This window comes from Prionailurus viverrinus, chromosome A1 (genome assembly GCF_022837055.1).
Source record: "Prionailurus viverrinus isolate Anna chromosome A1, UM_Priviv_1.0, whole genome shotgun sequence".
Taxonomy (NCBI): Eukaryota; Metazoa; Chordata; class Mammalia; order Carnivora; family Felidae; genus Prionailurus; species Prionailurus viverrinus.
This window is the reverse complement of record NC_062561.1, coordinates 223187705-223476062: the sequence shown is the minus strand read 5'-3', so window position 1 is coordinate 223476062 and position 288358 is coordinate 223187705. Positions and strand designations below refer to the sequence as shown.

General features: G+C 35.9%; 1 protein-coding gene and 2 pseudogenes across 2 annotated transcripts; 1 reads left to right on the top strand and 2 right to left on the bottom strand.

Moving 5' to 3' along the window:
- Positions 1-20178: 20178 nt before the first annotated feature.
- Positions 20179-23350, bottom strand: LOC125164960 (non-receptor tyrosine-protein kinase TYK2-like; annotated as a pseudogene).
- Positions 23351-46513: 23163 nt separating this feature from the next.
- Positions 46514-271426, bottom strand: LOC125166204 (cadherin-12). Of its 2 annotated transcripts, none has more exons than XM_047860015.1 (11): positions 271289-271426; positions 243361-243655; positions 141819-141938; positions 128870-129037; positions 106837-107024; positions 94138-94391; positions 76831-76967; positions 59859-59980; positions 55427-55544; positions 50444-50695; positions 46514-47698 (listed from the first exon to the last, which is right to left on the bottom strand). In XM_047860015.1, exons 2-11 carry the CDS (start codon positions 243371-243373, stop codon positions 47199-47201), a joined length of 1872 nt encoding a protein of 623 aa, XP_047715971.1. In that variant the 5' UTR covers positions 243374-243655; positions 271289-271426; the 3' UTR covers positions 46514-47198. The 2 variants fall into 2 exon arrangements, with proteins under 2 accessions (XP_047715971.1, XP_047715979.1); XM_047860023.1 differs by lacking the exon at positions 271289-271426 and adding an exon at positions 251277-251348.
- Positions 271324-273558, top strand: LOC125164954 (60S ribosomal protein L12-like; annotated as a pseudogene).
- The last annotated feature ends 14800 nt before the right edge of the window (positions 273559-288358 follow it).

Below are 288358 nucleotides of genomic sequence, written 5' to 3'. Positions count from 1 at the left end.
TACCTTCCTTTTTCAGCAGAGGAAAATGAGAGAAAGGAAGTCAGATAACTGGGCCCAGTCCTTGCAGTAAGAAAAAAAAAAAAAAAAAAGGTAAATCCCCAGGCAACCCAAGGCAATCTGATCTCAAAATGTGCTATATAGGGAGATATACAGATAGGTATAGAGATGTCATCTATAAACTAAACATTTCATTTTATAAATAAAATACTGATGTGAAGATTAAAACAGAAATTGCCTTCTGTTACTCAACTGGTTAACAGCAATTATAGGACTCAAGCCACTTTTCCTTATTACCAGACCAGTGATAGATAAACTTTTAAAAATATGTTTTTTACTTCTGGAATAGGCTTCAACTTAAAATACATACCTCTCGGTTTGGTCTCTGGAGATGAGGAAACATCCCCCAGGGGCAATCCCAATGTGCAAAGAAAGCTGGGTGCCCTTGCTTTGGGATTTTCACTTTCATTGTCCTCCTCAAAGTTCTTTTTCATTTTAAAAATACATTTCCTCTTCAACATTGGTTTTCCATTTACTGCACGTCTCAGAAATCTTGAGGTAGAAAACTCAAGATTTTCTACCTCCTACTATTGGAGGTTGTTTGAGGTCAGCATTCTTTCTTTCACGATCAACATTTTCCATGTGGAATGTGGCTCCTCATTGGGCCCATTGTACTTGAAGTCTCCTTGTGACCTTAGCTGGGCTCCCCTGCCCAGGCAGCCACTGAATACGGGTGCTTCTGTTACTCCATGAAGGCGATGTGCTCTACTACAAAGGCAAAATCTTCACTAACAAACTGAAAACAGACAGAGGGCAAAAGAGTATCCCTAAAGACATCTTCTGTTTCCTCTTTATCACCTTTAGTCCAATGGTCACCTTGTTCTGATTCTTCATCTTCCCTCTGGTGGACTTGTTCCACCCCTTCTCTTGACTTTCCAATTAGTTAGTTTGGCATCATCAGTATCCTCAGGTTGCTCCCTGGTCTCAGGATTTTGCATATCCCGAGATGCTCTAGTGTCTCTGACTTGCCTTCCTTCTTCCTTGTTTTTCACACGATCCTTATCCATTAGTTTCTAGTGATTCAGTGTGGCCACTGTGTCATCAATTACCTCAAATATGTTAAACCTCGGGCTCAGTAACTCAAGACCATCGCTATCAGGAGCCGAGGCCATATGCAGTCAAGGCAGCCACAGCAACAATGGTTGCAGTGGGTGGGGACCAAGGCAAAGACACTCAAGGCAAACCAAATAACTTTTTAAGATAGTGAGAATTGTACCTGGATCTACATTGTTGCAATTTTTTAGATGCATAAGCATATTTGTGAGAAAACCCACAAAGTGAGGTGACTAGGTTATAAATTTCTATCAAGCTAGACCTTTGCATAGACTCAGGCACTCCCTTTGACTCCCACTTGGACAACGTATCACATAGGAAGACAGAGTCAGTAGAAATGGATTCGAAACAGCTATATTCTGGCTTGATGTATCTCTATAATGGACATATGCCTGAATCAAGACAAATACAAATTGTCTAACCCATAATCAATTCTAACTACTCAAAACTTGCCAGGTAAATTATGACTTTGTTTCACCATGATTCTAAATATTTATGTTATGGGTATACACCTCCACTTTGAATTTACTGCATTTACTGAAATGTGGAGGTTGTACCATCCAGTGGGAAAACAGCTAAATAAGGATCCAGAAGAACTTCATATATTAAATTACTCTGATTGTAAGAATGACTTCATCAGTGCAATAAGGTATTATAATTGGTTGTATTTTTCATATAGTCATTGTGAGAAATTAAAAGAACTCTATAAAGGGGTTTTACAAATTTTAGAAATTATGATAAACCTTCCTATCAGTCTACAGTCATCATGCATAGCAGAGTGTTGCATTTAATCGATGTTTCTATCTACCTGTATGAAAGGGAGGGAGGAACTATATTTTATTAATAACTGCATCTGTTCTCTATTGCTGCATACCAATTACCACAATGGAGTGGTTTAAAACAACATCCATTTACTATCTCACAGACCTATAGTTGAAAAGTCTGGGTAGGCACCGCTGGGTCCTTTGTTTAGTATCATACAACTCGGAGCCTTTAGGGGAAGAATCCACTTCCAAGCTCATTCAGGTGTTAGCTAAATCCTATTCTTACGATTTCAGCTATCCCAACATCCCTGATGGCTGCCAGCTGGAAACCACTCCCAGCTAGAGCCCACATGATTCCTTATCCTCTGGCTCCCTCCATCTTCAAGACAGTGATGGTGCATCACATCCCTCCTATTTTTTGAAGCTGAAGCCAATTCTGTTTTTACAAGAGTTGACATAATTGAGTCAGTCCCACCTGGATTATATGAGTAATTATAGGTCAACTGGCTTGGATCTTTGTTTTCATCTGTAACATCCCTTTAAAGCAGCACCTAATTTCACCGGTGTTCAATAAAGAAGCATCAGAAGTCTTGGGACCTGGGGTTTACCTTGAGAATTCTGCCTACCCTAGGGGCACCTGGGTGTCTCAGTCAGTTAAGCAGTTCGACTCTGGCTCAGGTCATAATATCATGGTTCCTGGGTTCAAGACCCACGTTAGGTTCCGTGCTGATAGCCTAGAGCCTGGAGCCTGCTTTGGATTCTGTTTCCATCTCTCTTTGCCCCTCCCCTGCGCTCTCTCTCTCTCTCTCAAAAATGAATAAACTTTAAACAAAACAAAAATTTTTTAGGTAGAATTCTGCCTATCCTAAACACATACTGTAGGGGAAGACTATTAAACACACACGTCAACATCCCAAAATAAAAACCATGCCAAAGTGAATGTTATTATTCCCCTTAGTAGATGAGAAAATTGAGGCTTATTATTATTATTTTATTATCATCATTTATTATTATTATTTGCACTGGTTAAGTTCATTTAGTTGAATCTGAATTGAATCCCGGGCATGTCAGGTCATGCAACTCATACATCATGAGGCTGGCGCCAAGCTAAATCAAAGCACAGGGATTGGCAAATAAACATAGGTATTTAGGAGGAAGTGAAACTAAAAGAGTTTTACTAAGCTATACAGTATGTCTATATTGCAAATGATTAATTCTAATAAATATTTTTGTAATTGAAAAGTGAGGAGCCCTAAGAGCCGAAAGACATTTTTTTGTTCAGCTCTTTCCATTGTCTGCCAGCTTTGTAACCTGATAGCACTTGTTAAAAATAAGCCTTGCTTCTAAATCTTTTACTTTCTTAATTGTGGTTTCTCTCCATGGGTTTTATGTTATACAGGACTAGTTTCAATTTGCTGGTTTGTGGCATTTCCAGATTTCAAGCACCCAGTCAGTTTGAAGGATTAGAAATTTAAGCTTCTTAATGTGTTTCCTGAAAAAGCCTCTCTTAGCAGGAAGCTGGGGAACTTGCTTCCAATTGTTTTGTAGAGTCTATGACCTTTAGGCTTTTCTGATGTGGATTGATGTATTTTTATTTCCTCATCTAAATTTTTTAGTACCTGTCATTTAAAATTACTTACAATATTTTAAATAAAACAAAATAACCCCTGAAAATACTGTCATATTTGATAGTTCCTTCTTACATAATGATTTTGAGATTTATCCATGTTGCAAGATGTATCTGTGGCTTATTTCTTTTTATTGTTGAGCGTAGCACTGTGCTGGTGCCCGGTATTTTGTTTTCCATTCCCCAGTTGATGATGACTGGGTTGTTTCCAGTTTGTTCCTGGGAACATTTACTACAAGTGTTTGTGTGAATATGGATTTCAATTTTGCTTCAGTAGATACCTAGGAATTGAATCCTGGATCATATACAAATATGTGTTTAACTTTAAGAAATTTTTTTAGTTTTTTAAAAAATATTTATTTTTTAAAGAGAGAAAGAGACCCAGAGCATGAGCAGGAGAGGGGCAGAGAGAGAGGGAGACACAGAATTTGAGCTGTCAGCACAAAGCCTGATGTGGGGCTTGAACCCACAAACTGTGGGATTATGACCTGAGCGGAAGTCGGACGCTCAACCGACTGAGCCATCCAGGTGCCCCATTTTACATTTTTAATAGCAACAAATGGGGGATTTGGTTTCTTCATATTCTTACCAACACTTGATATTAACAGTCTTTTGGATTATAGCCCTTCTTGTCAATGGGGAGTGCTATCTTATTTTGGTTTTAATTTGCATTCCCGTAATGCCTAATGATGTTGAACATCCTTTCATGTGAATAGATAGTTGTATAGTTTCTTAGGTGAAAGGGCTGCATAAGTCTCGGCCCATTTTTATTTGGCTTATTTGTTTCCTCTTAGTACCCAGATGGGCCCAATGTAACCACAAGGTCCTCATCAGAGAAGCAAGGTTAGTGAAAGAAGATGTGATGCAGGAAGTATTAACTCTGAGTGATTCCATTGCTGGAAGAGGAAGGAGAGCAAAGAACTACTGTGGGCTGCCTCTAAAAGCCATCCCCCTTCGCCGTAGCATTATTTCCCAATGGCTACGGTCATGTGTATCAAAAGCACCTGCCATTCTTATCTAACAGTGAACAGAGATCACAAGGTAAACTCCATCAGTGGTTTAGGTGAGGATTTCAAATTGAATTTTTTCAAAGCTTCCCACACGTTTTGAGGGTAGCACCCACTCTTCTACAGAAGGCTTATTTTCGTAATCTACACGCCACGTCGGCCTCAACTTCCATTCCTCTCTGCTCAGAGGAGCCGGCAACAGGGGGCAGTCCTAGTCTATCGCACACTTTTGTTGATGCTGTTGTTACTCAGACTTTGTCTTATCTAATGTCAGCACCTAAACGGAGGCTTTCGTTGTGAAGATAAATGGGTTAAGTGTCATTCAGTCCCTTTTTAGCACTGTTGCCACACATTTTCCAAAACATGATAGTATGATCTTTGGTAGTATTAACCAAATACTATATTTGGTATATTAACCAAATATAGTGGTATTCCCACACCACTATATTTGAGCCACTGTAATAAATTACCATTAATTGAGTGGCTTAAACGACAGAAATTTATTTCTTACAGTTCTGTAGTCTGGGAAGTCCAAGGTCAACGTGCTAGCAGATTCAGGGTCTGATGAGTGCCCACTTCTTGGGTCACAGCCCATCCTCTCCCTGTATGCTCACATGGCGAGCTTGCGGGAAACTCTCTGGGCTTTCTTGCAGAAGGGACCAATCCCATTCAGGCTCCACCCTCATGACCTAGTCACCTGCCAATTGCTCCACCTCCTAACACAAATACAAGAAAGGTAAGGACTCAACATATGAGTCCTGTGGGCCACCAATTTACAACAACTGGACTCCCTCTTATCCTGCAGTCTACACTCATTTGGGCTACTAGGCATGAATCCTCAGTGCTTTAGAGAAAAAATTCTGAAAATGTCCATGGATCCACATCGCCAGCATCTCCTGGTGTTGCCAACTAGATGCCAACACCTGACGTTTACTGCCCACCTGCTTGTATTCACTAACCTTTGCCGTACATTTTTCCTTAAGCTTTTCTTTTCCCCTCACCCTGTAACCTAGGCAAATGAAACTGAAAACCACCCCTCAGGTGATGGCCACTGCCCTGACAGGATCTCCAAATGACCCAGACCATTCAGACCTTTTGAACTTAAACCCCCAAGGACTGGCACCTACATAGATGACAAGTCTTCCCTATCTAAATATTCATCTTAGGGTTGCCTGGGTGGCTCAGTCGGTTGAGCATCTGACTGACGCAGGTCATGATCTCACAGTTTGTGGGTTCAAGCCCCACATCGGGCTCGGTGCTGGCAGCTCAGAGCCTGGAGCCTGCTTCAGAATCTGTGTCTCCCACTCTCTCTGCCCCTCCCCACTTGCACTCTGTCTCTCAAAAATAAATAAACATTAAATACATAAAAAAATAAAAATAAGTAAATAAACAAATATCCATCCTAATCGTAAACAAAAGGAACCCATTCTCCCTCCTTTCGGGAGTCGTGGTTTCAGGAGCCATTCCCTGCGATCTCCTTATTTGCTGCAGATGAAAGTATTTTTGTGTGTGACAACTCAGCCTGGTGCAGTTACTGACTGATGCAGTTCCTCAAGGAGTGAACTCATGTTGGTTGTGTTACACTGGGAATGTGTCAAATCCTTCGGCCGCACCCTGACTTGCTAAATGGAAACTCGGGGGCAGGGCTCATCAATCGGGGTTTGTACAAGCTCTTTAAATGCCGCACGCTCCTTTCAGAACCACTGCTGTGTAGAAAACTTGTCATGATCCAACCACAAGACAAACCCATTTAATTTTTGGATTCTAAATTTTTTTTAACGTTTATTTATTTTGAGACAGAGAGAGACAGAGCATGAGTGGGGGAGGGGCAGAGAGAGAGAGGGACACCGAATCTGAAGCAGGCTCCAGGCTCTGAGCCATCAGCCCAGAGCCCGATGCGGGGCTTGAACTCACGGAACGTGAGATCGTGACCTGAGCTGAAGTCGGAGGCTTAACCAACTGAGCCACCCAGGCGCCCCTTAATTTTTGGATTTTAATTCAATAAAAATTCCAACTGCAGAAGACCTATGACTTCATGTCCACGTTAGCTCTCTAGTTCAACTTCTCTTTCTCTCTCTTTCATTAGTAGTACAGATTACTGAGGATTTCACTAGAAAGAGAGAAATGTGAACTACATTTCCCTCAGAGTAGTTCCGTCTTACTAACTAGAATCTGGAAGAGATTTAGCTTCAAAATTCATCACATTACGAAATATTCCATTCAACCAGAGTAGCTGGTGTAATTTTGTTTTACCTTTCAAGCCTCATCATGTGCCTCTAAGACATTTGAACCTAAGTGTTCTGAGGAGAATCTCGGTAACTACTTCTTGAACAGAATATTTAGAAAAGTGATGGAATACAGGCTTGTATTCAAAGAGTCAAGGATCAAGCCCATAAATAGGAACAATAATAGAAGAGGCAATTTAATTTTATGTCCATTGAAAATTTATTTTAAAATTCACTGATAAATATAATGAGTGAGAGCAGGGCATGATCACATATAATCTTCATTACTTAAGGATTACATTTGCCCGTGAGTGATAATCAAAATATCCACAATTTCAACAGCATAGAAGTCTCTCTGTCACACAGAACCATCTGAAGTAGGTGATCTAGGGAAGGTGGGGCGTGGCATCTTTTATTTAACTACTCCATTCTACATATAGCTTCCACTTGAGAGTTCCACAAAAACTGAACTTCAAAATTAAGTCCACATTATTCAGCTAGAAGGAGGAGAAAAGAACAGAGAAATCATTTCTCTTCCCTTTGAGAGCAATTTTACTCACCACCTCCGCTAACATTTCCTTAACCAGAATTTGACCACATGGTTGTGAAAACTGTGGGGCGTCTTCCACCTCAACTCCAGCTACTTCTCCACAAAAATAATCAAAGATTCTGTAAGGAAGGAGGAAACATGGCAACTGAAACATAATTATGAGTTTCTATGAAAACTGTGGTCTTTCAATCTTTACTATTTAAACTTTTCTTTTATTGTCTTTTGATTTATCTAAATTGAAAATATATATGATTAAAATGCAATATGCAAAGACATCATACCATCATAACATAAATGGCCACGCATTTTTGACTTTGGCTTATTCTATTGATTAACTTTCAATTCAGGATAGTATCCCTATATTTCTTATTTTTAAATGTAACATAGATGTGGTCATAAAACACCAACAAGTGTAAATTGGTTTCTATTTCAACCTGCATGGCTAACTCAGTCAGATGAAATGTTTTTAAAATGCCAATTATGTCCCGTAGGAAGTAGTTACTTCCCAGTGGTTGTAGTAGTTGTCTTCATAAAAATCAAGAAGGTTTGCATTCTTTGAATTAGAGTCACTCCTTCAGCCTGTGTGCTCAAGAATTCCTAAGGCAATCATCTTCAAAGTCTTTTCTCAGCTGGATGGATTGTCTGCCCAGCATTTCATAGAACCTGTGCTCATTCATTCTACATGGACCTAACGAAGTTCTTTCTGCAATTACCAGGCAGATAGCCTGGAGTCAGGCAATGGCTTTCTATTTTAAACCTACTGGAAGTGGAATTTTTATTTAACAGCACATCACATAGCTGCAACTTAACCTGAAACCCACAATACTATAACCAAAAGAAGGAAAATAGTCTTCTAAAGAAATTGGCAGGACAAAGTTTATATTTCTGTTTGTTTTAAGTTTATTTATTCACTCTGAGAGACAGAGAGCACACAAGTGGAGAAGAGACAGAGGTGGGGGGGGGGGGAGAGAATCCCAAGTAGGCTCTACACTGTCAGCACAAAGCCTGAGGTGGGGCTTGAACTCACGAACTATGAGATCATAACCTGAGTCGAAGTCAGGTGCTTAACTGACTGAACCACCCAGGTGCCCCACGAAGCTATACTTTTCATATGATAGAAAGAATGACCATAATATATCACAAAAGTCCAACAAAATAAACTATAAATCTCTCTTGTTTTTCCTTGTCTTTGTTAGGAGAATTTCTAATCTTTGACCAATTCCTTAATAAAGTCACCTGCTGTACCTCAGTGTTAATAAAATGATTTTTCAAGGAAATGCTATTTTTATATTCTTAATACAAAGCTATAAAACTCAAAAATATGTATGTATTATATTTAAAACGAGTACAGTGTTGATACCAAAAGACATGTCTTTAGCTTAAAAATACTCACCTAATTTAAAACACACTAGTTCAATTAATTATTAAAGGTGATATAAGTTCAAGGACCAATCTTATGTATATCCTATATATAAAATGGTAAATAGAAGTTGACTAAGTAAAAAGCAAATTAGGGTGCCTGGGTGACTTAGTTGGTTAAACGTCGCACTCTTGGTTTCAGCTCGGGTCATGATCTCCAGTTTCATGAGCTTGAGCTCCGCATCAGGCTCAGTGCTAAAAGTGCAGAGCCTGCTTGGGGTTCTCTCTCTCTCTCCTTTTCCCTCTCCACCCCTCCCCACCCCTCTGTTTCTCTCTTGCCCTCTCAAAATAGATAAACTTAAAAAATGATTTAAAAAGCAAATTAGTGGATAGCATATTAGAATTCCTAATTTTTTTTGCATAAGACATCATCTAAGTTGATAATTGATCATAAATTTTAGTCTAGACATATTTTTCCCAATTTTAAGAAAAATTAAAGTCTGCATTTGGGTGCCTTGGTGGCTCAGGCAGTTTGAGTGTCCAACTCTTGATTTGATTTTGGGTCAGAATATGATCCCAGAGTCCTGAGATCGAGCCTGGCATTGGGCTGTGTGCCGAGCATGGAGCCTGCTTAAGATTCGCTCTCTCTCTCTCTCTATTTCCCCTCCCTATCTCCCTCACTTAGGCTGTCTCTCTCTGTAAAATAAAAATAAAAGAAGTCTGTGATCTTTAAAAAAAATTACAGGCTGTGTTTGACTTCTATAATTAATTATGCTACATACTAATTATACTTAATTTAAATAATCTGTTTTCCGTATACAACAGGGCAACTTCAGGCATTCACAAATGCTTTTGTCAATATAATTATTTCTACAGTGTTTTCACATTACTTGCTTTTTAGAAAATATGGGGAAAATGGATATGTGACAGAAGGACATTTTATCCTTCCTAGCTCACCCAACATTTTGCCTTCTCTGAGAAATTAAACAATATTAGGTAATTAGATGGAGGCTGGAAACATGGACAATGTGAACAAGAAAATGTTTTGTTCTTCACACAGAGGATTTTAACTGAAGAATCTGAAGGAATAAGAGTGGCCTTCAGGGACCCACAGTACAGGAACTTCTGACCTTCCTCAGCTAGGATAGAGCTGAGGCACAGGTCAAAAATGAGAAGGACAAGTGATGAGACGGGGCAAGGTCATGGGTGGGGGGGGGGGGAGGAGGAAAAGTAGAATGCAAAGAACTAGGGGATCATGGGAAAAGAAAGTTAGAAAAAGAACCAAAGAGGAGGTAGTCAGAGAGCCATCCGAGGTGAACTCTGTATGACCTAATGGAAACAAGCCAACCATTGTAACCTCCTTTGAATACTTTTTACACTCAATCTCATACATAGTAAGATTTCTGACAATGCGGTGATTAAGTAAATGTCCTGGTCCATTTCATGGCATTATTAAGGAATTATGGGAGCACTGCCTCAGTTCAAGTGCCTTGAACTTTGCCACTGTATCCAGTTATACTTAAATTAAAACCCTCTATAGAACCAAGTAAGGGGTTCCTATAAGTCAGCTAATTCTAGAGAGAATAATGCTGAGAATGTTAACAGGACATAAGCAGTAAGGGTGTCTAGATTATTCCTCTTTCAGAAAAAGGATATATTGGAGACAGTTATAATCATACCACTGCAACCAGTGGGACAGATTCACATATCAGGAAGAGATGATCCAAACACAAAGTTGGAGCTGTGCTTTTTTGAATAATTTTATCATGCTGATCCCTTCAGGAAATTACCTGTACAGTATATTATAGGAAGAAACCCATGGGAGGTAGTTTATGTACCTGAATTATCCTACATCAATGCTTAAAGTTGTTTCTGGAGAAGGATAGATGCTAGCTTGCCCCAGGCTGAGCACCCAAAGAGGGCCTGAAACCAGCAAGGGCAAGGGAGATAGCACTGAGTGAGACACTTCCAGGTATCAGTCAAGAGTTTTGTGTTGGAGATAGAGCATATTTCAGAAAACAGAGTGAATAAACTTTGGACAGAGTATTTGGGAATGTTGTACAAACCAAGCAAATGAATTTTATTACAGCAAGATCTGTGTTATTCGCTGGAAGAGAAAATTGCATAAAAGAAGAATAATGGATGAAAATGAACCATGCACAAACCAAACTCCAGACGTTACAGGAAAATTGAGAGAGAGAAGGAAATTTATAATTATTAGCAAAAAAAAAAAAACAGTGGAAAAGCTGGACAATGGCAGATTAAAGCAGTAAAGCAATGGCAATCTGGAACTTATAAATCTATATGAATTAGATTTCAGTGGTCTGAAAGTACTAAGTTTAGCAATACCTAGCACATTCTGTCATCATTTTGGACATCCCACGGTTTGAAAAACAACAATTGTGGGGCACCTGCATGGCTTAGTTGGTTAAGCGTCCAACCCTGGCTCAGATCACGATCTCGCGGTTTGTGGGTTCAAGCCCCGTGTGGGGCTCTGCGCTGACAGCTCAGAGCCTGGAGCCTGCTTCGGATTCTGTGTCTCGCTCTCTCTCTGGCCCTTCCCTACTCATGCTCTGTCCCTCTCTCTCTCTCTCAAAAAGAAATAAGCATTAAAAAAATTTAAAAAATTAAATGACACTAGTCTGTATTAATATTTTATATACAAAAGAGTATTCATGAACACATGAACAAAATAAATTAGTTCCTTGGATCTTGAGTCCAAAACATGCTTTAAAAAGGTAGAAAGCCAGTGTATTTAGTGTTAGATTCAAGAAATCAGTATTCTAGTTACAGAGAAGGCCTGTTTCTTTTGCCCACAGCAAAGGTGAGGGTTCAGATTTGAGTCACTGCATATTCTCAGTTTTCTAATCAAAATGTTCCATATATCGGGGCACTGGGGTGGCTCAGTCAGTTAAGTGTCCGACTCTTGATTTTGACTCAGATTATGATCTTAACTCTTCATGAGCTGGAGCTCCGCGTGGGGCTCTGTGATGACACGGGGGAGCCTGCTCAGGATTCTCTCTCTCTCTCTCTCTCTCTCTCCTTCTGTCCCTTCATCACCAATCTCTCTCTCTCTCTCTCTCTCTCTCTCTCTCAAAATAAAGAAAAAAAAATTTAAATGTTTCATACATCAAGAGTTTCTTTAGGAGTTGCTATTACAAATGATGTGCTGTGTACGTAAATTAGTTATTCTTAAATATATATTTATTTTATGATGGTGCTCATCTCAACAATCAAGGTGTCACAAATTATATTATTTTTAGGACAGTAATTGTGCAATAAGCATATTGTTCTCGTTTTGGGGATTTTTTTTTGCTGGTCTCTCTGGCTCAAAGATTACTGGGTGATAGTCTGTTTCCTTCCTCAATTCTCGGGCAAGAATCTCCATGAATAGAAACCAGGTTTTGGAACTTTTCTGTGTATTACTATGACACTTATAAACAGGTTAAAAGCATACCTAATAGGTCATTATTGAAAGGCTAAAATTTCGCAAAATTATTATGTATCAGGAGTGGGAAGCAAAGAGGTATCTAATTAACAATCTCCATTGAACCATAAGGGAAAAAGATTAGCCTTACACGTGCTACCTTTGGAGGATCTCTCATTTGCATACTTTGTCACACTCAACCTTTCTCAATCTTTTTTTTTTCAGTCCTTTCAATATCTCATAGTTTGGTTCCTTTCCAAAGTTTTACTTTAAGCCATCCCTCTTTCTTCCAGTTTACCTACTTCCTTCCTCCATTCTTTTCCACTAGAGAAGGAATCCGTCGTCAGGTTCTACTTTGTGTCTTGCAAATTCTGGCTTCTCTGATTCAGTGTAGTAATGGAAGATTTCCTTAACCCAGGTAAACTTCAAAATATGCATCTTCCCAGAACTTAGCCACTCTCTGCTTCCCACTCCTTCAAAAGTGATGTTTGATGTAACTTAAAAGCAACCAAAGAACAACTCTGCTCCTTGATCATGAACCCAGTAACTGATGAGGCTTGGCTTTGAAGCACGTTAATACTTCAAAAGTCCATAAGGTTGGTAATCAAGCAAATAAGCAACTGCATCCACTCAATTTCCTTGCAGAATTAATTTCACAAAATTCCACTAACTTTCTGGCACATCCTATTTCCCTCGATATTTACATCTTGTGCCATATTGTACTTTATAATATCGCAACATTGTTATATGACACATTTTTAATACCTAAAGGAATACTTTTCATTCTTTGATGCTATAAAGATAACACCTTATTTTATAGCATACTCTTTTTCCTTGTAATGGAAAATGATGGTAATATCGAAAACAGGTAAACATCTAAAGTTATGATTAAACATAGAACAGAAGACATTTTATACAAGAGCGAAACTGGAACATTTAACACTTACTCTATTGCCTTACCACAAGGTATTCCAAATTATTGTTCAATTAATTCAGAGTGAGGTATGTGCCACTCTGGTACATTACCTCTTAAAATTCTACCTCAGTTCAGCAATGTGAAAATGCTGGATTCAGAATGCTGCTGTGAATAAAAAGGTACAGTCAGACCCTGAAATCATTTTATATATTTTTTTACTATCTCACGTCATATTCAGGAAAAATATCTAGAAAGTTAATGTGTCTCTTCAGCCTAGTAAAGAAGTATATTTTACGAAATCATTTGAACATCACTAAAAAAAGTTACATTCTACCTGAGACAGTGAATGGTAGCAAAGTGACAATGGTGACATACAGGTTTTTATATTTACACTTCTGTATAAGAATTGTGGTGTGCATGCTGCTGAATATTGTATTTGAATATATTTTATGTGTTGAATGTTTGTAAGAACATTGGAAATTCTTTGGTTGCCCAAGGACTGCATAACGTTGGAAGGATTTAACCCTAGAAATCCAGGGTTGGTTTATATCCTAAAAATTAATTAATGAAACACAACATATTAAAAGAATAAAAGACAAAGTAATACAGGGTCGTTTATAATGAAAAATCTCAACAAATACTTCCTAAATACCAAAGTATTATACCATGACAGTTTGTAAGAAAATATATTCCAGAATATTCCTTATAAAGAAACTATTTGGGGAGATTTGCTCTTGATGACAAATCCTTATGTCACAATTTGTTCAGGAACAATCTCTGACAGAAGGGTTACCCTTCCCTAAAAAGCTGAAGAACCAAAAAGTAAATGTAAAGTAAATGTAAAGAACAGCACATATTCACCAAATGAGGTTGATGCTAATGGACAATGAATATATAAGCAGGTGATACCATTTTCAACTTACACAAAATGAGAGGTGAGCTATTTATTGTAGCAGTGTTTAAAATACATGATTTCTTTCGCAAATCTAATTGAGGTTAACAAAGAGTTCTATTTTTAAGAATAAATAATAATAATAGCTGAACCCAATAAAGAAGGAGGATGCTGGAGGCATCCAAGGATGAATCATTCCTGTGAGACATAAAGTTTTAAAGAGATGGGGGCTGGGGAATGGACACAACAAAAGGGTAAAAATGGTAAGCCAAGCATAAAAAAAGCCTATCCAGGAAAATGTTCATCTTCTTAGCAAGTCAATTCTAACCTCAACCACTGTCTTCCGTTCTTTGTACTGTTCGTCAGTTACAAATTAAGAGACCATAACTGTCTTCCCCAGCTGGATTCTAAGCTGCTTATGTGTCTTTTACATTGTGGGTCCTCTGGATTTTAGAACTATGATCTATGAATAAAAACAAAAGAAAACAAAACAATCCACAAAATTATTAGATTTTCTATTTATATGAAGTTTTAATCTTAAGCAAGAAAGGATTGAGTTTTACTACTATTTCATATTTAAATTAACTGCAATGCAAGTTTATAATTTATAACTGGATGCATGCTATTTATTTTATTTAAAATGTAATGTATGCATGATATATACAGCCTTTCCAATTGGTGTAAGTATTTTAACTTACACCATATATTGAAACGTCTACATTTCAATACTACAACTATTTTGGAGAATAGCTTTCTGAATGTTTTTACAGTATAATTTACTAATGACAGATTCTTCAGCGTGATGTTCAATTATGAGCTAAGAACAGAAAACTTTCACTGTAATCAGATTTAATATTCTTATTGCTTAACTGAACTTTGAAGTCCTCTGTGCTGATGGTCTTATGTCTTAACTCCTGGAAGTCTATTTAACACAGCTATTGTCAAATGAAGATTATTTCTACTATCAAAATAATGCCACTTCATTCATATTTCTCTTCCATTTAAGCTTTTGGTCCTTGGCTGTTACTTAAATAAACACCAGATTATCTTCATGCAGAGTTTATAAAGGGAACAGAAATAAATTGATAAATAATGTAACACAACTTGCACTTAAAGACAGACCCCCCCAAAAAAGTCACCCTGAGCAGAACCCCTGAGCAGGTTCTATGATAAAATGCTTGTAAATGAATTAGAGCCCTGCCAGTGCATAGCATGGCACCTAGAACTGACTGGATGTGTATAAGCTTCTTGTCTAGCCCTGAAATGCACACACACACACACACACACACACACTCACACAGTCTGTCTATATGTATAGCTATACACACACATGTGCGCGTGCTTGAAAGTCTTTGCTTTCCCCTCTCAATGATCTGCTGCTTTGATCTTACTAGAAGTTTCCCTTTTTCCTCTGCTTTCTTGATTAGGAAATAAAACCTAGTTTTCTTCAAGCCTACATCCGCTTTGCTCTTATTGACTTACCAGTTTTCTAAGAAAAGTAATCTGGTTCCTAATTCACATCTATTGTAGTACGTATCAGTATTTTTCAGAGTCCTTCATATGCCTAGATTATGTCTGAATATGAACTATCTTCAGCTAATAAGATAGTCTGCCTTTAAACAAACTAACAAATACAGTGATGTACAATAGACACAATTAAATTTTTAGCAAATCAAATTTTAATCAAATGTTTGAAAATTTGACAAAATTGGAAACTAAGCAATAATGGGTCTCAGAATTAATGTGTCCAATATTGAAATCACATGGTTTCCATTGTAAGGAACAAGAAACGTTGTTGAACAGAAAACTAGCAGTTCTCCCGGGCATGAGCCCTGTGTGCATGTATAGCCTTTAGATTCCCCAGGCCAATGCAAAGCCAAGTCCAAAGCTTATTTGTGGACTTGGATTTGTAGATTAAAAGAAAGGTCATTTATCCAAATGTCTCTGGAATTCTTGCTAAAACAAAACAAAACAAAACAAAACAAAACAAAACTCAGAACCCACCTCGCGTTACTGATAAAATAATTTCACCGTAATAAAAATTATAACATTTCCATTTCCCTTATATGTTTGAAATGATTATGAGCTTGAATGACTTAAAAATGTCTTATTTATTTGCCTTCTCAAATACCACCACATAAATGATTTAGACTTTGTATTATATAGCATGGAATCTTTGCTACTTTTCTTGCAATTCCTTAGTTATATCTATCTTCCTCAGCTAGAGTCTCAGTTTTGTACATGCCTTTCCATGGTAGGTCTGGGGAATCCTAAAACAGTAGTCTATGAATATAAATACACTATTAGATCTTCTAATATGTAGTTGTAATCCTAAGAAATAAATGTTAAGTTTAACAAATATTTTATTGATAAATTAACTGCAAAGCAAGTTTATAATTTACAAGTGGATGCATACTGTTCTTTTTTTAAAAAAACTACAAATATAACATTTTTTTGTGTGTAATTCATGATATAAAAATTTTTGGAAAATACTGCTCTGAAACATGAACCATCTTGAGAATATTTTTGTTGCATGTGTCTTTGAGTCATGAAAGTGTGGTCAAGTGTATGATATAGCAGGTCTATAATATTCTACACAATGGATGAAATTCATTGTGATGTTATACTTCAGAAATATAAAGTTGGTTATTTATTCTCAAATCGGATTATGTACTTTATCATTTTAATTTGATCACTTTTATAAAATAGAGAATATTAAATGAAAATTTTTTTAAGTTTATTTTTGAGAGAGAGAGAGATAGTGAGAGAGGGAGCATGGGGGAAAGGCAAAGAGAAAGAAAGAGCAAGCATCCCAAACAGGCTCTACACTGTTAGTGCAGAGCCTGATTCAGGACTCGAACTTAAGAACTACGAGATTATGGCCTGAGCCAAAGTCAAGAGTCAGACGCTAAACTGAGCCATGCAGGAGGCCCAAATGAAATTTAAAATAATAAATAAAATCATTCAAACAAATCAAATCCTTTGATTTTTCTGTTTTTGCCCCAGTCTTAGTATAGTACTTGAAACACAATTGTAATCAAATCATACATATAATTTTGTGTTCTGCTTAATCTCCCTTTTCTAGACCACAGCAGGTCTCTTTTGTTGCTGTTATTTCTCTATAGTTTACATCAACATAATATAATGCCACACACCCCACCCCCCTGCCCCGTGCATTCTTCTGCCCACACCACTTACTGTCAAATACATCTAAGTTTTCTAAACTGTAAACGGCTTTGAATCAGTGTTGTCCATTTCCATCACATAATTAGACCCTGCAGCTGCAATGCAAACTGTTCAGCGCACAGCTTTAATGTTGAAAGTTGATCAAACCTCAGTATTTTGACTTGGAATGTAATTTTGCAACGATGTGCCTGGTTCTTGCATTCATAAAAAACGCTGTCCATACTTATCAATGTATATCGAAGGGGTCACAAATATAAATGTCCTCAGGATCTGGGCAATAAAGTAAGTTAGTGAAATACTTAGGCTGAAAAAGGGCCACTCTCCACACCCTGTTAATTATCAGTAAGTTCAAAAATATATGGCTTTGCGCGAACCATGACTCCGAACGTAGGACCTAACTAAATGGCACATCTGCTCTTCAGCTTCAGTTAATTTTTCACATATGGTCACGTGCTCGACTGCCGCCAGATTTCTTTAAATGTTTTTTTTTTAATGATTATTTATTTTTGAGAGAGAGACAGAAACAGTGCAAGTGGGGGAGGAGCAGAGACAGAGAGGGAGACCCAGAATCCGAATAAGGCTCCAGGCTCTGAGGTGTCAGCACAGAGCCGAACGCGGGACTCAAATTCATGAACCGTATGATCATGACCTGCGCTGAAGTCCAATCCTTAACCAACTGAGCCCCTCGGGCGCCCCACCCACTGCAGCCAAATTTCTGATTTTTTTTTAATGCAGTGCAAAACCATAAATTCTACATGAATTCTCCAAATTGTTAAATGTTGGCAAAGATGTGTTAAAGGCCCTACATCATAGACCAAATAAAATACGTCCAGTTTGGGAGCAAAATAGTTTATCGTAATGCTGTGTATGTGTCTTAATAACACGCTGGTTTTAATACTCAACTTAATAAAACTGCAAAATCTATTACAAGCATTCTGGTCATTTTTCCTTATTTTATATTTAGATGTAGAAGTCCAAAATCATTAGCTGATTTACTTCAAGGTGACAGGACTAGATAGCTGTCATTAGTACTGAAAACACTTGACTCTTATCCTTGCTCTGATTTGACTAAATGGTTAAACCATTTCAAATGATAAAAAAAAAAGTTTCTGTAGTCTATTAGTAACCATAATATCATAAAGCAAAATTTAGATTCCATATAACTTAATTCCTAATCACATGGAACTTCAAATTAATATTTTAGAAAAATAATAGGGCGAAACGACACAAATATTAGATTTCATGAAACAGCTTTTTGATTGCATCAATAGTTTGCTATAGAGGTGACAATTCCCTTTAACATCCACATATATAACTTTTATCTATTAATGCAATTAAAACCAGTATTTAGAATCATGAATGGAAGAAGGTCTAAAAAAGCAAAAGTTTCATTACAAACCCTGTCACTGATAAAAGACAAATCATGTACCTTGGTTAATCTAAAATTTCTTCCCCTACAGAAAAGTTCTAAAATCCCAATTCATAATCTTTTTTAGCAAAATAGAAAATTCATAGGCTCTTAAAATAAATAATCCAAAGACATCATGAGCGCCTAATAAGTCTAGAGACTCCAAAATGGCATCAAGATTCAACCCTGCTTCTTTATCTCTGTGTGGCTTTTCTTTGTGGGTTCTGTGAGCAGGCGATCTCGTGCTCCATGGTGGCTACATGGCTGTCATTTGCTTCCACAACTTCCGTGGCCCTACAAAGAGCTTTGTCACATAAAACACAAGAATAATTTTTTTTTTATTTCAAAATTTCTGAACAAAAGTCTTAGAATAGTTTTGTTCGCGGCTTTAGTCTGTCCCCAACCTTCCAGCAATCTGCATGGGAATGTGAGCTCACCAATTAGTCACAGCTGGATGGCATGGCCATTAATAGAATATGATGTGGTCAGCAACACCTAAACCAGTGGACTGAGCATTTGGAAGGAGGTGTTCACAAGCAAAGCACAGCAATTTTCTAAGAGGAAACGGGCACAAGGTGGGGAAATCAACGTACGATCTCTCTGGAATTGCATGATTTTGGAAAAATATTATATAAGTACTGCTATATGACAGTATGAAGAAAACAGTTGTTCCTCTTTAAATCATAGGTAATTCTGAATGTGAGATTACCTGACATGATTATCAACACCAAGAACAGATGTACATGTGTGCATCTATATAAAAGTAACATAAAAAATAGTATGAGGAAATATATTCAGCACTTGCTTAGTAGCAACTCAAGTAAAATATTTTTGTCATTTCTTGTAACCTAAATTTATGTTTACATGAATCTTGGTGGACAGAAAGGTATGTAAGACAAGGAACAATTTTTTACAAACAAGTAGATGTCGGTAAACAAAGGAAAGCTGTTACTTTACAACATTTCCATTGCATAAAAAATGACACATCCAATAAATATCTACATGACATGTTTCGTTTGTATTGTATCTACTTATTTTGAGTTCCTTTTTAGTTTAGATATTACAATAGATATGTAAATTTGACTAGGCATTTTGTTATGTAAGCGCTTAGATACAATTTAGAAATTTAGTGAAAATGCGAGTTTGTTTTTAGGTTTTGGTTTTTTTTTTTTTTTTTTTGAGAAAGAGAGAGCGAGGGAGAAGAGTAGTGAGAGGCATGGGACACAGAGGGAGAGAGAGAGAGAGAGAGAGAGAGAGAGAGAGAGAGAATCCCAACAGGTTCCGCACCTTCGGCATGGCCCAGATGTGGGGCTCAAGCTCACTAAATATGAGGTCATGACCTGAGCCGAAATCAAGAGTCAGACCCTTAACCGACTCCACCATCCAGGTGGCCCTCAAGGTCTTTCTTATCTAACACATTTGTGCCATGTCTCTAGATGTAGTGATCTTCATTTAGACATTTTACTCCTAGCTTGCTTTATTTGTTTGTTTGTTTACTTATTTATTCGATTGGGTAAAGGGTATTTCATCAAGAGAGAAAACAAAAGCAAAAATAAATGAATACATAAATAAATAAATCGCAAGGGCCTAATTTGTCCAAAGAGGTCATAGCTCTCCCCAAGTAAAACCTTAAGGACAGCACAGGCATCTGTGCATTTGTAAGCGAATTTGAAACGGGCACCCATGCTCACTCACTGTGCAGGAACTTCAGTGCATAGCGCTGGCATAAGCAGGGGTCCTGGTGACAGGCTGGGGCTCACTCTGGGCCCACAGCCTTTGCAAGATGGTGCAGAAGGAGGGCCACTGAGCCGGTCCCTAAGTCAGGCACTGGGTGGTGAATGTGGCCAGCTCTGCGTGTGAGGGCTGAGGAAGCCAGTGCTGCTTCCGGTAGAAACACTCTTTCTCAGAGGGGCCACAGTCCATTGGAGGGGCCTCCGCATCGAAGCAGAGCTCCAGGCAGGTGGCACCAAAGCCCTGTTTGTCAGCTGCGGTGGTTGCACTGTTGGCACTGCCAGACAGGCACTCGGGGGCTATCCAGGGGGTCCGCTCCACCCACCCAAGTATCTGAGGGTGCTGGCCACTGCTTCCTTCCAGGCTACGGGCAGGTGGCCCCACTCCCACCCCAGCCACATGTCCAGGGACCCATACTCCACATACCCTGGGTGTTCTCATAGCTGCCTCTGCAGATGCCATGCACAAAGGCCAGGTGCACATGGGAGACCCGGCTCATGAGGCTGGCTGTCTTGTAGAAGGCCAAGGCGATGCTGTGGGGGCTACCTTGACTCCACTTGAAGCTCCAGCCCATGGCCCCCACTGGGTATGGGGGCATCCCCACCATCTGCCGTGCCCTCCTTGGGGCTTCTGCCCCCCCCCACTCGTAAGATGCTCTCATACGCACTGTTCCTCGTGCCTTGGCCCAACTGGGACAGACGGGTGATGTCATCCTGGCAGACCCGTTGGAAGTTGAGCTGGCTGAGGTTGAGTGGCTTAGTGTGGGCCGGAGACCCCGGAACAATGAGGAGGTTGGAGATTTCTCCTGGCCGTGGCCGGCAGCAGCAGTGTAGGGAGAAACAGTTGTCACCGGCCCACAACAAGCAGCCCCGCAGAGCGGCTGGCAGCTCCTGCAAGCTGGGGAAGGACCCGTCCCAGCCCCAGCTCGATGGGGAGCATACGCAGGTGCCAGTGTTGCGCATCAGCTGCCTGGTCACCCTGGGCCACCGTGGGATGAGGCAGTCGAGGCGGATGGTGCTCCAGTGGATGAAGCAGAGGCCATCCTTGGGCCGCAGCTTGGCCAGCACGAATGGCTCCACCAAGGGTCCATGGATAGTGTCCTGGACGCTCATCTCCAGCCATGGAGCAGCCACCTCACAGTACAGGTGGTGGCTGGAGTCGGCTGTCGGGGGAAGAGCCGTGTACCGGTGACAGCGAGGACAGGGCCACGGCCCAGGAAGCTCCAGGCCCTTGTCCGGACAGTGGATGCTGCTGTGGCTTTCTTTCAGCACCGTGTGGGTGACATCCTGGAAGTCACAGAAATAGGTCTCTGGCACTTCCTGAGGCCTTTCCACTGGCTTCTCACCCACCTCCTGGACCTTCCCCCATGGGCCAGCATGGGGATTCCTGTTGCTGCCATTGCCACTGGGACCCTTTGCCGGTACTGGCTGCCAGTGGATGCCACCAAAGCCTGTCTCTGGAACCTCACGAGTGGGGGAGTCCGGTGGCCATCTCAGGTCCAGGTTCTGTCCTGGATGTGGACGGGTTCTCCTCTGCTACCGGGGCTACAAGCTCCAGGTGGCACGCAGGCACACGCTCCGGGCCAAAGCAGGGTGCCACCTGCTGCGGTGTGGCCAGGGACCTGACCTCGATGACCTGACCTGCTGGGAAGCACTGCCTGGCTGGAGGACGCACGCAAACCTGTGGGAAATGCTGCACAGGCACCGAGGTGTCGACACGTGGTGCGGCTGGATGTGCAGCCGAGGGGCGTGGAATGCAGTCCTTGAAAGCAAACTTCTTGGCCACCTTCTCCAGGGGGGACCCCGTCTCAAACAGTGAGGTGGCATCGGTGCAGAAAGGCCACGCCCAAACTTTGGTTCTCAAAATGGTGGATCTCCTCTGGGCTGGACAGCTCATACAATGACGCATTCACAGGAGGGAGGTCATTCACAAACTCCCGGTTTCCCTGCCCAAAGAGTCACTCAGAGGAGGCTGGGTTCAGGAGCCGCACCCCTGCTCTGCCGGTTCTGAGCAAGACTTGGCTTCTGCAGGCCCACAGTCGCACACAGCGGGCTCCGAAGGATTCAAGCCGGTTCAAGAAATAAAACCTCAGGGGAAGTACACTGCCAGGTCTTCGGAAAACTCTAAGATGGGTTTTGGGGGCAGCCAGATCTGGGTCTGGGCATCTGACAGAGCAGAGACTGAAGAAACTTGGAGTGACGCCAACGTTGTGCATGATGTGGGTTTAGACCGCCTCTACGGTCAGTGTGGCCTCGTCGAAGGTGGCCTTGGGGTTCCGCTGTAAGGGCCAGCCCAGTGCAGAAAGACCTTCAGGCCTCCCCTGATGGCAGTGGGTGAGCTCCATTGAGAGGGAAAAATCTGTTGTAAGATGGTCCATAGGACTGATAGGGGAATCCCAGTCCCTGACCCAAGACTCCCCTTCTGGGTTTTTCTTCCCACCTCTCTTGTGAGGGTGCCAATTTACTACTAATGCGGAAGTAAAATCATAATAATAAATAATAATAAATAATAAAATAATAATAAATAAATAAATAAATGATAATAAATAAAGAATAAAGAAAATAATAATAAATAATAATAAAATAATAATAATTAATTAATTAATTAATTAATTAAAATAATAATAAATAATAAATTGTCCCCTCTGCTTATGCTCAGGACTCAGACCTCTGGAGACCGATCTCCTCTGAGCCCAATGGGGTAAAATAAACCTCCTGCCTTCCAAGATCTCTGAGTGCCACTTGGTTCTTCCACTGGGAGATCCAGACCAGGTTCCATAACACCAACCCCATCAGGCCTGCTGTCCCTGGTGGTGGCACCCCAAGGGCACAGAGGCATGCGCTTGACAGCTGGCTTGGTTTCCCCAAATCACCAGGCAGGCAGGTGTGGTCACACAGACCAGGGGGTGAATCTTGGCTCTTCCTGGACCTCAGTGGGCCTCAGTTTCCCCACTGGAAAATGGAGATGCAGAGATCATTGCCATGAAAAGATGGTTATGACATCTCTAAGCAGTTCTGCACGTTATGCGTTCAGCACTGCCCGGGGACCCTGGCTCCTGAGACTCCGCCCCCAGCCGCAGGCAGCCACCGCCCTGCTGACTTGGTTTTAATAACTTGATGGTGAATAAGGAGAAAACGACAATCAGCATTTGCAAATAATAATCAAAATTTAAAACATGTTAATGTAATATTATTATTAGTTTGTAAAGTGTTAAAATTTATATAATGCTCTCAGCTAAATAATATATCAGTATTTTAAAGAGAATAAATGATAGTTTGAGAATCAGGTTTTTTTGTGCGAAGAACACATTTAATTAGCCTCAGTTGCATTTATTAACCATTGCATTCTCTCTTTCTGTATATGATATATAGTTCAGATATTACATGTATTGGGGGGTCCATACTCCCACCTGTGTAAATCACATTATTACCACTTCATAAAATATATCAAGATCTATATATATAGCATGTGATTTTATAATTATCACAAATAATCTCAGTGGAAATGTAAAATTATGAAATACGAAGTTATCTATGAAATTTATGACTTCCTGAATAAATTGTTGCGATTAATCATGATTGTTTCCTTAACTCCTCAGCTGCTGTTATTCTAATACATTACATGGGAATTAAAATAAAATTTGTAGCTACAATACATTCATTATCAATCTCTGTACTTTTTTCTAGTTTCATAGTTTCTTAAACTAGTGGTTAGAATTCAATATATTCCTTGAGATACTCTTCTAAGTCCCTTAATGTTTTTATTTGTCTATTTTATAAATTTTTATTGACAAAATGCTATATACTTCTGGTTTTATAAAATGTTTCCTGTGGTCGTAAAATGAGACCCATGCCAGATAAGCACACGCCTGATTTTCGTATTCTCAGCACCTTCCTCTCTTATGCCCTTGAATTTTTAGGCGATGATAAATTATGTAGAGCTCAGATGATGGCCATCACATTCAGTTAGTAATAATCTATCACAGAGTTCAGGTAACAAGAAACATGCAGAAATAATTCTGATTATGAATGTCAATTTATAAGGCTTTACTTGGTAAACATGGAAAGATAATTTAATTTCTACCTCTCCCAATGTTATCTGAAAGTTAGAGCCTAATCAGTTTATTATTCTGGTAATGATATATAGAGACACAGAAATTACATATTTGGTATCTAATGTATATAACTAATATATCTAAGATTTTATATTATGTATCCTTATATCTATCTGTGTATGTGCATGTCTACTAGGTGGATTTGCAAAATAAAAGTATCGTATCATGTCCCAAATCTGTAGGAAGAAATGATTTGTTAGGCTACCAATCAGTAAATTAAACTGTAAAGGAATATCATAGAACAGATTGGAAGAAACTTTGGGTTTTGATTTTCATATATACAGCCATTGTTGAAAGTCTTAATATTTAATATTAGTTTTAAATTGATATTTTTAATGGTGTTATAAATTTAATTTTAGTAGTAGTCTATTAAGGACTGATTGGGCCTACCCCCCTATTCATATGTTGACGACCTAACCCCAGTTAGCTACTTAGATCTTCAAGTAGGGCACTGGGGACACCTGGGTAACTCAGTGGGTTAAGTTTCCCACTTTGCTCATATCATGATCTCACTGCTCATGAGTTCAAGCCCTGCATCAGGCTCTGTGCTTACAGCTCAGAGCCTGGAGCGTGCTTGGGATTCTGTCTCCCTCTCTCTCTGCCTCTCCCCTGCTCTCTCTCTCTCTCAAGAATAAATAAACGTTAAAAAAAATTAAAGATGGGGCCCTGATCTGATGGATTAGTCTCTATAGAAAATGGCATACCAAAAACTGGCTCTTCCCACACCCCCACTGTCCTGTCCATACAGGTGTTGAGGAAAGGCCATGTAAGGCTAGAACTAGAACAATAAATGAGGAAACTTGCCTCCACCAAGAACTAACCTGACTGGACTCGTTGCCTCCAGAACTGTGAAAAAAAGGATTTTCTGTTGTTGAAGCCACCCAGTCTGTGGTATTTTGTTATGGCAGCCTGGGCAGACTAATATATTGTGTTAATGTCATTACTTTTGTTAGTAGAATATTAAAGCAAGTGAAAAAGTTAGAGTTTATTATATATTATCTAGTCAAGATGTAATGACAGCCTGTGCTCATACAGTTGCAATGAAAAGCAAGGAAAGTGGCAGGTAGATTAAGAACATAGATATCTACACAATTGGATACTGGATCTGAAAGGGAAGGCAAAAAAGGTAGTGTTGCTGTCAGAAGGCTTGTGGCATGGAACAGTAGATGACCCATCCCATCCCCCAAAACAACACAAAACAAAACAAAACAGAAAAAGAAAGGAGAGGAGGATTATAAGAAAATATTGCATTCTGGGTTTTGTAAGTGTTCAAAACTTCTGGATTAGTCTTTCTGGATCCTATTTAAGGCTAACCCCTTCCCCATGCACAGGATCAATTCTTTGTTACTTGTTCAAAAATATTATTTCAGAGACTTGCTATTTCAGCCACAGTAGAATAACTGGCACCAGATGAGCCCTCCTCCTCCTCCATAAACCACTATAAACAAGATAAAATGTGAGAAATTACTATTTTCAGACAGAAGGGGGGGAAAAAAGGAAGTAAGCCTATGTTCCCTGTGGGAGGAAAACAAAATGAAGTAGACTCCTGAATCATCCAGGTTTTCTGCTTAGAGGCACTTTTGGGGAGCAGAACACAGTAAGAAGGCATTAAGAAGCCAGAGAATGGAAATAAAGGGAAATTTGTGTCAGGGTACCAAACAAAAGGTAGTTGAGAGAGAAAGATTTCCAGGAATCTGAAAAAGAGTCCCATTCAGCCTTCACTACAACACAAAACTGTGTGAACACAGGTAAGGCTTTACAAAACTACGCCAGGGAACATTATTGGGTAACTTTCACCTGTACAACCAGTGGAACTCATATAAGGCTAAGAAATAATTGAATTAAAAAAAAAGAAATATTTGAGTTCTATGCAGTCAGAATTAAGAGACACTTAGGAAACCATAGGTATTCAGTAGAGACCGCTGAAATAACATGGGTTTTTAGACGTATACTATTCTAGTCTTGAAGTAAAGGCAATATGCCTGTCCTAAGAGTCTAAATATGAGCATCAAAAATATGTGATGTCTGCAAATATATTAAATGAATAATGTGATAAAACTCAATATTCTATTAAAGAAGACTACAAAATCTAGACACAAAAATGTAATATCCATTAACTTCAGCAGATAATCAGAATAACCAAGTTTTAAAAATGCAGGAAAATTTGATTTATAACCAGGAGATAGACCAGGCAATAAGGAAAGGTCCAGAAATGACAAATATGGTGCAATTAGCATAAAAAAGCTATCACATTAAAATGTGATAAGGTTTTAATTTTTTTAAATATAAAAAAATAAAAATAGAATAATTCAATTGGGAAATGGAAACTAGGAATAAGTGGAATTCCCAGCGAATAATTTAATTTCCTGAAAAATTTATAAGTTTACTGAAATTTCTTGAGAGCAGATATAGGCCCTGAAGAAAACTTCAAACACAGTGGGTTAAACAAACACTAAAAAACTAAAAATATTAATATCAATAAACTTGAAGTCAGAGAAAGAGTTAATCTTCCAAACTGATATACAGAAAGAAAAACTGTTGAAAGTGGAAATAAAAAAAAAAAAAACATTTATGAACTGTGGGACAAAAATATGCTATTATGCTTTTTAAAAATTTTTTTAATGTTTATTTTTGAGACAGAGAGAGACAGAGTATGAGCAGGGAAGGGGCAGAGAAAGAGGGAGACACAGAATGTGAAGCAGAATGTGAAACAGGCTCCAGGCTCTGAGCTGTCAGCACAGAGCCCGACGCAGGGCTCGAACTCACAAACTGTGAGATCATGACCTGAGGCGAAGTCGGATGCTTAACCTACAGAGCCACCCAGGCGCCCCAGCTATTATGCTTTTTTAATGAAATCTCAGATAAAGAAGAGAAGGAGTATTAGGAGTTTAAAGTTGTATAATCGTTGGGAAATTTGACAGTTTCTTATAAAATTAAAAAAGTGCTTACCCTATGATTTACCATTTCTATTGATTAACCCAAGATAAATGAAACAGAGAACCCAATAGGTTTTTAAGTAGTGTTCATAGCAGCTTTATTAATAGCCCCAAGCCAGAAATCACCCAAGTTTTCAACAACTGGAGACAAATACTATTCATGGTATATCCATTAAATGTAATATCATCCTTACCTGGTCTAAAATAACAATCTCCTGATTATATTCCCTGATTCCACTCTTTGCTTATAGAATACTTTCCTTTTACCAGCCATAGTAAATTTTCCAAATGTAAATAAAACATTTCTCGATGAAAGATTTCCAGTTGATTTTTGCTTCCCATGCACTGAAAATACTTTTGAAAATCTATAGTAATAATATTGTGGTTATAATTCATCTCACACTGGACTCACCACCTAAATGTGTCTCCTACTCAGAATGCCTATTACTGATAGGCATTGAAAGGGAACCTAAGACATTCACATACATTTTCTATATATACATTAAAACAATAGTGAATAATCCAGGTTATTAACATTTTATGTTCACAAGCTGTTGTTTACTTACCTTAACGAATCATTGGTTGAATCCATTTTGGAAATTTTATATGTAAATTTGAAAGATAATTCAGAGTTTGCTTAATTATTTTAATAGAACATAACTCCGCTAGTTTTCCATAGCTGCTATAACAAATTATCCAAATTTGGTAGATTTAAACAACTGAAATTTCTGTTCATAGTTACTGAGTTCAGACGTCTAAAATTAATTTCCCTTGGCCAAAATTAAGGTCTAGGCCCTCCCTCTAGTCTAGAGACTCTAGAAGAGAACTTGTTCCTTTCATCTTCTCAATGCTGGTTGCTTCCTGATTTCTTTGCCTGTGCCATATCATTCTAATCTTTAAGGCTGGCATCTTCAAATAGCCAGCCTGCAGATAGCCTCCTCCTCTGTGTTTTTCAGATCTGCAACTGCCTGCCTTTTATGAGACATGTCAATGCATTTAAGGGCAGCCCCCATCTCCAGATCCTTAGCTTAATCGTATCTGCAAAAAATTTTTTTACAAATAAGATAATATTCACAGCTGCCAGAGATTAGTCTAGGAATACCTTGGGGGGAACGTTTTTCAGCATACCACAAGAGCTAAGAGCTATTATCAAATATCTGAGTGTTGACATATGTAAATACCTTTAGTCTGTATATTAAAACATCTAGTTTTTTTATTACAATGAACTCAAACACCATCCTACAAATAATTCAAATGATTTGCCAAAAGGATTTCTAATTACTGCCAAAAATGATACATGCGTTTATTTTATTGAAGCCTAGCGCATATCTTTGATTCTGCTGAGTGGTCCCTTAGTACTTTCTCTATCTTTGTGATACACTGTATTTAGTTATTTAGGACTATGTTGTGGCAGGAAACAAATGAACACCACCAACAAAACACAATAAGAATTCAGAAGGTCATGGGCCAAATAAAACAATTACCGTGAAGACGTGTTACATATAAAGTGATGTGCAGATGCTATTTAGTATAACATTTATCCCACGCTAGTCACATTGAACTTGTGACTCAATCTATCTAAATGCAAATCTTTGCAATACATTGCTACATAACAAACTCCTGTAAAATGTAGTGGCTTATAACATTTTATTTCCTCACAATTCTGTGGGTCAGCAATTTGGCCTGGGCACAGCTGTGTGGTTCTTCAAATGGTTTCCTGCAGTCACTCATGAGACTGAAATTTCATAAGACTCAACTTGAACTAGGTGGTCATGACAGTCTTTCTTATCAAACTGGTGATTTTGCTACTGGTCACATGTTTTCAGGGGACCAACCCAAGCATCTTCGTATGGTGACCAATTCAAAAGGCAACAAGAAAAAACGGTATGTCCCAATCTTTAAGTACTCTTCAGGTCCCAGATTACATTACATTTTAAACTTCCAAATGGTGCCATTATGTCACATAAGACATGTGAGTCACACCCAGACAATGTCCAGGGTGTGGATCTAAGGATGCATATGTCAGTGGGTGTCATTACTGTTACAATTCCCCAGATTCATCCATTATAGAAATTTCATGCAGAGTCAGTAAAAGTGCTTTTTATCACATACCAGGGATCTGGGAAATCCTTTCTTACGATTATGGAAAAATTTTTCATCTCTTCAACACACCCAGCATTCTGGTACCTGCAATTCTATAACTAAAAGTTGATTACTTTGTCTTAGGCTGAACAGGTGCTTCTACCTACCTTTTTAAAAAATGTTTTATTTATTTTTGAGAGAGAGAGAGTCAGGGAGGGACAGACGGGGAGGTGGGGGGGGGCAGAGGATCCAAAGCGTGCTCGACTTTGACACCAGTAAATCCAATGCGGAGCTGCAACTCATGAACCATGAGATCATGACTTGAGTGGAAGTCAAATGCTCAGTCAAGGAGCCACCCAGGCACCCTTCTATCGACTTTTTAAAATTCAAAATTTCATTGGACAAAAAATATAGTTTTATCAAAAATATTACCACTATAAAATTTCTTGGGCAATTTCTCAAAACACAAGGAAAGGGAAAGTGCTGGGATGCTGGGAAGAACTGAGGGGCTATCAGATATCAAACTCTCTTCGTAGGGTAGTCTCGTAATTTCCTGTTCAGATATTCTTGTCAAAATCCACTGCTTTGTTTGCTATTTGTCCAATCTGTTAAAGTCTGGATCTAAGGACGAAGGCAGTTACCAGACAGTTGTTTTATTTGTCTTTCTAAATTTGATTTCTTTTTCATTAATGGATGTAATGAGTTGATATTATGTATACTATATTCCGAATGGAAGGGTTACCAAAATATATATGTAATAAGCAAAAAATGGAAAGAAAGAAAAAAGTTCATGGCTGAAAAAATTAACTGAAATTGGAACCCATTAATTATACAATGATATGACTCATAAACAATGATTGTATTGCATGATGCTTAAAATTTACCTCTTATGTATTCTAAGCAGATGTCCTATGCATAGAGGAAAATGTGCAATTGATCAAGTTATCATGAAAATAAAGTATAGATAATCTCCCTTTCTGAAGTCTCCAAACTTAGAGGAGTGCCAGTTTTATATAGTTATTTGATGCATACATATATATATATATATATGTGTGTGTGTGTATGTGTGAATATATATATATGTGTGTGTGTGTATGTGTGCATAACATATATACATACATATACATATATTTAAATTCCCAGAGATCAGGGAATGTGAATGTTCTCACAACTTTATTTCTCCAATGTTTAGTGTAGTGTGTAGCCAGAGTATATCATCAACAAATATTTCTCGTATGGATAAATGAATTTTGAATAATAACAAAAATAAAGATGCCAACTAATTGGATGAAATGTTGAATGGTATAAAAATAAAATGGTTAAATTAAAAGATTATTACACTGCTGTAGATTGTTTTGAAAATGAACTTGACATCTGGTTAGTCAAGTGAGCCCATCATTTTATACAACTATGATTATATGTTATATACAACATTTTATACAACAGTCAATTTTCTGGTGCAGACTGTAACAATTTACTATGAATCCAAGAACAAAATTATTTTTAAATGCTCTAGTGACATTTATTAAGTAATCATAATAGCCAGACCCTGACAGCTCAGAAAAGAAAGAGGGTTACATTAAAGCGTGTCTTAATGGCTCATTTTTCACCATGTGGTAATTTAAAGAATGCACAATTGGATATATATTAATTATGATGGGGGGCTGAACACCTCTAAAAATTAAAGACATTTTTTTCAAAAGTTGTTATAACCTATCTGTCCTTGTCTATATAAATTATATAAAAAACAAAATGTAAGTATAAAGTTTGTCACGTAGCTTTTTTACTAAGTGGTGCAAATTAGGTCCGCAATTAATAGTAGTTTTGAAAGAATGAATGAATGACAATGAAGGCACTCAAGAGACTCTAAACGTGTGTATTATCATCGCTTAGAGTGGCTTGAAATTCTTGACAACTTGATAATAGGCAAAAGAAAACAAAAGATGAGTAAGTCACTTTGTATAAGAAAAAGAATTATACAATGTATGTTGACCTGAAAATTGTACTCTTTGGAACTTCATTCCTCAAATTCCAGAACACTTGTAGGTCACAAAGATTATGCATTTAAACAAGGCACTGTAGTATTAGCATTCCTGAACATTGAGTAAATAGTGCCTGTAAGATAGGAGATAAGGGAAGAAGAAGGAGTGAACATATGTGGAACGAAGAGAATTAATAGTCACTCTAAAAAAGTTGGAAGCTTGAATTTCTGCAGAGAGATGTAGGAGGAGAGGTGCTGTGTGGCAGTGATTGGAAATGAACTTAGCAGATATTTTTAAAACAACTTCCATACGGAATGGAAAATGAAATAGGCTGGAGATAAGTAAAGGATTATCAAGCTTAGGTATGTCAAGGGGAGACAGAGAAATGATATGGAAAGAGCTTAACCATCGAAGTCAGTCTAACAAATGTCCATATCAGAGTTCTGAAAATTATTAGCTTTGAGACCATGGGAAATTATATGACTTCCCAGTGCCTCAGTTTTCACATGTGAAAAAAAAAAAGGTTCAAATGTTATAACTAAAAATTGGATGAAAAGGAATTTTCCTTTTGAAAGAACTACTAGGTGTGATATGATATCTGTGGGGGGAAAAGGTCTACTTTCTAATGTGCTGATTTTCTCGAAGATTAGAATTCTTTTGACAGAATGGTCTACTTCAGTAGTCAAGCATCTTTAATACTGAAAAAAAAAACAGACATGAGAGCATATATATTTCTTTACATTTATGTAGAAATAGTTCGTTGCAAGGTACGAAATTGGGAAGGTTTTTAACCATTGTTTTTGTTGCTGTTGTTACTTGGTTTTACTTTTCTCCTCAGAACTGTCACTTACAAGCAATGTGACTACAGGTATGTTTAATTAGGTTGAGAAATTGTATTTGCATTATAAAATGAGAGGCAATAATTTCATAGGGATTGTGTGGATAAAATGAAAGATATGAAGACAAAAAGCTGTGACTGAAACACATTCTGTTACCACTAAATGTTTCTTCAGATCTTCTTTTAGTGTATATACATATGGAAATAAGAATTAGACTAATGTCTAAATAGTTTTCTTAATTGAAGAACTACATGATGTTTCTACAGGTTTCCCTAAGCTTTGTGAATTGCTCATATTACTTGATTTGTATTCATAATATTTGTAAGAGAGCAAATGATCTGAGCCAAAATGTAACATCCTTTTAAGAACAGTAGATTTAACTATATCTGCAATATGCTTTCTGAATGTGACTTTATCTTATCAAGCTACTTTACAGATGCCATAATGAACCAGAATTTTAAGGTAACGATTTCACATTTCTCTCCATTTCTCTGTCTACTGCTGGAACATTCATATGCTGGAAACCTAAAATATTTTTATCATTTTATTTTGCATATGACCTTTTCACTGTTTCAAGAATTTAAGGGATGTTTAATAAACTCTTATTATAAACTATAATGAGGAAAGGCTGGACTTTTTCTCTGCTCATTCTTTGTGTCCATCAGTTTAATGACTTGTTTTAAAAAAAAAAAGACTATCTTCACATTACCTTCCTAAATGGTAACTTGATATGCTATATTGTTGTAGTTGAATAAATATGCATATAACAGTTATAAATGTTGGATTTATAAATGATAGATATACCATTTGCAATATTTTGAGTGACGTGTATGTATGCAAGGGTACACACACACACACACACACACATAAGCAATCACATTTAAAAATTCATGTGGAGAAATATGAGAATTAAATGTCTCAAATGTTTTTTTCTTAAGGTCTCATCCATTAAATTTTATTCTAGTTTATTTTGGTGAAGCGCAAATTTGGTTCCTTATATTAACTATATATTTTTATATGGAGAAAATGATAGCAACAATATATGCAAGTATATAACAGCATGGGATATTTTTTTTCATGCAACAAATTAAAAACATTCAAAAAATAGATGGGAAAACATGGAAAAGCATGGAGCAGGTGATCTAAAAAAAAGCTATGAAACTGAACAAATACTGATGAAGGTCTCAGACTTGAGACAGTCTCATTAAACATTGAGATTAAAAGATTATAGAACATTCCCCATCTTCCACACCTCCCACCACATGTAAGGGCTCCAGGATAACGTTCTAAACATACTAAAGGCTAGCCATTATCAGAGAGAATTAAACATACACACACACACACACACAATTATTTTAGTTATATACAAGGAAACTACTTTAAACCAAGATCATAAGAGGGAAATGGTAAAGGGATAGGGATAGATTTACCATGCTAATACTAATCAAAAGAATGCTGGAGTAACTATCTCAATATTGGACATAGTATACTTCTAAACAAAGAAGATTAGCAGAGACATAGAAGGGATTTACCCAGCATTGAAAAAAGAGTTAACTCTCTGAGAGAATCTATAATACTAAATATGGACATGAGGCAAAAACTAATGGAAATTAAAGGAAAAATAGAATAAAATCTACTCTTTTTATCAGAGACTTCAGCATTTCATTTTTCATTAATGTTAGATAAAGCAGGAAGAAAATCAGTAGAGATATAAATGACTTCAGCATTACTATTAATCAACACTCTCTAATTGACATTTATAGAATATTCCATCCAGATACAGTAAAATACACATTACTCTAAGGTCGCATGGAACAGTCACCAGTATAGACCTCATTCTGGGCTGTAATACACACTTCAGTCATTTTTTTTAAATCTGTATTACACACATTAATCATTTTTTTAAATCATGAAAATGTTCTCAGCTGAACATCAATGTAATTGAAATACATCTGTCATAGAAATATAAATGTAAATATCCTCAGATGTTTGGAAGTTAAGCAACACTTGTAAGTAGCACATGTATTGAAGACGTTTTAGGAAAAATTAAATATATATTTTGGACTAAAGGAAAACAAAAATGCCACTTATCGAAATTTAAGAGATGTAGTGAAAATAGTGTGTAGAGAGAAATATATTAAATGTATGTATTAGAAAGGGAAATGATCCAAAATAAAAAAACTAAAGCTTTCTCTCAGAGAGCTATGGAAAAACATTATTTAGGCTTAAAATAAGTGAAAGACAAGAATCAATGAAATAGGTGATGAGGATTAAGAGTACACTTATTGTGCTGAGCACTGAGTAATGTATAGAAATATTGAATCACTACCTTATACACATGAAACTCTGTAAGTTAATTATACAGAATCAAGATTTTAAAAATAGAACACAAGTCAATGACATTTAAAAGTAGAAATAGAGAATAAAAACACCCCACAAAAAAACAAGCCTAGTTCTTTGAAAAGATCAATAAAATTGACAAAATTCTAACCAGACTAATCAGGGGGAAAAAGTGAGAAGCTACAAATGGAAAATATCAGAAAGGAGAGGATGGGGTTCATCACTACAGATACATAGATATCAAAATGGTAATATGGATACAATAGCCTCCCCTCCCATGGGGGATGTGTTCTAAGACCCCCAAGGGATGCCTAAAACGGCAGATGGTTCCAAACTCTATAAAAACTGTTTTTTTTCTGTATATGCATACCTGTAATAAAGTTTAATTTATAAATGAAGCACAGCATGAGACTAACAAAAACAATACCAAAATAAAAACATTTTAACAATACGCTGTAATAGAAATTGTGTGAATATGGTCTTTCCCTCTCTCTCAGAATTGTACTCTACCCAAACTACCCAAACTCACACAAGGGAAAAAAACCGGGATAACACTGTATCTATTAAGTTAATTAAATTAATAATTAAGAGGCTTACAACAACAACAAGAGAATACTATCAAAGAACTAAGGAAAAAATAATACCAATTGTACACAATCTTTTCTCAGAATATACATGAAGAAGTAATAATACCTAATTTATTTTATGAGTCCAACATTACCCCCAATATCAAATCCAGAAACAACGTAAAGTAAGGGAAAAAAAAAGACTATTATAATTTATGTATAATTAAATTTTATATGCTAACATTTATTTAAGATTTTGTATTTTTCTTATATTTTAATGACAATTTTGGTTTTGATATTAGGATGATGTGTATTTACTACAAACATGTATGATGTATTTAAGTTTCAAGGCTGTTTCAACATTCAAAAATTAATCATTATAACCCACCGTATCAATAGGCTAACAAATAAATGTAATTTGATAAAGAAAATCTAATGTAGAAAAAAAATCGACAAAACCGAACAGCCATTCATGATTTTTAAAATTTCGGCAAATATGAAGGGATACAAAAATACTGATTTGAAGGGACACATGCACCCCAATGTTTATAGAAGCATTATCAACAATAATCCAATTATGGAAAGAGCCCAAATGCACACTGACTGATGAATGGATGAAGTAGTGTTGTGTGTGTGTGTGTGTGTGTGTATATATGAATTCATATATTCATATATGAATAGGAATATTACTCAACCATCAAAAAGAGTGAAATCTTGCCTTTTGCAACAACGTGGATGGAGCTACAGTGTATTATGCTAAGCAAAATAGGTAAGTCAAAGAAAGACAAATACCATATGATTTCGTTCATATGTGAAATAAAAAAACAAATGAACATAAGGGAAGTTTGAAAACAAGAGAGGGAAGCAAACCATAATATACTCTTAACTACAGAGAACAAACAGAGGGTTGCTGGAGGGAAGGTGGGTGGGGGTGGGCTAAATGTGTGATGGGTTAAAGGAGCGCACTTGTTGGGATGAGCAAAGGTGTTATATGTAAGTGATGAATCACTAACTTCTACTCCTGAAACCAATATTACTCTATATATTAACTAGAATTTAAATAAGAACATGAAACAAAAAAAAAAAATAAAAAAAATTAATTAACTAAAATAAATAAATAAATAAATAAAATAAAATGAAATGAAATCTCAACAAACATGAATGAAAAGAAATATTCCCAACTTGGTAAAAAAAAAAATCTTTAAAAAATACTTATCTGGCATTACACAATGGTTACACACCCCTAAGTTCGGAAACATGGGAAGAATGTCTGTCGTCACCATTGTTGTTCAACATCACAGTGACATGCTTAGCAGATAAAATAATAAAAATAAATAAAAAATATATTGATTGGAAAGGAAGAAATAAAAATCCCTTTATTGGAATACGACATGTCTATGTATAAAATCCATATCGTCTACGAAAAAACTCCTGAAGTAATAAGCAAATATCGCAAGATTACAGAATACACATTCAATTTAAACAAAATTCAATTGCTTTCCTATATATCTGCAACAATGAGACTTTTAAAGTTTAAAAAGTGCTAGTTATAAAACACAGAAAATAAATATTTAGACATAAACTAATAAATTATGTACAAGAAATGTATGCAGAAAACTGCAAAAACATTATGAAAAACTCAAAGAACATCTAAATTAAAAGAGAGAAGGTCTGTGTCGTGGATTGGAAGACTGAATATTGTTAAGATGTTAATTCTTCCAATTTGATCTATGGATTCTATGCAATTTCTATCAAAATCGCAGAAAGCTAGATGTAGATACAAACTGGCTCTAAAGTTCATAGAAGGAGGAAAAAACTTAGAAGAGTAAACACTGAAGAACAGAGTTGGAATACTCACACCCGCAAGATTTCGAGACTTACATTAAGTAATAGTCATCAAATAAGCTTAATTTTGCAAGAGTATACACAGAGATCAATGAAACTGAAAAGAGAATCCATAACCATACCCACACAAATACAATTATCTAATTTATGACAAAGGGTGAACACAGTTCATTGGAGAATAGATAGACTTTTTAACAAGGTGTGCTGGAACAACTGAAAGTCGATATTCTAAATATAGCATATATATATATATATATATATATATATATATATATAAAAAACACACAATCTAGCTTTTATGAAAATTTATTCAAAATTGGCTATAGACCTAAAATTAAAATGCAGAATAATTAAACTTTTTAAAGGAAACATAAGAGAAAATCTAAGCAATCTTGGGTTTGGTGATGACATTGGAATATGATGACAAAAGCATCACCCATGAAAGAAAAAAATAATGAATTAGACTTTATTAAAATTAAATGTGCTCTGTAAAAGACGTTTTAAGAGAATTAAAAAGCCATCCACAGACTAGGAGAAATATTTGTATATTTCATAAAGGACTTGTATCCAAAATACACAAAGATCTCTTAAAAACAAACACTTGGAAAAGAAATAGAAACAATGAAAAATTTAGACCAAAAAAAAAAAATAGAATAAACACCCTACCAAAAAAGACCAATGATTCGGATGGCATATAAAGGTATAAAGAGATGTTAAATATAATTTGTCATTAGGAAATGTAAATTTAAAAAATGGGATACCACTTCATTGAATTGCTAAAATCTAAATTAATACCAGTATTGTTAGGAATGAATAGCAGGGAAGATTTCATTCATTGCTGGGGGAAATGCAAAATAGCATAATTTCTTTGGAAAAGACTCTGGCAGCTTCTTTCAAAAGCATATCGTTTACGATGCAACCCAACAATTGAACTCCTAGGTATTTACCCAAGTGATTTGAAAAATTGATGTTCATACAAAAACCTGTACACAAATATTTATAGCAGCTTTGCTCATAATTGCAAAAAAACTTGAGGCAACCAAGATGTCCCTCAGTAGGTAATAGATAAAGTGTGGTACATCCATAAAATGGAATGATTCAGAGACAAAAGGAAATGAGCTATTATATATATATATATATATATTACACAAAGACAGGGATGGGCCTTAACTCCATGTTGCTAAGTGAAAAACTCAGTGTGAAAAGGCTATACACTGCATGATTACATTTATGTGGTAGTCTAGGAAAGGCAAAACTGTAAAGACAGTATGCATATCAGTGGCTTCCAGGAGGCAGGGAGGAAGCTGTTAAGTATTTAGAAGCACAGGGGATTTTTTTTTTTAAATTTGTGAAGCTATTTTATATAGGCTTGTAATGGAGAATACAAAAGACCATGTATTTGTCAAAATCTATAGAACTTTACAGCAAAAATAAACCTTAATATATGAAAAATTTCAAAATAGTTTCAGACAGAGGATCCAAAGATTGAATGAAGAGTGTGACAAAATAATCTAACTGTTTAACAAATGGATGGAATAAACTTACTGAACATAGTAGGGGTGAAAAGGTTGGGACCCAAGTCACCCTGGAAATGAGTAGGGTCTACAAGACTAAAGGTAAAATAACTCTAACAATTCTGTTTTAATAACCAAGAATATGGGTTATCAATTCTGGCAAACTATACCTATGTATTGGAGTTGAACACTTAAGTAAATAAATAGCAAATGTTGGAAAGCACGTTTTTCAGTGCTGGAGTAAGAAGTTACATATAAGTGAGAGAGAAGGCCATTTATATGCATACATATAGGCTATATATAAGGGCTATATACATATATATGTGTGTGTATATATATATACAAGGAGCAACTTAACATCCACATCTGCAGCAAGGAGCAACTTAACATCCACATCTTTGACTGCAATATAATTTTGCAACAAAAGGAAGCAAGGTTTTTGGACCAAAGGCTGATTCTAGATCAAGGGCAAGAAATATACAAGATGAGCCTGAAGTTTGTAGTGGTAAAAAGTAAAAAAGCGTTCAAGACATACAAACAAACAATCCAAAACAAAAAGTGAGCAGTAATAAGGATTTGTAAATGGCACAGACACTAACTGAAATTGTTTTATAAATAAAGTAGTGTGGGACTATGAACCAAAGCATTACATCCACCTATGTATTGCTAGTGAAACAAGTAAATGAAGGACACACAAATATCCCATGCAGAAAAAGTCCAAATATTTTATGTGGATAATTTCCCCCTCAAAACTTGGGGCAGAACTTTGCACTTTCTTAACTGTGGGCTGCACACAGTGACCTCCTTCCAAGGAGTATAATATGGGATTTGGGAAAAAATGAATAATTTAAACTGAAGAAATTGACAAACCACCTCAGACAGGTGATTGAGGTTAAAATGAACAGTAGTAAATCATTTTGATACTGTGTTCTTTTGATATGATGCGATTAGAGTGGAACTTTACCTCTGTGGTTTTCCTCTCAACTCATGTAACCAGTCCAATCATGAGGGAAAAATATCAGACAAAGACCAATTGAGGAATATTCTACAAAATACCTGACCACTAATTCTCAAGTCTTCAAACCTTTAAAAACAAAACAAAACAAGAAAAAGTCTGAGAAACTATCATAGCCAGGAAAAACCTAAAGAGACCTGATAACTACATGTAATGTGCGATGGAATATGGGATCCTGGAAAGGAAAAAGTACATTAGGCAAAAATTTAAAACTCTTAAAGTGTGAACTTCAATAAAAAGTTGTGAATATTATCACTAATTATGACAAATGCACCAAACTAATATAAGATATTATTAGTATGGTTGGGTGTGGAGTACATGGGAGCTTTCTGTATGGCCTTAGTAATTATATTTTATTTTATCATTAAAAACTAATGTTTTAATTTTGAGGACAGAGAAACAGGAAGACACAGCATGAGTGGGGCAGAGACAGGGAGAGAGGGAGTTCGGATTCTGTGTCTCCCTCTCTCTCTGCGCCTCCCCTATTCATGATCTGTCTCTCTGTCTCAAAAATAAATAAACGTTAAAAAAAAGAAAAAAAAGAAATGAGGATTATGAATATATAGTGTGAACAGATCAATATAATAGAACAAATATTTATATATATATAATTTATATAAAATATAAAAATCTAAGCTTAGTTTACATTCATGTAAAATAAAGATAATAACTCATGAAGCTACTGTGAGCATTACATGTTTGTAGCATGTATTTTGGTAGAGTATATGTTCAGTGATTAGCAGCTCTTTCTGATATTGTTATCATATATATTTTTTTAATGCTGACACAGCAGGTGCGCTGAGTGGCTCAGTCTGTTAAGCGTCAGACTTCTACTCAGATCATGATCTCCCAGTTCCGGGGTTCAAGCCCTGCATTGGGCTCGTGTGGACAGCTCTGAGCCTGGAGCCTTGTTTGGATTCTGTATCTCCCTCTCTTTCTGCCCTTCCACCCCTCATGCTCTGTCTCTGTCTCTGTCTCTGTCTCTGTCTCTCTCTCAAAGTTGAATAAACCTTAAATAATTTACAAAAAAAATAAAATAAAATGTTGACAGAGGAGAAAGGGAGGACTGTTAATTGCCTCAGATAATTTTCAAGGACAGCATATTGGAATTTTTAATCAAAGCAAATACCATGTTCACTGGATGATGGATTGGAAGAGGCATAGGTAACTTGCATTTAAAATTGGAAATTTAAGTGATAATAAGGACTAAGGTACACAAAAGTGAAAAGGAGGGAAAATAGACATAATTGGATCAAGAAGTTTTGGAAAGTTAAGGCCAGAATAGTACACAGACCATAATGTGGATGTTCATAAATAAGTGCAAATTGATATAGCTGTAAATATATTGTTTCTTGGTAAGATAGATGAATATTTTCAATGGTATAATATTTTTACTGAATTGTAGGATACTACTGTGTCTTAAAACCCTGGTTCTTAAGATATTGACATGAGAATCAATGATGCCTAGGTTCTTTCTCCTTTGTAAGGAAGTACAGTAATATTTTTCAATATGGTCCAGAATTCCCAAAAACTTGTGTTAATTACATTCATCGATGAAATATAATATATAACAGCATAGGAGTTGGAAAAACAGTGGAAAGAACCCCAGAATAGAAACCAAGAGTAGATTTACTTAAACTTCATGATTGAAGAGGTTTGCACCCATTAGGCTACTATTTTTTGGTTTTGCACAAGTTGTTTGGACACTCTTATACCTTCTATTTCTTTAATCTTAAAGTGCAATTTAAAAAATACAATTAAACTCCTATTAAAGATTAAGTCATTTTCAGAAATGTAGGGAGTCTGACTGGTTGTTTATGAAAATCCATTACACTAAGAAATATAAGGGACTTGAATAAAGGAATTAAGTGGAGGTCCAAAACTAACTGCAAATTGGAATTATTAACCATGTAATTACATATATGTTTCTGGGTGTATGTGTGTGCATGTGTACATATATAAACTAAATCTGCTTTATAACAATGAATATACGAGAAAAAAATGATCAATTGTCTTTTCAAAGTTTTTGGTTAATATGACTGATTGCATTTATATATGTAAGATCCTTTCATACTGAGACAAAAAGTTACAATGGTTAAATAATTTCAAGATAAGGAAATACATTTTATAAATAATACATATACACTATTTATAGAAAAAAATATTTCTATATTACACATATGTAATTATTTGTGGGCATGTTTGTGTGTGTGCATTGCCACAATAAAAGAGAATGGCATATTGTCTATTATCCGATCAGCATTTTGGGCAAACTATTGGATGGCTAATGAAATGGTGATGAATGAAACTAAGTATAAAATTGCAGACTAGAGAACCAATGTTGTAGCACAGTTGAGAACTTATCTACTCATGACAGTCGTGAAATGTGTCAGGACTTGGACATATCAAATATGGCAAAAAACTAGAATGAGACCTGAATCAAAATAGAATAAACTAAAATATCCATCTATGCCTCTCTTTCTCCCTACTCTATTTGATACATATATTTCAGAGAAAAAATTTACAAAAAAACTGTAGAAAGTAGTAAAATTAACATTATTGTATAGAGTAAAGAAACAATCTACAAACAAGAGCAGAATAACAGGAAAGAGACAGAACAGAAAAACACAGCAACAAGCTGCTGAAATCAGAAAAAATAAATCACTAGAAAGTTTACCAATAGAACTGGAAGGACGAAAATAAAAAAAAAAAAAGGAAAAAAAGAACTAGAAGACGAAGATGAAAAGATAATCGTGAAAATGGGATAAAGTATAAGAAAGTGATAGTTAAAAAATAATGCAATTAACTCTTAAACCCAGTGCCTCCAATCAACTATTAAACATCCCACAAAGAGTCAACAAGAAAAAACACAGGGTAGGAATGCATCAGAGAATTAATACAAGACAATCTCCAAAAACTGAAGGATCTGTGGCTCCATATTGAAAGAACATTCTGGGTGTCTAGTCTTGAGAATGACAAAAGACTCACCTTGACATGTTGGTGTGAAATTTAATAACAAAAAGGAAAAGAAAAAAATCTGAATATCATCACGAAAAAACTTATATTGCATAAAATGAGGGAGTGATACATTTACCCTTATTTTTCATCAGCTTGGTTGGATGCCAGAATATGATAGAACACATTTTCAAAATATTTTTTAAAATCTAAATGACAATTGTGTAGCTAGGTAGACTATGAATTAGCAGAGGAGTCAAGAGAAATTTTCAAACATGAGTTTGTAAAATTATCTCCTTCCCACTCTTTTTGCTTAGGAAGCAGACTAATGTTACTGACATCTTAGTAACTCTTTTCACACCTAGTCTTACTTTGGTTCCCACCTCAAATATGCTTGCATTTTTACACCTGCTCTTAAGAATTTCCATTTTACTTTATCTTATTTTATTTTTGAGAGGGGCTGGGAAGCAGCAGAGGAAGAGAAAGAGAATCTTAAGCAGTCTCCAAGCTCAGCACGGAGCCCATGGCGGGGACCAACCCTACTACCCTGGGGTCATGACTTGAGCCGCTATCAAGAATCACTCACTCAACCAAGCCACCCAGGTGCCCAAAGAATTCACATTTTAATACCTTAAGTTACTAAAACTTTTCCAAGGATTTTGAAAATGTCCTCCTCTTAAAGACAAAGGGTGACACACCCTTCCAACCTTTTCTTCCTGTCACTTGTTTTCCTTCTCTGTCTCAGGATCTGGGCTCCAATATTTTTTTCTCTCTCTTTCTATGCACACCTCTACCATTGTCTTGCTGAGGCATTTTGACATTATGTCTTAAGAAATGTTTGCCTGGCTCTCCTGATGTGGTATATGGTAAGCCAAAATAAGTAATCAAATCCATAGTTCAAAGATTTTTGTTCATTCTATCTTAAAGATTGTTTTGATTCTCAAAAATTTATGTAATCAATATGTAAACAATTTAATAGACTTCCTATAATTGTAGCTAGAACTTAAGTATCAAGAAATTTCATAAGAAACCTAGATAACACCAAGGGCAACAGATAAATTTTACAAAGAGAATAAAACATGGAGGCAAAGGTGTTTGCTCCATAGTACATTTCCAGTTAGTGATAGAATTTGGTACAGGGCAATTTTAAATTATATTTAGTATAGCACAGTTTCATTCTTATGTGTTGATCTAATACTTTTTTAGCACAAAGGTTGCATTTAAAATAAATGTATATTATATTCAGATGTAACATATAATATGTACATATATATTTTTTGTAAAGGTAAACATGTAATTAAAAAGTTATGTATGATTATTACTAATGGCCAAAATTCTCCATGTAAATTCTAAGCCTTTTTTTACATTGATTAATTCCTAATTGAAGGCCAGGGACTGCTTATTAAAAATTAAAAGGAAGATATTATAAGTATTGATTAGTCTAAAAGATAACCCATTATAATCCCAGTTTACGAGCGCCAAAAGACCTCTTTTCACTATATCACTCTGGTTTCCCACTGTACCTGAAATTATTTCCATTCTATATCATTTTTTCCCATTTGTTTGCTCATTTGCTGGAAATCAAATATATTTTTTAAATATATTGGCCATTAGGGGCTGAATTGTGTCTGCCTAAAATTGATATTTTGAAATCCTAATCACCAGTGCCTCAGGATATGACTGTATCTAGAGACAGAGCATTTAAGAGTTAAGGTAAAAAGAGGCCCTGTGAGTGGGCTCAGTATGACCAGTGTCTTTCAAAGAAGAGGAATTAGCACAGAGGGCAGACCATATGAAGACACAGAAAATGGCCAAGCCAAGGAGAAAGAAAATTTACAAGCCAAGGAGTGAGGCTTTTAGAAGAAATCTTTTCCAACACCTAGTTCTTGGACTTCCAGCTTCCAGAGCCACAAGGAAATAAAATTCTGTTGTTTAAGCGACCCAGTCTGTGGTACTTCATCATGGCAGCCCTAAGAAACTATTGCAGTGGGGTAGCAAAAGTAAAATAGAGAAGTAATGGCCAAACGCTTATTAGTTTGATAAAAGTAAGACTCACCAATTTCACATATTTGCTTAGCATCTCAGTCATGTGGTTTGAAATGACCTGTCCTTCCCAAGTTTTCTTTGTGCCATTATGGCTTTCTATCTATGACCGCTTGCAGAGGCAGTTAGATGCTCTAACCAGATACAAACGTCAATGATTCCTAACAAGAATCATGTTGTCAGCCAGAAGTGATCTTCCATATTAACCTTCTTCAAGGGGTCATGCATCACTGCATAGTAAATCATGTTGCTAGGACAAACCCAGAAGTTGCCTTCATTTTTTTCCAGTAAGGTTATGACATCACCAGCTTTAAAAAAAATTACATAGCTGTTTCCCAAAGCATTCTATGCTGCAAATTATTACACTATGTGAATATTCAAATATATTTCCCAAAGTTGAGACACAAGTGAGATCTGGGTGCTGGGAGGACGAAAAGAGGTTCAACAATTGTTCATGATATGGAAAACAAGGACAGTGTGCAACTATGTGGCACCAAAGAAGGTATGTGAACTGCAAATGCTAAGAGCCAAATTGCCACTGCATGATTATCACTTACATATTTTTTGAAATAATACTTAATAATGAATAGGACTGAATACAATTTGCCTATACTATCCATATTTCTACCCATTTTTCCCATGCGTGAATTCTTTTACAACTTTGCAAACATAATATAAATATATTCATAAATATTTCATAAATACAGCTAGATATTGACCACATTTTCAGGGTGGATCTTATAAGCAAATTTTATTTTTTTTTTTCCTAGAGATAGTCTCAATAGTTCAGCAGTCACTTGTATAATTATACTGTTAAGAAAATATATCATCACTTCGGAGTTATCTGTTTTGTTAAGTGCATTTCTAGATAGGGTACAGTTCACTTGAAAGTAAAGTATATGAGTGTGGTGTATTTGTATGCTTATAAAATCTAACATTTCTCAGAAATCTGCCTTAAATTAAAAAGAAAAAGTTTTTTAAAGAAGAGTTGTATGGGATCATTTATATTGGAATTATTGTAGATGATCACATAAAGAAGTAACTGTGAGCATTAATAACAATGTTTACAAAGTTGAAATCCATGTTGATTAAATAAATAAATCAACCGCTTGATTCTGCATTTGTGTTCATCTTAGGAATTAGTCACTGGTTGGAATTTTCTGAAATCCCTGGTTTTTTATTTGTCTAATAATATGTAATATTTTTAGACACGCTATAAATCCATCCTGTATCATTTGATATGTATTTTATTTTCTTTGCTCATCAAAAAAAATCACTAGTTTACGTCGGGCTCTGGGCTGACGGCTCAGAGCCTGGAGCCTGTTTCCGATTCTGTGTCTCCCTCTCTCTCTGCCCCTCCCCCATTCATGCTCTGTCTCTCTCTGTCCCAAACATAAATAAATGTTGAAAAAAAAAATTTAAAAAAAAAAAAAAAAAAAAAAAAAAAAAAGGGGCGCCTGGGTGGCGCAGTCGGTTAAGCGTCCGACTTCAGCCAGGTCACGATCTCGCGGTCCGTGAGTTCGAGCCCCGCGTCGGGCTCTGGGCTGACGGCTCAGAGCCTGGAGCCTGTTTCCGATTCTGTGTCTCCCTCTCTCTCTGCCCCTCCCCCATTCATGCTCTGTCTCTCTCTGTCCCAAAAATAAATAAATGTTGAAAAAAAAAAAATTAAAAAAAAAAAAAATCACTAGTTTGTAAGAAACTCTGAGAAGCTCTGTAATGAATTTCTCTTCCCATGTTTGAATTAATGGCACTTTCTTCCTTAATAATTTTCGTAGAAGCGCAACTTAAAATTTTATCTATGACTGAACACTTTAATAATCTGGTGATTTGTTAAAACGAACCTTCCACACACCAGCACAGTATTAACACAAAACCAATATTTATTTTGATGTGGGGTTTCAGCCCTGAGGCCTCTCTTCATAAAGAGGGATTTTTCTTTAATTTCCTTTTTAAAAATGTCTTTTTTTTGGAAAAAAAAGTAACATTTTGCTGATCACCTTTAATACGAACTAATGTGAAGATCAAACATTGCTTTTAAGATTCAGGACTTACATATTGAATTTGATATTATCGCATTTATTTCAATATTCTGAAAGGGTAGGAAAAACAAATGTGTTTTGGCATACAGTTTAAAAAAGAAAAAAAAAACCTCTGAATTATAAGAAGATGGAGTTCAGAAAGTATTCTTCATTTTTCCTCAAAAGGAATTAGAAGTCAGCGTGTTGCTATTGCTCCTTGACATAAAGACAGTGTCTTTGTTTTCTGTCCTCTGTATCTCTGAATCCTGTAATGCCATCACAGCAGAGTGCATTGGACACCACTTTAAATGATAAGAGTTTCAATAGGCACTTTAGTGGAATTAAGAAAAATCTAACACTCTTCCACCGTGATGCCACATAGCTATCTTCGTTCTATGTTGTCATGTCAGTAAATTGTATTTAATAGGCCTGAGCTTGTCTCAGTGTGTTTCCAAAATAACAAAACAAAACCAAGCGAGTACATTTAATAGGATTTATCTTGTGTTTGCAGAGTAAAACAAAACTGACAATATGATAAATATAGCAACTTGCTAGAAACCAGGTAATCAAAGGACTGTGTTCCTATAAAGCCTGGTGTGTGTGTGTGTGTGTGTGTGTGTAAGTGTGTGCGCACACGTGTGCATGCATGTGTGTGTCTGTGTGTGTGTGTATGTGTGTGTGATTTCTATTTGTGTTTCCTTTTCTTAAATTTCTCCATTTGGTTGTGTTTTATCCTTCGCCTCTGCCCTAAGTGACTTTATCAGGGTTATAACTCTCTTCTTCACCAAACATGTCTGCCAAGACTTTAAAGCGGGGTCCCCAGTCTGCCAGATAGTCGTAGTCCTGGTCAGCTTCCGTGGTGAGAGAGTCTATAGAGCTAAGGGAGTCTGCTACTGATCCATTTCCTTCATATGCATATGTAGCCAATGAATCGTAAGGTGGAGCAGTTGGGTCCACGTCATTTTCCTGCAGCCTTTGATTAATGAAATCCCTTATGTCTGTGTTGTCTTCCACCGGTGGTCTCTGACGAGGTAAACAGAGAGAGTCTGGTTTTATATCCCTGCGAATTTTGTTTTCTTCAATCACTTTCGGATTTCTCAGAGCACCAATATCGAAAGCCTGGGTGTCCTCCTCCCCACCTCCTTCGTCATCATAATGGATAACGTTGTCTCTGATGTCTTCTTTCGAGGTCATTAGAGTGTCTTTCTTCTTCTGCCTTCGCAGAGCTACATACAGTACAACGATGGCTAGAACAAGACAAAAGTTGCAAGTTGAGAATATGTAGTTGATTATTTTCAAAGTAAACATATTATAATCAAGAAGGATCATATCTATGTTTACACTGTTCATCGTGTAAAGCTCAACTTCATTTTCAAATTGTAGCTAACAAGAAACCTTAGCAAAATTATTCACAAAATCAAGCAATGACTGTCTTATATTTAGTTTGTGTTATATTTCAGTATTTTAGTGGCAGTTAAAAAAGGTGTGTTACAAAATTTTGTAAGAAAGAATGCTTGTTCTAAGCATAGAGAGAGCTGTATAGTATTGGTATAATAAAACTTAAATATTATTGCCCATAAGTAACACTTAGATATTATTTATAGCTAGATTCCCTAGCTGTAACATTACTTGCATTTCTAATGAAATAAACCCACATCTTCTTGTAAAAATGACTTTTCAAAGTGATACATTTTAGAAAGGGAAGAAAGAAGGGAAGGAAGGAGAGGAGAAAGGAAGGAAGAGTACAGAATATAAGGGCCTTCATTTTATAAACTGTGTCAACTGAGATTTCTAATTATTTAAATTCTGTGTCCTAACATTTTGAGACATTTTCTAAATCAAATTCCCAGTGTTCAGTTTGCATTCATTCATGATAAAATTTTGAAATATTTAATTTATATGCTCTCACTTAAATCTTTCTTTGTTCCTGGCTGATGCCCAGCAACCACTAAATTGTAAGTGTTTAGTTCCTCTAGAAGCGAATCGGCACAGATTCAAATCATAAAGTCAGTGCTCAACTTTGGTCAATATAAAACCCCCTCTCCTCCACAGAAGGGGTAACAGATTGAAAGTCACAGTATGTTTGATTTTCTACAGTAGAGTCTGGAAGACTGTTGTCAAAAGATTATAAATTAGAGGAGATTGCATGATGAGGAAAGCTCATTTATTCCCTCTTCTTCCCAAATTAAAAGGTTGACCAGCTGGAAGGAGGAAGGAGATATAGGTAGAGCTTTTGTATGATGGGCCTCTAAGAGATGTTTAGCACTCTGCACTCTTCCCAGGATTTAAGGAGGTCCCAAAATGAAAAAAGACTATTGCTCACCTGGGGAATGAGCCAGAAACTGCAAACCTCACAGAGAAGGCCTGCATCTAAAATGGCTTTGGAGTTGCTATGGCTGAGAAGGGGACTACTAGCTGATGTGTCTGAGGGCCCCATAAAAGATCCCTAAACATCCTAGGACACTCGTGCTTCCCCTCATCCCAGGAAAGATAAGAAAATGGCTAAGAATAAATGGGAAGATCTGAAGGAGTTTGGGATTGGTTAAAGAGGTCCAAGAAGAGTTGGGTTTTTAAGAATTCTTCATGGCAGAACTAGAAATGTCAACATTCACTGCTGTGGACTTGCAAATCCATGTGCTAAAATGGGACACGTGCACTGTGGACACTCAGAAACTATTTGGAGGAATGAGTAACAGACAGCAGGGCAAAATGATGCTGAGCAGAGCAAGATGACACAGTACACTATAAAAGGGCCAAACAGGCCAAAAATGAGCATCCAGAACATGCCAGGTCATGGTAGGTTGATGTGGAAATACTCTGGGACTCTGGTGGCTCCTTGAAAGAAAGAAGCATGAAAGAGTAACCCTTGATTTGAGGTTAAGCACCTAACTGATGGTGTTCAATTTCAGGTGTGAGAATGTTATTTTGAATCTTTTTCCACACACCAATGTTACTTGTGTGAATTAGTATCTACACCATGCAAATTGGACCAGAACTTCAACTTCCAAACTGACGTGACCTTCTTAGAGAATGTTCTCCAAAAACTGTCATATAATGCCTTACTCCATGCTTTACATCCTAGGTTTTTTTTTTAATTTTCTATCTTAAGATAAATGTATGTATCTACATTTGTGAAGCATATATCAACGGATTCCACAGTGCCCAGCTGTACCTCTGTTGCAATTTGAACTTAAAGAAATGACGGGCAAAACAGAAAAGCTCTCTCTAGTTTTGTGAATCTGGCAGTGAATTAATAAGTGAATGGAGCCAGCTGAACAGAATGGATGGAAGACGGAAACCCCTAAAGTAGATTTATATTAATTCTCACAGAGATGTTACAGAATACGTTACTTCAATCCTTTCCCTTTGCAGTGCTTCTGGATGTTTTAGTGTGTTCTTTTCTAGGGAGGGTGGTTAGAATTTTGATGTGTGGAGCTGTGAAAAAAGCAGAATGAGAACTGCTTTTGGCTGGCAGTTTAAACAGAAAAAAAAAATGGGAACGCTTTTACTTTCTTTCATTTCTTTCCTGTCTTTTCCCTTTTCTTCCTTTATTGAATGGGAATTGGGGAGCCATGGTTCATCTAGTTTATTTTTAAAGATATGTACTATCTCATTAGATAGCAATAATTACTGGAATATAAGATGAATTATAAAAACACTGCTGTAAATGAGATATCTGTTATAGAAAATTTCACTGTGGCATGTGCAACAAACTGTTATTCCTTGGAATCCCCAAGGGCTTGAATGTACTCTTGTGTTTCTGATGATGTTATTTGTTTATTCTTAATGCTATATATACATAGAGTCTTAAACAGAAAATTCATATTAACAAAAAATAGAATTCAATGTAGTTAATCTTTCTTCTATCCACATGTGACATCTCAACGAAGAAAAACTAATTTACATGTTAAATTGTGAAGACAGAGGCAGAGAGAAGAGAGACTGAGAGAGAGAGAGAGAGAGAGAGAGAATATGGGATTATTGAAACCAACCTAAGAGTATAACAATGCACAGTAGGATTGCAATCAAAGCCCCAGTGCTGAGTCCTACAGGTAGAAAAATTGCTTCCACATTACAAGATAGGATGGTACCATCAGAGTCACATCTACAAACTCGAATAGTCATGGTGTTTGTGCTGCTCTGCACAGGGTAACTGCTGTCTTCTATTACAACAGGGAGGAAATACAACTCTTGCTGCCTGCGGCTGTATCCATTTCTTCGGGTTTCAATTCCAGCCGTGTTGTCTACAAGACATGACATTGATGATAAGACGGTTACTAAAAGCTTCACTTCAAATCTGAAAGGTTGGTATCTGTTAAACGGTAGGAAGCTGTTCTTGCATCAGCAAAATAGGCCCATATTTTAATTCTTTCTTTTATTATTATAAGAGCTGCCAAATGTAATCAAATGTAATCAAAATAATCCTTAGGAAAAGAAGAAACATTAATCTTCTCTGGTATAAGATGTATATTTTCAATTCAGAAGGAATAGAAACTGGTTATAAAGCAAGAAGTGTGTTGACTTGACTCATTTTTTTAACATCAAAATCTCATTGAGAAAAAAAAAACAACTGTGGGTGTTTTCTTACTTGCTACAAGAGCAAAAATTACAAAGTATGAATCTGTAAAATACGTTACCTAAGAACCTATTATTTAAAATATAACAAATACCAATTTCCCATTTGACTTATTATTTTCCCTGGATCTGAATCTGTGCTATATAGCTATGTATATGGTAAAATATATCTGTATATATCTGTATCTACATTTTTCACTTTTGCACATTAGTTAGTATAGGAAAAAGAGAAAAGAAGTCTGTTAAAAACATCAAGATTCATTAAAAATTTTAAACATAAATAATCACCATTTTAATATAAGTACAAAAATGATTCATTTTAATTCTGACAAAATCAAAAACAGCAATATTTACTTAGATAATCCAAGGCAATACAAATTTTAAATCTTATATAAATTCAATGAATACTTCTATTGAAAGTATTATTTTGCATGTATTTGTTCTTTACTTATTGTATTTCTACACACACAAGCGGAAATATGGTTTTATTCAAAACACCATTTCATTTTTGTGTCCATTAAAGTAACTCCTACACATATCTTACTATTTATTTTAAAAAATGTATTGGGGCGCCTGGGTGGCTCAGTCGGTTAAGCGTCCGACTTCAGCTCAGGTCACGATCTCACGGTCCGTGAGTTCGAGCCCGCGTCGGGCTCTGGGCTGATGGCTCAGAGCCTGGAGCTTGTTTCCGATTCTGTGTCTCCCTCTTCCTGCCCCTCCCCTGTTCATGCTCTGTCTCTCGTTGTCCCAAAAATAAATAAACGTTAAAAAAATTTTTTTAATAAAAAAATAAATAAAAAATATATTAATATTTAACCTATTATAGTCATACATCATATCCACTTTGGAATCATGGAAACTAATTTTAGAAAAATATAGTACTCATTAAAATACAAGTTTGTCAGACAATGTTGCTAACTCAGTAATATTCATTCATCTATTTGTATAGTCTAATTTCAACAACTAAAACTTAGGCAGATTCTCTAGATTCATTACATTAGAAGCACTAAGTTGAGAAAAAGTTACTTGATAAGATTGTTTTGCATGGGAAGATGACTTGGTTATTACATACAGATATTTTTTAAATTGAAAAAGAAAAAATACCAAGATGCAAAATGTCTATTATAACATGGCCAGCCAGACTCAGTAATGCCAGATAATGATGATGAGAGTAGGAACAAAGAAATGTGGAGTAGTTGAATTAACATTGAAATCTTCAGCAACTGGTTGAATACCTGAAGCTGAGGAAAAGGAACAGTCAGGATTAAAATTTGAAACATAAGAATAGGAGGTTGGAGAAGCTGATATATGTGTACTTGAGGAGTCATGGATTTGATATTCTTGAACACATTATATCAAAATGTACCCTACCCTTTTGTTAATGTTTAGCCTCTCCCTCCTCCCCATTATCCATGGGTTCACTTTCTCTGATTTCGGTTGCCCAAAGTCAACCTAGGCCTGGAAGCAGATGATCCTCTTTCGGATGTGTGGTCAAAAGGTCAAAGGTAGCCTACTGCTATATCACAATGCCTGTCTTTCCCCTCATTCCATCTCATTGTCTTAGCATTTTCTCATCTTACATCATCACAAGAAGAAGGATGAATACAACACAAGATATTTTAAGAAAGAGAGAAATCACATTCACATAACTTTTATGTGAGCATATGGCTATAATTGTTCTATTTCATTACTGCTGTTACTGTGTCTAATTTATAAGTTAAATTTTTTCATAGATATCTGTGCATAGTAGAAGACATGTATATGCAGGGTTCAGTATGACCTGTGGCTCGGTGTCAGGAATCTACTAGGTGTCTGGGAACATACTCCCCCAGAAAAAGGGATTACTGAATTTTCAACCCATTATTGTTATTGATATGTGACAATTCATTGTGCTTTCATGATGGGAAAAAAGACATTAAACCTCATTTCCACTCTTAAAATAGTTTCTACTGCACAACAGATAAAGAAAAAGTTTATGTGTATCATATAACTATTAATATATATGCACACAAAGAAGTTTTATTCAACAGTTAGAAAGAAGGAAATATTGACATTTGTGACAACATGAACGAACCTGGAGGGCATTATGCTAAGTGATATAAGCCAGGCAGACAAAGATGAATACTGCACATGACATTAGAGGTGAAATCTAAAAAAGAACGACAACAACAAAAAGGAACCCATAAAAACAGAGAGCACAAATGGGGTTGCCAGGGCTTGGGGGTGGTGAAAATAGGGAAACATGGGCAAAAAGATACAAAATCACAATTAGAAGATGAATGGGTATAACAAAGTATACCATGGTAACTGTAACATGGTGCTATGGTTGATACCACTGTATTGTAGAATTGAAATTTGCAACGTGAGTAGAACTGAAATAGTCTACCCCTGGGGGGGGGGAGGAGGTGAGGTAAATATGTGAGGTAATAAAAAGTTTCTATTCAGTTTTTAAATACTTACACTTACACTTAAAATGTAAGTTCAGATAAAAGGGGGAATTAAAATGGCATATTTAAATAGCAAACAATGTTCGGACTGTGACAAAACACTATTGCTATGAGGCAAGATGATCTAATTCATATTATGAGATATTAATTCTCCAAAACCATACAATAGGGAAGATAGTCAATGCTTATGTCCCTAAATGATGTGTCCATCTACTTTGTTGCCCAAGCCAGGGATCTGGAGGTCTGATTAGTCTTCTTGTCCATTGTATTCACATCCAGAATTTAGGGAATCTAGCATCAAGCCCTACAACTTTCTATCTCTATCCACCTATCTCCATGAGCCATTACCTTAATCTAACACACTTTCACCCCCTCCTGCAATAGCATCAGAAGTAATCCTATATCCTTCTGTTGTCTTTTTCAAACTACAACCAAACTGATCTTCCTAATGCAAATTTGAACATATTATGGTCTTCTAAACCTTTCCAAAGTTATAATGTCTTTAAATGGCTTCTAGTTACGGTGACTACATGTTCTGGTTTGTCTTGGGCAGTCCTATTTTATGTGAGCTGTTCTAATTAAAATCACTAATATCGTCCATGTCTATTCTCCAAAGTATTCTAGCTTTCATAATAAAATATGTGGTGTCTCTACTTATAAGGCCTTTCATATTTGGGACCCTATTGCATTTATAGCCATTCCTCACGCTACACTATTAGATGGAGAAAACCCTACTGAATTTCCTTCTGTGACAAAATGTCTGATTTCTTTCTCTAAATATTTACAGACAAGTAAATTTTTTTCAGACATCCTTTGACTTCTGTCAATCATTATCATCTCATCACAATCTGTTCATTTGTTTTATAAGCATAGAATTTAGTAAGAAACTAGCTTTTTACCATCCAATATTATGAACTCAGATGTTTCTAATTCCTATTTCATAACTAAAGAAACTTAGAAGGGATAAAATGTCCACAGTCACAGAATTAATAATGTAAGAACAACTGGCCAGTACTTAGCTGCAATATATCCAGTGTCCTTTGTATTTTTGTAGTGACTGTCACAGTAGCAGATGTGATACCGTTAGGAGCAGAAGCAGTGGTGATGATGACCGTAGTTAGACACAGAAGTGTAGACTGATGGCAGAGGTGATCACTAAAATAATCTTGGGTATTGTGCTAAATGATTTGCACGTATTATTTTATTTAATATAAATACTATGAGGGCGCCTGGGTGGCACAGTCGGTTAAGCATCCGACTTCGGCTCAGGTCACGATCTCACGGTCCCTGAGTTAGAGCCCCACATCAGGCTCTATGCTGACAGTTCAGAGCCTGGAGCCTGTTTCAGACTCTGTGTCTCCCTCTCTCTGACCCTCCCTGTTCATGCTCTGTCTCTCCCTGTTTCAAAAATAAAAACATTAAATTTAAAAAAATAAATAAATACTATGAGGTTGATTTATTTCAACTATGAGTTTAAAATTATGTAGTATAACTTCATACATTGAGAGTCTGCCATTGAGGACATAATGGAGTGGGAATGAAAATTTCTGCCATTCTAGTTACAAAGCCTTATTCTTAACCTGTGCTGTACTGTATATTATTCAAACAAACCAATTACTAAGAAGTTACGTATGTGTTTGTACAAGTAATGTGCACGTGGAACAAATGATACGTTTAAAACATAGAAAGCATTCAATTTCCCAGATGGGCTATTTTGGCTTGACTCATTAAGGGACCGTCCACATTATAAATGGAAGCAATTTGCCTCATTAGATACGATCTATATAGGTTAAATATTTAATTTACTGCTAGCCATAGAATTTCGTATTTCTCATATATGGATTTCCACATTTTATGAACTTGAGTGCTTCTAGGAAAAACATGGGTTGCTACCTTTGTGCCCTTTTACAAAGTTACACGGCAAGAGGTACGTTTTTATGCGGTTAAACTTACTTCTGAAGTCACGGACTGTAAAATTTGGTTTGACGGCAGCTTCAGGTGATAATCTAAAGGAAAATTGCTGCCCAGCAGGTGAAAGATCTCGGTCTGCAGCGCTGACTATCTGAATTATCTGAAACAAAGTTGAGATGAAACTTGAAGTCAGTCATGAGTTTCAAAGGGAACTTAACATCCCAGGCTAGTAAGTTTATTCAATGATGCATGCAAGGAGAGATAAATGACATTTTTAAGATTCATATCGGTGGACCAATTATTTACAAATAATTTTTATAAACAAATATCTAAACATTTACAGTTCATAATGGCAGGTACAATTATAGGGTCTGGGCCAATTCCAAATCAATATCTGCATAAATAAAAAGCTTGGGGCGCCTGGGTGGCTCAGTCGGTTAAGCGTCCGACTTCACCTCAGGTCACGATCTCCTGGTCTGTGGGTTCGAGCCCTGCGTCTGGCTCTGGGCTGATGGCTCAGAGCCTGGAGCCTGCTTCCGATTCTGTCTCCCTCTCTCTCTGCCCCTCCCCCGTCCATGCTGTCTCTCTCTGTCTCAAAAATAAATAAAACGTTAACAAAAATTAAAATAAAAGTAAAAAAAGCTTAACAGCATTGAAAATTCTCACTAATAAGCAAAATAAAATTAAAATGCACTTGCTTGCATTTTAAACTAAATAAAATAAATGCTTTCTAACATAAATACGAAAATGCTTACTGGAAAGAAAATCGCTGATTATTTAAAAGCCCTTGCGACAGCAAAATTTTAGTATAGTTACGTTTGTGAGAATGAATTTTATTTTCATAAATAAATAAAATGTTGAGAAAGAGAAATTCACAGGATGTATATCTGATTTTGTTCTTTTATTTGTTTCCCCCCAACGGGCCAGAATACTAATTGCATTCTCATAAAATGTTTTTAGGAAGTAAACACTAACCATCGTGTTTAAAATTTTTCCTAAATCTCTCCCATAGGTTGTATGTCTGGTAGTTAAAATTCTGACACTTCAATAAAGTGCCCTTAAGAATTTGGAGATTAAAAATAACTTCTAAGAGCCAAACTGTGAAATTGATAATTCACTACACAGATAACCAAATTATAATGGCTTTGAGGTTTTATTTATTAACATATGCAATGGCTTTGCATCAGAAAGAATTTCAGGAATTGTGTGTAGAAGAGGGTGAGGGCAGAGGACTGCTCAGGTGATGACTCTTTTAGACTAAGTTTGAATTTGCCAGAGGAAGACCTTACATTTCAAGTACTACATTGTGGTCACAGTGGGCAAAGCACACGTCGTGTCTTAGCACGATGACATTAAACATGTGATTTATTTTTTTAATTAATTTTTTAATGCTTATTTATTTTTGAAAGACAGAGAGAGAGAGAGAGAGAGCACTGGGAAGGGGCAAAGAGAGGGAGACACAGAATCCAAAGCAGGCTCCAGGCTCTGAGCTGTCGGCACAGAGCCCGACGCGGGATGTGGGGCTCAAACTCACGTGTTGTGAGGTCATGACCTGAGCCGAAGTCGGACAACCCACTGACTGAGCCACCCAGGGGCCCCTAAACATGTGATTTATTTGATACTTTTTGTTTTTATTTCATGGTTAAAACTCAGTCTTAGTACTATGTTCTACCTCCCCATATATTTGTGTGCATGTAGGCTTACATACACATACACACATTCACACATAAGCATACATACTAGGAAATTTAGTGCCTGAAGCAGTATTGGTAATTTGTAATTTGAAAAATTGGCTTACTTTATTTTTTAATTTTTTTAATGTTTATTTTTTGAGGGAGAGAGAGAGAGACAGAGCATGAGCAGAAGGGCAGAGAGAGAGGGAGACACAGAACCCAAAGCGGGCTCCAGGCTCTGAGCTGACAGCATAGTGCTCACCCAATGTGGGGCTCGAATTCACAGACCATGAGATCATGACCCGAGGTGAAGTCGGCCGCTTAGCCGACTGAGCCACCCAGGCACCCCAACAAATTGATTTTCTCATGAGAAATCCAGGTCTCTAGTTCAGTGTAAATCGGTCACACTTCTATAAAACTTCAACTTTCCTTCACATAAATCCATATGCTTAATCAGATCATAGTTCCCATCCATAAATGTTCTGTAAATTATTAAGGGATTGGTTTGCCAGGTGTTTTGTTTTGTTTTGCCATTAACTACTATCAGCAAGCATAATCATTTACTATATTAAAGTTCTTTAACACCAAAAAATATCAAGAACATAACTTTAGAATGAAGCAATGTCCTTTCAAACAGCAGACAGAGAAGAAAATTTTGGTTTAAACTGGCACTTATCTGGAATTGACACTTGGGAGTCATTACGCTAAGTAAAAAACCTCTCACACTTCAGTGATTCACCATTGTTGATTTAGATAGTATCATCCTTTTCTTTTCCTGTTGTCTCTTGCCAGATATCACATATATACATGTATACATACTTGCATACATACATATTCAATTATAGGCCAGAAGAGATAGACAGTTCCTATGCATAATTCTTAGACAATGGGAAGATGGCTGGGTCAAAAGCAGAAAATGCTCACATTCCACACTCCCTTAAAACTTAGTAATATTTCAGGGTTGTGCTTTGTACGTAAGTGTGACCCAGTAGAAAGCCCAACAGATGTTTATTAGAAAAAGAGCGTCCAAGGACCCCACGTATTACCTACCACTTTGCCCAGATGTAAGAAAAACAAGTTACCTCAGGTCATTTCAACTATTCCCAACTTTTTAAACTCATTTACTAGACAAGCAGAGAAGCACCGAATGGAATTCTATATCCGAAGGACTTTCATTGTGTGCATTACAAGAGTCTATTTGGTATAAAAGAATTAAATCCCTAATTATCTAAAAAAAAAAAAAAGGTGGGGATTGGTTATGGGGGTGAGGGTGAAGGAATCTGGAAAATGAGAAATTGCTACATTGTGGAATTTCAGAAAACCTCTTAATACATTCTCAAATAAATAAGTTTACTATTTGTTAAACATTTATTCAGGTGCTTCTATTTCAGACACTAAAGCAAGCAGTGAGCTTATCCCATGTAATTTGTGGGTACATTTAAGGGGATAGAGGGTTAAACCTTTTTCTGCATTTCTGTGTCTATTCAAAGTTAAGGATGCAAATTTATCAAATGGGAAATCTGACTATACAAGTCATGCTGTAATAAAATTAATACTTTCTCCAAATTATCAGAGAAAGGATTAGAGCAACACAAGCCACTAGAAGTTTCAGTATTGATGGAAATATTGTATATCTACATGGAAAAAAAATGGTAGCTGCTCATCACATACAGTCATTGAGCAATTGAAATGTGGTTAGTGTGAAAGAGAACACTGATTTTTAAATTTATTTAATTTTAATTTAATAGCTACCTAGCTAGTGGACATCACAGGATTAGGATTATGGGACAGATTTGCTACAAATCAGTTTAATGTATTCAAATTGAAACAAATACTGAAGATTAAAGAATGATCTTTTTGAATAATGATACTGTTTGAAATATTAAAATTTTTCTGTAAGAATTAAAACTTCAAATTTATTTAAATGAATAGTTATGCTGTTTAAAGGTGATTAAAATAGAAAGCAAACCAAGCATACTGATCTATTTTTCCTTTGGACCTAGGTGCACAGTATTGGGTTAATCATATTATTATTTCTGACACACTCTCATCATTTGCTCATTCTTGATTCATCATATCGTATCATGTCATATCATACCATCATATTACATTATAACATGGTATGCTATTTTACCCACTCATCTGTAATAGTATAGAAACAAAAACTGGCTACCCAACACCACTCACATTAACTCTAGGATTTTGATATAACTTTTTTAACTATGGTGTCCTCCCTCATGAGATCTCCCACTAGAATCAGAACAATATTGACTTAATAAGGAAAATATAATTCAGAGATTTTCAGTAACCCAGATGTTCTACTCAAGGCCACCAAAGAAATAAGCCTTAAATTTTTAATGGGCTGTAGAGCTTTTCTGTACTTCTTCATAAAGCATGTGACCAAAGGAAGAAACACTAGAAGAATGCATTCTCAATTTGTTTGCTTCTTTATAGTCACAGAGTCCATAGAAATTCCACACTAAAGGAAAGGAAAACAGAGCAGATCTGCAATCCTAGGCTTTTTAGTCATACAAAGAATGTTCACTAAGCTAGCATCACTTTATCTCCTGTGGTGTTACTTGTACATCCATAAATCACCCTTAACTTTTGAATTTACTATCCATTGTGGGTTTTTTTTAATGTAAACACACACGCACACACACACACAGATATCTCTCTGTGTGTGTATGTGTGTGTGTGTGTGTGTGTATGTGTGTCTATTCATGTGTGGGCTTATAACCTGAAACACATGCATATAATAAGTCTTCATATGCTATTAGTTAACAATATTAATAAGTTACCTGTCCCGGTTTGGCATTTTCACACACAGTTGTCTCATATGGCACAGATATTTCTGGAGGAAATTCATTGACATCTAAGACATTAATCAATATGTTGACTTTGCTGCTTAATAACGGGTTACCTATTGAAAACATAAAAAAAAACAGACAATTATAAAATCTGGTCAGTTATTGCTTTTATAGTAAATGGTCTTAATTTTTTTTAATTAGCCATTATATAGAATCTAAGGGATCCTTCCTTTATGGGAAAATTTGAGGTGTTTTGCCAAATATAAACAATAAAAGGATGGATAAGTAAGGTATCAGTGCTTTGCTCTCAGAGCACCAGGAGTGAACTGTATCAGGGTTCATCCCTGAAATTCACTCACCGCCAAAGATAAGGTCAACCATCTGGCTAGTATTTTGTCAAACGTGTAGCCATCATACAAGAGTTAGTTCACAGAACCAATCTTCACCAGTAGTGACAATTTTCACTGGATAAAACATGTTTTCTAGGTTGTGTCCGTATAATTAAAACTTTATTGAGTAGGATCATCTATGTTTAAAAAGTTCTCTCAAAATGATTCTTCCTGAAAAGGATGATAAATTACAAGAAGAATGAAGGAGAGAGGGCTTTTCAAAAATAAAAATTAAAATACAGCTTTAAGGAAGTAAAAGACATAGGTTATGGAAAGCTAGTATACACCATAAAGTTGCTTGCTGGTGATAAGAAAGAATAAACAAGATTTTCTTCCTTCAGTATAAAAAAATGTTGTTTTGAAAAAGTTTATGCCAAAATCCAATCACAAGTTGTAGCTCCAGCTCCTGATATATTATCTGCCTCCTGTCATTTATTGAAGAAGACTAGATAAAATTAAATTAGTAAGGCCTAACAATGCACCTTTTACCTTATTTGTTATAAAGTTTTACCTTATTAAATTTCACATATGCATAAACTGCCTCAAATTGTTGAAGGACCTTGCCCGGAGTCACACATGCAGGATTATGGGAGGTTAAGATTCAAACCCAGGAGTATGGAAATCCAAGTACCGTGTAAATGGCACCATGACTTCCCTACTGACTGGTTTATGTGTTAAATCCTTCATTGCAGTGCTGTTGAAGATTCATAATGTTAGTATTCTTTTAGACCTCTTTCTGAATGTTTTTAAAGAAGCATACAAGATCCCAATACATAAGTGATTCTGACAAGTCTAAATTGATCCTGCAGTACTAAAATTTATTAGAAAATAATAGGCGCTATAAACAGCATCGTAATAAATGTTCACATATTCACACGTGACACAGTGAAATCTGTCATCACGTACCAGTACAGACACAGATAACACAAAGAGAGGATGAATGGTGCATTTTGTAATATGGGATGTATTTATAGAAGGTGTATCGGTAATCTTGGTGAAGGATGCAGAAATTATCTATGATTTAATAATTTATATTGGCCAGAGGGAATTATTTGATAGAAAATGTCTGGTTGTTTTCACAAGTTACCTAATCTACCTTCAACTCAGTTTCTTCATGTAAAACACAAGGTACTAATAATCCCTACTTCATAGGTTGTATTAAATAAGGGGTGGTGCTATACGAAATGTTAGATCACCTTTGGTAAATTGCATTACTTGTATTACCAAGTGAATTTCATGGAGGTTATTTGGTTCCACATCTATTATTGGTGTTAATTACTCCTATAGCATAGTATGTAGGTAAAAGTCAGCAATTTGGTTAAACTTGGTTCACATGCCTAAAAAAAGCTAGAGATTATAAAAAATAACAGAATTAATGCCTAATACTATGTAATGCTTACAGTGTACCTATATTCTAAAACATGTTACATAGATGAACTCTCTTAGGGTTCACAGTATATAGTGATACATATAGTGTCAGAATGCTGGGGAGCAGTTAGGGGATGTGACTCATGCAAAAATCACAAGTTGGAACTAACAAGATGGGGTTTGAATCCAGGTTTTCTAGTTCCAAATTAGTGCTCTTAAACTCTGTTACATACTGTGTATTAGAAAAAATTGAAATGTATTTAGCTATTGAAAAAAATAGACAAGAAATTAATGCTACAGATTGGTTTAGTAAATTCATGTGCCTAACTTCACCTATTCAACTTCTATACAACACAAAAATCATGCTCCACTTTCCATGTTACATGTGAAGTATCAAAGTATAAGTCCTGAGGCCATATAAAAAGGAAACTGTTATTTTTATTTTGTTTTTCCAGGGCCAGAGTTTTATTTTGGGAAGCTGGGGTGAGGATGGGCTGTCTTCCAAAAGGGACGAGACTTCTGGTGCAATTGTGTTTTTAATGCAGATTTACCTTTATAATGTGTAAGCATGGTATTCAAATTAATTTAAGCCAGTTTTTACCCATGAGAAATTCCCTTTTGGTCATTTCAAATTATTTATCTTTCTGCAATATAGATTTTAACGTTTGCCTAATGAGTAAATAGGTCACAAAAATATAATCACTATTGTAACATCATATTATTAAAAGTATTTCTCAAAAAGATGCTTTTGGTAATTTAGCTAATACAATTTGTTGTGTGAGATCTTCCTGTGCCCTGGAGGATTTGTGGAGTTACTTAAAATTATACGTGACCGGTCATCATTGTGGCAATTAAAAAAATAAAGGCCCCAATAAGGATTGAGGAAAAAAAATAGAACAGCTATAAAATGACACTTCATATTGTCAAAAATGAGTGATGGGTTTATGGATTTCATTATATTATTATCTCCTCTATTGTATATTCATAAATTCTTTCATAATTAAGGTTTCAAAATGTGACCTTATGTGTTTAAATGCCAGTTGGGGAAGCAGTAACAACTCTGTTCAAGAATTACTGCACTCAAGTAAGCACAGAACTTTGTACAAGAGAATGTAATTTATTAGAGTAATACAGAGTTTTTTCATTGATGCATATAATTCAGAAAATTATGTTGAGGAAATCATGACCATTTTTTCTGACTCAGCTAATCTGTATTTGGGACAACAATGATGTAATTTGTTTAGACACCATTTAGCATGAGCATGATTATCAACATTTTGCCATGTAGAAACTCGTTATCACTGAATACTTAGTGAGGAAATTCAAATATAAATTTAGTAAATTGAAGGAATCCAAATCGTCCAGGAGGATGTCAAACATTCACAAATGACATGATACTCTACATGGAAAACCCAAAAGATTCCACCAAATAACTGCTAGAATTGATTCATGAATTCAGCAAAGTTTCAGGATATAAAATCAATGCACAGAAATTGGTTGCATTTACGCATGAAAAATGAAGCAACAAAAAGAGAAATCAAGGAAGCAATCCCATTTACAACTGCACCAAAACCAGAAAATACCTAGGATAAATCTAACCAAAGAGGTGAAAAATCTATACACTGAAAAATATAGAAAGCATATGAAAGAAATTGAAGAAGACACAAGAAAACTGGGGAAAGATTCCATGCTCCTGGAAAGGAAGAAAGAATACTGTCAAAATGTCGATACTACCCAAAGCAAACTACATATTCAATGTAATCCCTATCAAAATAAGACCAGCATTCTTCACAGAGCTAGAACAAATGATCCTAAAATTTGTGTGGAACCAGAAAAACCCCAAATAGCCAAAGCAGTCTTTAATTAAAAAGAAAACCAAAGCAGGAGGCATCACAATCCTGGACTTCAAGCTATACTACAAAGCTGTAATCATCAAGACAGTATGGTACTGGCACAAGAACAGACACTCAGATCAATGGAACAGAATAGAGAACCCAGAAATGGACCCACAAATGTACAGCCAACTAATCTTTGACAGAGCAGGAAAGAATATCCAATGGAATAAAGGCGGTCTCTTCAGCAAGTGGTGCTGGGAAAACTGGACAGCGACATGCAGAAGAATGAACCTGGACCACTTTCTTACACCCTAGACAAAAATAAACTCAAAATGGATGAAAGACCTCAATGTAAGACAGGAAGCCATCAAAATTCTCGAGGAGAAAGTAGGCAAAAACTTCTTTGATCTTGCCCACAGCAACTTCTTACTCAAAACATCTCCAGAGGCAAGGGAAACAAAAGCAAAAATGAACTACTGGGACCTCATCAAAATAAAAAGTGTTTGCACTGTGAAGGAAACAATCAGCAAAACTAAAAAGCAACCGACAGAATGGGAGAAGATATTTGCAAACGACATATCAGATAAAGGGTTAGTATCCAAAATCTATAAAGTCCTTATTAAACTCAACAGCCAAAAAACAAATAATCCAGGAATAAATGGGCAAAAGACATGAATAGACACTTCTCCAAAGAAGACATCCAGATGGCCAACCGATACATGAAAAAATGCTCAACAACACTCATCAACAGGGAAATACAAATCAAAACCACAATGAGATACCACCTTACACCTGTCAGAATAGCTAACATTAACATCTCAGACAACAACAGATGTTGGTGAGGATGTGGAGAAAGAGGATTTCTCTTACATTGTTGGTGGTAATGCAAGCTGGTAAAACCACTCTGGAAAACAGGATGGAGGTTCCTCAAAAAATTAAAAATAGAACTACCCTACGAACCAGCAATTGCACTAGTAGGTATTTATCCACGGGATACAGTTGTGCTGATTCAAAGGGGCACATGCACTATCGACAATAGCCAAAGTATGGAAAGAGCTCAAATGTCCATTGATCAATGAATGGATAAATAAGATGTGGTATATACAATGGAGTATTACTCAGCAGTAAAAATGAATGAAATCTTGCCATTTGCAATTATGTGGATGAAACTAGAGGGTATTATGCTAAGTGAAATTAGTCAGTCAGAGAAAGACAAATATTATATGACTTCACTCATATGAGGACTTTAAGATACCAAACAGATGAACATAAGGGAAGGGAAACAAAAATAATATAAAAACAGGGAGGGGACAAAAACAGAAGAGACTCTTAAATACAGAGAACAAACAGAGCGTTACTGGAGGTTGTGGAGGGGGGATGGGCTAAATGGGTAAGGGGCATTAAGGAATCTACTCCTGAAATCATTGTTGCACTGTATGCTAACTAATTTGGATGTAAATTTTTAAAAATGAAATTAAAAAAAAAGTTTAATAAATTTGAAATAACCAAAATCCTACATGATTAGTTACTGTGCTGTTAGTAGTCAAATCGCTTAAATCCAATTATTATTGATCCATGTTGCTTTGTAGTTAATAACTAACTTATTAATCGTTTTTAGTTCACACAATAAAATCAGGAAATTATTTTTATCCTTAATCCCTTCAAAGATATTTGTTAAATATTCTTTCCCCACCCTTTGAAAATATCTCAGTCAGCTCCCCTAGCTTTCTGAGTCGGTCTCAGTTAGAATTGTTTATTAGTAGTATTTTCAAGTGCAGCTTCAACTAAGAAAAAAAAAGCGAAAGCTCAAATTACAAAAACAAAGAATGAAGGAAAAAAATCACTGTTTATCATAAATGAGTTAAATTCCTATAAAAGAATATTATTAATTTATGCCAAAAAATCTAGTCAACATAAATGAACAGAACAAATTCCTAGAAAGACACAAATTACCAACATTGACCTTGAAAAGAAATACAAAATCTTAATATACATTAAACAAATGAATAAAAATCAAGTTGTAATTAAAAATACCTGAAACCAAGAAAAAAAGTCACGCAAACATGCCTTTACTGGGGGGATTCAATAACTTTCTAAAGATCACATAATACCAATTCTTCACAAACTTTCAGAATATAGAGAAGTAAATACCAATTCATTGTATGTATCCTGATACCAAAGCCAATCCAAAACATCACAAGAAAACAAAGGTATAACCTATTTTCACTCATAAACATAAGTACAAAAATTTCTTAAAAAAAAGTTAACAGGGCGCCTGGGTGGCGCAGTCGGTTAAGCGTCCGACTTCAGCCAGGTCACGATCTCGCGGTCCGTGAGTTCGAGCCCCGCATGGGGCTCTGGGCTGATGGCTCAGAGCCTGGAGCCTGTTTCCGATTCTGTGTCTCCCTCTCTCTCTGCCCCTCCCCTGTTCATGCTCTGTCTCTCTCTGTCCCAAAAATAAAAAAAATAAAAACGTTGAAAATAAATTAAAAATAAAAAAAAATTAAAAAAAAATAAAAAGTTAACAAATCACTTCCAGGTCATATAAAATTACTACATAATGACCAAATAGCATTTATCCTAAAGATACAGGATTCACTTAATGTCCAAGAATAATCAATTGACAACACATATTAATAGAAGAAAAAAAACAAACAAAAAAACACATGGCCATCTCAAAAAGATTCACAATTTTAGCATTTGACAAAATCACACAGCCATTCATAATTTTTTTTTAAATCCTCTAAAAATGTAATGAATAGGAGGCAAGCTCTTCAACGTGATGTAGTCTCTCTTCATGAAGCCCATAGCTAACATCATACTTGACAGTGAAAAAGTCAATGCTTTCTAACACTGGGTACAGTGCAAAATTGACTGGTCTTACCACTTATATTCACCATTGTACTAGAGGGTTTATATAATGCAATTAAGTGAAAATAAATTTTAAAAAAAGATTAAAGTATCCAGATCAGAAAGAAAGAAATAAAACTACTTTTGTTTAAAAAATGGCATGACCCTATAGGTAGGAAATCCTAAAGAATCCCCAAAGAAACTAATGGATATAATAAGGGAGTGTATCAAGGCCATGAGATAAGAGGGTAGTATTAAAAAAGGCAATTACATACTTAATAGCAGCAAATGACAAACTAGAATTGAAATTGAGAAAAAATTAAATTCACATTAAAATCAAAGGTAATAAAATATTTAGGAATACATTTAACAAAATAAATGCAGGACTTATAAACTGAAATTCACAAATCATTGCTCAGAGAAATCAAATGGATTGCTGATAGAAAGGACAGCTGGTGGAAATACAAAATTGCATAATCACCTTGGAAAAGATTGGAACTTTTTATAAACATAGAATATGAACTTATAAGGTAACAACTCCACTCTACACCCAAGAGAATGAAATAAATGTCCACACAAAATCCTGTATGCACATAGCCATAAAAGTATTAGGTATATACTTCAAAACTGAAAACAGGTCAAATGTATATATTTGGTGAATGGATAAACATTATGTGGCATATCCGTACAATAAAGAATACTCCAACAAAAAAAGGAAAAAAAACACTGATACAACATTTGAATGAATCTGAAATATGCTGTCTTCTTTGATAATAAGACTGACATAGCTCCTTGGAACTTGGTTGGTTGCAGAAAGTGAAAGGTTTCAGTGACTTTGGGTTTCTGAAGTACACGAGCATTCAGAAGATTCCAGCTCCCCTGTCAAGTCTTCCAGATTTCCTGGAGCAGATATTAAGCCATTCCTTTTCGATGAACCCTTTTAGAATGTCTGCCCAAAAGAAACTGTATGATAATTTATCATGCAGCAATAGATAACTAATCCAGGAGATAAGAAATACTAAAATATATACTAAAAAGAAAGAAGGATTTTTTTCTAGGGCTTGAGTTGGAATGGACCCTGCGGGGCCCTAAGGCAGCATCCATGGTGGGGAGAGCAGTCCCTGCTCCTAACCACCATGCAGAAACTTTGTCCAAGGGGCTTGTCACTAGTGATCCAGGTGATGTTTACTCACTACAGGAAAGTGTCCCTATTTCCAGAGAAGCTTCTCTTTCTTTTCTTTTTCTTTTTTTTTAATGTTTATTTTTGAGACAGAGAGAGTGCAAGTGGGGGAGGGGCAGAGAGAGAGGGAGACACAGAATCCTAAGCAGGCTCCAGGCTCTGACTGTCAGCACAGAGCCCGAAGAGGGGTTTGACCCCACAAACCATGAGATCATGACCTGAGCCAAAGTTGGACGCTCAACCGACTGAGCCACCCAGACACCTTGAGAAGCTTGTTTCTACGGAGATAGAGCCATAAACATTCATAGCCCTTGGTGGCCTGGAGTGGGAGTCGGGGTCCATTTACCTGACTTCTGTTCTTTTGGACGAGGGCTGAGCAGGGGCTGCTGGGGCACAGAGCCTGACATGGAGGGATTGGACAGCAAGGCAGGGAGGTTGGTGGCTGTTTCTGGAAGTCCCTGACTCCATCGTCTGAAGACAGGGATCATAAGTACTCTCAGGAGTCTCAGCCCAAGGCAGACCCTGCCTGAGAGCTCATGACCCCATTTCAGTCCTGACCTTGAGAGGGAGCAGGACAGTCAGGGCGTCACATGTGGCATCTGCATGGACAGGGTGTGGAACAAGTCAGAGGTATCTTGCCAGGCTGTACCCATGCCCACTGCCTAGCTGCCTGTGCACCTGGCAAAAGAGTTGACAGGACTTCCCACAAGACATCATCAGGGCCTGTCCCCTGTATCATGTCCATTCTAGCTACATCAGCACCAACAAATTCTGGGCGAGCAAGAAGGCTGAGAAGAAGCAACTCATCAGGAGCTTCAAGGCTTAGACCATCCAAATCCAATGCTGGTTCTTCATATGGTAGGATAGTCATTGCCCCTTCAAGTATGACTGTATTTACCTGCACTATATTACTCAGCTTCTGGCTAAGGCCGCAAGTCCTGGTTCTATCTGGACAGAGAATGTGCAGCTTGCTTCTGTGACTGTTGTGCTGGGCCCAACAGCATTCACAGGGGCAACAAATTAGATGAGTAAGTATTCTCCGCGGGCTGTGCCCTCACCATGGCCTTCTGGGATTCAGAACTCCTACTGGATCCCAACAGTTCTTACCATGGACTCCTGTAACCCAGACCAATCTGTGAGGGAGGGGGCTTAGGGCAGGAGGCACTAGGTGATAGGTCTCTTCCATTTTGGGGCTAGGTGTGAGATGAAAGTAGTAAGTGCTCTACCCACATGCACTGCAGCAGTGACACAACTGAGGAACATGGGGACAAGTGGTGGGCACTGGGAAAGAGAAAGTTGTTCTTACCCTCTTGACAAAGACTTGAGTTTTAACTTAGTTCTTTTGTAGAATAATTCTGAAAAAAAAAAACAAATAAAATGCACCTAAGCCATAGAGAAAGGAAGAAAAAGACAAGAGGAGAGGAGAGGAAAGGAGAGGAGAGGAGCAAAGCAGAAGGAAGAGAGAAGAGAAGAGGAGAGAGAAGGAGGAAAGAGAAGGAAGGGAAGGGAGGGGAAGGGCAGGGAAGGGCAGGAAAGGAAAGGAAAGGAAAGGAAAGGAAAGGAAAGGAAAGGAAAGGAAAGGAAAGGAAAGGAAAGATGACTTGTATTTCTTCCTGAATTGGTGTTTTTCCCATCTAAAGTTCCATTTATTCCCATGTCTGTTGATGCTGGTGGTTGCTAGAGGTCTGGGTGGAAGGATAGACAAGAATATTCATTCATGGTCTCTTTATGTAGACTGGGCTTCATTGCAATGCACATAGTGGCTAAAGTTCAAGGGCAAGTATTTTAAAAACAAAAGAAATCAGACAGAAACTCTTGCTTTTATGACCTAAGATGGTCACATAGAAATACACCTCCTCTATGTTAGTCAAGGCTGTCACTAATCCACTTCAAAATTCAAGGGAAAGGAAGATAGAACGCAATTCTTTTTCTTTTTTAAATTTCTTTAATGTTTACTTTATTAATTTTTGAGAGAGAGAGCAGGGAGGGGGAGAGAGCAGGCTCCACACCGCCAGCACAGAGCCTGAAGCAGAGCTTGAACCCACGAACCACGAGATCATGACCTGTGTGGAAATCAAAAGTTGGACACCCAACCAACTGCGCTACCCAGGTGTTCTGACAGAACCCAATTCTTTATGGAAGCAATGTCAGCCTCACTGTCAGAAGAACATATGAGAAGAGAAGGACACAGTATGCCCATTTTTGGAACTTATAATCAGAAATCTCTTTCAGAAATGGTTCACTAGTAACTAGCATTGTAACCTTTAATAAGTCCTAGGAAAACTAAATTTTATTTAATTTTTAGAAGTTTTTTATTTAAATTCCAGTTAGTTAACATATACTGCAATACTAAACCTAACCAAAGAGGTGAAAGATCTGTACTCTGAAAACTGTAAAACACTGATGAAACAAATTGCAAAGGACACAAAGAAATGGAAAAACATTCATGCTCATGGATGGGGAAAATATATTTTAAATTTAACAGGGAAATCAGAACTGATAGGAACGTAGGTCCCTGGTGCCATCCTCCTCGGTGTGGGGGGTTTTGCATAAAGGGGCAAAGAGAAGACCCTGGCTTTATCCACAGCTCTCTTCAATGTAGAATATCAGGATTCCACATAAGATTTCATCTGATGAAGTATCCTGATAATCTATCTACAAGTTTGAAAATTACAGATCTATCAATCCCCAGTTACAGGTGAGGAAACTTTGGTGTGATCTTGCCCTACATTTTCTTGTCAGAGTCAAGACTGGACTCCAAGTCCTCTCACTATGCTTTGCACTGTTTTATGATACAGGTCAGTGAACTCGAAGAATAAGAAGACACTGCCTGAGATCCGCCCATGTGTGTGATAATCACTTTCGAAGAGTAACACTTGGGCTGCTATCTAGCCACCATGCTGGGAGAAAGCCCAGTTCACATTCGAGGATCAAATTACAGTTATAATTTTTATACTAAATATTCAATAAATACTGGCCAAATAATAGAATATTTCCAGGAACCAGTGAGAAATGTAATTGAAAATATTTTGAAAACTGTAAAGGACTAACAAACACAAGTTTCCTAGTATGTTAAAATACACTGGAGCTATTAGGCTTCCTCATTTAAAAATGACATCTGCTTTGGGGCGCCTGGGTGGCTCAGCCAGCTAGGCGTCAGACTTCGGCTCAGGTCATGATCTCACATTTCGTGGGTTCAATCCCCGCATCGGGCTCTGTGCTGACAGCTCGGAGCCTGGAGCCTGCTTCGGATTCTGTTTCTCCCTCTCTCTCTGCTCCTCCCCCATTCATGCTCTCTCTCTCTCTCTCCTTCAAAAATAAACAAAAACGTTAAAAAAAATTTTAATGACATCTGCTTTGAATACCTACAGGGGTTAAAAATTCAATTTTGTGACTGTGCACTAAATTGCGACTACCATAATGTCAAGAACAAAATCTTAGCTTTCTGTGACAACAACAAAAACCTGAATGATAGTGCAAACTGAGCATGATACAGTGAATAAGTAACACAAGCTTTCTTTTTCTTTTCTCTTTAAATTAGTTCACTTTTAAATTACAAGATAAACGCTATCTAACAATAGCCCTGTTCAATTATAGTAGTATGATCTGCATCTATACCAAGCAATCCATCAAGCGGATTTAAATTACTTATATAAACCCATGCCAAAGTCAAATATTACTTGTCTGTTGGTGACAAAAACTGATTTCTAGGGGCGCCTGGGTGGCTCAGTCGGTTGGGCGTCCGACTTCGCCTCAGGTCATGATCTTGCGGTCTCTGAGTTCAAGCCCCGCATTGGGCTCTGTGCTGACAGCTCGGAGCCTGGAGCCTGCTTCGGATTCTGTGTCTTCCTCTCTCTCTGACCCTCCCCCACTCAAGCTCTGTCTCTGTCTCTCTCAAAAATAAATAAACATTAAAAAAATTAAAAAAAACATTTCTGAAGAAAAAGGAACCTTTAAAAACACAGCCAGTTTTTTTTCTTCCCAATGAACACACTAGAGAAAACCTATTATTAATTTTAAATATTTCCAATACCATAAAGCCCTTAGATATTCTAAATTCCTGGAGAGCAAGAGCTGAGTCATATTTGTCTTTAAGCCTCCAGAGTTTAACACAGAGCCTAGTACATTCTAGCAAATGAAATATATGAATGTCAAAAACAGACTACACTGAGAAGCAAAAGTGGGTTCAATACAACCAATAAACCAGGAAACTTCTGTGGATCATGACCCGCGAGCACCATGATTGTTGGTGTATTTTCCTTCACCTACGGCCAACAAGACTATAGATGTCATTTCACTTTATGTTCAACTCTCTATAATTTAAAAAATTCTTCTCAAGTGACTTTCTTTAATATGATCACAGAAAAATAAGTAAACATGGTGATTTTATACAAATAGTTAATAAATGTGAGTCGGTATATATCAAATTTCTGAAACATGCCAATTCACTACAGAACTGTAGGTAGATAGATAGACAGACCTAGGTAGATAGATAGACAGGTAGATAGAGATGATAGATAGATATGATGACAGATATGGTGATGATAGATAGATAGATAGCAAGACTAACAATAATTTCAATTTAATTATATGTATGTTGCAAATGTATAAATAAGTTTTTACTATTTTGTACTTATGCATATGAAAGTCACTATGACTAGTTTAACTAACACCTTACTTAAAATATAGCTAATAAAGCACAGGCAAGTGAGCAACTGTCCCTGTGGAATTCTGTTTTGCGGGGAGAGAGTCCAGGACTCCCATTATCTTTTGGTCACGACCCCAGGTGTGACAGGGGCTGCAAAGGAAATAACTCTGAGCCTCCATTTCCTACCACTCACAGTGTGGACCATAATCCTCATCTTCATTTAATGTATATCAAGCTACAAGACTTGTTTAGTTTATATTATTATTATTGCTTATTATTATTCTAGAAAAATTAGGTACTTTCTTCTCTTTTAGTCTAAGAACATAATTTCATGGCTAGCAACGTGGCATGCAGGCAGATGAATTCCTCAGAAAACTGTACCACAAAATCTATTTCTTTCTGTTTAAACAAATCTATTCTTTCTGTGTAGTAAGCTACACAGAAAGTAAGCTTTCTGTGTAGAAGCAGTTTGTAACTACTTCTAAACTTCAATATCCTTAAGAATAGACTTCATCTTGTTTTTCCCATAAACCACAACAAATCGTGTTTTGCATATAAATGACACTCTGGACAAGCTTATGACAACAGATGTATGAATTTGTGTTTAATCTGAATTATGGATAGTAATGCCAGAGGTTAATTTTTCTGTACATACAAAGATGATATCCTATGCATTATGTTGAAGTAAAATGAAGTTATAACAAAATAGCTTTATATGCCAAATAACCTCAAAAAAAGAATTACCCAGCAATTTGATCCCAACTCATAATGATATATTTACATACAAAATTTTCCCCAAATGACTTAGTGAGTCAATTCGCTGATACTTGAGCTGTTCCACAATAAATGCAAACAATCCATTGCCATCTGGATAAATATATGACTGAGAAGAGAATTGTCTCTGGTATCATTTGTTTATTTCGTAATTATATAAAATATGTTTTAGGGCTTTAATGTAGATATTTTAAATTATCTTTGTCTAATGATATTTGTTACAGCAACACCAAAAATATATTGGAAACATTTGTGTGTTGATAGTTTCTGATAATTTGAATGAAGTGAATTTTTGGAGCTTCTATCTTTTTTAAGATTCTCAAGAATTAGTATCATAAAAACAGCAAAGCAGTAAAGCATAAAAGAATTATTAGGAGTCTTATAAATTATTTGGACCTCCAACTATAGCAACACTGATTAATGACTGCTTTTTAATTAATTAAAGTTATTCAATCATTGTAACATTTCATCTTGCCTGAGATTTTATATGTAAGGGTCAGGCTGAAACATATGCTAGTTCAATGTGCAATAAGGTATACTTAACGTGTTTTTTTTCTTCTTGCCAGTACAATGTAAGCTATTTATTTCTCAGCCATTCACCATGATAATGGTTACCTGCTTAGCTGGTTAGTTTGATAAGTAAAAACAGCCTTATGCATTAGAATAGGAATACATTTTACTTTTAAACTCTGCAAACTCAAGCAAAATAAAGCCCACAATAAGCTATTCTTACTGTAAATCTTTAATTATCATGAGGTATGTGTTTAGTCTCTTTATTTTTCACATGACTGCATAGCATTTACCCCAGCAGACTTCCTTGAGGACTCTAAAATACAGTGGTCTATGAACAGATACTAGAACAGATCAGGGAGATACATATTTTAGAAATGATTATATATATGGATATATATGGACATATATACATATGTAGCATATATATACATACATATAGGTGTGTATATATATATGTATATACATATGTGTATATATATATATATATATATGTGTGTGTGTGTATTTATGTATTATGTGTCTAAATCCCAGTTCTACATATTTCCCAGTGAGGGCCAACATAAATAATGAGAATCTACTCATGAGGGTTTCCTAATTTGCATTTAAGTAAACTCTAGAGCCAGCATGTGCCCCAATCATGTCGATAGCTAAAATAAAATGAACTTCTCTAAATATGAAAAATCTAAAATTGAGAATCGGTGGTGCCTGCTTCACTGAGAAACCACAAACTCTCGTCTCATCTTCTACAAGTTGGAGCACAAGGCTCTGGCTGGAGGTGTCAGACGTGCTACTATCGTGCAATGATGATGTTTTCGTGGTCTACATAGCCACTGGGGAGAAAGAGACCTTCCAGAACTACAGAACAGGTGATTAATGAACTATCTGCAGACTTTCATCTTCAGTTAAGGTACAGAAGCCTACTAGTCCTACTTTGAAAAATATGCGCGTTTTGTGTGTGTGTGTGTGTGTGTGTGTATTAAGACGAAAGTCTCAGTAAGATTAGTTTTCTAATGAATGATCTTTGATTATGGGCAATATGTCTTTGCTAAATAAAAGTTATTTGAAGAAACTGTCTCTGCTTAGCTGTCACTTATTATGTATAAGCCATTAGAGTGAATGGTTCAGGAAGGTCTTATAGTCTATAACACAAACAATTCATTTTGACCACATTTGCTGAAGATCTTAAAGCTAAACTTTATTTTCTAACTACAGTATGATTAAGCTATCCCCCAAGACTCGATGAGTAACATAGATGAGAGCTGACATGAAAGAAATGATGAGTAACAAATGTAACTGTAATCGGATGTGGTATAGGAGGAGAAAAAAGATGCCAAGCCCGAAAGCAGTCTTCAGGAAAACACCCTAAAGAAAACAGGTGTCCTCCAAAAAGGGAAGACCAGCATTCTGATCTCTTGACGATATGTCTGCTCTAGCAGCTCTGGCAGCTGACTGGATGATCTGCTCTCAAAGCCTGAGAACAGAGGACATACTTTTGTAAGGAGATGGCAGGACAGAGAAATCACATGGTACAAGAGCAGCTTGTAAAACACCTGTTCAGCGTAACAAGGATGGGTGAGTTTCCTCAGGGTCAAGTGGGCAAACCGAAAGCTAAAATTGAGAAATCATGTTATAAACTCACCCAAGAAGACTGCCTTCTATGCAAGGGGGCCACGGAATTGAGGAGCCAGAAGATGTACCACTGAGTACTCATATCACGTTCCTATGCAGATGGGATGCCCAGAACCCGCACCGTCAGATAACTCAAAGTTCACTTAAGAAGACGATGTTTGGGCAGCAGCCTTTCCTGCCAGTCCATTTAGTCCTAGAAGCAGTGGCAGCCAATGGAGTATCATATCGGGCAGATAAGAGAGACTTGTGTGTTTCCCTCTCTCTTTTCCACTCTGACAGGCTGGAGAACGTGTACCCTACAAGCGAGGGGTCACAGTTCCAACTTACGGTGTCACTGAGTTCTGCACTTATCTATTGCCATGCCACAACAAATAACCCTAAAATGTAGTTGCTTGAAATAATTGCTGTTTTAGTCATTCTCACAACATTGTAAGAATCCGGGCAGGGCTGGTCTGGGTACATGTTCTGTTTCACACGGCATTGGTGGATGTTACACTGTGGTATTCAGCTAGTACACTTTCCAAGACAGTCTCACTCACATACTCAGCACCCTGGAAGGTATGATGGGAAGGTTGAGCTGAACTGGGATGGTCAACCTGACCACCCACATGTGACCACTCTAGAATGGTAGCCTCAGGGTAATCAGTTTTTTTTTTTTTTAATGTGACAGGTCAGTGTTCCAAGAAACAAGGTGGAAGCTGCATGTTCTTTTTTGTAAGTCTGACCTTTAATAATCAGAATAACCTAGAAGTAATGAAATCGGTTAAAGACATCATTAAGGCCTGAGAATAGGTGTCTAACTATTCTTGTTTAGTCACAATTGTTGAAGATAAACGAAACTGTTTGATATTTACACCCACTGAGTGGAGACTGAACAAAAAACCCCTCAACAGAAATATTCACATTCAGCTCTCCCCTGCACAGAAAAAGGAAAATTAGCTGCCAAAGTAGCAGATGAACAAAATAAAATAAGAAGGAAACAAAATGAAAGACACCCAGAAGGGATTTCCCCAAGCCTTTCACAAGACCAGAAGCAGATGACTGGGAGATGCACTTGTTTTGCAAACTACATGGAAAACCAAATGTCACCATTCCCCCGACTAATCTGTTACCTGGGAGCTGCGATAATATCCCAGGTTGTCCAGACAAACATATATGGCCCATGCCACTTTCAGTCTAGAGGATTGTCTTCCGGACCAAGCAGACACCAACACAAGGGATCCGTCCTAGCAATCCTATTGATTCTGAGGGATTCCTTAAAGAAAACCACTTATGGCTCCTGCATATTCCACAGTGACATTTATAAAAAAAAAATCACATTAAAATTACATTCTAGGAAAAAGAGAGAAGGAAGAGGGGTGATTTGAAGAATACTCTCTTCAGTTTGAGAAAATATTTCAGAATGGGCTATTTTGTGTGATAATGAATTCCTCCTGCCTGGCCTCTGAAGCTCCCAATATTGTATACAGGGGTCCGGCGTGGAAGAGAAGCTGGAAAGCTGGCAGATTTTTGCGGGCACAGCATTGAAAGGGATGAGGTCACACAATGAAATGCACTCACTGCTAGATATTCATGCAAGTCTGCAAACAGGGCTCATTGGCGGCTGTCACAATTTCTCCGGACTTACGCTACAAGGAAAAGGAACAGGTTTCTGAGTTTCCCCAGGAGACCACTCAGCTGTCAGTCCAAAAATGAAACACCTCAGCAGGGACTCGTTTAAGAGTGTTCAATCCAAAGAACTGCAGTATAACATTGATTCTGTCCAGGCCATACTTACTAACTTTACTCGCAATTATGGAGAAATTATACTGCGCGGTGCTTTCTCTGTCTAGTAATTCATTAGTGGCGATGGTTCCTTCAGTTCCATCTATTGTAAAGTAGCTGTCCCCATCACTCTTCCAATCTATGAAGTACCTGTATATAAAAAGAGTAGATGCAAATGTGCAATGATTACACATTAATCATAATGGCAGTCAGGCTAACTTGACACAGTTCCTTACTTTTCTCCCTGTAGCTATTACCCACCTTGCAATAAAGAAGAGTGTAAATGACAGCTTCTTTATTGCAAAGTCAGTATGCTCAAGGGGAAACTGGAAATAATGAAAGATTTAGTACTCCTGCTGTTCATATTATTTTAGGGTCTTGACACCTTGAAAGCTCAGCAGAGACGAAAATTCTAAAGCTGACCATGGGTTTCCTTAACCTGCTGAATATTAAAACTTTTCCAAGCAGTAAAAGATTCCTTAATGGTGGCTGCGGGAAGAACTGGGGGTGGGGGAAGCATCTGGATACAGCTACAAAGAACTTTGGCCAGAACAGAGGTAGAATCTTCATTTCCACAGATAGGGAAAAAATCATATTATGGAAACTAAGGGGCAATTTTGTAACTGACACTGTGGAATTTATAGAGAAGTATTTCCCTCAAATACATATAAAGGAGACACTGTTGTTTTATTACTCTATGTCAGTACAACTTTCTAAAACAAACAGTGAGCAATGTCCCTTTATCTTCTTTATTAGTTAACCTTTTGATAATAACAGATGTTACCTTCTTTATGTGAAGAAGCTGAACTAAAACATTCCAAGAAAATTAATTACAAAAAACAGAAATTGCAATTATATAAATCTTTATGCAGCAGATAGATAGAGTGAAAAGTCTTTTTCAAACACATATTTTCAATCATAGTAATAAGCATTTTGAAATCTTAGCATGTACCAGATAATGTTCTAAATGCTTACCTGTATTACCTTATTAAATCCCCACAAAAACCAAAAAAAAAAAAAAATAAGAATTATTCATCTCCCCACTTTGCCTATGAAGAAACTGAATCATCGAGATATTAAGGAATCTGCCTCAGTTCACATAGAAACTTTTAGAGCGGATATTTGACACACATCATCAATCTTTTCCATATAATTATCATTATGTAGTCTAACCAATTTTAAATCGAACTTTATGTGAAAGAGCTCTGCTCATCAAAAGGCTCAACGTGCAATATATTTATCACCATTACTCTGGCCTGGGAATCATGACTAGGTCAATACAAACAGACATCATCGAAGTGAGCCCATCTAAATCCCCAGGTCAAAGAATCCAGTTGTTCATTGTGGAGTTAGTTAAGCCATGCATTTCAAAGTAGAAAGCTATTGTTTTGACAAGTTGGTTATTTAAAACTGGGGCTAGAGGGGGCGCCTGGGTGGCTCAGTCGGGTAAGCATCCGAGTTCGGCTCAGGTCATGGTCTCACAGTCTGGGAGTTAGAGCCTCACACAGCCTCAGAGTCTGGAGCCTGCTTCAGCTTCTGTGTCTCTCTCTCTCTGCCCCTCCCCTGTTCATGCTCTGTCTCCCTCTCTCTCAAAAATAAAATAAAAACACTAAAAAAAATTAAACTGGGGTTAGTTTGCATCTCATTTCAGCACTAGACTAAAACCAATTGCTTTCATAGATGATATTTATGACTCTTAACTTGTTAATATTTGTTAGTAATTGCTAGGATCAGAGTATGGGCCATGCTGTTAGTCTGCCTTGGATACTTTCGTGGTTGATTTGAGGGGTGAGAAGGCATTGATGTCTCATGATTTCAATGTTGCATTCTGTCTCATAGGAATGCTCTCAGAAATGAGTATTACAGAAATAAATATATAAATGAACTTAAGGCACATTTACAGGTCAGAGAGGATAGAGTATAATAGAGCTATCTCCCTATCACATAATCTCCTTTTCTGAACAAGGAAGCATTTTCTCACAAAACCCCTTTCTAGTATCTTTATTCAATTGAGCATAAGGATAATTTAGAAGAAAATGGCTACTGAATCTCCTTAGTGACTATAGCATTTCTGGAGGAAATTGTTGGTGTAGAAAAACTGGGTCCGATTGTACAATTCACTAAATATTTTCTGAGTGCCTGCTATATACTAGACACTATACTAGAGTTGAGAAATACAGTAAAGCACAATGCCCACCAGTGAGAAGTCCAGTTGGGAGACACAGACAATTTCAGCGCCTGATAGGAAAGAGAACACACCAGGAGTGCAAGGAAAAGACACCCAGTTCAACACCCGTTGGTTCAGGCAAACTTTCCTTCACATGACGTTTGCTGACATTAGAAAGTGATACAGGAATCATTTGGGACAAGAGTGAGGTAGACAAAGTGAGGACAGGAGGAAAGGCATTTCAGGAGGCTGTGACAGCCATAGCAAAACCATGTTGTGTGTGTGTGTGGGGGGGAGCTAACTATAAGCTGCCGGGAATCATGAAAAAATATCTGAAAGGCACAATCATATGGAAAAAGTTCAAAGATTTAGGTCAAGGAGGGTGGTATAAAGTACACTGAGGAGGTGAGGCATGTTTCTATGGCTAATGAACATTATCAAGGGGGATAATTTGTAATCTGGTAGGGCCAGGGAGTTGATGGTAATTTCTTTTTTTTTAATGTTTTTATGTAAATTCCAGTTAACATACAGTGTAATATTAGTTTCAGGTGTACAATACAGCGATTCAACACTGCCCTACACCACCCAGGGCTCATCACAGTAAGTTCGCCCCTTAATCCCCATCACCGATTTCCCCTCCACCATCCACTCACCCACCTCCTCTCTGGTAACCATCTTTTTTTTTTTCTTTTGGTCAAGAGTCTGTTTTTTAGTTTCAAAATCCTTCCCCTCTGATACCTAGTCCCCTTGTCTTCTATTTGGAATACGATGTCCATTTAACAGTGTAACAGTGAGTGTTGTTGTAAAGATGAAATGAGACAAAATATGTGGGACTCAGCATAGAATCATGCATGTGTGTACATGTGTGTGTATCCCTTTTCTCTTTCCACATTACCGATTATTTCGTTTTACTTCCCAGATCTAAAAAAAAAAAAAAAAAGATTCCTTAACATAAAAACATATGCTTACTACAGGGACCAAGTTGTGACATTCACAGTCTTCAACTTTAAAATTCCTGAACCACAGAGCTCCCACACAGACCCCTGGGGTACAAACCATGAGCGCAAACATCCAGGCCCTAGTTCACACAGTGGTGTTTTTCGTTTGGCACTCATCCACTATTGTCTGGCGTCTAATTTTTAGCTCCGTCACCGTATTTTTTGGTGCCTCCTTTCTCCGGATGTTATCCTTTCTGGAAGCTTTTTGCCTCCTTCTGGAGTTCTACTGAAACTTATTTGAACATTTTCTACTCAGCTAAATATCTTCAGCATCTTCCCATAACTGATCAGGCTCCAAGACTGTAGGTCCTGTAGTACGTCCTGGCATCGTCCTGATGCCCTACCTTTGGGTGACTGACTGATCCCTGTGCCTGATTGGACAATAACCATGAGGCAACAACTACCATTTTAAATTGTGATGTTTTGCCCAATATAGCAAGTAAGAAATGACCCCCATCAATGAAGTGGAAATGGAGGTACTCCTACATTTCCTAGACATTTTCAGAGAAGACATGACCATGTCCTAAAATGTCTAGATTATTTTCAGGAGATACACCCTTCCAGAGTGTAGATCACATGTTTACTTTAGGTTTGCCACAGTCCACAGCCAATCTAAGGGTAGAAGGATATTCTAATCGCAACTGCTCACAACAGTATTACATGAACTGTCTAATTTGGCCTCACTTACCTATATAAATGAGAAAAGCCCTGAGATAGAGAATCTGAATCATGTTACCCTCATTTGGTAAGTAGATGAGATTTAAATTTTAAAAAAGGCGTTTATGATCTATATATAATGAAATAAATGTATAGTTCATATAAGTACGCAACCACCGTTGCTAAGAAACCTGTTTTCACAATTGAATAGAAATCAAAAATTAAAGCATTAACTTAATCTTTGCAGACCACTTGACAGGGTACAATTTTATTACTTTTCTGTAAATGAGTTTTCAGAAATGCCTTAAAAAGTTTTCTTCTCTCCATTAGGTAAGCATTCTCCTTAAAATTGTGTCTTTTAATTTGCCTAATAACTTTCTCACGGTTAATGGAAAAGCTAAATTCTCAAACACATTTTGTAAAAAGTCCTTGATGGTCCAGAGTTACTCTAAAAGTATTACATCTCATTCTTTAAGCAATAAAGATGTAGGAGTAATGGTTCAGGTCAAGGTAGAAAATTTTCTTTTGTTAATATGATAATAACCAGAATCTTTTCATTCTGTCTTAGTCACTGTTTTGTTTTGTTTTGTTTTGTTTCATTTTTTTTGAGGAAGATAATTAAATGAAAGTAAATTCAATTTATTTTCACAAACATTTTATTGAGAACCTAAGGCACATACGACAACACTTAGGTTATAGTCGCTTCATCAAGAATCACAATTAATTTTTTTTCTTAGAAATCCCAACATTTCTCTCAAACTTTGTTACATCTTAGTTGTTAGTTTCCTATTAATCCCTTTTAGTTTTGTTTTGCTTTGTTTTTTCTAATCCTCTTCTTCATTCTAACTTTCCCCTTAGGAAAATTAAACCTTATATCATAGACAGTATAGAGAGCTTCTCTTGTTGTTTGCTGTGAAATGAAACATTTTTATGAAATTATAATTATTTGGGGCACCTGGGTGGCTCAGTCGATTGAGCGTCCGACTTTGGCTCAGGTCATGATCTCACACTCCATGAGTTCGAGCCCCGCGTCAGGCTCTGTGCTGACAGCTCGGAGCCTGGAGCCTGCTTCAGAATCTGTGTCTCCCTCTCTTTCTCTGCCTCTCCCCTGCTCATGCTCTGTCTCTCTCTGTCTCAAAAATAAATAAAAACACTAAATTTTTTTTTAAAAAATAAATAAAATTATAATCATTTAATAAAGTCATAAATCTACTGTCTTTAAATTTTCCACTTGGAGGCACATAATATGTTTATAAATACATCCTTAAAGAAAGAGAAATAACATCATAATCCACATTTTTATTAAAATTAGAGTTGTTATATTTTAATTTCCCTCCAGGTTGCTTAAGAGTTTCTTAGTTTTTTATCGCTCATCATCAGGGAAATACAAATCGAAACCACAATGAGATACCACCTCACACCTGTCAGAATGGCTAAAATTAACAATTCAGAGAACAACAGCTGTTGACGAGGATGCAGCGAAAGGAGGACCCTCTCACTCATTTTGAAAAAGTGACATGTGGTGGGGTGCCTGGGTGGCTCAGTCAGTTGAGCATCTGACTTTGGCTCAAGATATGATCTTGCAGTCTGTGAGTTCGAGTCCCACGTGGGGCTCTGTGCTGACAGCTCAGAGCCTGGAGCCTGCTTCGGATTCTGTGTCTCCCTCTCTCTCTGTACCTCCCCTGCTCAGACTCTGTCTCTCTGTCTCTCAAAAATAAATAAACATTAAAAAAATAAATAGTCACATGTGGTCTTCTGACTGTGCATCAGATTTTTATGTATCTAAATGCCAACTTTATCTGTCCCTAGAGTTTTATACCCAGAAACTCAGAAGCAGCTCGCACTAGTGGGAAAAAAGGAAAGGTTAGGCAAATATTGATTCAGTTTGGGTTCTGCCATTAAGAGCTTCAGTATTAAACAGAACTTTCAGTTTCTCATGTATTACAAAATATGGACAGCACTATCTGACTAAATAAGGAAGGAATGTGATCATGCCTTTGCCCATGTTTCTCCCTGTGAAGCCTTAGCAAATCCCTCCAGGCAGATTTATTGCTTCTTTATTATAAAATTCTATCTTCTTACCTCTTTTATCTAATTTATCTATTTTAATTGGTGTTAACAGTCTCTCTCCAATGAGAATAGTGAAATAATTGCATTTTGCTTTGTTGTTACAGTAAGTTTCTATAGAATACTCAGAAATCATCACCATATTTACTGTTCTATCCATAATATCTTGTATGTATGAGTTCCATTATGTTATAAAACACCTGACTGTTGTTAATAATAGTCTGATGATATTTCAAGCATGGAATTACTTCATGTGTATCTTTGAATATTCAAACATTAATTCTGAAACCCTTTTCAGGTACCTTCAACTTAACTACTTCCTTGAACTGAATCAAATGCTTGTTGATGCAAGTCACAGTTGGAATTATTTACTCTCTAGTGGCTGTGGCCAAATGTCTCTGCACTACAGACATTCTAACTAGAGTAATTTACCATTTGACACCCAAATATAGACATCGTATTTAAAAGACGGCTTTTATTTCCCTTTTTTCTGATAACAAAGCTTCATCTCCTCTTTGCAGTTTGTTTACTCTTTAGCTCCTTTACATTCTGAAAATTACTCACATTCTCTTAACTCATCACTAGTCTTATAATATTTTCTAGGGAGAGGTTTTTATATCTATGATATATTTAAAGTAACTGATCCTTTGTTAGCAAGGATGTGGAGAAAAGGGAACCCTTGTGCACTGCTGGTGGGAATGCAAACTGGTGCAGCCACTGTGGAAAACAGAATGGAGGTTCCTCAAAAAATAAAAAGAGAACTACCCCATGACCCAGCAACTGCACTACTAGGGATTTATCCAAAGGACACAAAGATGCTAATTCGAAGGGGCACATGCACTCCAATGTTTATAGCTGCACTATCTACAGTAGCCAAAGTATGCAAAGAGCCCAAATGTCCATCGATGGATGAATGCATAAAGAAGATGTGGTGTGTGTGTGTGGGGGGGGGGGGTGTAATGCAAAATTACTCAGTGATCAAAAAGAAAGAAATCTTACCATTTGCAACAACATGGTTGGGACTAGAGTGTACTAAGTAAAGTACTAAGTAAAAGTGTGCTAAGTAAAATAAGTAAGTCAGAGAAAGACAAATATCATGTGATTTCACTCATATGTGGAATTTATGAAACAAAACAGATGAACATAGGGGAAGGGGAGCAAAACTAAGATAAAAAGAGAAAGGTAGACAAACCATAAGAGACTCATAAATACAGAGAACAGACTAAAGGTGGCTGGTGGGGTATTCGGTGGGGGGTGGGCTAAATGGGCGATGGGCATTAAGGAAGGCACTTGCTGGGATGAACATTGGGTATTATATGTAAGTTATGAATTACTAAATTACACTATATGTCAACTAACTTGGATTTAAATAAAACTTATGAAAATAATAAAATAAAGAAACTGATCTTTAAAAATCAAAATAATATGAAATTTCAAATAAATGTGAGAAAAGTCTATTTATAAAAGCAATTAAAGAAATTATAGAGAGAAGGGAATGAGCTATAAAATGTGTGTGCCGTATATGGGGTACTCCCTCAGCATTTCAAGATAAAGCAAAGAATGAAACCTCCAGCAGGCAAAAGGTAAATGCAAAAAGTCAGTTATAAACAAATGTATAAATTTGGATGTTTTGTCATTTTGAGGAGTTAGCATGAAATATAATAGGATAGCCTTCAAAGTAACACATCACCCTAACTAGTATCTGGACACTTAGCCATTGAGATTTCCTTGAGTGTATCACTAGAATAACATAAAATTTTGTCTAAAAATAAAAGCAAATTCATCAATGGATTGGTCAATCCACATAAAAATTAGACCTGTAAGTCTGTATCACAGATCCATTGAATTTTGTCAATAAATCCTCAATTTTGTCTAAATCTTATAAGAACTTTGTGGTTGTCTAAAAAAATGAAAGGCACTGCATCTCAAAGAATAAAATTTTACTTCAATACATACCAAAAATTTGTTAGTCAAACAACCGTGTATTTTGGTTTTTGCTTTTCCAGCCTGATAAATGTCAATGGTGTCAGTTCAATTAAACATTTTTCAGATTTAGTTAAAGTTGGTGTAAGATTTAAATCAGAGTAACACAGGGACGCCTGGGTGGCTCAGTCAGTCAGGCGTCCAATTTTGGTTCAGGTTGTAATCTCACACTCAGTGACTTTGAACCCTGCGTCAGGCTCCGTGCTGACAGCTCAGAGCCTGGAGCTTGCTTCAGACTCTGTGTCTCCCCCTCTCTCTGCCCTTCCCCTGCTCATGCTCTGTCTCCCTCTGTCTCAAAAATAAATAGAAACATTAAAAAAAATTAAATCAGGGTAACATAAATAGTTTAGAATACTTTCAAGTGTATAATATAGTCCATGGTTACCATATTTAAAGGATTAAATATTGTACATTTTTACTGACTTGTTTTGGCTTTCCACCAAATTTTATTTAATAAGCTACTCAAAACTATGAAATTTTAATTATATTTTCAACAATTTTCTTAAAATTGCAAAGCAACTCAAAAACTTAGGTGAGTATTTCAATTGCACTGAAAAAGGGAAACACTTAGCTCTCCGTTTAGAATCTGGCTGCTTATGGTTAAATCCTATTCTCATCCTTACTGAAGACATAATTGGATCTTCCTAAGCCTCAGTTTCTCCCTCTATAAAATAATGTCAGTTATAATGTTTCAACAAAACTCACCAAAGTGCCCGGCTCAAAGCCAGGAACAAATTAGCTATTACAATGTCACTATATATTGATGGTTATCAAATTCACTATATATTGGTGGCACCCAAAGTTAATAAAAGTAAACTTGTCCACTTTGTACATGTTCTTTGCAGGAGCTCCTTTTTATTGATTGTCAATGGATTGGTCATTTAAGGAAAGCAAAATAAGCTTATTCACAAAGGAATTTCTCATTCGTCATGGCAAGTTAAAATCTCTATCTTCTCTATCGACAACCTTTCAAATGAATTATTCTTAATCATTTCATTGATGTAACTTTAGAGGGAATGCTTCTTTCATTCCCAGTGCAATGAAAATAAGCAGGGAATTCTAGTAAAGGTGTTGCCTTTCTCTAACACTGTCAACCTCACCATAGATCTGCTTGTAAATGGGAGATTCTGATGGATAAATAATTGGATAAGAGCATGCCTAAAGCTTATACATACTCAGGTGTCTCACTGGGGGTAGCTTCTGCTGAGTTTCTGGCTGGTGGAGATCAAGGAGAGATTACAGATATGTAAATCCAGTCTCTGATAAATTACATAACTGAAAACTAGCGTTAAGAAATCTGAAAATGAAATTCACCCAAACTCAACTTTTCTCTTTACTTTTTTTCACACAATTCCATTCCCTTCGATTAAAATAGTTTCTCACCTTCTATTTCATCTCCTTCACCCTTGACTTTAAAGAATTCTTGTATATTTTAGACAACAGTCCTTTATCAGATGTGTCTTTTGCAAATATATATATATATTAAAATTCACATTGTGAATGCTAAAGTAAAGAGATAAGGCAAGCAGTGCTCAAAAAGGATTAACTGTTTTATCTTAATGAATATTTTATATAACCTTACGGAAAAAATGTTTTCTCCCAATTGCTATCTGAGTCTTCAGTATTTTCTAAGAAAACAGTCCATAAATATAAAATTAGTTTGCTCTCTGCTAAATAATAAAAACCAGAATACAAAAGGGTGATTAGAGTTGTACAAAATGAGAAATTGGACTCTACATAATGAAGCATTTTTAAACCTCACTTTAAGAAAAAGAAATAATGTGTTACTATCTTTATCAGAAACTATCTTTCATGAATCACTTCATTAATTCTAAGCGGAGACAACCTGACCTTTAACACTACCTAGGATTAAGTATCACCAAAATATATATTGCAAATTTTTAGATCACTAGAAAGATGCAGGGAAAATAACTATAAAGAATACAGAAGATATTAAATGAAAAAATAGGGACAATATGTACAAATGATAGATATGGGGGAAGCAGATAGAACCTTATATTATGGAATATTTCAAAGAAACTCAGGGAAAAAGTAGAAAGAATTATGGAATTTAGTCATACAGTAGCAGCTTTAAGTGTTAATATCTGGTGAGGTTGCCCTATTGACTTTTTTACTACTGTGTTGTGTTTAGGACCCTCAAGAGAATTATTTGTCCAAAGCTGATTTTTGTATGGTGTCTACTGGCAAATGTACTGATGACATTTAGCTTCCATTAACTCTATAAAAGCTAAGGATCTGAAAAAACATTTACAAAAAAGAAGAAGAGGAAGAAGAAGAAGAAGAAGGAGGGGGAGGAGGAGGAGGAGAAGGAGGAAGAAAGAGTATACTCTTGACTGCATTGTGTTAAGATGGTTCTATATAGAGAGATATAGAGATAATAATATAGAGATAAAGCTCAATAAAGATTATATCTAAACACCCAGGTCTTCAAGCCTTTAAAAAACCAAAAGACCTATTATGTTCATATACCTAGATCTGTTTATGGTCAATTTGGAAAAATCAAATGCACATATATACATACATACATACTCTACATTTCATTAATACATTTTATTATATATTAGTATAAATATATTAAGAGAATTTTACATGTAGTATGTAAGAGAATAAGGAAATATTACTATCAAGTATCTTTTTATTTCATGTATTTGTGGATGGTGGTTAAAAAGTGAATACATATTTATTCAATAAGCTAAAAATGGTAGGTACCATGATAGAGTTCAATATGGTTGGTGTCTTTAGTGAATATGAAAGATAGGAAAAACACAAGATTGAGAGGAAGGAGAAGTGAGTTAGAATATACACACACACACACACACACACACACACACACACACACACACATATATATGTGTATGTGTGTGTGTGTGTGTGTGTGTGTATATATATTATTGCCTATTCATATATATATGGCTTTGCCACCTAAGATGGCAGAATTCTAGGATGAAGAAGATGAAATAGAGAGTGAGAAACTATTTTATGTAGGGAATAGAATTGTGTGAACAAAGGTAAAGAGAAAGGGTGAATTTTGGTGAATCTCATTTTCAGATTTCTGAATGCTAATTCTGAGGTGAACATCACTTAATGGTATATCTGAGTTGTATATGTTTATCAATGACTTTATTTGCATATCTATAATATCTGCTTGATATTCTTGGGCAGCCATTAGGCAGAAACTTGGATAATTGAGTATATAAAGCTTTAGACATGCTTTTATCAAGCTGTTCATCCATCAAAATGTCCGGCTTACAATAGGATCTTATCTGGAGTTGACACTATGAAAGAAAGGCAACCCTTACTAAAATTCCCTGCTCATTTTGATTGCACTGGGGAAAAAAAATAGCATTCATAAAGTTCAACAACATGAAAACAAAAACTTATTTTAAAAACTGGTCAAAGAATTTAACAAATCTTACCAAAGAAGCTATACAGATGTCAAATAGGCATGTAAAAAGATGTCCTATCAAGCTCTTTCATCAGCAAATTAAAACAACTATGAGATATTACTACACACCTATCAGGATGTCCCAACTTTGGAATGCTGACAACACCAAATGCTGGTGAGGGTGTGGAGTAACCAGAACTTGCATTCATTGCTGGTGGCAATGCAAAATGGCGCAGCCACTTTAGATGACAAAGTAGTGGCTTCGTACAAATCTAGGCATTATCTCACCATATGCTCCAGCAAACGCACTTCTTGGTATTGACACAAAGGAGCTGAACATTTATTTCCACATACAAACTTGCACATAGATCTTTATATGGCTTCATCAGTAATTGCCAAGACATGAAAGTAATTAAGATATTCTTTAGTAAGTGAGTGGACAAATAAACTCTGGTACATCGAGACAACAGAATAGTATTCAACACTAAAAAGAAGTGGCCTAGGAAGCCATAAATAGGTAGGAAGGAATTTTTATGTATGTTACTAAGAGAAAGATATCAATCTGGAAAGCCTACATACTCTATGACTCCAACTATATGACATTCTGGAGAAGTTAAACTATAGAGGCAATAAACATGTAATTGACATACAGGGCTTGGTAGGGCTGGGGGAGGGATGAATAGGCAGAGCCTGGGGGATTTTAGTGTGAAAATACTCTGTATGATGTCTACTGATGGATACAGGTCATTATACATTTACTTGAACCCCCAGAATGTACAGAACCAAGAGTGAATCCTAAGGTAAACTATGGACTGTGGGTGATTATGATGTGTAGGTTCAGTTGGAACAAACGTACGACTCTGGTGGACATCAGTCATGGAGGAGCCTATGCATGTGTGGTGGCAAGGGATATCGGGGAAACCTCTGCAAACTTAAGTTTTGCTGTGAACTTAAACTTCTCTAAAAATGCTAAAATGTAAAAATCTGGGGTGCCTGGTTGGCTCAGTCAATTAAACATCCGACCTCAGCTCAGGTCATGATCTCACAGCTCATGGGTTGAAGCCCTGTGTCAGGCTATGTGCTGACAGCTCAGAGCCTGGAGCCTGCTTTGGATCCTGGGTCTCCTTCTCTCTCTGCCCCTTCCCCCTCATGCTCTCCTTCAAAATAAATAAACATCAAAAAAATGCAAGACATCTATGAAAAACTTAATAAATAGATTAAAATGTAAAAAAAATATATACCAATACCTCATCATTTAATCGTACAAAAATCTCACTAAATAAATGAAAATGAAAGTGGAGAATGAAAAATTAAAGATGTGAAAAAATAAAGATATGGCATACAAATGATGTAAATATGAGAAGAAAACGTAGAGAGAACCTGGTATTATGGAAAAATTCAAAGTAACTTAGGGGGAAAAGGGGAATGTGGAATTTAGACACTGCAGAAGAGGCTGAATGTATTAATGTCTGGGAGTGGGCGACTTGTTGAATTTTGAAGTTTTGCCTGCTTTTTGTTTTGTTTTGTTTCGTGTTATTGAGAGACAGGGAGCGCAAAAATGGGAGGATGGGGAAAGAAGATCTGACGTGGGATCTGCACTGACAGCAGTGAGTCCATGTGGGGCTTGAACTCACGAACTATGATATCATGACCTGAGCCAAAATCGGACATTCAACTGACTGAGCAACCCAGACACCTCTGAATTTTTACCATTTTTTCAAATCTTTTTTTATTAGTTTTTTCTTTATTTCTGAGAGGCAGAGAGAGACACAGCGCGTGAGGGGGAGGGGCAGAGAGAGAGAGGGAGACGCAGAATCAGAAACAGGCTCCAGGCTCTGAGCTGTCAGCACAGAGCCCAATGCGGGGCCCGGACTCAGGAACCATGAGATCATGACCTGAGCCAAAGTTGGACGATCAACTGACTGAGCCACCCAGGCACCCCGAATTTTTATCATTTAATTACCACTGAAAATAAATTATATATGTTGCTACCAGATGGTATTTGATAAGCTGGGTCTCTTTTTCCTCTCACTTCCTAAGGGTGTTTTGTAGTTGAGCTCAACTTCCTGTCCATATAATAAGATTTTTGATGTATTGGAAATGTCTCTCAAATAAAAATCAGCTACACTGATAGTCTCTTAATTCATGATGAAAAAAATCAATGCCAGTTGATTACAGATTTTTTTTCCCAAAACTCTGGTGAACAGACCAAATTTAGGATTTAAGATAATTTTAAGCAGGACACAGATAAACATTTCTATTTTAATGACAAGTTATTAATTATTTTAAATATCACAATCTACTTATGGTAATTGATAATAGTATTCTGTTTATTAATTGATTTTACTACTTGATTTAAGTGGTAGGTTTTGGTTAGAAATACCGTTAAACAGAAGTTTACATGAATAAGGAACATTTTAGTTGTTCAATTAAATTATGTAATTTTGAATTTATATATGGAAGTTTATATGCACAAAATACATTTTACTTTGAGTCATCAGATTCTTATCATCCCATACTTCTTACATAGATTGAGTTTAGAATTGAATTATCCCTTTTCCCATTTTATACATAAAATTAATTAGATTAAATTTTCTTTTAAAATTCATAGGATAACTAAGAAGTTTACGTCTTTGTAACAAAAGAAACATGGCAGACTGAACAAAATTATCCACTAAAATCTCTCTGTAGCTCAAATCACTCATACTCAAGACAAATGTTAATTTTCATGTAACTGAATAGTGATCATATATTTAAATTTCATTTCTAAGCTTAAGAGACTACTGTTGTGAAAATCCCTCACTTCACCAGTGGTGGGCAAACTCATTCTCACTTGACTCACAAGAAACTGTTCTCATAAACTATATAATAAGAGGGTCAAAGGACACAGAACATTAGAGACAGGAAATCAATGTATCTAATAGCAAAGGCTAGAAGAGTAAAGGAAACAATAACGAGAAATTAAGCTTGGGATGGGGGGGACCAGATATGGTATACGGTTGACTCCTGAACAACACAGGTTTCAACGGCACAGGTCCACTTATATGAGGGTCTTCTTTGATACATACAAAACAGTTTTGTAAATGTATTTTATCATCCTCATGCTTTTGTTAATACGTTTTATTTTTCTGGCTTACTTTAAGAATGCAGTATATAATCTATATAACATACAAAATATATGTTAATGGCTGCTTACATTAATCATGAGGGTTCTGGTCAATAGTAGGCTATTAGAGATTTTGGGGAGTCAAGTTATGTGTGGATTTTCAACTATGCAGAGGGTTAGAGCCACTAACCCCCACATTGTTCAAGGGTCAACTACATTTGGAGTTATCACACCCAACTGTACCTTTCCTCAAAATTGTTTTAATCCTTGCTTAATGCCATTGCATTCTGGTTCTTTATTCTGGGCTCAGTGATAATAAAATAATATACTGGGGTGCCTCGGTGGCTCAGTCAGTTAACCATTCGACTCTGGATTGCAGCTCAGGTCATGAACCCACGGTACATGGGATCGAGCTCTGCACTGACAGCATGAAGCCTGCTGGGAATTCTCTCTCCCTCTCTCTCTGCCCCTCCCCCGCTTGTGGTCTCTCTCTCTCTCTCTCTCTCTTCTGAAAATAAATAAATAAACCTTAAAAAGGTGATAAAATACTCACTGGTATGGAATAATGTAGCCCTGAATTAATGCCTCGTACGGTAACCCTGTGAAAAGACAGTGAAGCAAAGGGAAACAAAGTGTACCTAAATGTTAGGTAATTTCACATTTTGATGCTTATTTTTCACAACATCTTTTTACTACCATTTTTAAGTGAGCAAACATGTTTTCAGGCCCAAAATACGATGATTCATACCCTATGTTTCCTCAACTGACACGATTCAAGCTTATTGTTTACTCCAAGGACATGGAAGGAAGAGAGCTTTCATGTTGACTCAAAAGCGGCTCTGTCTTTTGACAACCCCTCACGGGGATCAATTAGATCCATCTGTGTCTACAGCTTTGGTGAGTCAGGCTGCTACCCATTAGAAGGAAGACTAGTGATGCCGCTTTTTTCCATATACAGTAGCTCTTGTCGGACACTAGCTCACGTGACAGTAACCTCCCCCCCCCCCAACAACAACAACAACAACAACAAAACCAGTCTTACAGTTGAATTGTTTCTCTAAAACATAGCTTTCCTTTATTCCTCACACCAGGATCTTAACTCTAAACATGTTCTTGTATTTGGAAATCTGAAACCCTCACCACCCTCCCACCTTTGCCAGGTGGTGGGTTTCCTTATAAATTCTCTGATTTGTTTGGTTTTGTTTTTGACATACTGCATTAAGTTCATATTTTATAAATATTTTGATCCCATCATGCTTTGATCAGTCTTCAAAGATAGAACATACAGTAAATTAAATAACTTAGCATGTTCTCTAGATGTCATGTTTCACTATGTTCCAGAATTCTCATTTACTGTATGTATCATAGAGAATTTCAATCCATATTTATTTACCTACTACTTTCTTTACAGCCTCAATATTTCTTCTGTAACTGTTTATATTCTCGAAATTCCCCATGAATCTACTCACGAGGCATTTCCCAGTTTCACAATTATCAACAGCACACTTGTGGTCTTAAGAATAGGATTGATGAATGATGACAGGTTAATATATAACAGCTGCTAATAGAGCTGATTCTTGAGAACGCTTCTACAAACACTAGTAATAAACACACTCTTCTGGAGCTTAACTGAGTGTGAGTCATGTTGTAAAATGGACATGTAGAACAACTTGAATCCAATGAGGAAATTAACCAGCATTCAACCTGACATGTAGGGGCACTCAGGAGTTTCTATTTCTCTTCTCTTTCCCACGACAAATGGTGCTTCTTTAGCGTTCTCTCCTGACCACTGACATGTTTCGAGAAGAGGAATACTCAGACCATCTTGGGAGATAGATTCATATGAATACAAAGAACAAGGCTTACCTGCTCTCAAGCCATTTCCTGAGACTTTCCTATATGCTATGAATGTGTTGAGGTAACCACTGAATGATATATGCATTTTTGTATTATTGCCCCATGACAGAAAGTCTTATAAGATATGTGTCTATATATTTTCCTTAGGTCAATAGTGTTTTTGCATCAAAAGCCAACTTTTCTTTGGTCTGATTTTGTATATGAAGGTTTAACCCCTTAGAGGTGGAAGATTCAGAACAAATCACACACTGTTCTCTCTCTTTCTTTTCTACTTTTTTCTTTTTTTTGGTTTCCCAGTGCTTGTATGCATGTGGGATATGGGCAGCTAGCAGGGAATTTAAAGGTTCAGAAGAAATAGAGTTGAATCAATAGGAAATCTCAAACTATGTTGCAGAATCAATGTATAAGTGAGGGAAAGGGAAATCCCACTGTTTCAGTAGTAGTACAAATGGAATGTATGGGTTTCGGGAGGAAGGAGAGAGAGAGATTATTTTCTTACTCTACCGATGGCTTTGTTGACTCACTACCCAGCAGCCTTATAGCAAAAGGAGCTCTTTGTAACATCTGGGCTTTGAGCAATTCCATAATTCATCTTACCCTAGAACTGGCTCTAACTGCTTTCATCAGTGGACACAATTGTCAGTGAAGAAAATGAACTGTAAATGGCAAGTGGTCAAACCATCTCTCTCAAACACTAACTTCCGGCAAGAGACAGAGATTTTTGAGTAATTGAAAAAATGTATTAAATGTCTACTATACTTCAGGTACTGTGAAAGTATCTCCATATCATGAATCATGGGAATTCATCCTTTGAGGTTGTATTAATAAATGCCTTTTACAAATGAAAAATTGCGACTGGTTAGCTTGAGTAACATGTTCACCATCATGCCACTGTTAAGCCACTGCTACAGGGACTGATAGCAGATGTCTTTGTTCAAATCCTGTGGCTTCTCCTCTAATACGTATCATGCGAAGGCATAACATTTTCCCCAAACTCAATCATCCATGCAGGTTTGGACAGAGCATTGTTTTTCCTTTCTCTTCCGACACACAGAAAATGAAAAGTTTCTTTTTCTTACCGAACAGCACTACTGCCCACATCTAGGTCTTGTGCAGTGACAGCACCGATGATGGTCCCAACTGGAGTGTCTTCATAAACCTCCATGGTATAGAGCGGCTTGCTAAACACCGGTGGTTCCTCAATATCCAGCACACTGATCTTCACTGTGGCTGTGTCTTTAAAAGGGCCCGCGGAGTGAAATCTGTGGTCAATGTGAAGGTTGGAGGCTTCTACTTTAAAAGTATATGCCTTCTTTGTTTCAAAATCTAATGGCTGGAATAAGGACAAATCGAAAATGAAGAGGTGCATGCATATAGAATGTGGCAAAGATGGTGAACATTGTTTCAGAACATTTGCAAGGTAATACCAATTCTGAATCGGTTTCAAAACTTGTAATTAGTGGGTAAAGACACATTTTTGGAATCACGCTCTTGTAGATTATTCTGGGTAACTTGTAACGATAATTAGTTGCATATACTAAAATGGCATGTATGTGCACATACATGCTTAAGTAGGGCTTATTCATTTTGTAGGAGCAGTTAAAACACCAAGAGAAATTTTAAGGCAAGTTATTTTCTGATCTTATACAATACTGACATCTAGTGGAATTAAGCTATAATTAAAATACAATAAAATTGAAATTGGATAGCTAGGACAGTCTACATTCCAGTTTAAAATTTGGTACAACAAAATATGTTTTTTTTTTCTTGAACTACTCTTCTTATTTTGACAGTAATATAATTTTTTATTAAATATTTTTTACTGTTTAAGTATTTTCACTAAAAAAAAGGACTCTGTCAGGATTTAAAGCATACACAGTGGTAATTATAGAGTTTTGGTCTTTGGTGTTCTCAGCATTGTATATATAATTAGTAGGCACTGTAATGCATCATTAGGATATTTTACCAATCTTTTACCTTGAACATATATGATCAAATTAAACACAATTGTGAAACATGATGTTTGGAAGTCATTTGTCCAGAAGTCACTGATTCTCTATTTTAATATGTTACTACTACTTACTTTCACTTTTATAATGAATATTTGTTTTATGTTACAAATAACTGAAAATATTACATTCTGGAAATATGGGGTTGCCACGGTGCTTTATATAAACTTTAGAGTCAATGGCTCTCCCTTCTCATCACCTATGAAAAACTAAGACAATATGAAATTAACATTAACATAGAGATTTTCAGGGACCTTTAGTAGTTTCTGTTTTCTAAATTAATTCCCTCTGCTATGACTCCAATGACTTGCTAATTGCTGTGTCAACAGATCTGTTTTTTGTCTCAGCACACCTGGGGAAAATAAGGGAGATCTATTTCTCCCTTAAAGATAAGACCATAATTTCATGCACTTTCTCTGAGGATGAAAATGGAAAATTTTAAAAAATCCCTGTGAAATCCTCAAAAACTCTCACAATTCCATGGAGTTTATTAGAGCAAATAGTAACACCACCGAGACGTGACATTAAGTTCTGTTCATAATCATTTTCATTCAGGGGAATCTATATTTATTTTCCCTGTAATTATTCCCTTATTTATCTAATTTGTCCAATTTTATTCATTTTTATCTGCTTTGTGCTCAATGTTTTCTTTTATCTTTTTATGTATTTTTAGTGACTTGTCTCATGCTTATTTGCCTATTATATTATGTCAATATGATATTGATTTTCTTCAATTTCCATCTGTTTTGTTAAGAATTTCAATTTATCATTAAGCCAATAAAAGTAAATAATGGCATGCATAATATGCCATCATTGATATTTTAGCTATTGGTTAAATGAATAGGAACATAATATCAAGAACGAAAAAGGAGGTAGTCCCATCATGCTATTTCGATAAGCCTACAGCTCGACTACTGTGTTTTGTTAAAGGAATCAAAATCATGAAAAAGCAAAACAAAACAACAAACAACAACAACAAAAACCAATTGCCAGAATAGGACAGCAAAGCATTATTCAAGCAGAAAATATGAAACTGTTAACAATTACTGAGAATGTTTACGTAGAATAAAGATCAAAGCAAGATAGGAAAACCATTTTTAAATATTAAAGGGATATCCTTTTGAACCTCAGTTAGGCTTATTGTAATAGTGTCTCAGTGGAATTAACAAAATTCAAATTATTAAAATGGTAACTTTAGGCTGAGAAAAAGAAGAAATATCTAACAAAATTAAGCCATTTAATATTGAATTAATTTAAAAAATATCAACAGCCTACATGGTGGTGAGGCTTGGAATGCTTCCTGGGTGCAATGACAAACAAGATTTGCTTTTTCTGCATTCAACAAACTCAGAAATTAGTGAGAAACATGTCATCTCGTTTAATGAATGAGAGAGACCGATGTGTAGAAAGAGGGCTGTGCTAGGTCATTCAAATTAAAGGACATAGAAAAATACATTTCCTGTTTTTATAAACCCTAAATGCTCTATGATTGTGAAACAATATAATTTTCCATCATACCGACCCCTATCTTCTAATGTAAGATTATTTTGACATGATCACCTTGGGTCCTTTTGCCTAGAAAGCTAACTGAGCTGTCCTAGCTTATACTTAGCCCTTTGGGGGGACGGGGGCCAGAATTCACTTCTGTCTCAGAATATAGCCACTAATACCATGTGTTCCCCTCCTCTGCCCTTACTTTCTCCTAGACATCAAAATGCTCCTGATTATCTACATGATTGGGCAACTTCTTTCTAGACAAGATCTACATTTTATTCATTTTATTTACCTACTTGATTAGGGTGCCACTCCCACCTGATGGTTAAAATAAACTTAAAAAATAAAAATAAATAAAAAAAGGCAGTGCAGATAATTTCCTCCTGGCCTTGAAGAAGTAAACTCACGAGAGTAGAAACCACCTGGCAAGTCCTCAAGGGGCGCCTACCAGAGTTGACACTGAAACCTAGCCAATAACTAGCAAGAAATACCGACCTCAGTCATAAAGCCACAAAGAAATGAACTCCGCCCACAACCAATAAGCTTGGAAAGTGTCTCTAAGCTTCAAATCAGATGGCACCCCAGCCGACGCCTTGGTTTCAGCCTGAGAGGCGCTGAGGTTTCAGCAGAGGACCCAGTTACGGTATCCTCTGACCCACACTTCCATCTGTCTTTACTTTTTCCTCCTCTATATTGCTTCAATTTTTATGGTTAACACGTATCGGTATTATTTTGCCAACAGAGTAAAGTCATCACTCAACACAATGTATTCTTCAGTAATAAGATTCTACTTTCTCAATCATATAGTGGTTCTTAATGGCCAATGGAAGGAAATATTTTCAATCAATCCAAATGACTGAAGGCTGAACCTTTATCCAAATCAGGGTAGGTGCCTTTCAGGACAAGCAGAAAACAGACTTATACCAGCCTGAACCATGATGAAAAGACAAGACGGAAAAGATCTTACAAAGTAATTTCTTTGTGCCAGGGTGTGCTACAAAGATAAGATTTTCTGATCAAGCGTCATTTTCAAGGAAAATTAAGTTTCCCAAAACTTAGTTTTATGATCGACATGGTAACCAATTTATTTATTTGTTGCTGGCACTTTCTGTTTCATAACAATTTATTCCAGAACTTGACCACAACTCATGTTACATAGAAAATCATTCATAGATGATATCTGCACGTACTTCTTTGATTTATTCACATCAATTTAAATTCACATTGATCAAATCAAATGTTTGGTGTTGAGAATAGAGTGGTTAACAAGTTAAATGAAGTCCATTTTATCACAAGCCTTATATTGTAGAAAAGGATGGCCACAACAACAACAACAACAACAACAAAATTAGTAAGTACATCATTTTCAGCTAGTGTTAAGATGTATGAGGAAAATGAGGTAATAAGACACGAGGAAACATAATTACATAGAGCACATTGGAAATGCATTTTTTTCATGTTTATTTATTTTTGAGAGAGACAAAGAGAGAGAGTGAGCTTGAGCGGGGGAGGGACAGAGAGAGGGAGACAGGATCCAAAGTGTGGGCTCCATGCCAACAGCAGAGAACAAGATATGGGGCTCAAACCCACAAGTCACAAGATCATGCATGATTGAGCCAAATCGACCTCTTAACCTACTGAGCCACCCAGGCACCCAGGAAATGCATTCCTGAGGATGTAATAATGATAGGAACTGAGATAAGAAGAACCACGCATGGGGAAGTTAGAAGCTAATGACCCTGATGGAAGGTGAGCAAAGGTTAAATGCCATAGAATAAATTCTATACCTTTCACTAAATATTTCTTGCACATCCTACCACGTTCTAGACATGATTACCCATGCTAGAACTGAGCAAAGCAGACAAAAATCACCACCTGTGTGGAGTTTGCTGTCTTCTAGGAGTTGATGGACAACAATAAGATACATAGGCAAAATATGTACCATGTTGGGTGGCAATAAATGGTATGGAAAAGTGTAAAACTTGGGGGTCAGATCATGTTCTGTGTGTTGGGGGTAGATGGCAGTTTGTGTATCCTATCACTGTTGAGGAAGGAATTCAACTCAGCAACTTACTAAAAACTAGAGAGGTAATTATTTTTGTTTAAGTTTATTTACCTATTTTTGAGAGAGAGAGAGAGCCTGCGTGCTGAAGGAGAGTGGGGAGGAGCAGAGAGAGAATCTCAAACAGACTCAGCACTGTCAGCACGGAGCCCGACACCGGGCTTGAACTTACAATCCAGGAGATCATGACCTAATGATCATGACCCCATGAACTAATTATTTGACGCATAAAAGTTGTTACATGATTAGGTAAAAATTCCCCAACAAAAAAGGGAAACAAGTCAAATGTGGCCATTTTTAAAACCTGAATTTTAATTGTTGACAAATTTCAACGGTCTTTCAGTTTAAAAAAAAAAAAAAAAGAAAGAAACCCAATGGAATGACCAGACAAAAAACGTATTTTCTAAATAAAATTATTAAAGTGAAGAAACATGTACTTCCTAAAAGTTACCTCTACATAAATTTGTCACAGAACTATTTGTTAGAAATGCCTTTAATTTTTGTGGGCATAATTTAGACTCCAGATTTTTGTAGCACTACGAATTTTTGATAGTTTTAATGAATTAACTTAAGAATCATGGGCATTATTCACTGTATGCCCATATTTTAGTGATGATACTTTTTGGCACAAATTCAGTAACTAATTCAGCAAGATAAAACAAAACAAAAAAGAATACTGAAAGAAACTCTAGTGCTTCTAGTTAAGGGTTTGGGGTAAATGAAAGATTTTACCCTAAAAATGAAAGATTACATTAACTTTTATAAATACTTAAGTAAAATACGTGTTTTACATGCACACACAGTATAGATCATGATCATCTAGGGAGGCCAATTATTTTTTGAGCTTTCTTGAATAACCAAGTTCACAATTTACTTCTCTTTTTTTAATGTTTATTTTTGAGAGAGAGAGAGACAGAGAGAGAGAGAGAGAGAGACAGAGAGAGCGAGAGAGAGAGAGAGAGAGAGAGAGAGAGAGAGAGAGAGAGCATGAGTGGGGGAGGGGCAGAGAGAGAGGGAGACACAGAATCCAAAGCAGGTTCCTGAGCAGGTTCTGAGCTGTCAGGATAGAGTCTGATGAGGGGCTTGAACTTATGAACAGTAAGATCATGACCTGAGAAAAAGTCAGAGGCCCAACTGACTGAGCCAACCAGGGGCCCCTCTCACATTTTACTTCTAACATATATTGTTGGTAACAATAGTTATAACAGTTAATATGCTTTTCAAACATACTATAATTTACAAGCTGTTCAACTTTGAAAAAGTTACCTTTTTTCTTTGAGTTTCTTATTTCTCATATGCATAATCAGTAAAACACTATCTTTCTAAGTAATTTATAAAATACATTAAACCTTACATAGTACTGAGAACTAAAAAATAATGCGTCATAAATTAAAACAATAAACCAACACAATGCATTTGTTCTGTAGTCAATAAAAAATTTAAACACCCTGTATATTTCAAGAATGTCCTTTATTGTGACAACACAAATACAGATAGGATAAAGTGGCTTTAGGGGGCTCAAATATAGTAGGAATAATAGATGTGTTTAAAGTATTAATGCTATAAGTATCGTAGGTGTTTGAAAGAAATGCTGACGTTTTGGAAGAAAGTAAGAAGTGATCAGCTTTGCCTGAGGGACTCATGAAAGTCTTTGGTATGAGACATGGGAGATAGTTAAAAACAACAACAACAACAACAACAGAAAGAATCAACTAAGAAACTTATGTGGGGCAGTGTCTTCTGTGCAAAAGGAAGACTAGTGCATTTGGTAGAAATCGCAGTGAATTTCGTGTGGTTGGAAAATAGCCTGTATATATGTGCGTGCTTATTCATGTGTGCAGCAGATGATAATACAAAACAGACGATTTGCTTGGTATCTTACTAATGATGGAAACAAAAAAAGGACTTTAGCATGAGAGTAAGAGGAACAGAGTTAGGTTTCAACCACTCATAGAGGAAAGGGTAAGTTAAATGAATATATTCAGAGAATGGCCATAGCAGTGGTAGAAGGAATAACCAGGAGGATGCATGGCAACCCAGTAGGCAGAGAAAGAGGGACATTTTAACCCATGTTCAGGAGAAATTAGTGGCCAGGATTTACGTCCTATTTGTCACAAGGAAGCTGATGGCAAGAGAAGCAACATAAGAAAAAAGTCTAGATTTGGGGGTTACGAAACTGGAGAGGAAGTGGAGCCTTATCTAGGAAGGAGAAGACATGAACAGAATCGCTCTTGTTGGGAGAAGAGAAGGAATTTGACTTTGGTCATTCTGAGTTTGAACAGACTATAGAACACACAGTTTTAAATGCCTGATGGGAAGCAAAACGAGCTGCTTTGGTAATTTCAGTCTAGGAGCCAGTGTAGAGTTTATAAGACTGATTAGCAAAGTTAGGTAAGATGTTTAAAAGAAAAGGTGATGACAAGTATTTACAAAAACTGGGACATCATATTTACAGAAACAAATAAAGAACACCACTTATGTTTTTCTTTAAACTTAAGCATGTCAGACTGGCTAAAAATAGGAGTGTCTTAAACTTAATAAAGGTGTATGTTTGGCTACATAAAATAAGCGATTCCAAATTTTTTCATCTTTTTCCCCTTAGAGTTATTCAAAAATTAACCACACGGTGGTGCTCGTCACCAAATCATTTGGTGTGAAAGCCTTTCCTTGCCATTTGACTTCAAAAAGAAAATGAGTTTTACCAACAGGACCTAAGTAAAATATGAATGGTTCAGTGGGACCCGCTGAGAGCTTAGCCTATTTACTAAAAATCCTGGTAAAGAATACAACATTTTACTTCCTTTTTTTACGGGAAAAAAATAATTCTGCTTTGGATTCAGTGTGAAAACAGTTATGTTTATTTGGAATGAAATAATATTTCCAACTAACATCAAAGAGTAAGAATTCTTTTTTAAACCAAAAGTTTTACTTATTTGAAAATAGAGAGGAAATCACATCATCATTCTTTACTTTAAACATGCACTCTTTATTTCCTAGTTACCAACAGACATTTTTGTAGAAATGGTAGAGAACTGAGAAATTATGGAAGATAATAAAATTGTCCTTTTGCAGACCTTAAATGTTGACGACAGTATTTTAATTGCTCTTATTTCTTAATAGTAACAAGGAAATTACAGTGCTTCTATAAATATATTTCTATTTTTAGTCCCTCAATGTTTTTAACTCACGTAATTTTATATTTATATCTGTTAACTATGTAATTATATAATAAATTATATTTCTTCTCAGTTCTGCAGTAGAAAAAAAAACTAGAGTAAAATATATTTCCTTTCCTTTTTCAATTAAGAATAAAATTGCTCAATTTAAAATGCTTTATGCTCTCGTTTTAAATGTAGCCTATCTCCTAATTTTTAGATGGGATGAAACTTTTATCAGCTATTATTTTGATTTTGTTAGTGTTTTTAATGTTATAATACTTAAGAACATATAGGGTACTTTCTATTTGTTTAAATTTTGCTCGATGCAATGTGACGTAAGTGTAGACGAAGGGTAGTTTTTTTGTGTGTTTTGTTTTATTTTTACCAATAGCCTGTGCCTTAAGAAGATTTGTAAAGTTTCATAATGTTATTCTGAATTCAATGTGACACAGTGAAATAACATTATGTCATAGGGCTCATAAATTGAATGCAGGCTGACGTTAAAAAATAAATTAATAAGTTTTTTTTTTCATTCTTCTCTGCTCATATAAACCTGACTATCATTTTTATCCACTTACACCCTCCTCAGAAAGAGAGAGGGGAAATGGTAAAGGGAAAGCAAATAAAGATTTTGGAGATAAAACAATAACGAGAATATGTGCTTCAGAGAACTTTGTATTTTGTTTTATTTTATTTTATTTTATTTTATTTTATTTTATTTTATTTTAAGATGTCATTTAAATTCCAGTTAAATATAGTGTAGTGTTGGTTTCAGAAGGACAATTTAGTGATTCATCACTTACATACAACACCCAGTGTTTTGTTTATTGAGTTCAGAAAAGAAAAACTCGGTAAACAAAATATCATACTCAATGTTAGCCAAACAATTAAAGTAACTGATATTTATCAAATAGCTACATATTCAAAGGTAGAATATATTTTGGACTTTCTAAATGCATTAACAACATAATTCCTGCATGAATTTGGTTTTAATTAAAACCCTTTTTTACAATTTTATGCTGAGATGTTGAAGGGAGATTTTTTAAAAAACTAATTTAAAGATCACCATGTAACTGGAATAGTGCTATTGACATTTACATATTTATTTATCATCACACACCTAATTTTTCTATGACTCCTAAAGGTAACTACAAGGTAAACTTTTCTGAGAACTTACTGAATATACACACAACTAATTCTATAATACATTCTTCATCCCTCCCCCAAAACTCTAAAGAACTGCAGTTGTTTAAATTAATTTTGAGTTTCTCATGGGCTCTATTCAACAGAATTATTCTAATGGTTTTATTTTCAAGAAATCATTCTGCCATGTTTAATCAAGTCATAATTCTACAGGTACATATTTGTACAAACACACAAAATATAATACATACAGCAGATAGATATGTAGGTAGGTATGTAAGTAGGTAGGTAGACAGATGACAGGTAATCTTAGAATTTTGTTACAGAAGTGATCTCCTGGGATATTTGTCTTTTTTTGAGATTTAATAGATGAACTCTGCAAGCTACAATTGTCCTTTCCAAAAGATTGCCTCTAGGTTTTCCTCACTTAGACATTAAGACAAATTACAACACTAAGAACAAATCTATTCAATTCTTTGGTAATTTGCTGGATGATCAGAATTTTTATGAAAATATTTTTTGGCTGTCCCTTTAAAATGTCGCCAGAATCTCACCATTTCTCACAACCTCAATTACTACGCAAGGCATGGTCCATACCTCCATCAACGGTTCCTGGGATTATTTCTGTAGGTTTGTAACTGGTCTAGTTCTATCCTTACTTCCTAGTCATTTTTCTCAGAACACCACAGTATCCCAGCTTTACAAGGATAGAGGTAATTTAGATCTAAAGTCACCCTGGGCTTTCCCATACCATGATCTAATTCGAGTCCTTGGACTGACTGGCCTATTGGGCTTTCCAAGAAGGGCCCTTTCTCTGCACCTTTGACTTCATTTCCGGCTGGGAACCCTATCATTAGTGCACTCAACCCACTGGATTCCTTGCAGCTGCTGCCCAATCTTTCTGGAACAAGCTTCACTCAGACACTACATGGTTCATTTCCTGCTTCATTCAAGAGTCTGCTGAAATTTCATCCTGTCAGAGAAACGTTTTTTGACCACCTCATTATAAGAGCCACCACATGCAGTAATGACTTGTATCCCTGTACCCTGCTTTACGCTTTTCAAGCTTGAATTTATAGCTGCTGTCAGTGATTTTGCATTTATCATCTGTCTTTCCCAATTAAGTGGAAGCTGCTTCAGTTCAGGGATTGGATCTGTTTTGTTTACTGCTTTATACCCAGAATCCAGAGTGGGCTCTCAGATTTAGTGACTTCCCCATCAGTACCTGTTGAATGAAGGAGTGAACGTTAGTTATGGACACTGAACTTTATTTAAATGACAAATTTTATGCCAGCAAAATGGACAATTATTCATCCACTGCAGGAAGAAAAATGTACTTTTTATACTTGGAGATACACATTTCAGACTGGTTTTCTTTATTATGTAAATCAATTTTAACAACGTTATGTCATAATTTCATAAATCCTTTTTAATCTCCTTAAGAAAGAGAAGTCTCAAAAAATTAAATAAAAAAATGCAACAAAATAAAATTGTTCAAAAATTTGACTCTTTTTATGAATCTTTCATAATCTAAAAAGGGAAAAGGTCTGTTCTTATTGCTTTAGTGAGGATGTATAATAGGTAAATATTTACGAAAATTGATTTATATGACTAAATATTTACTTTCAAAGATCAAGCCATTTTGATGTATGTAAAGACTATAGTTAGCCATGTTTTCAATTGTGTTAAAAAGTAACACACATTTTCCCACACATTTTCCCAGATTGACACTTAGACATCAATGTTTTATTGGCACAGATGATAAATATGTATAAATAAAAATATATAAAATGTTGTGTATAAATATAAAATATAGGTATAACTTTAAATATACATGCATATATAGATTTTAAATATATAGCATACACAATATTGACACCTCTGTACCTCAATTTTACTTTGTAAATTTACTTATTTTCATACATACATTTTATTAACTGTTGATGTAAAATATTTTCTATTATTTTCTTTATTACTAAAAGAATTCATATTTGCTCCATTTAAGTTAATGTTTGTAAGTCATTTAAGTATACTTAAGTCATAAGTATAATGTTTGTAAGTCACTTAAGTATAAGTAAGTCTTTTTGAGAAAAAATAAGTGATAAGACTTTTCATTGACTTTCTACTGAATAGAAAAGAGAAAAATGAGCAAAGTAAGAAACAATAAAGGAGTAAAGTTGATAAGAATGTGACACATAGTTTTTAAGAGTACTTTGAAAATTAAACATGAATGTGTAATTGTGCTGAATGGGATCATGTGGTTAAATTAATTTATAGAAAAGGTACAGTTTATGTGCAATAGTGGAAATAAAAAGTGATAAATAATCTATATGAAAATTGTGTTTATTTTCAATATTGTTTTTATTGTCATATATATAATTTCTTTGTTAAAATTCAGAGTGCCTGAGCAAATCTGGAAACAGCAACCTCATTCATGGGAATGACTGCAAATGTACTTCTTGTAGGTTAAAATAATTTCAGTTATTAAATGTATATGATATACTGCAGTTTGGGTTGAATACAACATGCTTTGTAGTAGAGGAGAAAACAGTACTAAATTAAATGAGTGTCACTGTTCTTCCTACACTCCATTCTTAAAAATTCCTATAATTTGTTTCACTGATATGGAAACAATCTACACGTCCTAAATATAATTGTGATTTTCCTTTCTCACATTTCCATAACCCTTCTTCAAGCCACTCCCCAACAAAACACAGATTATAACCTGTCTAATATTGACAATTGTGCTCTCCCCTTCTGCGATTCTCCTCTGTATTAATCCCTTTTATTATTATTATTATTATTATTTTGATAGAGAGAGATAGAGAGAGATGGAGAGTATGCTCTTGAGCAGGGAAGGGCAGCGAGAGAGAAAAGAGAGAATCCCAAGCAGGCTCCGTGCTGTTAGCATGGAGCCCAGCACGTGGCTCCTTATCATGAGCTATGAAATTGTGACCTGAGCAGAAACCAAGAATCAGTTGCTTAACCAACTGAGCCACCCAGGCGCCCCTAACCTATTTAACATTACTCAGTGGCTTCCCATCAGAGTCCGCCTTTCCTTCCCTCTCCCACCCTTTCTCCCTCTCCCTCTCCTTTCATCTTTCCCTCTCATTCTCCCTCCCCTTCCTCCTCTCTATCTCTCATTAATCCTTCTTTTCAGTTACCTCCTTAAAACCTCCCCAAGGCCAGCATTACCCTTGTTCATTTCTTCCATTCCTCAGTAGTATAGATTACTGACATAGGGATTCTTCCACTGTGATATAAACCTTTACCAGCAATGTGTGAATTAGATATTTATACAGACGTTTATAGTCTCAGAAAAGCCATGAGACGGTAAGACCAAAGCTGGTGGGGTTAGAATTTACCTCTAGATCTTAATTTATTTTTTTATTTTAAATGTTTGTTGTTGTTGTTGTTTTAATTTTGAGAAAGAGAAAGCCAGTGAGAGGGGAGGGGCAGAGAGGGACGGAGAGAAAGAATCCCAAGCAGGCTCCCTGCTGTTAGTGCAGAACCCAATATGAGGCTCGAACTCACAAACCATAAGACCATGACCTGAGCCAAAATCAAGAGTCAGACACTTAACCAACTGAGCCACCCAGGAGCCCCTAGATCTTATTTTAATTAATATATTTGTTTAAGTTTGTAACAATTAAAAATCAAATTACAATTAAATTCTTGTAAGAATTTTTTAATAAATAAATTCATGGACCTGTTTCAACAAAAAATATATATCTGTTGATTTTCAGAATACAAGTACCTGAGGAAGTAAATACTTCAGAGCCATTTGGTCTTTTTTAAATTTAATATACTGCTCATTTCAGGAAATTAAAATTTCTGTCATTTTCAACTTTTAGTCATTTTGTGATTTAATTATTATTGGGTAATCAACTGTTCAAAACCTTGTCTATGTACCTTTTTCAATTTGATGACTCCTTCTTGTGTATCCTCATCTGTGACGATGTCAAACAAATTTCCCCCATCTCCTGGAACAATATTGTATTCAATTTCTGCATTTTGTCCAAAATCAGGATCCACAGCTCTTATTCGTCCAATGGCTGAGCCGATAGGAGAAGACTCGGGAACTTTCAGATGGAAAATACCTGATAAGACATGTATAATTCATGCCGTCAGTGGAGTTAGTTAAGTGTATAGTTAGATGACTAGGCTTGAGAAATATACTATATCTAAAGTAAATCACATTTAGAACCTAATAGTGCCAAATCGAAAAGGAATTTGCTGTCAAGTTAAGAATTATGAGTAGGAGTAATAACTTCACTTTTCACTTCCATAGGTCCTGCTCTAGAATTTTAATTGGGAATTATAACTAGTAAAGTGTGTTCAATTTAAATTAGCGTGAGGAAGTATTTTAAATACTAACAGCCTCAAAGTGTACCTAATAATAAATGGAAGGGCAGGAACATCCATGTAATTAAATGGTACCAATAGGGTAGAATCCAGGACACAAGACAGAGATAAAATAAAGGTACATGACAGATTGATAGATATTTATAGAAAGTTAAGGTTATATTTTCTAATATATATATATATATATATAAATATTTTATATTTTTCTTATATATTCCATAGAGAGTATGTACTCAGTAAGTGTAAATCATTAAGCTAAAAAAAACCTGTAAGATAGTTGACCAAAATTTTAATCTATGATGGATTTAAGTATATTATATTAATTGACTACTATTCAATTTGTGTTTAGTATCTAGTAAGTTTTTCCTGGGTATACTACAAGCTACTTTTATACACATATAAGATCAGGATATCAAGTTCATGCTGCTCCATTATTTATTTATTTATTTTTTTTAGCATTTAAAAAAAAAAAAAAAAGAAATGTTTATTTCCACCACCAGGTGGAGCACATACATTACTATGAATTTGCTACTGAGTCAGAAAAACCTAGAAAAATTTCTATCTATATAAAATATACCAGAATCAGGAAAATTTGGAATATCCTCTAAAAATGAAAATATATACATTGCTTAAAGTAGTTTTAGAAATTGTGTATGGCATAACATGAAAAAGATATAGGCTATTTTACTGACTTGTCATCAAAATCAATATTAAATGATTAAATGACAGTCTATTTATATTAAAATAAGGAAAGGAAGAGTGTGGAAGGAAATAAAAGTGCAAAAACACAACTAAACTCAAAATACACAATTTAATTTTTATATCTTCTTTCCAGTTTTAATTTCTATTAATGTACTTTGGATTGTACTTTCTCATGGCTAAAGCAACCACCGTAATTCACTCGTTTAGAACTTCTAGTTACATTCATAGAAATTAAGTTAGGAAGACCTTTAATATGTTTATTGAATGGTGAAGTTCATTCATCAAATTGCATTACAATATTTTGGTTATAGGCTTCAAGAAATATGAGGAAAAAATGCTCAATCACACCTTGTGGACATTTTGCTAAATATTTTCCATTTTATTCCCAATTACTTTGTTTTTCTCTTATAGTTCTTTCACAGTTTCAAAATGGGGTAATTTCATTAGCCCTGGTAGCATTAAATCTTTCAACTACCTCTCACCCCCTCCAACATAGATATCTACCACTTGCACAAATACTGCTAAAATAAGCCTTGTTTACATTCAATGGACAGTACCTCATCCAAAAATATAATTAATATTAAAAGATCTAAATATTTACCTAAATTTGGCTGATTTCATGTAAAGCAGAGTGTAGATTTTTACAGCAGTCTGAAAATAGTTGTTCAATTAACTTGATAATTAATTAACAGTATACCTGCCTTCAAAGGGGAGTATGGCAAATCTTTCTAAAAGAACACATTTAAAAGTTAATAAACAAATCAGAACATAGGCAAGTAATAACAATAATGCAAGTGGTAATAATGGAGTGTTACATAGGCATTAGGAAAGGATTTTGATTAAATAAGTCATATCACATGATCAAGCTGGCAACTTTTCATAGGCTACGACTATGTTTCATTAGGTTTTATTCCCTAAACACTTCACGCAGTGGCTGTCATAGAGATGCTCAAAGTTTGCAGGATTTAAAGCAGCTTTGGACTGGAGGCTACCAGAGCAAAGAGGAAGAATAAAGTCACAGGTTGCAATGTACACACATTGTCTAAGAAAAAGGTAACAACCGGTATCCGAGTGAAATTGAGTTCAAATAGCCATGATCACATAAGCAGGACCTAATGTGACTTTTACAGCCTACTTTTCTAGAGTGTTAAGTGCTTCACAATAGCCTAAACACCGATCGTATGGAAGCACTTCTGAGCTGCTAGCAAATATAAGGATGCCTGACTTCTTGTTTAACATGGCTGGAAAGCCTGCAACAGTTATTTAAACTTGTACTAAACTTCTCATATATGTGATTCTTTTTATTTTCTTTTTTTCTTCCTTTCTTAATATCTGTTAAGTAGAAGTATCACTTGTCAGAAACACGTCCACCACTTTTGCCTTTTGGGTGATTGTGATAAAGAACCTGAAGAAACACCAAAAGTCTTGAAGCTCTACTACACTTAGTCATAGTTCAATGCCATGGTATATCAATAAGTGTTGAGAAAGGTGTTGAATTTTTTTCCTGATAAAATAGAGTAATGGAAGTATGCTGAACAATGTACTGTACATCCTTCTTTCACATGATATTTAGTTAGGAAATGACCAAAAAAGTTATCAAAGACACAGCTGACAGACAGAGATTTGAGTGAAGGAGGCAGCTGCTGAGGGTAATGGATTTCAAACCTCAAACATGGCCAGCAGTGCAAGGTGATGATGGTGGTGTGGGCTGGGGTAGGGGGAGGTTGGATGGGATCTTTAGAAAAATATGGACATCTAACTTAAAGTATGTATAATTTTTCTGCTTACTCTATCTAATCCATTCAATAGGAACAAATTCAGATTACATATTTGCTTTATGAGTTAGATTTCATTTGAACAGTTAAAAGCAAAATTAAAAGAATTAAAAATCAAGGGAAATAATCTAGTCTGGCATCATCATTAAGAGATTATGGTTAGCGGAGGTAAAAAAAAAAAAAAAATTAGCCAGAATTGAGACCCTCCAATTTAAGAAGAATTTTTAGATATCTGAAGGACATCAGATAATGCAGACTTTAAATGAGAGTTCCCCTTTTCAAGACAATATGCTGAGATATGAGTTTTATGTTTTATAAAAGGAAATTTATGAAGCCACTAACAATAAATGTGAAGATGGCTATTCCTTGTAGTATTATGTCAATAGTAAGTTAAATAGCAGTTTCTTAAAAAGTGGTCAGCATATAGCATGCCTACAAATTTTATAATTATCTGATGGCACTGGAAAACTTGTAATAAACTGAAGTGCCAGCATTCTCCAAAAAAAACCTGACTCAAAAGCACTCCCTAACATGTCCCACCAAAATTAAGATATAATAAAAGTGAAAATAGTGATTTACCATGTACATCTTTTTTGTGTATTGAGATTTTAGTGTACATAAAACACAAATGTACAGAGCACTGAATTTCCTGTTCTTTAGGATAGCACATTTTAGTAGGGTGGAAGACATATTCATTAAGCCAAGCATTTCCAAATAAAATACTGTAGTTAGAAATAAAGTCTCCAGAATATGGAACAGATCAGAGAAACTATGCATTAGTCATGTCATATTTTTTTAGGCTCTGTCGGTTTATTTCCAGTGACTTGACATTTTATCATTTCTAGAAACTCGACAGCAAATAAAGCTGGGGTCATTCAGATTAATTCAAAACTAAAGTAATCTTCAGCTGTGCCAAAGTTGGATCGCTTGTGATGTACTGTGTCATTACAGTTCCATCAACTTCTGCGTGTCCTACTTTTGACGCATATGAAACATCTTAATGGCACTGCCTGTACAAGACAGATTAAGAAATAAAACAGGTGACAAGAAATTGTTCAGAGTCAATAGGAATATATGCTTACATACTCATCAAATATACATGCTATGCTTAAAAGAAAAAAAAAAGTTCTCATGGAAAACGAGAAAACTGCATGTAGTGAACTAAGATGGAATTATAGTGATCTTATTCTAAAACTTCTTACAGATAATGCTCCCTATTAATTCCAAAGGTAAAAGTATCTATTACTCAGTTATAGGCTAAATGAATATCTTCTCAGGAACTTTGTTGTTTCAAAAAATGTACTTGGGGTGCCTGGGTGGCTCAGTTAGTTAAGAGTCCAACTTCGACTCAGGTCATGATTTCATGGTTCCTGGGTTTGAGCCCCGCATCGGGCTCTGTGCTGACAGCTCAGAGCCTGGAGCCTGCTTCGGATTCTGTGTCTCCTTCTCTCTCTGCCCCTCCCCAGCTAGTGCTCTGTCTCTGTCTCTGTCTCTGTCTCTCTCTCTCTCAAAAATAAACATTAAAAAATTTAAAAATAAAATTGAATAAAATTTAAAAAATGTACTTTGATTATTAGGACTCCCACTGGTTTTGTGTATGTGTCAGGGAGCATTCAGTGACACCTAAGGAAAAAGGATATACAATAGGCTTTCCTTCTCTGAATTCTTCGGAATATTTCCAAGCATTGATATAAATTCTAAAAGAGATACATTTACTTAACAAAACATAAATTAATATGTTTTAAGCTACTCAGAAATAAAAGTTGCAGGACTTGCAAAAATATATTAAGTCAATGAATAAACTATGTAATGCAGTGACAACATTTAGTAATAAAAACAGCAAGTATAAAGAAAATAGAACAATCCATTATAAATTCTCTTTTGAAATACATTTTATGTTTATTGTAATAACTAAAATTACTCAAAAATAATATGTAAGAAGTCAATGTTCAGCTGCACAGAAAACTTACTATACTTAGGAATATGAAAACATATTATTTGAGATCTCGTAAATAGATGATTGCTTGAAGTGCTATATGTATGTTTAAACTTTTGAAAATAATGTGTATTACCATAAAACTATTGATTCAGTGATTCAATTCAAACATTTAATTGTTCAAATAGTCATCCCACACGTTTGTGTGTATGTGACTTACCATCTAATGACATAGAAATAAAATTTTTCTTTCTCAATATTTTATTGTTTTAATTTCATAAGCAAAGATAATAATAGCATACAAAATGATTTCACCTTATCTAAAAAAAAGAAAAAGGAAATGGAAGCAAACAATATTTCTGTATGAGGATAAAGGACTATGTACCTGTTATACCTTCTTATTAGCCCTGTGACCTGGTGCAAAATATTTAATCCTTCTTTTCCTGATCTATAAAATTGGAATAATAATAATGGTGATGATGATGAGATCGTGATGTCACTCATACAATAGTGAAACTCCTAAGTAATAACTATTATTACTAGTTGCTTTCCAAATAGTAATTCTCTAGATAACTCCATATCTGTATTGTACTATTTTCCTGTAGAAGTTGCAGTAGTCAACTGGAAACTGCCTATAGAGATATGGAGATGACAGAAAAGGAGGTGTTAACAGAGTTCTGAAAAGCCATTCTAATTTTAGCTGAAAGCCTTTCCCCATATTTTCAAAACTGAAGGATTCAAGAGTAAAAATATCTTGGTGGTTGAAGAATGTTTTATGCCCTCTATTTCCTCAAAAGCCTGAAGCTGTATTTTCAATAAGCACAAATTAAAGTAACGGAAATATAGTCCGCAAGAAAAAACCATCCTGATACCAAAGTTGGATTCCAACTAGATTTTAGTCAAGCATACTAAGCATACAGTAAGTGGAAGCTCTCAGTAGTGACAGAGACATTTAGTCCTGCTCATTCTTAGGATGGGTCTGGGATGAACAAATTTTTGGAAGTGTCAAGTATCTGGAATCAAGAACTTTACTGTATTGGCCAAATTACTTCATCTTTTTACAAAAGTTATAATTGCCTAGTCTAGACTTTCGTTAGTTATACCCATGAGTATGAATTGCCATAGACCCAATATACAATATATTAATGGACTTATAAGTTTTATGAAATGTTATCAATTCTATTTAATAATAGAAATATTTCTTTTCTCAGAGATATGAGAAATTCATTCCAAACGTTCTAGCTCTGAGCAGCCATACACAGCACAAAAATTTAGGGCTAATTATTGAATTGTCCCTTCTAAATTTCCTTTGGGTGGTAGATTAGTTAAGTCGTCCAGTAACTCGGATTATTGATGAGTGAATCAACTGCAACATTTAGTAGCTTCCTCAATGGAATGATAAAGAAACAACAAATAAAACAAAAAATACAGAACTATGTTTATCCTAATGGCATTAATGACCTGGTTGGGGAGGTAGATACGAATTAAACAATTATACAAATGACGTAAAATTGCTAAGTAACATCAGTGCTTTAAGGGAAAGTTATGCAATTCTGTTCACTTTTTCTGACGTTTAAGCTAAGAACCTAAGCAAGTCAACTGGCTGATGTTGGATTTGTGAGGTAAGCTATTAGAAAACATTCCAAATAGTAGAAACTATATGACAAAGCCAATAATTATCATAATCTTCTGCCCTTCTATTTTGCTTGTTCAGTTACTACCACTATGGCTTATTTATATAACATATACTGATATAGAGGCAGTAAACATCAATTTTAATATCAAATATAAATAACTTTACCTTTAGTTAATATCAATATATTGATCTCTCTACATCCACTAATTCATTATCATTTTTCTGTTGATCTTTTTCCTCATTCGACTAAAACATGTTTTGTTGTTTCATTATCATATTAACCTATGGCCTATATATCTTGTCCATGTTGTTGCTGCAGTCTGGTCAAACTCAACCCTTGATAATGATAATTACCGTCTTTCTCAAGAAGGAGGTGCGACTGACTGAGGAAAACCAAAAAGAAGCAGTCAGCTAGATATCATTATAAATTTTCATCACTAACCTCAAATGCACTTTCCAGATTGGCTGTAAAGCATACAAATTTGCAAAGGTAACTTACCACCATTTGCTATGACCTCTATTTTACACTGATTTATTTTCCACAAATCTTTACTACCGACTTTTTTTTTACTTTTTTTAACTTTTTTTCTACAGATTTTCCTCAACTTATAGTGGGGTTTTGTCCCAATAAACCCATCATAAATTGAAAACATCTTAAGTTGAAAAGGCATTTAATACACCTAACCTACTGAGCATCATCGCATAGCCTCTCCTACCTCAAACATGCTCAGAACACTGACAGTAGACTACATTTGGGCCACATCACCTAACCGAAAGCCTATTTTGTAACAAAGTGCTGCCCATGTCACGTAATTTATGAATACTGTATTATCAGTTGTTTACCCTCATGATCGCATGACTGACTGGAAGCTGTGGCTCGCTGCCTCTGTTCAGCATCACAGGTGAATATCATACCACATACAGCTAGCCTGGGAAAAGATCACATTTCAAAATTCAAGGTACGGTTCCTACTAAATATGTAACGCATTCACACCATTGTAAAGTAAGTTGAACTGACGTGAGTTGAAGACCAACTTAGTTGGTGACCCTGTCTCCTATTTTACAGGGGAAAAAAAATGAACTCATATCACATAGGAGACAGTTCAGCTTCCTGAACCTTCAAACAATCCCACATCAGTATTACTGCTGGTCTGAAAAGGCATAATATGCATCATTTAATAAAAACATGTTTCCAGGCACCTGAGTGGCTCAGTTAAGCGTTAGACCTCAGCTCAGGTCAAGACCTCACGGTTCCTGAGTTCAAGTACCATGTCAGGCTCTGTGCTGACAGCTCAGAGCCTAGAGCCCACTTAGGATTCTGTGTCTCCCTGTCTCTCTGCCCCACCCCCACTTGTGCTCTACCTCTCTCTCTCAAAAAATAAATTAAAAAAAAACATTAAAAACAAACCCAAACGTGTTTCCTTTCTTTGTCTTCCACTGCTCCTTTAGACCTTATTCAGTGAGGGTAAGCCTTCTCTTTTCTTGGATGAGACTATGGTGAATCAATGATGTTTCTGCTCAACTCTAAATAATAGACAGTCCTATGTTCACTTGATCTCACAAATTTTAGATTTGCAAATGAGAAATTCTCAACTTATTAATTATTAATTATTACATCAATCCTTATACAAAATTTAGAGTTCTCTCGTCTGCCTCCCTGCCGACAAGGGCACCTGGGCCAGCAAGGGATGGGACTTTGTTTGGGGATATGAATGGTGTGGCAGGCTTCCCTCTGTCTCATCATCCACTTTGCAACAGTGTTTTTACCTCATAAGAGGCAACAAAGCTAGTTTTTTGTTTTTGTTTTTTTTTTTTTGGGGGGGGCTGTTTTCACTTGAATAGATAGGTTTTGCTTCTCTGGGATTAAAGGTAATGGCTCTAATGGCTCTTTTGGGAGCTCTTGAGAGCTTCTCCCACTATATACCCAAGACAAAGGCATTGCCTCTGCTTTGATGTAACATTCCCCTTAGGCTCTGGATCTCCAAACAATCCATTTCACACACAGATTCTCACTTCAAGGAAAATCTCTGTGGCAGAACTTAAAATGACTCTGGTTTGGACATTCAGCTTCCACAACTAACCCCTCCTTTTGTTGTCAGGTAATTACTCTCCCAGACAAAGCCTTATTCCAGTATCTGCTCTTTCTGAAGATACTTTCACGTTCCTAAGCATAAGGCAAGGCTCAGACCCTCGATTTTGCCCATTTTCTGAAATAATATGGGAAAATATACTGGATTTTATCATTGGCTCTTCATGAAGGAAGGCTCCCCTCACAAGACCTGAGAGGCAAGGGAAGGGTAGCTCCACTCTTATTTTCATTAGATGGAAACTGCACGGGGTTTTATGCAAAGAAATCCTCAGTACAAAATTCTCCCTCCACTCCACACTCTATAGTATTTTAAAAGCACAACAATAGCCTCGCTGTGATTGAGGGCTTCAAGAATCTTAAATGCATCCTGACTTTCTATTGTAAATTCTGTATTTTGTTTCTGGGACCATACTTGGTCATGTGGTATCCATTGTAGCTTAGCTCCCAGTGGAAACTTCAATATTAGCCTCTTATATCAGTAAGCGTTCTTTCACCCTTCTATCCAATTTCAACTGAGGTGTCCCCCTGCCTCTTCTATTTAAACCCCAATAATTCATTGATATCACTGACATTTTAGCTCCTAAAATCATTTGAACGTAGCCACATATTCCCATTTTTCACAACTGCCATCAGTACCACCATCACAGATTAAATGACTCACACTACTCGTCTTGTGTCACTCCAGTTATCTAACTGGCTTTCTTATGACTATTCTGCCTGCCATCCCCCACGTGCACTCTATTTTCTGCGCTGCACTGCATGAATAGGATCATTTATATCACTTTTATCTGGAAACTCCATTTCTTTTATCATTGAGAAGACTGTTGCAAGGACATATATGAACTTCTAGAAAATCTATGAGTGTCAATATGACGGAAAGAGAGAACTTTTTAAAAAGAGATACTCTTTAAGTAGAATAGACCACCTCATCTCCATCGCCAGCATCATCATCACCATCGTCACTATCAAAGGAATTATTTATATAGTGATTCCTATTCTCAGGTACTTCTCTAAGCACTTTCCCATTATAACTAATTTTATCCTCACATTAAGAGTATGAGACAGATACTATTATGATGATTCCCAGTCAGTGACGTTCTAGTAAATGTTTGACAGTTGGATCAAAGTAGGGAGGGAGAAGAGATATGGGTAAGCTCAAATTTTTCAGTGTTTCTCAGTTTCTGGGGTGAAAGAACTCCCAGCATCCCTGCTTTCAAGCCAATGTGACATCACTGAATAGAGATGGGAGATGTGCACAATTGGCTTGAGGATCAGTAGAGCGAGCTCCAGCATACCACTCTACCAATGAAGAAATTGAGGTACATGAGATGAACCAATCAGGTGGCATCTCTGATCTAAACTTCACCTGTTTTTACTGCCTGAATGTCATTCAAACAGAGACAATATTGGATGAACAAATAAATTCTTTTAAAATGCAAATAATTCAAATTATTCTTAATTTCAGGAAGACTGATGAATGCAAATCCCAATTAAGGGTCAATTGGAGTTGGATAGACTTAAGGAAAGTTTCCTTTTTCAATGCTTAGAGAGCAAAATCAATGAAGACAGAGAGACAAGAGCATGTATTAGATGTAAGATGGTTCTTAGAAAGGGATGCTGCTCTAAAATTAAAATTACTTTTACTTCCGTACCCAAGAAAGAAAAGGACATTTATTCCATCTCTTTCCGTTCTTCCAATAATCCCTCCCTTATTACATAGCTCCCAGCTTTCCACTACAAAATTTTTCAAGGAGGCATTATGTTTAGTACTATAGTTCTGCTAAATTATAGATCCAATTAACACATATCTGTATTTCCTTGCAAAATGAATTGCTCTTTATAACATCATTTTTTTTTCAAGAGATTGCATTGGAAATCCCAACCAAGCTAATTCCAAATAAACTGTGAAACATAATCCATTTGTATTACTTAATGATTGCCAGAATTAAAAGTACGTCTGATTCTCAAAAATATGTATTTTTAATATATATGATTTATATAACCACTATCCCCATTACATAATAATAAACATGATGGAGATCTTGGCAAGAGTTCACAACATTTCAAGTGCATCAGTAACTTTCCATTGTTCATTCATTTCTATGGAGTACATTTAATATTCCCTTAAAACCTCCATTAAATATGTAAACCTTGCTCTTGTCTTTGTCTTATGTAATTTCTGTTCCATCTAACAAAATATGGCACATAGAGAATTGTCAGCGATATTAGCCACTGATTTCACAAAAATAAGCAACACTAGAATTTTTATTAAAAATTATTAATAAATATGACACCTTATTATCTAAGCTTCTGAAAAAATGTTTGGAATCTAAATTCATCTGTGAATATTATTTACTCAAATATTTGATTTCTCAAAAGAATTTTTTTGGAAACATTATGAGAGTAGTCTGGAAAAGAGAAATTTGATAAAGTTTCTTCCTTTATAACATTTTTTTAGGCAAAACTAATTCTTGCAAAGCATCCAATTCATTGAACTACAAATATTATTTATGAATATTCATCACATATTCATGCATCATATTTGTAGACAATGTTTTAAAATTTTCTGTACGCATGTATTTTATTATTTGAATACTTCTTATGTCTTCCCTATTTTGCTGCTTATGCCTAAATTGTTTCACTGGCCTGCTACTCCTCTTCTTTATATGTATAAATTCTATTCCTGGGGCTCCTGGGTGACTCAGTCGGTTTAGCGACTGACTTCAGCTCAGGTCACGAGCTCACAGTTTTGTGAGTTCAAGCCTCATGCTAACAGCTCAGAGCCTGGAATTGGCTTCGGATTCTTTGTCTCCCTCTCACTCTCTGCCCCGCTCACACTTGCTCTCTCTCTCTCTCTCTCTCTCTCTCTCTCAAAAATAAATAAACACTTAAAAAATATATTCCTCATTCTTTCAAGGGCAGCTTAAAGCCATTTTTGATGAAACATTTTCTTGCCTTCTCACTTTCATTTTTTCCCATAATTCTATACAAAAAATCCTTTAAATAAAACATGATGTTTTTGCATCATCTAAATATTTTGGCGAACATTTGCTCTCCCACTGGCTAATTCTTACTGTGGGTTTCAGAAATTAATGTGGATATTATTTCCTTCAAAATCCTCTCAAATCTATTCTCTAATGATTTGGATGCCCATCTAATACATTTATGTGTCATTGTGTGCATAAGTCTATCATTTATTTTATTTCAAGTAGTATAATTGTCCATTAACTTAATCTCTCCATTATACACAGAGCTGCTTGAGGGAAGTCATTAAATTTTTTTATCCTTTTTGTACCAACACACAAAAAAGATATAGCCTTTTTTGCACTTACACTTCAATAAAACTAGCAATCAATTAAACATTCATTAAATACTATAATTAATTGTGTCGATATTTGTTAACAAACTAGGTTTCTTACGTACAAAATGTTTGGTGTCCGTGGTTATTGCCTATATTCTGTTTCACTCTCATAAAGAAATACTGAAGAAGTTCGATTTCTTTGCCTATATAAATGTTAAGACCAATGAGAGGCACACATGAAAAAGAGAAATTTAAACCATGTGAAATAAATGTTGAATTTAGGATGTTTCACATTAGAAATTAAAACTTATCACCAGTGTTAGAAATCTGTGTATTAAAAGCTTGAGGGGGTAAGTATCAAGCAACTGGAGATGTCATAAGTTAGTTTTAATTTAATAATCCTGCCACTGTGTTTTCTCTGGGTTAAAAAGTATAATGAAATCAGAAAATTGTATTTAAATCAAAATATTCATTATAAATGTTCATGGGTAAAGATGACACTATTTTGGTGATAGAATTTTATATTCACTTCCTAAATATTTCCGTGGAGTTAGAAATCTTGAAATTCATTTTTTCATGTATATAAAAGTTATACAATCAGTCCTAAGAATTTTTTTTTTCCTGGTGGTAAATTCAGCCACAATACAGGCATGAGCTATTTCTTGAGCTACTTTTCTCTTCAATTCATGTTTGATCACACATTAATGGGAAATTCTGATAAAGGAGAAGCAACAGACACAAAGAAATGATATAAAATGAGCCTATACTCTAGTTGAAGAGACAGATACAAAGAAGGAATGGGGATAAGGTTGAAAAGAGGGAGGAAGGAAAATGTGGGAGGGAGGAGAGGAGGAGGAAAAAAACACTCACTGTTGGATACTTCAATTGCATTATTTTACTTAATCCTCCCAGAAGCTCTATTATTATTAAGATGCCTACTTAATTTACTATCCAAACAGAACCACTTTTGAGAGCAAAAGCAATCACTATTTGTAATTAATTCGAGACCACATGTGAAAACTGGAGCTGTCTCAGGCAAACCACAATATATGGCCCCCCTATTTATTATCTTAATTTGATGCTGTAAAAACATGAGATAGCAAGAGTTTATTTAGCTATTCAGGCCCCAGTGACTTAATGGTGAAACTAAGCTTTCCATCAGTACCCTTCCCAAAGCCTTGGCTCTCTCGATTCTACAAATCTTATAAACATAAAAAATACTCTCAGTCTTGGAGAGAATGTCTTTTCAGTTTGATTAGTGGAGAAGTAGATAGAATGCCCCATGTTCACATTCAAGGGCTCTCACTTTTACTCGGTGGTTCTGGTGTAGGAAGCAGTGATCTATATTTTCATAAATATTCATATTTAAAAATTACAGCTTTAATATGGTGCCCAATTGTGTTCTGCTGCATTGCACATGTAACTACGAAGTACCTGGCGCCACCTCTTTCCATCTCTTTTTCTTGCAGTTTCTTCTTTTAAATGTGTGTAAATAAACAAAAGCTATTCATAAGGATTAAAGAAGTTAATATGCAGCTTTAATGTACTTTACATAGTACACGTGCAATAAGGATTAGCTGCTGTCCACACTAAAATCATCACCATAGGCCATAAAGAGTAATACAACTGTACCACCTGGAAAAAATTTTGGAACTGGCTGATGCAGCCTGGGCAGGAAAATGCAGAAAAGCAAACTGAGGACTAGTGAATTTGAAGACTTAACAAGGAAGTAACAGATAGGTATGCTTTGCACCCAGAGACTTAGGGGTTTTCTTATTACTTAAATCTGATAAATTCGGTTGCTGGCGTCTATTTACTTGCTCTGACTGACAGGAAATGTCACAAAAGAAATTTTTCTCCTATTTTTGCGGGAGGGCTGGAAAGTGGAAATGGGAGAACTTGCTCATTACCTGACTTGTCTGTTTCAGAACCTGAGTTTTATTACATCATAGGTAAAATCTCACATCTGAATTGTGGATTATATGATGCCAAAACATCCAAGCCACTTCTCCAGGATTTGAATTAAAAAAAAAAAAAAGGACTCTTAGGTGAGCTACAAAGTGCACAGATGAATACTGACAAATATTTTAAATATTTATAAGTGTTAATAACATTGGTAAGATTAAGCACGGTATCTTTTAATACCATTTCAGTTTTAAACATTATTTACTATGGTTCACAAAATAATTTAAAACTAAAAGTCAGATTTCTTAAAGACCAACAGAAGTTGTAGCTCAAAAGCTTAGTTCTTTTTTTTTTAAATTTTTTTTTTTTCAATGTTTTTATTTATTTTTGGGACAGAGAGAGCCAGAGCATGAACGGGGGAGGGGCAGAGAGAGAGGGAGACACAGAATCGGAAACAGGTTCCAGGCTCCGAGCCATCAGCCCAGAGCCCAATGTGGGGCTCGAACTCCCGGACCGCGAGATCGTGACCTGGCTGAAGTCGGACGCTTAACCGACTGCGCCACCCAGGCGCCCCTCAAAAGCTTAGTTCTTTTGCAAATCAGGCAGCGGGGCCATGGAGCAACCAGGCTGCAATCTTGTGCCCTTTGCCACATGGTGAAAAGGACCAAATAAGTCAGCAAAACCTTCAGCATCACTTAAAAAAAGATTCATGCTTTCATTAACAAAGCATAATGTATACTAATGTGACAGTAATAGCGACGACAAATTATTTTAAAATTGTGGTAACTATTTTTTGTTTGCTTACATCTGCCTACCTGGAGTCTAGTGAAACTATTCCCTTCTCATTGGAGAAGCTGGAGCTTGCATTCATTCACTGAGCTTGCATTCAAAGGGATTCAGCTGTGTGTTAGCCTCTAAGCATCCATATCTGACATCTGTAGGCTCTTTGGAATACTTTTAAGCAAGATGTGTAACTGTATATGAGTGTTTAATTGTAAAAGACAAAAACAAACAAAAACACAAAGCTTTTCAAAATAGTGTAAAGTGAATAAATTTTAATATTCAGTTTTTACCTATATATGCTTGTAGGAATAGACTCTTGTATGGATAAAAATAACTCTAATGATATACAAAAGTTAACTCATTACCTCTATTTAAGGAATAATGAAAATGCCTTCTAGGGGTGCCTGGGTGGCTCAGTTGGTTAGGTGTCCGACTTCGGCTGAGGTCATGATCTCACAGTTCATGAGTTCAAGCCATGTGCTGACAGCTCAGAGCCTGGAGCCTGCTTCTGATTCTGTTGTCTCCCTCTCTTTCTGCCTCTCCCCTGCTCGAACTCTGTCTCTCCCTCTCTTGCAAAAATAAATAAACACTAAAACATATTTAAAAAGAAAGAAAGAAAATGCCTTCTAAATTGTTTCATCACAGTAAACCAGTGATTTTCAAATTATTCACTGTAGATGATTTAGAATCTACCAGATTACTTGTTTGAAACTCAGATATCTGGGTCCAAGCTATGTCACTTGAAACAGAACTTCCATCACAGGGACAAAGGATCTCAAGGGATTGTTAGGGCAAATAAGATTTAAGAACTATTGGGAGCACTGTGGTGAATACAACTCAAGTCATCATTTGCATGCCTTATCGTCAGGAAATAGCTCTCTCTTGCTTGTTTTTATTGAAGTAGACAAAGGATTCATTTGGGAATTAAAGTATAAGTGTTTGTTCCACTTAAGTAAAAAGCTAGTTTTATTATAGCTTAGCTTGATTTTCAAAAATAGAAATAGAGCCATCAAATATGATGACTATTTTTATCACTCATGCCTACAATTTTTATGAGACCCAGGTAATAAAAGTTCTTTGTGTAATATTTCCAAACTCTTAGATTTACAATTTCTTTATTTTATGCTTTTTAAATATCCCCCCCCCAAGTGAGGAGTTCTACACACACACACACGCACATATACACATACAGAGATACACATATAAAAACATGTCTACATACATAAATTAGGAATATGGGTAATATATAACTGTCACATATTATGCATCCCACAATACCAAAGACCTATTTGTCTATTTTTCAATCTGCATTCATATCTTTGGGAGGTACTGATATAAAAAGTCATGTATTTATAGATAGCATCTACATAATTTTTGATTAAATATGAATAATATATAAAACATTACTTCTGAAATTTACATTTTCTTCTTACTGTAGAGGCCTCTGGGAAATAAACAAGCCCCTTAGAGCCCTAGACTAGGGAAAATTTTTGTCAGAAAATGCTCTAAAAGTGTTATCTAGTTGAAATTACTTAAATATTAGTAAAAATTCAATTGTGGGAATTAAAACATGTTCTAACATTGATACTGAATCAGCACCAGTACTAAATTTGGGAAACATAAACAAACATGACTTTATGTCGACCCATTAATATATTGTTGCTTTCTTGTATTACTATTTAAATCCTTCACCTGTTTTCAAGAAGCCTCAACTTGTATTTATAGTGAAAGCTTCTGTACTAAATAATATGTTATTATACTGTTAACCTTGCAAACCAAACTGACCCAACCACCCTCTCAATCCCAAATATTGGAAAGAGGCTGACGTTATCCTCATTTAAGCAGTGGATTTCACATAAGACCCATTATTTTGACCATATTTCTTCCAGTACATTTTTCAGAGTACTTGTCACCATTTTCTCTTTCCCATTCCTGCACCTAAGATAACATATTGGAGATAGTGCTAAAAGCAGAAATTTGGCCTTTGTTTCACCTTTACAGAGAAAACTTAGGAACATGCTATGGTGTTATCCATTATTTGCACTTGACCTGCAGGTAGGAAGTGGGCCAGTTGTCGGAGTCTCCACATAAGTTGGGATGTGAGAGTTCTATACAATCCATGTCTGGCAGTGACAGGGTAGGTTGTGAAAACAATGAAGTGTTCCTCAATGTTTCCATATTCACACACACACTGGGCAGCAGAAGGCCTTTTCTGCACTCAAAGGCCAGGAAATATTTTCTCTGTGGTGTTACTTAATGATTCTGAGATTCTATCTATCTATCTATCTATCTATCATCTATCTACCTATCATCTATCTTTCTATCTACCTATCTGATTTAGATAGTTCTATAAAAATTGATGCCTACAAAATATACACAAAGTCATGAACTGTCATATTGTATACATGTATACTTTCAGATTGTATATTATTTGCATAAATAAACTTAAATCATAGAATTTGTATGTTTGATTTACCTCATTCAGCCCCATGACAATCCCCTTGGAAACCTGGAAGAATGTAAAGGCATATTTTCTATGGCTGGATCTGAGTTAACTGTCAAAATTCAATTAGCTTTTAGCCCTTTATTTTTAAAGGCTTATTAAATTTTTAACAAGAAAATTTCACTCTAGAAGCTTACAGTTTTCCAAGTTAAGGATGCTAAATGGTAAAGAGAAATAGATTTTGTTCCCCCAACTGGTTATAATTGGGTTTATGTTGATTCTAATGAAAATCTTTATAAATTACATATTGTAATAAACATGTATTTAACAATAAACAATCCTATATTATACATTTCAAAATAATAAAAGAAACATTCTTAATTTGGATGCCAGAAAAGTAATAACAGGATGAAAAAATGAAATATATTTTAACTGAACATAAATATTTTAAACTAAATAAATGTATAGTTATCAGCATTTGTTTTTTTTAATAACTCATAACTGACCTTGGCAGTCTATAGTCTTTCTATATCATGAATGTATAATAGAAATATATATACATATTTTTTATCCATAGATCTGTAGTCATTGTCTTATAGTTCATGTAAACAAGATCAAACATTATTCATTGTGCAGTAGACATTTTGGCTGATGTATTTAATACTTTAATTTTACTTACATTGTTTTTTGTTAATTTGAGGACAATAACAACTTTTCCTGGGTGAAGTCTAGTATTTGCAAATATCTTATTCATTAAATTAACTAACTATATATATGGATACAACTATATATTTTATATAGTAATTATTGTTCAAATAATGTTTTATTGACTATTACCCAAATCAAAATACTTATAGCTATCAACAGTCAATATAAACATGTTTGGTAGGTATCTTATTAAAATAGAATTTATTTAAAATAGTTTTACTTACTTTTAAGAATTTTTCTTAGAACAATTATTAATGTCCTATTTTCTACATTTGAACTTATTTACCTTACACAGAGTTCTCTTACTCAAAAGAAAGAAGAAGAAAATACCTCTTTACATTTCCTATAAATGAAGTATCTCTTTCATCCAATGTTCTGTATGGACTGCTTTATTTCACTAAGGTTGATCTCACATTCATTACAAAATTATGATACAGAAGAAAGAGACCAAGTCGGAGAAGCATGAATATTTTGCCTAATGTGAATTAACCACATCACTTAATTGATTTGACCTCATAATGTATTATTTAGATCAGCTTGTTAGATGGTTTTGTCATTTAAAATTCAAGTAATGTAAACCATCAGCATTTTCCTGTAGATTATTTTAACAGATAGAGATCTTTTGCAGATATTCTTGGTTATGGTAGATGGTAGTTTTATAAGTATATGGAAAAGATTTTGCAAAGAAAATATTTTGTCTTTATACGACTACAGGTACAGCTCTTTTAACATGTCAGGTATGATTTCCATTTCCATATTTGTTTTGGATAGTTTTCTAGGTTATCTATAGGACATTTTAATTTTTTTTTTCAACGTTTATTTATTTTTGGGACAGAGAGAGACAGAGCATGAACGGGAGAGGGGCAGAGAGAGAGGGAGACACAGAATCGGAAACAGGCTCCAGGCTCGGAGCCATCAGCCCAGAGCCCGACGCGGGGCTCGAACTCACGGACCGCGAGATCGTGACCTGGCTGAAGCCGGACGCTTAACCGACTGCGCCACCCAGGCGCCCCTATAGGACATTTTAAATCACACACAGGTATCAAAGGCAAATTGTCTTTCAAGAGGGAGAATGTAAACGAGAGACCTGAAGTCACTACGTAAGATGAAGTTTTGGTTCTCTCACCTAGTGGCTGCATGATCTTGAACAAGTTTATAACTTTTAAAAACTTAACTTATAGCAACTTTTCTTAATAATGTGCCTTGCTACTTTATTTCTAAAATTGAGAAAATACTATGAAGTCATTATAAAAGTAAGAAGGGAATACATATGCAAATCACTGTGCACAGTACATGACACACACTAATTTACTAGTCAATATCATTGTCATCATCATCATATCATATTGGCAGGAAGTTCTGATATCTCAGGAACCATGTATTTTTCAACAATAAAACAGCAAACTGCTTACACATGCATGATACAAATGCATGTGTCATTCCATCTTTTTTTTCACCTCTAACAGACTTAGAGAAGGAAATGAATGGAAATGGGTACTTAACAGTGTCACATATGCATACGTACACACACAAAGCCCAAACAAATTATGATTAAATTTTAAGAAATTATCTTCTGAAATTTTTAAACAATGAGAAATTGTAGCTCATGAAATTCATCTGAATGAAGTTGTTGTTCTTTTTTTTTTCAGAATAATTGCTTATCAGGCATGAATAAATGCAGCTAGTTGTGGGGATTTTCTTTTAAGTTATTTATGTATAGAATATATATATATATATGTATATATATTTTACTCTTAAGGTTGAAAAGATTATCATTTCAGTTTGTAATGTTATGTCACACTTGCAGCTTAATTGCTGCACATGAGAAATATTCTTGCAAAAAGAGCATTGACTTCTAAATAAATGGCTTTTCTGTTTAGACCTGTATTCTGTCTTTTCCTCTCAAGGATGTAATTCGAAATGACAATACAGTAAAAGGGGCTTGACACAATGGCATGTAAAATTTCAAGGGGATTAATTTCTTATTCATGCAAAATCTGAAAACCCTTTTCTTTCTCATGATTCAAAAATATCTCTCACCCATTATACTTTGAGACTATAGTTCAAAAATGCATGTAATACAAGTAGAAAATAATTTTATCATGGTGACCTGTTCAGTATATTTCTTTTGCCCTCTTGTTTCTCTGTGCAGGAATGGTGACAATTCAACATATGTCATGTGACTTTTTTGCAAGTGTTTTAAAAAGTATGGTTTTAGAGGGCATATAAAAGAAAAGAATAACTTTTCACTTTAACATTATGTTACACTAGAAGGAGTCTGAACTTCTGAGAAAAAAATCTCTACTTAAATTGCTGATCTCAAGCAAGTTATTTAACCTTCCTACACCTCAGTTGTTGTTGTTTTTAACAGTCAATGTGGAAAATACAGAACTGTTGTTGTGAATAGGGAATAAGATAAAGTTCCTGACATGACATATAAATATTCTGAAAATTCTAGTGAACTTATCCCCCACATTCCTTGCTGGTTGTCTTCAGACCTACATATTCAACTTTGAATAAATCCCAAGCAAACATATTGCTTTATCCAGGTTCTCTTTTCACTGGGTAAGTTCTAGAAGTGATCGTCCTGTTTCAGCAGGACCTGAGCACACTATCTTGGCTTCCTAAGTATAATCTAGCCTCTTTTTCATGGAGATATTTTTATTTCCCTGTACCCCAGCCTATTTATCTGGATTCCTGCCCAATTTTTTACAAATCACCCTTCATCCATACCAGCAGAAATTGTATCCTCCACTGGCTGGGTTTTATATCCTTCATCTGAAGAGCATCATTATAATCCTCATGAATGAGAATATTGATGCTACCTAGGAATATCTTTGCTACTTCTTATTCGCTAGAAGGAACATATTTTAAATGCACAAAACACAAAACAGGAAGGGCCCACGTTCACAGTGATGCCATTTATATAAAAGTAGAGTAGTCTCCCAAACTATCCCCCTCATTTAGCTACTACATCTTGTCACATGTCAAAAGTAAAAATAAAGAAATAAAAGAAATAAAAATAAAAATAAAAATAATCAGTACTTTTCAAGTTGGAAATATATTCTTTATTAATGTCAAATATTAAAGAATCAAATGCACTATTTCTTTCTTCTTCTTTAATATTTATGTTTTATCTGGTTCCCTTAATAGCAAAGTAAGGAAAAGTGTTGCCATCAGACTGTGTTATTAATTATAGCACATTACATACTCACCATTTGTCACAGACATTTCATTTGCTTAAGTATGATGACTTCTAATTGCCACTCATGACATTTGCCATTGGACCTTCTGAGCACTACGTGAAATATTTCCATACGAAAATATATGTTAATGATATTAACAGAAAATGATAAAGTAGTAAAATATGAAAATGAATTCAGCTAAAGGAATAAAATATCCATTTAGTTAAATATTCTCAGTGTTTTATACTTTGGTAGATGAACTCAAACTCTCCTACTGGGATTGAAAGAGGAAAATAATTTTGTTTTGGTTTTATAAACTGTTCACTCAAATGAGTATCTAGGGATTTAATCAAGTTCCTTGTGTAACCAGTGACAGAGACTTTCAGTTTTTTTATTCTAAGTCTTAAGAACACTGAACTAATCCTTGAAAATGCACCAGAAATCGAACAGGTACTGATTGGTGTTAAATGTAATACTGTAGAAGAAAACTAGATATAACACAAGTGAGAAGTATTCATTTTCAATAAGAAGCACAGAGTTGCAGAGAAAATACAGGTGTGAAACATTCTATTATCATAGAAACTGTAGCAATTTTCACCTATTGCAAAACTAAAATAAGACTAAAGTAATGTAAATAGCATCACTGGAATATCATCTGATACTTACATGAAAGCATATGGAAATGATTCAAATATAATAGGTAAGGAGAAGGCAGAGAATTCTTAGGCAAATTGCATAATAGAGCAAATAATATGGTGTCACATTTGTCATAAATACGAGTCTTAAATCAAAATGGAATATTCATATTTATATTACTTTTTCAGGTAAAAAAATTAGAGCAAGATTCCAACCTATCGTGAATATTTTACTTTAACAGGAATCAACAACATAAGACTCATTGTTCAATTACTGGCTTGTATTATTTTATATTAAAGTCATACTGAGCATGATTCTAATGGAAAATGAAACTCTTAAGTCATTTAATTTTTATCTATTGGCTTCTATTTCCTAAAGACGAAAAATATCTGAAAAATTATTATAATTTCTGCAACATTCAATGAAATGTGAGAATTGTTTTTTAAATTGCACCAATTTAAACTCAATAGAAAGAACGTACTTTTGGGGAATCGAGGTGGATTGTCATTGACATCAGTGAGGGTGATGTTGACTATCGTCGTTCCGGCTAACCCTCCTAGTTGTCCACCCATATCCTTGGCTTGGATGAGGACTTGGTATTGTTCTTTGACTTCCCTGTCCATGTTTGGCAAAGCTGTTCTAATAACACCTTAAGGGAAAACAATAATAAAAGATAAATATTACAAACACTGTGTTTTCTGAGATATGATAGTCTGCAACAAGAAAATGATTTTATCTAGATTCAGGAGTAAAGACATGCCAACAAACCTACATATCTCTTAAAAAGTGAAATACTCAAAATGTTCAATGGTTAGAATATAATTAAATATATTATGGTAACAGCCATTTAATGAAATGCTATACAACATTGTGAATATGGTTAAAGAACAATGTATCAGCTCTAAAAGATGGTCATCATTCATTAACTCAACCAAATAAGACATGATTTACTTAGAAGGATTCTATCTTTAAAAGAGAATGAAAGTATTAGACAATTTAGACAAATATACATATACATATATATATATATATTAAAAAATTAAGTGGTTACACTAAGTGTGATGTTTCTAAATAAAGCTAATTTCTTCTCCATTCTTCTCTTTATTTTCTAAAATAAATTTGTTACTTTACTTTTTAAGCACACAAAGTATCTCCTCCCATTTATTTTTCATCTCTCAGGATTCCTCTTAATTATTTCAGCCACAGATTTTTTTCACTTAGATCTCATTAAGCTTTGCCACTGCCAGGGACCTTATCTCCCTTGTCAACGAGTTACTCCAGTCTCTGCCATTTAGAAGGAGCTCAATAAGAATGTGTCAAACAGCTGACTAGTTGAATGACTGGCTGAATGAATGAATGAATGAATATATAAATAATTAAGTTTACAATTGTGAATCATGCAGTATATATGCCTATTTACGTACCCTACTCATTTTCTGCCCTTGTATCCAAGTATAGAACTAATTTATATTTATATTTATTCATAGTGAAATAACTAAAACCTTCTGGATTTGTTGCAAGTAAAATTATGAATAAATTTTATACCAAATTCCAGCGTATAGCCAATGGTTTTTGGGAGAGACTGAAGAGCATTTGTCTTAAATCCAAGTGTCTTTGATAGTGGTGTTTCTTAAATAAAGTAGCATATATGAATAACAAATATAATATCAAGCACCAAAACGAAGTCTAGCATCCAAATCATAAACTGAATACACATCCACATTTTATCTGTTCTTGCCACTATTGACTTACAAAATGCTTTGCTCTGTTGCTAATTTAAACTTAACTACAGGGGCGCCTGGGTTCAGCCAGGTCACGATCTCGCGGTCCGGGAGTTCGAGCCCCGTGTCAGGCTCTGGGCTGATGGCTCAGAGCCTGGAGCCTGTTTCCGATTCTGTGTCTCCCTCTCTCTCTGCCCCACCCCCGTTCATGCTCTGTCTCTCTCTGTCCCAAAAATAAATAAACGTTGAAAAAAAATAAATAAACTTAACTACAATCTAGGATTTTTTCTGACCCTTGGCAGGAAATGGTTGCAAAACAAGCAAGTTCCATTTTTTTGCTACTGCTGTTTATTCATGCATGAATTCTGACACTCTATTATTTCAATCTGTTTTTCCCCTCTTCTGCTCAGATTCTTGATGTTTCAATTCCAAGTCTCTTAACTAGGATTCTTCAACTCTGCCATCTCAGTGGCCTGGTTGCACATGCTTTCAGTTACAAGACTTCTGCCTGCCTTATAATGCTTATATTTTCTAGATAAATGCCTAGGTTTAATTCATATGCATGCTGTATTGTCCTGTTTTTGACCAGATGTCTCTTTACTCAGTTCATTTACAATATGAAAATTATATATATATATATACACATATATATATTATATATACAATTATGTATATTTGTATATAATTTTTACTTTACTCAATTCATTTCTAATATGAAAATTTCTAATATGAAAATGTGTAAATATAAATATTATAATTTATATTATATGTATATATATTGTACATAGATACATTAAGATGCTATGAAAAAGAGACCAAATTATTTTCACACTTATTTAAAACTAGGTTGGTTTGTTTTCTGGTGATTTTTTACAGTTATCATCCAGACATCAAACTGCCCTGCCCTCCTGCTCCATCCTGCGTCTGACAGGTGACCTTTCTGTTCCTTAGCCCTCCTTTAGTGTAATGCCGCTCACCTGGAAGACATCTGCTAGAATTTAGAGAGAGGAAAGGGTCGCATATGTAGTTCCAAAGAAAACCACTGATGACCATGAGCCCACCACCATTTCCATTTAAGAACCACTGTCTCAGAGAAATAAAATAGGGCATTTGTAGAATTTTTTCAGAGTTGAATCTGGGAAATCAGGCAGACGACAAGTTTCAAATGTGAGAAGAGAATCTTAAAGCATTGTGGTCTATCGTAAAAGCCTGGTGAAAAATAGTCTCCTTTCCAAGAAGCTACTCTTTTTTATGGACCACCCATTATGTACCAAATGCCTAATATTCAAAGCCAAACAGACAAAAATGGATTCCATGATCTTGAGCAAGGAGGAACCTTGCCAAGGACTGAGCTTAAGTGCTCCTATAGTAGAATGTAACCAGCAAACGGAAATGCTTCATTCTGTTATTTTGACTCTTAAGTTTAAGTTCATGTGTCCATCTTTATTTTTTAGTATTTGTATATAAAGTTACAGCCTTGTCTGATAATAACTGAAGCCTAAAAAATGCATTTTGCAGGATAGCATGAATATTCCACACCAATAATGCCACGAAATTTAATTAGTTAGCTATAATTCTGAAGTAAATCCTATTTATTAGGGAAAAAAAGAAGGGAGGGGTAAATATACCTTGAATTTTGGTATGATTTAAATGTCTTGTACCTGATGAACTTTCCAGCATACATAATTGAGACGAATTAGAATAAATGAAAAAAGGAGAAAACTTCTTCTAGTGGGATTTTATTTCTGCTAATATGAATATAAATATATGGTTGAAAGAGTTATAAACTTAAAATGATATATCAAAGGACACTAGTCCACCAAGGAACATATTCATCCTCTGCAAAGACGCTCATGTTGTCTGTAAGCCCCTTAATCTCAATGGATTTCAGCTTGCTTTGCAAATTGGGTTAAATCTTCTGAGAGCATTTTGAGATGAAATAATGCAAGACTCTATGTGAAGAACCATTAAATATGACATGTGATAATCCAGTATATGGCTTTACATGAAATATACTGTGAATTGAGGACTGCGCTGCAGACTGAGACATGGGACACCTGATTCAGTCACCGTTTGTACTAAAATGTATGTTTCATTCAGTCGCCATTACCAAGTTTAACAGGATAATGGTGAACACTCTTCCATTTGTCGCTCTAGATCAACTTTATATACTTTTTCTAGACTTCTCTCTGCTTTCCAGCTTTTGGTTGTAATAGGCCAACTGACAAGAGATTGAATGTGTAAGGAGAACGAGGTTGGGTTTTTCTTTGCGTGGATACACCCACATTAACAGAAGACCATGGGGGAGGGGAAGGGAAAAAAACAAAACAAAACAAAAGTTAAAGAGGGAGGGAGCCAAAACATAAGAGACTCTTAAAAACTGAGAATAAACTGAGAACTGATGGGGAGTGGGAGGGAGGGGTAGGTGGGCGATGGGCATTGAGGAGGGCACCTGTTGGGATGAGCACTGGGTGTTGTATGGAAACCAATTTGACAAGAAATATCATATTAAAAAATAAATAAAAATAAATAAATAAAAAAGATACACTCTCTGTACAAGGTTCTTTCATGGAATGTACACTTAATGGATCTATGTTTATGGGATACCAAGGAGACCATAAAGAAGTACTCACATAATTAAGTTAATTTCAGATGGTGATTTGTGTTATGAGGAAAGTGAAATCAAGTGCCTTTGAAAGTAGTGTCAGAAAAGTTCTCTCTGAGAAAAGGCTTTACAGTTGCAAACTCAGAGAACTGGAGGAGGCAGACCTGGAAAGATCAGAAGAAGAAGCATCCCAGGGAAGGAAGCAGGAAAGTACTTTGTAGAAGCAGGCATGGTCCCTCAAAGCATACAGAAGAGTCGATGTGGCTGCACATCAGAAGAGTCGATTTATGCTGCTACGGGGGAAGGACAGGGCAAAATAAAACCACAGAGGGGACAAGAAGAAGTAACATGGTGGCTTCAAAGATAAATAAACCCTCTGGAATGCATCTGGCAGATCAACAAGTGGGATCAAGCTAAAACGCTTCCACACAGCAAAAGATACCATCAACAAAATGAAAAGGCAATCTGTGGAATGAGAGAAAATATTTGCAAATCACCTGATAAGGGGTTAATATTCAAAATATACAAGAATTCATACAATTCAGTAACAAAAAGCAAACGAGCTGACTTGAAAACGGGCAGAGGAACTCAACATTTTCCAAAGAAGTTATACACATGTCCAACAAGTCCACGAAAATGTGCTCAACATCAACAATCATCAGAGACATGAAAATCAAAGGATTACCTCCTCACACTTGTTAGAATGACTGTCCTCAAAAAGGCAAGAGAGGGGCGCCTGGGTGGCGCAGTCGGCTAAGCGTCCGACTTCAGCCAGGTCACGATCTAGCGGTCCGTGAGTTCGAGCCCCGCGTCGGGCTCTGGCTGATGGCTCAGAGCCTGGAGCCTGTTTCCGATTCTGTGTCTCCCTCTCTCTCTGCCCCTCCCCCGTTCATGCTCTGTCTCTCTCTGTCCCAAAAATAAATAAACGTTGAAAAAAAAATTAAAAAAAAAAGGCAAGAGATAACCAATATTGTCAGGGTGTGAAGGAAAGGGAATACTGGGGGTATAAATTAGTGCAGCTACTGTGAAAAACTGTGTGGGGGTTCCTCAGAGAATTAAAAATAGCACTACCATCTTTTCCAAGGATCTCACTTTTGTGTATATATCCAGAGAAAATGAAAATAGGATCTCAAAGAGGTACTGGCACCTTCATGGTCACTATAACATTATTTACAAAAAGCCAAGATAAAACAACCTAAACATCCATTAACAGATGATTGGATAACAAATATTTATCCACAGGAATATTATTTAGTGAGGAGAGTGAAGGCATGGATGAACATTGAGGGCATTATGCTAAGTAAAATAAGAAAGGCAGGGAAAGAGAAATGCTCTACAGTATTATTTATAGGTAGGATCTAAAACAGTTGAACTCATCTAAACAAAGTAAAATGGTGGTTTCCAGGACCTGTGGGATGGGGGAAATGGGAGACGTTTGTGGAAGGCACAAATTTCCAGTTATGAGATGGATACCTCCTGGGGATCTCATGTATAGCATGATGATTATAGTTAATATTACTCTGTTATATACTTGAAAGTTGCTGAGAGTGTAGCTCTTAAAAGTTCTTACCGCAGAAAAGAAATGGTCATTATGGGACAGGATGGAGGTGCTGGCCAACACTATGGTGGTGATCATTTGGCAATATTTAAGTATATCAAATCAACACATTGTATATCTTAAATTTCTACAATGTTGTACATCAAACATATCCCAATAAGGCTGGAAAAATGTTAATTATTACTTTGCGACTATTGAGAGAGAGAACGAGGGACAATGGACGAATGGCTCAATTTTACACTCACTGAGGATTAGAGTCCAAAGAAGTCCTGGGCCATTTATTCTGTTCGTAAAAGGGAAGTCATGGCAGTGAGGTCAGAGCATGAACCATACAACCCTGCCCAAACTAAACTCCAACTCACTCAGAGTGAAAACTTCTCCACCTTTCCACTTAACTCTCTGATCTTCTCTTCCACAACTCTCTTCTTTGGTCACTAGATTTCTGGTCACACTGTCTTCCATCTGTGGGGAATGTTCTTCCTGTGGTTTACTCATAAGCAGCTCCTCTCTTTCCTTCACATCTTTTCTCAAAGTCATCTCCATAGGACTTTGTTGGCCATTCTATCTAGAATTCTATATTGACTTAGTTTCCTATTGCTTCTGTAATAAATTGCCACAGACTAAGTGCCCTAAAAACAGCACAAACTTACTATCTTACAATGAGGGAGGACCAAAGTCCAACATGGGTCTTGAGGACCAAAATCAAGGGTGTGGGCAGGAAGCATTTCTTTCTGAAGGCTTTTTTATCTTCTGAAAGATGTCTTACTTTTCTGCATCTTCAAATCTTTCTTGGACTTTGACTTGCCCACCTTCCTTTTACACTTTTAGGAACACATGTAATTAAATTGGGTCTACATAGACAATACAGGATAATCTCCACACCTTATCTGCAGGTGAGAAAACAACCTTAATTCCATCTGCAACTTTAATTTTCTTCGTTAAACATAACATAACATAATCGTAACATAACATAATCACAGGTCCCAGGGATTAGGACATAGACATACTTGGAAGATTACTATTCTGCATACCACATATAACCTTACCCAGCATCTCCTATGCTCTTTATCTACTTTATCATTTTCTCCTTAGCCTTTACTGCTATTCAAAACTTTGTAGTATAGTTTTCTTACTTATTGTGTTTGTTCTGTGTTTTCCCAAATAAAATGTGTATTCCTGAAGGTGGGAATTTTGTCTTTATTTTTTTCTTCCCTGTAGGATACCTAGGTCTAGGTCAATGTGAAGCATATGGTGGGCACACAAAATATTAATAAAAGCCATAAGTGAATGTATAATAATAAGCTTGGTAACACAGGGAAAATTCCCATACATCCTTCAATGACCTAGTATTCTTGGTCATTATTGATGGTTGAGCATGAGAATACTCATGATATAATTCTGAATGAGATGGAGTAGTTAGTATAGATCTATGTTTATTATAGCAGCTATGTTACGAAAAAAATCTGATTAAATGTTATTTTTGCACCTGAAAATGATCTCTTTGGAGATCACAGACTCTAGTGTTGGCCATGTCCTGATTAACCTTTTAACACATGAATTTGAAGGAAGCATTGGCAAATATATTTTAATCCTCAATTCTTTTAGGAATTGCTAATAGATGGTAGAATAGAAAAAAATAATTATGGTTAGAAATGGGAACTTTAACTTCAGCAATGACAATGTAAAATTTCTTTTTTTTTTCAATTCCACAACTAAATGATATTTAAAAACAGTTGTACAAGACCTGCTTTTGCAGCAGTTTATATGAAAAGTTACTGAGTTGCTTTTCATTACAGTCTTAAATCAGTCTAAAATGTGAAATGGGTTTTTTTAAAAGCTAGTGCAATCTTTAAAAGTAGTAACAAAAATGTTGTATCCATCACTACACAGATGAGGTGTATAATTAAAAAAAATTGTTGCCAATAATCCAATAATGTATTTTGAGCTCAAGAACTTTATGTGTATTTTATCACTACAGAGATGAGGTGTATAATTTTTTTTTTAAAAATGTTGCCAATAATCCAATGACGTATTTTGATCTCAAGAAGAGTCATCAGGTAATCTTCAGTAGGAAGAACATTTAGAGACCATCTTCTCACCAATAGCACACTTTAACTATTGTTTAGGAATCAGACACCACTTCCCAGAGCCTCTGTCCTCAGGAAGTTTCCCCTCAGTCCATCCCGGAGCCCAGCAGTCAGACTATGGATCAGAGAATTTTATCCTACGAAATCCAAGTCTAATTGTCTAAGGACCCGATGACCTCTCCCCAGTAGCTGGGGATCCATTTGAGGATCTAACTGTTTCATCTTGGTTTCTGAATAGCAAAACACTGTGAGGCCACTGGTTATACATAAACATGCATGACGTGAATAGTCATCTCCAGCATCACTAGCTCATTGCTCATCATTTACTTTCACCCTTCCAGTAATGGGAAGCTCACAATCTCATGAAGCACTCCTCTTATTTATAGACAAGTATTAACATCTTTTTTAATGCATATGAAACCACACCAAAATTCTTTCTTCCTGTAACTCACACCAGCCATTGATAGCCAGTTTCCTCTCAAGCAGCACAGAACACAGCCGGTTTCTCTCCTACATAACAGCTCTACAACTTACTAAAGGCATGTATCACATGTCCCTGGAGTATTTGCCTTTCAAGGCCAAACATCCTCAGTTCTACCTGCTGATGTGTGCAATCCATGATTTCTAAAATAAGGCAAGTGAAGTTCACACAGAGTTCTTGGGAAGTAAGATGATGCAGAATACAAGGGAACCATTCACTGGGGCACATTTTGAGACATGTAGTTTTACTACTCATATGCAAAATATTACAAAATAGGTAATATGTGATAGAATTGCTTCCTAATTGTCTATTTCCGTGACACATTTTTCTCCCTTATATTTATCAGCACCTATTGCTTTCCTTGCTCTCAACAGGTCCACAATCAGACTTCGTCTTCATGCAAAACGTATTAAAGGCATGATGACTTTGTGTAGGTAAACACTCTTATTTTCCTCTTGAAGAAAGAAGATATTCTATCTTTGTTTCATCGGGCACCTCAGTGCTCAGGTGTCTGAATCCTTAAAGACTCGATGCTGAATAAATATAAAAGGCATTTCAAACCACAAAACATTGTAAATATTTATATACCAGTATCAAGAATTAGCTCAAAATATAGTCTAACCCATGCTTCGATTATACTATGGGGTTTTAAAACACCAACACATTTTTGAAGACCTATAAGAATAAACATCAGTCAGAATATGTAAGGAGGTTTCATTTAGGACATAGAGGCTTGCAGATTACAATTATTGAATCAAAGGTGATAGACTCAAAGAGTAAAAATCTTGAGAAAGTGTCAATTCTCTCAGCGACACTTATCAGATTTCCCTAAACAGAAGCTAGGACAGAATTACAGAGCATGAAATATCAGAATGGTGAATAAAAGGGAAAAATATATAGCTCATGTGTTCAACTCTAAGACCCACTCAATTGTTTTCATATGGATTCTAGAAATTCACATATAAATACGTAAAATAAAAACTTATACATTGTTTTTGACAATGCACATAAATGAAAACATAGTGATGGAAAAATTCTGGAAAAGGGCGGTAGCAATGCTTGCACAACAATGTGGATTTTTTTGTTGTTGTTGTTTTGTTTTGTTTTTTTTTTTTAATTTTTTTTCAACGTTTATTTATTTTTGGGACAGAGAGAGACAGAGCATGAACGGGGGAGGGGCAGAGACAGAGGGAGACACAGAATCGGAAACAGGCTCCAGGCTCTGAGCCATCAGCCCAGAGCCTGACGCGGGGCTCGAACTCACGGACCGCGAGATTGTGACCTGGCTGAAGTCGGACGCTTAACCGACTGCGCCACCCAGGTGCCCCGAATGTGGATATTTTTAATGCCACTCAACTGTACCCTTAAAGTGGTTACTATGGTAAATTTTATGTTATGTATATTTTATCACAAGAAAAATTTAAGTTTATAGGTTTAAAAAGGTGTTGAAGTGAAGTAAATGATGATGCTTTCTCAATTAGGTCTCAGATAATTTGGAAAATTATAGCACATCACCACCACATGATACACAAAATAGCAATATCTAGTTACCCAACTCAGATGAGTTTCTGAAATCATTTGGGGAACAATTTAAATACTTTAAAAGAATTTTGAAGGCAAATTAAGACATGAGGTCCATCACTTATACTAATATTTGTTTTCCTAAATAATCCTATTATCAACGCTATAAAAATATTTAGCATCCTTATTTCATGCACTTGATAAAATATTATAAAGCCTATGTTTAATGTTTCATAGATTAGGGATATTTTTCTAATGCACAAAAACATTAAGCATAAAAATGTACACAATGTAATATAACATGCTAATATGACAAACATTTTAATGATTTATAAATAAGTATAATGAATATTAATGTTATTTAATGCTTTATAGATTTATCTACATTTGAAGTTTTTTAATATTTAATAATAATTTGAGGTATATGTATGTGAATATATGTGAATTTTAATTCACAGTGAATAGTTTCATAGTTAAGCCCAATAATTGCAAAATTAGCCAATTTTAAAGAGAACTATTATTTCTGAGTCTATTTCATAGATCACATCAATTTATATTGCTTATAAATAAGCTTGCTATACTCACTTGGGTAGAGATGCTTTAGAATGTTTGTCAAAAAGCAATATCACTAAGGTAATATTTTTTTATTTTCTTATTCCCAATGAATAATAAATGGTTATATTTATCTCTTCATAAATATTTAGGCACCAGAAGTTCTGATGAGACTCTTCCTTTAAAAATTATTTTAAAGTGTATTCTATACTCAAATGTGGAAAATTTTAGATAATATTAGTTTTTCATGCATTGTATTTAATAACAGCAAAAGGAATCATAAAAGGAAGCTATACGGCTGGAACAAATGGAGACTATTTCTGAGAAATTGCAATTATCCTTGATTCTTGATTTACTCTTATGTACCACAAGGTGATAAATTTGACAAAAAGTCTTCTTAATGGTCGCTGTGCATGAACAACTAGTTATCATTCTATTAATGAAGGGCCTCATCATCCACTCTTTTCCTGCCTAGTGGTCTGAGGCATTGTTAGTATCAAGACTTCTGTCTCCAGTGAAAATCAATGCTTCAAAAAATCTATTTCATTGTTTATGCCAGAATTGTTTCACCTTTAGTTCTAACTAATAAGCATCGCATAAGATAGAAATACATAGTTATTAAAGGCATACCATGAATATACAGGCTCTCCTATAAGGTAATACTTTCCAAAGGCTTTAGAATGCATCTAAAGTTGATATTGAACAAGTAAAGCCAAGGGGACAGAAACTGTTTTGACTCATATAATTATTGTCTGTTGAGTCGTAATTAATTTGACTGTAATAATTCTATGCTTAATCCATGATCTCTACTTAAATTCATCGTTATATGATTTTACCATACTTTTTAGTTAGATATTCAGTACATCAATAGTTATTCCATCAATAATAATTTCTTTATCTTTCTTCTGCTACATTTATTCTGAGTATATAAATTTACCTACTCTGTCTATAGAGTTAATCACTACACCCCACTAAGTGTACTCTAATATCGAACCTCCCCTTCACCAATCTCTACATACCTTCTTTCCTCCTTTGTCCATCCCCTCTGACTCTGAGCAGTGCTTCTCGGAGGCTGAAGAGATCTAAGACACATACATTGCCCACACTAGTTTCTAGTTAGATTATCCATTATGGTAAATTTGGAAAATATGGGTAATCATAGAAGAAGTAACGCATAATGTGTTCATTTGATGAAAGGATTTATAATATTTTAGATAATTTCCCTTCAGTATTTGTCTATCTATTGAGGTATTTGTCTATATATTTGTCTATAAATTGTCTTCACCCTTCTGGAATTTTGTGCCATCATAAACTTCAATAAACAACATCCCCAAATTCTTTCCTCAACAATGTTTCCCTGTTTTCTCTACAAATATATATGATTTCCCAGTTAAAAGCGCCTTAACACGGATACTGCCAAATACCGTATCCTCATTGCCAGACTTAATGAAAATAACTTACATTGTAGGTGTAATTTCTCCATCACGCATTCGCTCTTAACAATTGACTCCTCTGGCTTTGGGTCTCTGAACCTCTTTCCAAACCAAAAGAGCTTCTATGTCTTAAACTTTTCTAGATTCTCTTCAGCACTGATGTTCCCTTCTCAAAAGACTGATGCTGTCCTTATTACAAACTATTCTTTTTTTAGGTTTATAAAAGGGAGCAACTTCCTGCCTTATTCCTATAACTTTTTGCTGACCTCTGTCCCTCTATGGCATCAACAAGGAGAGCAAGAAATGAGAAGACAGCAGGTTCAGTTGTAGAAAGTTTTTGCAGGTTCCGTTTCCACTTAATTGACTTTATGTTTCTAGGTGACATTAAAACATGGCTAATTTATTAATTAACCTATATCTAATTGGTATTCTAGATTTTAGCACACATTTATGGAGAAGTGTTAATTTTAAAATGTTTAGCTCCTTTGCATATAGAGTGTCTGAAATTAATTTATTTCAAATTGATACAGCTCTTTACAAATTTATTTAGAAATTTAAAAAGTAACATTAGTTAAGTATGTCAACAGTTCATTTCATTATTTTAACCTAATGTAATAAATAGTATTGAATTCAAAATGCAATATATTATAATGTAACATACAAGAGTTCATAAAATAGCTGTCACTGTGGAGTTCTATTTCAACTGTGACATGGGACACCTACTTTGATCACTGGTCAGCATGGCTAAATCTCCTTTAAAAAAATATCTAGCATACAAAAAACAGATTCTCTAGAACAGAGGGACCTCATTTTATTTACAAGGGAATACAAAATCTTCTGGTGCATAATATCCTGTCTTTTCTATACTTTCCAAAGATTCTTATACATTTGGTTCTGAAAACTTCCATTCAAATGTTTTGACCTAAAAATGAGAGTACCTTCAAAAGCATTGACCAGAAGAATCGTGATCTGGGTGTTTAAAGTTTGTCAACCCTCTTCGTTTCCCTGCTAGAAGTAGAAGTGTATATTAATCCAAATCAAACATCCATAACCTCTAGTAAATATAGCAGTAGAAGCTCTGTGATCTTACCACGTGTTGATAAGACCCAAAACTAACTATAATTGAACCCAATCAAGAAAACTTGAAATGAATAGCTACTTTAATTCCAGAAGAACCAAAAATCAAATATGCCTAGGCTTTTGAAAAAATTAAAATAAAACACATAGAGAATCCTTATCTTGGTATTGGGACTGGACACATACATGTGAAATGCCTTATATTTACACAAAATTCAATTTAGAGGAAATCATTCTATGGCAGCAAGGTAAGATCCTATCTTCTTTGGCTTCATGTACAACACATTGCATCTTTATTGCATTTTTAGAACAGGTAACTTCCCATGCCAAGATTTAATTAAAGTTTAAATATTTGAAAGGGGTGGTGATAATGTTGTCTCTAATAAAAAATTTACCTGTCTTGGGATCAATAGAGAAATAAGGTTGTCCCTGAAGAATGCTATAAACGACTCTGGCACTGTTTCCATAGGTCGGGTCATCCGCGTCGGTGGCCTTGACCTGGAGCACATATGCACCTGGAAAATAAGACAGTATGAATCTGGCATCTTTGTTTTACAGAGCACAAGGTCATGTCTTTCATCTGCGGACTCCATTTTCCTCTAGAATTTGGCATTCCTCAATGATTCTGTGAATATAGGCTGTCACTGGAAATGACGTAACTACTATAACCAAAATGGTGGGCAACAGTATAGCTCTCAGTGCAAATGATACATATTTTAAAAATCTATTTTAAAAGCTATATTCATTTCCAGTAGCAAGATGATTGAACTGAAAGTCATTATGATAGCTTTATCGATTTGTGCACTAGAGAACACACGACACGGCTTACATTAGCTCATCTGCTTACTATAGATGCATTAATTTCATGATTAGGTTATCAATAGAAAAGCTAAAAGGTTTGACGGCTTACTGAACTCTAGAGGCTGTAAGTAACTTGCATTGCTATTTAAAATCAACAACTATGTACCAGCATGAGGAACACTTTAAGTTAGGACAGAGTATTTGAGAAACTGAGCAACCAAAAATAATTGCAATTAAGACAACAGGAGCACCCCGAGGCCTCAAGACTGAATTAACCTAAGGATTCAGTGACAAAGAAAACATTAAAGACAATCCAAATTATGTTGGAGATGGTTAGAAGGCTAGAAGGATGGTTAGATGGTTAGAAGGAAATCTCTCCTGAGCATAAAGAGAGTGATATGTACATCCAAAGTTATAAAAAGGACAGAATGTTCCTGTTCTTGGAGGCATTAACAGTAAATGCCCGATTTTGAAGAAAAAAAAAGGATTTCTCTTTTTCATTCAGTTATTCATTCAGTCTTTTTCTTTAAGGCTGTGCAACACTGGAGCAAACTAAATGTTAAAAGATAGTCAAAAAATTTAAAAATGATAACTTTTAGCACCCATTCAATACCAAACGCTTTATCTTAAGAATGCTTTGGTGAATAGTAGCTATATCAGGAGATGAATGATAGGTTTTAATTCACCAGTCTTTCCCAGGAAACTTCTAGAAGGAAAGTACACAAACATTTGTGATAGTCAAGAGCAGTAACATATTATCCCTCATCATCCATTATCACCATCATGACCATCCTGATCAATCTTTGCAACATCATTAATAATTATTTGACAAATAGGCATTGAGGACCTATATTAAGGATTCATCAAAACTATGTTCTCCTTTACGGTGTATGAATGAACATTTTCAAGACTAAATTTCCCTCTTTCCTCCCTTCTGTTATACAGTGATTTTCCTGGTATCACCTAGATATTTGCTAGTACTGAGTTGCACATGTGCTGTATAGACACAATCTACAAATATTAAATAATTCTCTAATCTTAGTTATAAATGTAGTAGTTAAAAGGCTCTGGGTTGTTCTTCTCTGAGGATATATTTGAAGAAAAGGTATTATACCTGCTAAGAAATATTTAGTGACAAATTTAATAAATTTTTACCTAATTCACACCATATGCTCAATAAGAAAGACGGAGATGAATAAGACAGTATATCTTGCTTTTATGGGAATATTTATTAATTCACTCCTTTAAGTATTTGAGTTTAATTTTTTTTAAAAATTAACGTAAAACATTTCATACTACTTTTAGAGGAAAATATTTTCTGCATACTTAGTGAAGGTTCATATTAATATTAAAAACAAAAATGTAAAAGGGAGAATACTATATTACTCATCTTGTCCTTTGTATTGACATATGGTTATAGCATTATCTGCAATAACCAAATTATGAAAATAGCCTAAAGCCTATCGACTAATGAATAGATAAAGAAGATGTGACACACACACAAACACACACACACACACACACACACACACACACACACACACACTGAAATATTACTCGACTATAAAAAAAAGAATGAAATCTTGCCATTTGCAATGATATGGATGGAGTGAGAGCATTATGCTAAGCAAAATAGGTCAGAGAAAGACAAACACCATATGATTTCACTCATGTGGAATTTAAGAAAGAAAACAAATGAACATAGGGGAAAAACAGAAAGAAACAAACCACGAAACAGACTCTTAACTATAGAGAACAAAGTGATGGTTAACAGAGGGGTGGTGGCTGGCTGGATGGGATAAATAGCAGAGGGAGATTAAGGAGGGCACTTGTGATGGTCACTGGGTGTTGTATGGAAGTGTTGAATCACTAAATTGTACACCTGAAACTAATATTATACTGTATGTTAACTAACAGGAATTTAAACCATGAGAGACTCTTAAATACAGAGAACAAACTGAGGGTGGATTGGAGGTGGGGGAGAGGGGAAAATGGGTGATGGACTTTGAGGAGGGCCCTTGTTTGGGTGAGCACTGGGTGTCGTATGTAAGCGGTGAACCACGGGAATCTACCCCAAAAACCAAGAGCACACGTTACATACTGTATGTTAGTCAAGTTGACAATAAATTATATTTAAAAAAATAAAATAAAATAAAATAAAATAAAATAAAATAAAATAAAAATAAAATTAGGACATCAATCAATCAATCAATAATAAAAAAAGCCGAGTGCCCGGGCTCTGGGCTGATGGCTCAGAGCCTGGAGCCTGTTTCTGATTCTGTGTCTCCCTCTCTCTCTGCCCCTCTCCCGTTCATGCTCTGTCTCTCTCTGTCCCAAAAATAAATAATAATACGTTGAAAAAAAAAAAAGAAAAGAAAAAAAAAGCCGAGTGCCAAACAATGAATTTTTAAAAAAAAATAAAAAATTAGTACTTGGTTACAATAGATTACCTTCAGTTTAGTTTAAAAGTGATTCACTAAGAACCGTACAAGTTAGGGGCACCTGGGTGGCTCAATTGGTTAAGCGTCCAACTTCGGCTCAGGTCATGATCTCACAGTTCACAAGTTCGAGCCCCATGTCAGGCTCTGTGTTGACACCTCAGAGCCTGGAACTTTCTATGGATTCTGTGTCTCCCTCTCTCTCTCCCCTTCCCCCACTTGTACCTTTCTCCCTCTCAAAAATAAATAAAAATATTAAAAACAATTTTAAAGAACGATGTAAGTTATTTGAGAGTTCTTAGAAGTGACTCTATAGGTGTTTACAAAAACACAATTAAACATCATTATATCAGCTTGTTTTGCTCGATGCTCCATGACTCTTTCCAAACTAACTTTCCAAACTTATTCCTTTCATTGGGAAGACTCATTCATCTGGAGCAGGTAAGCCTCAAAACACTACCTTCTTCACTGCTGGGATAGCATGCCAGTTCCTCAATTAAACTATTATTATTAAACTATTACACTATTAAACACTAAATACCCAAGAGGTAGGAACAGGAGGTTACACTTGGGCACTAGGTAAATGTGCAACAAGGAAACAATATAGTCAACAAAAACCAGAGTAGTCTTCTTATATGTAGAAGTCATCTTGGGATTTGTTCACTTATCACTTAAGTTCAGGATGACAATGTAACCACTCCAAATGTTGAAGGTCAGAGAGACTGTAACTCACAGAGAAACCATTCCTTTACCCCCAGACAGAGAGAGCAGAATATAGGATTGACAATATTGAATCACTTCAACTTTCCATGTAACGCTGTTCTGATCAGTAGTAAATTAATTCATGTAATGTTTAATAACAATTAAAGCAAATAGCAAAAAATTTATTTTATACTAATAGTTAAATTTTAAATTTTAAGCAGTCACTCAATGTGTATATATATATATATATATATGAACATTATATAAGTTAATACCATATATATGCACAAATATATAGCAGAGCAAGGAACAGAGAAAGTGAACCCTGAGAGGTTATAGAATTAACACATAGAAAGAACAGTAATTAGGAGCAGTCCTTTTGATATAAAATGTGACTAAATAAGAGTTTCACTACAATACCTAAATACGGGTGAGAGTTCATATGAGAACCAATTCAGATATAATTTTAAGTGTGCACGTATTTACCTGTCAAAATGTATTTGAAAAATGAGTTCCATATTATAGATTCACAGTTGTAATATGATATCATCTCAGTTCTTGCCAATGAACATTCATATCTTTATAAAATTCTAACTAAAAAAATTTTTTTTGAAGAATGATACATTACCTACATGCATTAACTTAAATTCGTTAATGTTTTTATTTCCTCTAATTTATGTTGAAAATGCTAATAAATGGCATGGTGTTTGACTTAGTAATTCCGATTTGAGAATTCATACATATGTATCATATGGTCAGGCAATACACAGAAACCCACAGAGTGGTTTACTTATTTCTAATGATTTCTCTCAAAGTTAAGAGCATGTATTCACCAATTCAGTCACTCATTTAACAATGGGGATTAAGGAGTGCACTTGAGCACTGAGTGTTATATGCCAGTGATGAATCACTAAATCCTACTCCTGAAACCACTATTACTCTGTATGTTAGCTAGAATTCAATAGAAACTTGAAACAAAAAAAAAAAAGGAAAAAAATTCTCTGGTTTCCTATGATTTGTCAGACACACTAATCAGAGTGTCAGGGAAGAAATATGAACAAAGCTGAGAGGCCAAAATTCTCAAGGATAATATTTTGTCTAGAGAGGAATCAGAAGAGGAACAAATATTGAAATACACAAATATATAGCTATAGCTATACATACCACTCCTCCAATAGGTATTTTATCGTTACCTTGACATACTATCTGCTTATGCAATAACCGATATTTCAATTTTTATTTGGATGAAAGAGATGAAACTTTTCACATATTCTTGAACTGTACTCTACTCCTTAAAAAATATATTGGACAGTCATGTTATATCAACACATAACCATTATTAAAATAATAAATATCATTAAAGTAATAAAAGTATGTAATACTAAATTGAACCAATCTCCTTTTAGTGGACACTCTACTTAGAGAATTGGGAGGGGGGGTGTCCTATTATAAACAAATGTGGAATTGGTAATCTCCTACCATTGAGAGAGCTAGGTCTAAAAGTATATGAATCAGACATGTCAATATATATTTTCATCGACTCCCAAAAAGGTTGTACTAATTTACATGTCTACCAACCTGGTATATTTTCCAGTATTCTCACCAGTATTCATTGTTCTTCTTTTGTATCTTTTTATATTATGAGTGAATTTCAGTACCTTATGTATGAGTCATTTTTATTTTGTGTGCTTGTGTGTATTATATAAACCTTACTCAAATTCTTAACCTATTTTACTTTCATAGTCTATATCTATCTGTCCATCTTTAAAATTATATTTACTGGCTCATGGGTGCCTGGGTGGCTCAGTCGGTTAAGCCTCCGACTTCAGCTCAGGTCACGATCTCACAGTTCGGGAGTTCAAGCCCCACCTCGGGCTCTGTGCTGACGGTTCAGAGCCTGACGCCTGCTTCAGATTCTGTGTCTCCCTCTCTCTCTGCCCCTCTCCCGCCTGTGCTCTCTCTCAAAAATAAATACTAAAAAAAAATTTTTAAAGTATATTTACTAGCTCATTTTGACTTGTAGTCTTTTTTTTTTTCATTTTGTGTTCCAAGTGGTTTTCCTTTATGTTTATCAGTGTGTGTGTATATGTATCCTTCCCTCAAAAATATTATTCTGTGTGGCTGATGAGATTTGGTGGTTTTAATTAATCTCTTCTTCTAATCTATATTCAATGAGCATATGTGTTCTGGAACCTAGAGTAGGTGGGCTCTCTGGTTTTCATAATGCAAGCACATGTGGCCTACTTCTGCTCACATGTAGGTCACGTGATAGTCATACTCTATTTATTTGATTTCAAGAAGATTAATATTACCAATAGGGATGAATTTTAAAAAAATCCAACACAATGCCTGTGTTTTAAAATGAAAGAACTGAAGCCCAATGATGTTCAAATCATTCTTCTTGACACTAAAAGAATGTCACCGACACATTCTCATTCAAAATGGTCAAAGAGATGGGAGCAGAGCTGAGCCCTCACAGTTCCGGCCCAAGTAGACGTCAACTTACTGAGTGATTCGTTTCTTCTTTCAATCAACAAATGTTCAGTGGCACACACCATATACCAGGGACTGCTCTCAACAAACCATAAAAGAGAAATTCATTGCATAGCTATTTATTCAGGCAAATGTCACCTCCAGCAAGGCGTCTTTATATTCTATGCATTTTTTGCATTTGGGGTATGAAAAATGTGCTAGAAATATGTTGAAAATATAAGTGGACTATGTATAATTTATGGCTTCTATAAAACCATTTTTTTTAATTTTCTAGGTGAATAAGCATGTTCTAATCATTGAATATGTTCTTTGTTTTTCATCACCCCTGCAACTGTCTCAACTAGTTTGGGCCCTCACTTTCATAACTGCAATGCTGAGAAACATTCTAATTGCTTCCTCCTCCAGCTCCTGTCACACAGGAGCATCACAGTCATTGTCCCATAACACAAGGTTGATCATGTTACTCTCCTTCTTTGAAAAATAAGTTAAAAATTTGGGACACCTGGGTGGCTCAGTTGGTTAAGCATTTGACTTTGGTTCAGGTCATGATCTTGGGTTCGTGAGTTTGAGCCCTGCATCGGGCTCTCTGCTATGAGTGTGCAGTTGGTTTCAGATTCTCTGTTCTCCTTTCTCTCTCTTCCCCTTCCCTGTTCATGCTTGCTCTTTCTCTCTCAAAAAATAAATTGAAAAAACATTAGAAGGGGCGCCTGGGTGGCGCAGTCGGTTAAGCGTCAGACTTCGGCCAGGTCACGATCTCGCCGTCTGCGAGTTCGAGCGCCGCGTCGGGCTCTGCGCTAATGGCTCGGAGCCTGGAGCCTGTTTCCGGTTGTGTGTCTCCCTCTCTCTCTGGCCCTACCCCGTTCATGCTCTGTCTCTCTCTGTCCCAAAAATGAATAAACGTTGAAAAAAAAAAAAATTAGAAAATAAATAATTAAAAAATTAAGTCCTAAAGGGTTTCTATTCCTATTGAGAGAAAAATCACCTAAACTCACTGGCATGCTATGACTAGCAGGATAGGCATGAGCTTCAAAATCCCTGTAGATTAATTTCTTTATATATACATATAGTTTTAAGCTTATTTATTTATTTTGAGAGAAAGAGGGGGAGAGAGAGAGAGAGAGAGGAAGAGAGAGGGAGAGAGAAAGAATCCCAAGCAAGCCCCACGCTGTCAGGACAGAGCCCAACACAGGGCTTGATCTCACAAACTGTGAGATTATGACCTGAGACAAAACCAAGAGTGGGTCTCTTAACCGAATGAACCACCCAGGCGCCCCCTGTAGGTTAATTTCTGACTGCGCGGCCAGGGACCTCGGGCCAAGCCTGTACATACTTAGTTACTGTGGAGTTGAGCCTCTTTCATACCTCTGTATTCTTGCCCAAGTGATCCTGGACCGGCAGCGCTTTTGCCTCGACCATCTGGAAAAATAGTACACACCCTTGATGTCCCAGCTGCACTGTCACTTCCATGAATGTTTTTCTACTCCCAAGCAGAGATCATGTGTCCACACCTCTGTATTGCTCTCAGTCTCAATACGTTTTGATTTTTTGAAACTCAATACAATATGTTTTTTTCTCATGGGCTACAAAATCTTTTACATCAGCCACCCTTCCATATTCATTATTTTTATACCCAGTCTGTCATGACATAATTCCCAAATACATGTTTATCAGCTGGATATATATGGTACTCACATGTACACACAAGACACAAATTCTATATGCATCATACTCTAAATGGGTGATCTGGCAGCTGATTATGGCCTTGAGGGTACTTTTTGACACTGAATTGTGAGTCTATCTTGTCCAGAATATCTAAAGTATGTCACTGTTCTCACTTAAGAGAGCAGACCAAGGTGAGTGACATTACATTAAAAAAAACCACATAAGCAAGATTTAGCCACAGTATGAAAAGCACATCCACGGGGAGTTAATGACAAGTTATTTTATTCTGAATATTTTTAACCCTTCTCAGGATTGAAGCATGAAAAGGAAAAAAGAGACAAATTATATCTAGAGACATATGGTTTTCTTTCAGCTCTTGCCTTATGTAGACATTGCATTGTAGCCAAGATATAATACAGTTCCAGTTAGAAAGGTATGGAATGATAAAGACTCTAGAATTTCTTTCCAAATAAGATTGGAAAATAAATATGCATTTTATTACCTTAAAAAGACGTTAAGCAGCAGAGAAATGTAAAGCAGAAAGGCTTACAGAATCAACAGAGAGAGAGCATGTGTGGGTAAGTGTGCATGTGTATATACACACGTGTAAAAGATCCTACAAAGGAATTGGATAGTATAACACACTGAAACATGAGATGTGCTAAAGCTAGGCTTAGCTCTAAGGTAAAAGTAAGCATAGACGCACAGCAGGTGAGTTTAGTCTTTAAAGTAACTGGGTCTTTAATCAATTTTGCATTAGCTCTCACTGCACTACTCACGAACACTTGGCTGTTAGCTTCCCATGTTTGCCCTTTAAAGCTGTAAATGACCCCTCTGTCCTTCTTATCTTTACCAGGGGCTGCATGTAAAGCTTTTACAAGGATTACTGAGAACACCGATTCCTGGGCCTCCATCAGAAAGTCTTATTTAAATGTTTGTGGGCGGGCTAGGTATCAGAAAGTTTTAAAATCTTCACTGATCAGTCTGATGAGCCGAGTCTTACACAATTTCACCAATTAGGAAAGGCTGAATTACTTGCCATTGTGATTATCATTTGTGCCTCAGGAACCCGAAAGCCTATGTTCGAATCCGAGATTGACCACTAGCCAACTGTTTGACTTCAAACTAATTATGCAACCTCTCCATTTTAGTTTCGTCATATGAAAAGAAAAGGAAAAATAGTACCTATCTTCTAGCCATATTAAATGAGTTAATATTGACAAAGAAGTTATAATAAAAATTTTCCACCTAGTATGTGCTATTTAAGTGTGTAACAAAATAAATGCATGCATACTTATTTTCTGTTCTCCTGCTCCACACATAGGGTGAGAACACCCAAATATGTAACACGAGCACAATGCCTGTCCTCAAGACCTCCTTGTTGATATTCATATACTGATCTGGACTGTATCTCCTGTATGTTGGAAAAACGTGATTTGGGAATGTGTATTTAGAATACATTAAAATACAAACAAGTAGAATATGACAATATGGGACCACTTTGTTAGAGACCCAAGAAAGAAACGTTTGTATACTTGTCAAATTTGCTTGAAATAATCAGGGCTTTTAAAGATTAGTAAAGATAATATGTCATAAAAATCCTCCAGAGTGAATTGTGTGCCCTCTTCAACTGCACTTCCAGGATAAGAGCAGGCACTTCGGTTTTATACTGCCTTCAACAATGATTCTGCTCAGCCTGGCCATAGAACATCCCTTGGCAAACCTGGATGGTGGCTTTGACATCCACTTACGATTTGGTATGCAGTCCAAGGACCCAAAAGCACTCTAACATTATAAAACTTTTGCTCTAGATACGTACTAAATATTTTAGGCTATATGTATTTACACCTCGTGATTCAAATGTACTTTGATGGATATGACAATCCATTTTTACGAGCACTTTATCTCTCTGTTGTGTGCCAAGAGTTCTATACCACATACACCAGTAAAAATGCTAATGACTGTTCCCAGTGACACTCTAAATTCCAATTACCAGTGATGATACAATGTTGCCTCCTTTGTGCCCAATGTAATTGGAAATTATTTTCATGAATGCTGTCAGGAAATTCCATAGAAATCATGATGAAATATAACAGTTTGGAATTCATTCATTCAGTGGCTTTTAGCCATAATTTTCTAAGCTTTGTAATTTTCTGTGTAATATTGTATTCTTAAGGATAAAAAAAATTGATTAAATGCAGTTAGCCAAGATATTAAGGACCAGTTAATGTAATTAATTATTTGTTTAACACACACTCTACACTCCTAAAATTATTTATTTGATCGATGATTCTGCCGTGTTAAGGGTAAAATTTAAAAAAATATGTCTATCTACCCATCTACAGACTTTCCTCAACCTACAATTAGGTTACATCCTGATAAACACATCCTGGTTGAAAATATCTTAAGTTGAAAATGCATTTAATACATGTGACCTACTGAACATCATGGTTTAGCCCAGCTTAACTTACATGCTCTCAGAACAATTACATTAGCCTACAAAATCATCTAACAGAAACTTATCAAGAGGCTGTCTGTACTTATCTACTTATCCATCTATCTCTCCATCATGTATCTATGTATCTATCGATCAATTCTATTTATCTGTATCTATATTCTTATCTATTTATCTACTTAGCTTTAGTAAAAGAAAAAAGAACAAATTGTATATGTATATGTGTGTATATGTGTGTGTATATAAACCAGAAGTATTGGATCCTGGAACTGGCTGTATAATTGAATATATATATATGATTGTTTTGAAAGCTGTTTCAATTCTGTAAGGATAATAATGTAATTTTAGTGAATAGTATGGTAATCCCACCCCCCCCAAATGAATACCACGTAATCTTAAAACTGTCTATATATGTATTTATATATCACTATCTCCCTGACACCTCCGTGTGTGTTAGAAGAAGCTTAACTTCCATGAAGGCAGTTGGCTCAAGTTTAAACTGACAAGTGCAAGTGATTTTTTGTTTTGTTTTGTTTTGTTTTGTCTTTTTGTTTTTTTTTTTTTTTCTGGCTAATGATGAGTGGTTAAGAAGTATAAAGGTAACCCAGTTCAAGCCCATAAAACCAGAGATGTTTGTTGAGAGCTTCTAGGAAATGTTCTCTTTCTCTTCTTCTCTGGAATTGGTGTGCAAATATCTGGAACTAATACAGCCATTTCAACACCTTGGGGGAAATGGCACCAGAGACAGCGATACACAAGAGGCCACAAACTTAGGAATCCCAGGAAAGGAAGTGAGGAGCCTTGATCAAACTTGGCTGAAGCTCAACCTCCAAACATTTGATGGTTCAAGGCCATAAATCCTTTTTTGTGTGAGATTTTTATACTTTGAGTTGGACTGGGAGGTTTTTTTGTTGTTGTTGTTACTTCCAAATTAACAAAATTTTGGCAAGTCACCTAAACACTCTAAGCCTGTTATTTCAAATTGAAAGTAGGATTATAAATACTTGGGATCACATGGAACTCATTTACTCATTAACTCATGAGTTAATGCATGTAAATTGCTTAGCATAATAACTGGCACATAGGGAGCCCACATCAAAGTGGTTGCTGTTAAAATTCTTCAACTTTATAATGAAGGGGCAACATTTTCTTGTTTCCTTCTAATTCTAGTAATTGGTTGTACAAATTGAAACAAAATCCAATCTTAATGCTTTTCAAAGTATCTTCCCCATTACTGTAGATTAATCTTTCAGTTATAGGATTTTGAATATATCACTGCTCTTTTCAAATCCTTCGATGGTGTGCCATGAATCACTACTTAACATCTGAATTCCTTCAAGACTATTCAATGTCTGAAATCCATCTGTTTTTTTTTTTTTATTCTAAAATTTAACTCCTCTCCTTCTCCAAGACTCCTCTTTGGGAAGTTTGTCTTATCCACTGCCCAACAAAAATTAGAGCTCTGCTAATTAATTTGGGGGTAACGATTCTGAGCCTCTCATCTGAGAATTGAAAACATATATCTGAATCTCATCAAGGGTTTGCAAAATATAAATTAGGCTATTATCTGTATGTCACCTCCTTTTGGTTTCTTTCACTATTGCCTGTGCCCAAGCCACTTCTCATAATCCAGTCTACTTCAGGAAGGACTACAGACAAACTTGCTCACCATTACACTTTCACAGAATATTTCATCGGTTCCTTCCCTTACCTGAAATCTTGCTTTCCCCTGTGTTTAGCACCCCCTCGTGGTGCATTTTGGAGTCACAACTGCATTCCTTCAGCTTTCCAATACTGCTTCTGATGTACTGATCTTTCCCACCAAGAATGCAAGGTGCTCCTCGTGTTCACCTCTTTTATCTGGAGGCGTGTAAGATTGATACAAATCTCTATCCCTAGGTTGCCTCCAACTAAGGCTGTTTTCCTCAACATGGTTTATTCTTGGCCCTGCCCTTGCTACTCTGATCACCATTTTTAATCTTCTTTACAGACTTCTTTTCCTGTCCCTGGCCTTCAAATGTTCATGAATCTCAGGTTTTTCTCTCACACTCTATATGCCTAACTCTACAATTTCATTCATATTGGCCTCCAGGTGCCAGCGACTGGATTGTAATTTCTATTGTCTAGGTTCTTAAATAACAAAATTGCAAGTTGACCAGAGCAAGATGTACCCAATTTCTTGGTTACATTCTAAACTTTTTAAAAACCAATTATTGTTTTTTGGGAGACCAGTCTCTTTAACTGACTAAGCATTGCTAACATATGTTTGACCTCTCCCTTCTCCCACTATTTTTCTTCAAAATGTTGTTTCTCACTTGAATTATAGTTTTATGATACTTCATAATCATCCTGTTGCCTGCCATAACAATGTACCATCCACCCTATGTATTTAAGCCACATTTGTTTTTCAAAATGTAAATTTGATTTTGTCCTCATCAATATCCTTAATGTTCTTTGGGCATCTGTCTCTACCTACATTTCCAGGTTCATCCATTGCCACACATTCTGTCTACTATTTGCTGTTTCAATACAATATTACTTCCCCACAACATAGTGCTACTCCATATCCTGCTCTTTAAAGATTTGTCATGGAAGTCAGAAACGTCCTCCTGCACCCAGGTACACTTCAGCCCAAAGTAAGCACTGGCTTCAATAGCTCCTCTTCCAGAAACTCATTTCGATACATTCACAGAGTGTCTCTTCTTTATATCTTTCCTGTTTCCCCTAGGCCGCAAGCATGACACATAAAGACTGTTTCCTGTTCTTACTGGAATTCCAGTAGCTACGATGGAGCTTGGTACATAATAGATGCTTAAAATATGTTTCCTGAGTGAATAAATTAGAAAACAGCAACAATGAGTTTGGCTTAGAAAATATTTTTGATTAGCTGATATTAGCGATTAACAATGAAGCCTTTATAAAACTCTTGCCTGAGGCAAAAGTCTCACTATCCCCTCCTGTCAACATTTAACACAGTGATAGTGCTTTGCTATCTGTTACAGAAATCAAAGGGGCAGCTTCAAATCAAAAGTGTCTTGAGAACTCCTAAAACCAGTGCCAAAAAAATACAAGGAATCAATTACTAGCATTTTGGTAATCCTGATACATCAAACAATTCTACAGAAGAGTGTATAATTCTATTGTGTTCAAGAAAAAGAATAAACTTTTGAAAAAGCAAGAACTATATTGAGGTCATATCTATGGAAACTCATTATTATAAAAAGTAGCAATTCACATTACCTAGAACCAAGTGATTACTGATTATTTCACAAGTTCAAAGACACTATGACCACATGACATTGCACTACTTCCAAAAGTGCTCATGAATCCACATGTACAATGATAGACAGTGTGTGTAGCTATGAAACAATAATTTGTAGCCATTATTGTTTAAATAATCTTAGCTAATAGAAAAAGTTATGTTATGTGTGTATAAGTACTGTGATTTAATTTTAAAGTTTGTTCATTTTATGTTGCTGTGGTTGAAGGCTAGAGTGAATTATGGTGAGGTTTGGTTTTAGGAATTGCTACAAAAATAGAAGACTTGGAAACCTACTTGTTTTGCTAGATTCATTGTAACCCAGAAGAATGTGCCATGGCAAAAAACAAACAAAAAACAAAACAAAACAAAAAAAAAAAAACAAAAAATACTTTATTAGATTCTATATGCTTTCTAATAGAAATTCTCCCAACTGATGAACAAATGACAATGGTTAAGCCAAATAATCCTATCTCATTTTCTTTATCTATAAAAATGAGAGTGTTGGAATACATGTCTTTAGATTCTGCTATACAAACACATATTGTAATTCTAGACAGAGTAACCTAATTAAGTCCATAGTTGATCAAGTTAAACTTTAATGAATTTATCAACTTTGCTCACTTCATATAAGTTCCTATGAAATTTTCATTCATATGCTTCTCTTTTGAAAATGAAACCTAAGCTTTAAATGTTAAGGAGTTACAGTTATCTTTCTCATGGTGATGTATGTTTTAATTTATAAAAAAAAAACTTTAGTAGTTGGACATGAATCTTAAAACTCATTGCAAAAGAAAAATAGCATATACATTATCACTACTTTCTAGAATAGCATTCTGCTTATTAACCACTTTGAACTTTTCACAGTAACACATAAAAATAAGGACAAAAACTGTTATACCACTAAACTATAATTTTAATGCACACTACATGGAACATTGAATTTAATCTAGTAACTACACAATGTATGCCAATAACTTGGAGGCATTCTTGTTACTTAAAGCAATGAAACATACAGATGCTACTTGAAAATGCAAGTTTGAAAACACAGATAGAATTAACTATGCCATTATTTCCAAATGCAAGCGATCTCTCTTAATTAGTTTACGACTCCATTATTTATCACAAAGCTTCTCCCATTACACTAAAACGATTCCTTTTCAATATTTTGGTGAATATATCATTATATGAAATTTTTCATATATAGTATCTTTTAAAGAGCTTTCAAGTTGTAAGCCAGCCATAAAATAGAGTGCAGATTAAAAGATAAAAAGGGATTAAAAGTCTAAGAGAAAGTGAGTTATAGCTAGATGAGGTTACCCATGAATTTATTTTATGACTCAGCTGAGGAGGCAGAAAAGAGACCAGACGAAAAGTAGGCAGACAGTGGGGGGTGGTGTTCCAGGAGCACATGAGTACTCAGAATAATAAAATCACGAATTCGATTTCTATTTGATTTAAAAGGTAGATTGGAAACTTGCTGAAGGACAATTTGGGGGCATAATTACAAATTATGGGTTAGTGGCATTAAAAAAGAAGCTGTGGGAAGATAAATTTCAGGGAAAGGTTTGGTGTCCTTGCATGTAAGCACTCAGAAGCTGGTCAGTAGTCCACCTGACAAACCAGTCCTTGATGCATGCTGGGGCCAAGTTGTCCTCTTGGTCTTTTGGAGCACTGAACTTGGAGCCACATTCAGCAGTAGGTTCCATGCCTTTAAAGTTTGGATAGCAGTTTAGTCCATTCCCTAACTCCCCCCCATGAATAGTTGTGACTCAAGTCAAGTCAGACTTCCTGTTGCTACAGTTTCCTTTATTACCTTGTTTATAGATTCTCCTGGTCCCTTCCATTACAGGGAAGCTCAGAAGTGGGAATTCCCTCCAGTCTGTGACTTGAGAGCACTAACCTTGGACTTGTCTGTTGATGGGGATCATTTTCCCACTGGGCTATTTTATACATATTGCTTTCATTTTTTTTTTTCAATTTTTTTTGTCCTGATGTTTCTATATTTATAGGCATCTACTCCCTGTGAACTCTCAGTATTAGAAGACAGGGTTCCAGTGAACACCATCTCTTAGGATTTTCCATCTGAGAGGGAAAGCTTCAGGGTCTCAAGGACTCCATATCTTAGTCCTTAAGGATGTGATTTTGCACTAAAGTGCCTACTTAAGCTTTCCATAATTTCTGGAATACAGAAACACAGGAACATCAACCCATTTATCCAGTGACTGGCTCTAAAGATACACATTTAATACCAGGGTACATCTCTTCAGATACCCTCTGGGAGGGAAAACATCCATTGATTTTCATTTATAGGGCATAAATTGACTGTTGCTGTGATAGCTGACAGTGCACTACGGAGAATATAAGAATAAAAAGAAACGAAAACAAACCAAAAGAAAACTGTCCTGAAGAAAGAGTATGCAAAGAATACTTAAGTTTATTTTATGATTTATCTTGTGGAACTCAGAAAATTACTCTCATCTGCAGCTCCCTCTTCTTTCCTAAAAAATTTTGTAATACGGCAATTAATATATATGGATCTACTACAATGTGTCGAATGTTGCAAAGAACATTTTATATGCATTATTTCACTTAATGCTTGAAACCATCCTGCCTTCTATAATTAGCCCCATTTTTACTAATGCTAAATTATACTTACATACTGAATAGCTATGAAAACTTGGGCAGTTGACCACAAAGCCTCAGCCTGTGGCCATTACCCTCGACCACCTCCAGGGAACATAGAAGCTCTTCGTAAAGTAACTAAGTTGTTCTATTCTGTTGACCACACTTGCTGCAAAATTTTTATTTCAACATTTTTTTAATTGTAAATGAGCTTTTAAAAATATACTGCTTGTCTTAAAGTCTAATCCTAGGTAAGACAGTTTGCTGTCGGGAAGGGTGGTGCCTCCAGCCCTGTTCTTTCTCAAGATTGACCATTCTGAGATTTTTGTGGTTCCATGTGCATTTTAGGATTTTTTTTTCTATTTCTATAAAAATGCCATTGGGATTTTGATAGGGATTATATTGACTCTGCAGAGTCAATTTGGGTAGTACAAATATCTTAACAATATTTATTCTTCCAATTCATTGAACACAAGATGTCTCTCCATTTAGGTGTGTCTTCTTTAATTTTTTCTCATCAATGTTTGATAGTTTTCAATGTATAACTTTTCCACTTCTTTTGTTAAGTTTATTACTAAATACTTTATCCTTTTTGATGCAGTTGTACAGGGAATTGTTTTCATTATTTTCTGGATGGTTTCTTTTAGTGACAGAAATGAAACTAATCTTTGGATGTGGATTTTATATTGTGTAATTTTACTGTATTTATTAATTCTAACTTTTTTTGTGACACCTTATTTATAGCTTCACCCAATGAATAATAATAATAGCAAAAAATGAATATTAATAACACTGAAATAACAATTAGGCTTGCATAATGAGTGGTATGATATGACTGTTACAACCAAGAATCTTTTTACGTCTGTATACGCATATTGTTCACATAAATAAATTTCATTAGGAACCTATCTACCTACCTACCCATCTTTTTTTCAACAAATGTCTTAGTATCTTTACACTCTGTTGACTTGTTAGCAAAACAGTAATAAGAGTACAAATCTTCAGATGTTTTCCTCCATTCAAAATGAAAATCTAAGGATAGAGAGGCTAAGATACTTCTCAGTGCTCATGTATCAAATAACACGTAAGTTTGTGACAAGTTTGGAGATATGATTGGCTTTGAAGCCCAGATCCAAATCAGAGATGTGGCCTACCACTTCTAAGCACCATGTAGCCAAAAGCCCCCCACCGATATGTAACAGCGGCATAGAAACTTCCTACACCTATACATAGAAAGATTTTAAGCCCTCCTCCCCTACCAAATGCCTCCTACCCCTATCTATGGCAACTGCTGTCTCTAAAGTCTTGGCTCCTTTAAGCAAAGCAACAACAACTACAAATATTAACAGGTTCTACAACGGGTAATGACTTTAGATCAATGTTTTAAAGTTATTTGACTAGATAAGATAGGCATTTTCTATTATAATTTAAATGCACTTAAACAGATTCAGTAAAATACAAATGCCCTTTAGACAGTTTGTCTATTTTGTTCACAGTTGTGTGTATTTCTTGTGCCTAGAATAGTGCCTAGCGATACATTATCAGTGTATATTTTTAAAAATTATGTCTATTTTATACATATACACATTAAGTTATAAAATAAACAACCAATTCCAGGATGCCACTCCTTTAAAACCAATTATTTGGAAGTGTTTGGTTAGTTATATTTTGAACAAGTACTACATGATGATTTACATCTTGAAGACATTTTGAGAAACATCATAAAACGTCCACACCTCAGGCAGGTAGGATGTTGCCAGGCTCCTTCCAGAGGCAGAGAATGTTATTAAGGACTAACTCTCTAGCCCTCATCATGCCTTTTCTCAGGAGACTTGGAGATGGTTTTCTAACACCTAGATTCCAACATAGACTCTTCTGAATTCCACCAATTGTCTTCTAATCCCATACTGGGGGGATCAAAATAACTCACAGTTAATCAAGTTTTCTTCCCATTCCTTACCTCTCACCAAAACACCCTCTTTTCTCCATGTGACTAATCTCCATGGTTCATGCATATATGATATGTGTGGAGGTGAATACTTAGGTATATATGGGTGTGTGAATGTGACTGTGATTGTGGAGAGGGTGAAAAGAGAAAGTGATGCCATGACCTCCAGTTTACTAATTCCTAAATTTGGCAGATCATTACTATCACTTGAGTGTCTTGTTTATTTCTTTTCTAAATACAGAATTTCGTACTCAATCACTGGAGATTCTCAGAATCCATTTTTTTTAAAGTATCTTCCTATTACATTTTTGATGATTTAGCAACTTGGCATACTGACAAAGGCAAAAGCTAAATGTGTGCCCCATTTTGTGTATGTTATATTGTCTGACTCCAAGAAGTTTGCAATGAAACTGTAAGATGCATGGGACAATTAGAACAAAGGATCAGACAGAACATATGTTTAAGATAAGCTAAGGGAAAATGGCTTCATGACGTTGATCTACACCTTTCGAGTAGTTAGTAAAGGTTTGTGGTTCATAGGCAACTGAATTTTGAACTTGAAGAATGTGTTTTGGAGGAAAGAAATGTTAGAAGAGAACTGTCCAAGGGATAAAAGTGATAGAAGAGAATACCAGAAAGTAGAAATGAACATATTCCCTCCAAACCACAGGGAAGTGCTTGGGACTAGACTGAATTGTACTGATGAAGAGGAAGTTAGGGTATAAATGAATTGGGTCAAAATGTGCATTATTAAGGCCCTCAATCTACACACCCTAAACCTCAATCATAATCCTTATGTTGTCTTGATCAAAGAAAAATAGCTGTCAATATTTGGAGAAGACGATGTTAATGAGATTTTTTCTTTATCACAATAGAAAACCTTTAGGTATCAACAATGAAACTGTCTAACTCTTTAGAGTGTTATTAAGAAGAAATCAACTCTTTTTATCTCTATTTTTTTAATCTCCAATTCTTCACTTGCTCCCCTTCACCAGCTGTTAAGATGGCAGGTGGGTAGATTAATAAAAAGATGACAGGTGGGCAGTGTACTAAGATATTAATAAATGACTGACAGACCAAATCTTATCTCTGCATAAGCATCAGTAATAACATGGAACACTTCTTGGGGGTTGAAAAGATATTCTTAACCTAGTTAAAATCTGGCCCCCTGTGATTTTCACCAAATTGTCGCTATTTTACTCTCTAGAGACACTAAGGATTTGTGGCTTACACGATGACTTTCAAATACTGGAAAGCATCCCTCATATTCCTTATTATTTCTTTTTCCGACTGAACACATCCACCTTCTTCAACTACTCCTTGTATAACATGGTTTTTCACCATGCACTCCTTGTTCTGCCTCTCCTGGTCCACATGAGGCTGCTAATTGTCACTGCTGGCATCCAGGAATAAACTTTTGAGCTGTAGAAGGGTGCCTGGGTAGCTCAGTCGGTTGGGCAGCCGACTTCGGCTCAGGTCATGATCTCGCAGTCCGTGAGTTCGAGCCCCGCGTCGGGCTCTGTGCTGACAGCTCAGAGCCTGGAGCCTGTTTCAGATTCTGTGTCTCCCTCTTTCTGACCCTTCCCTGTTCATGATCTATCTCTCTCTGCCTCAAAAATAAATAAACGTTAAAAAAAATTTTAAAAAACTTTTGAGTTGTAGAAAATTCGGTACCAGGTTGAGTGAGACTGTCCTTCAATATTAATTTAATCAGAATCTGTATGAACTCCTTTAAGTAATTCACTCTGTATTGTGGGGTATAAGAGCTAGGAATAAAATTACTCTCAAGCATAGCTGTGAGTAGATGGTTTAAGTGGGGACCAGTACAAATCCAGCTTTGCTACTCTTCCTAAGGTTTTCTTTTGCCATTTTTGCATTAGTAGTAATTAATAATCCAATTAACTGAGCATTTCGTCTGAACAAAAACTCTGAGCATGTAAGATAAAAAAACAGACACATTGAGAATAGTTTGGGAAGAGGGCTAGCTTCCCTAGGTCTGGGGCAATATCTTAGAGGCAAATATTTGGTTACAGCATACACAAAGTTTAGGTTCTAAATGATGTCAGCCCAGCTATATAGCAGATCTGAGACAGGAGAAGAGGACATATGTTTTCCATTTTTCTCTTCCATAATTTTGTTTAATATACAATCAGATTATTAAATGTGTATTTCTTCAAATAATAAATAAATACGTCATTGTTCAAGCTTTAAGAAGATGATTACTAATTAATGGCAACAATCTCATGTGTTAACTCTGGATAATATACTTCACCATATTAATTTTTCCTCAGTCTAGAAAACAATTTACAACATTTTATATAAATAAAGAAGTCACATGTCTTCATAGAAATTAAAATCGCTCATAACCCCAAGTCTAGAAGCCATTTCTGATGTTTTTGAGCTTTATTTTCATTTCTATACAGACTTAAATAAAGTGAGACACTATTCATAATATAACCCGCTTTTTAAAATTTAATAATATATTGGATAACCACTCAGTTTTTAAATATTATTATATGACATACTTTTAATAAATACACAATATTTAATCAAATTAATTATCACGCTAGTTTTGTAAAGCCAATCCGTCATTACTGGTCATCAGTTAATTCACGCTTTCACAATTATAAATAAAGGCACATGTATATCCTTGCAAATACAAACAGATGCATATTAGAAAATTAGTCTGTTTCTAAATGAGTGCTATTTAGAATAGAAAAGAATATCCAATCATATATTTCTGTTAGGAAACTCAATGTATTTATGATGCTACTCTTATATTTTTAAGGAGGAAACTATAAGATCAGTCTGCCTCATTGTACATCACATTTTTTATAGTTCGCCTCTTCAACAGTTTTTCAATCACGGAAAGAGAATAGTGAAATGAGTATTTCCTAAAACATCAACGTGGGTCATTGAAAATGCTTAGAGCCTAATTTCTAAACCCCAAAATGTTTTTCTTTATAATATTTTAAATGGTCAGTGTCTTTCTTTTCAATATTAACATAATTTAGCCGAAGAAAGTGGGGAGCAAGGAGGTTTGCCTTCTAGCTCACTGCAGAGGAGCATTGCGATTCTGATCAGGAGGCCCGCTGCCCCCGAACGCATCCCCCTCCCTGACACCGCTTGCTTCAGCAAAGCTGTTTGCGTGGACCTGTAAAGAGACAGGCCAGCATTGCCTTCGTGGGGCTTATCTTTTAAAAGAAAAATATTACCACTCCATGCTTGAAGCTAGACTCCTGAAGCTTTGACCGAAGTAATGTGAAACAAAATATTTTACCTTAAAGAGGCCTCTTCCTAGTCCCCGTTTTCACATGTGTGCGGCCTTGATAACACACGTCACCAGCATCTTAAATGCGGAACAAAATCAGGACGACATATTCTGCTCTTTTGCATTCTAGGCATCACAAAAAAGCATGTTTTTTTTTTTTTTCTTTCTGTTTTCTCCTTCCCTGTGCTGTAGGAAGTAACTGTATCTATAAAAGCCATACTACTGGTTCTTTATACACATGATGAACAGCTGGCTTTGCCTGAAACCCTCTTTGTGCTATAGCATCAGAGGCCAGACTTCCTTTTCTTGGCATATCAATTACCCAACACCGGCAAGGTTTGACTTCTATTGCCTACGGAATGAGGTAAAATATCAGGTGTAGTCTAAGACACTTCCTATGATAGTATAAACTGCATGTGACCAACAAAATAGAAGTCTCAAAGCTTCATCTGTTTTAGGACATATGGAAAACAAGGTTAAATGACTGGACTGGCACTTAAATGAATCATTCCGGAAATGCTTTATTTTTCGTGTTGCCTTATTATAATAAACACTGACACTTAAATGTGGATGCGTGGGGTCTCCATGCATTTCTTTCTCTTTCAAGAGCTAAACAACTACTGTACTTTAATAGTTGAGATTTATTTCCCTCACACATCGCCCCATTCAGGGCACATCACCAGGCACAGCAGCCACCAGAGACATTTAATTAGCGTTTGTTTAAATGATTGAATAGCTTTTTTATGAATAAGAGTCTTGAATAAATGTGCAAAGTCACACACAAGTCAATCGTTTGGCATAACGGTTACTGAAAAATAAGGAGCAAAGAGAAATACATTCAGTCTTTCAGATAATTATCTGGTTAAGAAGAGATTTCAGTTGGTATATTTCTCTTGTGCTTCTACTATTCTAACTTACACGGGGCTTCAAACTCAATGGAGAAAGACCAAGAATTACCTGCTTTACGTTTGTTTATTTCCATTTGCATGTTAATAAATATGGATGTATGCCACATCCTTTAAAGCACAGTTTTAGAGATAGAGTGACTCAGCATGTGTAGATTTGCAACAGAGGTATATGTAAAGTGCAAAAATGTTTGTGATCCCTTCAATATTTGAAAAGTAGAATAGCTCGATAAAGCTCATTCTATCAGATTGCACCAAAATAAAAGGACATTGTCAAGTATCGCTTATGAAGGAAATGCAAACAATACTATTTAGGAAAAAAGAAAAAGGAAAAGAGAAAATTTTAAGTAAAAATATCACATTTAATATACCGTAGTTCAATATTTAAGAAACACACCAAAATATAATGCAAGCTCAAAGAAAACTCTGACTTCGCCCAATTGGCATATCTACTGTCAATGTTATCCCAATCGCATAAACGGTCATCATGCATTCATAGAATGTAGACTAGAATTCCAGTAAGCGATGACATTAAGTCCAGAAGTTGCCTATATATCCCAACAAAATGACACACTGGCCGTATCCTGACTTGTTTCAGTGTACCATAGTTGCAATGTGTAGTTTTATATTAAACACAAGATCTCATTCCTTTTAAGGTAGCATAACATTTGAGATCAAGCAGAATTAGAAGAGATTAAGAGTTCCAGAAAATATGACTTCAGGTATTTGATAATGTATTCCAGTCTCCTTGGGTATTTAACAATATATTCTAGTCTCCTTTATACATCTAAAACAAAGTCAGTTGACAGATGTAGAATTTTTATCCCAACCTTGTTTTGGGAAAACTCAACAGGAAATATTAACAGCTCTCAGTCTATATTTAAGCTAGAAGTTGCTTAAGTTAAAATCTCTTTTTGTCCTCCATTATTTGAAATGAGGAACCCCCAGAGGATGTTCAATGAATTACCCCTCACATGGTCCATTCTATTATTATCACAGTTGGGAGAAGAAATTAATTCCTTCATTATCAACACAATGTTCTTTTCTCAGCCTCACATTAAAGAAAATCTTCACCCCATCAACATTCTTACATAGACAAACTATGAGGGCAGGTGAATCATGGGGCTGAGACAAACACAATTACAATTAATGGGTATGTGCCCCTCTTTCTGTGGATTCTTTTCTTTTCTTTTTTTAATTTTTTAATTTTTTTGTTTTTTTTAATATAATTTATTGTCAAATTGGCTAGCATACAGTGTGTAAAGGTGCTCTTGGTTTTTGGAGTAGATTCCCATGGTTCATCACTTACATACAACACCCAGTGCTCATCCCAAAAAGTGCCCTCCTTGCTGCCCATCACCCACTTTCCCCTCTCCAGGACCCCTCATCTACCCTTAGTTTGTTCTCAGTCCTTAAGAGTCTCTTATGGTTTGCCTCCCTCCCTCTCTATAACTTTTTTCCCCCTTCTCCTCCCCCATGGTCTTCGTTAAGTTTCTCAAGATTGTGGACCTTTCATAATAAATAACCCAGCAGGGCTTCTCCACAAAATAAACAACATCAGAAGTCACCTTTGGATTAAGTCATCTATATTCGGATGTGGCCAAAGTAGCTGAATTTATCTCTATTTGGGACAGTGAACGTTTTCTTCAAGCAAATCAATATTCCATGATTGCAGTTTCTATTTTTGTACTTAATTCTCTTTGCTAAATGTACCTTATTAATTATTTGGAAACAAGTCGAGAGTGTGTGGCTGGATCACATCAAAAGTGTAAAGGAAGGGAGAAAGGCAGGAAGGAAGAGAGGGAGGAGGAGAGACAGGTAAGACAAGAGAAAACTAGGAAAAACTCCAAATTTATGCTTAATTGATGGCTACTAATTTGAGTCCTCTTGGACTTGTTCCAACTCTGTGCAGAGAAAGTTAGCCACCTGCGATTATTTTGCCAAGCTGATCTAGGACATTCAGTTTTAAGTCCATTATAATTTCTTTGACTTCAGGTTAATAAATTCATATTTAAATTCTTACCATTTTCAGTAAAAAGTACGATGATTATACAGTTGAACTCTATTTTGGGAATTAAAAAATGCATAATATTTTGAAATGACTCCTGTGATAATGTTAGTGGTTCTATTTTATTGTTGTTGTTTGATTGAAAGCTTCTGGGTTTAGTCAGATAGATATTTGGCAAGGCTCAGAGTGATGTGGCTATCAATCATGGTGATGAGCTGTCTTGTTGGTTTAACATGATTTTTCCTGGAATGCAATGAGCCCCCCCTTAGAGAATCCTATGGCTATAAAGTGGATGGTAATTTTAGGATGGCAGTGGGAATAAGTGGCATATTTCATTGCTGTCACTTTCCTCAGGTTCCCCAATCATAAGTAGCCAGTTACTTTAGTCCAGAGGTTAATTTGGACTGGGAAAGAAGTAAGTCTTCCTCTTCCAGCCTAATTTCCTTCACCAGATAATTAACAGCCACACATTCTTCCTATGGCAGAAGTTCATGCCATATATAAAGTGTTTATTTTGATTTAAATATATGGACATAGGGGCACCTGGGTGGCTCAGTGAGTTAAGCGTCCAACTTTGGCTCAGGTTGCGATCTCACGACTCCTGAGTTCAAACTCCGCATCAGGCTTTGCGCTGACAGCAAGGAACCCGGTTGGGATTCTCTGTTTCCCTCTCTCTCTGCCCTGCCCCCGCTCACACTCTCTATTTGCCTCTCTGTCTCAAGTAAATAAACATGTAATAAATAAATAAATATATGGACATAAGTATACATGTGTATAAAAATGGTTATACCAAAATAAATTCATCTACCATGAGAAATCTTTCAGAAACTCTAGTGGAAAATGGTTCTCAGGGATCTGACACGTGGCTCTTCTCATCCTCAAAGAAACTGCTATGCTTCCTGAACGGGTTTTAGAAAAAGCAAAAGGATGATATTCGTGTTTGTTTTCTTCCTTACTAAACCTGCCTGTGTCAGTACATTTATTTAAATAACAACTTAGTTAGTGGGATAATTATATCCCAAAGCTGAATAATATGGTACAGATTACTGGCCAGAAAGAGTAACTAGGGTTCCTGGGCAGCTCACTAAGTTGAGTGTCTGACTCTTGATGACTCTTGTTATCAGCTCAGGTCATGATCCCAGGATGGTGGAATCGGGCTCCACACTGAGCTTGCAGCCTGCTTAAGATTCTCTCTCTCTCTCTTTCCCTCTGCCCCACTCACAAGCATGCTCTCTCTCTCTCTCTCTCTCTCTCTGTCTCTCTCTCAACGAAAGTTAAAAGGAGAGAGAGAGAGAGAGAGAGAGAGTAACTAAATAAGCAGCAATGCTTCAATGCTTCCAATTCAGAGAATTGGTCTTGGTCTGGACAAAAAGTCTGAGTAGGTGAATTTTGCCTTGGGCGCATGTATCCCCACTCCTTACCCTTACCAACTGCTTAACAACATTTTCCTACATCTTATTCTTGTTCCTAACTTTTGAACTTCACTATCTGCTAGCAGATACCTCATTTGCACTACACTTCAAATGACTTAGAACAGTTTTGATCATTACCTTTCAAGTTAATTGTGAAATTTCAAGCATGGATGGGTCATTTTAATGGGTATTTCCAGGAACTATTTAGTTTAAGTTGTAGTTGAGGGCAGAAGATGGGATTCAAGAAGTGCACTAATAGAATCTGAAAAAACAAATGGCCACAATAAAAGGAGAGTGAAAGAAAGGACAAAATTGTGTCCAGAATTGCACAACAAGTTTAGAAATGGGCACATCAAAGAAGAAGGGTAAATCCAGAATTGCATCCCCCTGTGAGCACAGACACACCCAGAAAAACATTTGTACCCCTTCTTTCTTGCCACATAATGCTGCTGACCCCGTTGCATCTAACGGTCACCAGCTGTAGCTAACAATGTCATTGAACTCTTGATGCAACACTGCAAAGTCAATTTGTTTGAACTACCCAACTTTTCGAAAGTAGGCATTCCAAATATATATATATACATATATATTGGATAGATATTCATCACAAAATGTATGTATGCACAGTCTCTCTGAAACTACAACTATTTTCAGTGAGGGCTGTGTATTTTCGTATCTATAGTTGTATAAGAAACAAATATACAAATGTAACATTTAGAAATAACTATAGCACCTTTCCCCACCACTGGTTTTGAAGGCTAAAAGATTTACAGAGCAATTAATTCATAAGATCTGGGAACTGAAATGTTTCCTTAAACGTATAGTTAGATGCAAATACGATGTTTCTCTGTTTGTCATTAACTGTAATCCAGGAACAAAAGTATTACATCATAAAGGATGGGTTCAAGAATTCAATACTTGAATTAATTATTCAGTCAAGAAACCATTTATTTAATGCTGTGACTGGTGCTTTGTTAGGTGCTGGTACATTGAGATGAGTGAAAGAAATAGATCTTAAACAAAGCATAATAGGTATTTAATAAGTGTAAAAACCAACACATACACAAACACACACATAAGTCATACACACCAAATTAAATTGCAGTAGGTGTTTAATAGGTGCAGAAATACATTTAAGACACATGCATGTGCACACACACACGCACACACCAAAATAAACCTGCAATTTGAAATGTAACCTGATTTTCTCACACACTGGTAGATCGGTTTGTAATTTTTATTCAAATCATATAAAGAACATTACTTCTTTTTTGAATTTAAAATGCATTGAGGGCCTCCAAAGGGTTTTTCTGACCAACCTCTGATACTGAAAAAGAGCTGATTGCTTTTTTATCTTTATCTCTTGGAGCATATGAAGAAATCTTAACATTATTTGCGTAAGTCCCTCTTTCTGGATGAGCTGATTCGTCCTCATCCCCCCAATAGCTCCCATACAGAAGAATGACTGCATAGAGCATAGATGGTTGTTAATGTTTGCTCCAGTGAATTAAAACATGAAGTAAAATGAATCATTATAGCAAAAAAATTGTAAAGGACAGTTTTCAACAATTGGTGCTTATTAATCTGTTAATCTATTACTAATTGGTTGATTTTTAAGTTATTTGGCTTTACTTGTTGTAAAAGGGGAGGGCATAGTGCAACACAAGGAAGAGTCCCAGCGCCAAAGAGTGGGGATTGATTTAGTTTGCATGAAGCTTCCAAGGAGTTGCTGAGAGAAATAGAATGTATCTCCGCCATCCAGCTCTATCCTTCACACATTCTTTTTTGGAGGGATACTATTGGGGTTAGTTAACATATGAGGTTAAACCAAAAATGTAGCACGGATGGGTGTTGATTCCCTGTGGGAAGAAAAACACAGAAGTGAGGTCCTAGCACTGAGCAGAGCTCAGAAACCGTGGTTCAGTATGCATGTATTTTATTAATGCTTGGAGCCTTATTGACGGAGCATATCACAGAAGGCTCGTTCTTCTGTTCAAAAACCTACTGGTCCAGAAACATGCTTCAGTCTATTAGAGCAGCAGGGGTTTTCTCCCGAGCTCCATACCTGACAGTGGGGGAAATTGCATCACCTTGTTAGGGCACTGCTGCTCTTTCTTTCTTTCCCCCGGGGCTGGTTGAGCTGCTGACAACCCATCACCTACTGCCATTAGAAATGTCAGAGCCCAGAGGGGTCTCTGCTTCCCACCCACAGCCTCTGAGGAAAGGGAGCCCAATCCTACCATCCAAGAGAGGTTCGAGCCCTGCCAAAGTAGGTTTACATCATTAAATGTAACAGTAGATGGTGGTCAGGTTCCCTTCAAGAAATCGTGTGTAAAGACAAGACAAGAAGACCACCCTGCACCCTGTGCATTAGGAGATGAATGGACCAGCCTAAAACAACTGCCTTCCCTTGGGTGCTAGCAGACAGCTTGAGAGAATGTGAATTGACTTTCAGGCCTCTACTTAGTGCTGGGTTTGAGAGCAGAAATCTGGTCATAACTAAGTCACACTCTCTACCCTAACTGGAAGGATACAGCCAAACATGTAATTTACTTTAGAAAAAAAAACTGAGCCACCAATACACTGTATGAAAAATATGGTATATATATATGTATGTGTATATATATATATACACATACATATATATACATACATATATATACATACATATATATATACATACATACATATATATATACATACATATATATACACATATATATACATATATATATATAATCTTGGAAGAATTATAATACATTCATCCTTCTTATAAACAACTCATATGTTTTCATACCAACTCTTTGTGAAACAGAGATTATTATCTTCACAGCTTGGTTAATTAAGAAATGGCAGAAAAAGAATTTTTCCCAGCCTCAACACCTAGGAGATTGCACACTCTTTTCAGTATAGGTAGACCATTTCAGGAGTTGCCGCATGAACATGATGCAATACAGGTTACAATAATTCTCAGCAGATTATCAGAATTCCACATCTTTCCTCACCATTCACTTAGAAACACCAGGTTGTCATAACAACCTTTAGAGACTGAACTTGGTGCAGACACTGAGTGCAATTCAAGGTAATGCACAATACAACTGATGTGAAAACAAATAGAATGTAGCTGTCATTCTGAAATCAAGAAAATATCAACTAAGTTTGATAAATGACTACAAATGCGTGAGACAAAAGTAGCTATTTATTGAATGCTTGACAGATAGCTAAAGTTATTGAAACCTCCTGCTTTCCAGATACTGTAGAAAAGTCACACCATTAACCCATGAGATGCGAAACACGTGGTAGCTGACCACTTTCAAGGTTTATTTGTTCACTTATTTGGGTCAATATAATGCTTCTAAAAGTGGCAATAAAAAGTCTTAATTTTGGATATTGCTGGAGAAAAAGCAGAAAGAAAATAAGTAGAACTTTCAGTTTTCCATTCTTTATTCATAGAATAATTGGAAAATGCAATGCAATGCAATGCAAAATGCTTGTGACTAAATTAGAAAAAAAAAATCAGCATAAGATTTGTGTTATTCCCACAGAAATTTCCAGAAAATATGATCAATGTAAGTATTGCTCAATAAGGAGTTAGAAAAAAATTTTTTTTTTTTGTAAATAAAAGCACATAGCCAGGCATTGTGATTTTCAATGACCCTGTCAAGTAATGGTCACAGATTTTCTTTATATACCTAGTTGAGAGAAATTTTCAGTGTCAATCCAGGAAGTAAAATTCATTGGTCAAAAATATTGGCTGAAAATGACTCTGGACAGCTAGAAAGCTTCTGGTACTCTGAAAGCTTATGTTATTGATCTTTTTTATATTCTGCTAACAACAAAAAAAAAATCTCCCAAGTGATACCTTGATGTTACTGAAGAGAAATGAAACACAGAATGTCTGTTATGTTGAATGAAAATTTACTGACAAAGGTGATCCTAAGTTTCTAGGGACAGACCATTAGTCTATCCTATAAGCCTCAAAGTTTCTGAGTTACCTAAAAATTAAACTGACAGAGAGGACCATGGAATCACATGGGAAATTTTGAGTATACTTAAGTCAACTCTGAAACAATCATGGAAACATAAATATAATGTTAGTTACATATGCATAGGTTTTCAATAACATATTTTTATATTAAGTTTCACAAATATTTCTGGAATAATTCATACGATAAAAATTCAGAGTCACAAAACACATATCAATGATATCTTTTTTTTTAAAAAAGTAAAAATAGCTCCCCTAAAATGTATCTTTTCAATGTTTTAGAATGTTTCTTCCTGTCCAATAATACTATCAAATTCTTCCAAAACATTGAACTTTTAAATACCCGAATACTACATTTAAATTATAGAAAAATATCATTAAAAGTGTAAAGAAAACTGAGTAATTTATATGCCACTAAATGCTTATAATAGCTTTGGTATTTTTATTAAAGTCATTATAAAACTGACATGTTCTTTCTTAATGACAGGTATGACCTTACGTAGTAAAAGCACTGTTTTGAATATATAATAACTGTTTAAATAATCAGAATTAATCAAATGTTGGTTTATTTGGGGAAGAAATTGTAGGAGGAATCCATATTTGTGGCCGTGAAATGTAGATTAAAATTTCTTAAAGAAACAATTTGAGAAGAGGTCATTTAAGTTTTATCAAACAAACTTGATAAGTGAATGACAATGTCAAGCTGATTGGAGAGAGAAGTAATCGTGAAAAATGAAGGAAGAAGTGGTAAAGATATAACTTGAGTTTTATCATGAGAATTAAAAAAAAAGGTTTGATGTTAGAGATGAGAAAGAATATATAATAGAAAAGGAATTTCTTGGGGCACTTGGGTGGCTCAGTCAGTTAAGTTTCCAAATTTGGCTCAGGTCATGATCTCGTGGTTCGTGAGTTTGAGCCCCATGTTGGGCTCTGCACTACCAGACGGCTCAGAGCCTGGAGCCTGCTTTGGATTCTGTGTCTCCTTCTCTCTCTCTGCCCCTCCCCTGCTCACACTGTCTCTCTTTCTCTCAAAAATAAATTAACATTAAAGAAAGAAAAAGAAAACAAGAGGCATTTTCCCATGGCCCAAACTCTCTGTCCAACCCATCTTCCACAATTTGTCTGATTTACCAGGTAAACTTCACTTCTCACCTCCAAGATACAGTCTATCTAACTCTACGATTTAACTCATACTCTTCTTTCTACTTGACAGTTTTTATATTTGCTGTAAATCTACCCATCCTTGAAATCTAAATTTAAGTATTGTAGCCTCCACGGATTGATCTGTGACCTTTCTAGCTAGAATTAATTTTCTACTCCCCTGTGGTTCCGCAACACTCTTTCTTACATTAAAGTATGTATTGCATGCCACCGTGCATTATACATCTTGAGCTACACAGTTTTATTGCTAGTTTGTAGATCTCTTGAAGGCAAGGGAAGTCTGGTTTATCTTTTCATCTCTCATGGTAACCAGAGGACTTAGCCTAGTGCCACTTTGGAAGTACTACTCCATACAATGCGATAAAAGCAGTTCTTGGATACAATCAAGACCCTCATTAAAAGAGCTTGCTAAGGGATGAGGCTAAAGTGACAAGGTTTCAAGTTTATTGTGTTTATAAAGATCAAGGGTTTGTACTCTTTAGGAGAGAAAAAGGAATCTCAACACTTGAACTCGTTTGAAATTCAAAAGGCCTCAAATATCTGAGCACTTCTAATGGCAAAGCAATCAGCGTTTTCAGAAGCATTTGAGACGTGGCGGTCCAGTAGTTTAAGAAGATATGTCTTAAAGCAATGTAAGTAGGACCGGGTGCCTGGGTGGCTTGGTTGTTAAGCGTCCAACTTCGGCTCAGATCATGATCTTGCGGTCCCTGAGTTTGAGCCCCGTGTCAGGCTCTGTGCTTCAGCAGACCCTGGAGCCTACTTTGGATTCTGTGTCCCCCTGTCTTTCTGCCCCTCCGCACTCATGTTCTGTCTTACTCTGTGTCTCAAAAATAAATAAATGTTAAAAAAAAAAGAAGTGTAAGTAGGATGAATCTGTACAAATATGGAAGTTATTAGAAGTTTAACTTAAAGGGACTCTATTTAGCAACTATTATTATTATTTAGCATTATTCTAATATTTTTAAACATTAACTAATTTGAATCATACTAAGTGCTGTATTTTAATATATAATTTAATCTTATACATTATCCCTTTTATGTTCTCACAATAACTTATCATAATTCCTATTATAAAGAGGAGAAAATCAAAATAAGGTAATTTGATTGAAATTTTATAATCCTCAAATTATTATTTAATAATTTATTTGTAGGGGCACCTGGATGGCACAGTCATTTAAGCGTCCAACTCTTGGTCTCGGCTGAGGTCATGATCTTACATTTGTGAGATGAAGCCCTGTGTAGGGCTCTGTGCTGGCAGCGTGGAGCCTGCTTAGTATTCTCTCTCTTCCTGTCTCTCTCTCTCTCTCTCTCTCTCTCTCTCTCTCTGCCCTTCTGCCACCCACATGCGTGCACACACACTCTCTCTCTCTCAAAAATAAATAAACATTAATATTTTATTTGCATAACTATGTGAATACATAAAAATAGGTATAGAAACTTACAGATCACTTTTAAAGATTTAGAAAAGTTAATTTACAATGTTAATTGCATACTTTTTATTTCCAATGTATACTACTGATAGGTATACCTTTATTTGGACCAGTTCTCCAAAGTATATAGTCGTGAATCCCAGAGCGTACGTCCGTGAATTCTAATAGCTACCTTAGGGCACAATATATTCAATATATATTGAAAAAAGGAAGAAGATAAAAGAAGAAGAAAAGAGGAAAAGGAAGAAGAGAAGAAAAAGAAAATACTATTTAGTGGCTATTCAAGTAACCCTGACATGCTATTACTGACCACAATCAACCAAATAATAATACAATCTCTATAAGGATTGAATCTATGTAATAGTTATTCCAAATAATTCACTTCTCGTGGGCTATATCATGTGATTTTATATCATGTTATATTGGCTTTATCTATATAGATATTATTACTCGTTCTTATTAAATTTATAATTGCTTTATAATAGTAAATATTATTACTCGCTGTTTACCATTTATTACAGTAAAGCCACACCGATGCATGAAAAACCAGTAGTGACCTGGGTGCTATACCACCGTAAAAACATATGTTGTACCTTACACAGACACCGTCATGATATTTCTGTTTCTTCACTGCAGGTGATCACTTCTAACTTGGACTTCCAATAAAAAATAAATATTTATAAAACAACAGATTAAAGCCCGACGACCGTTACAACACAAGTCCAGAGATGTTGAAGAGACTCAGAGTTGACACAGTGAGGAAAGGGACACTGGTGCGAAATACACAGAGTAGCAAAGGGCTGTGGCACCACACAGTCACCTTAAAAATCCTCAGATAGAGACGAGAAATCCTGGAGACAATAATGAGCATCACAGCCTACAAAGCACATGCCACATTGTGAAAAGGTTCCATGCTGTCCTTTCTCACCATAGTTTCTGCCCCGCAGTCTCTGTCACAGAGCAATTGGTCAGGAAATACAGCGGAATAAATGTAGTGTATGATATAATTATAAATAAAATATAGATGAATTTAAAAGTTTAGTCTAGAGTCAGCTAGAGAAGACAATGGTTTTCTTCAAGGTTTTCACCAGATCTTCTTCAAGGTGAAACCTTCTTCAAGGTTTTCACCAGATCTTCACCGAGGTGGTACAGATCGAAGCACACATTGCGTGTTTTTCACCGCAAGACATAGGGTGAGCTATTTGAAGAAGATATCCGGGTCTTCCAAAATCCAACACTAAAGAAAAACAATGTTTCTGTACCAGGTGTAAAATACCCGGGACTTAGAAATCATATTGGCTAGTACAAGTAAGATTCGAATTTCAAAAGAGGCCAAACCAGAAGAAAGTGCACCTTTTATAATTACGTCCCATTATGGCTACTTTCGAACTGGTGTGGATTCATGTCACACATGACAAGAGCTCATTCAAATCTCCAACCATTTTCAATCAAGGTCAATGGTTTCGGATTCAAATTTTCAAGTATCCTTTTTTCTTTGTCAGACACTGTGTTAGCTCCAACATGCTTTCCTAACAGAATTTAAAATTGATATCTCAATTTACTTTGATTTATATCCCTGAAACTACTGCTTCAGTGCTTTCTGATTTCATACCTGCATAATAAAGTTCCTGCTTTGCCCATCAAATTTTGGCAAAGGATCACTAGGGTATCTCTCTGGACACTGCCTTTGTCACGTCTCCAACTGCACTTCAACCAATCACTTCCACATATGATTTTCCAGCAGCTCTGAGTTCCCAGGAAACCAGGTGTTTTCACTAACCTTAGTTTGTTTGCACCTAATCCAGACTTGGCAAATAATAACACAGCCCTTCAGTCATTTCTATCCGAGGTGAGGCTGTCCAAACCACAGTCATTCAATCATTTCCTTAACAATTTTTGCACTATCTGTGTATTCCTAGTACCGTTATCACTATGATTTGAATGTATAGCTAACACTTTATGACGAAAGGATTTTTTTTTTTGTTCTGTTAACCATGGTATGTATGGAACTGAAAATAATACCTGCCATGTAATAAGCCCTGAAGATGTACCTATTGAATAAACAAGTGAAAAGACTAGCGTATAAATACATGGAATCTATTAAAATTATGGCAATCAAAACAAAGCAGTATTATTAAATTCTAGCTCTATATAGTTGTTTTCTGTAGGGTGTGTCCAAGAGGTCTGTCCCCTTTTGATTATGAAGGACATTTCCAAGTAATAAACAAATGTAAAGACTTGCTACATCCGAATGAGGCTTTCTCAGATCCTTGCTACCCAAAGTATGTTCCAGGACCAGCAATCAGCCAAGAGAGACAACAAATAAAAACCCAAATGATTAATAAAAGGTAAAAGATAAAGCTGAGGAAACCTCCAAGAAAAGAAAGGGGAAAAAAAAAAAACAGATGGAAAGCAAGATCCAAAATGGGAAGACACATATCTGAATAAAAGGAGTTCTAGAAGGAAAACAGAACAGAAAAGGGGACCCAGAATAATCAACAATGTATTTTCCAACTTATTTCCTAAAATTAAAAACATTGATTTCTGATTAGGTGCCTTACTAAGAGCCTTGCAAGATGAATAAAAATAGATTCAAAGCAAGAATCAAGATTCGGACTCCTCAAAACATCCGGACCCACCTCTGTTGTCACTTCGGGGAAGCATTCATCTTAGTCAAATCTCAGCCACTCTCTCTGTTAGACACTTACAACTACGATCTGCTTTGCTGGTTTTCTGCCTTAAATCTGCCAGTAAACCTCACTTTACATTTCTGTCATGTGTCTATCATGGTGTTTGGCCTTTTTTTTTTTTCTTGTATGACAGAAGATCTTAAAAATTTTACTTACCCTGTATCCTCTCACAGGGAGCAATTGGGGAAGGTGTATATGTTCAACCAAAACCAGGAAGCAAACTATGGCAGAAGAAGGTCAGAAGCTTTAGGAAAAAGGGCAGTGAACACAAGAGAGAGATGGAAAGAATAAAAATAAGAGGATTATTAAGGAGGAGCCCATGGCCACGGGATGATGGAATTCTAGAGAGGAATCAAACCAGATTGCAGTAAGTCAGAAAAGACTGAGGAAGACTTCTTCAAGACTAGAAATTAAGGTAATAGCTATTGAGATGTGATTTGCTTCATTGGGAGATGCCATTGAGGATGCATACATAGGAAACAGTAGGAAGGAACCCCCTCCCCTCCCCCGCCATAAAATTCAAAGGCGTATTAAGTTGAAGGAAACCAAGGAAGGATGCATTTGCATAGGCATAATAATGTATCCTATGAATGTCAATAAATCCTGTCTTTAGAAAAGATAAATAGAAAAAATAGTCTTAAGGGGGTATCAGTGAGACAGGAAATGGATGGGGTGAAGGAGGGAGATAACAGGTATCTTTGTAGGGCATTACTTTGTCCTATAGGTTTTTACAACTATTTGATTCAAAGTGTACACTTTAAAACTCAAACTAAAAACAAACAGATGATCAGAACCAAGTAAAAACGAAGCTATTTTAAAAAGAGAAAGAGAGGCGCCTGAGCAGCTCAGTAGGCTAAGCGCTGACTCTTGACTTCAGCTCAGGTCATCACCTCATGGTCATGAGATCGAGCCCCACATCAGGCTCTGTGTTGAGTGTGGAGCCTCTTGGGATTCCCTCTCTCCCTTTCTCTCTGCCCCTCCCTGGCTCATGTTTGCTCTGGCTCTCTCTCAAAAATAAACGAACATTAAAAAGAAAAGAGAAAAAGAGATAGGAGACTAATAGCATACCAATTGTGACCATATCCTAATTTATTAGGGACTTTCCCCAACTCTTTAGAAGTGTTAACTAAGCAGTCTCCCAGCACTGGAAATAAAGCAGTGAATAAAAGAGAGAAAAACCTTTCACTTCACGGTCTGCCTTCTCTTCACTTCGGAGACTGGAAAATGACCAGATGTAACCATATCTGCTCTATAATTTTCTAACTCCAGGTTTTAGAACTTTTGCAACTGACAGCAATTGCCAGGGTCTGGTCACCACTCTGATCCCTTCTGTCATTCTCCTTCTGACTCTCCCCACCCCAGTCACATGTACTGTCCTCCCAGTCTGTTTTCCTGAGCTGGAAAGCTCTTCTCCCTCAATATCCCAATTGACTCACTCATTTCAGTCTGGAATCAACTACTATCTCATGAAAGAGGCTTCTGTGATCATTATCTTTAAAATACTTACTACATGAGCAATAAAAGCGAAAGTAAACAATGGGACTAGATCAAATTAAAAAGCTTCTGCACAGCAAAAGAAATAATCGACAACATGGAAAGGCAAGTTATAGGATGGGAGAAATATCTGATAAGGGGTTAGTATCAAAAATACATAAGGAACTCATACAACTGAGAGAAAAAAACAACAAAAAATAAACTGACTAAAATAGGCAAAGAAGGGGCACCTGGGTGGCTCAGTTGGTTGAGCACCAGATTTCGGCTCAGGTCACGATCTCACGGTTTGTGGGTTCGAGCTCCACGTCAGCTCTGTGCTGACAGCTCAGAACCTGGAGCCTGCTTTGGATTCTGAGTCTCCCTCTCTCTCTGCCCTTCCCCTGCTTGCACACACACATACTCTCTCTCTCAAAAAAAATAAACATTTAAAAAAAATTTTAAATAAAAAAATAGGCAATGAAATGTAATATATACATAATGAAATACAATTGAGTTATAAAGAGAGGGAAATCTTGCCATCCAACATGGATGGATCTTATGGGCATTATGCTAAGTGAAATAAGTTAGGAAGAGACAAATGCTGTATGATATTAATTACGCATGGGAATCTAAAAAAGTCACATTCATAGAAAAACAGAATAGAATGGGTGATTGTTAGGGGTAGGGAGTGTGAGAAATGAGGACATGTTAGTCAAAGGGTACAAACTTCCAGTTATAAGATAAAAAATTTCTGAAGATCTAATATACAGCACGGTAACCATAATTAACAATACCGTATTTATACTTGAAAGTTGCTAAAAGAGTAAATCCTAAATGTACCAACCACAAAAAAAGAGATTTAACTCTGTGAGGTGTTTAAGTATGTACATATGCATACGTATATGTATGTGTGTATATGTATATGTATATGTATATGTATATGTATATATACATTCATATATATAGTCATCATATTGTGCACCTTAAGTTTTTACAATGTTACATGTCAGTTATATCGCAATAAATCTGGAAAATATTAAAATAAAATAAAATACTTACCAGTCACTTTTTCCTGCTTTTTTGTTTCTTTATAGCACTTATGACCACCTGATCTAATATACATTTATTCATCAGTTTTTATGCCAGTATTTCCATGATATAAGCTAAGACATATAAGAGCACTCTCAATGTTTGTTTGTTTCTAAATTCATGGTGTCTAGAGCATGCTGGTACATCAGATTCTTAATATCAATATTTAGAAGAAAAGAAGAATGTAAAGAAAAACAGTAAGACTATATATATATATATATATATATATATGAAAGTTTAATGTTTAAAATAAACCTGTTGCTATGTGTACCCATTTATATCTATAAAGTTGTTTTAACATCTAATATTCAACTAATGTTTAAATCCTTTTTTTTTATGTTTATTATCTAGAGAGAGAGAGAGCACAGAAGCAGGGGAGGGGCAGAGAGAGAGGGAGAGAGAGAATCCCAAGCAGGCTCCCTGCTGTCGGTGCAGAGCCCAATGCAGGTCTCATACTCACAACTGAGATCATGACCTGAACAGAAATCACGAGTCTGACACTTAACCAACTAAGCCACCCAGGTGCCCCTTAATCCTTTTTAAAAACTAGTATTTTTGGCAGTTTTAGAAAATTGAATCCGTTTTCAAAAACAGATTATGTAAATTTCTTGAAAATGTTTTCTGGATGTGTATATAATTACATGAAGCAGACAGGTCAGGGTTTTCTGTAATTTCAGGTATTCCTTTTAGTGTTCTTGCCACATTTATTCATTGAGTTCATATTTGTTTTTATATATTTAGCAAAGACTGGAGTTTGTAATGTTGTATGTCCAATGTAATGAGGTTTTGACACATAGTTTAGAAGATAGCAACACCTTATTAGCTATAGAATAATAAACGGTTACTGAAATGAGAAAACTAGACAACTCTGAAGTTCTTCTTCTCACCTTACTCTCCAGGGAAGGAAAGGTGTTAAGAGGTGCTGAATAATAATCACATATGAGTCACTTTCTGACTCTGCTGTCTTGCACGATTTACAGAATATAACCCTTCAGATGGTCTTTGTTTTCTTTTCCAATTCCCACAAGGGAATATTCATTTTTGTCGTGTTTATTAAATCACAGAGTTTAGGCAACTTGATAAGAACTTTGGGGCCTGGCACTATTGGAGTCTACAGGTGTGCCCAGTGTTGATGTCCCCCACCTGCTGCAACACTTCTTAGCTGCAGATTTCCTTTGAGCCCCCACAGTCCCCACCGCCCTCTGTCACTATTCGCATATACCAAGTAGGAAATGATGGCTTTGTCTAGACAGAGCCCAGCTCCTGTGAAAATCTGCAATGAATGTGATAAACTGGCTATTACCAAGGACAACCTCAGTTTTATGGAATGATAGTGTATTTCAATACTGTTATTCATCGGGGAGACCGATCCTATATGCCCCAACAGCAACCCACTGTGCTCCCGAACCCCTGGAATGCCCCAGACCTGCCATCTAGCTGTCAATTAGAAGATGATAATGGGAATGAGGGGTTAAAAAAAAAAAGCCCAAATAGGGAAGTGTTAAACTGAAAACCTTGTTGCCAAAGGCATCTTGTGTCTGTGTGGGTTTAGGAGGGTGGGGATTGGAGAGAAAGGGTGGAGAAAGATATGGCAGCATAAAGCCAGTGACCCAGATAGGAAAGGGAAGGAGAACAGGAGCATGATTTTCTCACTAATCTTGAGAGCACTGGGTAAGATTTAAGTGGAGACTCTATGTGAAACTGCAAAGCAAGCACATGAAATATAATTTGCTCTATGTTGGCAAAGGGAGGGGACTGCAGGTGGGCACCGAGATAATCTGTATCATGCAATGTAAGCTTGATGGAAATAGCTTCAGAAAAGCGTATGATTGCTGCAACCAATTTAAAGTTGAAAGTAAAATATGATTACTGTGTATCTAGGAGCTCCTAGTGCAGCTCTATCCCAGGTGGTAACCAAAGAATACCCATCTGCATGCTTCCTTACCAAAATCTTAGAACTACCCAAGGCCTCTAGGTCAGTGTATTGGTAAAAATGGAATTCAGGATAAAATTTCTGCTGCTTTTCCTGGCCTGGGATTTTATTTTCACATTTCTGTAGCAGATTCTAGAGTCTCTCCCCTGCTGGAAAATGGAGTATTATCTTTGCAGATATATTCTGCTCAAATAACTTTAAGTGCCCAGAATAAAATATATATTATTATTATATTATTTTAATATATTATTATTATATGTATGTATATGTATACACACACACACACACACACGTGTATATATCTCACCTCCTCTCCAAACCTCAGTTTTTGGTTACAAAATTGGTATAATAGTAAGACTTTACATCAAGTGAGATTATACCTGCCATAGTTTAGAAGAGTGCCCAGTGCATTGTAACTGGCCCAAGGAATGAAAAGCACAAGTATTATGTATTCCTTCCCTCGACTGATTGGAAGATGGATTGTTTCTTTGTGTTTCTCTAATAGCGGCCTTACAAGTATTTGTGTTGGGAAAAAGCAGTGATCCATGTCTGCAAAGCTGAAAGGGCTCTTATCTATTTTATTTAAGTGGAAAGTAGTTGGGTAAAAGAATAAAATCCTAGCATGGTGAAATACAGAGATGATTGCACCTAATAGTACAGATGGTGCAGATGGGTGCATTGGCCAGGGTGATTGATTCTTATGGAAGTTCCGTGATAACTACTGTAACAGCTATTGTCACAGTAGAGTTGTGTAACAAATACCCTAGAACTCATTTGAAAAATGCAATGAGCAATTACTCTCATGGGCATGGTTTTGCTGATTTAACCTGGGCAATTCTTGGAGGCTCTGTTTCAATCTATAGGTCCTGCTATACTTGGCTGCCACCTGTGTTAGGCTATAGTCTTATCCAATAGTGTTTATTTATTCTGGGGCCCAAGTTAATGTATAAACAGGCAGGAGGGCTCTTCATGGCATTTACAGAGCAAAAAAAGAAAAGCCCAGGGGTGCCTGGGTGACTCAGTAGGTTAAGCATCCGACTCATCGTTTCAGATCAGGTCATGATCTCACAGTTTGTGGGATCGAGCCCCATGTTGGGCTCCATGCTGACAGCATGTGTCCTACTTGCCCGCTTGGTATTCTCTCTCTTCCTCTCTCTTTGCCCCTCTTCCATGTCTGTCTCTCTCTCTCTCTCTCTCTCTCTGTCATTGGAAAATAAATAAACTTGAAAAAAAAAAATCCCAACTGTGAATGCACATGTCAAATCTCTGCTTACGTCATGCCTCTTAACATCCCATTGGCTGAAGCAAGTCCTATCACCAAGCCTCAAATCAAGGAGCAGAGGCACATCCTCTGCCTTTTGGAGAGAACTAAGTCCCATCGCAACAGTCATGGATACAGGAAGATGTGTTAATCTTCCATGCAATGTTATTCCCTCTTCCTCCTTTATAACCAATAAATCCCTAGCAAAGGTTATTATAGTTTATTAATGTTTTTGAAATCAGATTATGGGCGCAGATTGATTGTTTGCTTGCCTTCTGTAACTGCTTGTGAGATCCTCCCCAAGTTAGGAGCAGGGGGTAAATGAGGTTGCCAAAAAAGGGCACACATATGTTTGGGTTTTACTAGATTTCTCTTATTTAATAGTTTTTATGAACTCAGTGTTGAAGAATTATCTTCCTTCCATGGCTTCTGCCTATTATTTTGCTGTATTCTCTTCTTATAACAAAGAGACCACATAAAAACAATAAAGAAAAATTCCTCTTCTATTGTTCAATAATTTAGACTGCACCTGTCTGAACATCACCACTCCCCAAGTTTCTAAAGAAGCCTTTATTCTATCATTTCAATATCTTCCCTTTCTGTGTTTATCTGTCGAATTTGGGATGTCATAACTCCAGTAATGATTATTCACAATGTTTGAAACCTTTATCTATACCTCTGTTATTATATCACACTTTTGCTTGTGTTTAAACCATTTATTTAGGGCCCCATAGGATATACACCAGGCTAGGGACTACTCCAAACTCTGGGAAAAGAGGCAAAGACAATTTTATAAACTTTCTATTGGACTCACAATGTTGCACTGTTCAGCAGTGAGAGATGTAATGAGTTGTCACACATTGCAATTAGAATAAATAAAAGACTTTTGGTTGCAATAAAACACTGGGTCCTCTAATTTGAGATTTCTCAAACAGGTATCATTTTATCATGTTCATAACAGCAACAACTATGACACTAATCAAAACTTGGGGCCAGTAACATGATGTTCCATATTTTATTTTAGTGAATAAGGATAGTCAACAAAGCAAAATAAATATTGCAAAAATCTACAAATTATAGGTTCATTTCCTTAGAGGCATTTCTAAGCTCCCCCCACCCCCACCCAGATTAAGAGAGAACCTCAGAATAAAAGACAATTTAGCTACGGTGGGGGGCGGTGTTGAGCAGGGAAATACGCCCTGGTCCTGATAGTTCCCCATTTTGTCACTCATTGGTGATGACACCATCATAGACTGGAAGCTAGGAATCATGACCTTAAATATCTTTTTCTTCACCCGTTTCAAGAGGTACTTGATTGGTATGGAATTCCAAATGCAATGGGGTCAAATGGAAATCTCTTTTGGTCACAGAGAGAAAATAGCTATTATTTGACACGGAACTAAATTGTCCCCGTTTAGAAAAATCTGTGCTTCGCAGCTATTTTACTATCGGTAGGAGCATGCTTAGCAGTTACCCCTCAGTTAACACCCAGGCCACCACTTATCTAAATGAGTTGCCAATGGGAAAATGTGTATGCACTTGCAGGCACAGTGTCTTAGATGCATTATTCAGAACTCTTCCGGCTGCAAGTGATAGAAAATCAACTTAAACTGCCTTCAGGGGGAGATGGACTTTATCGACACACAGCCTAAGAGTCAAGAGTGGGCTGGCTTCAAGCACACAGCTAGGTCCAGAGGCTCCAAGGATGTCCTCGCCACTCATGCTCTTTATCTCTGGTCGCTCTTTTCATCTGCAGTGTCTCATTTCACAGACACAGTGACAACAAGCCTGCCAGTGGCTCCGGGTTTACATTTGCTCTTTCAGCCACTTTAGGAGGAAGAACACGTCCTTTTCTTACAAAAAAAAAAAAGTGCTAACATAAACCTTAGAAATGGAACTCATTGGCTCTGACGACTTTGGTATGGATTGCCTGGTATCCCTGAACTTAAAACTGATCGGCCCAATCTGTTTTACCTCTGGAGCTGTATCGCCAGGACCCAGGGCACAAAGAGGGGAGAAAAGTGAGGAAAAGATAGTTTGCAGGAGAAAAGCAGGATTTTTTGTATTGTTTTGTATTTTACCAAAAGAAGATGCCAGGATGCTGTACAGGTCACAACTGGGCAGAGTGTACTATCCTGAGAGTCTCATTACACAAACCATCCACAACAAAGGCATCCCTTTCTCTGTACAAAGGCAAAGGTGAATGAGAGGTCCTAGGCGTTTGCCCTTCCAGAGGCCTCAATATCCAGATGCCAAAGAATATGGGAAAAAGGATATGAAAACGAGAGGAGTTAACAGTACAAACCCAACTGGTAACTTCTGTCTCTAGAACCTAGAACCAAAATGCTCTGGAGGGATATTTCTTCAAGTTTTTCACCTTGTCACATTCCACAACCTAGTAATAAGCCTTGCCATATTTAAAGAAATGATTTTGCAAAGATAATTTATAAGAAGTGAAAATAATATATGTGTTATCTTCTTTCCCCTAAGCAAGTATCAAATTCATTGTCTTAAAAAGGCCCCAGATAGAAAGTGACTAGCATTCTCCATTGATGGCCATTCCATTATCTATCTTATTTTAAGTAGTTCTGAGAAAAATATCCTGAGCTTGTCATTAAAGTCAGAACCTAAATTCTAGTATTGAAAGAAGTATCAAATCTCAATACATTCTAAAAAAGTATAATAAAATCACCCTCTGGCTATAAATTGGAAGCTATATCCAATGCTGATATTAAAGTACTTACTTGCATTCTTATAATTATTGATCACCAGTTAACATTCGCCTAAGGTTTAATTAGACTGCTAACAGAGGGGATGTTGTATGAATGGATATGATACTATTGTCAACATATTTTTTTACTATTATTTAAAAGCTACTATAAATAATATATGTTACAAGATACAGAAGAATGCATAAAAATGGTTGGAGGCAGGGCACCTGTGTGGCTCAGTTTGTTAAGCGTCCTATTCTTGATTTCGGCTCAGATCATGATCTCACAGTTCGTGAACTTGAGCCCCACACTGGGCTCTGCACTGACAACAGGGAGTGTACTTGGGATTCTCTCCCTCCATCCCTCCTCCCCTGTTTCCCTCCCTCTCTGCCCCTCCGCCTCTCAAGAAATTAATAAATACACATAGAAATAATTTTTAAAAAATGGTTGAAGTCATCCAGAGCTTATGCTCTTATTGGAGAGGTTCCTTATGAAAATTAGTAAAATATAATTTTAAAATACGATCTAAGGTTGAATGACATTTTAACTTTGCGTAGTTTGTTCTAACTACATAGGAAACAGTCATCTGCAATTGTATTTCTTGAGAGGAAACATATAAGCTTTTGTTCTTTCGTTCACAACATCTCAGTTTGAAAACAGAAGCAAAATTATTTTATATAAAGTTCTTTATGTAACTATTCAAATATTCATTGTCATGTGTCTTTTGGGGCTCAGAGATACCACTTGATCCACACCTGAAAAATTAAAGAACAAAATCCAAAATCAAAATCCAAGATCAAAAACGGGGACCTGATGTGAGAGGGACAGAAGAAAGAATGAAATAGGAAGGAATTCTATGTCCACTAACCACCAGGTAGAGGCACTGTGTTCTAGGAGCCCGATGGATGTGTTCTAAACTTCATGTTTCACTTTATTGTCAAGCTTAATTCAATCTCAACAAGCTTGTTCTTTTTTTTTTTTTTCCACCTGGAAAAATTTGTAACTTCTCTGGACAATATTGTTATATTACATGAACTGAACTACTTTAAATATCCTGATTACAAAAACCCATTGCCTAACAAAACTCTGAGACCTATAAAGAGAAATTCGTTTGCGGAGTTTTTGTGCAGTTCTCATTGTAAAAATCAGAGGGAGGGAGAGAAGCAGACAGAGTGGCACTATTTCTAAAAATAGATTTACAAAAAATTATCAGTTGCTAAATATTCCGAGAAGAAAAAAATCGAGAATCAAGCTGTGTCATTTTAAGGTGGTCAGTTATGATACTGTTTGATCTCAGTAAATGGTAGGTAAGGTGGATATGCTATTTAAAACCAGAGACATAGTATGATTTGGAGCAAAACCAAAATGAGATACTGAAAGGAAATGGACCGGAAAATTGTTAGGCAGCCTCATCTTTTTCCTAGGGACTGACACAACTCTCAATCTTATCCATCATCTCTGCATCACTCAGGTCACTTCTACAAACATTTACACACCAGGATTTTAAGTGGAACTCCTGCTTTCCTCAGAATTTTGATGAAGGTCCCAATGCTGAGGGTAAAAGTTGTCAAGCTCTTGCTATTTGTAAAGATCTGCCACCACTTATGGGAGGTTGGCCCAAAGGGTAATCCCAAACCCATCTGCCACTTGTAGACCATTAGCCACCCCCAGGTTATCTAAAGACAAAACATTCTAGGGGATGTCAGTAGGAAGGGTGACTTTAGAGAAGCTTTGTCAACCTTGACTACACAGTAGGATCATTAAAGATGCTCGGGCCATAGTTGAAACATTACAGCCCAATCTGTAGGGTGGAACACAGGCATTGGCGGCTTTTAAGGCCCTCAGATGACTCCAGTGTGCAGCCAGGTTAGAGAGACAATCTGTGAAGTGTTCCAGCTTGTCTCTTTCTCTCCCCATGGTGCTCGAGGCAAATGAAAACCTTAGGGAAGCTAGAAAAGGTTTGACTACTGTACTGGGGAGACTGGGGCTTAGAGAAGTCTCATGGCCACACCTAAAACATTTTAAGGAAAGGAAGACTGATAAAGGGGTGCCTGTATGAGAGGGACAGAAGGGAGAACAATAGGAGGAGGGTGCTCTTTTCCACTAACCAGGGCAGGGGCACTGAATCTTAACAGCCAGATGTGGCCATTCTAAAATGGAATTATGCTTGAGTTGTTTTGAAAGGGATTTCATTTAAAACAAATGCCTAAAGACCATGAAAACCCCACAGAGAGACACTGTGTAAGTGGAACCCTTAAAAATCAAATGCTAACAAAATGAAGTATTTTGTGGGCTGGAGAAGTGAGTCGTTATCCCCACCGGGGTACCTCTTAGCAACTACAGAAGTGCTGTGCAGGGGAGAGTCATTCTTTGAACATTCTTTGAACATCAGTCAACATTACAGTTATACTCTCTTGTGAATCTTTGCCTTTTTCCTTCAATCCCCCCCTTCCCTTTCAGGCCCAACTTTGGAGGGGCTAGAAACAAGTGTCAGTTAGTAAGGAAGGAGGAAGGATGTTAGGTAGAGCAAGGAAAAAAGAAGAAACTAATTATATTCTTCCTACTTTCCCAAAGCTGGCTTCCAATAAGGCCTGATGTTCAAGAAATGGGAGGATTTGAATCGAATGAAAATAACTTTTGACAACTGGACTTTTTGGAAAAACCACAAATGGGACTCATTTCATATTCAAGTTCTAATCCAAAGGAAAGAAGAATGTTTCAGTGGAGTTTGTTTGAAGACAGTGAAGTAGAAAAAATAAAACTATTCCACAAATTTTGCTCTTTCTGAGTCCAACTCATTCAAACGTAAGTTCCTAATTGTCAGATACTGTGCTAACCATATAGGAGACAAAGATCATTACATTTATTGAGGTGTAAGACTTGCCCATCACACAGCACTGTGAACCCCTTGCCTGCAGAACACCAACATAATCATCATGATTACTGTTCGTGTTTATTATCATTATTATGATCAGTGTTAAAATAATTAAACGAGGAGGCCAACTGATTGATGTTGTACCAGGGCCATGGACGCCTAAGTGAACAAACCAACTTCTGAGCATGTACAGGCCTAAGGATAACCATTCACAAACAGCCAATGAGGCTTTAAAGTATAGGCAATCAGTAATTTCTTTACTTTGCTTCCACCTCTTCTGTGTAAAAGTGTCTCCCCAGCTCCTGTCAGTTCAAACCCTTCAGGTCTGATGCTTCCCAGTGCCAATCAATTTTTGCTCAAATCAACTCTTAAAATTTGTAATATGTCTCCATGTATCCTGTAATAGCAACGATAGTAGTATTTCTCTTAAGGCCCGGATCACACATACCTGGCACTAATAGATGTTCAAAAATACTTATTGAATGGATAGATGAATAGAGCAATGTGCAAGTATGAATTGGGGTTATATTCATCGGTGTCATGGAGACAATCTTTTCAGACGTAGTACAGAATATACTTTATAGTTAAAATGTATATATTTTTGCTAATTAAAAGTACTAAAGTCTTATTAATTCTCTCCAACCCCTTAGGTCCTTTATTTTTGCTTTTCCTTTTCTAACTTATTTTAGCAACTTCTTCCCACCATTACACACACACACACACACACACACACACACACACACAAATGGATATGATGGAAGTAAAACGTAAAAATACAAAGAATGAAACATTTCATTCTATGACACTCCCTGGAAATATTCATGCTATGAAAAGACTATCACAGGAGGGGGTGAATGGAGTGTAACATATCTTTCCTGCTCTTGACATTTCCTGCAGTGACCTCACTCCATACCCTGTACCTTTGCTCAATCCTCCAACCCAAGTAAGGAAAATGATTACTGTTCCACTGATCAGCTTAGTATACTGGGAAGGAAGGGATGATGGCAGAGGTTGTGACCCAGTCTACCAATGCTAATGGCTAAATCTGTCAAAATCTGGGATTTCATATTTGAAAAACTCCCTCTCTGCAGATTATAACCTACATTCTTCAATACCAGTCCTATTAGGAATAGATGTGGTATTTTGGTCTCCAAACGCTTTCCTTCCACCTTCATCTCAAGTGGGTCCAAACTCAGGTCAAGATAAGGAAAATTCATTTTGCTTCTTTCAAAAATCTCAGTAATTATCTTTGCCTTTCTCATTTAACTAGTCAGATCTTGGTAGTTCAATTCCCTCAGTTTTTTGTTTTTGTTTTTATATTAACCGTCTTCTCTCTACACTGCTATTTACCATTAATTATTCTGTTAAACATTTTCTTTCATCCAGAATGTAAAAAGTAACCTTTAACCCCTAGCCCTATTAATTTTTAGTCTTTTGTTCAATCTATGCTATAAAATAAGAAGATGAGTTTCATCTTCCCAAAGGACATATCTAATTATGATACTTTTTGCTGAAAACCTCTCATGGCTACTAGTTGCCTTTGGGAATAATTACTTTTCAAGTCCTTACCAGGCTGAATTACCCTACCTTTCCTGTATTGATCCTATGATTCATACACAGGTATCCCTTCCACATTTGTCTACCGATCTCTAACAAAGCATAATCTGCCTTGCCTTATTGCACACATGTTTTCTTTATTCTATTAATCATACAGTTCAAATATTACTTAGTCTTTAAACAAAAACACTCTCACCATCCTCCTGACTTGGAATTAGTTAGCATGATGGTTAATGTTATCTCTGTGTTTGGCTAGACCACGGTATCTGGTTACACATCAAACATTAATGTAGGTGTTGCTATAAAGAAAGTTTGTAGATTTAGTTAATACATTTAACCAACTGACTTCAAGTAAAGGAGATTTCCCTCAATGCATGAGTGTGTCTCATCCAATCAGATGAAGGCCTTAACACAAAAATTGAGGTTTCCTGGAGAAAAAGAAATCCTGCCTGAGTTTTGCCACAACTCCTGTCTGAGTCACCAATCGCTGACCTACTATATAGATTTTAGATTTGTCAACCCCACAATCATGTGAACCAAGTCCTTAAAATACATCTCTATAGATGATAGATAGATAGATAGATAGATAGATAGATACAGAGATTCCATACATATACATATATGAAATACATAAAATATAGGATGCCTATATCTCATTGGTATGCATCTCTGTAGAATTCTAATAGATACAATTGATTCTTCTCTGTTTTTTTGTACAGTGTTGCCTGATTCTCAGCTACATCACCCATTATTCCTGTCTAACCATTAACACTCTCATCCCTTTCATCTTTATTAGATACAAATATTTGATCTCCTTTCATAGTATACTGTATCTATAAGATGTGCAATAAATACTCCATTAGAGAAGAAAGCAAAAGTGTTAGTGATTCTATCTTCGTTTTCTCATGTCAGAAGCCACTTCAATGTGGACAGTTTATAAAGAGGAAATGACAGAGTCTGTCATCTTAGGAGACCAAGACTGGGAGGGAAAATACTTATGTTGAGACATTATATATGACATACAACTTTGTCCATTTTTGATCAAAAAATGACCCAACTTACCCAACACTAGGAACCTATTGTTTCAAAGTATAGAAACTGTGTCACTTGTCTTCTGATTAATATGTGTGAAATATTTTCTAGAGAAACCTGATTAATGGTAAAATAGGCTATCTTGGGGCGCTTAGATGGCTCAGTTGTTAAGCCTCTGACTCTTGATCTCAGCTCAGGTCATGATGTCACAGTTCATGAGATAGAGCCCCGTGTTGGGCTCTGCACAGACAGCACAGAGCCTGCTTGGGATCCTCTCTCTCCCTCTCTCTTTGCCCCTCCCCTGCTTGCACACATGCACATACTCTCTCTCAAAATAAATAAATATTAAAAGCAAACAAGCCTATTAAAATAGGCTACACAAGCAGAAGTAGGATTTTTAAATGCATGTTTTAATTCTGCACACAATTTTTTGTTGCTGAAACATTGGCAGTGAATAATGCCCCTCAAATTTCGTTTAGTTTCACTACTATGTGAACTTCTTGAAAGTCTCTTTCCCAGAAGAGGCACATAGATCATTCTTCTGACATTTCCTGAAAACCCAGAGAAAGGAAATTTGATGAGAATTTAGCTGCAAATGGATAAAGTTTTGATAACACTAATGGTTTAATGTATACATTTATTTCCATGTTCATACCATTTTAGATATTCTACACATCTCATGTTTTCATTTCCTCCATAATTAACAGTTCTTTCCATAGTCATCACATAAGAATGAGAACCTACTGACATGTGGGTGTCCTTGACACATAGAAACTGATATGTAAGCTTGATCTTAATATTAAGCTTCTGATTTATTTGAAAATTATCTCAGACTTTTAGAAAAAAACCTTAAGGCTCATTCCAATGTGGTTAGAAAGATAAAATTATTTAAAGTAGTGTTTCTAAGATACTTAGTTTTTCTGTGTCACTAAGGAATGAAAGATAAATTATTTAGGTTTTAAATTTTTTCTTCTGTAAATGTAATTTATACATGCAAAACTCATTTGTTCCTTGGGAAGTTATTTTTTTTCCTTAAAGATATAGTTATATAATTATTTTTAGAAAGTCTTAATAATGATATAATTAATATTATATTTTTAAGAAACTGGGCAATGAAATGGTATTTAATAGAATATACTTACTATTCCCTTATTGTCATGTAATGAAACTACCTCTGAGCTATTTTTAATATATTTCAGGTGAAGGAAAAATGAAAGCAAATGGGTGGGTGGGTCCATATAAAAATAGACACTTGCCTTTAATTTGTACTTATTTTGTATTGAAATATGATGCTTGAAGAACTTAAGAAAGAAGGTGATTGTGCTTTCAAAATAGAAATAAGTGTTCATATTTACATAGCTTCTCATTCTACACATTGTTTTATGGCAGGTAAATTGTTAAAGAAAGATACTCTCTCTTCCTCTGTTTTATAAACCAGAATCTGCTTGATCAACTATCCTCTTAAATAGCCAAATCACCTAAGATCAGCACAATTCATTTGGAAATCTCTAAATTTGTTCCTCTTCTCTTCTTTGATGGAACACCCAAGGCTACTAAATATGTGGGCACAGCATGTAGTGCCTGTTTTTCAAAACAGAGATGTACTGTCAAGCTCAATGCTGTCTCATTTTATGAGGAAAAAAAAGGAAAGGGAAGGGAAGGGAAGGGAAGGGAAGGGAAAAAAGAAAAGAGAAAAGAAAAGAAAAGAAGAGAAGAGAAGAGAAGAGAAAGAAAAGAAAAGAAAAGAAAAGAAAAAAAGAAAAGAGAAAAGAAAAACAAGCTGCCATTTAAATTTGCCCAATAAGGCTGGAATAGCTCAACCATTATAATCAATTCTTGGACTCACTTAAAAGACATGGTAAAATCAAATACCAAATGAAATACCAAATGAAAAATAGAGAGAGATTTGAATTTGTTTTGTACAGTACTGGGGGGCAGTGGTTATTCAATAAATATCTATTGAGTACCTACTATGTTCAAACCCACATTAAATGAAAAAGAAAAGGCAGTTTTTTAGCACCTACTATTTAAAACCAGTGTATCAGTTTGCTTGAAAATATTGTCTCATCTAATTCTTTTGAGCTACTGGGATAAAGATATTTTACTCACATCTTCTATATGAGAAGCTGTTATTGGGAGAGATTATGGATTTCGCTCAAGGTTTTAGAACTTGTAAAAGCCAAAACAAAACTGAAACACACATTTGTGTAACTGTATAACCCACATGGACTTCCTTCCAATAATGCCAAGCTGCCCCAAACAGCTTGCATGTTGGCCATGGAGAAAATGAAAAAAATAAGATGAGGGGCGCCTGGGTGGCGCAGTCGGTGGCGCAGACTTCAGCCAGGTCACGATCTCGCGGTCCATGAGTTCGAGCCCCGCGTCGGGCTCTGGGCTGATGGCTCAGAGCCTGGAGCCTGTTTCCGATTCTGTGTATCCCTCTCTCTCTGCCCCTCCCCCGTTCATGCTCTGTCTCTCTCTGTCCCAAAAATGAATAAACGTTGAAAAAAAAAAAAAAGATGAAAAGTGGTATGTTTTAAGAGAAATATTTAGGAGTTGTAGAATTTGGGAAGGAGATTATTTCTAACTAGGAGGATCAAAATCCTGGCTCAACTGTATTTGAGTAGAATATTTCATAAGACATATATATTTTTATCATAAGACCTAAATTGTCTGCTTAGGCCAACCTTAATTACCAAAAGTGAGGAAAGAATAAGCAAACAATAAATGTTAGATTGATAGAAGATTTATTTTGGTCCTTGATGCAGCTGCAATATTTTATTATAATTTTTTTTTTTTTTGAGAGACAGAATGCAAGCAGGGGAGGGGCAGAGAGAGAGAGAGGGGGGGACAGATGTTCGAAAGCAGGCCCTGCGCTGACAGCAGAGAGCTGGATGTGGGGCTCAAAGTCATAAACCAAACCATGAGATTATCACCTGAGCTAAAGTCGGACACTTAACTGACTGAGTCACCTAGGCACCCCAATGGCTGTAATATTTAAAATTTTTAACTGAAACAAACTCCAAAACAATGAATAAAATGTTCTAAAGCCATTATAATGGAAACCCACTCTTTCAATCATAACAAAAAAGGAAAAAGGTTGTTAAAGTTCTACCTTTTTATGTCTGGAGACTAGTTTTAGAAAATAAAAAAAGAGAGAGTCATATTTCAAATTTTGGCATATAGTCAGAAAGATAACTTGTACTAATATTTCTGTTCTAATTTTTATTTTATTGTGTATTCCACAGCTGATGTGCTTTGACTGTAGTTAATACTTGCATTATTACTGCCCGAATCAGTGCAAGGATCTTCACATTAGAAGCTAGGAGATGGTTTTCCGTTTTCCCTCATAAAGTGGGAACATAGACATTGAGATACACTTTGGCTACAGTCTTAGTTGCAAGCTACTGCAGTTCTGAAGTGGGCATCATGCAAAACTGTTTAATCTTTCTTTGACAATTTCAAGATGCTCCTATTATATTCTTAACACTTTCTAGCGTCCCCAGGTATAGTTACTTTTAGACCTCTAAACTGAAATTACTTTTTCAGTAATTCAGTTTTTCCCGAGTAAAAACTATTAAATATCCTTAATTTTGTATGTCATAAACCTATTAATTTTATTTCTCAAGTAACACATTTAGGCTTTAGAATAGGCAAAATAGATTACTGAATGAATGACCTTTCAATGAAATGCTGAGGTCCTCAGGGATTATCTGATCTTATAGGGTATACACGCTTTATCTTTGGCTAGGCCATTTTAAACAACTCTGTTAAAAGTAGAAGTTAGTTTAGAGAAAACAGGATTGCAAATATTTCTTGTCCGTATAAATACAAATTACTTATGGCTGCTGGAGTGCAATCGATTACTGCCCTGTGGATAAACCCGATTTTCAAATTCATTTTTACATATTTAGCTGCATATAAATGTATGCTTCTTTGATAATAGTGGCTGTAACATCTAACTGGTTCCCTCTTCAATAAGGAGATAAATAAAATCTCTAACACTTGTTCATTTCAGCTCCCCATGAAAGTCATGAATTTGTCCTTTAATTGAAAATATTATTTTAATATCTTTAAGATATTTCATATATATTATGAAAATAGATACACGGACAATGCTATTTAAAGGAGGTCTTCAAATGTTTCATGTCCTTTAATAAACACTTATAAAATTGCCATTTAGAAAACTTAATCCGCTGTTAATCACAACACACTAGAAAACTTTATTTTTTTTTCCAGTTTTCTATTCTTAACAAAGCATTTGAAAACATTTTTGGCATAAATTATGTCATCATATTGTCATTTATCTTAAATCAAATGGAATTTACATAACTATCCAAATCAGAACTTTTTAAAAAAATTAATTTTGGTTATTTCATTATTGATTATCAGTATCTCTATCATACAGTCTATATACTTCTCAGGTTTACAAAGTCACACGGACACAGATACATGTAAGTTAGATGCTTGAAAAATAAAAATGTTAACTATTGCCTATCAGTAATGCAAGCATTACCTGTTTGCTCCTGTTAAATTTCAAAGCCCCCAAAATACCATTAAGTCAATATAACTACTTCAAAGAGATAAGTTGAGGGGCGCCTGGGTGGCGCTGTCGGTTAAGCGTCCGACTTCAGCCAGGTCACAATCTCGCGGTCCGGGAGTTCGAGCCCCGCGTCGGGCTCTGGGCTGATGGCTCGGAGCCTGGAGCCAGTTTCCGATTCTGTGTCCCCCTCTCTCTCTGCCCCTCCCCCGTTCATGCTCTGTCTCTCTCTGTCCCAAAAATAAAATAAAACGTTGAAGAAAAAAAAAAAAAAAGAAAAAAAAATCAAAGAGATAAGTTGATAATAAGTGCATTAATGTAATTTTTATTTACAAGATTTCTATTCAATTGAAAAACTAAAATCCAATGTATTTACAAATCAAAAAGAAAAATATTGCTGCTTTACTTTCTTTCCAGTGTAGGAATGACTTTATTTTAAGTGGGTTCATTTCCCCAGAAGATAATTTTGAACACAACTGAGCTATTTTTCCATATTAACTTTTTTCTTGCTATGGCTTATACTGAAATGTGTGACCATGTTTACTCAGAGGATTTACTGGATTACAAAATATCCCTTACAAAACACAGATTCAAGTGGATTATTTAGTGATAAGCCTATTCTTTGAGTTTTTTGTTTTTGTTTTTTGTGTTTTGTTTTTGTTTTGGTTTTTACAATTTGACAATCTAAAATGTCCCTTATTGGACACAAAACAAGTATGTTAATAATGTGCACCATTATCTCCTAAAGTGCACCATTATCTCCTAAATTGCCTATTTTTTCCTTTCTTTCATGCAAATTCTTTGCTTCACTTAGCAAAGTCATGGGTTTCCCCTTGCCCTCAACCTTAGCCATTTGCAGTATTTACTGTTACCACTAGATGTCACTACTTTCTTCGCACAAGCAACTATAGATGGACTGGAGTCACAGAAAAACAGACTGATAAACATATAGTTTATTAAATCTAACAGTTAACACTATCTTCGTAGAGTCATTTGGGATCATTAAAATTTTAACTAATATTATATTTACTCTTTAAATATCATGATAAGCCTGTCACATGAGAAGCAAGCAATAACAAACACTCTCATTGTCAGCGCTGGTCAGAGTTACAACGTTAGGGCTTGTGAATGTCTTTGCTTCGAATATTTCAGGAGAAAAAGATTTCTGTATCTACCACCATGTGTTGCTCTCAATGATGACATTAAAGCAAATATCCTCATACCCATTTTTTAAGAAGCAAATTAAAAAATACTGAACATGTTTTATTTATATTACTTTGTTTCTCATTTTCCTTTCAGCGCTATTATGATATACATTATTTAAAACATGTAATTATGGATACATGTATATATCTAACTCCAACTGGAAAAAGTTCAGGATATTGTATAATACATTCATTCATTCACCTATTCATCCATTCATCTAACAAATATTTATTGAGGTTAACAATGCTCGAGCATTGTGTTAGGCATTTGCAATGCATCAGTGATTAAAAAAAAAAAAAAATCCGACAAATGCCCCAACCCTGGTGGGATGTACATGCTAGTGAACATATAAAAAAATGTTATTGCTTTTTGAAGGGTTTATTGGTTTGTTTTTGTTTTTTGTTTTTGGGGGGTTCTCTTTTTGAGACAGAGAGAGAGAGAGAGAGAGCGAGCAGGGGAGGAACAGAGAGAGAAGGAGAGAGTGAGAATCCCACACAGGCTCCACGCTGCCGCCACGGAGTCCAATGAAGGGCTCTGACTCAGGAACCGTGAGATCATGACCTGAGCTGAAATCAAGAGTTGGATGCTTAACCGACAGAGCCACCCAGCAGCCCCAGAATAAATAGAAAGATTTTAACTGAAGAAAAAAAAAAAAAAAAAAAAAGACTGGCTTGCCTTCAAAATCAGATAGCTTAATTCCATCAGAAAATCTTGGGGGACTTAGAAGAGCATGGGTTACTTTCAGTGACTCTGGAACTATCCTAATAATCACCAAAGTCGAGGTAGCCTCTTTGCGACTCGCCCAAGAAGCCATTCAGGGAAACAATGTGCCATCTTGAATGGCATCCTCCCAAGTTTGAAGTTGCGTGCTGCATTCGCTCCTATAATTTCATCTCATGTTTCTGAGCCTCCCACAATCCAAAAGCATGTAGGAAGTGACTGGATAAAACAGGAATAGTAGTGAGGCAAAGAAAGAGTATCATGAATGTTTAGTCAAATTTGCTTCAGCAAAGGAAAACCTCCCCTGTACCAGATGCTTGCAAATTGCAGATTTTCCCTAATTCTACATCTGCTGCTCACATTTTCGGAAGCAGTTACATGTAGAAAACCCTTTTCCTCTGAACATTAAAATTGTCATCTCTCGTCTATGTCTGTCCTTGAGGGACATAAAGTTGATCAACAGAATTTGTTGAGGACTTTATTCTTAGGAAATGTGAGAATCAAGAAAAGAAATTCAAGAAGGCACAAGGCACGTTACCCTACATTTTAGAAGTACACAATTATATGGCTTTGAATGCTACTATTCTAAATCCTCTTTTAAACTTTAAACTCATAAATGAGATAAATCTATATACGGTTAGCATTATCCATATACTAGTGATAACGTAAAGGATAAGTTTAGCAAAAATGATCCTGCATCTTTCCCATCTGGTCCTAAAACTGATCTGTTTACTTTATTCCTATGAGGAAGTGGCTTTCTCTCTCTCTCTATTTTTTTTTAAACTTTAATTTAGCTCCTCTTAAAGTAATTTTCTTCTTTGTCTTCTTTTATTTGCTACAGTGGGACTCTGGTTTTTGCTACCATGGGACTCAAAACTGTATGAGGCTTTGCAAAAGCAAGTGTGAGAGACCATCACCACCTCATCTGTGAAGCTCCTTTTTGAATTAAAGCGGCCTCTGCAATTCACGGCAAAGTGTGCTGGGATCAGTCCCGAAGCCAGATGAAAAAGAAAGACATTCCTTTCTATTCTCTCATACCTCAGTGATGCCACTTCCCTTCTCTCTTTTAGGTATGATTAGGGAAAAAGTCTGCCACTATTAATTTCCCTCTGTGAAATATGAACTGAAGTTTGGTTATTTGTGCATTCTGTTGACCTCATAATGAACAAAATCCATCTCAGAAACCTCGGGGCCATTAAGAAGTGACAAGGAAACACATTCAAAACTTTTCCCTGTGCAAAACTTCTGGCTTTCCTTCCCTTGCCATCTGCTAATTATAAAATGCCCACTTACCTGCATTTCCTTAGACTACCAACTCACGGAAAAGTATCCAATTGTTTCTAAACACAAAGGGAAAAATGCAAGAGTCTTTTGAAGCAATGTGTAAATGCCAAACTGGTTAGAGTAATTTCATGCACCCAAAATTGACAGCTTGATCGAATAAAAGAGAAAATCTCTCTGATCTCTGATCTCGGAGTAAGCACTGATTATTTACTGCATTTAGCATCACCTGCCCATAGTTCTGAAATGGCTTATACAAGTCTCTGAGGAAATATTATCAGCAAACTGAAAATAGTTCAGAAGTATTTATTTGTGCATTTTATCCCTTATTCATAAGACAAACTTCACAGAAGATTACCATAGAATTTCAGAGTACAGGATCTCTAAAAGGCATCTAAGAGCCAGTGAATGAATTAATGTTACAGGATTACTTTCAGGAAAAACGAGAATTCTATTTAGAGTACTTTCAGGTGAACCTTGCTTCTCAAGGTCTAAAATCATTTCTTTTCCAGAAATGCTGAATTATGGGCCATCAAATCTACATCTGCTTACCAAATAGACTCCTGAATATACAGATGAATGTGCTGATATCTAAACTTTCTTATCATACATAGGTTCAATTCTTTATCTCAAGAAACTTTTCAGGTCAACATAGAAGATAAGATGGTATAAAGCAATATATTTCAAATTGAATGTCATCACCTACAGAGCTCAGTCACACTTAGGTGAACAGAGATACTCATTTAGCAGGAAAAACAAAAGTGTAAATATTGTTGCTATATCTTTTCTATAAATGTCCTTTCTATATCCTTGCTGGAAAAGTACCTATAATCTACCCTACCACAGTTTTTATTTTTTAAATCCATTTATATGCTTCCAGAGAGCATAAAGGAAGGAAAAACAATGCTTAGATTATGCTATCAAAATCCTCTTTTGGCCTCTGTTCCTTTTCCAAACCAATTAACTAATTATGCTTCCCAAGCTTTTCCTGTATCATAGTCCTCCATTTTCCTATAGTATAGCTATGTTAAGTTGTGGTATATGAATTAGAGAATTTTGGGACTGGAAGACATATTCCAAGTAGTCTAAATCAAGTGTCAACCCCATGCAAGAATCTTTTGTTTATGATTTTTGAAAAGCGGTCTCTAGCTCTTGCAAGAACACAGTAACAAATTTCTATGCAAACAGAGATAGATATTATATATACATATATAATACATTATACATATTAGATATAATACATATAATATATAATACATATAATATATAATACATTATACATATTATATATAATACATATAATATCTAATACATATAATGTATGTATATATAATACATAATATATATAGTGTATGTATATATAATGTATGTAATATATATACATATATATAATATAACCAATGTAAAATTCATTTTATTAATCTATTCTCAACATTACTTATTAATTACACTGAATGAGATCTTGCCCCAACTTACAACCCCACTCCTACTCTATCCCGGCTCTCTTTCTACCCCTAAGAATAGATGAGAGTAGTTTTCTTCTAGTCCTTGTGGAACTTGGTTTGTCTCCCAGAACAAAATTAAAGAGTACATTCTTCCTTCCAGATTTTCAAATACTGAGGATGGCTTTTAAATTTTCTTTGCTCCTATGCCTTTTGTAAGCTAGATTGTTTCTGGTTTCTCTACTAATTGTGTACAGAATATATAGCAATCTTTCTAGAATATTCATGCCTATAAATCTGTTGCTTTTTAACATATAGTAGTTTTATTAATATCTTTCTATAAGTTTGGAGTGCTATTTCATATAAGTCACAGGGGTTTTTGGTGTACTTTTTATCCATTAAAATGCTTCTTGCTTTCTTCTTGCTTTCTCACCCTATTGGATAGGGGTTTAGATCAGTATTTTTTAATCGCTGTTGACATGAGTGAATTGAAGTTTCTCTTCTACGGATTTGAGGGCTTACAGCTGATTGTCAGACTGCTAGTAGTTATGATATATTAGATGTATACTGTATTCACAGTGGAGAAAGTTAAGAGCTTCAGATTGCCAGAGAAGAATTAGCCTATTGTCTCCTTCCTCCTACTTACTTTTCCCATTTAAGCAATCAATGCTCAAACTGTAATAACTCTGCTAATGCTATTGCTGATTCAAACTTTCAAAAAGGAAAACGAAAATTTACAACTAGAGTCATCAGGTGCTTTTCCCTCATGAACTGGGGAAGAAAGAGTGAGACAATAAGAATGAACGAAGGTGAGGATGATATATCTAATTTCTCACTGTTCACTAGCTACCTGCAATCATTTCTAATTTCTTGTAAGTCTCACAACTGAGAGGAACAACTGTGATTGATTTGTCCCACTGTTGTCCTTAACTCACATTCTATCTCTTCTATGGTTACTTCATATAGCTGGAAGATAGGTCTTTCTGAAGCATATTAATGTTGGGCAATGCAAGGATTTAATAGCTTTCGCTTATGTGACTTAAGTTTGAGGCCAATGTGAAAATTTTGTTTTTAATGCTGAGTAGCCACAATTATTGAAAAGTACCCACTTTTTACATAGATTTGACTTATGCTATCTATTCTCAGAATTTGGGGTTGAAAGAAATAACTATATTATTTAGAAATTCATACTCACTATGACACAGTTCACTGATGCTTTTACTGATTGAGATAAACAATTAGAACTATCCCTATACAATAGGATATGAAATTGTACATCTTCCTGGGGAATATAACATACTCAATTTAATTAAGAATTCGGCTATCGTTTTCTTTGTATGGAGAAACTGAGCCAAACACAAAAAACAAACAAACAAGAAAAAAGTAAAAAACAAAGGAAGAAAAAGTTTTATAGCATTACTACAGCAGCAAAGATTATGGGATTGAATCCTGAATGTTCCTGAGGCCACATTCACACTGCTTTAGTATACGTAGAGTCTTCCTGAAAATTGTAATCCATTCTACAGCCTTTTCTCTTGTGGAAAAAAAAAAAAAGACAATTGAAAAAAAATCATGAATATATTTAACAGTGGCTCTAAAGGAAACTGCCTCTCAAGCCTTTTCTAAAACATTGTATTTCTGAAATATTTGACTAAATAGGCCCTTCATTTTTTAAGCGAAATAATAGAAAATGAGATAAGCCTCTAATTATAGTTGACAATAACACTCTGGTGTGATATGATGTGTGCCTCTAGTATTGATATGAATGTCTTTGAATGTGACTCTTGAATTCCTCTACGAGTATTTTTCCGTCAAAACCCTCGGAACTTTTTTTGACAATGTGCCACATTTGGTCAAAACTAAAAGTAATATGTTACAATTTAGTAGAATCTACTGCCATCACATAAAATGGCACTGTCAGTTATAAGAAATATTTCCATTTATTTATTCATTGGCTCTTCTTCGATTAGCCTTTTCTGTGCATGTTTTTGCATTCCTGCAGCTAAATTTAGACACAAGAACTATGAGCATCAGTTCAGTCACCCATATGCAAGAACAGATATTTTTTATATCACTGGGAATTGTTCTGCAATATTCAATGTTTAACTAATAAGGGTAAGAATATGCACATAGTCTGGCCCCCAACCATAGCAAAAGCAGACCAGGAAATACATTCAGAACACTTGAAAGCAGAGTGTTATATACCTCTGACTTTCTATTCCATTTTCTTGAATGTGAATTATGACTCCACTAATCTGCTCTTGGGGGAAAAAAGAAATGATTTCTGGCATCTTGTGGGGGAGGATCTGAAGAGGTTTTAAATTATATTTTGTCACGAAAATACACATCTTGTCATCTTTCTTTAGATGTTAGAGTCTTTCATCTCTCTTGAAAGTTCAGATTGATCTGTAACCTTCTTTTTTTTTTAGGAAAAAAAAATATGTCAGACTCTTTGATGTGTTGTGCATATTTTGGCTCAGGAAGCTACCAGGGTTCTTTCAGACCACAACTGAGAAATACAAACTGAATTTTACACACTATCCACTGACTTGGGATCGTGTTGAGATGCCCTGGGAATCAAACTGCCCTACTTTGAGTTGCTTTAGACAATTCAGTGACATAACTGTTGATGTGGCTTAAATTCGATAGATGAGGTTTACACAGGTGATGTGACGTTCCTCATCTCCTAGCCATTGGTGGGTATTTCAGAAAGCACCTAACTTGTTGACTAGACCCAATTAATATCTTAGTCCAGTTTCCAAACAATGCCAATTCTTCCTCTTCTCTCTCTCCCTTTCTGTCTATTTTTCTCTCTCTGATATGATTTTCCTTTGGCACCAAAATCTTTTAGTTAATGTCATTCCAACCACGAACTTTACCACCATATGTGAATGTGCCAGCCTTATGGCTTAAGAACTTGGTTGAATGAAGTATTAAGGACAAGACTGATAACAAAAAACATTTTATTAACTCCAACAATTAAGCCCCTTGATGTTCTAAAGCAGGAGTAGCCTTGGTTCCATAAGAAACAGAGAAGGAAGAGAGACCTTGCTTGAATCATATCCTTGAATGAGCAAAAGTGAATGGAAATCAGGATGTGACTGCAGGGGTTGGTCTTTTCCAGTAGTAACAGGAGTGAAGGCAAAGTATATGTACAGATGTGGGTACAGAGGGAGAAGTGCTGGGAGGATATTCTCCTTTGACAGATTTTATTTTCTCAATAAATACTGAGCTAGGACATCAGTTGAGAGACAGTATGAAGGAGAAGATGTTAGAAGTTTGAGGAAACAGCATAACATACGAGGAGGGTGTTTTAGACTCGGTAGGAGACTCCGTGGATCAGGGGAGTCTGGTTGGACAGCCGATGGAATGCAATTTGTGGTCATAGCAGACAAGCCATCAGACTGTATATTTCCTCCAGCCACATTACACTGTCACTGATGTGGATATACTGTAAGCAGAGAGGCGGAATTAACAAGAGGCAGGGCAAAGAACTTAAAAGGTATATGCGAGGGAGTGATAATAAGGACCAATGATAAAATTTAAGATGGTTGTAATGAAGGATGTAAAGCCACAGATGGGGGGAGTTTAAATACCAAAAAAATATATTAAAATAAATGAATAATAGTTTCCAGTGTGTGTGAGTATGTTGGAGGGAGATAATTAGAATTTGGTTATGAGAGGGGAAAAACCTGGAAGGATTGTGGTCAGAAATTAAGTAGCTTGAAATCGAGGTTGCAGGGACTACACTCTAATGAAATGAGGAAAAGAGGCTAGAGATTTAGAATAATCATCTATCATGTTTATGGAAATTGAAATTGCCAAGAATTATGATATGGTAGCACTGGAAAGAGATTAGCAGTGGGCTTAGGGTAAATTGTCAAGTGTTTTGAGGGGATTTAGGGAGAACATAGGGAAAAAATGGTCCAGAAACGACAAGGAGGAAAATGAAACACTCATTCTCACCTCCAGAGCATCTTGGACAAAGGCTTCGGGGGGGGGGGGGGGGTGGAATCAGCTATCACTTGACAGGAATTTGCAGGGGAGAAATATTCTCTGGGAAGACCCCCGTGCTGGCAAGAGCATGAAAATGAAGACAATAAGAGGTTAGAAATTGAGACAATACAGGATATTGTTCATGAAGGGTTGCAGAATTCAAAGAGCTATGTGGATGGATATCAAGAGTTGGAGAAGGACAGGAGAGGGAGGCAGGAGAGGGGCTGTGTCCTGCTATATGTGGGTTTATTAACCATTTGTGTCCTTCTTCCTTAAAATATATGCTCATGTTGGGGCGCCTGGGTGGCTCAGTCAGTTAGGCATCTGACTTCAGCTCAGGTCATGATCTTGTGGTCTGTGAGTTCAAGCCCTGCGTTGGGCCCTGTGCTGACAGCTCAGAGCCTGGAGCCTGCTTCGGATTCTGTGTCTCCCTCTCTCTGACCCTCCCTCACTCATGCCTGTCTCTCTCTCTCTCTCTCTCTCTCAAGTAAATAAATGCTTTTAAAAAATAATAAAAAGTAAATATATGCTCATGTCTTTTGTCAACCTTATCAAGAGCTTTTTGAAATAACAGAGAGTAACTCTTAAATGAGTCTTACATGTTACTTCCGGCCTCTTTCATTTCTTTGCCAATAAACTGATTATTGCTGTTACAATTTTATCTTCTCAGTGTAATTTTATTAGAGTTTTGAATAATCCAGAAAATGGCAAAATCCACATTCTATATTGCATTTTTGGGTGACTAGTAACATTTGTTGTATAAATTATGTCTTTAATTTTTACGTTCTTTCTCTTAAATCAGGCACTTTTTTTTGGTTCTTTAATTATTCTTGATTTTCCTCCTTGATGTTTTGCGCATCCATAAATTATAGTTTGGATCTTACTACACAAGTCGGAATTCACTTTCCCTGCACATATTTTCAGGATGGATGAAATAAATAGGAGCTTTATGGCAATGAGAGCACTTCTAGAGAGCAAAGGGCAAGGGGGAAGCCATAAGCATATTCGAAATTAGGCTGTGGTAAAGTTTTCCATATCTTCATTTCCCAGTCAGCATCAAACATATGAAACCAAGTGACTGTCTTTGTTGTCATGAAATGGGGAGGGTTCTTTCCATTTGAAACACAAAACAAAATGTAGTTTTAATTTGTGAAAATTGACTCTCTATATTTCTTCTCTCCTGGTTCTAAAATAGTTTTCAGATACATGGAATGAAGTATTTTCCATTCCAGAATGTAGTGACGGAGTAATTACCTGCAAATCTGTGATTAGGGAAAAAATACATGGTGATAAGTATCCTTTCATAACATACATCTTATTGTCCAACTAGCCAGGAAGCAAATGGAATGTTAATGAGAAGTTAGGGGTTGGGCAGTGGTAAGACAGACAGAAAGATCAGAATGCACTAATGATTCTAAGATATTACATCTATTTCTTCTCTTTTTTTTCATTTTTTTCCTACTTATCTTGTACTTAGTTGATTCCTACTTTCCTTCATTCTCTTCTTTTCTCTATTGTTCTTTCCTGGGCTTATCTGCAGTAGGGAGGAATTTAGACTTTTTTTTTTTTTTGGTGGTGGCAGACAGAGAACTTTCCAATGCAAGCATGCATAATCAGAACTATTAAATGCTTAATTTTCAAGCTAATCAAGTACATTTGAAAGACAGGAAAACTGAGCAATTTCAGGTAATTATGATTTGTTATTTGGAAATGTGCTCATGAGCCAATGTGACTGATGATGCTACCTCACATAGCCTGGAAAATCCCAAAGCCCAAAATGTCATCCTGAAATTCTACCCTGAATCATTTACTTTGAATGTAAAAGTTTTCTTCAGGATGATACAATTCAATTCACTGATATTTCAGTGTTAGTTATGCACATCAGAAACTATCACTTAGCTAGTGACATAGCAAGTATGAACGATTATTAGTGATTTGAGAGGTATTTCTGCTGTAGAAATACCTCTCAAATCACTAATTTATTTATTTATTCATTTTTAATATAATTTATTGTCAAGTTGGTTAACATACAGTGTATACAGTGTGCTCTTGGTTTTGGGGATAGATTCCCATGATTCATCGCTTCCATACAACACCCAGTGCTCATCCCAACAAGTGCCCTCCTCAAGGCCCATCACCCATTTTTCCCTCTCCCCTGTCACCCCCATCAACCTTCAGTTTGTTCTCTGTATTTAAGAGTCTCTTATGGTTTGCCTCCCTCCCTCTCTGTAACTATTTTTTCCCCTTCCCTTCTCCCATGGTCTTCTGTTAAGTTTCTCAAGTTCCACAAATGAGTGAAAACGTATGGTACCTGTCTTTCTCTGACTGACTTATTTCACTCGATATAATACACTCCAGTTCCATCTACATTGCTGAAAATGGCCAGATTTCATTCTTTCTCATTGCCAAGTAGTATTCCATTGTATATATAAACCACATCTTTATCCATTCATCAGTTGATGACATTTAGGCTCTTTCCATAATTTGGCTATTGTTCAAAGTGCTGCTATAAACATTGGGGTACACGTGCCCTTATGAATCAGCATTCCTGTATATTTGGATAAATTCCTAGTAGTGCTATTGCTGGGTTGCAGGGAAGGTCTATTTTTAATTTTTTGAGGAACCTCCACACTGTTTTCCAGAGTGGCTGCACCAGTTTGCATTCCCACCAACAGTGCAAGAGGGTTCCTGTTTTTCCACATCCTCACCAGCATCTGTTGTTTCCTGAGTTGTTCATTTTAGACACTCTGACCAGTGTGAGGTGGTATCTCAGTCTGGTTTTGATATGTATTTCCCTGATGACGAGTGATGTTGAGCCTTTTTTCATGTGTTGGTTGGCCATCTGCATGTCTTCTTTGGAAAGCTGTCTATTCATGTCTTCCTCCCATTACTTCACTGGATTATTTGTTTTTCGGGTGTGGAGTTTGGTGAGTTCTTTATAGATTTTGGATACTAGCCCTTTATCCGATATGTCATTTGCAAATATCTTTTCCCATTCCGTCAGTTGTCTTTTAGTTTTGTTGGTTGTTTCCTTTGCAGTGCAGAAGCTTTTTATCTTGATGAAGTCCCAATAGTTCATTTTTACTTTTAGTTTCCATGCCTTTGGAGACATGTCAAGCAAGAAGTTGCTGCAGCTGAGGTCAAAGAGGTTGTTGCCTTCTTTCTCCTCTATGATTTTGATGGTTTCTTGTCTCACATTTAGGTGTTTCATCCATTTTGAGTTTATTTTTGTGTATGGTGTAAGAAAGTGGTCTAGTTTCATTCTTCTGCATGTTGCTGTCCAGGTCTCCCAGCACCATTTGCTAACGAGATTGTCTTTTTTCCATTGGATACTATTTCCTGCTTTGTCAAAGATTAGTTGGCCATATATTTGTGGGTCCAATTCTGGGTTCTCTGTTCTATTCCATTGGTCTATTTCAAATCACAAATTTAAATGGTAGAGGGTGTGAAAGGAGGACTGGCTTTAGTGAGCTGTGGAGGGCACTTTTATTTGGAGCAATAAAAGGGGCCTTGAAAAGGACTGACCAATAACACTGAGTAGAGAGAACTGTTCAATGCTTAAGTGTTTGACTCTGATAAAACATTGGTGACACTACCACTTGCTAGTTTATGTTTCCTGAGGAATGTTTTTTAAGTCTCTTTTTCCACTCTGCATGTATCTGGAAGTTGTTTTTTTTTTTTTTAATTTTTTAACGTTTATTTATTATCGAGAGAGAGAAAGAGACAGACAGAGCATGAGCAGGGGAGGGGCCGAGAGACAGGAAGACACAGAATGTGAAGCAGGCTCCCGGCTTCAAGCTGTCAGGATAGAGCCTGACGCGGGGCTGAAACTCACAAACTGTGAGATCATGACCTGAGCCGAAGTCGGACGCTGAACTGACTGAGCCACCCAGGCGCCCCATATCTGGAAGTTTTTATACAAGATGCAATCATAGTGATCCTACATCTTGGTTTGCCAGAGTCTGTCCTTGCTTACAGCTATTTCCAATCATCCTATTTATTTGACATTTGTCCTAGATAAAAATATCCAGGTTTGGAAGAAACATTATAAAACAGTCCTGAATATAACGTATCCATTGAGAATGTGAGCACACTGTCTGATTTTTTGCAGACACTCAATACTGTTCAGTATTATTAGGATAACTCCCCGCTTATCACATTCCTTGTTTGCCACTGGAAGATTATATAACTTCTCTCACCCTTGGTTTCTTCATTTGTAGAGGAAGAATGTAGTATAGTAAGAATGTAACTTATAGTTGTTAGAAGTAATGAAATAATTTTTTGAATTACAGCTTTGTACAATAAAAGCATATACAGTGCTTGATATTTGTGGTTTTAGTAGTTAATAACTTTATTTTTTATGAATCAATCATCTCAAAGGTGTAGATATTACGATAGACCCAAACTAGTGGATTAATCAATCACATGCCATAACCTAAAAGGCCTGAAAGGGATTTTAAAAAGATTTGGGAAAATGATGGAGAGCTAGGGAAAATAGATATGCTCCGAAAGCCTTGAGATTTAAGTATGTGAAGGGTTGTTGGTATCACTTTTAATCCAGGGGCACATTTCCCATTAAATAGCTTTTAGATGGATCATTAAAAGTCGAGGTGGTCTACTACATCCATAGACCCTGCATCTTCACTGCAGCAACAGGATATCTTATTAGTATTCCAGAGCATATGATCCAATGATTTACAGTATTCAGAGTCTGTAAAAATTGTGAGAATATTGAAAGTTGTGAGAGAGGGAAAAAGGCTAAGAAATTAAAAGAAAAAAAAAAAAAAAGATGAGCATTTTCTTTACACTTGTTCCCAGCTGGGATTACAGCTGCTTGATTCATACCATCTGGGGGTGTCTAATTAGAAACTACCTAGAATAGACTTTTAAAGAAGTAATTTGAGAATAAGCTTAACATCAGCTGAAGTTCAGATCCCAAAGGGCTAGGAGTTAAGTTTGTATGAACTAATGGATCAATGAATGAAAGAAATATTCACTAATCACTGCACTTGAACAATATAATTCCTGAAAGAAGCAAAACAGTATTCGTTTCTTCAATGTGTAAGAAATCTGCCAGAGATGGGCTGATCTATAGATTGGCAAATAAAATGGGGGGGGGGGGCGGGGGGGGGACAAGAGCAATGCATATAGTTTTTGCACAAGTTCATTGCTACATTGTGGTCTAAATTGTTTCCCAGGTTTATTTTATTTTATTTTATTTTATTTTTTTTATTTTATTTTTTATTTAAGTTTTATTTCATTTTATTTTTGAGAGAGACACACAGAGAGAGAGAGCGGGGGGGCGGGGCGCACAGAGAGAGAGGGACAGAGAGAGAATCCCAAGCAGGTTCCCCACTGTCAATGCAGAGCTCCATGTGGGGCTCAAACTCACTAACCGTGATCATGACCTGAGCCGAAGCTGAGAGTCCGAGGCTTAACTGAATAAGCCACCCAGGCACCCCTTGTTTTCCAATTTAAAATCCAACTTTTTAAATACAATTAGCCATTTATCTGCAAACAAACTGCTCTTTGGGCTACCAAATAATCTGGCCAGTTATGATCAGATTTCCACCCCCAAAGTTTTTCTTGGTTTGTCTGCTAAGCATAGCCTTCAGGAGAAATCAAATGTTCTATTTTTTATTGTTTGACCTAATTAATGAAGATTTTATTTACCAGTCATATTGATTTAAATGTGAAGGTGTCATAGAGTTTCTCAAAAATCAAACTAATGCCATGAAAGCACAAATGATAAATACTTAAAATGCGCACCCTGGGATTGATGAAAGGTGTTGTTTTTAATTCAATTTTGGAATCACTACATTTTTACCAGGAGTACAGATGTCCATTATCTATCACCAGTGTTGAGTTTTATAAAACAATTGCTAGTATACTATATACAAATGATTCAGTAGGAAAACACAAAAATAAATCCTGCTGTTTTTAATCATATTATGATAGTGATTTTAACTTGAAGTATTGATAGTTAAGTATGTCTTATATTCTTGACAAATATAATTTGCATCACCCAAACTACCTAGGAAATAGGAACTCAAACTGAGATATAATAAAAGTGAAGTCGAGGTATTTCTAGACTCTAGAAAATTTTTAGTGTTGATATTTAATTTCTGTGTAATTAGCCACATTAGCAACAAACTTCAATGTTTCATTTTCTCCTCAGAAAATGAAGTAATTCCATCTCTGGATAGAGAAACACCTTTGTAAATAAATAACAAGTGTAAGACATTATAGCTATTAAAATAAAAATTATCCAATGAAATAATTATTATAGTTTTGGATAAAATTATTCAGCTATTTCTGTGAAAAGAATTCCGCCACAGTAAAGTCTGAAACATCCAGAACTTTGTGATTTCCATTCATTTGTTTCCACTGCCCTGTCTATTATCAACATATAATTGTTATAGTGTTTCAAGAAAATAATAAAAGAAAAACTATTAAATGTTGCAATATCAGACAAATTCATGCACAGATTCTTATCTGCCATTATTTCATTATTTTTGCTATTTCTTTTCTAACCCCAGAGTAGTTGTGTGCATTAAAAATACCTATACAATAAAAGTCTTTATTTCTTTATCATTTCTTTATCATTATTTGTAGTGTATGTATTGTCAGAGCTATTTTCAAGTTTAGGGAAAAATAAAGAAAAATGTATATTTAACATTACCAAGCTATCATTAATATTCATTAGGTGGAGTAGTGAATATATAAACAAATGGAGAATGTTCTCTTGACACACGAGTTTAATATTTAGATCACGATCATCCAGGCAATTTAAAACTGAAGTAAATAAAACACCGTGGTGTGTCCCCCCAATTTATAACTATTTAATTGAATGCCATCTTAATTACTATCATTAATTTTATTACTTTGAACATCAATTATATCTACTTTTTATCTATCAAATTTAAATATGAACCCAATAAGTTGTATAACCTAATGAGCCTTATGTGTTACTAACATGAAAACTCCACTGGGCCCACCCCAAAGACAGCATTCTAACAAGGAACAAGGCAGGGTATGCGTGATATTGCTTAGTATTCCAAAATGCACACCAAGTAAATCAAGCTTCTGACAAACAACACTTCTAAGTAATTAAGATTAATTGGTGCATATCAAAAACCATTGCAAAATGGGGGGAGGGGGTTAAAAACAACGTAGGCTAGAAAATGAACCAAATATTCTACGGCATGTAATACCCCTGGGGGATTGCCTTTTGACTCAACACTGTATTAACAACACAAACCGTAGCTTAATGCAGGTAGAAGGAGGACGTTCTTAACTGAGAAATGGGAGGGTGCTCTAGACATGTACATTCAGTGGTAGAAAATACGGACCTAAGAGTAAGAGATGGTAATGGACCTGAGCACAGATGTGTAGGGCAGAAGATTATATATGGCAATTGTTGGGAAAAGGAGGTGGAGGGGGAGTGGTGAGGCAGGGAGAATTCATTACACGTTTATTCATTGAACTCAAACGTGGCAGTGAAGCACCATGTGAAACTTTTGTAATCAGATAGAAGATAAAACTAACAGAAAGCGCGAAGCAGTCACTAAATCTTTTCACTATCTATGGATTCTAGGCACGGCCAGAAGATTTATTTGACAAAAGGATTGCTTGAAAACTGCAAATTGTGGCACGGGGCGTTTTTCTTCAAAAAACATTATATCACTTCAACTTTCTCAAGTTCAGTTTTTACTAACTTAACAGTTCCACATTGGAGTAACTGACACACACGCTTCACCAAAACAATAGGCATTTTAACTGGTACATTTCATAAGTCAGTCATATTAGTCATAGAGAGATAATTTTGTCAGAAGCATTTTAATAGTATAAAAGGATAGTCCTATCTCGTGAAGATGATTCATCCATTTAAAGGAGGAACAAGGAATAAAAACGATCTCTATATTTCAGAGTTCATGCTGGGGGAAAAGAAATGATTTCTATCTTATAACAAAATGTTAGCAATCATTTGTCAATTTATTCCAAATAATGATATACGGTATTACGTTAATATAGGTTATTACTCTAATGGAGATATAGTATAGATTGCTGCTTGAAAAGTTGCCTCATATTTACACATAATGCTATTCAGTGTGTTCTATATTTAGAGTTGATGCATTAAATTGATCAATATGAAAATGTTGTTGCCAAATATTATACAGTATCAATTTATGTGGCCAGATAATTGAGATACATCATAAGCTACTTGAGTAAATTCATAAATTCTCCATTAGGATAGTAAGAATGGTCAACAAATAAAGAGTCCAAAGACATGAATTCTATGCCTGTCCTTACTACTTAGCATCTTCTTTCAGCATGAGGACAGTTGCTAAAATTTGCTGATTCTCAATGACTTCCTCTGGACAGTATATGTAACCATTTAGCTATTCATTCATTTCTTTGGAAATCTTTATCCACCATCTTTTCTGTGCCACATTATACACATTCTACTTATAGCAATGGACTAATCGGAAGGTTAATAAATGACTGTTATTTTTAAACTGCAAAGTCCCAAGGAGGTGTAAAACTGTTTTATTATAAATTAAGACTAATTCTAAAATTCTAATGAATGCAAGAGTATCTAAAGAAAAATGGCAACAAAGTGTCCATCCAGAGGGAATTGTTCCACTACATCATGGTGGATTACTCAAATTTCTGAAAGAAAAATATGTGCTCATATGGAAAATTCTCCAAGATATACTCTTAATGCCTAAACATAAAGTATAAAACAAACTTCTGTTAAAAATCAGGGAAGGACACATGCACACATCTATATGTGTAGCACACAAGGACACACAGTGTGGATAAGTGGGTCTCTATCGGTATAAACGTGTGTGGTTTCTGGTGAGGAGAGGGACTAGTGGGAGAGGAAGAAGCTTTCTCCCCTCTTCCTTTTCCTCTCATTCTTTCTCTTCTCTTTTTACTTCTCATTCTGTCCTCCCTTTCCTCTCCCTCATCTACCTCTTCCAATTACGTCTGGATGGTTAACAACATATCGTGTTAAGTTTTTAAAATGATGTTTTGTCAGTGATGGGGTCACGAGATAACTTAACATATTTGTTTTCAGTTTCTGTAACTGTCTATATTAAAAATATGATGTGTTCTTAAAAATCCTTAGTTAGTTCAGTTGTGGTTATCCAGACACTGGCAAACTTTAAAGCTTAACAGTCTGAAAGGACAGAGCAGGGAAAGATGAGTTTTGATCAAACTAATGCTTGCCTGGTAAATCAAAATGTAACATTTCCCCCTTGACTTAATTAGGGGAAAATGCTTAAACAGTTTTAAGTCTGTCTTCTGCTTCCGAGGCCCTTTCATTCACTCATCTTTTTTTTTTCATTTATTTTATGTATTTAGTTAACAGACATATACAGAGCATATACCTTGTCTCGGCCAATGTGCTATGCCATAGGCATACAAAGATAAATAAAGTATAAAGCTTATACCTCTTAAGAAGCATAAAGGATACTGTCATTTAAGCTAGAATATGTAGGAAGCCTGATAAACTTTATATTTGAGGTAGGCTAATTGTAGACGGATGGGATATGAGAAAGGAGGATATGTAAAATCTGCTTCATGTTGATGTCAGGAAAATCTTAGCAAAGAGGACACACTTCAATACAGTACTTAAGAAATTATGGTAATCGACTGGCATATGAATGGAGCAAATCACTTCAGCAAAGAAAATTAAAAGCATAGCCATAGAGGATTAAAGGGGCCTAGGAGAGAGTGACAGCAGTAAATGGACAGACAGGAGTTTCTAGAGCTTGTACATGTTCTTAGAACTTTATGATGATCTAGGCACACAACAGGGCAATTTGCTAGAATAGTGTAAGTCCCTAGGGTCAGCTCACAAAGGCCTTATGTAACGTCATAGGGGAAGAACAGGGAAGCATATCCAGCAGGAAAATATTGGTTCAAAATTTGACAAGGCAGTAGCTTCGGTTATTGCTAATTACCCATTTCCTCTAATGATACTTCTTTCCTCTGACTTTTTCTTTTCACAAGACCCTTTTTAAGATCCTAGAAAGTAAAATTCTTTTTTTTTTCCCTACTTCCTTCTCTCCTTCCACCAGGTTTAGAAGGAGAACAATTAAGTGAGTAAAATGTTTTAGAAAACTTCAGGGCTATTTTAAAATATCTACCCAATTGAAAATGTATATGCATTCTAATGTAACTATTACACACTTCCAGATGCATACAGAAACATTTTTATTCCCTCTCATTTTTTTAATGTTTATTTATTTATTTTGAGAGAGAGAGAGAAAGGGACCATGAGCAGGGGAGGGGCAGAGAGAGAGGGAGAGAGAATCCCAATCAGGCTCCGTGCTGTCAGCACAGAACCCAGGGCAGGACTCAATCCCACCAACTCTGAGATCGTAACCTGAGCCAAAATCAACAGCAGGAAGCTTACCCGGCTGAGTCACCCAGGTGCCTCTGAAACACTTTTATTCTTATATAGGCACAAAGATATATGTTGAAAGCTATTCACTGAAACACTGTAATAATGAAACCTGGAAACAACTTAATTAGGATATGGATAAATAATTTACAGTGTATCAGTGTTGTAGAAAATACATAACCTTCTAAAGAATGAGTTAACTGTGTATGTGCTGATAAAGAAAGAAAATAAACATCGTGTAAATAATACGCATACCTGAATAAGAATTTTGCTAAAATGATGAATTATATATACACAGTTGACATATATTCTGTACAAACATACAATCATAGAAAAGTATACAGTACATGAAAAGTAGGAGAAATTATCTGCTCTTGAATTTTAGATATTCTGAATGTTTGAATATCTTCAACTATATATGACAATCATATTTTTTAAATGTCAATAAGCTAATAAATTTAAATATTTGATTAGGGCTGATATAAACTTTGGCAAAATATATGTCTTAGTTAAGTTTCTATATATAGCAAAGTCGCAATTAAATTTAACATAATTTTTTCCAAGGATTTTCATTCAATAAAATACTTAAGTTTATTTTCTCTTATTAAAAATTAAGCATTTTGCATTCATCATAACAGAAAATAATTCCTGATTTCTAGGAATTATTTTAGTACTAATCACAAATAATCTCAATTACTGAAATGTAAAAAGAAGGGGGTTGTATAAAAATATGCAACCATGATTATGCATGGATAGCCATATTTAAGATAAAATGGAAAAAACATGAAGAGATGCATTGGTGCATAGCTATTCAAATATTAATTCTCAGTAATTATGAAACTATTTATATTTTAGATATGCTTTGCCAGCCTCTACCTAATGAATCCACATTTTCTCTTCTTCTTAATCATTAAAAATATCTGAGATAAAATTATTTAAAAATGATTTCATTATATACTCATGCTAAATAAAAATATAGAAAGCCTTACAAATAGCTATGATTTATTGAAAGTAAGTCTCAAATTCCAAAAACAGGCTAACTTCCATAGGACTTTGGATATCATCCTAGAGGGAGTAAAAGCTTGCTTTTCCTTAAAATCAGTTAATTTTATTTTCATTTATTTTTGAGAGAAAAAAATGAAACCTTTACGGCTTATGTTTATGTGACACAAATGTGAAAATATTACATTTTTTCCACAGAGAAAAACTTTTGTCACGTTTACTTCACTTAACATGTGAGGTTCACGATGATTTCAAAAAAATGGTTGAGTTATAAAAACCTGCCATCACCCCCTCCCTGCCACATGCACACACACACACACACCTGAAAATAAGCTGTAGGAAACCAGTTTAGTGTCCAATTAAATCTATTATTCTCTTGAAAGCAATTACTGTAAATCTGATTATATATATATATATATATATATATATATACACACACACACATTATACATATAATGTATACACATTATACATATTTACTTTACACATGTTATATATATATATACATATTGTATTTCATATAATATAAAGTTAACCACATTACTAGATAATCCAAATGTAATGGTTACAGAATCTATATAAATATAATCTATATTTATATAAATATATTACAATATATTACATATAATATAGATATAATATAATATAGATATTATATCTATATATATATCTATTATAACTATCTCTCTCTCTATATATTACATATATATAATAGATATAAATCTACATCTATCTATCTATATGGACAGAGTGTCTAACTCTGTCTCCCCCCTCTATATCTCTTTCTGACTCTCTTCCTCTTAATCTCTCACCATTTTTATAATTATTTTGAAAAAAATAAAACATCCATTTGAGATTATAACATAGATTTCAGAATTGTATGTAAATGGTTTATAAGACTGTGTTTGCATTTGAAATAATCTATCATGCTCATAACAGAATCACAGACTTCCCAGTTACGAATTCTCCCTTCACTTCAAAAGGGACCTAAGTTCTGAAATGCACCTTAGTGCACTTAGTTTATTATTCACCACTGCCTGCAAGCTAGCTGCAGGTTATTTTAGTTACCGGAAGCTGCACTAATTTGCAATATCTTTCTACGACTATTTGTAGGTAAAAATTTGCAGGCAGCTGACTCCAGCCAAAGGCAAGCTTTAGGAGAGCAACATAATCCCTAAGAGAAAAATGTGAAATAACCAACTATCTAAACATCAAAAGGAAATGCACCTTGCTTGACAATTTTTGGAACAAGATAATGGTTTCTGAGATTGTTCAACACTTATGAAGAGATAGAAATTAGGATAATGAGTCATCTACACAGCATGTATACTGAAACTTGTTCACTGTATGGAAATTCTCTCTCTCTCTCTTTTTTTTTTTTTTAATTTTTGAGCCCAGATGTTTCAAATTATGAATGAAACTAAACTTAAAAAGTGTGACTGGTCATTCCCATTAAGAAACTTAAGGGTGCCTGGCTGGCTCAGTTGGTAGAGCATGTGACACTTGATCTCAGGGTTGTGAGTTCAAGCCCCACATTGAGCGTGAAGCCTATTTTTTTAAAAAACAGTTTTGGGGCACCTCGTAGCTCAACTGGTTAAGCATCAGACTTTTGGTTTCAGCTTAAGTCATGATCTCATGATTCGTGAGTTCAAGCCCTGCCTTGGGCTCTGTGCTGCCAGTGCAGAGTCTGCTTGGGATTCTCCCTCTCTCTCCATCTCTCTCTCTGCCCCTCTCCCATTCACACTGTCTCTGTCTTTCTCTACATAAATAAATAAACTTAAAGAAAAGGTTTCTAAAAGAAAAGAAACTTGATTGTTCCACTAAATTAAGCTTAAATTTGTAATGGTTTACTTAGATATAGTTGAACTCTAACAACTCTTGGACAAAAACTTTTAGACTGTATATCTGCAAACTGGTTACTGTTCTTTGACTTAAAATTAAGAGAGATAAGTGACAGAGCATACAATGGAAAGAGCATTATGTAGAAAATCTCTCCAGTGGAATCAAAATGTATTCCATGTTGAATCAAGTTTCAACATGGAGACTGGTGTGGTCAGTTTGATTTTCTAATCCAGCTTTGTTGTTTGGAAAATTATTTTATTTTCAAGATGGAAACTGAAGAGTATCTATTGTGGTGGACAGAATAATGGTTTCCCAAGATGTCTGCATTCTAATCCTTGAAACTGTTAATATGTTGCTAACATGTCAAAAAGGATGTTGCTAAGGGTATTATTCAAGGATCTTGAGATGGGAAGATGAACCCACGTTATGTGAGTGGGCCCAGTGTAATTACAAGAATCCTTATATGAGAGAACCGGAAAGAGTGTACAAGAGGGTGAGTGGGGGAGGAGCAGAGGAGGAAAAAGAGAGAAACTAAAGGGCTCAGTCTCACTCACAGCCATGAGATAATGACCTGAACCGAAATCAAGAGTCAGACATTTAACAACTGAGCTACCCTGGGTGCCCCAAATTTGTGTCATTCTAATCCACTAAGGTTATGGTAATGTGTTACAGTGACAGTAAGAGACTAATACAGCTGTACGCATGGAGAGGAAAGTGGTAGATCTGAATCCAGAGCTCTGACTTTCTGCCAAGGTTCTTAAACTTTTAATTATATACAGCTATGTTCCATTAATTTTTCTTATATTTTAATTTTTATATTAAGAGAAATTTGAAGAATATATATATTCAGATATATGGCGTATCATGTATGAGTGTTATCTATCCATACATACACAAATATACTACACACACATATGCATATATATTCAAAATTCCAAAACATTTTACATAGCAATAATATGGTAATATGACTCTCATTTCTATTTGCTTAATGATGTCTTTTCTTTGAAATTTTAAGTATGGTCTATTGGTGAGTTGCTATGCTAGACTGTAAAAGAACATTAGAGAGGTAGCAATATAAAATCCTGATATTTAATCCCCAAACAATACCAACAGCCCAATGACCCATTAGTGAGTTAACATTGACAAATGTGAACAGTATAGGAGCAGGGTACAGAAAACCCAGAGGTTTAACTATATAATGTATATATATATTTTCTCTTTAGAGTTAAAACTAAAAATAAATAAATAAATAAATAAATAAATAAAATGGCAAACATTTAAATAGGTATCTTTACACAATATTTAATTTATTTTAAAATGTTTACACAACCAATTGCTGATGGATGTTTAAAATACAAAAATAAAATATTTTTTTTTCCGGACACTAATTATTCGTGTGTCGTAATTCTCCCTAATGTCGGAGTTAGAAAGAAAATATAAACTTAACAATCTAATCAATTAAAGATGTGACTTAACCACACACTGTAGTCAAGGTCAGCACACAAAAGGAGTACCTAGGGATGCACCATTGATGTAGGATTACACACTGCATTCTACACTGATGCAACTCCTTTTGCTCTTTCGTTTACTAGTGTAGCAACTCAACAATGGACTATACTTAAACTTATAAAGAACAAACACAATTAAAGAAATAGAAAATGGGAGTCAATGCTGCTAGTGTTGCTGTATAAAATGATCTAGAATTGAATATTTAACTGCAGAAATTATTTTCGTAACTACAGCCTTATTAATGTGGTAGTATTCTAAAGAGAAGTTTCATCAACAAACTAATAGAACAAGCTTCTAAAGTCGGAAGGCCCGGTGCAAAATTAAAATATGGGACACCTTGTTCAAAAATTTTTAAAAACTTCATGATGGTGACAGCAGAAATTAACCAAATGCAAGGCCCTTAGAGCACAGGGCACCGTGTGCATGCATGGGTCACATACCTATAAACCCAGCCCTATAAAAGGAGGCTAGGGCTCATATCTATATTTTTATCCATAACAGAATCCGCATCTGTATCTATAAACCTGTATCAATAGCTATGTCTACATACAATTTCAGAACATATTTTAGAAGGATCCTTACAAGTTATCTAGTCCTTGGAGCACCTAGGTAGCTCAGCTGGTTGAGTGTCCACTCTTGATTTTGGCTCATGTCATGATCTCAGGATCATGTTCTCACAGTCATGAGACCGAGCGCCACATCAGGCTCCACTCTGAGCGTAGAGCCTGTTTAAGATTCTCTCTCCCTCTGCCCCTCTCCTCAACTTGCATGCTTTTTCTCTCTCTCAAGAAATTTCAAAAATAAAAATAAAAAACAAAAGAAAGTTATCTAGTCCAACTTATCCTCTTACAAAGAAGAAACTGAGCCACAGAGGGCCTTAATTATATCGGTAGTTGAGATTAGAAAAAAAAAAATGCTACATTATTTTCAACACATTTGTGTATGTTTCCTGACTGCCAGTTTACTGCTCTTTCTACTGTGGCAAGAGACCTCCATGGTTTATATCACTAGGAAATTGAACTGCATATTTCAGCTCTAATTCACTGTTTGAAATAGCCCTTGAATAGAATGTTTTATACTGTGCTCAGCAGAATAAAGAATACCGATGACATAAAGAGAGTTCAAGAATTTTGAGGGACTGAGTGAATTGATGATTGTTATGTAATGAAGAACAAAATATAAGTAGAGGAATTATATAATTTATTGTCTAAACTGAGAAACTGGGATACTTTTGAGAGTTAACAAGGGTGCTATTAATAATTATGTTAAGACGACAATGAAAATAGTACTGTCTTGAGTAAAACTGGATACCCTCCATGTAACTAAAGCTAAGCTCTAAAGAAATTTAACAACTTGCACATTTTTCTAAATGCTTTGCTTGACATTCTGTTCCTGTTTTGTCAGAACCTCACTATGAGCTCTCAGTTCTCTCATTTTAAATTTTTTCGTTATTTTAATGTTTATTTATTTTTGAAAGAGAGAGGCAAAGCGTGAGCAGTGGAGAGGCAGGGAGAGAGGAGACACAGAATCTGAAGCAGGCTCCAGGCTCCAAGCTGTCAGCACAGAGCCCGAGGTGGTGTTCGAACTCACGAACTGTGAGATCATGACCTAAGGCCAAGTGTGACCCTTATCAATCGACTGAGCCACCCAGACGCCCCTCAGTTCTCCCATTTGAAAGACAAGAAAATTGAGACACAGATGGGTGTCTAGTTTTGCATCTGAAGATTTTTCATATGCATACATTATTCATATTTAAATGTGAAGTTGGGACTGAAGCCCTGCCCCAAAGTTCACATCGTGAACAAATAGGCAGTACTATCTCTCACATATTCCATGGTGAGAAGCTGGCATGCATTATTTGAGGCATGAATTTGGGTAGTGTGAAAAGCAAGAACTTTCAATAGGCTCTCCAACTATCAGACCCAGTTTTGGCATAGCCTGAGCACCCTCTCTTCTCCTTGGAAGCAACAAGTGTTGTGATTCAGCTCCCACTTCCTCTCCCTTATGGCAGTGGACTGAATTAGGGAACTGAGTATATATACCCAGTTAAAAGCAACAAAGATGCATGAGTCACTGCCCTGCTTTCACCAAGAAGTTGCTGGTGGTAGAGGGGGTGGCTGAACTTCCACCTCACAATCTGCAATAGAGCAATATGAGTCAGCACCCCCTTCTGGTAGAGTGATATTAATAGGGCCCAACAGGAAGCTGAACATACACGCCTTCCCAGCCTTCATGTCATGCATCAACAGAAATATTTTTTAAATGCTTTAAAAAAAAGAATAAATAGAAGGGGACCTGGCTGGCTCAGTTGATAGAGCATGCAACTCTTGATCTTGTGGTCCTGATGTTGAGCCCCAAATTGGAGATAGGAACTAAGAATTTCATAACTTAAATGAGAAAAGACAATCAACAGATACCAACAGCAAAACGATGCAGGGATTGAAATCATCTTACAAGCATTTTCAAGCAGACATCATGAAAAATATTTAAATGTACAATTTTGCATTCTCTTCAAGCAAATACAAATAAAAATTCCAATAGTGATTTAGAAGTTATAGAAAAAATGGAAGTGATAGAACTGAAAAATGTAATAATAGAAATGATACACTCAGTGGATAGGCACAATAGTAGAGTGGAGATAAAGGACAAAGCCAATGAACTTGAAGATGTAAAAATATAACTTATCTGGCCTGAACAACAAACAGAAAATTGACTCACAAAAACCAGAATCTCAGGGACCTATGGGACAATAACAAAAAAACTTATATTCACTATCATCAGAGTCCCAGAAGAAAAGAAAACATAGTATGGACTGAAGAGGCATTCAAAAAATAATGACTGAAAACTTTCCAAATTTGGCAGAAGACATAAATATAAACATTCAAGAAACTGAATAAACCTGAATAGGATAAATCTGAAGAATTCATGACAAGACTGATAATAATTAAATTTATTTTTTTTAACTTTTTAAAATGTTGATCTATTTATTTTTGAGAGACAGAGAGACAGTGCAAGCAGAGGAGGGGCAGTGAGAGAGAGAGAGAGAGAGAGAGAGAGAGACAGAATCCGAAGTAGGCTCCAGGTTCTGAGTTGTCAGCATTGAGCCAAACATGGGGCTTGAGCCCAACATGGGGCTTGAACCCAAGAGCCATGATATTAACGACCTGAGTCAAAGTCGGATGTTTAACTGGCAGAGCCACCCAGGTGCCCCAATAATTAAACTTCTGAAAGTGAAGAACAAATTGAAATGTTGAAAGTAGACAAAGAAAAATGGCACATTTCTTAGAGGAGAACAATAATTTAAGTGATAGCAGATTTCTCATCTGAAACCATAAAGGTGGGAGGCAGTGGACAAGATTTTTGAAGTACCACAGAGAACTATGGACTATGAATTCTAGATCCAATATTCACATCTTTCAGATATAAAAGGGAAAGAGAGAAATTGCAAAATGAAAGAAAAAAAAAGCTGAAAGAAGCTGTTCTACTCTTAAAGAATGTCTAATGAATGTTCTCTACAAAGAAAAGGAATGAGGAAAGACAAAGACTTGGAACTTCAAAAAAAAATCTTTCTAAATGGGCAAATACAGGAATAAATATGATATACTTTTTTACGAATTTATGAAATCATATACAATAGTTGAAATGAAAATGACTATACTATCTGATGAGGTCCTCAATGAAGGTTGAGGAAATATTTAAGATGATTATATTTTAGAAGTAGAAAGGGTGAAAGGACTTAATACATGGTAATAAGCTTCCTATGCTTCATGCAAAATGGTGAAACATTAATAATAATAAACTGTGATAATTTACACATGTATATTGTGTCAACTAGAGCCACTAAGAAAACTAAGCAAATTATATACTTACAAAAACACTAAAATAAAGGTGGTATCCTAAAGTGTTTATATACCCCATAGGAAGGCAAAAAAAGAGAAACAGGGGAATGAGAAACTTAGCAAACTTAAAAAGCAAATAACAAATGGCAGACTTATGCCACAACATATCAATAGTTAAGTTAAAGTTAAATGTAAATGGTCTAAATAAACCAACTAAAAGATACAGGTTGATGGGGCGCCTGGGTGGCGCAGTCGGTTGGGCGTCCGACTTCAGCCAGGTCACGATCTCGCGGTCCGTGAGGTCGAGCCCCGCGTCGGGCTCTGGGCTGATGGCTCAGAGCCTGGAGCCTGTTTCCGATTCTGTGTCTCCCTCTCTCTCTGCCCCTCCCCCGTTCATGCTCTGTCTCTCTCTGTCCCAAAAATAAAAAATAAACGTTGAAAAAAAAAATTAAAAAAAAAATAAAAAAAAAAAAGATACAGGTTGACAGAGTAGATAAGAAACAAACAAAAACAAAAAGAGCCAACAATATGCTATCTACATGAAACGAAACTTCAAATGCAACCTAGGTTGGCTAACAGTTAAAAAGATAAAGATATATCAGGCAAATATTGATTTTAAACATCCAGGCAAGGCTATGTTAATATCAAATCAGCAACATAATTTTTTTTAATTAAAAAGTAAAATTTTGTTTCTAAATATTTTAGAATGCATTGTCATTCACAAAAATAACATGGTTTTCAATATGATAAAAGAAGTATTATTAGTTTTGACATAGCCACAATTATTTTTTAACAGTGTTAATGTTTATAAACATTGTCTACTACCTTCCTTCTGAAAAGACTTCATAACTTCCCTTTCCAATTCTACCTCACTTGAGGAAACTGAAATAAATTTATATTTATATGCAAAACAAAAATACACAGAAAAACATGCCAGTTATTATTCTATACTAAAAGAAAATCTCTTTGAAGCAGCTGTCTTTGATAATGAAAGAAAGCACTTCCTTGCATTATGTTAATCATGTAAATGAAGGTGCTTCAGCTCCATTGCAGAAGAAAAGGAAGAACCTTTCCCTCAAATAGTGGGAGCAGACCAACGGCTTAAGCCCAGAAACAGATGGCAAACTTTAGCAGGGAAAGATATTCAACATCAACCCCAGTCTACCTCAGTGAAAGTGTGAAAACCTTTGGGAGTGGACTGGTTTATCTTCGTTTAGGATGAACTGGCAGGAAAAGATAATGAAGGAAAAGATAAATAAGGAGTGGCTGAGTTTTCCAATTTATAATTTTGGCTGTGTGATGTGAAAGTGGAGAAAGGTTTGTAGAAATATGGCTCTGTGGTAGGAGAGTGGTGGAAAAGATGCTTCAATTCATAGCTATTCTGTTAGAGCATAATAACGCTTTTAAAGAGATTTATATTATTTAGTGTTTGTATTATTTGTTATTACATATATGTTTATACATATATATAAGGGTAGGGACGGGACAGAGTCTATGTTTTTAAACACTGTGTATATATGTAATTTAAAATTATACATAATATTTTAAAATTTCTATTAACCCTCTTAGGGTTTGGAATATGTATGAACATACATGGTTTGATGTATGCACGAACAGATTCACATTACATTTTTTAAATTTAAGACTAAAAATTAGGCATTACTGAAACTCTCAGCGAGTGTGTAGAAGTCATAATATGGCATTTATCAGACTAGAGCCATGGGAAAAAATTACAAGCAAATAGACACCAATCACAAATTAATTGATAACATTGGAATGGTACAGCGCTCATCCCATAGGTCGACATAGATGAAAAATATATATATTTCTAAGATGTGAAAATAAGCTCAACCCCTTTCCTTCTTTCAGCAGCATATTCTTTAACCAGAATATGTAGATAATGCTGTTGAGCACACAAATATTATTTTTTATAACCTGATGATAATAGTTATTTTTATTGCTGTAATTTTGATTCTGGTATATTGATTGGCAACAAAATACCTACTTAACTACACAGGTTAGCTAATCAAGAACACTTAGAATATTTGCTTAGATTATTGAGACTCCTCTCCCTCCTGTTCTTGAAGTCAAAAGTAGATGTTACCTATTTCTTCTGTGTGTCTGAACACGTGTCCTTTGTTTCCCCATCTTCCCTCCGCTGAGTAGTGTGTGTGTGTTGTGTTGTATATCTAAATTAATGTTGAATCATTATTCAGAAATGAGGACCACTAATTGCCAGTCCATTCTGCTTTACCACACCGGATGGGAAAATACATGGCTTCGCAGTACCGAGTTAGTGTAACTTTATTAGTAAATTAAATGATCTGCAAAATATAATAATGATAATGTCCATAAGCTAAAATTCAGATGTGAGACTACATTCTGGAACTCTGTATGCTGCTTATAACTGTCAGAGCATTTGCTTTATTGTTGTAAAACAAGAGATTTTACTACTGGAGTAAGAAAGGATGCATTTCTGAAAGAGGGAGAGATAAACTATTAATTGAATTGACTCTTGGCCTGTCTTAGAAGCTTTTATTCTCTAGGTACTATTTGGTTATGATTGTGAGCAAAGAGTTTACCTTGTATTCAATGCAAACAGGATAATATCAGGAATTTATAAAATACAGAAGGAAGTTATATGAGTGACGTGGTCTGATTTGTTTGGAAGAAGTACTTGTCCCAGAAGACAATGCAATCCACGTTGTTGGGTAGGTGGTTATGTAATGTGTTTCCTTGTGATATTCATATCCAAGAACTTTAGTGGCAGATAGGATGGCTGAGGAGTTAATTATTCTGTTTTTATTATTTTCAGGTATTACGTTAGATGTTTACACATTAATTTCTTTAATCCATACAGAGCCCAGTTATGTATGTCCGTTTTACAATGAGAAAATAGTTGCTTGCCAATATCAAATCACTTGCCTATGGTCATTCGAGTGGAAATTAGTGGAGATAGTGTTGTCTTAATGAAACACCAATCTCTTTTCACATAAAATAGAGGTTGCAAAAATGAGTTCTAAAATAAAATTAATCAGAAAAATGACAAATGGTCCAAAATGTAAAATGTACTGCATATACAAATAAGCTAAGATTTCACTCTCCAGGAATGCAGGAATGTTATTTGGACTATAACTCCCATGAAAATAACCAAAATTACTTGTCACAATACATTTTAAAACACTTTTTAAAAACCTTGAGAGTTTATATGATTTTAGTAAATATGGGGCCAAATTAGGAGAGAAAAGAGGAATCCAAACAGATATGGATATTATGTTTCCAGCAGCAAATTTCTACAAATATAAATATTTATTTGAAAATCTCACAGTGAATGAGAAAGAAACAAAAGCCCAAATCTAACGTATGTTAGAAGTCTAGAAGAGTTGTCTTCCAAGAGATTAATTAATATCACCAAAGCCTACACTCTCAGAGTAAAATGACCCAGATGTCAACCAGTCCCATCCTGGATCTCACAGCCTGAGTTTGTGTGACCCAGACAATCTAAAGACTTGAACACTGCATAAGGTAGAGCCATTCGTGCAGTGACCAGGTAGAAGCAATTTCAACTTCAAACGCTTTGCAATGATAATTTCAATCCAATCTTACAATATTCTCATAGAATACGATACAAGGCATAATAAGCTAGAACCAACAGATCCAATATAAAACCAAATAAACCCACAAAGACTGAGTATTGAACAATATTAGATGATGATAGGTATTTTACTGCTAAAAAAATTTAGAAAGCACTTAAAATAATTACAGAGAAACAACTACGTTTATAGGTGTGAGCTTTCCTTTCAGTGCTCGGTATACAAGTCTTCTTAAAGAGGGGGCATCTGCATCCTTCATACTTGCCACCATGTTCAGCATCGTGTTCTTACTGATCTCTAATGCTTGGAAGCACCTATTTTGCAGCTCATAATTTAGATCGCTAAACTGAGTGCTTTCTTCTAAAAGCAAAGACTTCAGACAAACATTTCCCATGAATAGGAGGCAAGATCATCTGTAATAAATTTCGTGACCAACTCTTACAGTATGAACAAAATTCCATTACTTCTACTTCTGATTTGGGGGTTATTTTGGGGTCTAAACAAAAAGTAACATTTGCATAAAGTCTTCATTTTTGCCAGTAAAGGATATGGATTACTCACCTTTACAGGGATTAACTTTTTTACATAGTATTTTTATATAATATTTACTGATTGGTTGATTGATTGACTTTCTTATTTTTTTATTCACTTAATCTGTCTGTCTACCTACCTACCTATGTACTTGTTATTTATTAGAATTTAGATACAGTAAAATGCATCAAACTTAAGTGTTCATTTTCTTGACTTTTCACAGATGTATGCATTCATTTAACCAATATCCCAAACAATGTAGACATCATTGCTTCATCTCAGAAGATTTATACAGTTTTAGGGACTAGAATACATAGTCCTTCATAAATATTCCATGTAAATTTTATTAAAATGTCATCACAGGTTTGTGTTCAATGTTCTATAAATGAAAATAGACTGCATTGAATGATAGTAGTGAAACCTTCCATTTGTATATATTATTGAAATTTTAGGGTTAAAATCTCTGATTATAAGTAAATGTTTTCCTATGTCTCCATTTAGTTCTGTCAGTTTTTACTCCATGCATTTTGAAGCTCTGTAACTAGGTGTATATACATTCATGAGGAATTTGCACTTCGTATATCTCATTTTAATTCTGATAATTCATCTTGTTTTGAATATTTTGTCTGGTGTTAAAAAGCCACATCAGCTTTATTATGCTTATTGTTTTCATAGTATATCTTTCTTCATTTCATTTTTAACCTATTTTTATCTCTATATCTAAAGTGCATTCATAGTAGACAGTACATAGTTTAATCTTTCTTATATAGCCTGCAGATTACTGTCTCTTAATTTTAGTGTGTTATGCATTGAATTATTTACTCCTAAAAGAATATGTAGGGATTCTAACCCTCATTACTTTAGGATATGGCCTTATTTGGAGGAAAGATCTTTACAGAGGTAATTGAGTTAAAATGAGGTCATTAGGATCCCTATCTAATATGATGGGTGTACTTATAAAAAGGAAAACTTTGGGGGCACCTGGGTGGTTCAATCAGTTAAGCGGCTAACATGTGAGCATGAAGTTAGCCATCTATAAGCCAAGGAAGGAGAGAAGTCTAGAAAAGATTGTGCCTCAGCCTGCCAAAGAAACCGAAACCTTGATTTTAGACTTCTAGCCTTGAGAAATGTGAGACAATAACTTTGTTTTTTAAGCTACTGAGTTTGTGGTACGTGGCTACAGTTGCCTTAGTAAACTGATCCAAGCATTTACTACATTTATATTTAATCACCAATGTGAATGTGTTTAAGTCTACCATGTGATTATTTGTTTACTGTCTGTTTGAGGCATTTATTTATTTATTTATTTATTTATTTATTTCCAGTTGTTGTTACTCCTTTTTCTTTCCTTTCCAGTTTTACCATAGGCTAAATGGATATTTTTGATTATTTTTTAGTTTATTTTAGCCTTTTTGTGTATATTGCTGTTTGAGGTTCTTGGATGTTTACATTGAAATTTTTAGTCAAAAATTGTAAGCATTGGTAATTATTTATTCAAATATATTGCTTCGTCCCCATTCTATCTCTCATCTTTCATGGACTCCAAGTATACATATGTTTAATGGTTTGATATTATCCATGTGAGTTTCTTATTTATCTCAATAATTTTTCCCTTTTATTTCAGAGTGTGTAATTTCACAGACTCTGAATTCAATGTTATTTGTAGTTTTCCTAGTAGCTGCAATTTGATATTAAGCCTTGCCTATGAATTATTAATTCATATTATTATTCATATTATTATTAATTCATATATTATTGCACTTGTTATTTCCAGAATGTCTATTTTCATAATTTACTATTTGCTATTCTATCATCATGACCATCTTTTCCATCGGTCTCAAAATATATTTATAATAGATATCTATCTATTCATTTTAACACCTGAGTCATCATGATGTCTAATATTGTTGACTTTTTTCTTGGATTATTGATCACATTTTTCTGCTTCTTTGAATAAATTATATTTGTTTTTATTTCATGCTGAAAGTTTTAAATAAACCACTGTAGAAAATCTGTATATTATCTTCTTACAAAAAGACTTAAGATAATCCGTTGAGGGCAGTTAAACTACTGGCAAATATTTTTGAATTTGTCAGTCCTAGTTTAACTCTTTTTGAAGAAAAGTCTCTTTCATTTTGGTTCTTAGACTTAGGGTAGGGGCATCTGGGTGGCTCAGCTGGTTAAGCACCCAACTTCGGCTCAAGTCACGATCTTGCAGTGCGGGAGTTCCAGCCCCGTGTCAGGCTCTGTGCTGACAACTCAGATTTGGTGTTTGTGCTGACTGCTTTCCGATTCTGTGTCTCCCTCTCTCTCTCTGCCCCCACCTCTTAAAAATAAATAAACATTAAAATATTTTTTAAAACACATAGGGCACAGCCTTTATTGAAGGACACATGATTGTGCTCCTAAAAATGCATAGCCTTTCTGGTGTCTCGTGTAAGTGTCTGAGATGTGCACTGAAATCTTCCCTGTGACTAGTCAGTAACTTCAACTTCTCCCTGCCTTGTGTTACCATTGGTATCTCGGCCCTGCAGCCCCCCAGACACTGATTCTGTTTCGGCACAGATCAGCCCTTGGTGAAAACCCAGGCTAAAACCTCACTCTGGCTTTTGCAGTGTTTCTTTGCGCTTCTCCTTACTTCCCCACACTAATTCCAACCACTTCAGCAGGTCTCAAATTGCAGTCACTTGAGCAACTCCAGGCTGTAATCTCTATGTCTTGGCTTATTATTCTTAGACTCCACGTAGTGTCATGGTAGCAAAAGTGCCCCAATCAGAATTCAGCTAAATGTAGGCTTATTTCATGGCTTTCCCTTCTCTCAAGGTTGACAAGTTTATATTTTTTGTCACATACATAAAAACTGTTGCGTCGTATATGTTGTTCAGTTTTACCATGTTTATGGTGAAAATCCAAGCCTAAGACCAACAATTCTATTGTGGCCCAAACCAGAAGTCCCTCTGACATAACCTTTATTCTTCAAAAATTCCTTCCTCTTTGGTCTGCTAGTAGAATATTTCTATGCTTCCTATAGTTATATTTTATAAGCATTGCATTCTGTTATTTCAGCGGTGTTTTGGAACAAAGAAGAAATAAATGTGTTTGTTCAGTCTATTTTCATGAATTTGAACCAAAAGACATTGCTTTTAACATCCAGTAGACATATTTATGCACAGTATTTCCTGATATTTTATACAAATTGTATGTTATTTCCTATGTTCTGCGTCACTATTCATATATTTTGGATGAGTGGTTTTTAAAATATATAAATACTGAAAACATCCATTTTGCTAAGAATAATTACAAAGATGAAGGGAGAAAAGTAATCTAAGGCTCTTATCTGCTCCAAATCGAAAACCCCATAGAAAAAGCTGCTGAAGGAAACGAGGAGTCAGTGACTAGTATTTATTGAAACCCTTCTCAGGTTTGGTTTTTTGGTTTTGTTTGGTTGTTTTTCTGTTTACAAATGGTATCTCTTTCCATCCTTATAAAAACAGTGCTCCCCATCTGAGCTTTACCAAAAGGAAACACTTATCTAAATATTCCCCCATACTTTAGCAAAGCTTGAATCCAGACCTTTGGTACTCCAAAGCCTATTTTGTTTTCACTATAATATTCTGCCTTTCTGCAATTAAGACAATTATTTCTTTCCAGTGTTCAGTGAACACTCTCTCAACTTCCTTTTTTTCAGTTGTACTAGTCCTTTTTAAGATACTTTCCATAAGCCATCCTCTTGAGAAGTAAATGTATGCACGGAAAAAATAATCTTGAAAAGTCCTTTCTCCTGCTATTTAACAAATAAAAGAATCTTATTATCATAAGAAAACATTCAAAACTGTTTAATAGCTGTCCCACATTTAAAATCTCTAAACCTGCTTCTGTTATGAGGAATTAACATAGGAAGACAGTGTTCTTGGTGATATGCCATAAGGATCTGTTATGGTTCAGGTGACACATAAATCCTATTTTAAAAATACAAAAGAGAATCTCTATACATTGTATTTAAGCAACCTTTGGTACAAAGCTAAGATCTGCTAGAAAATGAATGCATAATCCCCTTTATTAGTTTAGGTATATACCAGATTATTTTTTAAAAGAACCAGGGATATGGAATATAGGTAGCAAAATTTAAACGACCTTTTAAAATTCTAGAATATCCATTCTGAATAACTGAGTAGAAATAAAAAATAATGAAAGATAACCCAGTTTAAATACTAACTGAATATATTTGACAGTAGAAATATAAACATAATCGTATGGGTGAGTTGCTTCTCATTCGGCCTTTAGCTAAATAGGGACTTAATACCAGTTGTAAAAAGTATTACTTCTATGAAGATGACACATTCTTTCAGATGGCAATTATATTTTTTTAAGAGATTTGAGAAAATGGAAGTGTGTTTTCTCCTTTTATAGTGACGTTTCTACTAAATTCTTGTGATAACAATGTTTTCAGTATAAATCATTTCACTGTCAAACAAAATGTCCTTGATTAAACACATGGAAAAAGAGAAGAAAAAGGCATGAAACAAAACCTCTCCATATTCAGGCTGCCACCAATTGCTTTCTTGTCTAATTTGAATTGTGCAGTAGCTAATCATATTTTGGCACTTTCTTGCCATCAAAGCATTTCATGAAATTATCCCATTACAATGTTTTTCTCAGAGGCAAAATTAACACAGACGACAATTCAATTGACATGTTTCTTCTTCTAGTACTGTTGCCAATTAAACAAATTGTACCATATTTTCATATTCATTTTTGCTAATTATTTGTAAAATTGTAGCCACGAATTTTTTTTTTTCTATAAGTTTCAGTTTCTTGGTCAGGACTGAAAATAGTGACAACCTTGATGAACTCACTGGGACCCTACTTTCTGAGAAAGTCTCCTGTAACACTTATTGGGTAACAGCCGTTAATACTGGATGTTGTGTTTACATTTGCTTCCAGTAAATTTCAGTGAGGCAAAGAACTTAGCAAGACCTGAGAAATCATATAAAGAAGGAATGGTTCAACCCAATCTAGAGGTTATTCTCTTCGACCTTCTTAGTTTCATTTTAAAATTTTTCTTTTAATTAAAAAAAATATACATATATATGGTTACATAATGGAGAGAAGAATTACTTCTGCAGGGAAATAAAAAAATACTATATTGTGAACCTTTAATATTTGGAGACAGTGCCTAAGTGACTAGAATCGAGTCAAACCATTTCTTTTAGCACAAACTAAATGGGACTTGCTTCTAGTCTTCATTTTACCTGTGGTCCTGCCATTTCTTTCTTTCTTTCTTTCTTTCTTTCTTTCTTTCTTTCTTTCGTTAATTTTTATTTCTTTTTGAGGAGGTATTTTCTTTTTTTTTTTAATGTTTTATTTATTTTTGAAAGGAGAGAGACAGAGCATGAGTGGGGGAGGGGCAGAGAGAGAGAGGGAAACACGGAATCTGAAGCAGGCTCCAGGCTCTGAGCTGTCAGTACAGAGCCCGACGTGGGGCTCGAACTCACAGACCTCGAGATCATGACCTAAGCCGAAGCAGTCGGGTGCTCAACCGACTGAGCCACCCAGGCGCCCCTTGAGGAGGCATGTTCTAAGGTAAACACTCTTCTTTCTCATACATTTATTTAAAATTTTAACCTTAACTCCCTCTGATACACCATCCACTATTTCATGGCTCAACAAACTTGTTGTAAGGAACCAGAAAGTAAATATTTTAGTCTTTGCAGGTCATATGGTTTTTTGCCAGCACTGTCACTGTGGTGTGAAATGGCACCGACAATATGTAAATAAAGTGTGACTGCATTCCACTAAAACAGCTGATGTGCCAGACTAGCCCATAGAACATAGTTTGCTGCCCTTTCACTGGATCGTCGGAAAGAAACTTTCTGAGGGCAGGAGTTTTGTCTGTTTTCCTCATTGTTCTAACCCCTGTACCTAAAAGTGCCTGGTACATAATGGGTAATCCCTAAATATTTAAATCTGTTGCACACATACCTAGAATAGAACATTTGGCAAAATACAATTTTATATGACTTGGTAAACACTTGGATCCTGTAGAAATAAGACCTTTCCTGGGTAATTATCTGGCTTGATGATGAATTACTGTGCCGGTGATCGGCAGAGCGGATTCATGTTTCTAATTGACTCAGGTGCCACACTTGATTTTCATTGCGAATATGGTTAAAATAAACCAATTTCCTGGCTAATTCCTGCATAGACTTTCATAGAGTGACATGAGCTTCACTGTGTGAATTGCTTGCAGTTGTCACATTGAGTTATTTGCAGACATAGATTTCAAGTCCTTCATCATGTTTGGGTTAAAGATCTCATTAACTTCCTGGTCCTGCCACTTTGCCTGTCTTTGAGCCTGTTCTCTTGATGGAATATTTTCACCTTGATCAATGCGCAGAATCCATCCATGTCTGGTTGCTTGAATTTATTTTCCTTAATGCTACGCTGAGTTTATACCCATCTTCAGACCTCAATGCTTTGCACAATGGAAAGCAGACACAAAAATTAGTTTGGAAAATGTAGCTGATACCTATGTGGAATACCCAGTCCAAGCCATTGAACCTCCGAGAACTCCTAATGCCGGCATGGTTTTATATAGGTGTCACCGTGCTCCCGTGATCACTTATCATAAAGCAAGAGACAATTGGGCCAAGGTTCCCTCTTGCCTGCTTTTGTGTAGAAAAAAATAAATAGAATAGAGCAAATAAGAAAAGAAAGAAACAAACAAAAAAAAAAAAACAGTCCTGCAGCTGGAAGGCAACTTTAAAGAAAAATGATGTTCATAGCTATCCTGCCAGTAGCTGGCAAAGCAGTTTTTATAAAACATATTTAATGTTTACAACCACTTGGAGGCTGGGGAAAGAGTAATACTTTAAAAACATGTTTAATGTTTTGAACCACTCAGTGGCCAAGAAGCAACTCCTGCTAACATATATTTAATGCTTAGAGTCATTTGGTGGTTAGGAAAAAAAAGGAGCTTCTTGTTAATTTTTAACATTTATTGCTGATCAGTGGCTGCTACAGCAACTATCAATGCAGCATGGTTTATGTTTAGGGAGTCACTGGGCTGCTACTAAAACAATTCATACACTTCTCTCAAGGCCACACAAAAACTGTCAATAGCATTACCTTTGCAATTGTACCGCTAATAAAAACATAGGAATCAAACGGAGGAATAAAATGCTCCCTGAACACACAGTCGTAACATCCTATGGCCCTGAAAATAGTTCTGCCATGCTGTGCCCTGTGGACACTTCGCTGCTGACACCAGAGGGATCGCCAGGCCTTGCTCAATTTCATCAAATGTGTTACAGCAGCTCGGCAGATTGGAAAGCACAAGTGTAATGTGATAATTGGTGTTTCTTACAAATCAACATCTTGTCTCCACAGATTAAGGCAAAAGACTACTCTACACTTAAGAAAATGTAAATCGGGATAGAAAAACTATTAGGCTTTTAAACAGACTTGGCATATAGCTTGTAGCAAAAGTGATAGTAAATATTGAGCGCATGTGTCAGAGGGGGGCACTACCTGAAAAAAAGGGGGGAGGGATAATTAGCTAGGACTGCTACACGTTCCACATTCTCCTGCTCGTTTCCTGAGAATGATCATCAAATTATTTACAGGATCCGTCCCTGTATATTGATTGTGTTTATCCAGGCGTTGTAGCGAATGTTACATGTAAGTTCTCTCTTTTACTACTTGCAGTAACTCTGGGAATTAGGTCTTTTTATTCCTCATTTGCAGGTAATGACACCAAAGCACAATGAGGACAAACGACCTGAGCAAGCACTCACAACCATGGAAAGAGTGGAGCAGGAATTTGTACTCTTAAGTTTAACACCCACATGTTGCAATAGAATGTGTTACAACAGAGTTTTGTCCTCTGTCTCTCTGTAGATATGCATATATATATATATATATATATATATATATATATATATATATGACATGCCTTCTAATATATATATATACAGAAATATATAAATAAATATATATTTATTTTCACATATATATATATATACACATATTTCTTTTTTTTTTAAACATTTCTTTATTTTTGAGAGACAGAGAAAGACAGAGCATGTGCTTGGGAGTGGCAGAGATAGCGGGAGACACAGAATCCGAAGGAGGCTCGAGGCTCTGAGCTATCAGCACGGAGCCCAAAGTGAGGCTCGAACCCACAAACCACATTAGATCATGACCTGAACCCATGAGATGCTTAATGACTGAGCCACCCCCCCAAAAATATATATACATATATTTTATTGAATACAAGAATAGAAAATTTTTCCAATGTGGAAAAGGAATTTAAAAAACAGTATTTTCGCAAACATGGCTTATCAACTACTTCCTAGGTCATATTTGGCCTCTCATAGCAAAATTTGGACTCAGCTGAGTAAATTATGAAGGAAATTAAAATCAAATGAATGATCCTTCATTTAAACACAGTTTAATGCGTATGGGAAATACAACCCAGAGATAATCACTTCTAGAAACATGTTAAGTTCCTTTAGGAATCAAAGGGAGCCCTTGCTCTTTGCTTATCTTCTAGAATAATTCAGTCTTAAGGCCTAGCTAGGGTGAGCAGAGAGATTTTTGTACTGGCAGGGATATCGGGGTGGAAGAATTGGACAAAAGCTACAATAGACCTGAACAAGGTATTGAAACTCGAGCAGAGTGAGAAAGGTGTCCACACAGAGATCGGCTGGCATGAAGAAGACATGTTATATGTGGGAAATATGGCCTGGTATGGGAATTCGAAGTCCTGGTGAGATGCACAAAACCTCCATGGTGGGGTAGAGAAGGTAGTGGAAACAGCCAGTGCAGATTTTCAAAGTCAAAGTGGAGTCACTGGAGAATCTGCAAGGTGTTGGGAGGCTGAATGGCAGTGAAAGTTTGGTGGCCTACAGGGGGCTTGATCAAAGAACAAAATACATGTATTAAGGAAAACAACAGCCAGATTTCTCACTCTTGCAAAAGAGAGCTGTAAGTTATTAGAGGGTTAAAAAAATGAAATAAATCATGGTGTTAGATTAGAATAAGAAGTATTGGTATAAAATCAAGGTTCTCAATATATTTAGAATGATACAGAAATAAATATTTTGTACATATATGCTTATAGATATATTCTTTAGCTGTACCCACTGAGAGGGCCTGGGAGCAACGATTTTTCTAATAGCAAAGAACACACATGACAACCAGATTTGGGCTTCTAAATATTACTCTCTATGAGCATGGGGGGAAAGCTTCTTGGAGAAGTCACTCTTCCCAGAGCTGAGGAAGGAAAATTGAAGACAAGTCCCACATATATTTTTGGGCCAGAAAGGAAGGGAATATTCAAATAATTAAGAGGTAATGTTGAAAAGACACAAATATCAGCTTAAAGTGTCTTCGCTTTTACTTTACATTTCAGTGCATTATATTTTAACATTGCAATATTAAAATCAATAATGGTGCTAATACATCGGAACGAATTTAATACAGTAAGAAAGACCTCGAGACCACACTGACATAAACTAATAGATGGATCATTTGAAAGTGCTATGAGGACAAGGTTATCTTTCTTGTTTCAAAATATCTCTCAACAAAATATGTAATAATTACAAAAAGATAAAGAGTGACATTACAGTAGAATCATCGTCTAACGTAGATAGCCTCTAAGATTGACCTCAGTTATGCCTGCCTCCAACATTCACACCTCTGGCTAATTCCTTTCCCTGGAGAGTAAAATGGGCTTTTATCAAGCAGATCCTAAAAAAAATAAAATAAAATATAGCAGAAGAGACAGGATACCAATTCTAAGACAACAGCCACGTGACTGGGCTTGGAAGTACATCCCCCATTCAGGTGAATCTTCAGAAAAACCATATTCCTTGCCGCCACTTTGACCCTAAATCCACAAGACACTTTGATGCAGAGACATCCAGCTAAGCTGAACCCAAATTCATGACCCAGATAAACCAAGAGATAATACATACTTTCAGTCTCAAACCTCTAAATCCAGGGGTAATTTGTTATACAGTAGTAGATAATAGCAATTTTGTACATGGTAGTGGGGCGTGTTATAACAAACACTTAAAATGGGGTAATTGTTTACAGTTAGGCAGTGGGCTCTGAGGAGCAGGTCGGTATAAAATGCCTCAAACACACCCTCTATTGAACGTTGGACTTGGGAGGTGCTGCATGTGAGGCTTGCAGGAAAATGAGAATATTATATGGGAAACTAGAGGGTCACTGCATAGCAGCTAAGACAGAAAACTTTTGCAGCAAAACTGTTCCCTGCATTTATGTAACAACAGAAATGGACCCAGTGACTTTTAAACAAAAGGGATCCAGGTCTTTCTGGTTTTGAAGGTTACTAGTCTTCTCAGATGGCAAATGATGCTAAAATTAAGAAATGGTCTCTAAGCAAAAATCAAATCCAGGGCACATAAGAAAGCCATGGAGTGACTGTAAAACTTTTTGTTAAGATCTTAGATAGATCAAGGATGGTCCGTTGGCTTGCTGTCTAGTCAGATCTCCCCTCCTTAGAGATTAATGGGTAAGTATGACTCAAAGATCCTTTCTAGCTAACAATAAGGATTCTAATTCACGTAAAGACTTTGTCACTCAGGCACCTCAGTAGGGTCCAAGGTAGAGAGAATTTTTCTTGAAGAGACTTTTTGTCTAGTTCAGTGAGCCCCCAAAAGATTCATGGGATACCCATACTACTGACAAAATAGAGTTCTGCATGTAGATACATCAAAAGTGTGAACTGAAGAAAAAGAGTCAGAGACTGTACAATAAGATTAAGCCTTTGAACCCTTTGAATTCTATTGGCAGGAAGCCAGCCAAGAGAGCTGCGTATTTGCAAATCTGGCTACATTTCACGAGAAAGGAAGGCCAGTTCAGAAGGTAGAGCCAAGAGCTGAGGTGGTATAACTGAGAGCCACGGACAGATATTGTCGGGCCTTGAACCTAATCAAAGAGCTTTTACTATTTACCAGCTAGACTTCAGGAATTTGATGGGCGAGTATTTTGTTCATTTTCCTTCTTTTTAAAAAAAATTATTTATTTATTTTGAGAGAAAGAGAGAGCACAGGGAAGGGGCGGGGGAGGGGGGGGAGAGAATCCCAGCAGGGTCCACACTCAGCCTGAAGGGGGTCTATCTCAAGACCATGAAATCATGACCTGAGCTGAAATCCAGAGTTGGATGCTTAACCGACTGAGCCACCCACGCACCCCATTTTCTTTTTTTTTGAAACAGAAATGTCTATAGAAATATTTTCATGCTTATCTCACCATTGTGTGTTAGGTGTGGGGATGGGGCTAAATAACTGGTTTCTCTAGCATCACAAGTCTTCAGATCAAGGAGAAATGAATGTAAGGAACCTCATTTATGCTTGCACTTGATTCTATGATGAGTTTCTGGACTTTGAGCTCATGCAATGGAGGGTCCTAAAAAGGGCTGAGTATATACTGCATAATACAACAACATGAATCAGTGGGGTCCAGAGGGTAAACTGTGGTACGCATTCTGTAAGAGGGCCTTCAATGATCCCAGTTTCTTTGTATTCATTCTCTTGGGTAATCCCATTTCCGGAATGTGCATTGGACTTACTTCTAACAATTGGAATATGGCAGAAATGATAGCATATCACTTTAAATATTAGTTATAAATATGGACCGTGGCTTTGATCAGAGATGTCCTTCTCTCTAGCTCTCTCAGATAGCTCTTCCTGAGGCCAGGCAGTTGCTGTGTTGTGAGGTAGCCCTGGAGAAAGGTCTACCTAGCAAGAGCCTGTGAAGTCCACCAATCGCCACATGAGTAAGTTTGGAAGCAAATTCCTACCTCTGCCATTAGATCCATCCATGGCCCCAGCCAACAGCTTGGTTACAACCTCAAGGGAGACCTTGAGCCGAAGGTACCCACCCAAGTCACTTCTGGATATCCATGCTTCTGTGAGATAATAAGTGTTTGTTGTTTCATACTGATAAGTTTCCTGCTAATGTTTATGTTGGCTGATCACACTGCATAGCTAATACACAACATTAATCAAATAGTAAAAATTAACATTATTAGTAATGAGACAAATCAAAACCTTGTTCTATCTGAAGGGATGCAACAAGAATACAGCATCATGTCTGTGATGTACCTAACAAAGAAGCATATCCTGAATTTGTACATGAGGAAACATTAGGCAAACCCAATATGAAGGACATTCTAAATAATAACTGGCCAGAAATCCTCAAACATGTCCCTAAATCAAGAAAGAGTAAGGAATTGCTCCAGATTGAAGGAAACTAAAGAGATATGGCATTGGAATACAATATGGGATTTTCATCTTGAAAGTTTTGTTATTTGGGGAACCTGGGTGTCTCAGTTGGTAAAGTTACTGACACTCGATTTCTGCTCAGGCAGGTCACGATCTCATGGTTTGTGAGTTTGAGCCACATGTCCGGCTCCACTCTGGCAGTATGAAACTTGCTTGGGATTCTCTTTCTCCCTCATTCTCTCTGTCCCTCCCCCACTTAGACACACTCTCTCCTGCTTTCCCTCTCTCTTTTGCTCTCAAAACAAATAAAAAAAAAAGAGAAAGTTTTGTTATGTAAGATATTGAAACAACTTAGGAAGCTTGAATGGGGCCTAAAGATCACATTGCAATAATGCATTAATGTTAATTTCCTTATTTTAATAATCACACTTTGGTTATACATGGAGAATGCCTTTATTCATAGAAAATAGCTAACATTCTGTCTCCAACTTTCTGACAAAAATTCTGCTTATTGGGCACAGAGACTAATGATAGTTTACTCCTACTTAGGACTGTTCTCTGTGGCCATGGATGACTCATACGGTAAAATAATATATTTGCTTTATCATTTCTTGATAAAAGAAACTATGGAGATTTATATGTTTCTAAATTATAATAATGGTATAATAAATTAATATTAGGGATAGGCCCCTTTTTCACTATTTCCTTCTCGGTGTTGGACAGTTTAAGTACGGCCATGTACAAAATATTCTGTTTAAAAGCCTTCAAAAACCTCCACCAAAAATTCACTCATAGCACATATCTCCAAACTTCATGTAAAACAAAATAAAGTTCATAGGAAAAAAAAAGAGTACATGTTATTTTTTAAATTAAGCCAGCAGTGTAATTCTCTTTAGATGTACCTTGTTTTGGTTATACTTATATTACTTTTTTTTTTCTTTTAAGTCACTGAATAAGAAATACTATTCCTTAGATTTTGTTTTAAGCAGGGTCCCCTATTCTCAGGTATAAAATAAAAAATAAAATAAAATAAAAAATAAAATAAAATAAAATGAATAAAACAATCATCCCAAAGTCTTAACCAGCTCATCCAAGATTGAAAGCTAAATGTAAGTCCCAAAGACATTTTAGAATCCAGCAAAGGGTATAACTGATTGCAATCAACTTCGTTTCTGAAGAGTGCGAGAGTCATACTTACTTTCTGATATTGGAGTTAATTTTTTATATAAAAATGAAGATCGAATAGTAAACAATATTGCACAGAATTCCTGTAATGGTTACATACTAAAACAGGGAATACAAATCTTGAGTGGGATCACCTGGCTGCTGACTACTACTCAGGAAATGGCTGATCGTACTGCATAAATTATGATTCACAATTGGCATTTATCAAACGTGTCATAGAGACCGGGTTATGAATAACTCAATCAGCTGCCTCAAGATGGCTTGGCTTAGCTCAGGCAGAGGATGATGATACAAGTATGAATAAGGGTTTAAAGATGTTACACCTGTCAGCTCTCTAGGAAAAGTTACTTAAACTGCATACCATACCCATGCATGACCACTGGTATTACAGAAGAACATTACTGTAATTCATTGTTACTCTAGTGATCTTAAAGAATTAAGACCACATTCATAACATCCAAATCTGTCTCCAAGGAGAAAGTCTGAGTTGGGGAATATCTGGATCATTAAGTAATTTCCTTGGGTCAGAGTAAAAGCACTTTATCTGCGAATATTACTTCCGTGGCATACTGGATGGAGCACAAGTTGGTAACAAAGTGACCTTTCTCTTAAGCAATTAATATATTCACTAGAATTTTCTTCAACTTTCAGGAACCAAATATATTCTCTAGTCTGATAAGTCTTAAATATTAATTTTGCTCTGAAATCTCTGCTCACCTCGCTCACCACCACTCCCCTTTGCATAGTTACAGTCTTTGTAATTTTCACTTGAGTTCATTTCCATTCCATGTTTAATTGTTCATCATATTTTCTGATGCACAATCTATGATTGCTAATGACATTTGTATAATAAATTGTTTTGATGTGCCAATATTTCTTGATCATCTGTATTACAAAATAAGCTATTTTACAGTATCTATTTTTAAATTGGTTGATTCTTCTCCAACACTGTAATAACAACATTGCCTGTTATTGGGAAAGGACAATTATTTCCTAGAGAATATTCAAACACAGATTTGTAAAACTGACAGCAAGATTTGCTGTGACAATAGTTATTCTGTCTAACAAATCATGGTGAACTCCATTTGGTGTTGAACAAAAATAATTTTGATATCCCAAGGAAAATGACACAGAAGCAGGAATTTGCCAGAAGGGAGGCGGTTAAAGAAAATAGAACGAAGAGTTATCACAAGTGATTTACAACAGTGACCATTTCCATGTGGTAAGAAGGGTGTGCTTGCGGAATGAGCCCCAGAGATCTAGGAACATAGATGTGACATCTGGATGGATGCGCGGAAATTTCTCCTTAGCTTTGGGTTGGTCATGTAAAAGCAGAAACAGCAAATGCCACAAGCCCAACCGGGTCTCTTATGTTGTTTCGTTATGTGTATAGACAGGATTGTGGGGAATAGCAAAAGCAGTTTGTGGTAGATACTTAATTTCTAATATTTAATTCATAAGTGTTGTTTAAACTTCTTAGCAAATCTTTGAAAACAGCATATTATGTAAATGTAGTCCAATAATACCTGGGTGAACCCATAGCATTCAGTGTGGTGTCACCTTCAAAAGAAATACTCCTTTATTATTGTTAAAAAAAAATGAAAACAGGGAGGGTGTGTTGAAATTCAGTTTAAGAATTTACTGGAATTTCTTGAATAAACAATGAGAAACTTCAGTAATGTCATACGGCAAACCATTTTTAAAAACCCATTCTTCCCTAGATCTTTCTGATACCTCAAGGCAGTACAGCAAATTGTGTCTCACCCCAATACTGGAAAAGCTGGGACCACTTTGTTTTTTCACTTACCTACCCTGATTTTCCAGATTTATTTCTCTCTTCAGGTTCCAGGTGTGAACTTCTTTATATAAAGTTCAGACTCTGCAGTCCTTCCCTTTATCCAAATTGGCACAACAAAAGAACTAATTATCTGTCTAATAAGACAGAATTTTCTAATAATGTAGAGGGATGTGTATGTTTGCTTTAAGGATGTTGTTTCTATAGGGGCACCTGGGTGGCTCAATCAGCAACTTTGGCTCAGGTCATGATCTCACAGTTTGTGGGTTCGAGCCCCATGTAGGGCTCCGTGCTGCCTGCTTTCGATTTCTATGTCTCCCTTTCTCTCTCTGCCCCTCCCTCCATCAAAAAATAAACATTAAACATTTTTTTTAAAAAGGGATGTTGTTTCTATAATAGTCACTGAGAGTTATAAATTCTTATAATTATGTCAAATTCACACGAAGTAAGCCCTGGGTTAAACCACTTAGGAACAAAAAAAAAAAAAAAAAAAAAAACATTGTCTTCTTAAAAACCTTACTTTTGCTCAAAATAGTACCTTCGTTTTTTTTCTCTCCCAGTTATATCCCAATTTTCAGGGACACTTTCTAATAAAATCTACTTCTTCTTGGTGTACTTCTAAATCTCTAGCAATCAGCACAATATAAAAGCAACAGCTCAAAAATGTAGCAAAAACTGAATAACAGATTTGCAGCCCTGTGGTTGTACACTAATATTTAAAATGGGATGGTTGTAGGGCCAGCAGAAGCCTTCTGAGGAATGTCAGACAGGAAACTTAGCAATGGCTCCCCACAAGAGTTTCAAGTTGTAACCTGGGAGCAGTGGGTAGCTTTATCTTACTAATGTGCTAGACACGAGAAGTTACTTTGAAATAGAATAAGGGATTGGCAGTGGTGACTGAGGAATAAAAGTTATTTAAAATCGTCATTAAAACCATAATCCTTAAATCACTGACCTCAAAAATACATTATCTTAGAACTTCTGAATTTAGCTTGATATTGAAATGTGAATTTATATTCTATAAATTAATACCATGAATTTATATACACGGTAGCTGAATCGTAAATTTATTCTGATGAGTTCACAATAATACTTGCTTCCTGGTTTGATGATGTAACTACTATGGGTTACTTGTAGTCAAAACGAAACAGTATCATCCTTCTGGAATCTCCATCTATAGCATGCTCCTTTCTGGACCACTCCAGACAAATATAGAACACATGCTTTGGATGATTTACTGTGAACCATGAATTACTATCTGCTATTTGGTAGGTATGGTAGGTACCTGTGTAGGCATCTGGAATTGCAATGATATGAATTTTAGTACAAAATGAGTTTTGTACTTAATTACAAGGAATTCTTTGAGCTCAGGTGAATGCAAAGACTGGAAAATAGAGTAAATGCTATATATCCTACATGTTTATGAATCTATTTATATGTTTAGATGGAGCCAGAAAAAAATGGGAAAAATGAAAATAATTGCATCCTTTACAGTGGAAGAATAATCTTCTGGCTTACAAATAAGATGTTTACACCAAACTGCAAAAAATAAATGTTGAAAAGGCCTCATAGCATCTGACAAAATTTTGATTTGCCTACTCACCCACAGGAGACATTTCTGGGACACTTGCAACGTAAGGTCCATCCAAGAACTTTGGCTCATTATCATTAATGTCCTGTACTTTGATGATGAATTCCGATTCAGGCTCCAGGGGCTTCCTGGTTTCTATGTCCACAGCCTGAGCACGAAGTGTGTAGAAAGGTTTCTCTTCTCTATCCAGGCTCCTTATTGCATGAATGTCCCCTGTAGTTTCATCAATGGTAAAAACAGTGCCTGCGCCGTCTCCTGAGAGGGTGTATTTAACAGTGCCCTCTCCTTTATCTAAGTCAGAATGGAGCTTTTGGGGGGAGAAAGAGAGACAGAGACAGAGACAGAAAACACCATTAAAGGGATGGCCCCGTGTTAAAAATACTTGCGGCATAACTTTTCATCAGAAAAGTTAAAGAAAAATCTTATGGTTCTTTTTTCATTTTCATCTCCTTCTTTCTTTCCTCCCTCCCTCCCTCCCTCCTTTCCTTCCTTCCTTCCTTCCTTCCTTCCTTCCTTCCTTCCTTCTCTTTGATTATAAACATTTTAAATACACACAAAAAATTAGAAAAATGCATGGTAAATATTTATATATACATGTATATATCCCAGAGATTCCATCATTTACCTTTTAATCCACAGTTGACCCTTTAATTATGCAGGGGTTAGAGTGGCCGACCCCTGTAGCAGTTGAACATATGTGTATGACTTTTAACACCCACAACACTTAACTACTAATAGTCTACTGTAGACCAGAGCCTTAGCAATAACAAAAATAAGTGTATTAACACATATTTCTATGTTTATGTATTATATACTGTATTCTTACAATAAAGTGAGGTAAAGAAAAGAAAACATTATTAAGAAAACACAAGGAAGAGAAAATACATTTGCAACATTATACTGTATTTATCTATACTATAAGTTTATGTATTCGTGAAAAAAATACATGTGAGGTTTAACCTCCATGAAGTTCAAATCCGTGTTTTTCAAGGATCAACTGTATTTGATCATCATTGTGCCTTCTTATTTGAAAGCAGAGGAGAGTTTTGGCACACCAGATGGTTACAGTTATGTGTAGTAGAGTATCTCATTTTAACAGACTGATTTTCAATAAGTTATTCAGTATTACTCAGCTAAATGTTGGATAGGATCACTGATTATCTTTTCAGATTTGCAGAGAAATAGCTTGCTCTAATTCCTTCTATATATTTGAAATCTTGTAATGTAGAAAAGTTTTGAACCGCTGATAATTTCTTCAACACATGTACAATTCACTCTATTATAGTATGTAACAAGATACACATAAATAACAGGGGAGGACTAAAAAGACGATACATTTTCATTGCAACACTTTAAGTCAATGTTTTTCAAACTGGAGTCCAAGAGTTGATAGAAGAGGAACATAGACTTGGAGATCTATAAATTATCCAATAATGTATACATACAATGTATTACATTATTTATACTTCTCTAAGAATATGCATACACATATATATATTTATAAGTAATATACTCACTATTTAAGTTATACGGCATGTATATTCTTATAAATATCATTTTTTTATTCAGATGGTGATCTAAAATGTTTTAGCCATGCCTAATCATTTGTATAAGGCCATCTGATTTCAGAGTCCACATTTTTAGATTTAAGAGCTCATTCCAGGAGCACCTGGGAGGCTTGGTGGGTTGAGCATCTGACTCTTGATTTCAGCCCAGGTCATGATCCCAGGGTTTTGGGATCAAGCCTATCATCGGGCTCAGTGTTGAGCATGGAGCCTGCTTTAGAGTCTCTCTTCCTCTGCCCTGCTCCCCACTTGTGCTCTCTCTCTCTCTTTCTCTCAAATAAAATAAAATTTAAAAAAATAAATAAAAGCTCATTTCAGTCAACGGATCAACCAAAGGAAAAACATTCTTTTAGTGTTCACAGTCATTTGGACTGTGCCTCAAAATTTGCCTACAAGCCAACCATTCTTGCAAAATTTGGGGAAGAATGAGTTCTGGTTTTTTTAATGTTTCAAACCCCACAAAAAAAGGTTTGAAATACCTTAAATCATATAAATATCCTTTTGCAAATAAGCTCTGTGTATTAGTATTAGTAAAATCAAAACATACACAAAATAAAGATAACAGTGGCTATATCTTTGCTCTTAAACTCAACATTCTGGTTTTAAGTTCAATAAAACAGCATCATCTTTCCAATTTAATGTTATTAAAATTAATGCATTCATTCTGTGAATTTGTATTTATTTCAAATTTTTCTCTGAAAATATACTTGTATAATAACATATGCAAAGGATTGATACATGGACAAGTGTTACAATTGAAGTAATGGAAAATAGAAAGAGAGCACATGATTTTAGTTTTTTCAAGTTCCTGTATATTTTACTCAAGTCTAAGGAAAATTGTGATAAATGACAGGAGGAAGATTTTTTCCTCCTAATTTTTTACAAACTCTTATGAAGCAGAGGAAATTTCAAGTGTAAAATCAAGCTGTAGATAAATGTACTTTGAACTTGGGAATTTCAAATTACATATTTCACCCATACTATGAAAGATATTCAACACAGTGGGTATTGCTTTCTCTTTTAAATGTATCTAAAGATATGAGCCGGGCAAAAGCTCAATGCAAAAGCAAAGACTCTATAAACTACATCCATTTTGCCAATGGCTCCAAAGAATATGTGGTAATATTGTGGGAAGCGAGTGAACATTCTAAGAAGGTTTTTACAATGGGATCCAAGAAGAGTTACAAAAAAAAGAAAAATCCACATTTAGCTAAAATCAGAACTGTTTTCTTTTCTAACAGACACAAGAATAGAAAAGCAAATGTGTTTGCGGCTCTATCCAAGATCGAAATTAAATTCAGTTGCTGTTCTTCCTCACTCTTCTACTTTTCCCTTCTAATTTAAAGCTGAATTTTGTAGGGGTTAAAACTTCAGAAGAAATATGTGAATATACATTAAAACTTTGAACTGGGAATGAAGTTGATTAATGTAAAACTCTTGAGAGGATCAGAATTTTTATAGCAGTTCATTACATGACAATACCTCATAGGGGACCACCTGAGATATCTTGCACTGACAGGCAATATATTTTTTAACTTTTTTTGTCTTTATTTTTTAAAGTTTATTTATTTATTTAGAGAGAGAGACAGAGAGCACAAGTGAGGAAGGGACAGAGAGAGGTTGAGACAGAGAATCCCAAGCAGGCTCTGTACTGTCAGCAAGGAGCCCGACACTGGGTTCGAACTCAGGAACCAGGAGATCATGACCTGAGCCAAAACCAAGAGTGGGACACTTACCCAACTGAGCCACAAAGATGACCCCTGATGAGCAATATTTAAAATTAGTTATTCAGTGGTGATTGAAATGGCACATGAGTAACTAGCTTAAAGTATAGGTGTTTTTCCAGCATCATTTCTAATATTAAATAAGTGACTGCCGGATGTGGGTATTGTAGATAGATAGCTTCTTTTATCATCTGTACACTTTGTTATATTCAGTGTATATAAATTGCTATAAATAAAAATACATATAACTGAAAAAGTATACATATAGAAATATATCTATATGTACTTTTATATTTATTATTCTCTGACTATATACACATGACGTGATATAAAAAAATCAACACTTTCTTTTTTTTTAACACTTTCAATAACAAAATACCATGACTATTTTTCAGTATCACTTGAAATTCTTCAAAAAAATTTTTTTAAGTAAACTCTATCTCCAATGTGGGGCTCAAACTCAGGACCCCAAGACTGAGAGTCACATACTGTACCAACTGAGCCAGGCTGGTACCCCTCTACAGAATAATTTTTGACGTGCGCATTATTCATTCAAGGAAGTTGAATGATTTAATGGGCATTGCCTATTTTTTTCATAAATAGTAAGATGAATGTACGTGTGTGTATGTGTGTTCTTCTGTTTAGCTCCTTTAGAGGTAATTATCAAGACCAAAAACATAATTTTTATGAATCAAAAAATGTGAAACTTCAGTGATTCCAGATGCTGATCTCTGTAGATGGAATTTGTTTCTTTTTCTTTTTTTTTTTTTTTTTTTAGTTTTGAAGGAGAGAGAGACAGAGTGTGAGTGGCGGACGGGTGGAAAGAGAGGGAGACACAGAATCCAAAGCAGGCTCCAGGCTCTGAGCTGTCAGCACAGAGCCCGAAGCGGAGCTCAAACTCGAACTCACAGACCACGAGATCATGACCTGAGCCGAAGTGGGACGCTCAACCGACTGAGCCACCCAGGCGCCCCTGGAATTTGTTTCTTCAATCTTTCAGGAATGAAATGCAGGCTTAGTTTATACTGTGAAGCTACTTCTTAGTGTCATTTGCATAAAGAAGGAGGGAGGGTTTCAGAAGAAGGATTTTCGTGACTTGCCTCATCTTTGGGCTGTGTTAATTCACTATGACAAAGCACATGATGTCGTTTTACACGGGGCTTTAAGCCACACACATACAGAAAGCTAATGATTCCACAAGGATGAAATTATTTTCATTTACAGCAATTTAAAAATGGCAGCAAGAAAGGTTTCTTATTCCAATTATGTTTTTAAATGTTTATTTACTTATTTCGAGAGAGAGCACCGACAGGGGGTGAGAGGAGAGAGAGATTCCCAAGCAGGATCTGCGCTGTCAGTACAGACCCTGACCTGGGGCTCGATCTCACAGACCGGGAGATCCTGACCTGAGCTGAAAGCAAGAGTCAGACACTTAACTGACTGAGCTCCCCAGGCGCCCCTCCAATTATTTTTTTCAAAGCTGTTTCTGAGTAGGTGCTGACTGTATTTACTGACTAAAGCAGCCTATTTCAATAATATTATTTTTTAGTATTGACATTTAAAATTTGTCCCGGAAACAGAGTTCTATAAACACTAGATGTAGAAATCTGCACTGTCCGAGCAGTTGTTTTGTGGAAGTGGTGGTGGTGTTTTCGGACGTTTTCCAAGTCATCTCAGATGGAGCATGAAAATATGATGCTGAGGGGCGCCTGGGTGGCGCAGTCGGTTAAGCGTCCGACTTCAGCCAGGTCACGATCTCGCGGTCCGTGAGTTCGAGCCCCGCGTCAGGCTCTGGGCTGATGGCTCAGAGCCTGGAGCCTGTTTCCGATTCTGTGTCTCCCTCTCTCTCTGCCCCTCCCCCGTTCATGCTCTGTCTCTCTCTGTCCCAAAAATAAATAAACGTTGAAAAAAAAAATAAAAAAAGAAAAAAAAAGAAAATATGATGCCGAGAAAGGCTTTAACGAGCTTTGGAGCATCAGCAAATCTGGATTCCAGTGTCTAAAAGTTTGAGAAAGCTAATTTAAAGTTAAATGTTTACTAGCATCTCTTCGATTATATTTTAGGGACTGCTGCACAAAATAAGGGATTTAGTCTTATTTTTCTCTGGGTTGAAAATACACATAAAATAGAAAATGTTTTTTCTATTACTGTGTTCAGCAGTGATTTTCTTTTCATTTGCTATTTGCCAGGACAGGGGGTGGTTACTAGGCCCGGGGAGCATAGGAGTTATGTTGGAAGGAGAAATTTTTGATTCTGATTTTTGAAAAAACAAAAACAAACAAAAAAAAATTTTGATTTCGTTTCTGCCTGAGAACCAAAATTTGTGTGCAGCGAATACTGGATTTGGTGTATGTTCTTGCAAATTATTAACCGTGTGCCCATAAGGTACTGTGGTACCTCACATACTGTTTTAAAACCTGCCCTCCACATCACTCTCATCAAGATTAGGCATTAACACTTTTGTTCCTATATTGTAGATTACTGACGGTCTCAGGAGAGGAATGAAAATGTGTGGGCACTCTATCATCTTCCTTTACCAAAACTGTTTTAAAAAGAACTTCAGGGGCGCCTGGGTGGCGCAGTCGGTTAAGCGTCCGACTTCAGCCAGGTCACGATCTCGCGGTCCGTGAGTTCGAGCCCCGCGTCGGGCTCTGGGCTGATGGCTCAGAGCCTGGAGCCTGTTTCCGATTCTGTGTCTCCCTCTCTCTCTGCCCCTCCCCTGTTCATGCTCTGTCTCTCTCTGTCCCAAAAATAAATAAACGTTGAAAAAAAAAATAAATAAATAAAAAGAACTTCAAACCAACAGAAAAATTAAAAGAATGATACACGGAAGGCCTATATTCTCACTCTCTAGATTAAATAATTACTAACATTTCCTGTATCTGATATATATATATATATATATATATGTGTGTGTGTGTGTGTGTGTATATATGTGTGTGTGTGTGTGTGTGTGTGTGTATATATATGTGTGTGTGTATATATATATATATATTTTTTAAATTGTGAACATCAAAACAATTACCTACATGATACTGAAACACCAACTTCATGAAAATAAGGCCCTTTCCTATGTAATCATAATGTCAAAATCTCATTTAAGAAAATTACTTAAAATACCTATCACCACCTTATAACCAGCCCATATTCCATTTTCCCCACTTGTCTCTTCAAATATCTTTCTTGGCTCTTTCTTTATATTTTGAGCATAGATCAAAGCAACTTTCAAACACTGCACTTGGATTTTGTGTCTTTAATTTCTGTTAATTTTAGAAGGATCATGCATTTAAAATTTTTTTAATGTTTATTTTTGAGAGACAGAGAGAACGGGGAAGAACACAGAGAGAGGGAGACACAGAATCTGAAGGAAGATTCAGGCTCTGAGCTGTCAGCACAGAGCCCCACGCGGGGCTCGAACCCACAAACCGCCAGTTCATGACATGAGTCGAAGTCAGACGCTTCATCAACTGAGCCACCCAGGTGCCCTGGATCATGCATGTTAATATTTACTTATCATCATCTTTTTTTCAGGGAACCAGCCTCCATTCTGAATTTGTCTGCTGGAAAACGAAACTTCCTGACATGTCTTTAAGTGTTTACTATTCTGTCTTAGAATAGTTCTTTAGTCTCAAAATATATATGAGCAAATGTAGCAGCATAAAAGTATGCCCTACTTAATGTAGAGATCCTTGAGTTATGGCATCTCCTTCCAGTCATCTCCATAAACACACTCAATGTGAGGGAAACGCTCCTTGTACAGGGTATGCATCAGTAAATTTTGGTGTAGTAATGGCATATAAGTTGTGGTACTCCTTTTCAGTTTTCAAATGATTACAAAACCTGTGGAATGCTTTCATATTATGGTTCAACAGTTGGTGCATGTGATCTGAAATAATATTATAACTATCTTATTTACATACAGGATCCCTCGGATCAACCAGTCAAAACTAGTAGGAGAAAATTTTATGCAAGTTTCTTTGGTTGAAATAATTTCATTTTGCACCAAGAAACCAAAAAAACCTACTTTTTCGATATGCTTCTTGGTATACTTATAAAATATTCGTATGTCATTTTTTATAGTTGCTCACTTTCCAATTCATGCTTATTCTGTTCTCAGAACCGTCACAGAGGCCATTGCATTGGCTACAAAGCCATTGGATTATGTTTAAGGCATTGCTTATTGACAAAAGAAGACTAGACCCAAAGATGATCTATAGTTCTGCCTGAATAAGTTATAATGCAAAATTTCTCCCTGACGCCACTTAAGGTTCAAGAATATTTGACATTCTATGCCATCCTATTCCCTGAAGGGACTCATTTGTTCTTCCTCAAATGATTGCTGGCATTTGAGCAAGAGGAATACCACTTTACAAGGTTGAAAATTCCCTTTAACAGCCCAAAGTGAGTTGAGGATTCCCCTGCCTGGGTTACAGACCCAAAGCTATTTATCATCTGGAAATATTTCACCTTCCATGTAAGGAAGTAGAAATGCATTTCAAAAAGGCCCACACCTCCCCAGAGGTATGCCAAGGCAGGGCAAAGAAGAACAAAGACTATTTGCAATTCTTGGGAGTAACAAAATCTGATGTGCTAGGATGTATTTTATATCCTGTTAAAGAAAAAAAAATATGCTATTCACCCGATGCTCTCTTTCATTTTCTTTTTCCCCTTGAATATTCCATGTGTGGTTACATATGAGGGGTATCCTAACTCGTCTTCTAGATTGTCATTATTTTACAACTTCAGCTCACCCAGATTACATTATATCATTTGAGAGTGTCACAACATATTAATAAGTAGTTCTGGAGAAGTTTGAGAGGTCATTGGCGTGGTGCCTGGATTTGGGGGAAAAAATATGGGAGAAGGTTAAAATAATTTCTTACCTACATTTCCAAAGCTGTAAAGCACTTTTCACAAAGCCAGGTTTTAGGTAACAAAACATTCCCTGACAATAAACTGTTCTTATCAAATGTTCAGTAATGGAATCTCTATTTGAAATGAAAGTGAATTTCTGTATGATTTCAAATGTGATTATTTTTCAGAGGATGATTCATTCTAGATAAAAGTGAGCTTTAAATAATAATTACACATTATTATAGTTAGATATCATTCACTAATTTATTGCTACTCATTACTATTTTTCCATATTATTACTTATAATAAAAGTAATTAGCCTTTACTGAATACCGGACACAGTGTTACACATCTTATAAGCTTTATTTAGTTCTCAAACTAATCAGTGATGTGCTAGCATGACAAATATGATAAGTGAACTCTTTCTAATGAAATTCTAATATTTCAAAATGTAAAATTTAATTTTTAAAAGCTCTATGTTCTATCCCAACTTCTTTGTATATGCATTTAAGAACTGTAATAAATCAGACAGACTCAAATATTACCTCTGATTTAAAATATGGAATGGTCTAAAATCCATGATCACAAGCCTCAAACATTTGGGGTTAAAAATCCCAAACCCATTACTTCTTAGCTGGATGTTATTGTAGAAGTTACTAAGTTTCTTTGGATGTCAGAATCATCATATATAAAATGTGGATTCTAATACTTACATCATAAAATTTGGAAAATACCTTAGAGAATTTAACTTCCGAATGTCTATTTCCTTTCATTTATCTGCATTTACATCCAAATGATCCCAGTATAGCGATATTTGTTTCCATTTACATTAATTTATATTCATAGATACAAGAAAACTAATTGGATACAAAATAATGATAGAAAACACTATCAAGCTTCTTCTTTTTCCAGGCAATTTTCTAAAGGTTTTATGTGTCTGAAGCCACTTTAATAGTTAGAATAACCCTATAAGGACAACCCTACTATTAACAGTCTCACGTTGAAGATGCATAAATTGAGGCACAGAGAAGCTGAGTTGGCCCAAGACACACAAATGGAAAGACACAAAGCTAAGATTCAAATCAAGTAGTCTAACTCTGTGTATCTCTGAGTCTAGCTCTTCAACTAAATCAGTTCTCTTTTAATTTGATGCATGTAAAGTCATTTTTTTTTCTTAACTCTCAAAAATGGGTCTCTCTTAAGAGGAAAAGACAAACAAACACTGAATTTTTGGCCAGGGGATTAGATTAGCCACAAGCTACCCAAGTATCGGTTTTGTAATATACATCAGTTCGTTTGAGCAAAACCAGGCTGTATTATAATGGACACATTAATGAGAATAGTTGTATTCAAGAATGCTTTGGATTGCCCATTAGTTATTGCACTAGCCACTGGAATAGAGAACGTAAGTTACAACTTGTTATCAAGGTGACAGGAGTCCAGTGGGGAACAATATGGGTCATAGCAAAAAAGATACTCACTCAAAACACTGTGTCTTGTTACAATTTCTTGTCTCCCAAATCACATTTTTCTATAGAAGTTTTCATATGCATTTACTATATAATTAAAAAGCATGTTATATTTGTGTTTTTATTTAAAATACAAAGTGATATCACATTTATAGTTAGAAATCACCTCAATAATATAGTGCCAATCATGTATTTGGAATAATCAATAGTCAACTAGAAAAGAGTGAACAGCATTTATGTTAAAGAAAATATAATTTACTACTATATCAATAAAATATTCCAATGAAAATTTTTCTAAGGTTCTGCACATTGTGTATATCATAATTTTCTTTGAAGCATATGGAAATCCATAATATTAAAAACTTAATTGAATCACTACATTTCATTAGAGAAAAAGTCATTAGCACATGTACTTTCTCACAATGAACTAATAACCAAATAAATAGGCATATGTATGTGTGTGGGAATATTTAGATATGTGTGTATATATATATATATATATATATATATATATATATATATGTCAGAGATAAAAGAGAAAGAATATTTGTATGTGTTTTCATGTGCTCACACATGCACATTTTTGCAAAATAAATAAAAGGCTAAATAGATATACATTCTATAAAACAACACTGTTAAGAACACAATCTGAAAATCACATTATCTGCTTATTTCAAAGGTGGTTTGAAGGTGACCTATTTTCTGTAGCATGCATTACTGTGGGGATTGCTTTATGTGTTAAAGGACAAAGCCACCTCACTGAAGTCTTTTATTTCCCTTCCTCACTTTACAATAACTACTTTAAATGGATTTTGAAAGTATAATATCACAAAAGCAGAAAAAAATAAATCCAAGTACTTAACCAGGTTGCTTTCTTTGTATTGTGAGTCAAGCAGTTTCATGTCAAATTTACTGTTAAGAATTCATATCTCTCAGTCTTATATCCTATAACAGTGTCATAAATATTATCTTATTTGCATGATAAAGTAACATTAAATATTCATTTTTTGCCTAATAATATGAAAATGAGTACTCTTAATGCTAAATTGCAATGTGTTAATGAGAGATAGAAACAGTAACTCTTCTGTGTAAGAAACGCAGTAAAATGCATCTTATTTCTAAATACAGGTTAATCAGAGATGTTTCTCTAAAATCATTATAAGCATATTAAGGAAGGAATCATTCTCAGGGTTCACTTGTTTCCCACTAGGGATAACAAGATTCCCAAGAAACTTCCAAAGAGATAGTAATTTCACTGACTTTGACTTTAAAAGGAAAATAAAGTAATGAATAAAAAAGAAAGATATAAAGAAAAAAAAAGAAAAAATGCAAACAGCTCTCACAGATGCAGGAACCTCAGTTTTGACTGCTTTCTGCAAATATATATTATTGGATGTGTAGTGAAATAAATCGATTTCAAGCTATTTCATTTTTAAAGGTCAAAGTTTTTTTTTTAAGGAATTCAGAATTATAAAAGCAGATGCTTAATTTGACATTGACTGAGACCTAAAATGATGAATAAATCTCTCAAAGTTTAATTGCTTTTCAGAAGATATTGAATTGCTTTGTTATTAAATTTTCCTAATAATGCATGGAATTCATAGAATTGTGTGTGTATATGTGTGTGTACCTCATTTTCCTAAAACTGACATGAATGTTACAGATTTATACTTGCATTATCTCCAAAATCTAAAAAAAAAACCAAAAGGTTTGTTTACTTATCACCTTTCCCTGCATTTAATAATTTTCTACTCTCTCCATATACCATTGATTGCTGATTAAGAGAAGCTATCTACAAAATTTCTAAGACTAATCCGGGTCCAATCATACTTCATTGTATTATTTTAGATCATAAAACTTGTATTTATTAAATATGGTCTTGAATACAAATCAAGCCTTAATTATCAATTGTGGTTGAACTCCAAAATATGGTGGGGTGGTCAGTATTCTGCCATATTGCATATTTCCCAAGATTTAATGTACATTCCCTGCATATTCCCCAGGACTGTGAAGACTATGGATTTAATTCTTATAGTTATGTTATGCTGGGTGGGCCAGACCTAATCACATGTGACTTTTAAAAGCTTAAGAATTCTTTTCCAGGTGTGAAAAGAGGAAATTAGAAACCCATGCTCCAACTTGCTTGGATACAAAGGGGCAATCTTTAGGAGCTGAGGGCAGCCCCACATCCCCACTAGCAGTATAAAGGGGACCTGAGGCCTAAAATAGCAAGGAAAAATTCTGCCAACAGTCTGAATGAGCTTGAAAGCTGATTTTCTCACCCTCAAGAGAGAAAAATAGCCCTGCTGACACCTTGGTTTCAATCTTGTGAGGCCTTGAACAAAGAAATCCTTTATTCTCTGCTGAATTTCTGCCTGCAGAACTGTGAGCCCTAAGCTGTTCAATTTGTGGGAATTTGTTATTCAGCAATGGAAAACTAATACTTGTAGGTACTTACAGAAATCTAATATTATTAGTACTTCATTTTAAAAAAATAATCATGACTTGATTAAAGAGACAATTTTGATTTCTTGGTTATGTGCCTCTACTCACACCAACTCTTTTAGGATTCCTGAACCCAATTCCAATGTGTGGAGTAGTGTTCCCCACACACAAGTCCAAGCAATTCTCAAATAGCAACAGGCTGTCCAAGAATTCAACTCAATTCTGACACTATCTACCTAGAAACAGCATCAGATTCCACAGGTTAAGGGCGCAGTCTTATAAGAACACTTCCCCCCCGCCCCTGTCACATCAGACTCCAGTTGCCATGTTGAGGCTATGACACCTGTGCTTCTGACTGATCAGCTACAGACTAGAGGTTCCAACAGTCCACTCTTTAGGTTGTTTTAATTTTCTTGAGTGCCTCACAGATATCAGGGAAATATTTACATTTACTAGTCTATTAAGTGATATGATAAAGGATATGTATCAATGGCCAGATAAAGAGATACATAGAGGAGCACAGAGATTTCATGCTTTCTTTGGGGTGCCATTCTCCCCAGTCCCTACATGTTCACCCACCTAGAAGCTCTCTGAACTCAGTCTTTTTGTTTTTTTATGGAGCTATCATTGATCTTATAGTCAGGATTGACTAAGTCATAGGCCATTGACTGATTCAGTGTCCAGCCCCTCTCCTCTTCCTTGAGGGCAGGGAGTAGGATTCAAGGTCAACCTTTAATCAAATGGTTGGCCCCCATTGCAACCAGCCCTTTCCCCACAGTGGGGTCCAAAAGTCACCTTCATTAATAACAAGATACCCATGACAGTTTTACGGCTGTCAAGCATTTTCAGGAACTGTGAACGAAGACCATATATATCTGAGAAGTATATATTTGATCATCTGAGTGGCCAAATATATATTTATCATAAATCATTATGTCACAGTGCCTCAATTTTCTGACACATTATTTTATTTGTTTGCTTGTTTAATTTTTCCCTGCCTGTATCCATACTCTACTATTTCTAGTACATACATCTGCTCCCTCCTTTGTATAAGTGACCCTGTACAAATTCACCCTGTTAATCTAGTAATATTGTTAATCACTGCACTTTGTCCCTTTGACCATACCATAGGAAGAGATCGTAGGTCTGGCTAACGTTCACATATGCCTTTCCAGTCAAAGAAATAGCTGACTACTACCAAGATAGTCTCCACCTCACCCTGTATCCTGGACAACATAATGAAGGTGTCTTGAAAATAGGAGAAAATTTAGTCTGCATACAAAAGCAGAATGAGAAAAATAAGGACAGAAGAGAGGGAGTCTTTCTGATATCAAATCAATTACTGAAATTATCTGTACTTTTCCTCATAGAATGAACTCATAAATCTCCTACTCTGAATTTGGTTTTGCCAGTCAAAAAAAATCCAAAACAAAACCATCCATGTTCTTTTTGCATGCAATAAGCATTTATTGAATACTGATTGTATTCAAGTGTCACAGATTTGGGGACAAATCCAACGTAAGTCCTCAAAGATCAACATAGGTAGAGAATCTGTTTTCTTCACCTAAAGTCATTAAAAATAAAAATTAAAAAAAAAGCACAGCAGATTTTACTATTGCTACTTCTTCATCCTTTATACAATTTGAAACAATGTTTTCTTTTTTTGTTTTTTTGTTTTTTTGTTTTTTTTGTCAAAGTGAAATACCTGTGAATCTTAACTTTGGAATCAAGGAAACCTGGGCAATTGATCTAGTTATGCTGAACTCAGGATCCAGGAAAGAGCTTTCATCAAGTAAATTGCTGTGGGAAGTCAAATGAGATGTGTTGTCTCATTCTGTACAGACACTTACATTGTGGTAAAGGTCTCTGCTCCTGCAGCTCAAAGAGTGACAGTTCATTAAACTTAAACCAAATGCACAGATACGTTCATTTTATTGTGTTCCATACCAGTGTTCTCTAAGCCAGCCATTCTAAGGATTTATGTTTAACATATAATGTCTTAAAATGAAAGCTTAGCAGCTAGGCATTGTGCAGAATATAGAAGGAATGAGGCAGGGCCATGGTTCACACTCCCTTCCCAGTCTTCTTCAATTCAGAATCATGGGTACACACTGGAAAACTAGTAGTAATCCACAGAATGCTTTTGAAATTCTCTGCTTGAGTCTTTATGATACTACAATTTAACTGCTGCCTAAGCCCAATCCCCTAGCATTTTTGGAGGGGAAACACTTTGGGCCGAACATAATTTTTCTTTAATTCCAAGTTTTGATTCCTCTCACATAAAACACACACACACACACACACACACACACACACACACACACACACAATGTTATATTTTAGTTTAAAACAGGCTGCATTTATATTGCCTTATAAAATGTTCAGTACTTTTGCTCCTATGATCTATCTATGCTCACAGAAATAACAAGGTTTTCACTCATTTTATATCTTGAAGCCTTCTCTGAGAAGTTAGCATGTCATTTGTTGGTTTTGAGCACACACTTGCTGCTAATGATGCTTGGAATTTATTGGTCCTCTTCATAGGAAGGAAAATAACAAGGCATTTGAATAGTCAGCTCAGATATAGATCAGTTCACATACCAAAAAAAAAAAAAAAAAGCTGCCTATCTAAGGTTTAAGTGTATCTTTTGTGTTGTAGAACTATTTGTACCATGACTCTTGAATTGGCCAGTCCAGACCATTGCATAAATCCTTGACTAAAGAGACTGACCACTCTGGTTGTCGATCATTAGGCAAGAATTAAACCCAAATATACTTGGGATCGGATATTCTAAAAACATTGTTAATGTATTTTGCATTGCTGAGAAGGAGATTTAAAAAAAAAAAAGAAAGAAAAATGATTTTCATACACAGCTCCTGTCATGGAGTAAAATCAGGCCTTTGAAACTAGAAAGTACCTTGGAGAACGTGGTTTTAATTATTTCATTCCACAAATGAGGAAATTGAGAATCAGAAAGGCTAAGTGATTTCCTCAATATCATAGAGCTAGTTAATTACAGAAGTCAGAATAGAAACTGGGTTATCCAACTCTGCCCAGAGTTCTTTCCATTATGTGCATTGAAAATATCTGCTGCTATTTGGGGGCCATTTGGCTCAAGAAAGCCACCTTATAATGTTTAATAAATCAAAATGGTATGTGCCTGTAAACTTAAAAACATTTAAGAGTAAAAAACAAAACAAACCAAACAATGATCAAAACAAACCTTAGCTTTCTGATTCTTTCAGATAAGATAAATTCCATCAACCATATTTCATCAAGATTTTGTATGTAAATGTGTTACAGCACTTCAACGAGGGAAAAGTCAGTAGCACGAAAAGGCATCAGGGACTGAGAATATAGATTGATGCCAGGATTAGAAAGGACTCCATCAATTTCAAGCTCCATTAGCTTTCCCTGAACACGGGGAAAATAACATGGAGTAAAAGTAGTAGGCATAAGCTTTATGATCAGACTTGGGTATGTGTGGGGAGAACAATATAAATAAAATAAAATGAGATCATTTGATTATTACTAATTATACTAAGATTTTCCATTTGAATAATTTATACAAATGTACTAATTATTTTTATAAGTATTGTGTTTTTGACATCATTAATAATCCTTTTCTCCTTAGCACAGAGAATGAGGAGCCGGGGGCTTGGGATATCAGAATATTTCTCTGATATATTATAGCTCAGAAGTTGAGAGCCTTGGAAACGAAACTCAATTGTCCTGACTTACTCTAAATAATGCACTTCCTCTCTTATTTCATTTTTAATTTCACTGTAAACTATTTTGTACATTTTTCAACGAAGAAAAGGGAACCTTTCAGGCCTGATCATTCAGCCCTATTTAAAAGGCGCCAAACTTACAGTCACGAAAAGGCAGTATTGGCGAATATTTTCTGTACTTCACATCATTTATCACACATTATATATTGTGGAACATAAAATTTTATGAAATTATAGTTACATGCTTGAAATGGATTTTAAATCTTTTCATTTTCCATGTCACGAGTGAGAGTTGTAAACCTGAAAAATTAAAGCTGCAACGTAATTCATCTTGCCTATAAATAGTCACCTATACACTACACAGTTTTGAAGCAAACAATGATAGATAAGACTAAAAGTGGTATTTCCCCATGGGAAACTATGTGATAAATTGCTAGAAATACCATGATATAACTGGAATTATGCCACTTGAATATAAAAAGAATTCTCAGCTCCCTACTATTACACACAATAAATAGTTGTATATGGTTGGTTCAATGAGTGCAATTTCCTTTTTTATGGGGACACAAGTCTCTCTCTCTCTCTCTCTCTCTCTCTCTCTCTCTCTCAATAGATATCAAAATGCCAAATAACACATGTACTTTTATAGTCATTTATCTTTATACTATAAATAGGTAAACCAAAAAAATATATAAATTCCCAAGATTATAAAGTAATACACCTGATTATATATGAATATTTATAAAATCTACAATGATTTCACACATCATGATATTGTTTTCAATTGGGGATACAAGTTTTAAAAGTTATTACATTATATAAATGATTTGAGTAATGTGGATACATTTTCTTAGCAGGAAAACATTCTATGAAAATGAAGTTTTAAAAAAGCTGTTCTTGGGGCACTGGCAGGCTCAGTCAGTGGAGCGTGCAACTCTTGATCTAGGGGTTGTGGTTTCGAGCCCAACGCTGGGTAGAGAGTTTAGTTACAAATAAAATGTTTAAAAAGAAAGAAAGAAAGAAAGAAAGAAAGAAAGAAAGAAAGAAAGAAAGAAAGAAAGAAAAGGAAGGAAGAAGAAAGAAAGAAAGAAAGAAAGAAAGAAAGAGAGAGAAGAAAGAAAAAGAAAGAAAGAAAGAAAGAAAGAGAGAAGAAAGAAAAAGAAAGAAAGAGAAAGAGAGAGAGAAGAAAGAAATAAAGAGAAAGAAAGAAAGAAAGAAAGAAAGAAAGAAAGAAAGAAAGAAAGAAAATAAAGAAAGACAGAAAAGAAAGAAAGACAGACTGTTCTTGTTTTGAACTCTCTCAGTCAGGTAGATTGAGGTTATAATACAAGACGTCTGAGTGAAGGAGAAAATAAGTTTAATATTGGGGTATAAATTGTTTTTATTCCTACTTTCTCACCACTGTCCTATATAACTATTAATTTTCCTCTTTCCTAACCTTGTGTATTTAATTAGAATGAATATTACCTACACACACACACACAAATGGTAATGCAATTCTAATTCCCCCCATAAATCATGTACAGTTTTTACTATGATATCAACATTAATTTTCTCTTTCATATTATATTCCAAGTTGATTTTATGTGTTACAGAGGACTAAAATCATTTCCTGCTTGAAATAAGACTTAATACTTTTGTCATTAGTAATTGTAGCATGCAATCATACATTAAAATTTAAAAAAACCACTTTTTCCTCCAAATTAATGGGAAATCAGCCTACTTTTTGGAATTGTCTGTGTAAGATCTCATTGATATTAAATTTTAAAAAAATATTTCCAGGGCTAGCATTTCAAGAATAATAATATCAAACAAATAGTTTCTTACATTAAAAAAAAAACAGTAAAGACATAGGGAGAATCTATTCTTTTATATTACTGGAATGAACATTCCTGGTGAACCACATTTGGTCTGCTGAGAAGTTAATTCACCCTTTAGTACATTACCCAGCACAAAACTCTCTGCCTTTCTTTGTTCGTTCCTTTCTGATGGGAAGTCAAAAGACTTCTTCCTTTAAAACGGGACAATATTATACAAAGAAAGAAAAATATTACATCCACTGTATTTTACACACACCTAAAACATTGTTTTAAAACATCACGTATAATAAATTAAATACTTAAGTAATCTTAAAAGCGGTCGTAATAGCCCTCCAGTTCTATTCACAATGCTTCTCCCATTTATAATTTTCAACAGGACACTTGTGGGGATTCCTTTATTAAAACAAGAGTAGTTATTGATTTTTTCTTTCTCTCTTTCTTTTTTAACAAACTAACTTTTATTTACTATGTTTTCTTAGCTGAGACCCACCATTTCTTATTCAAGAATCAATTAATGTAGACATATTGGTCCCTCATGAGAAAATCATTGTTCAATAATCTCTACATGCTTTTTTGTCACATACTTTTATCCTGGTCTTAAAAATGAAGCATGGATATTTAACAAGCAAACTTGAGGCAGTTTTCTCTAACATTCCCATTGCATCTAATATTATTTGATTCAAAACATGAGTCTAAGAGCAAATAAAAATTGACATTTTTTTTCAGTTTCAGAATACAAACCCATTGAACTATCCCTTCAGGTTCGATGATCCATCAGTCAACACTACACTATTTCCACAAGAAATATGATTTGATCTGAAAAGAACTGCAGCAGCCTGAAACATATATTCCCAGAACGTGTCTCCATGAGTACTATAGCCATTAAATGACTTCCATAATGTCTGTGATAAATCTTGCTATTAGTGAACAATATCAGTTAAAGGCATCTCTTTGGAACTGCTAGTCTAGCCTACAGGTGCCCACCTGCTATGGAATTTTCCAGTTATAAACGTGGATGGGTCAATATATCAAGGTTTTCTTTTTTTTCCAAAGCACTGAACTCAGCAAGAGTAAGGCTTCCTTTCAATTTATTTTTAATTTATTTGTTATTTTTATGTAGCTATAATATAGAATATCATTTAAAAGTACAGACTTTGGAATTAAACTGCCTGAATTTGGTGCTATGACCTTAAACACCATAGTTAACTTCTTTCCTGTAAACTCATACTGGCAGCTATGATGATTAAATGAGGTAGTAAAAGCACAGAGTTCAGTACGGAGTGAAAACTAAGCACTATTAAGCATTAGCTCTTACTTCCTTCCGACCACTGTGCCTTCGTTCTTGTCTCCATTGTTATTTGAGTCATCCTGCTAGTTTGCTGCTATTACTAAGATTTGGTCATGGTTAAATTCTTGCCTTCTGTTTCTTCTTATGCCTAGTGTTCTTCTGTTCTTTTATGCTCACATTTGATAGCCTGAGCCAACATCTATAGGCACTCCATAAATGCCACATGGAATACTGAGACTGAATCTGCCTGATGTGAAGTTATTTCTGCAGACAGAATAAATCAAAGGGTATGTGTAAGTCTCAAAGAGAACAGGAGGACTAGACACAGGTGGGCACTTTACCTGGTTAACTTAGACCAAAAAAGCAAGGGCTGATTCTTGATTCTTGCTGTAGCAACCCAGAATCAGTTTATCACCATAACTCTTTCTAAGTGTAAGGTGACATTATTGGTACTATTCAATCTCCAGTCACAATGTGCCTGTTACTACTGGCTGGAAATATTGCAGCAACCAGGGGGGACTCTACATCTCTGCCATGTAGAAGCAAAGATAATCACCTTTAATCTTCAAGTGATGGCCAGAATAATACAAAACTGTTTCTCTTGTCATACGTAGAAACACAGTCAATGTGCAATTCGTTTTACTATGTTCTTCAGCTTTAAAGTACATTTACATTCTACTGAATACCTACTCAGCTTAAAACAAAGCCTGCCATAGTTCTTAAAATCAACAGATGGTTTACTCAGACTTGTTTACTTACAGAGCCAGAAAAAAGAAGTAATCAAAATTTCATTGACACTCAGTTTTCTTTCTCCTGAGTATCTTACTCAGTCATTGAAAATCATCATTGATTACATGAATTTTGAGGAAAATGGGAAGTCATCTAATAATTTTGAATCTACTTCATGCAAAATACTGTGCTCACTCTAAAAAGTCTCCTATTTCATAAACTGGAAAACAAATGTCAACAGATGTTCAATAACTTGGCCAATCCTACATAGCTGGAAGATAGGAAGTAAAAATGCAGGTGTAAATGACTCCACACTTTAAATTCTCCACCTTTAATCGCCACGGCATTCAGTAAATGATTACTCCAGTAATCACTGCAGTAAATGATTAAATCATAAAAGGCAGTGAAATGTGCTATCTTTGCTGCCCCTGAAGCTACATGAACTGCTATTTTTAGCAATCTCTTTAACGACATCTTAGCCTTTTGGGATCTGATTGCAAAGTTGATAATGAGTATGGCAGTCATCGCCAGTGGTCTCTCCGATATCCATTTCTCCTTTCTTCTTATTAATAAAAACCTTGCATATTAATAGAATCTATTATCAATGGGCTGTATCTTGAATAGCAGTATGTCTAATTAAAATGCCCACCTGCCCATAATAACTTGGAGCTGGGGTAGACGTGGGATTCCACCTTGGCTAATGAGAAAAACATGGAAGAAATGTTCAGGGCTTTCAGGAAAACTTCTTTAAATGGACAGACTCATCGGTATATACTTTTGCTGTTTTTCTTTCATCTTTCCTATTTTTTTTCATCTTTCCCATGTCTTGCTGACACAAAGACTAGACATACAGAAGCTACTTTATGAGCATAGAGAAGAAAGCAGAAAGCTTAAGATGATGAATTGGAAAATCAAAAAGCAATTTTTGATGTTATCTTAGAGTTGCTGTACCAGACCCTGGATGTCCAATTCTGGACTTCTTTTTACACAAGAAAAATAAATCTCTACTTATTTAAGAGATTATAGTTGGATTTCTATCCCATGCAGCTGAATCCAATTAGGACTTAGTACATATTTTTGTTCATGCAACAGCATTTATATTTGTAAAAATTATTTACAATTTTTAGTCTGAATCACATCTATGTAAAACATACGTAAGAGATTCTTAAACTAATTTAATTATTCTGTAAATATTTAATTAATAAATATATCATGAAAAATACTCTAAACATATTCTATTGAGCTACTTTATGTTGTAATTTTTCCTAAATAAATACCTTATGCAAAGGAAACATTATCATGAACTCTCTAATAAATACTGAAACAACTATCTTGTAAAGAATTTTTTTTAATTTTTTTTAACGTTTATTTATTTTTGAGATAGAGGGAGACAGAGCATGAACGGGGGAGGGTCACAGAGAGAGGGAGACACAGAATCTGAAACAGGCTCCAGGCTCTGAGTGGTCAGCACAGAGCTTGACGCGGGGCTTGAACCCACGGACCGTGAAATCATGACCTGAGCCGAAGTCGGACGCTTAACCGACCGAGCCACCCAGGCGCCCCTCTTGTAAAGAATTTTAAAAAACAAGAAAACTTAAGGAGAGCTGTCTGCATTTAAAACACAGGGATACCCTCTTTGTTGCAAATCAGAGAAGACTTGAAGTTTGTGTTTGAATAATGCCATTTTCATTAACTAATTTTCTAACAAAATATAAGATATATATTTTTAAGCAATAAGTAGTTCCTTATTGGATTTATTCCTATATCTTTTCCATGATATAGTTAAAATCCAATCAAATTACCAACTGTCTATCTTCTTTCTTTCTTTCTTTCTTTCAAGAGACAGAAGGAGTGGTAGAGGGAGAGGGAGAGAGAGAATATTAAGCAGGACCCATGCTCAGCACAGAGTCCAACTTGGAGCTTAATCCCATGACCCTGGGATCATGAGCTGAGCCAAAATCAAGAGTTGGGTGTTAAAGCCACTGAGCGACCCAGGCACCTACCAACTGTCTATTTTTAAATTGTACGTTTAAACACCAGCAAAAGTAATATTTTAGAAAAGTGCAAATATGGAGACTCTTTTAATATGTAATATTATATAAAATTTGGCCATAACTTTGTACATATCTTCATTAGCCTGGCAAACATCATGAAATAAAGTATTTCAATAGCCTTCAGAGGATTCGGTGTGTACAGTAATACTGGAAAAATCAATATAATGAACATTTTTATAAGCTCAGATTTCCTGATTAAAGTGTGATTCACTGAAAACAGTCTCAAAATGAATACAAATAGAAGTACTTGTTTATTGAGTACTCCAAGAAAAAAGTTTGGAATGCATTTATAACTTGTCAATATTGGCCTAATTGGCCTTGTTTTGAACATTATAAGTTGCACTTTCAAAAATAATACAGTTGAAGAAAAATACTTAAACAAAAATGAGCTTTTGATTTAGTGTATACATGCCTAAAAAGTGAATATTTTTCATTTTAATGATACCTGTGTGGTTACTATACATGAGTATTAAGGGGCATTACTGCCAGTCAGAAAATGGAATTTGTTTCTATAAATTTATGAATAACCCTTGCCTTATATTACATTATCAGGATGATGCATGTATATTAGATATGTATAAAAAGAACTCTAGTCTTCACATTTTATCCAAGTACTCATGTGAATAATATTTGAGTTGGGGAGAGAAGCAGAGGTTAGTTAATTGGAATTAGGAAATTCAGTCGGCTTTCACTGTTAATTAAAATGTGATTATTTTTCTTGCATTGGTGTCCCATTAACAAAGTAACTGAAATAATCGGCAAAGCCAATCACTAACACTCAAAGTCAATACTTCATTTATAGCTGGAAGCTAACAATTTCATTCAATCATGGCTCTATTACATAAGGAAAACTAAGGAGAAAATATCAGAATAAACATTATTATTAGGATTCAAATTTTGAAATGGCTTCAATTGAATTCACAGTGGGTCATCCTTCTGAACCCTCCAGGAAAGAATCATTTCATTGAATAATCTCAGTGTTGCAATGGCAGGGCTCAAAAGTGGGTAATTGACAAACACTTCAATGAGAAAAACTACTTTACTATAACATGGAAAATAAGTGTGGAGATAATAAATGAAGAAATAATTTGAATAGTAAGTCATAGAATCAGGACTTAACTTTCTAGAAGTATTGTCCAACCAGCTCAATGTCAGAGCAGTAGATCAAGGACACGGCAATTTTAGCTCCTCTCTAAGTTCAAAGAAACACCAATTTTCCTTATCTGCACAAGGTATATGAGAACATATTTAAATTTATTTTATTTCTAATAAGAGTTTACCCCTACTGAATTCTGTAGACGTTTGATTTTATTCTTAACAAATGCCGTGTCTGTGTATTTCCATATAAGTAACACATCATCATAGTTATCGCTTCTCTCCTTTAGTTAATATTTACTGAGAACAAAATTAAGAACAATGAATTGGCTACCATATTGATTTGCCTTTGGAGTATCATCCTGAAAGATGGGTTTCCTAATCAACATATTCTAAGCAATCTTACATTACCTGGTAAGCCATCTTCATCCAATATTATGTCCTGTTAGAAGCTCTCCGCAATACTTCTATGGCACCCTCATGTCTTTGCTGTTTGTCTTTTTACTACATATCATATTATACCTCCACTATTCATACACAAAACATTCTTATCACTCGACTGTGAGCCTCTTAAAGCTTCTTCTTAAAGAAAATATTTCCCAATATTTATCTTAATTCTGTGTATAAACGTTTGTTTTCTTTGTTTAGTTTTATGAGTAAATGGGTGGATGAATGAATGGCCAGTAAGGCGGGGGAGGGGAGATTTAGTCTTAATCTAAACCAAACTCCAAAAGTATATTTAGTTTATTTTTAAAATATATTATTTAAAGACACAGGAAACATTTTGGGTTCAGAATTATCTTTTTTTTCTCAGAACCTCTTTTTCCCAGAATCTTGAAGTAATATTTTAATTCTGGAAAACACGGTGATTCACTAAGAAGAACCAGGATGGTTCAATGCTGAAAGAAAACTCCAATGCCAGATCCGGATTCAACATATTTATCTTTTACCAGTGAATGAAAACTACAAACATCCTCATCAAATTGCCAGTCCATTTTCCCCCCCTTTCTTCCAATACAGCCACCTATTCTTTTCTTCCCTCTGTTTAATATCAAGCTGAGAACATATGGCCCTGCATTTTCATAAGACATCTGTCAAAAGTTAATCCTTCTGTCACTGTTTTTGTGGTAACTGTCAAAACGAGTCGTGAAGCCAACTCTCGGTGGGTACAATCCGCAAACAGAACACTACAGGAGGAAGTGAGGGACTGTGCACATTGTCGGCAATGTAAGTGGCTCCTAATTCACTTAGTAAAAGCGAAATCCTTGCAAGGGCCTGCATTTCCCTCTGTTTTAGGACCCTCACAGCCCATTCCCACTGTCCCCTCAACCTTAACTCCTATTACTCTCCCCTTACAGGACTCCAAGCACACTGCCCAATACCTCACGGAACAAGCATTGGCTGTTCCCTTGCTAGAGTGTTATTGCCGGATATCCACACGGCTAATTCTCACTTCCTCCAGTCAATATCATTGCTCAAATATCACAAAAATTAAATATATTTGCCAATCCTATGTTCATTTGTAACACACTTTCGCTTAGAACACCCCTGATCTAAGTCTGGCCTACTTGTTTCTTAAATAACATTGGTCCCTTTCCAACGTATCATGTAACATTTTTTTTTTTTTTACATGTTAACATGGTGTCCGTGGTTTCTTTATCACCCTTGTAGATCTTAACTTCTAAGAGAACAGAAGATGTTGTCTGCTTTTATACCCAAATGTACCCCCAAACCCAGAACAGTGCTTTGTTCGCTGGGACTATTTAATACTTGTTGAAGTAATGAATAAACTTATGATCACTACTCCAAGTTTTTTTCTAAATTACCTGAAATTGTACCTCTAGTCAATTTGCTCTCCTACTTTCTGCAGTGGTTATTTTAAACCTTTCAGCTCACTTATAACCTCCAGTCCCATCCCTTGATCTGAGTACCTTGATAAGGTTACCCATGTGCTCAGCTTGGTTTAATCCAAAGGAAAAGTTTTCAGTCCTCTACACCATCCCTTTGATGCTGTTAACAATTTCCTCCTCGAAATGGTCTTTCCTTGGCTTCTGAGAAACTACACTGACATGATTTTCCTTCTACCCATCTGACGTTCTCCTCAGTTCCCTTTGCAGGCTTATCCTACTTTTCCACTTACTGGATAACTCATGTCTGTATTTTAGCCCACCTTTTCTTCTTAATAGAAATGCTTTCTCTAAGCCAGTCAGAGAAAGACAAATACCTTATGATTTCACTCATATGTGGAAGTTAAGAAACAAAACAGATGAATATAGGGTAAGGGAAGGGGAAACAAAATAAGATAAAAACAGAGACGGAGGTAAACCATGAGACTCTTCACTACAGAGAACTAGGAGGGATGGGTTCGATTGGTGATGGGTATTAAAGAGGGCATTTGGGATGACCACTGGGTGTTGTATATAAATATAAGTGATGAATCACTAAATTCTACTCCTGAAACAAAAAGGAAAAAAAAAAGTACTGAGCTTTTCCTGAAGTCAGAGTTTTGATGTGTAAGAGTGTGAGAAAGCCTATAGAAGATGACACCTCTCAAGGAGCCTGGAGTGGCCTCTAGTAGGTAAGGAGTCGCTGAAAGAGAGCTGACAGTAGCTGGCTGATAGCCAGCAGGAAAACAGATCTCTGTTCTGCAGTGGAAATCAATTTAACTTTTCCAGCAACTTAAATGTTCTTTGAAAAGGATCCTAAGCTCCAGATAAAAACAGTTCAACCAACACCTTGATGTCAGCCTGGTGAATCCCTGATCAGAGGACCTAGCTAACTTGTGATTGGACTTCTGACTTTCAAATCTGACTTACCAAACTGAGAAGTAAGGAATGGATGTGGCATAAGTTGCTAGATTTGTGGTCATTTTTTCCATATAAATAGGAAACAATTGCAATCATTTAGCACCTTGATTAATAATTACTTTTGTTTAACAATTATGTAGTTTTAGTAATAATTGCTGTGAGTTTCCTGAGGACAGGGGCTATGTTTTATTTTCTTTATTATGCTCAATCACCATCAGAACCTGTGGTACTAAATGAATATTTATTAAACAAATGAATGATGGTGGAAAGAAAATGCTTTCTCGGGATGTCATTCATTTTCAGAGCTTCGATCCTTATTAATACACTAAAATAACCTTCTCACCTCAACTTCTGCTTTTAAGTTCCAATCTGTTGAACATAAATATTACTCATAATTTACATGTGACAACTGAACACTGAAGTGTTGAATATGATGTCTCAAGGCTTTATGTATTTTTTTTAAAATTTGTTAACATGTATTCATTTTTGAGAGACAGAGTACGAGAGAGAGGGCGGCACAGAATCCAAAACAGTCTCCAAGATCTGAACCGTCAGCACAGAGCCCAACCAGGGGCTCAAACTCACGAACTGTGAGATCATGACCTGAGCCGAAGTCGGACACAACCGACTGAACCACCCAGGCATCCCATATCTCAAGGCTTTAGTAAGTTGACCTATTAGTATTTACAAACTAAGAAAAGGGGTCTTGGACTCTGAGTCAGATATTGGTTTAAGGGTCTATCCTTTATTATCTTCATTAGTTTTCTTATCTTTTCTCTTCCTCAGTGTCCTCATCTGTATACTGTGATCACTAACAGGAACTAGCACATAGGGTTTTTAAACAGATAATTCGTACGAAAGGTTTGCACAGTAACAGAGCTTGCATTAATCCCTCAGTAAAGGTATACTGTTATTATTACTGATATTAGTATCATTATCTGTTTTATTCTCTTGCATTATTTAATATTAGGAAAAATTGGCCTATGAATCATAAACTTATTTTGAAAACAGAAATAGCCTCAACAATTTGTTGCACTCAAAATCACGGAATTTAGTATTTCAGAAAAATCTCTATTCTTAGATCAATGAGGAGAAATCTAATAAGATGAAGTATATAGAGATAGATAAGGAAAGCCATAATGGTAACAGAAGACAAAGCCTGGATTCAGTCTTTCCAGGCATTAAAAACGAAGATGATACACACTGATCACAAAGTAATCACTGTTTCCTCTGCTATCCCTCCTTTGGAAAAATAAGACATTTTCATGTTTGCACCAGCTGGTATGCAGGATCTAGAGCTAAGGAAACTATCTTGTCTGAATCATAAATACTACCTGGTTTTTCTTAATTCCACTGTCACTGGTAGGTTGAGAATCTTTAAAACATGTCTTTATGGAGCTACAAATTGAAAATACTGAGGACTAAGCAGGAAGCTGGGAGAAAGTGACCAGTGAAGTGAGAAATTCTTCCTCGATTTCTTTCATTTAGACAGGATCCCACAGCAGCTAGGCTATAGACTATGGGCTGGTTCCTTTGCAATGCCTGCCGGACATATTGTGATGTCATATTGTGGCTTGTCTAGATTTTTATCGTTGTTATTGTTCTCTGTATATTTATGTTCAGTTGCCAAGGAAATGTTTATGTGTGTGTATGTGCCTGGTGAAGAGAGAGACAGAAAGAGACAGGAACTCACAGAGTCATAAAATAAGGACCAATATAGACTCTGTATTCACTAGAAGACAAGCCCCATGAAGGCCGAAGTTACTGTCTTTCTTCACTGCTGTGTTCTCAACATTGCGATGTTCCCACTATTCCCTGGCATTTTCTATAGTGTTCCCTGGCACAACATATAGTGTTGACTCTGCGGTGGAAATGATAATGGGAAGAATTAGTTATTAAAGCGTTTAGAACTCTACCCATTATGTAATATGCAAGTTCTTTAAAATGAGGGTTTTTTAATTTTTATTTATTTTTATTTTTTTTAATTTTTTTTAATGTTTATTTATTTTTGAGACAGAGAGAGACAGAGCATGAACGGGGGAGGGTCAGAGAGAAAGGGAGACACAGAATCCGAAACAGGCTCCAGGCTCCAAGCTGTTAGCACAGAGCCCGACGCGGGGCTTGAACTCAGGGACCGCGAGATCATGACCTGAGCCGAAGTTGGACGCTTAACTGACTGAGCCACCCAGACGCCCCGAGGGTTTTTTTTTAAAAATGTTTTCATTTTACTTCTTGCCTTTCTTCTATGGGGTAGAACTTCCTTAATTTTTGGAAGTCTTACCCTGATTCTGGGATACTGACCTGAGCTCTGACCTTGCTGGAACCACAGATCTGATGACCACAGGTTCCATTTCATACCTGTGTGCATGTCTTTGAATCAGGTTCTAGGCGACATGGGCATGGTGGCCATGGAAGTGCACCATTTGGGTCTCCTTCAACAGAATCTGATGCAGGGAGCTGAGCTGACTGAGTGACCCTGTACTTGTGTCCTTGATGCCACACTGCCTAAGCCATACACCCCGCCCCCCCCCCCCCCCCCCCCGCCACCAGGCTGGTCCCAGCTAATAACTGAGCAAGACAGAACTTCTAGTGCCAGCCCATTCTTGCAGAATGCAAGCACCTATGAGTTTGGCTAAAGAACTCCCAGCTGCCTAAACAATGATACTTTTTCTAGAACTATGCTGTCATAGAAGTTTCTTCCTACACGTGCTTCTTCCATCATAGCTGTCAGACCTGCTTCACAATCCAAAGGCTCTCCCTGTCTTTTCTAGCACCTACGGTTTGATCCCTCACATGCATTTTCCCCAAAAACATCTTGCATGTGTAAGCACATCTTGGTGATTAGAACGGACACAAGTGGCAAACCCTATTCTAGAACAAGCATAATTCTCTAGAGCAACATTATTTGTTGACTTTCTTTCCAAGCATTTACCTGACAGCAGCATCAACTCAACAAGTGTGTAGTAGGAAATAAATAGTAAAAATATTTTGCTTTTAACAGTGGGCTTTCTAGAAGGAAGGTTTTTGTTTTCCATATTGCCAGAAGTACGAATTGCCAGATTAGCCCTGTATTTTCCTTATTGATTAAATATAATTAAGTAGGCTCTCTGCCTACGAACATTAAATGTATTCGTGAGAAAGTTTACATGTTAAGTTCTTTTTTATCTTAAATATTTCTTTTTCATAATTTTAAACTATTACTTTATCATCATATTGGAGGGTGTGCCAGTACTGGCCTAACATTTTCTGAAATTTCAGTGATGTGCATATGTGACTACGTCCTAAGCTAATAAAATTGTAAAATTCTCTCCTCCTCTTCAGCCTTTTCCATGTCAGTTTTCACATAAACGTGAAGATATTTTTCTCCTTTTTCCTCAGACCATAAGAAGGTTGGACTAAGTATTGACAGCCGTTAACCTTTTAACGACGTCTGTTTCATGAGTTTGGGATTTAACCAGGGTTGACTTAGCAAGGCTTTTATTCTGGGTGAGTGCCCTACATCACCCAAATCATGAGTGCTTTTTGCTTCATGGAACTCCATTGCTTTTGTTCCCAAAACCAATTATATCTTAGCTAATCTCTTGCCCCTTAAATTCTCCTTGATAGTTTTCCTAATAAAATGTGCAAACTGCTCATGCGTGATTACTTCCCCTTTCCGGTTTTCCCATTCATAGGTAAAGATCCAGCATTATTTATCTCCAGCTTTTTACAAATTCACTATTCTCAATTGTGCCCAACAACAACAAAAAAAAATTTCCCTTGCCCTGGATCAGCAATGCTCTCAGTCTATTATTTATTATTTAATATTATTTAACTGCATTACTATTATTTATTATTATTTAACTATATTCTATTCTTATTTAACTATTGTTTAACTGTAGCTCTCTCTTAATGTACTGTTTAAAATTATATGTATATCATTTCTATATGTGTAGGTATAAATGTTTGTCCACTTCTCCATAGGAGAAATATAAAATATTGTGTCTTTTGCTTCAGAATTTTGAGGTCTAATCCCTATTCCTTCATGTGCTAAAAGCCTTTGAGGGGCTTTCGGCTTTTGGATGGGAGGAGGTGAAGGTGTAACTATCTTTAGTCATCCCAAATCCAGGTTTATCTGACACCAGCTGTCTCCACCATGCCGCTTCCACCATGCCACTAAGGTTTGACCCCGACGGGATAAAGTCTTACACCTGAGGTGCACCAGTGAGGAAGTCAGTGCCATGTCTGCCTTTGTTGCAGAGATAACCCCCCCTGGGTCTGTCTCCAAAAAAGATTGGTAACGACATCGCCAAAGCAACTGGAGATGGGAAGGATCTGAGAATTACAGTGAAACTGACCACTCAGAACAGACAGGCCCAGATTGACATGGTACCTTCTGCATCTGTCCTGATTGTCAAAGCCCTCAATGAACTTCCAAGAGACAGAAACAGAAAAAACATTAAGCACAGTGGAAATAGCACTTTTGATGAGACTGTCAACATTGCCCAGCAGATGTAGCACTGATCTTTAGCCAGACAACTCTCTGGAACCATTAAAGAGATCCTGGGGACCACAATGTTGATGGCCACATCCCTCATGACATCATAGATGACATCAACAATGGTGCAATGGAATGTCCAGTTAGTTAAGAACTGTAAAGGAAAATATTTTAATAAAGGATCATCTGACAACCCAAAACAACCAAAGACAACCAGCTTTCAAGGGAATGTTCGCTTTGAGGCATTTTTGAAGCCTCACTCTGAGCAGAAGTGAAATGACCTTTGATTCATAAACGTGTACTCACCAGGTCCTGGAGTATCTTTTAAGCATATGATTTATAATTAACTCAACAATACTCGCTGAATTCTAGTTCCTTTTCAGGGGAAAGAACCACAAGCATGCTCCCACTCACTACATATAGAAAGGTTAGTGAAGATAAGCAGCATTTAAGAAGGATTTCCGGAAAAACAGCAGGCGCACCGTTTCCTCTGGATATTGGAAATTCTTCCTTAGATTAAGCCAGACCAGCCTAAGGCATTAATCCTCTAACAGGAAAAAATCAAAATCCTATAGACATGCTTTTGCAAAATGCTTTTACAAAGACCTAAAGGAAAAAACATTACAAGAAAATGCTCTTTAAAACTTATCAGATTTTTTACTGTAAGGACTTTTTTAACTGTAAGGATATTGTTGATGGACATTCTTTTCATTACTGGGTACCCTCTTCAAAAAGCTTAATGGGGGATATTTTTTTATCCATCTGAAAGGAATAGTTTGTCTTTCTACTCAGCAAAAACAAGTATATGTGTGTATGTGTGTGTGTGTGTATGTGTGTGTACATTTAACTTCTGCAAAGTCTTACCATGTAACTATATTTTCCATATGCAGATAAATAGAAAATTTAGAGCTTCGTGTACAGCTACTTCTAGAAAATAATTCTTCTTGGCTTGAATTTTGTATACTAACAGTTCCTGGTTTCATAGAATTTTTCCTAATCTAATTTTCCCTCCATTCTGATGTCCTCACCCAATTAATTTTATTTTATTTCATTCTCTTAAAAATATATGTAATTATAAGACATGTGATCCATTCCTGGAAAAAATCAGAAAATAAGCAAATATGCCAAAAAAGATTAATATTCTATATATAATTTAAATCTCATTCTTTCACATACTATCAATGAGAATGCAATATTTGCCATTATATAAATGCTTACTATACATTTGCTTCACAAATTAAAAAAGCTAGAGTTTGGAAAACACACCCATTTCTTCAAATATGTTTTACTTTAAAGAACTACCAGAGATTATAGCCCTGGCTGTTTTTTATCTCAATAAAGTCAATTCTATTATCAAACAACAGATTAATGGTTTATTTTTTTATTTTTTAAAATATTTATTTATTTTTAAAAAAGAGATAGAATGTGAGCAGGGGAGGGGCAGAGAGAGAGGGAGACACAGAATCCGAAGCAGGCTCCAGACTCTGAGCTGTCAGCACAGAACCTGACACAGGGCTTGAACCCACAAACGGTGAGATCATGACTTGAACTGAAGTCAGATGCTAAACCGACTGAGTCACCCAGGCACCCCTAAATTATTGGTTTAAAATTAATTCATCAAAATTTGCATATGTATTTATATAATTAAAATGCATATTATATTTTTGAATTGTTACTTTAATTTTTAAAAATAGGTCCACACATCTAGAGGGTTTACAATGACATGTAAATTCCCTTTACCGTTGTTTGTACTGTTTAAACTTGAAGAGAGAGAGACAAAGAGAAAGATGAAAAGTTTTTAGCATTTTACTGTAACATAGTCTTCAAATCATTTAAAAAGTTGGTAGAATAGAAAGCTTGCATTACAGTAGTGACAAGGAGAATAAATGATTTCTGATATGAAAGTGAAAACAATGAGTTAATATATTTTTAATTTCAATTGAATTCGTTAAGCAGGATGAAATAGCTTATCATTGTCTCTCCAACCTACAGATTAAATTTCTTTTATTTTTAAGAGTCAAATCTGTTTGACTTTCAGTTGATAGCTAGGTATACATGAAAAGCTTTCATCCTGATGATTTACAGAAATCCCGAAATGTCCATGTGCAATTCTGCAGACATCGTACATGGACTTTGGTAGTATAAAAGTATGAAAGATGTTTCTGCACCTTTAATACATAATATTTACTTGGTGGGGTTCTATAACAATCAACAACAGAGAATTGGGAGACTGAAAGCCGTGATTTCAGTTTAGCCTCTGCTACTTACTGGGTATGTGACCTGGAGCAGGTTATTTCATTACTGCCAAACTGTGTTTTCTCTGTGTAGCATGAACATAACAATATTCACCTTTCTTTCACGTGAATTATTGTAAGACCAAAATGAAATAATGTACATGAAAGTTTAACTGTAGGGGCACCTGGATGGCTCAGTTGGTTGAGTATCTGACTCTTGATTTCTATTTAGGTCATGGACTGTGGTTCTTGGGTTCAAGCCTCGCATCAGACTCCATGCTGCATGGATTCTAAATAAATAAATAAATAAATAAATAAATAAATAAATAAATAAGAAAGTTTAACTGTAACTTGGTTTTAAGTTATTTCTAAAACTATTTACTGAATGCAACTTGATCCTATATAAGTATAACAAATTTCATGTCCTCATTTGGTAGAGATGTATTCACTTGGAAATTTTGCTACAATTTATACCAAGTTACCAGATGTCAGACAGGTGGACACATTATGTGGATATGTCAAAACATACAGTGAAGGATCCAGGTCTTTAAGGGCTTATATCAGATCCTTGGGGCGCCTGGATGGCTCAGTTCGTTAAACTTAAGATTTCGGCTCTGATCATAATCTCAAGGTTCGCATGAGTTTGAGCTCTACGTTGGGTTCTGTGCTGACAGCTCAGAGCCTAGAACCTGCTTCAAATTCTGTCTCTGTCTCTCTCTTTCTCTGTCTCTCCCAATCTCTCTCTCTCTCTTACTCTCTCAAAAATAAGCATTAAAATATTTTTTTAAAAAAGCTTATATTAGATCCAAAAATCATGCATGCCTCTTCTTAAATGATAAAACTATAGATAAATAGATAATGGGTAGGATATAAATCCCAATAAATATCTATGCAATATTCTATAACACGAGATGCTTAAGAATCTCTACTATTATGTCTGCTCATATTGACTATGATACATCATTCATAAAAGGAATGCAGGTTAGCTTCCCATTTATTAGCTATTTTTAGGATAAAGCATCAAAATACAAACAAACAAACAAACAAACAAACAATCCTGTTGTAAGATCCTCTGAGAGAAGGCTTTTGAGGTTTCATTGATTTTTTTCAAAGACTGACTGATTTTTATATTAAAGTAATAAAGTTTTTGTGTGTGATCCAGATGCCTTCTGTGACTTGAATTTTTAACTTTTTACAGCATTGGCTTCCAGAAAGAATCATGAAGGAGGAAAAGAGAAGGGACTCTATATCTTGAGAAAGGAACTGCCTTAATCATGTGTGAATAAAATAAGGGAAGATCTCTGGTTGCATATTTGCTTGGAATATAATACCATTTATTTCTGGTTAATAATGAAAGCTCACTGAGTACATGTTCATTAAAATATATAGATTTTCAAGATGCACGTATGTATATATACACATAATCTGTCTCAGGTATATCACATGGCTTTATATATCTAGAATTTATATAGGATGTATATATGTATGCATGCATGTGCACATTTATTCTATGAGTATATAATAAAGGTTGATTAGTAAATCCATTGATGGAACAGGTTAAGAATAACTGATTCATGGGGCACCTGGGTGACTCGGCCAGTTAATTCTCTGACTCTTGATTTTGGCTCAAGTCATGATCTCACGGTTCGTGAGTGAGTTTGAGCCCTGCATCAGGCTCTGCGATGACAGCACAGAGCCTGCTTGGGATTCTCTCTCTCTCCCTATCTCACTCAGCCCTTTCCCTCCTCCAAACTATCTCTCTCAAAATAAATAAACTTAAAAATAAACAGGAATAAGTGACTCACTTAAGGTAGGTCAGATTTCACTTGTGCTAGCTGCTAATGAATCGGTGTTAAATGGCAATATGTAATAGAGTCATCCTACTATGTAAACAAAAGCATAGATAAAAAGAAAAGTTCAAATCATTAATAACCTCCTTCATTTGCCTTCCAAGTTTCCTGTGCTATTTGGTCTGCCACAAATCCTTTAACTTAAAAAAAATATAGTCATCACATGATGATCATTTTCAGATTCTCATGGTATGGCTCCCAAAGTATGTCTATGTTTGATAGTATTGAATTTCAGCAGGAAAAAAAATGTGTCAGAGACATGCACTTCACAATATTTCATATTTATGCAGAATATTTCAAATTTTAAATCTGCATATATAAGACCTAAATGATGTAGCCGAAGCAGAAATCCTATAAATATAAGCTTATTCATGAATATCCTGATAACTTTCCTCATAAATGTAAGGAAGCAAAAATAATGGAATATTTCCCAAAGACTTAAAGCAGGAAATAAACTGGAGGAATGTTTGCTCAACCATTAATTGTGAATCAATCTGTCTTACTTTCTCACAGTTGATTTTATTTAATTGGGAGCTGACGTTAGCTAACTTTGCAGTTAAACATCATTGCAAAGAGAACAAAGGGTCTTTGACTTACTGAGGTTTTCCTATTAAAAAAAAAATATTTACTCAGTGCATGTTTGACACACATTTTTATGTTGTATACTTTTGTTTTGAAAGTAATACTTTCAAATTTCAGAATACAATAGCTTATCACAAAGTAGAGATATACATATTGCACCAATTCCTTTTAAAATTAGTGCTAACATAGCATGAGAGCAATGTAATTCAACTAGAGAAATGAAAATTTACATTTTTTATCTCTGAAACTGAACACTGATTCTCTGAAAATCATTTGCATTAATAAAATCTGTCAAAATGTGTTGAATATATGCACCATTTAGACAAATGTCACCATTATCTCTTGCTCAGACATGGTTTGAGGCCCATGTTCATCATGTCCTTTATTATATCATCCATGCATATTAAGACTACAAATGACTTTCAGCTACTTAAATACATAATCATGATATAACATCCGTGGCTTTATAGAGTTCCAGAATAATGTTGTATATATTCTTCTTTTTGACTTACTTTTTTCTTTTACAGTGAAGCAATGTGGCAGATAGTTACACGAGCGATTCCTGAAGCAAATAAACGGTATATATTCATTCAGCTTACAATATCATCTTGAATGTTCAAAGATGGTCAAAAAAAGAAAAGCTGACAAACTTAGTTGAAAAGGATATTTTATTTCCTACCATATGCTTATAATATATAATTCATTTTTTAAGATAAGTGGACTGAGGGATTTGTTTAACATCAACCTACTTGGTAGAAATCAATTATTATCTGAATATGCAAGACAGCATCACAGTTATATATAATATTCTCCTTAGAATTGTACCTGTGCATGTGTGTAAACACACACACACACACACACACACACACACACATATATAATTTGTTATTAAGTTATGACCTTTGATAATAGCTAGACTGAATCAGATTAATTATGACTGTCATTGTTTTGAAATTTGTTCACCGATATTTTGGGGTCACTGAATCTGGAAGCCAAAATGGAAGCCATGATAGTTTCCTCAGATTGCAGTACATGCTCTTTCTAGGTGGCCAATAATAATGGAGATGTCCTTGTTTAAAAATGCAGACCACTTTTGTGATACTTGCTAATCCTCTTTGAGTGATTATAGTCAGGTGCATAGCGGCTTGTATAAGTCAAATATTTTTTGTAATTTTTGCTTCCCCCCCTTTATAGAATCATTTGTATGAGACATTAAAAGTTCTCTGGTTGAACCTTAACTCAGTGTAGGGATATCTTACACGACAATACTTACATTTATCCAGTTCCCCTGCAGTGATTTTTACTCTTCTTGGAAGTAAACCTTTGCACTTATAGACAACTCTGACTGACATGTCATTGTGTTAGCCAAAGAAGTCCATATTTTCCTTCAGTAACTGGAGTTATCAAAACTACATTTATCGATCTTGTTACTTTCTCTGCTAGACTCCTCTGCCAGCTCCTTTCAGTTTTCATGAAAACCGCCTGTGTCCCATCCAAAGGAAGTCCCCAAAGTCTGTTTCCACTCTGTGACCCTCTATCATCAATTGAATCTGATTGGATCAAGAGTGGATAACTTAGACCTAGGTTGCCTTGCTTTGGCCCTCGCCTCCTTTCTTATTTTCTCTCCTCTTTTTCCCTGAATCCCACCTTTTTATAGTGATTTTCCTCTTGAACCTTGACTTATGGATAACCCTGAAGGCTTACAGAAACAGCTCTAAAAATAACTGTCCTGAGAGTGTATGGAAAAGGATTTTGGACAGATGATCTGAAACAAGGGACATCAAAAACTAGGGAAATCAAATTGTGCCAACCATAACTTTAGTATCAGTTAAAGATGAAGAAATCTGGAACCCGCCCTAGACCACGAAGCCACATACCTCTCTCTCTTCACTCAGTGAAAACCCATATCCAGCTGCTGAGGGAATTATGTGGTCTCCAGATAATTATCATTGTGCATCAGCTGAATATAGTCTTTAATCTCTATTTGAGTAATAACTTGTTGTTTTTTAAATTTTCAAAATAATTCTATTTTCTGTGAATTTTGGACAGAAGGTGCCTTGGGTGACTCAGTCAGTTAAGCGGCTGACTCATGACTTCAGCTTAGGTCATGATCCCATGACCATAAGATCAGGCTCTGTGTTGGGCACTATGCTGAGCATGGAGCCTGCTTAGGAATCTCTCTCTCTCTCTCTCTCTCTCTCTCGCTCTCGCTCTCTCAATCTCTCTCTCTCCTTCTGCCCCTCTCCCCCACTCAAGCTCTCTCTCACTCAAAAAAAAAAAAAAAACAATTAAAAAAAAAGAGACTAACCTCAGGAAATGTCCCATTGAATGGAGTAGATGTAAATTTTGGGGTGAAGAATGTTACACAGAGAACCAAATAAAAGGAAAGAGCTAGAGAGAGGAGGAGATTGAGAATGAGCAGATGCAGGGATTATCAAGGTTGGTTTTGATTCTTTTTTTTTTTTTTGCTTTGCCTTTTATCATTATTTAGTCCAGGTTATCTGCTTTTCTTTGATATTAATAAAGTATAGTGTTATTCCAATAAATATCTTTGCTTTCCTTGATTAGGCTAGTTTGAAGTGCTTCCATTTGTAAACCCAAAAGCAACTTAGCACACAGTTTTGAAAACACAAATCGCTTCCTTTCCTCTCTATGATAAAGGTTGATGACAGTGTACCCTAAAATGTCTTATGAGAGCTCACTCCAAAAAGACTATTACACACATGTTAATTGCTTTATCATTTCAAATCACTTACTGTTAATAAATCTTAACACAACCTGTAAGAAAGGTTATGTGATCTCAGTTGCATTGATGAGGATCAACTGGGTAAATGTAACTGAAAACACAAGGAGTTCTGTGATGACAGTGATATTCCCTATTTGGATCACTGTGAATTGAGCACAGGTTGGGACTTAATAATAGTTGCTGAATAAATGAATAAATTAACAAGTATACAAGGGTATGTACAAACATGTTTTTAATGTTTATTTATTTTGAGAGAGAGAGAGAGCACAAGCAGGGGGGAGGAACAAAGAGAGAGGGAGAGATCATCTTAAGCAGGCTCCACACTCACCACAGAGCCCGATGTGGGGCTTGATCCCACAACCATGCGATTATGACCTGAGTGGAAATCAAGAGACAGACACTTAACTGACTGAGCCACGCAGGCACCCCAGGATGTGCATAAAATTCTTCATATTAGAAACTAAACTCTCTGAATTGAAGTGAGACTGTGTTTCTTGTTAGACCTTGTATAAATAGGGAAGGAGCTTTGTTTGTGGTCAGTTACATGGAAATTATTGAGATATTAAGTATATATATTAATGTATCCTCCACACAATTAGCACTTTCAAATCCTAGAATACCAGTGAATCAGTGGTAACATTTATCCAAATATGATCTACTGGAGACTAGGGATATTGGTAGTATTAAGCACAGACATGTTTCAATGGCATACTGAAAAAGAAATATTTCAATGTTTCCAGATTTTATCATTTTGATATATCATTATATATACAATCATATATATATATATATATATATATATATATATATATAATCATACAATATATCACATATATCCTGTCCCACCTTGCCACAGGTTCTGTTTGGTATGTTGGAGAAACACCTACAATTATGATTATATCTTTGCCTTCATATACCTTCTGTTTAGTTGGGGGATAGAGAAGTAAATAATTGCATGTACTAAAGCATATATTTAATAAATTTAAAGCATCGTTAAGAAATATTTGTGCTGAGAGTCAAAGTGTGTGTCCTTGACCCATGGGTTTGGTAATTAGAACTGTACCATTTATTGAGCTGAGAAGAGAATGCATAACATTTCATACAAAAACAAAACAAAATAAAACAAAACAACAACAACAACAACAAAACCCACACATGAGCACTTAGAATAGAAACACTGGAATGATCTTCTGGGAGCACAAAATAATTTGATCTGACATGAGTTTAAGATAAATTTAGAGATAGAAGACTAAGAAAACTAATAATAATAAACTATGGAGTAGCTAGTTTACAACAAAGGGTAGTAATCCACTCAGGCTGCCTTAACAAAATACCACAGACTAAATGGCATATATAACAAATCTATTTCTAACAATTCCATGGGTTCAAAAGTCAAGATCAAGGTGGCATCAGATTCATTTCTGATGAAACTGAAGAGAGTAAGAACTCTCTTTCTGCCTTACATATGGCTGCCGTCTTGCTATGTTTTCACATGGTCTTTTCTCAGTGTGTGTGTGCTCAGAGAGCTCTTTCTTTCTCTCTCTCTCTCTCACTCTCTCTCTCTCTCTTCTTATAAACCACCAATTCTATGGGATTAGGGCCCTATCCTTACAACCTCATTTAATCTCAATTACCTCCTAAAAGTCCTATCTCCAAATCCAGTTATATGCTGTAGAGGTTAGGGCTTCAACATATGAATTGTGGGGAACGTACGATTCAATCCATAGCACAAGGATTCTGGTAAGGTCCTTACATAAAGTATTTATTTAAAGAATCTTGGGGCGCCTGGGTGGCTCAGTCGGTTGAGCGTCCGACTTCGGCTCAGGTCACGATCTCGCGGTCCGTGAGTTCGAGCCCCGCGTCCGGCTCTGGGCTGATGGCTCAGAGCCTGGAGCCTGTTTCCGATTCTGTGTCTCCCTCTCTCTCTGCCCCTCCCCCGTTCATGCTCTGTCTCTCTCTGTCTCAAAAATAAATAAATGTTAAAAAAAAAAATTAAAAAAAAAAAAAAAGAATCTTAAAATGGCGCTCGGGTGGCTCATTTGGTTAAGTATCTGACTCTTGATTTCAGCTCAGGTCATGATCTCATGGTCATGAGATCGAGGCATGCATTAGGCTCCATGATGGGTATGTGACCTGCTTGAGATTCTCTCTCCTTCTCCCGCTGCCCTTCCCCCCACTTCTCTCAAAAATAGAAAAAAACAAATTTAACGTTTCTATGTGGCAGGTACTATTACTGTGTCTATTTTAAGCGCTATTTCAAGATAGTGGGCTGGGGGGTAGTAGTATTCTTGAGGAAAGTAGAGAGGAAATGTGATCTTTCAGAGGCAGGAATATGAATCAAGCAGTCAAAGGTGTAAGCAAAGCAGATGACTGCAGGGAAGAACTGAGGCAATGGGACCACCTGAAAAGATGGAAATGTGCAGACTGATATTACATGGTATACATTTTTGGAAATGAGACTACACCGAAGCTTTTAAGAATGGCTTACATACATCTTTCCTTGATCTCTAGGTAGGAAAAGAGTCACCCTTATATCAGATACGGAATTAGTAAGAGGAAATTGAAACATGTTACCCATGGACAGCCACTTTGTTCCTCTAACCTGCTCAGAATTGCTGATGCTGGCCTCGGAAGCCTGTCTGCTACAGAAGCCACCATGTAAAGCTGCTAAACTAATGGCCCAGAGAGCTGTGACCAAGGACGTCTCAGTGATCCTTTTCAGGATCTCATTTTATCAAGAGAGCAAATCACATGCCAAGGGAAAAATGTGAGTAAAAAGAGCAATACACTGGAGACCAGGAAATAAAAATGTCACTCAAACTGAATAAAGGAGTCAGTGGTCTCAGATGAGTGAAAACATTCTGTCGATTGTCTTGGCTTGTTCAATCCTAAGGGCAGCTGGACACTTGGGCTCTGTCATTGGAGCAAGCAGTTACAATAGGTATGTGCTCTTCACTTATACATCCTATTACGAATATACTATTAGCTTATTAAAGCATGAATGAAATTGACAGAGCAAGGTATTGGATATGGTTATTTTTCTATTCTAAATAATCTCTAAATATTAAAGCTTATAGAGCTCCTTTCCTTCCCATAGTTTTCTTGGTGACATCACATAACTTTGATTTAATCTGAAAGCCAAACCTTTGGTTTTCCTCTTTTTTGATTTCCCAAGTGTAAACTACTGTCAGTACATACTGTTTGATTTGCATCCAAATAATATATGAACTTGACATTTTTGTCTTTCGTTCCATTCCCACAATCAACAGAGGCTCATTTATGTTATGCCCAAAGTACTCTGAAACAATCCATCTGGCCTCCTTCCTTCCGGTCTAACCAATCTTCAAATAATAATTTCAGGCAGCAGCTAGAGGAACTTTAAAAAATACTAGTCAAGATATACTGCACCCCCATTCAATCCCTTCACTAGCTTTTAACTACATATTGCATAGCATCCAAATTCCTTGTTCTGCAAGGCCATGCATGCCTGATCTACTCTTGACCTCTGATTCCATCTTGTTCCATTATCCCTAAAACTTACCGACCACTCTGGGCATTCATTTCCTGTCAAAATCAAGATCCTGTAGGAATCAGGCCCTTTGCATATGCTTTTCTATTTTGTAGAACTGCTTCCTTCCTCACACTAATGCCCTTTCTAAAGGATGCACTTCACTTGGGTACTATCCTTTTCGATACTCTGTTCATTTTTAATTACACACTTTACTTAATAGTTAACACATAGAAGTGCTCAAAAATATGCGTCGAATGAACAAGGAAAAAGTTCGCTAGTTTTGTTATTAATTCCAAAGATTAGAACAGGATCTCTGGACTCATGAATCTCTCATTCTCTATGATATGTATAATCAGCTTTCTACAAAGCTCGGTGGAATAAACTAAACACCATAGAAAAAGCATATTGCTATGGAAGTAGAGATGGAGAAGAAATTAAAGGTACCATGAAGATAAAACATGTTTTCAGAAGCATATTAAAAACACGCTTGGTTAATCTGTGCTGATAAATTAACTCATAAATATGAGAGGTTAAATACAACAAAGGTTTAACTCATACTGAATTGGCAGGGTGTCTGGGGCATGGTAGGAGGGGAATCTTCCATGCAGTAATTCAAAATGGAACCCATTTTGGCTCTGCTCTCTCAACACAGGCCTTCCGGGTTACTGATGCAGGGAAAAAAATAAGTGGGGAATCACTGGACAGTTCTTAAATGTATTGCTCCTACTCCTGGCTCATTGGCCAGAAGTAGTCATGTGATCCCACCTGACTGCAAAGGGTCTGGGATTTGGTGGGAGCGTCCGGATGGCCCATGATGTGTAAACGTTCCAGCCAGTGTGGGGAGGTAATCTTTGAGTACTGGGGAGATGCAAATTTATTACTAAAGGGAGGGTCAATGGTGATTAAGATTTTTGTAAATTGAAAATACAGTGTTACTCTCCTCAAAACTACATTATGCGGTCGCTGCAGATACAGAAGATAATTACGCACTTTCCTTGCATTATATATTATAGTGTTTTGTCCCTTTTTCTTCCAGATTGTTTCACCTAATACATCACAATAATCCTTAAGGCCTGCAGTATAAAACTGCTTATGACTCTTTGGTTCCACTTTAGATAAAAAATAGCAGACTATAATCTTCAGTTTAAGAAATCATTTGCATTTTCTCACTTAAAAGGACACAAAATGCTTTTTAAAAATCTAGTGAAAAGGGGCGCCTGGGTGGCGCAGTCGGTTAAGCGTCCGACTTCAGCCAGGTCACGATCTCGCAGTCCGGGAGTTGGAGCCCCGCGTCGGGCTCTGGGCTGATGGCTCAGAGCCTGGAGCCTGTTTCCGATTCTGTGTCTCCCTCTCTCTCTGCCCCTCCCCCGTTCATGCTGTGTCTCTCTCTGTCCCAAAAATAAATAAACATTGAAAAAAAAAAATTTTAAAAATAAAAAAAAAAAATCTAGTGAAAATAAAACTACTCATCTTCAATAATATGACTTTAAAACTCCATTGTGTATATATGTGTATTTATATTAGAACGCAGAAAATCCAAATGCAAGCATTGCCATGTGCCATATTATATTATTCTAGATGGAGTTTTTTGAACTTTTTATTGGACATTTATATCAATTATTTTATGTTGTTCTTATAAAAATGGAAAGAGGCATGTGTGTACTCAGTAAATACTTTTCAACAGTTCTGCCAATTGAATTGATTCCCAATCAACAAACAAACAAATAACCCACTGACTTATCTATGAAGACTGAGATTAAAACAGAAACAAAACCAAAACACCACCACAACAGTCCTGACTAATCACACATATATGAAAAGGGGGAGAAAAAAAATCACCATCAATTTTAAGGTTTTCATTTCTTTGCATTTGGAATTCTCAGAATCTAGAATTTACAGAATTAGTAACACATTACTAACCTTGCCTAACAGAGAATATAAATTTATTAACCAAAGGAATTTTCTTTCTGGACTCCATATTTGTGAATGGATAAATCTCCTGAGAAGGTAGATAAACATAAATAATATTTTATATATAATATGTTATATATAACATTTATATGTATCTCTATAAAAAGTGCATCTTAGAATTACTGTTATGGAACATGAAAGAAATTTCTATAGCCTAAGGAAATGAAAGGATGGTGTTACTACAGGGAGCACCTCTCCACTCCTATTGTATGTTAAGTGCAAGGGATTCAGTGTTGAGAAAGGTGATCCTGTCTCTTGCCTATCAGGACTTTGCATCTCCAGGAAGAGATCACAGCATACAAAGAGGAAGAAATTTCAGTGCTGAGAGTAGAAGTTCAAGGTGCATTGGGACACACAGGACAGGTGTGTAGACATACCATATTGGCTCAGAAGAGAACAAAACAATAATCAGGAAAATGGGGACAGTTTCCGCAAAATCTTTCTATTGTTAAAATAAATATTTTTACTGCGAGGTGAAAGACTATATAAATATATTATTTCTTTAAAAAAAAAGCTCAGGGCTTAGACTATTATTTTACATTTTCAGTCACAAGAGATATAGTTGTATAATGAATATAAATGTGGAAATTTTAGTTTATTTGTTTATTTTTTAAATATAATTTATTGTCAGGGCACCTGGGTGGCTCAGTTGGTTAAACGTCCAACTTCGGCTCAGGTCATGATCTCACGGTTCGTGGGTTCAGCCCCAAGTTGGGTTCTGTGCAGACATGCTCAATGTCTGGAGCCTGCTTCAGATTCTGTGTCTCCCTCTCTCTCTGCCCCACCCCTGCTCGCACTGTCTCTGTCTCTCTCAAAAATAAAATACAGGGGCGCCTGGGTGGCGCAGTCGGTTAAGCGTCCGACTTCAGCCAGGTCACGATCTCGAGGTCCGTGAGTTCGAGCCCCGCGTCAGGCTCTGGGCTGATGGCTCAGAGCCTGGAGCCTCTTTCCGATTCTGTGTCTCCCTCTCTCTCTGCCCCTCCCCCGTTCATGCTCTGTCTCTCTCTGTCCCAAAAATAAATAAAAAAAACGTTGAAAAAAAATTAAAAAAAAAAAATAAATAAAATAAAATAAAATACAAAACATTTAAATATAATTTATTGTCAAATTGGCTAACATACAGTGTTTAAAGGTGCTCTTGTATTCGAGGGTAGATTCCCATGGTTCATCACTTACATACAACACCCAGTGCTCATCCCAACAAGTGCCCTTCTCAGTGCCCATCACCCATTTTCCCCTCTCCCCCCATCCCCCATCCCCCCTCAGTTTGTTCTCTGCATTTAAGAGTCTCTTATGGTTTGCTTCCCTTCCTCTGTGTTTGTAGCTATTTTTTCCCCTTCCCTTCCCCTACAGTCTTCTGTTAAGTTTCTCAAAATCCACATATGAGTGAAAACATAGAAATGTATTTTTTGTTGTTGTTGTTTGTTTGTTTGTTTTTTGCCAAATGCACTGCATTACCTAAATTCCGTGAGTGAAGATATAGCTGTAAATCATATGCTCCAGGAGATTTTCTCATGATATAGTCTCAGCATTGTAAGAGTGAAACAAGACTTGGAAGCAAGTCTATTGTCCCAAATGTGGTTTCACCACAATTATTAGATTCATGTTTGAACTCTTTCACAGCAACTATTTAGCCCATGGTTTTCTATTATCTCCATTTTGTGAGAATCGCTAAAGACTTAAAATCTTCCAAAATGTTGCGGAACAGTATTATTCATGCAGAGGCATTTATATGAAATCTCTTATTTCTGTATCAATTTCAGAATGATGGGTTCTCTATAAACACCAATTTGGATCTGCCCTGAAAAGAAATATCTACTATGATGTTGATGGTTATCTAAAAATTTTTTAAAAATGCCTCTGCAAGAATTCTAATTCAATAATAATATTATCATTATTATTTATTAATATGTTATTACTTATTACTATTATTATTTATCATTATGTTATTATTATTATTATTGCAATTAGAATACTAGTACTATTCAAGTATTATTAAGTATAACATTCTCCAGCAGGCAAAAATAACAAGATGGATTTTGAAACCTGAGAGTGAA

Bases quoted from the DNA above. Each gene is read 5' to 3' on its own strand.
- LOC125166204 (XM_047860015.1), bottom strand. The intron at 76,968-94,137 runs GTAAGAAAAAGA...TTTTATATACAG, and splicing joins GTGGGCAGTAGTGCTGTTCG to GTACTTCATAGATTGGAAGA. The intron at 47,699-50,443 runs GTTGGTTTCAAT...GTCTTGTTCTAG, and splicing joins GTGCATTGTTATACTCTTAG to CCATCGTTGTACTGTATGTA.